We start from the raw sequence: 240825 nt of genomic DNA on the forward strand, positions 1-240825 counted from the left end.
TTGAGCTGTAGGATCCCACTTTTCTTAAAAAATAAGTACATAAAACTAAAACTAAAGACACAGCATAAAAGAAAATACAACTTACAATGGTCTGCCCATGGTTACAAGGTTGTGAGAAAAGCCTGCACTAATCCTCTTAATTCTTGCGATGCTAGCTTTCCGTTTGCAGATTTTGATAGTACTGCCGTATTGGGAGCTGCACACGCCTCTCACCTCACTGACTCTATTGTGACTGCGCAGACAAGTTGCCACATAGCTGTAGATGAGTAGAAAATCATAATCAGCGTTTGTTACTACATCCAATCAGTGGAATTTTGCTTATCTGGAGAAAATGTCATAGATGATGATTCAAACAACTGCTACTTTGACACACACTTCAGTGAAGTGCAGTTTTGCCAAAAACGTTTGCGCCACTTCCAAATGTTATATCTTTAGGAGTGAGATGTCCCGTTTTTCACTTGAATAAGTACTAAATGCTCGCTTGTTCCTTCTGCAGAACGTTCGACACACTGAGGAATCATCCGTCTTTTTACCTTTTCAACCACCGAGGGCGAGTGCTGTTCCGCACGGCCGAGGAGGAGCCGTCCTCTCAGCAAGCGCTTCCGAACCCGTTACGGCTCCGCAAGCTGGAGCATTTGCACTGAGGACTGGCCTTTTCCCCCGCCTGTGAAATTACTCATGTCAGATAGGATCTTTTGTTGTTGTTGTCGTTAGACAGAGGGGGCGGAGTCACAACTCACCGTCCCCGATTATTATTTTTTTCATCGTGTATTTGTACATGATCTAAAAGTCATCATGTACGAACATGCAACTCTGTTCACTCAAGTAGTCATGCCCACCAATGTGCCAACCCTTCACTTTGTTTGTATATACAGTAAGGAAATGCTTTGGATTCTTACATACAGAAGCATCTAGCCATGATGTCCCTTCCAACACGACTTAGGAGATTTCTCTCCTTTGCACTGAATATTCTCTGTATGAAGGGTACAAAAAAAAAAAAAATCATTTCATCCATTTGTCATTCTTAATATGTCAGGGCAGAATTTAGTTTTAACTTTTTTTTTTCTTTTTTTTTTTATAAAGTGAAGCTCTCTGAAGCAGAAGGTTCCTGTTAGATTTATGTGACAGGACATGGGGAAACGAGGAAATATTGACTCATCCCTCTCATGGTAGTCTTAACTTGGAAGAGAATGATGGTACATCTGTTTTCATTGACATTTTGTTAATATATAATTTAATAAAAGCAACCAGATTTTACTCTTGATGTTTGAATTTCATGTGGTTGACATTTTGTTGTATGACGTTTCAAATAAGCGCTGCTAATTGAATGCTTTGATGAACAAATGGACATAGCAGTGACCTGACTTCTTTCTGACTAACACTAACGACCCTCATGTCTTTCCTGACTCCATCCGTTAACCTTCTCTTAGGTCTTCCTCTCGTTAACTTGCCTGGCAGCTCCATCCTAATCATCCTGCTGCCAATGTAATCACCGGCTCTCCAACTGGATGTGTCCAAACCATCTACTCTGCTCTCTTTGTCTCCAATACATCTTAACCTTGGCTGTCCCTCTGATGAGTTCATTTCTAATCCTACCCAACCTGATAACTCTTAAAGGAAACTTAAGCATCTTCATTACTGCCACCTCCAGCTCTTTAATAAGATTCTCTCCAGTGCCTCTGGCTGCAATCTGTACATCACACACACACACATGGTATTGTTTTGTATATAAATCTTAATCCTCTCCTTTCCAAATGTTCTTTCGCCTGCTCAGTGTTCTCACTGTATTTCATCTGTAAACGTTTCCTTTTCTCCTTTATTTTCTACAGTCCATTAATTCTCTAGCTCGGGTCAGCAACCTTTACTGTTAAAAGAGCCATTTTAGGACAAATAAACAAAAATCTGTCTGGAGCCGCAGAACCTTTGAACATTGTGATGAACGAAACAGTGCATTAGTGTTAGTCTAATGTACCCCCACAAGAGCTGATTAGAGCTGAACCGTAACAGAAAGTATCAAATACAAGAGATTCATTTTTTTCTACCCCCCTCCCATTTTTCATTTTTCATACATTTTTAGACTTCTGCTTTTCTGTAAAAAAAAATCCTACATTTTTGGCAATTTTATGCACATAGTAATTTTCTGCCCCTCTTCATTTTTTGGGACATTTTATGGCAGTAAAAAAAAAAAGAATTTTCAGACTTTTTTGTGCACATTCTACATGTCACTCTTTTGTTATTGGATATTTAATGGTTACTTTTGGAACGTTTTCTTTTCTGCCCTTTTTTAAAATACATTTTGTAACTTTTTTTGTTGTTGCAATTTTGTGTACATTTTAATGGTAATTTTATGTTTTTCATCTTCCCTTTTAGATATTTGGTTTTTTAAGACCCCCCCCCCCCCAAAAAAAAAACACATTTTAATATTTTTTGACAACTTACAAATTTGGACTTTGACAAAAATATTAAATTATTAATTTAAAAAAATCTGAATTGTTAATTCATTCAAATAATATTATATCTTTAAAAAAATGTAAACGATAACAATTTGTAGTTTTTTTTCTTTTTTTCCCCAGAGATCCAGAGGGAGCCACAGAAAAGGGACTAAAGAGCCTTCGTAGTTAGATAGCTAGCTAGCCATCCATCTAGCAAACTACTGTCACTATGCTACACATTTGCTATCTAACCCGCTGAACATCCTTCTCACCTCTCGCTGTGTCGCTTTACTTGCCCACCTCACTGTCCAACCTAGCATACAACTAATCTTATGCCTTTATTTGGCCTTTGCCAACCCTACCTTCTCCTTGTATTATTGCTTCTGTGAAGAACTGTGAAGTAATTGTCAGTTTCTCGTGTTGTCCACTAGATGGCAGCAAAGACCGCTTAGCAATGCAATCTTCCAAGCTATTGACGAGACAATTTGGGGATGAACTGATCGAAGGAAGGATTTTATATTGTATTTATCTATTGTAAGGAAGGATTAGTAATCAGACATGCAAAAATGTGGGCACTTGTCGTGCTATTAACACTAGAGCATGTGTGGACTTAGAATAGATGCTAACTCAGGGGCAGGCAAATTCAGTCCTGCAGGTTTTGGAGGTTTTCCTCTTCTAACACAAACTGATTCCAAACAACAGGATCATTATCAGGCTTATGCAGAGCTTGCTGATGAGCTGCTCATATATCAGCTGTGTTGGAGAAGGGAAACATCCAAAACCTGCAGGACCAAGTTTGCCCAAACCTGTGCTAACCACTATCAACGTAATCTTGCACTGTACTCCACAAGCTCAGTCATTCTAAATTCTCTTTTTGAGAACAAAGGCACCTGGAAAATTACTAGAACAATTACAGTGGAGTGACTTTGTGGTAAAACTATTAGAAAATAAATGTATTACAATGTGTGGAAAATAACCAGGGTTTTATGGGTGCTGCATGTTCTTGGAAAAGGTGATGTAACAGAAAGGGAACGATGCCACATTTTAAGAAATCAATCTATTTTCTTTGTACTGGAGGTTCAACCTAAAATTGTATTCCAATTAGTTCTATAGCAGGGTGGAGCATTTTTGTGAAGGAATGCAACCGGTCTATCACAGCGACGAGGAGCAAGTTGACATTGTTTGGTTTTGCAGGCCAGGATTGGCTGCAGAGTGATACTCAGCTAGTGAGACATCCCTGAGAGAGCACAATCATCTGGTTGCCTTAACAGAACAATTGACTATATAAGGTAGGCTTTGTTTTTCTTAAAAAATAAATACATAAATCTTAAAAAACAGAAAAGTAATTTCAAAACATTTTTCTCACACATTCAACAGCAGTTCACACTTTGAAACAACAGATACCATTTTACTGGTGATTTATTTGTTTTGTACAAAAATTCAATAAAACTCTAACTTTAAAAAAATTGACTTTCAAAATATTTGTCTTCTTCTGAAATGAACAAATTCACAAAAATAATCAGTCTGCCTTATGAACATGAAACAGTAGTGTACATTGGTCATGAAAACAAAGGAAAGTGTTGTTCCGTCCTCAATGCAGCAGATGTTAAAAGTCAGTCCAGGCCACACACATGCACAAATTCCTTCAAATGAAGCTGTCACACTGCCAGTGAGTGGATCGGGAAACCGTAGCGAGGGAAGAAGTCAGCACTCGTGACTTGGCATACTTCTAAGGACTTAAAATGAGAGATGCGATTTCCAGGTCAGTTGTTATGGTCAACTAAAATTCCAAAAAAGCGGATTCATTTCCCAAAGGGTGACATTGTAAAATGTGTGTGTGTTCTCAACGGACACGGACAGCTGCACACAAGTAAGAAAACATTCTGTCGCTGTAAAGGAGGGTGACCTCAATCATTTCATCCAGATACATCCTCGAACACTGACACATTACCATATTAGGACACATGTCCATTACTTCCGAGCTTTGAAAACACTATTGCATGTCGTTAGTTTGCAGCATGTCAATACAGTTCTAATATTACCGGTAGGAAAAAAATATAAACATTTGGAGTGTTTTTGAAACTTCCGAGATGATTTTTCTTTTAAATACATTTTTGAATTTTTGTAGCCATGTCAAGATGGTTATTAACCCCCTCTGAACTTTTGAGCATCTACTTGAGAAGAAGCCAAAAGTAGAAATAAATGCAAATGAACAAATCTTGAAAATCAGAGAAAATGTCTGAAGTTACTAAACATATTCTCACAATATGGAATGGAAAAAACATAGTGATACAATGTTTGCAATTTTAATTGTTGACCAAAACTGACCAATAATACGAGATTTATTGAAAAGGCCAAAAACTCCTCAATAAATGAGTATTTCTTGGCAGCCAAATGATACCAGAGATGAAAATAACACCAACTTCTTTTGGCAGTAAAGCTCATTAATAAGTGATTTTGAAGAGGCCACATCACAGCTCAGAAGAACCGCTGCTTGCCTGACCCAAATGTCATTCAAAACTTTCAGTGACTTCAAATCAGCCAAGCCAGAAAGTGAGCCCAAAATAGCCCGAATGACAATCGCGGCATGCAGGTGCAACAGCACATTAGACAGCTATGTGTCGAGTCATCGTGGCCAAAGGTTGCACAGTATAAATTTTGGATGCTGACAAGTCTTTTATATTTTTTAAAAAAACTTCTTATTGTGCAAAGTTAGTTCATTTGCATTGACCTTTATGAAGACAATATCGTTGAAATTCAAGAGGGCAATAATCGTGACCTCAGCAGTAATATTGCTTTCACAACATAAAATTACCGACGCCCACAAATCAGTAACAGATGGAAAAGAGAGCAGTCATGGCAGTAGAAATGGGAGGTCACGCGTTATTGTTTTCAAAAGAGTGGTTTGCGCTTCATAAACACGTTTCAGACCAGCTGAAGAAAGATCTGTGCTGCCATGTCAGGTTTTTTTTATGGCTTATCGTCTGTATGGCGGAGTGTTTGTCTTCTGGATGATTGTGGATGTCATCTGTCAGTATGCAGAGGATTATATTCATAAAGTCGCTCAACTAATGTGTTGTTGCAGATAAGCCTCCCCTCGGCCTCTAACGGGATGTGACGTAACAGCATGTGGAGCGTTCTCATAGAAGCGCCTTTGTCCTTTTTTTTTTTTTGGGCCACCCATTCTTGTGTTGTCCATTGCTTGATATTCCTTAACTGCCAGGATCCCTGGCAAGCTGTGATGGCGTCCCGTGCTTTTCGTCCAGCCTGACGAGGGTTAACTCTAACTGCTGAATCAGCATCTGTTTCTTGAACCTGCAAGAGGTTGTTAAAAGAAGGGGAGATGGAGAAGTCAAATGTCAGGAAAACATCAGAACTTTATTTGAAGTTAATAAGCGGCACTTTTATATTTTTTTACATTTAACATGAGTTTGAATATGATCTTTGAATAAAGTAGCAAAATCCCCCGGTTTTTTTTCCATCTCATTGGCGGCCATTTTGACACTTGCCGTCCACTGAAAATGACAATGCAGTTGTTCAGGGCTCAGGTTACAACCAATCACGGCTCAGATTGCCAATGTCACGTGACCAAACTCAGAAAACAGATGAGCCGTGATCAGGCGTTACCTGAGCCCCAAGCAACTGTGATGACATTTTCAGCAACAAAATGGCCGCCCCGAGATGCATGAAAATGGGTGGATTTTGCTATTCAATACATAATCTACAAATCGTTGCTGCTATGCGAAAAACACTTATTTGTCATTTTTTGCATTTTTTATTTTATGTTTTGGGGATGAAGCTGAATGCAGACATCCCAAAAACGGAAAAATTAAAAAAATGGAGGAAAAAAAAGGACATTAGTGTTTTTCACATGGCAGCGACAAAATGCAATATGAATCAGAATTGTGTGTTTAGACTAGTGGGGGTGAAGACATGGTTGTTCTACTAGTACGGTGAATTGTCTGCTCAGTAGTTTCTTACCTGGTGGCCTCTTTGATGGCGTGTTGGATAAAGTAGCGCTGGACATTTACCGGTCCTTTGACCTGCTGCAGCAGTCCGAGTATTGCCTCAAAGTCTGTCGACAGGCAAGAAGTCAATCAGCAAATAATGCCTCAAGTAACAGTGATGATCTGTAGAGGCATCTAGGAAAATGTGCTACCTTACTTTGTCACAAAAAAGCCCAAAAGTGGATAATGGCCCGTTTGTGATTTGATAAGTTATGATGTTGTTGAAGTGAAATATAGTATTGCTATATTGTGTTCAGGAGAATGGGCCAGTTTTTGCAAGGCATGCTTAACCGGTTTGTCCTTACCAAGGTTGTTTTAGTTAACGAAAACAAACAAAATAACTCAAACTAAAATTCAAAAAAACATTTTTTGTGAATGAAATAAAATAAAACTGAAAATGCTTTATTAAAAAATTAAAACTAACTGAAACTACATTACATTTACAAAACTAACTAATTAATTAAGCAAAGCGAAAATGTCCTTCATTTTAGTCTTTGGCAATTAATTTATTACATGAGCCTTTGAGGTTGATTTAAAATGTGATTTCAATTTGAGATTAACTGGAATGAGGACGTTTGCAAGTGCAACGCAGAAGTGACGTCATCTCACAGCAGCCAATAGAAAAGCACCTTCAGATGACATCGCATTTTGCGTGCTTGACTTTTGGCTTACAGCCGAAACGCACCGCTAGGTGAGAAACACATTATTTTTCTCAATTTACCATGGTGTTTATGAAATATTGCACACAAGTAATACACTTTTTTTTTTAAACACTAAAACTAATTTTACAGAACTGCCCTGAAAACTAATTAAAACTAACTAAATATAAAACAACAACAACTCAAAACGAAGTAAAAGCTAACTAAACTGAAAATGACAAAACTATAATAACCCTGGACTCACTTCTGCCAGGTTTGCGGACCTCCTTGATGACCCGTGTCCGCAGTTCTGCTTGGCTGCCATCTAGTGGCGGTATGAATATGGTGTCCAGCACTGCTTGCTCCGTATCTGCGCTCTCGAACTGGCTTTGTGGACTCAGCCGCTCACAGTTGTATCTCTCCTCGAGTGACGGCTCCTCTTGCCCGTCTTGAACCACTGCTTCCTCCTTGATCATGTTAACGTCCTCCCCCGGATCTACTGCTTCTGGCGTGGCTTTTCCCTCCAAGCTGAGCAAAGGTTGGCTTCCAGTCAAAGGGTTCACCTCACTGGGCCAATTCTCCCCGGGCTCCGGTCCAAGAACGACATCACCGTTGCTCTCCCCGACATTGCCATCCAGCCCTGAAGAGAATCGTATACAACGTGTGTATTTTCTCCTCCACATTCAAATTGAGCTCATCTTCTTCAATATAGTCGTACCTATGTGCTGGGGTATGGCGTTCAAGAGATTCTGTTGCCCTTGAACCCCAGCTGGACTCTTTCCAATCAGAATGTGGTTGGTGCTGACTGGTGGAGTCTGGGGCCGCCGTAGTAACGGTGACATGCTCCGCCTTCTCTTCAGAGTTGCACCCGCATTTGAGTCACCGGAATTTGCCCTTTTCTTGTTTTGAGGGCCCAAGACAAACTCATCGGCCTCATCGATCATCATCCCCTGGGAAAGACATGCGACAAACACTTGAACTGGCTGGCAAGAATACAGAAAAGCACAGACCTCCGCCGAGCCTTGAATACGTCAACCGCAATGAGACTGCATCATCCTGAATAGCTAAAATTAGATCTGGGTCCGAGGAAACAAAATGGAACTGCTGCCTGCAGCAAAACCAATTATGGCCAGATAAGGATTATGTAATGTTACATTTAAATGAGTCCCAAATGTATAATCTCAGATGTTTTGTTCCTACCTTCTTATCCTGCTTGAAAGGATTCCCGAAGGTGTGCAATCGCTTGGGTTGATCGGGGTCGATTTCTCTCAGAGGAGACGACATCATCTTCAGGTACTCCTGATAGTTTCCCATCTGGGCCACTGGGATACTGTGCAGGTAATCTAACAAGCACAGTACATTTCAACACATAAATTCTCCTTAAGATTTTTGAAAATGATTATGGAAAATGGTTGAAAGCTGTGATATAACCTACCTTCATCCTGCCCTCTGATTAGTTTTTGTGAAGTCCGCAGTAAATTGGAGCGCATTCGAGTGAGCTGATCCAGAAGGTTCCGTCTTGGAATGTCATAGGCGTTTCGATAAGCTTGAGGTTTTACATCCTGAGAAAAAAGATACCTTTCATTATTCTACAAGTGTATATTTCCTAAATGTACAGTACATGTCGTCCTCCACCTACCTTGTTGAGCAGGGCGATTTGAAATCCGGAAAACTCCTTTAAGTTGATGTCCACCATGCGAAGTGGACCCTCTCCACTGATTCCACGAAGTAGCTGCTTCAAATCTTGCCGGTGGGCCAGAGACAACAAGCTGGAGTGGTTCTTCACCCGGATGCCAGTGTCCCGGGGCGCCTTCTTCCCCACAGACACGATTAAGCGCTCAGACTCGATCTTTGCCTTGATGGAGGTCAGAAAAGTTTGTTCAGAAACCAAATGTGCTCTTTCACTGATTATTGTTAACTCGCTGGATCTACACTAAGGTGTACAATGAATCCACTAATGCAGAAAGGGTTGTGTGATTTCTTAAATCATTTAACACATTTTGTATGACAAAAACGTGGGCTTTGAACGTCGAGGTTTTTATATGCGCGTAGTTGGCATTCTCGGACATGACAAGTGTACAATACTGTCCTTGCTGCTCGGTTATATGGCAAAATAAGAATGAAATGTGCATAACAAAATGCCCCTTATTATATTGATTACAATATTTGCCACTTCAAGTGTAAGCAAATATATTCTACTGTTAGGGGAACTACTTTGGACACTTGTTTGACCGTTTATATTTAAAAACTGTAAAGCATGAAATCTGTGTGTGCTCCCTGCATATTCGGAGAGTAATATTCTGACCTATGCTGATCTAAGCTGAGGAGTTGCCTCCATATTGTGGCATCTATAGGCAATTATTAACATTTTTGGGGGTGTCAAATGCTTTACCTATACCGAGCACTATCATGCCAAAGCCAAAAGATAGGCAAAGCTATAGTGTTAGCACGAAATAGCACTAATCTAAGAGTATTGACCCTGGAACAGATCCATTAAATTTCTATTATTTCTACAGAGGAAAAAAAGAAAGAAACGAAAATTCAGACGCGCTTCAGATTCTGTTCGACCGAGAAGGTGCCACCCTAGACCTTTTCGGTGCACCAGCCTTCTGCAGCTTTCACGCGACTGAGATATGAGACTAAAAGGGAGCCTGTGCGCCCGCCATGTTTACCTGCTGGCTGAGCTTCTTCAGATAAGAGATGACACTGTAACTCAGACCACAGTCCATACTGTCTCCAATTAAATTTGGTGCCCCCATCATCCTCAGGGCTTTTTTCAAAGGCTGTTAAAAGACACAAGAGATGAATGCAAGATGTTAGTTATTTGCAAGAATGACATCACAGAAAATCTGCAGGAGGGCTGACATCATCTTACCAAGAGGTAGTATGGAGGCATTGTCTTTAGGTACATCTCCAAGGCTTGTCGCCACTTAAGGTTTGGTTTTAGTTTGTGCACTTTGAACAAGTCGTCTGAAAGAAGAAAATAAATAGTGGTGAGCAGCTCGACTGATTTTGGAGTTCAGACTGGTCCGCTTAGTTTTGAGTGCAAATGATGGCTGCATGAGGAAATTTGATACATGATTAAAATAACTGACCCACGGCTTTGGATATCATCGGAAACGAACAGTATGTCTCACCAAGGAGTGGAAGGAGCACTGGGTAGTTATAAGGCATGACAAAGAGGTTGACACAAGTGAGAGTGGTGCTGGCTTTAAGGTAACCAAAAGGCTGACCCAGGTCGCTTTGCTTCCCACTGCTGCTCACAAACACCTAACGAAAGACAGTGAAGGAATGTCTTATTCTCTCACATGAAGGCAAATCCGACTGTCGGCAGATATTTGTGCAACGAAGCACAAGACGCGTAAGATGCTTTGATAGCAACGTCATTGTTTCTGTGCTTGGTCTGATAGCTGTGTGTGTGTGTGATTGTGAATATCTACCTGCCAGCACATGTGTGGAGACTTCCTTTCCAGAATGTATTGGGTAAGAGGCGAGGGCTCCAGTTCGTATTTGTCAAACGGAAGCTTGTCTATCACCATTGGCTCGCAGTCCACACAGGAGAAACGCACCACAGGATGGGCTGTGCGAGGAGGCTGGGAGCAGGAAATTAACTTTCAGTAAAAAAATGTGCTAAGGGCAGGTGCAATACCAATACGCATTCACAGGCCACAAAAATAGGTACACCTGCACTCAATGCTGGTACGTGGTGTGATTTGTTTATTATATCTACTTATTTTTAGGGAATTACCCCTCTCGTGGTATTTTAGCAAAAAGTTGGCTCCTCTTTTAGAAGTGTGGTAATTAAGTCATTTTGGAATTGTCACACCGCGATGAGGTTGTCTTGTCATTTCCTGTTTTATTTTGAAAATTTTGACTCCTTTCGTTTCAGGTCACTTGCCTTTCCTCGTGTGGTGTCAGTGTCAACCCTCATTCCTGATTGTGTCCACCTGTTTCCCATTACCCTCATGTGTTAAATGGTCTGCGTCTCCCCTGTCTTGTGCCTAAGTGTTTTCGTCAGAGCCACTCAAGCCAGTCATAGTCCTCAGCATTGTTGTCCTGTATCTAGTCATAACTTTGGTTTGTATTTTTGTATAGCCACAGTATGGTTTTGTTTAGGAATTATATTGTGTTGTTTGTAGTTTAGACATCCTCCCTTTTTGGAGCGCCTTTAGTTAACTTTTAATAGCCTTTGTTTTTTCCCTCTAAACGAGGAGTTTTTTTTGTTTAATAAATATTTGCCTTGGCCTCAAACCCCTATCTCTGCGTCTGAGTCCTAAAACTGCCACGGCGTGTCAGTAATATTTTTTTTACTTTCGACCACTCAAAATGTTCAGTGGCATCAGACCTATCCATACATATATAGTTTTTATTTATTTATTCATTAATTTATTTGTTTATGCCCGCTATGGACAGTAAAAGCAATAGTGTGAAATGAGCAAAACCAACTATGAAATACATAGACACACATAATTGTCCCTTTGACCATGCACATGCACACGCACGCACGTCACACACACAATAGTGTTACTGCATCCATACACAAACACACAGGCCTGTTCTTTCAATCCCGACCAAGCCAGCGTGTTTTGGTGCAAGCAAGTATGGTCACATCGCAAAGACATACATCTATATCTATATCTATATCTATATCTATATCTATCTATCTATCTATCTATCTATCTATCTATCTATCTATCTATCTATCTATCTATCTATCTATCTATCTATCTATCTATCTATCTATCTATCTATCTATCTATCTATCTATCTATCTATCTATCTTTATATATATATATATACACACACATTGTAATCCCTTTATAATATACTATGTCTAGCAAAAAAAAAAAAAGAAAGAAAGTGGTCAGACGAATTTGTGCATGTGAATTCACACGTATAACAGACTGTATGGTGTTCCACGGGGTTCAATTCTGGGGCCTCTGCTATTTTCATTGTATCTGCTGCCCCTGAGTTCCATCTTATGAAAACAGCAGTTATTGTCTTAAAGTGCTCTATATAGAGTTGAGTTGAGTGAAGGGAGTCAAGTCGGCATCCTAATTGCATGAATTGCAATGCCAAGTTGAGCAATTCCAGTTCAGCACAACTAGCGATTTAGCAAAACTGAAGGACTTCCTTAAGATGCATGGAGATGAAGAATACAAGAACACAAGACAAAAAAAACCACTGATCTAAACATTTCAATCTACAGTAGTTTGGGGGATTTCTTTTTACACAGTAGCTCTTGTAGAGAAACTCTTTAGACTTTACAGTGCACCCAACGTTGTAGCCACGGAGAGTAGAACAAGATAATTGAACAGCTCACAGTCAGCTAAACATCAGAGTTGTACATTTGATTTGACGCACCAGTTAATTCTTGACAGATGCAAGATTAGCAGGCAAATTCCAACACAAAGAAAAATACAGTACAGCGAAGTGTTTTTGCTCACCAGCGTAGGAGAGTTCTGGTCCGGCCAGAAGGACTCTGGAATAGGCCAATGCCCAACTGGCACCCCTGTTTTGGGGTTGGGGCGCACATAGATGAGTTTGTGGCAACTGTGCCACAGCTGTGCACTGAAGGACGACACAGAGCGGCTTGACTCCACTGAGTTGTCTACAAAATAGAAGAGGACATTGTTAGGTCAAAATATCGCATGTTAATCGGTGGTTATGGATGTTTTACATGGAATTTTCTGAAACAACAGATCTTCTATCATGGCCATTGGTGTTATGAAGGGGGGGATCCACAGCTTCTTTGTGCCACTCAAACTGCATTTTTAGTTGTGCATCACACAGTATGGACTCCTTTGCACAAGATGAATACATTGCTATAAATTTGTGTAAGTTATTTCTTTTACAGTAAAACATAAAATAATTCAAGACAGAAACAGTTTCAACTCAGTATAAAGTGTGGATTAATAAGTCACTCACCTTCCCCTATAAGAGGCGGATCCGGCCCACTTTTCTCAAAATTAATGACAACGCCACTTTGAACTTTTTGGACAAGTGACTCCAGACACTGGTTCAGCATTCTTTGCGTTCGTACACAGTACGATCGCCCTAAGACAAAGACAGTAATGGAAAAATAAATGCTACAAAAAAATCACATTGAAAACAGCAAACAAGTAAGTAAGTATGTCAACCTCCTGTGACTTCACACATTTGGGTGATGGCGGACTCATCAGTAGGGACGCTGCCAAGCTGCTCGTTGTCTGCAGTAGCTGCTCCAGGGAGCCGAAGCACCAGCGCGAACAACCTCTGGTCCCAACGGAAGGGCTCTTTGGTCAGCTCGCTGCCAGCCAGAGGAGAGTTCAGAGGCAGGTGCAGCTGCGCAGGGGCCAAATTAAATTGATTACATTTGCACATTTCACATCACCTGCTGGTTTCAGTTGGTGCAGTGTAGCAACACATCAATACTGTTTTATTCTACCTCCTCTGGGACCCCGGAGCTGTGTGTCAGTTTGTTGCCATCAGTGATAGTGATGATTACAGAAGGCTCAAGGAAGAATGGGTTACGGCCCTAAAAAGGAAACATCCAACAGTCATCTACACATTTTGACAAAGTACTCAACTGTCTGCCCATTTTTTATTTGCTAATCTTGTTGAGAGTCACATCAGGGAAGTGGAGCCTATCCCAGATGCCAAATAAGAGGCACTGCACACCCTCAGATGATCACGTCACTTACACTCGCACTCAGTTTCTACTTAGTGACATGTTAACAGATGTGTCTGTTAAACAGTTAGCTAAGCTAAGTTTAGCTTTCTTGCATGAGTTGCATTGGTAATGTCTTATTTGGTCCCTTGACAAGACCGTTTATGCTAAACCCCAATTCCTAGCCACTACCGGTCCAAAACCTGAATAAAAATGGGTGGGTAATACGTTGCATCAGAAAAGGCATCCGGTGTAAAATAGTGTGCCAAATATATCATCACTGTGGCAACCTCTGATGAGACGTCATTAACTGCACTGTCAACTTTCCACTAATAGAGTGCTAATACACTGAAAAGGTCATGAGTAGTTTGGATACAGTAGAATTGAGGCTTCAATAAATAGGCCAGTGCGCTCACATCCCAGGTTCGAGCAGGTCGTCGGCTCAGTTGTGGCTACCCAAGATGCGCTTTTAACGGCCATGTCAGCTTTACCAAGCGTATGTCTTATTTACAATGATGTGGAAAGTTGTGCTGCTAGCTGGTCTGTCGCACTGGAACTCTGTTGGACTCAACTGGAACACTTAATATGATAATCAAATCTGACAAGATTTGATAGTAACAGCCTACTCCACAGAGAAGGAAACTCGATCCCAACTGGAAGTGGAACCATGTAGTAGTTGCGAGGCAGACTAGTCAAAAAAGATTTACAAATATATGAGCATCATGTAGACAACAAATACTGGTTATGAAAGATTGTTGTTGTTGCTTGGCTGAGTGGCTCTGTGTTACGCACACGGGCCAGAGGACACCACGATTGCCCTGTAGAGGTCGGCCTTGTCTTAGTGCAACACAGACAGAATGCTTAAAGAGATTTTCACACTCCTGAACTGGGCAACTCAGCATAGTAATCCACCCCCGGGCCTTGTCAGAGGAAGAGATGTGAGAGAGGAGTGAAGAATATGAAGCCAGATGGAGTGGATTAGAATTAGATGTCTTCTACTACAAGCTTTTACGCTCATCAAATCCTTCAATCAAGCAGGCGAAGTTCATGTGGACATGTGAGAATGTTCTTCTCAATTCAATCAATTTAACATTAAGGGTAAACCTCTTTTTTTTTTTGTATTGTAGGCTCATTGGACAGCATAAGGGACACCGTACACAAACTAATGACATCCAATACAAGGAGCTGCAAAATTGTACCGAATGAATTACAGGATGCTTCTTGCACTCGAAATAAACACAATTGACACCTCAATAGACACTTCCTTTGAGTCCATGAGTCACGTGGAAGACATTACCACAACACACACTGCCCGCAAAGCATACATGGCCTCTGTAAAGCTACAGTGCACGTTATCATCTTAAAGAAAAGGAATTGAAAAAAAAAATACCTTGCTACATACAGTGAGAAAGAAAGTTGGCAAGGAGGTGAACAGAAATCGTTTACAAGTGGGACAAACATAACTGAGTAGCACTCCCCCGAGGTGAGTAATACGACTATGCGCATCTTTCGATTATCTCTGGAAGCAACCAATAACACTGCAGAAGAGGACGACAACATCACATGCTTTACCTGTCCATAATTGTCGATGCCTGAGACGAGCCGGTTGAGATTAAGCAGGTCAAAGGCTGTGCGGAGAGCGTGGCCTAATGTTGTCAGCCCAGACGCTTGCAGGTTCTTCAGTTCACACATGAAGGTGGCATGGTTCTCCTTCCAACCGGCCTGAAATACAAACGGCAAGAGGTTGAACTCAGTAGAACAGATTGGCTAGAATATGTGTAAACCCAGCGAAAAAAGTGATTTAATCTGAAAGAAAAATGTAAACAGTACTGCATTCTCCACATGCTGACTGATATCCAAGCACTTCACATTTATCAAGATGTGACAAAAACCATTACATGAGACAAACTCTTCAAATGGATAATAATACACATAGACATATCTCCACTAAAGAGTCAAATTTCCTACAAAAGGCTCCAAAAATACACCTCCCATAGGACATATAGTGTCCTAGAGGAGAGGATGTGGGTGTGGAGCTGCTCTTGGACTTTTTCTCCAGTGAGGTCAAGTACTTCAGTCCTGCAGCTTCATGCTTAATCTAAGGATGACCTGCAAGATTATCACTTCTCATGTCAAGGGAGGGGCAAAAGAGATCTTGAAGTGCCACTATCAATATGTTTGCTTAGAACAGAGGTTTGCAACCTGGGGCTCTGGAGCGACAATTGGCTCTTTAGTCGTTCTCCTGTGGCTCCCTATGGATCTATGAAAAAAATTGTTGAAATCTATAATAATAATAATAATTATTATTATTATTATTATCATCACATATTTATTTTTATTAGATAAAATATTATTTAAATGAATTAATGATTTTGATTTAAAAAATGAATAATTAAATGTTCAAAAATGTCAAATTCCAAATTTTTAAGTTGTCAGAAAAAGAGAGACAAAAGATAGATTTTTTTAATTACCTAAAATGCGCAAAGAGGAAGAGGAAAAGCAGAAAATTACCATAAAAAGTCCATGAAATCGTCAAAAATGTCACAGAATTAAAAAAGCAGTAAAGAAAACGTTAAAAAAGTAACCATAAAATGTCCAATTATAAAAGAAGGCAGAACATTACCATTAAATGTCCACAAAATAGCCAACAGTCAGAAATGGTATTAATTTATTTTAAAAGGCAGAAAGGAAAATGTTTTTAAAAGCACTTATAAATGTCCAAAAACAAAATAAATCCCCCAAATTACCATAAAATGTCCACAAAATTGTAATAAAAATTATAGCAAAAAGGCAGGAAAAGGGGTTTTAAAAAAAAATTCCAAAAAGGAAGAAGAGAGGCAGAAAATTCCCATATGTGCTTAAAACTGCCAAAAATGTTAGAAATTTGACTGAAAGGCAGATGTCTAAAATGTATGAAAAACGAAGTTTGAAATATTACCAACCAATAAAAATCAGAAAACAGAAGAGGAAAGGTAGAAGATAATGAATGTCTACGTATTGGATGCGGCTTTCTTATTTTTGTGTTGTGATGCAGCTCGAATTAGCTCTTGGACCCTCAGTACATTAGACTAACACTAACACACTGTTCCTTCATCACAATCTTCAAATGTTTTGTGGCTTCAGACAGGTTTTCTGTTATTTATGTGGCCTACAATGGCTTTTTTGACGGGAAAGGTTGCTGCTGACCCCTGTCTTAGAACATACTTAGGTGAGAATAGAGTAAGAGTGGAAAGCCAGGATGTAGGTGGAATCCCATTGTGGTTGCATGTATGATAATAGGTCATTGCAGCCACGACACTGAGCTACTGAGCCAGGCATACAGTAAAGCGGATACACCCTTTTGTAGGCTGGTAGACATATAAGGCCCATCTTGCACTCAATAATTCAGACTACAGAATATTTTTATTTTCTTTCCACCCACCAGCCTCACTCTCCTTCTCCATCAACAATTTATTGCCTACGTAACGGCACAATTGGAATAGTCCCATGCAGAAAAATTCTCCCATCACAATCCTCCGTGCACAAATCAGGCACACGCAACATAAGGCAAGATGACAGAAAACACAAAGAGCGGGTAGGGATAAAGGGACTGCCACCGTAACTAACTTGCATTCAGTATGAAGGACTAGAATTTGATTATACATGAGTGTGAAAAGGTAATAAAAAGGTCAGATGAAATTTCCATTTTCAAGCATGATGAATGCTTGTTTTCTTGATCATAAAACACACTCATCTAAGCAAACTGGGATAGCTTATATACCGGTAATAATAATATCAATTAATTTAACTTGCGCTCCTTTAAAAAAAAATAGGACACGAATGTGATACATGGTGGCAAAAAAAGAGACGACAAATGGGCATATGCCATATAATCATCACATGTTCCTGTGCAAATTGTTCTTCATCTACAAAGATGCTCACCATGAAACAATTATCTACGGTTAGATTGGCATTCAGCATCAGAGCACTGTTTCAAAAAAATGCTGGGACCTCAACAGTGTGCATATGACTTAGTCTGTTATGCCAAAACAATTGCTGAATGGTCAAATTTAGGGATTGAGAAAATAAATGAATATCTGCATAACCATGCAATAAGCATATTCATTTTGGAAACGTTATTTATTAGCAACACAGAAGTTGCTTTCCTATCCACAGCAATAATGCTAACAAGATTAAGTAGAAAAATACGACTTATTAAGAATTTCTTTGAACATTGAATATTCAAGAATGTAATACAAAATGCTTTGACCTTAACACCTGAAGACTGATTGAAAATCAAGATCAAAACTTTCTACCGCGGTATGGAAAATGATTCTCACAAGCGTGCCCAATATGGAATGTGTAAAGAGACAATTGACAAAGGACATCTCCAAAATAAAGAATAGCATCTAAATAATGTGGAAACAGCTCTATGTCATTGATGGACAGACAATGCATGGACAACATTGATTGGAACTTCAGAAGTATTTATTTCTCTTGAATTTTATTCGAAAAGAACAAGGGGCAGGGAGAAATGGGCCGCTGCAGCCAAGTGGAGACTGTGGAGAAAACAGCCCACAGTTAAGACACTGCAGTGTAGATGCTAAACTTAGCATTTAGCACATTTACTGACACCAATGGAAACGTGTCAACAGCAAGTAGAGCCAATGAAAGTCAGTTGGGCACCAGAAGAATAGGGACATCATCCAATCAGAGCGCTCCAATTTCATAGCGAGACTGTTGTGATGTGCTACGTTTCCTTCTTTGATGTTCCTCGATTCATAAGGCAAATAGGCAGTTCTCCTCCAACATGGTGGTGAATGAGAATACTATCCATTGCAATTTCTAGAAGAATGCAGAATTTCTTCCTTACAGCATTTGTGTGTACTACGTGAACTTTGGGGCAACACAAATGCTTGTCCAAAGCTAAAAATCGATGAAAATAAATTCCAAAGCTGCACTTCACATTTAAGAGGCATAATTTTTTTCCCTGATTTTATTTATTATTTATTTTTGCTTTCAAATTCAACCTGGATATCAACAGTCGTTGGGCTATATGGATGGCGTCTATAGAGTAAACAAATGGGTTGCAGTTCCAATATACTGTGATCAAAGTTTGTGATGAATTCAACAAACATAAAATGTTCCATTTGCATTTGTCCTGGTTTTAATATAAGTTGAACTGGATGAGAATGCTTTTTCAACATGTTTGAATCCTTTTGTTGAAAACCTCTTTGAGCTGGTGCTACTCACATGAACACATATAGGATGTAAATTCATCTGGCATGAATATCCTAGGTGTCAGGTGCCAAGTTATAAAACATAGCAAACAGATGACATGACGAGGGGCTCTGGAATAATTGTAGTGTATCACAGGTTGCATCAATATTTGTCCATGGTGTGGGTGTGTATTTTGGAGGTGACCTTTTATTACTTTTTTTTTTTTTTTTTTACTACACACCAAGTGTAAATGGCAGAAGATTAGGGAGACGGTGGGCATTCATTTGAATGCCAAATGTCAATAATGATGAACCCCTAGGAATATTCATCACACAAGGATGCATGAGAGTGCTGGGAGTGAGGGAGGAGTGGGTGTGATTGTGTGCTGAAACAGTGCTCGCAGTATCGGTATGAAAAATAATTATCATATATTGTTCCATCGCACTCACGTCCAGTGAAGGAGGTTTATCAACTTTCAGCCCATGTTTGACCAATGGTAATACGCCAATAGGCCAGGAGGCGGGGTTAATGATGACTGACGGCTTCGTTGGCAAATGAGGATAGTGAACTGTGAGGGGAAAGTGACGTCACATTCAATAATAAATTTCTACGCCTCCATCTCAACGCCCGAGAGTTTTCTTTACACAAAAGCAAAATGTCCGCTGGATGTAAGGAGGCAGCGCTGCTCTGCTTCTGCGGATAGCGCGAACAAATAATTTGCCGCTCTTTTGCTACCGGGAGGCCACCGAATGCTGGCAACAACCCAGACGGATAATAAAATCCCACGAACAGAAAAAAAAGTTGGACTGGCAAATGTAACAATTGTATCAGTTGCTAATTACCTTCACTCCGTATGGTGGATCATCGAATGTAACTAGCATGTACCTGTCGCCTCTACTAGCCGGGTCTCGGGCACGCAGCTGTCAAAAAAAGGAAAACCAAAACAACATATATTAATTTCGACCGATTTCGCCCAAGGAAGCCGCCGCTCGCCAACGGTGCACACTTGCTGGGGGAAAAAAAAGTCGGGGTAAAAGCATTCGTTACCTTCATAAAGACCTCAACCGCGCCTTTAGCAATGTCCAGATACGTCGTACCCAAATAAGTGCGCTGATTCATAGAGGCGGACGTGTCTAACAGGAAAACTAAAATAGGCATTTTAAATGGAAAGCCGCTGTTGTATGCTTTTTTTTTTCTTTTCTTTTTTATAAATTAACTGTTATCCACATATGACCTATAGTACGGCCAAGCGGGTCACACATGTGCGTATATATTTGTTATAATAAGCCCCCCCTCCCTCCAGAAGAGGGCCGCTGCCTCTGCCCTCCCTCTGTCCGCCTTTCCAGTGTTCTGGCTCAGCTCGCGCTGTTCAACTTCTGTTCCCAAACGAAAGGAACGCCCCCTCCCTCCACCACGACGTCATTGGTTCAGCGGGCGTGCTATAGCCACGCCCCTCAAGTGCCAAATCTATATAAACGAGCAGAGCAACGAAGTCGACGTGGTAGTGCTGCGTTTGTTTGTCCTGCGGTAGTGATTGTGTACTTGTGTAGTGTGTACTACACGGTGACTGTTGTTAAGTTTACATGCTGTGTCGTAAATGCTTAATGGTTGTAACATGAAATTCACATGAATAATGTTTTCAGTATCCACTTAGATATTTCGAAACAATATGTGATTGACTCTTAACATGACAACTGTAAAAATGTGAATTTATCTTGGTAAAACATGATATTATATACATGTATTTGATTCGGCAGCACTTTGAGTGTGTGCCGTGTATGTGGCTGTAAAGAACGTAAACAGCAAACGCTTGATGTCAAGTCGTTTTGTTGACGTCTTAGCACGTTCTCGGAAGCCTTCCCAGCATGCATCGCGAACCCTGCAGCCTATTATTGACAAAAGAAAAAAAGGCTGGAAAGAAACAGCATCACAGTGGCGTCGGCACAACAAAACACTGGTGGTGACATTAACGTTAGACTTAAGGTAATTCCATACTTTAATTTGTGATTGTTGAAAAAAGTATGTGTTTTATTATAATGTATGGCAAAAGCGTCGGGACAATTTACAGACGGTTAGCATTTGGGTTAACATTAGGCTTGTCGTAGCATGCTAGCTTTTTAGCTACAATAATTTGACAATATAACTAATCGGATGAAATGTCAACGAATTTAAAATATTTACGATTAAATGGCGATTGGTGGTGAGTGTGTATAAAAACAAAATTTGTAAAATAACCCGTTAAAATGAACAGCTTAACATTAACATGAAAGCTAATGTGCGTTTTAGATGAGCTTGCTTTACAGTCGAAGAACGACAACATAACATCCCATACATGACACATGCGGTGTAACATGGAAGCGTTGTTGGTACCCACACGACGAAGAAGAGGACATTGTGAACGTTTTTACGGAGCGTTGAGTGCTGCGACACCAGCACTATCCCTCGTGTTCACACTCTGAACATAAAAACATGTAAACACACGACCGCGTGGAGTAAGTTGGCGTCATATATGATATGCGTTCAAACTTTACAGACACATGTGGAACCTTCGAGTTACCCGATGCAGAAAACTGAACAAATGGTTACACTTGAGTTACACAAAATTTGGATATGGGGAATCATAATGCAGTAGCTATCAGCAATAACAAGAATAGTATTTTACCTGTCTTAACTCACTCTAATGAATATTGTTGAGCTTTTAACATTTTGCAGTATTTGTATTGTAATAATGTATCAGTAAAATAAAAAAAAATCTGTAAATTTTGTATAGCACTTGTCCTCATCAATTTGAGTGTATAAACTGTAAATATTGAATATTAAAACTGAAAAAAGCAAGAACATGTTGATTTCATCATATTTATTCCTAACATTTACACTGGTTCTATTGGGCTCGCATCAGTAAACTTCGGGGAACCTGACATACGGCCCCGGGGCCACCACTGTTAATGTAGAACCATTTTTCCTCACATGATTTGATTGTACAGTTGCACCCATAAATTATTTCACTCAAAAAAAAAAAAAAGAATAAAATGGTTGGTGACCAGTCTAGGGTATATTCAACGTCAGCTGGGAGAGGCGTCAGCTCACCCGCCACCCCTAATGAGGACAAGTAACATGGGAAATAGAAGAATAGAGTCCATATAAAGGGCTACAAAGTATGGAGTTGGATGTTAGGACAGGTATCCTTATTAACATTGGTATCCACCTCTGTCCCCTCACAGTGCCATGCCATAGAACCCAGGAGTGCCATTTTCTTTCGCACAGCCTGCTGGAGTTTGCGGAGCGAGGGAAGAGGGGGGCCGGGCAGACTGTGGACGGGGGACGGAAAAGAGCTCAGTGGGGGCCAATGCAGCAGCAGCATCGACAGCCTGAGCTGGTGGAAGGAAACCTTCCCGTGTTCGTGTTCCCCACTGAGCTCGTCTTCTACGCTGATGAGCAGACGTCTCACAAGCAAGTGCTCACCCTCTACAACCCCTATGAGTTTGCTCTCAAGTTCAAAGGTCAGTGGCACACACATGGACCTGACTTAAGCGTTTTGCCAATGAGCGTTGTTGTATTTTGACCTTTTTTTCCCCCACCTCCTCCAGTGCTGTGTACGGCGCCAAACAAGTACACTGTGGTGGACGCTACCGGAGCTGTCAAGCCGCAGTGTTGTGTTGACATGTGAGCTTCTTGTGTGTTTGTACATGCAAAATACATTACTCACAACAAGTTGACATTTCAGGATGAGCCTAATATACACTAAAACCTTTGCAGGTGAACCTAATTTCATTATGTGTGTGCCTTATCCATCTGGAGCAATTCATAATCAACATTTATCGAATAACGTCACAAAAACAAATAATAAAATACATCACAATCACCAGGGACAGTGATAAATAAATGTGATCCACTGAACTAACTTCTGTCTGTGTAATGTACGTGTTGCAGCGTAATCCGCCTCCGTGACGTGCGGCCATGCCACTACGGCGTGTACGACAAGTTCCGCCTGCAGGTGTCGGAGCAAAGTCAACGCAAAGCTTTGGGCCGCAAGGAGGTCACAGCCACGCTGCGTCCGTCCGCCTCGCACGAGCACACCGGCCTCCGTTCACAAGATGATGAGCGCAGGGCCAAAGACCAGCTGGCGGACAGCGAGTTTTTTGAACAGACTGTTTTTCAAACAGGTGAGGTTGGAGACTGTGACCGCTAGAGGGAGCCAGATGCACATATTTGGGAACGTAGTCTTTCTATCTGAGCAGCTTTTCCAAATAGGTACATGGTAGAATGCAGTTATTTATTGATTCAGTAGGCACACATTTTCACAAATCACAAGTCAACCCACCCAAAAATTCTTGACAATATGCAGCCCCACTATTCTAAATACGGTATTTTGGTTAATATTGTGTTGATAGAATATGAGTTAAGCAGCAAAATCCAGCAATTTTTATCACTTTTAGAAGGTGGCCATTTTGCCACTTGCTGTCGAGTGACATCACAGTTGCTCAGTTGTCAGGCAACTAATTACAGCTCAGCTTCAGAAAACAGGTGAGCTGTGAGTGGTCATTGCCTGAGCAACTGCGATGTCATCTAAAACCGACAGCAAGTGGCAAAATGGCCACCACCTGATGTTGTTTAAGGTTGACTTTCTCTAACTTTTTGTCAGCATTGTCGATCTGAACACATTGCATAGTTGATCTGATTTACAGACACATTTTCCAAAATGGCGCCTGCTGTTGTAACATTTACTCTGAAAATATTTCTTTAATTGTTAAATAATTGGTAGATATTTGGTAGATAATGACAGTTTTGTTAATGATGCGTGTCTCTCAGAGAGCCGTCCTGCCGCTGGAGGCCCCAGCTTGTTGACGGTGCTACTGGGGCTGGTGTGCGTGGCCGCCCTGATGCTCCCAACTCTGGGGGAGCAAGAATCCACTGTGCCTGTCTACCTCCACTTAAGTGTTAACAAGAAACTTGTAGCTGCTTATGTTCTCGGTGAGCCAAATACATTTATTACGTTCAGTTAGGATTAAAAGATTAGAAAAGACTAATGTTATTGCTTAATTTCAGGACTCCTCACAATGGTCATCCTACGCACATGAAAGGCACAAAGCCGAGGGGGCCTAGCAAATCAGACATTGCCACACACCGCCGTTTCATTTTTCGAGCTGGCGACGGGGAGTCTTTCTCTCCCAATACGTCTTCACTCCTGAAACATTTGAGTGTTTTGTCTTTTGAATGCAGGTTTGTGTTTGTGGCACATTGATGTAAACAGACCGGTGGCGTGTCCTCACGGGAGTCCGTCCCTGAGCAGGACCTGTGAAGAAGCATGATTGCCCCGTGCTTCCTGTCTTGCTATGAAACTGAAGTGAGCAGCAGCGTGAAAGAATATGCATCCTACATGTATATAAAGCCATACCAATTTTCTTATTGTATTTACTTGTAACCAGCGCGTTGATGTTTCAAGTCATGTAAGTGAAGATTGAAGACAATGCAGTTATCTGCATGTATTGGTACCTATCTGAATGCTTCCCCCCAGCAATTGTCAAGAAAAAGCCTTTTGCTCAAAATACTTGTATTATAATGTTCCAAACATTTAATAAAGTGTCAGTACATCAGCCTGTTATAATTGATAGCTTTATTTACTGTATTTCAAGAGCCTTGTTAATGCTGTGCATGAGGTTTGCGGTTGACAGCAAAATGTATGGCATGCTCTAGAGCTGGGACAGAAACACAGCAGACAAAGAAATATTTTTTTCTTTTCTTTGATATGAACGCAAACAAAAGAAAAAGCCCTGTTTGACAATTGACGTCACTAAACTCATGGCCAAGAAAAACCTCATGCATCAACAGCTGGGCAAAGTAACCACTTTTTCCATGTTCTCATTTTGGATAAAGTAAAATGACATTCAATTGCATAACGGCAAACAAACCATTCTTCATAGTAAAAAGGGCACAATTCCTTTAAAATGATTACAATCACATCCTTGTTTGTACGTAAAGGGGGACAAGAGGGACTGACTGTTGATCACAAACCTAGGTGCAAAAGTCACACAACAGTTTTAAACTTAACATACTGTTAGTTTTCTAATAATTGCAGGTCCAGTCAAACTTCTCCCTCAGTTAAGACTAACACAGGCTGAAAACCAAACAAACAGGTACCCTGTGCAACAAGAACCACAGCAGGAACAGCAGCCTTTCATAAAACAAACCATCAGTGCCATTTTGGATGTTAACTGCATTAGACTGCACTCCATTAAAATGACAACACAAATGTACACTTTTACTCAGGAGGATAGAACACTGACCTATTCAATATTTATATATAAAAAAAAATTTTTTTTAATCATAAATAAAAATTTCCAGAAGGAAAAAAACCCTATAGGAAAGGCCTTTAGTGTTAGACACTATGAAGACCAACTTGTGTTGTATGCGTGTAACTGCAAGGTTTTTCATTGCTCCTCCTGGCAACTTGCCATGTGTTTAGGCCACTTGGGGGGTAAACACACACACCACAGCTGACATTTTCTTTAACCAAGGGAACAGTTGTCTCTACAGAATAACAGTAACGTTTTCTTATATTCCTCTTTGCAGCTCTAATGTGTCAACCATCACACCAACTTTAAACTATACAAGCTATTCATAAGATTAATATGTACATAATAGCAAACAATGCGCAAAGACAATAAGTTAAATATTTTCTTACAAAAATGCTCTCACGTCTTTACATACAAGGCATGTTGGACAAAACGGGGTCCAGCACAAAGGGGCAATACACAAATCCAAATTGATTTTTTGTCCAGTGCTTCATGTCACATTTCTATTTGAGGGGAGCGTACATGAATGGTCGCTACTGTCATTGTACAACAAATGCCAGTGAAGCTGAGCACCATCCATCCAAAAGCTAGCAGCTTGTGCTCAGCATCCTCAGTCTTTCACACTGTCACTACGTTTACCCCGACACAACATGGCTTTCACTTCTCGACTTAACATGCATTTGGACAACCAGCAACATTTAGAAAGCACACATTTTTCTCGGCATTGCGGAGGTGGAGGGTCTGCAGGAAAAACGGTTCCCTGGCCAGAGAAGAACTGTTTTTGCGGTTTTCCTTATTGCCACCGCGCTCTCACTTGGGAGACAAATCCTGGAGGGAAGCGAAGGGAGAGTTGCTGGACGACGACGGTGACACGCCCTCCATTTTGCCCGGGGACTCCGTGGAGGAGCAGACGCTGCTCAGGCTGCCGTCCATCAAACCATCTGGAGAGTGGCTGCATGTACACAAGGGGGTTTCAAATCTTGATTTACTTTTTACATGTGACAGAACTAAGTTTTTTGTTTTTAAACCGGGCATTTAAAAGTTTTAGTCACACTGTGTGCTGCAACAATCTTAAAACTGCACCACAGACAAATTCTATTCTACCACTGATCTTGAAATAAGTCCTCCAAGGTAGAAATCTCACACAATTTAAAGACATTTCAATTTACTAAACCACACTTGAATTTCCAACTTAAAATTACTCCTGAGTGGCTGTTCTCACTCGTACAGTTCTTCAAATAAGAGGTCAAGTGTGCTTGCTCCAAGCTGACGATATGGCACTCATTTGAAGTTCACTGTAAAACGGACACGTAAAACAATAAGAAAGTACGCTTTGTAAATCTAAAAACCAAAATGATTTACAACCAAATCACATTACTAACAAAATTCTTAATGCTAACAATGCAAAACACCACATATGGGCTATTAGCATTGTGTTGCCAAGCAAAAAGTGAGTAATGTGTTAAGCCAACTTATTGCTTTTGTGGCATTCATATTCAAACGTATATCATTTGCTGGGCTTGTATACAGTACCATAGGTGTCAAACTCTGGTCCTCGAGGGCCGGAGTCCTGCAGGTTTTGGATGTTTCCCTTCTCCAACACAGCTGATATATGATCAGCTCATCAGCAAGCTCTGCATAAGCCTGATAATGATCCCGCTGATAGGAATCAGCTTGTGTTGGAAGAGGGAAACCTCCAAAACCTGCAGGATCGAAGTTTGACACCTATGCAGGAGATGTAATGCACTCAAATTACACAGCAGTCACATTTCAATGTATTTGCCATTGCATTACATGAAAGTGAGAAAATGAAGAACTGTTTTCAAATGACTTGAGAACACAATACATTCAAGGAATCCAAGGGCTAAATCTTTAGCTAAATACAAGCAGAGTTGCTTTCTGGTGAGACTTGAAGGAGTCCATTTATCGGTGGCGACTACTTAGAATGTCTTACCAGGAGCCGAGATCTGCCAAGTTGGAGACGTCAGACGACAACATAGTGGTGGTGCCTTGAAAGAGCCTTTTCGGCTGACTCTCTGTCTCCATCTCGCCTGCACAGTAAGAGACAACAACAAAATTAATTTGTGTTACCACGTATAAAAAATTCTCCCCAATCTCTTATCACCAGTCTGCATTGTAATTGTTCAAAACTGTTGGTTTTTAACACCAAGTGTTACCATACATGTGGAAACAACAAATCACAAACTCATTTAAATTGTTCTGCAACCGATAAAGGGCGCAAACTTGCTAAGCTAAAATGACATGCATCATCTGCTCGTTGTTGCCACATCGTGTTGCAAGACACATAAACTTTAACCACTGCAATGTTTTTTATATGCTAATGATTATGATTATTGTTAATGCTTGTGGTATGGTTACTACCATCTTTACCAGCAAAAAATGCACGAAGCGTCTCTCGCTGTTCAACTTTCAACAAGGAAACGGTGAGTAATTCTGCAAGAACAGAATTAATTTGCATCGTCCATGCTAGCTTTGTTTGGTTCTTGTGTGCCGCGGCGTCGGCGCTGGCTTTCTGGTTTTGTCACAGCCGCCCCAAACGCAATGTCGCTCTCTGATTGGCCCGAACCAGTTCGGATCGGTGGAAGTCAACGGGCTCGGTACAAAATGTATTCTCGGGAGTTTGTGAACTCACAAATACTGCGAGAATTTAGCTTGGAAAGCAAGGTTAGTGGGTACCCTGAAGCTTTAAAGAAACTACCGGTTGGTTGTTAATAATAAATATTGACATTCTTACCTTTGCGTTTTATGGGCCCAAGTATGCTGGCTCTGATGCAGTTGATTGGGCTCTGGCTACGTCGACTGAGGGTAAAAACGTGGACTTTACAAGTTCATATCAAACTGTTCCCGAGACACACTAGTCTTCTTTAATCATCAGACAACCCATTAAAAGTAAATAAACAAAAACATGTAGCATTGTAACCAAAGTAATGACATGCCGGCATAAGGCAAAGTGTGGTTGTCTATTAAGACTATAATGGTGTCTTTAAATTTCACAAAATGAATACAGAACAGACAGAAGACATCAAAAGTGAGGCTGCGATCCTTCAGAACTTACACATTTCCCCCAATTGTGACATGTTAGCCCACCCAACCAGCTGTGAGTTAATAATGGTCAAATTGAAGGCAGCAAAAAGACTACAGGAGGCCAAATGCGCATGTATGATATTGGAAAAATCAATATGGAGTGCAGACTCACCCAAAGCGCCTGGTTGGACTTGGTATCGGACTGGGAGTGAGGCCGTTGCTGCTCACAAGGATTTGAAGGGAAGGAGAAAAGCACTGCTGCTCTCAGCAAGGAACACAGATTGATACACAACAGACGAGACAACCAAAATCCTTGTCAGACTTCTGCAGAGCCATTCATTTCTTTCACACAAAAGGTTGGATCTCAAGGGATTTTTTTTTTTTGTCCTCTAGGGACATCATTCCTATCCGCATCACGGCAACATATAGACACAAATGAATGCAATCGGACCTCATACAAATGTGTATGAAAATTCCGATATGTACTGCAAATAAATAAGACGATATATTCTGTTAATGAGAGCTTTAAGGCCCAAATAATCTTTAAAAATAAAAAACAAAATAATTGCCAATGGTGGCCATTGTGGTAGAAAAAGGTTAGCTGGGTCATCTGCTCAGTGGCAGTACAATCAGTTATTGCGCATTTTAACAGACTAAAAAGTCAGAAGTACCTTTTTCCCTATCCCCCTGGTTGGGGACGGTGCCGGGGACACAGGCACAAAGTCGACGCGCTTCGGAGACGACGACGCAGACTTTTCCAAATCATTGTCGCTCTACAAAAAACAACAACAAAAACTGAACATTGGTCATCACACACCAAGATAGTTTACGTCATCAAAAATAATGTTGGAGTATTATACTACCAACTCAGCCTGATCTTGAAAGGCTGGTGGCCCTGTTAACTCCCAAATACAGTAATTGTATTATTTTATCTCGCATGTTTGTTCACACTAACTCCACAAAAAGAGCAGCGATTACCAGAAGCCCAAACATGCCATGAGGAAATACATTCGAGAGATGACATTGACGTGCGTCAAGTGAGCTTCCTTACCAGACTAAGACTTTCCTCCCAGGACTGGCTTATTTGCATAGCAGCTTGAACTTCCCTGTGTGGACAAAAAAAGGAAACAAGAACATAATTTAACACCCAGAGGGATAATTCCACCATTTTCTGCTGTTTTATAGGTACAGCTAAAAGCAAGTGAACATGTAGCATGTGGATGTAACTGGAGATTAGTGATTGTTCAGTCAGTATGTACAATTTAAGTTTTTTGTAAACATATTGCTTAGCAGTTATCATAACCACATAGCGCTAACAGTTTGAATCGGAGTGTGTAATCTGAACAGAGCAGCATTCAATTAGAATCCCAGAATGGACCGTGTTCAATTCTGCCGCAGTTCACACAGCGATAATTGTGATTAACCTGAACGATTATTGATCCTGTGTGGAATGGTGTGTTAAAAATTTATTATTTAGCTGACAATTGTTTATGCTAAACCTGCTCAAAATTTATGACAACAGATCCTTATAAGAGTGGTCAACACAAGCTTGTCTGAAATGGAACAATGGCCAATTAGGAAGCTTGTTGAATCTCGTGCTGTTGCCACACAGATACAGGAGCAACTGCTTAAATCCCCAAAGTAATTCACCACAACAAATATGACAAGGAGAAGAGCTGTCAACCACAACCAGAAAATATAGGATTTTTGTATTTAAAAAAACAAAAAACTTTTCGTTCACAAAATATTATATAAAAAGTGAAAATGCTTAAAAAAAACACAACTATAACTGAAACTATATCTTCTGTTTTGAAAACAAACTATAATTAGAGCGAAAATATCCTTTATAGTCTTTGTCAATTAATATCATACATGAGTGTTCGGGGCTCATTTTAAACATATTTATTTTGGTATAGGTGTACATCTGTACAGAAGAAGGAAGGTCAAAATACACAGTTCACATGTTCAAATTCTGTTTGTGTGTACCCACTTAAAGAGGTTCCCTGTACAGAAAATCCTTCTAGTGCTTCAATAATGGATAATCTTACCGCTCATGTGCTGTTTCTCTGTTCATCAGATCGACACCTTCTTCCTGAGACAGCACATAAAAGTGTTAAGTAAGTATTTAAATAACCACAGCAACACAATTACACAATCACTTAATAATGTCTCTGTTGGAATCTGGTACTACCAATCGATCATTTATTTTAGACCGAAGGTCTTGTAAACCCCAAAATGTTACTCTTGCATGTTTATAAGGCACCATTAATCCCTATGGTTTGAGAGGGAGATGGTGATTTGCCATGCTTATGTTACTACATGACTGGTCATGGTTGCAGAGGTTCTTCTTCTTACTTGTTTGATCTGATGAAGCCTGGTGCTGGGGACACGGATGGGTGATGACGGAACCTACAATCAAAGATGAAGGCACAGCAGTCAAAAATAAATAACTCCAAAAACAGAAAACACATTGAAATTAGATTTTGTACCATATTGGGCCTGTTGACAACCGTTGTGCTATTTCTGCGGCATCTCAAGACCTCTCTCTGGAACACTTGGGAGTTATCACTGCAATGACAAATTTGTCTTAGCCCAGAGCTTACACTCAAGAGGTCAGTGCTGACTACACCGAAATGAACATAATAAAAAACACGTTAAGTGAAAGTTAGCAAAATAACCTGAGGCCATTAATCATGGGTGCACTGCTGGATCTCCTCAGCTGTCCCTCGGTCTGAACTAAGGAAGATGGGCTGTCCAGGTCTAGTTCCATCTTTTCTTGTGGTAGGACTCTTGAATTGTGCATTGTGTCAACTGCCAAGTTAATGCTGCGATTATTTTGCGATCCAAAAGGCCAAGTCCAAACGGTTACATGTTTGCTCTCGGAACGTGTAATCTTCACAGGTTTTAGACTAAATCATCAATCAGGCAGAAGTGGGTAATAAAAAAAAAGCTCCAGAATCAGACAGAACCCAGCGTAATCAACGAGGCCCGTCTTCTGAACAACTCCAGCGTGTAGAAAACTTAACGTTATCAAACCAAATAGCGTTGTCACTACAATTCCATAGACGAAATTGTCAGGACATCCACGAATTGTCCGAGTTAACGTTATTCGTAACGTTAGGTGGGCTCACCAACTTCCCAGAAGGATGGTTAGCATGCAATGGCTAAACGCAGTACAATGACCACTAACTCGAGTAGAGTTGCGAGAGCGTGTCTACTGACAACAACTGTTACCATTGAAAGCTAGCGCATGAAATAAAGTAGCTCGGTGTGGCTACAATTACCAACTAATAACCAAGTACACAATGAACGTTCCAGTCAAATGCAATTTTACATCAAGAGGTTCTGATAACTCGCGGGTTTCCTTCTCCTAACACAGAGCTCCTGTTCGCGGTGTTGGATTTAGCTTGTTGCTCGCTAACATTAGCTTGCCGCCAGTAGCTCAGCAGCCTAGCCAAATAGGCTAACTAGCTAGAAGCGTTAGCATTACCGCCAATAGCCGTAATGCCATGTCCAGAGAGCGGGTTCACTCATCATTAGCTGAACCCTCGCGTCCATCTGAGTTGATATCGACAAAGACGGCAAAGTCCCACTGAAACAAGCTAAGCACTGTATGGAGAAAATTTACGACACAGAGTTACGTTATTCAGTTTCTGTAGGTCGCCTCCAATAAAGCATTGGAGCCTTACAGTATCGCATCACAGCTGCAGCAGCTACTTGTTAGCATAATAGCCTAACTTCACGCCCCTATAAGGATTGCCGTTAGGCCAGCCTCCACTTGGTACTCTGCATTACGGTAACGAACCATCGACCAATCAAAAATCAAAATAAAGGCTCAAAAATAAAAATGTGCATGAATTATTTTTAATTAGATATATTTATATAAAATAATTCCTACATTATGAAACAACCATTCTGCTGTTGCATTTTAATTTCAAAAGTAAATTTAAAACAACTTATATTATGCAATCATCTTACTTCTGCAAGATACTAAACAATCCAAGAATGCTATACTCATGGCAGTTTCGTTAAGATCTGACAATGTGCCTCAAAATAAAAGTATTTCAAAACTCCGTAACATGCATTCATCCATCCATCAATTGTGAACTCTGCTCATTGTAATCTTTTCAGGAACAAAGGGTGGCTGGCTCCTATCCCATCTGACTTTTTAGGCAAAAGGCAGATTACATCCTGGCCTGAACTGGTCGCCCCTCGACAGTCAGTCAAATGCAGGGCACATAATGGGCAACCATTCACACTCAATTACACGGTCACTGAGTGGGAGCTGAACCCAGGCTGCCTGTACCAAAGTCTGGCAAATGTACCATGACACCATCAGTGACATAAAACATTCAGTTTCTCTCATTTTAAATTTATTATCTTTTATGTCAAATTAAGTTCACCTGTACAAGTTATAGTGCATTTGTTTCTTCGTGAAATTTTCCCAGAAAGCCGAATACCCTGAACTGTGAGAATAGCTAATGTAATTGTATTCTTATTAAGACATGAGTTAAACAGTGAACCACAGATTGAAAATTTAACCTAGTTGAGTGCACAGTAAAAACATAAAGCCTTACCAGAAAATATTGGATGTTGCTGGAACGTATGACCTAAAAACCAACATGAATATTTCCTGGAAGCAACAAATACTAAATATTGGCGTGCCATCTGGAAGCAAAAAGCAATTTTATTCTCATAAAACTATTTGTCAGCTACTAAATAATCAAATACACAAGTCAGGGTGTAAATATTTATTGAGCAGCCCAGCAAAACCCAACAATAATTTATAGGGGTGGCACCACTGGTTGAGAGCTTGTATAGAGTAGTAAAACAGGTAAAGGTGAACATATTGGTCAGGTCTGCCTAGTTAAAACAGTTCAAAACTAAAAGTGATAATTTTTTTGAGTATTCGTGATTTAACAGCAATTGAGACCTAACAGGTTGGCACACAAATACATACAATGATCAACAGCTTTGATTAAACAAAAAAAAACAACTAAATACGTCATGATTCATCATCACTTAATTTGCGATTTCAGTGGGAAAGCGGACATACAAAAAGTGTCAAAAGAGCCATCCCACAACAGTTTGTTCCAAGTACAGTCGACTACCAATATTCGCGGGGGATAAGGACGAGGCCGGACCACCAATAGCGAAAATCCATCTATATTTAACGGCCATCGAAATGCATTGGGGGAGAGAGATAATCGATATTTCTAAACCCCAACATTTATTTAAAAAAAAAAAAAAAAAAAAAACATGACCAACATTCAGTGTATGTTTTCCATGAAAAACAAGGATGAATGGAGAAAAAATATATATATTTAAAAAGGATGGGGGGGTTGGGGTAAAAAAAATCCACAAATATGTAAATCCGCAGGTGCCGAACTGAGAGTATCTGGGGGATCGACATGTAAAAGCAAATTAACAAATGTATTTATTTATTTTTTTGGTAAAATGTTGAAAATCTTTTAAAATATAACAGTGATATTGTACTGTACGTCAAGTTAGCAGCATTGCTTTCAAAATCATAAAAGCTAAATGATCAAACCACCACTCAATGGTGGGGCAAAAGCACACGGCCACAATTCTTAGGCAAATTGTATTATTAATCTATACAATATATCATTAATAATATACACAATTCAGTTGACGCCTGAAATTGATGGGGACCAGTCTGTCCCACGAATAGCAAAAGCCCACTTATTATTGAGGCACAAAAGAAAGAAAGAAAAAATAACATTAAAACCCAAAAAACTATTCAAAGAAAAAAGCCGATAAACACTCAATGTATGATTTTAATTATTTAGGGGGAATAGGGGTGAAGAAAAAAAAACACCCAAAATAATTTTAAGAGCAGTCATATGAAAAGTGAGGTGACAAAAACATTTCGCTTTGAAGATTTAATCTGCAAGTAACAAAAATGAGCAGTGTTTCATCCATAACCTCAACTTCTTGAAATTTAACCTTCACAGCTTAGTTTGTCTTTAACTGTACATTGTAAATTGTTAGATTAATAGCCAAAATCATTTTTGTATTTACTGTCACAATACAACAACAACAACAACAAAAATACCAATGTTTTTGGCTTGAACTGCATTTTTTTCTTTAAGATTGTCAGTCATCTAGGTCATGTTTTTCTGCAAAGGTTGAAATGAGGCAACTGTCCTGTGTATTTAATGAATTTGATGCATTTTTTTTTCTTGTTTTCAGAAAAAGTTGAAAAATAACTTGGGCAATTATGCTATTTAGACTAATGAATTGAAATTTAGATGACGAACCAATTTTGATGATCTAGAGGAAAAACTGCCTCAGTGTTGTTCTATGAAACTTTGGCGGCATGTGCTTATATCATCGTACACACCAGCAAACACTGGGTCGAGAGGTGCCGAGGAGACTAACTATAAAAGATGAATCTCTACACTTTGGCAAAAACTAAAAATGCAGGTCTGTGGCTTGCTGCCACTGAATTGAAAAAAATGAAAAAAATAAGTACCGGTAATTTGCTTGCCCATCCTTGACAGAACTAGATCAATCACCTAAAACATTTCAAATATCTTTAAAACCAATGGACCTTGTTGTCTTTCTGAACTTTGTCATTGTGGTTGTGTAAGAAAAAAAAGCTTGACGAGTATAACTATAGCAAACTTCAAAAAGGTTATCTATTGACTTTATAGCCACACTGTACTGCCCAGACATGCTTTTATCTGAGCTAAGTAAGAGATGCAGTTGCAAAAGCTGAAACGTGCAATAATTGGGGGTAGATAACCTGAGCAGAGTTTTTTTATGATGCACTCAAAAATAAAATTGGTCTTAAAAAAATAGAACCAGCCATCAAAAAAAAATAAAGGTGCCCTTCATGCCTTGTACTTCTCCTTCCCTGTTTCGCTAATAACGCAGATATGCTGAAACACAAAAGAAGCCAACAATTAAGAATTGTAACAAACTCTGAAAAAATTATAGACTTTAAATATGTTAGTAGGAAATCCACAGATCATTGAGTATTAGCACTGGCAATTTCACATAATGAGATTCTCTCCTGCATGTACTGTTTTCTTATAATTCAAATATGTACCAATCAGTGTTATTTTAAGTGACAACAACCTTGCATTCCATTATGCATATTAAGAAAAAAGGTTTGTTTTTTTCTTGGTCAGCTTAAGATTCAAGTGAACTGTAATCAGACAGTGGCAATATTTCAGTGATAGAAACTGCATACTCACATTTAGATCTCTAAAGTACTCATTGTAGTCTAGTGCATATCCCACCACAAATTTGTCAGGAACCTCAAATCCTACAACTGAAAGAGAGACACCAAATATATTAAAGACACCTCAATTGACAGAAAACACATGCTCATTATTTTAAAAAAAACAACAACAAAAAACAAAGTTTCAACTCACAGTCTGGTCGGTACCCAACACTTCTTGGTGTCCTTTTCACCAACAAACTGTAGATGAAAACAAAGTTAAATTACTGTACTTCATTTAATAATAAGGATATTTAATTCAATAAATATTTAAAAAATAGTTAAAATAAAATAAATAAAGTGGTTAGAGCTTCTTTTTTTTGTTGCATGTGCCTCTTTAGTTAGGAACAGAAGTATTTGGACAAGCTATCCATAAAGACCAGTTTGTGCTATATTTGGTGTTTATTTGTGATATTTGCTTGTTACTTCCTACTACATACAGCAAACTGTCTTCATGTTTACATTCCCCTATTGCAAGCTTTTTTGGTTGATACATTTGGAATTATTTTGTTTGCTGTGGTTTACGATTCTCAATTGTGCAGAAAGTATATCCCACGGAATTGATGACTATATTTTTGGTGCTTAAAATATCACAAAAATACCTTCAGTCTATGTATCTGTATCTTTGTTTATAGAACACGGGTAAAACTGATAAATGAGTATTTTGGTCCCTTAAATCATCACTCCAGTCAAACAATTGCCAAATGCCAATTTAAATTGTTATTTTTTCTTGAAGTACAATAATATGAAAATAGATTGCAGCTGGTTAGTTGTTGGTTAACTGACCCAATACTTTTGAGCCTTTGAAAACAGAGCTACTCTGTCCCTTGGCATTGTCCAAATACTTCTGCACTTAAATGTAAGCACATGGTTGCTTAGTCTAGAAGGAATTTACATTACCTTGCCACTTTAACCATTTTGGGATTGTACTGTTTAAGGAGTTGCAATAATGTCTTCATCGTCTTCCCAGTGTCGATAATATCCTTCAAAACATCACCAGAGAAGCTCATATTAATTGATATTCAAGCAGAAACCGGAGTACAATAGTATCGAATGCATATACGTACCTCCACAATCAGCACATTCTGTGAAAAAGAAATAAAGTTGAGTTAAATTGCAAACATTTTATCTTCCCGCGACCCTAGAGGATAAGCGGTTCGGAGAATGAATGAATGGAATGAACATTTTATCTTAACAAGCAGCCAAGGGAGGCTCACTTGAGTATGACTCTCTGTGCCTGTTCAGTGCACACTAAACACAGAGGGCTCTATTTTTGTTGACTGGCGCACGTGCGCTGGGCGTAAAAACGTGTTGCATCTAAATTTTTGTGGCAGCACAACACAATCCTGCGCGATTAGGGGCTGTCTTGAGCCTTTACGTGCGTTCCTGCGGACACAGCTGCCGCGCCTCCAGCACATCATGCGACGGCTCCCTAGGAGTTCCACTGCCAATTTGGTCACAAAAAGTAGAATACATTCTAGACTGCATAAAAGGAGGTCTATTTTGCAGCACAGCTGATCTAACATGATTTTGGTGCATTTAATGGCGGTACAGGCGGTCAGATCGGTGTGCCGCGCGGGCATATGTGGTGGACATCATTGCAATTCATCATAAAATTGACAACAGCATGGGACAATCCCTCGGAATCATTGTAGAAATCAGTTTGCTGAACTGATTATTACCATGATCATCCTAAATATATATTTTAAAACAGCACACACCTGACCATGTGGTAAAATAATGAGTGGTGGGGGTCGTGAGTAGTGTTAATTTTGATAAATTTTAATTTTAGTATTAAAGTTTTAGTCATAATTTAGTCATCTGATTGTATTTTAGTTTTAATCCAATTTTACTTGACGAAAATGAAGACTTATTTTAGTGAACGAAATAATGAGCAATTTTAGTCAACTAAATTGTTTTCCTTCAGCATACATTTCAGCATTTATACAGAAAATTATAACACCCATGTGTAACTGTAGTTAACGGTATCGTTATCAAACTTTGTTTCAATGAAACATGTTGAACTGACAATAATATGCGGTCATAAAACTTTTTTACCTAAATTTTAAAAAGTGCATAATTGTCTGAGATTGAATTTACAGCTGCACAATGAATGGAAACCTGTTTGAACATAAAAAAAAAAGTTTCTGAGTGGTTCTTTTCTTTCAACTGCGTTTCATTCCTTCTTCTGATTGGATTTAGTGATTTTTTTTTCACTGAGTTGTTTTAATTTTAATCATTGACAAAATTGTCAGTCAACTTAGTTATCCTCATCGTCTTCGTTTAATTTTCGTCTGAAAAACAAATGTGACAAAAATACGATGACAACTTTTTGTTGACAAAAGTATCAGTTTGTTTCAAATTGTCCACATCACATCATCCCTAAGGGTAGATCTTATCTTGACGTTTCTCTGCCGATGTCATGCACGGGCACCCACCCGTCTGCTTCTTTTTCTGCAAAGTCAAGCCTGGCATAGTCGAGTGTACTGCGCTCCAATCCCTCCTCCCTCTGCATATTAGGAAGGCTGCTACGATTGGCCGGGAAAGCGCTTTTAAAAGTTCCATCCCACAATGGCGCACAAACGCCCATGATGCCCAGTTCCACCCGCCCAGTCTACGAAAATACCACAACAAAGAATACTCTTCCCATGCGTACCATTAGACTTTGCACTAGACTTACGCCAGGAACAAAAATAGGGCCCAGAGAGTTCGCTACAGCAGTGCATGACAATGAGTGGCACTTAGTTGTAATACTAGAATGTGATCATTTGAAGTATCACTCACCTTGCCGGTCAGAGTAGACAAGTCATCTCCTCCAATGACTTTGATTTCTCCTGTTGACTGGTCATTCTGCATGAACAGGAATCAAGCAAACCCATTGCAGATGAAAAACATACAGTTTACAATGTGTGTGTGTGTTTTTGCTTATATAAAAATGATTACACAGTAGCTCTTGAGGCGAATGAAGTCCACCGTCATGGGGATGGAGCGGTCACTGTTCCTGTTCAGGGCCTTGATGTAGTCCAGCAAGTCTGCAAAGAACTTGTAGCCTCCTTTCAGCACACAGAGGGCAACAATGTGGTGCCCTCCCATTTCCTTCATGATCTCCCTGGCCAGTCGCTCCGTCCTGGGATCACATGAGGGGAACGGAAGCGCCCGAGAGGGGAGACAGCTCAGTTTTATGCTAAGTGTAGGCGGTTACCCTAACCCTACGTTTCTTCTAAAAATGAACAAATTGTTTTGAAAGAGGTTGCACTATAAAACACAGCCTCTTGGTAATTAAAAGAAAATCTTATTTTCTTAATAATGCCTGTTCAGTTTCAAACTACAAACATATTTACTAAATAACCACTGTTTTAAACAAACCCCCCTATTTAGCAGTAGAGGCTGATAAAATAATTATCAAAATAAAAAAATATGATAGCTAATGTCATTAGCTATCATATTTTTGCAAGCTTGTGAAAAATGTGAAAGCCCACCTGTCCAAAATGAGCCCGTGTGGGATGTAGACCCTTTCCAAGTCACATGCATAGTGCTTTGGTATGCAGAACAGGTCCAGGTCGTACCCCTGCTCCTCATCGGTGATCTGAAAAGAAGTAAGAGACAGGAGTGTTCCCATTAGATTAATCTGATAAAAGGGGAGTACAAGCTAAGATGACAAGGTTATTGTGGCTTTACTTCCCCATGAAAAGGTTCCAAACTCCTGCGTCATACAATAGTACGCTCACACTCACCGAAGGAAAATGATTACAATTTGGAAAATCATGATATTGCACCTCCTCCTAAACAATGCCTACATTTTACCACTGAAATTAAATGCACTTAACAAAAGATAACATAACATAACATAACTAAACACCTGAGAGGCATTTACAATTTAGGCACTGTAAAAATATCAACCCCCCTCCCCATTGCAACCAGTTAAACTGTCTGCACCTTAATAGCCATACATAGATTTTCTTGAAAACCCTATACAATGTTTTCTGTATTTTGTCAAATACTCTGCACAACTGTTTGTCTGGCGAACTCAGACGACATAACTGGTGTCATGTGAAAGCTGAGAAACTGGTGTTGAGTTGCCCTGGTAATAACGTGAGTAATCAAGAGTAGACTACACGTTTTGACTATAAGGTAAGCTAGAGTAGTGTAGCGTCCTTACACGCCTCCCAACGGAAAATGTGGTTGAGAGAATGAAACAAAAAACATGCCCATCTGTTTGGGCTAAACACTCTCAAATCCAGATAATGGTAGTGTACACAGCAGATGTCCCTCAAGGACTGAGAGAGTGTTTTTTCCACACTTACATAATGTGAGGTGAACTCTGGTCAAGGACAACCTTGAAGTTTGTACAGGAAAATTCCACATTTGTGCAACAGTGCACTTAACAGCACTTTAACTCATGATACAGGAGCACTACTTGCATGTAATTATTTTTTTCATTCCATTTCATTTGTTGTTTTATTTATTTACTCCTTCCTTGTGTCTGTCACTTATTTTCATGAGACAACATTAAATGTGGCACTTAAAGCTGACTTATAACTGCAGGCAACTTTAAATACAGCAGTGCTCATTTGGAATTATTATTATTAATACCAAGGCTCGTTTTAGTGTAGTACATAAATACTGTAAATAGTAAACAATACCACAAAAAAAGGGGAAAAAAAGACAAAACAATACAACTTATTCCTCATGTGTGGCATTTTAACAATTTGGGCCCAGAGAGTGCTAAATAATAATAAATAAAGGCTCTGTCTTAATTTATTTTTTGGTTTGCACACATGGGAAAAAATGTTGATTACTTTGTTGGATAACTTGAAAAAAGAATAATAATAATAATTTGACCATGAACATGTTAAACTAAGGTGTATCACACTGTCTTCAAACTTGGAATTATCACGTAGTTACTTGAGCCATAGAACGCAAGGAAGAGAGTTCATTGTTTCAAGACACTTGATGTTTCACATGTTATTCATAAGTCTTCATAAGTTTCAAGTCCACGGGACTGGAGTCAACAACGTTGGACCTGGCCGAAAGAGGACAACAATGGATGACAAATTAAATATATATATATGAACTGTAACCAATGAACCCATAATCTCCACAAAAATGAAAGGTGTACTCCAAGTTCAGGGTGCATGCATAGTTGCATACTGACAAGAAAAAGTTTCACGGAAAAGCTTTGCATCAGTGGCAGGCACGGTTCAAATTCGAGACAACTGGAACACTTTGCTCATGAGGGGTGGGCCAAAATACATGGTTGTCAGGTGCAAAGATCTCTTTGATATCATTTGTGTCGAGGCCTGTTTCAGTAGTTTGCTTTTAAAACTCATAGTAACTGTATTGTATTATTTGTATAAGGTCTGGTCTTGCGTTTGCGTTTCTTGCTGCCGGCTGTTAGAGAGTATGGTGATGAAGTGTGGCGGTAGTAAAAGGAAATACATTTCGTCTGAGTCACGTACACAAGGCATGGGTGGGCGCGTGCTTGTCGCCATAGCCGTAGGCCACACTTGAAACCGTTGGGACGGTGACAAACACAAAACGCGAAAAAGGTAGGTAAGGCGTATTACAAAGCATTAGTGACATACACGAACGCAATAAAACATAGTAACGCCCACGTACGATGTGGGAGCAGCGGGAATTCACTCATATGTCTACCCGCATGGCTTTCTGGGAGGTGAGTGAGACTTACCACAACACACTGGCCGGATGTCGCCATGTCTGTTCTCGCCGGACTTCCCTTTACTGTACCGTGCTCCCCGAAATGACGGAGAAAAAAAGATTACAGTTCCTAATGTTACAGTCCCTTCTGACAGCTCACATGGAGAAGCTAGCTGCCTCGCTGCTGCTGTCCCTTTCCGGCTCACACTCACATGACGTTTCTCTGCTCTAGTAGAGTGTGAATGTTGACAGGAATGGATGACGTAAGAAAGAGGCGCGCAATCAAGCAGCAGGATTTGGGAGACCCTCCCACTTCATACAACGGACGCATTTGGAATATGGGAGCTGAGGTGGCAACATTCTGTGGTAAAAAGTAATACTGACGGTGATTCAACTTTTGTACTTACGTTTTTTGTTTTAAGTCTGAATAGCCTGCTTTAATTATTTTTGCCACATTCAGTTTCTCTTACTGTCACCACAATGAGAAATTAAGAATATTTACCTAATTTATTTGTAACCAACCCCATAGCTGCCCCTCCCATACACACAGACAGATCATGGACTGTGCCATGGGCTATGTCTTACTGTTTATTTTTTGCCCTACTAGAATAAATCATAATTGCACATCCACTACAGTAGGTGGCAGCGATGCTCTCATTGAGTGCTGCAAGGAGCATTAGTTCCTCTGCAGAGGTACTTATTACAATTTTATAGACAAATAATACTGATTATACCGACCTATTTCAAGGTATTGGTACTGGTATCGGCCAGCTTTTCCCTCGTTTTACTATCATGAACTAGAAATTAGAAAAATAGAAAACTGCACAATTCAAGTGTTGCACTGAATAATAAAAACAAATGTGCAAAAAGAAATCTGTGCATTTACATGAATTAAATGCACAAATTAATTTATTGAAAATACTAAAAAGGCAGAATGAATGTTCCATGTGAGCAAGTCAGGATCAAGAATGTAAAACTAAATTCACAAAGATACACAGTGACTTCATGATACTTTGGCTGGTGTGACATTCCTCTCTTGAAAGCGGAACACAGAGTCGCCAGCTATACGAGAAGTAAATCTTGCTTCTTTTTTTTTTACACTCAAATAAAACCACGTTTTTCAGTAATCATGTAAAATACAAAAACATGTTCTATTTCCAAAAACGGTTGGATACATTTGTAGAGATACATGTAACATCACACCAAACAAAGTCAGGCCAACTTTCCTGATGAGCTGTGTACTGAGCTCTTTAGCGGCTAAACTGAAAAACAAGAATCCACCATCAAATGTGGACGAATGCAAGTGCATGCCAGTAAATCTTGGACTTGTGACCATCAGAAATCCACACATTCAAAATTACTCATGATGATTACACAGTAGCAAATGTATTACATATGAAGAAAGAAAGGCTAACATGAAGAGATTCTGAAAGATATGATTTAAAAAAAGAAAAAAGAAAAAAAGATAAAACTGCACAACTTGGTAGAGACTGGTGACAGATATTGCAGTAAGGGAAAAGGAAGAATATGGGTTCACCATGTGTAGTAGTAGTCTGTGGGGTGACAATTATAACTTCAGTCTATCCAGCTCTTATTCATGACAGTAGCACAAAAAGTTGAAGATATGTCCATAACTCTGTGAAAGTTATCCTTTGGCTTTTCACAATTCCGCAGGAGTCCATGCTCTGTAGGTACCACCAGTGCGTGAAAAGCTCATCTAGTCTCAATGCAGTGCATCCATTTATTTGGGAAGGCAAGGTGTTGAGGACAGTTTATGGGAAACGAAAGACCACAACGTTAAGAGTAGGCTGAGATTTTGTAGAAAAAACGCATAGCTCTCCCACAAGGTTTGCTGTTTGCATTTCCATCGAACCTGCGAAATAGTCAAATCAACCAGGTTATTAACTAACTTGCTCCCAAAAACGTATAATTACATTCTATCGTAAATGTCTTAAGTGTCCCAAAGACGTATTTATATGTTTTTTAATGTTTTTATTTTATTTTTTATGCTAGAGCATACAGAAGGCTTTGATGCAGCCTCTGAACTGCAGGTGGCTGCAGAATATAAGAGATCAACCAGGGCCATGTTGCAAAAAGCTTTCCTCCACTGTTTTAAACAGATTTGTGAATAATGATGAAACTTAGCTACATTCGAATAATAATTGCTGCAAAACTGAAACAGACAGAAATATAAATTAAGAGTCTCTCATCTTTCAGTCAAAATTCAGTAAAACAGCCAGGAGCAAAGGGGGTTGCTTCAGTGAAAATGGCTGGGAGTGAACGAGTTAAAAACACATTTTTAAATGTGCATTTGCAAAGCAGAAAGATGTATTACAAAAGTGGTTAGTTATTTACTGATTTCTCCAAAACAAAAATCGTAATTAAGCTGCAGTGTGGACATAGCCAAAAACAGTTTTTGAGTGAAAAATGGGCCATTCTGGCAAAGAAAAGTTCATTGAATGCTTTATGGCCTTGAAATACTTACTTTGTAACTAATTGCCGTTCACTTGCATTGACGGTGTTCCTCCGTGGTCAATCGCTGCTCTTTCTCTACTGCGATTCTCTCGTTCTTCATCTTCCTCATCCCGCTCCTCATTGCCACTGTGGTTCTTACAATACAGTCTGAAATAAAGGAGGATTTGTAACTAACACAGAACAATACGAATGAATACCCCACAAAGCTGTGGCTCAATAAAAGAATGGACTGTGCAAGCATTTGACTTGTACTAGACTAGAAATAAGACTGGCGCGAGTAGTGCTTACTTGTAGATTCCACGTGCCATGTTCTCAATGTACTTTGCTTTGTCCTGCAGACCGCAGTGATAGTGGTAAGTCTTCACACAAGCTTTGATCTCACATCCAATGGTTGCACCCAGCTGGGTGCAAAGTGTGCATTTCTTCAAATACAACAAGACAACCACAAATTCGCATTAGATGATAACAGGCAAATTCCAGAGCAATTGATCAAACGCTGGGTAGAGAAAATCTTTTAACCATTCTTTTCCCCCTCTTAATCTCTTGGATTACGGTTTTCACATCAAAGTTCCCGAATTCGGCGCGTGATGTGGTGGTCAGCTGAACTGTCCCAGACGAAAAAAGCTGTAAATCAAGAACAGAAGATTCAATATCACAGCACATTTGCAGCACTTAAATTCATCGCAGCAACTGGTCTGTCCCCGTTTCCCGCTCCACACACATGCGCACTCGCTCGCACAGACCTTACCATGCATTTATAGTGAGCAGCCACTTTCTTGGAGTTATCGGTATGAAGCACGCCCCTCGTTTCATTTTCTTCATCACCAGCATGGCAAAAGCCACAGCGCTGGCCGCTATCACCCGGACTGGCCCGAAGAGGCGACCTTTCCCTCTGCAACACACAGTAGACCACTGAGAGGCCAAATTCAATCAAGCCACACTGAAAAGGTCTTTGTGCGCAGGCCTACGTGTGAGGAAGTCTCCTCGTCTGCAGCCTGTGAGGAAGTGGAGCGCGTGTCTTCTGATTGGCCACGAACCTTGGTTCTTCCTTTCTCAAACCTTCCTCTGCCCCTATTTTGTGGCGGCGAAGAGTCCGAGTCATTGGCCACGCCTTCCTCTTCATCTGAAAACAAACAAAACAGAGAGAAAGAAACCTTTATTAAAAAAAATAATAATAATGCATCCATTTGAAGTTTTACTCATGTGAATGTTGTACAAGTGTAGGGAAAAGTGCATGGATCTGACATGTTAAATAATAAAATGTTATTACATTGTAGACAGACTTACCTTCAATGCCATCTCGAGAAGCGTCTCGATGTTTGCGGCAGTAAACGCTACAATTGGGAGCAAATAGTAGTTCAATAGTTTCATGAAAAGATCCATTCTTCAGATGGTCTAATGGAGTCAAAATGGAAAGTAACTTACAGGTAAGTTCCTTGTGACGCATTCTCTTTAACCTGGGCTTTGTCCTTTACAGCGCAGTAATAGTGGTAAGTCCTCCGGCACGTATTCACGTCACAGCCAATAGTAGCTCCCGGCCGGTGACATGACGAACACATCTGTAGCGGTATGTGGAGCTTTTATTATTATTTTCAAAATAAAAAACACATTTCTTTCATTTTACTAATGTCATTTTCATGGGCTTAAGTATGTTAATGATATGTTAGTCAGGTAATTATAGCGAGACAGCACCCCCCAGTGGGCATGACTGTATTGTTGCAGGATTTAAATTTATGACCTAAAAAAAAAAATGCCATAGTGAAAGAAAGTAGTTGCTTAGGGGCCAGCAACCACATAGTTTCATCCTTTGATGCATTCAAAAACAACTACATGGTAATCTCCCAGGTAAAGGACAGCACATTTTGTGATGCCGGTGATTATTTCATCTGACTTCAGGAAAAAAATTTCCCCATAGGAAAAAAAAACCCCATCAGTTCTGTCAAAAAACCTTCTTTAACTTTATTAACCAAGTGGTTTGTAGATATCTGAAATTGGCTGGCAACCAGTCTAGGGTTTACCCTACCATTAGCTCAGTGTCAGCTGTGATAGTCTCGAGTTCACCCAAATATGGATAAATGGATGTTTTAACGAGATAAAATTACAGTATAGGGAAAATTTCATATTTATCATGACCAACATTTTCACTGTTATTGCATTATCACACTTCAGTACTACTAAAACAAATATGCAAATACTACTGATCCCCCACCCCAAAAACAAACAAACAGATCAACAGTATGCACCAAACACACTGTAACACCTTTTCAGTATAATAAAAATACAAAATAAAAATCATCAATCCTGCATTATATTTTGACAATAGACATTGGAAATAGCAACAACCAAATAGAATGTAATTATATAGACCCCACAAAATATATTTTAAATGGCAACGACAGCGGTGATATATTGTCACTCTCTTAAGTCTTAATATTTTGCCGGCCACCTCTACTAAAATTGATCACATCCTTAGTTAAACTCAATCATTCAATTCAAAAGTAAGGCTTTCCAATACAATTAGGTTTTGGTTGATGAACACATGAAATTCATAAAAAAAAAAATGTTTTCATCAGGTTGCTACAAACACAATCATATTATTGCCATTTTTAACTGAGTGTAAGTTACCAGGATGCACACGAAAACGATTTAAAACTGCATTTTGAGCAAACAACATTCACGAGGCTTAGACTTGTCAATTTTAGTTGGCTATATTCACGCTTTTACTGGACTCAAGCACTTTATCCAGGTGTTAACCGTTCCTGCTTGACGTTCCAGACTGAGCTATGCCTGCTACTCGAGGGCTTAAGTCAAGGATAGTTAAGACTTCAAACACAGAAAGGAATAAATCTAGACTCCTGTTGTAGTTTTATTCGTGGATTTACCACTTTTACCATTCATGTGCAAGCAGAGGTGCCATAAGGTGGGAGCAGGGAGTAGGGGATGATGTGGCCCTAGATACCGGCAATATTTTTTTTTGAAAATTTGCAGTATTGATGTGGAGGAGAGAGCCCAAATCAGATAGGCCGGGAGCTAGGTGCACTCCTCAAGATGTTTATTGTTACCTTTTTTTGACTATGAATTCCTGTTATCTCATACCTTGGGCCATCACAAGTTGATAGGGACCACCCCCAACTCAGGGCCGTTTGGTCACAGGGGCCAAAAAAAAAAAAACTTTTGGGAAAAGCTACTGGAGAAATCGTGTAATTGCAATTGACAAGGTACAGCAACTGCTTAAATGGTCAGAAAACTCTAAAGTTTTGCACAGAGTTTTGCTGACAAATGGCGGAAATAGCAGGAAAATAATCATGGGCTTCCTGTATTTCAATTCTCAAATATCACCCTGAACATACCCTAAAAGATCAAAAAATGTCTCTCCGCCTCACAAATTACCATCAAAAGTGATCCATTTCAAACATTTTATTATACATCTCACTGCCGCAAATGTATTTAAAAAATATCCCACCTTCAATTTAAGTCCCAGATGAGCTTTCTATCTAACATTTCTTAACAATAGATAAACATTCTGTGTAGCCAAATGGAGAAATATCAAATAAGGTGCATCTTAACCATAAAATTGAACTAAGGCCCCCGAGGACCGGATTCTGACACCTGTGGCTTTGGGGATTGTGTCACCCTCAAACCATAGTGGTTCTAACTTGCCAGTGTCTGTGTTCATGTGAAATCCATGGTCGAGAGGAAATGGGATCTCTGGGTTGTGCTGATGAGCCCTCTTCCAGACACATACCTGGAAGTTGACTCTTATGTGCTGGAAGGGTCTCTGTGTTGACCTCTCCACCTTCCCACCTTGCAAGAGGGTCGTTTTCCAGCACATAAGAAGAGTCAACTTCCAGGTACAGCGGATTGAAAAATTATTCATTCCTTCAGTTTTTCAACATTTTGGCACAATAAGACCACAAACATAAATATATTTTATTGAAATTGTATGTGAAAGTTAAACACAAAGTAGCACACAATCTTGAAGTGAAACAAAGTGTCTATCTTGTTTCAAACTTGTTTTATAACTAAAAAACTGAAAAGTAGGGTGTGCAAAAGTATTCAGCCCCACCACTTGAACTAATACTTTGTCGAACCCCCCTATGTTGCAATTACAGCTTCAGGTCTTGGGGTATGTCTCTATCCAGTCGGAAGGGTGAAATGTTTGCCCATTCCTCCTTGCAAAACAGCTCCAGATCAGCTAGGTTCAGGCATGAAAACGGTTCAGGGGTGAAACAGGTGAGAAGCACTTGGACCAACATTTTTACCATTAATATTCGTCAGGCGCTCGTCAAACAGGTGGGTGGGTGGGTGGGGGGATGGGGGGTGGTGAGGTGGACGAAGGGATGGGCAATTTAAATGTTCAAAATTTTAATGCCGTCAAGAACAACTTTTTGCGAAAATTTTAACATCTTTGCTACATTTATTGGACTATGGATGGATGTTGAAAAAAACATTTTGAATCGAGCAGACCTTCCGCATTCAGCAGATAAGGCTCCACACCTGTGCACTCTATCTTTCTTGCATCCAGTAAACAGTCAATATTCAGTCTCCTGGTTGTTATTATTAGTATAGCGAGCAATCAAGATTTAAAAAAAGTGGAACTTTATAAAGGTATTTTTATTCATTGTCAGGATCTTGTCCTTTTTTTGGTTCCCAGATTTTGTGTGACCATGTTTAATGTTGCGCCTTGATACCCTGGTCCACCTGGTGCCCTGGGGGCATAACATTATTCATTTTAGATAGTATAGTACTACATAACCCATGTTTCAAATATTGTTTAAGATTGTACTTAGATGCAGAAAAATAGCTTAATCCCATTTGGAATTGGAATTCTGGAATTTTCTGTTTTTTTTCTCCAATTTAGGTACAGTGGAGTATTTTGGTCATAGCTTCTCTAATACTTCAGATAGAAAGCTCATCTTGGACTTAAATTGAAGGTTATACATGTGGGAAGTTTTTAATATACATTTGAGGCAGTGAGATGTATAATAAAATGTTTGAAATAGATCGCTTTTGATGGTAATTTGTCAGGCGGAGAGACATTTTTATTTATTTATTTAATCTTTTAGGGATATGTTGAGGGTGATATTTGAGAATTGAAATACAGGAAGCCTATGATTATTTTCCTGCTAGTTCCCCCATGTGTCAGGATACATCGTGCAAAATGTTAGTTTTCTGACCATTTATGCAGTTGCTATACCTTGACATTTGCAATTACACTATTTCGCCAGAAGCTTTTCCCTAAAGGGGTGTTTTTTGGCCCCTGTGACCAAAGGGCCCTGAGTTGGGGTGGTCCCTATCAACTTGTGATGGCCCAAGGTTTGAGTTAACAGGAAATCATAGTCAAAAAAAGGTAACAAAAAAAACATCCTGAGGAGTGGACCTGGGTCGGGGCCTAAGGTTTTTTTTTTTCACAGGGCCACAAATCCCTCTCTGAGTGCAACGTTTACACATATAGCTACACGGTGGCGGTCAAATCAGCCAAAGGCGCGTTTTGCGCAAGCGAGGTTCACTTATTGTCAGGATGCGCAGGGGCTGACGTCACCCACCCTGATTGGGCCATTTGCTTTTTTTCCTCTCACAAACAATTCACAAAAATGCACAATACGACAATTAAAAATCTTAAAACAGAGTTAATTGTTTGACACTGGCTTAGCTGCACTCTCATGATGTACAGGACACTAAGGTCTCACAAGGTATGCTCTGTCCAACATCTCAAGTTTTTGTGGGACAAGAGCACAATTGTCAATAAAATTTCAGAACTGTATGGGTAGACATTCAAATGTGGAGTGTCCACTGTCCCGCTTTACAACCACCTTTGTTAATGCTGTGTTAAAAACGACTCACCAGCTTGTTTCCTCTTTTGATTTCCTTCTTTACATCTTCAACAGAAAACCCTCCGATGTTTTCATTATCAGAGTGCGATGAGACCAGGGCAGAGGAGAAAAGCTAGGCCACAAACATGAGAAACAACATTATTTGTGCTTGTATCCACCATCAAAAGCAAAACAGCTCCCCAGTTCATATCTTGTCAGTGACTTTATTAAAAACAATGATAGGAAAAATAAAGCTAAGACAACCTATTTGGACATATCACACTTATAGTAGAGACATACTATTTTTTCTCTATCTCTCTCTTCTTCTTCTTTTTTTTTTTATCAAGAAGTGCAAAATAACTAAGTAGGTTTCCATCTAACCAATCTGAGACAATACCAAACCACATTCTACACACATAACAAATGCTAAGACTAGAGATTTTAGAAAGAAAAATAATAATGAAGTGATAACAAATTGGGTTTGGTCCAATGTTTAGTGAGTGTAGTTTTGTTTTGTGAGATTAATTTGAGCATGTTTCCCTTTATCACATCCAAAATACCTGCTTGTAGCAGCTTTGTTAATTGGTGACTTGTTTGTGTTCAAAGTGCAGCAGGGTGAAAATTGACGTAAAAACATACCGCTTCCTACTCCACTTTTCACAATAAAATACATTACAAAATGACTTAGAATACAACCCCAAGGTGGTATTATGACCTGTTTTGGGCTTTTTGATTGTTTTGACAAAGCCATTTCAAAATAAAATACTGCCCACGGGTTAATTAATAAGGTTCAATCTCGACTTTTGTTTTTTTGCTCTTTTGTTCCTGTTGTAGGTGGTGGTGTCTGCATGTGTGCACCACGCTGCCCTTAAGAGACCAAGGCATGCACAGCAGGAACAGCACACTCAACAAAGTGAACAAGGCACACCACACGGATAGCAAAGCCGTAACAATCACAACAAAATTATCATGAAATTCCTGGCAACACTTTTAACCAGCATTATAATTTGTTTAAATGTCTGTTATTGTCAATAGCCATAAGCATCGACTCTCTTTCTTTCTTTCTTTCTCTGTGTGTATATATATATATATATATATATATATATATATATATATATATATATATAAAAAAAAAATTGTTTTACGTTTTAAATCATATTAGTAATGATAGCATCAATAATGATATTGTAATTTATCATTTATATCTCGGATCATAATCCACATATTTTTCTGCACGGTACACAGTGGCTTTTACATTTACTAACATTCATATTCATCAAAAACATGTTTGTGAATCCAAGGTTAGAAAACATGTGTGAAAAATAATAAATAAATAAATAAATAAATAAATGTACACAGTGACTGAATAAAAACCACAAAAGATTCCCTCTGGGCAGAATTATGCAATAATTTTGCCAAATGAAGGTGAACTTACTTTCTAGAGTCACATGCTACAAGTAAAAGACCACTGTGCTCTGCTCACCATGCACTTGTGATGGGCTGCCACCTTCTGGCTGTCAGACAATAGCAGCTGCCCGCACTCCTTTTCCCGGCTGGTTCGACAAAAGGCGCATTTAAGCAGGCGAGCCGCAGCACCTTTCCTCTGCCCAGACATGATCTGGAGCGCTGAGAGCGGATGACTTCCTAATGAAAATAAAACAATGGTAGTGAAAAAGACCAACTGGATTAGACAGATTTAAGACATGATACTCATCAGTAAAACTGCTTCAACCACAGTATGAGTTGATGAACTGAAGCCAGGGGAAAAGAGTCAAACATGCAACTGGAAGTAGAAACCAACTAGAATACGAAACTATAAAAAGCGATGAAAGAACGCAAAATTGGAGTGTTGCATCCAAAAGACAGACTTGAGATGTTTGAGGTCCACACAGATGCTGAATCATCACTTCTTCCATAACAGACGTCACGTAGTACATTTGTGACATGTAATTAAGTATGAATAAAAAATAGTCAAATTACTAAATAAGAAAAATTGCTTGTGTATAATGGCAGTGCTAGTTTATTCTATCGGCACAGCAGAGGCCTGTGGATGCAACATCAGTGGTCACTATAAGCTATAAGTGTAACTATGTTAGATTAGGCAAAATCAGGATCAAACCAATTCTATCTTATACACAGTGTACATGATGACTACCTGCGCTGCGCATATACATTTTTGAAATGATGCAATACACTGTGCTGACACTATCTTCTCAGTATTTATGTGCACTGTATATGTACCAAATCTGACTCCTTTTTTTGCATCCACTCAGTAAAAATATGATTCTATGGAAAATGGGCCATTTTAGAACAGTGCATCTTTTAAAAAAATATATTTTTTGTAAACATTACGTGATTATTTTTACTATTTTAAAATATTCATATTTAATTATAGATTAACATTACATATTAATTGGACATGTATGTGAAAATTAAAACCACTTCTGCCAACAAGGGTCATCTCAATCTCTAAAGGTGTGCATTATTTTCAGGGATGGTGTGATTAAAAAGCTGCTCAGCGGCCTCGATGGATGGAATGGACGGGAACATTTCAAGATGAGACTCAATAATAACGTCAAAATAAGTGTTTTGTTTTTTCTTAAGACAAACAATGTACTGCGACGCCTAGAACGAGCCATTACTGCCATGATAGCAGAGCCACCATCGCCCCACTGCGGCGGCTACATCGGTGTGTAAACACAATAAGCCCATGAAAACGACATTTAAATAAGTCTTATTACAAAGTCAACTGTTCGCCAAACAATCCTCATAAATGAACATTTCAACATATTGTACGGCGAACAATGTGAGGAATATGTGGCTGCTGCTCATGAAACGAGGAAACTCCCCCAGATTTCTCCCTACAAAGTTTTGAATTAAAGGGGGTGTGTATCTCCTTCTCCGACAAACTAGCTATAAACTGGTGATTTTTTGGGAACTGGGAACGTTTCAACGCCTCGAAATGTTTCACAAGGCCCCAGTTTAAAAAATAAAAAGGCCAAGGTCTGAAAAGAGGACTTTTTGTTTCGGCGGTAGTGGGAAGCGGAAAAGCAGCGAATATTTCCCTTTAAATGAGGGATATTGTCATGACAGGCGCGGGTCTTTGCAAACCGCTTCGAAAGCAAAGAGCGCCATACGTGATGTATCCCTGAGAAGAGAGCAGCTTGGCTTGAGCGCCAGCACAACGGCCTCGAACCACAGGAGGCCACGGAACACGCTGGCTGTCTCGCAAGCCCGCGATACAAAAGTCTTACCTGCCAACTATTATCTTACGGCGCCAAGATGTTAAATTAGGAAAGTGTGGCGAGTGGTGACTGAATTTTCCCCGTCCTTCTCAAGTGATCGTGTGCTTTCCTCACTCAACTACGGTTAAGCTAGCTACCAAGGCCTTACACTCGCTACTTCCGGATGTGAGTTTCAGAATAAAAGTATCGGTGACGATTTGCATTCTGGTCTCTGGAAATGTGAAAATGTGATTTCGCACACAACGCGGATGCAAGACACTTTATCGTTACAGTACGTTGTATGTGAAACTATAGTCACTGCAGGGAAGTATACACCAAGTTGATGAACTTTAATGGGGAGTAGCAAACTGTGTATACAGGTTAATTATGTTAACAACTTCTGATTTATTTCAGTTGTTAAATTCAATTAATAGAATTCATAAATTAAAAAGATCAGTGGCAAGCTGTGCATTTGGTACCTGGACCTTCAGAAGGGTCACATAACCGATAAACCACCCCTTAATACCAACAATATCATATCATAATCACATCACATACTTATGCTTCTTAATTTATTTATTTCATTTTATTTTTCGCATTTATCAACTTCTTACGGCCTGACTAAAGGTTTAATTTACAACTATTTTTTGGTCCAGTAGTGGAACATGAAACATGAATGGTAATAATAAAAATGAAATATAAATAGACTAAGAAAAAAAAAACACAATGAGCAATAGATATAAAGTGTAGGTGTGAAGTTTTAAGTGATACAGGTTTATTTTGCATTCATAAGTCTGAAGATTATGTTCATGCAAGAGACTACAGTCTGCATGAACCTCCTTTCTGAGGGCAGAGGGTTGAACAATGTGACCGAGGTGTGTGGGGTCAGTCGTAATACAACCCAGTACTCCTCCTTCCTGTATGTTAGACTCATTACCTATGAGGGTTGTGTTGTCCACAAACTTGATCAGTTTTACGGACTGACGGCTGGAGGTGCAGTAATTGATGTAGTATAGAGAGAAGAGCCAGTGGGAAAGTATACAGAGCTCTGAGGAGCTCTGGTACTGATGGTCTTTGTGTCCGAGACAGTCTTCCTTGAAGCAGGCTAGCACATGGCATGACTCCAGTGAGGTGTTCAAAATGCCAGTGAAGAAATGAGCCATTTTATTTGCACAGTATTTTAGGGTATACGGGGAATTTTCCAAATCGGGGACTTTGTGGTGGTGCACCGGCAGCCATCTAAACGTTTTGCACACATCCTTCTCGTGGATTGACAAAGTTTAGTTATTGTTTTATTTGTTTACACTTGTTACATTTATGCCAGTTTTTCAAACATGTTGGTTTCTTTTTTTTATTGGATTCCCTGAATGCATACTTGAAAAAACAACAAGATTTAAATATTTGATAATATTTTTTTGGAGTGATAGATAGCCTTGAACAGCAGGCTACGTTTAAAAAAAAAAAATACAGAAAATAAGTACAGTATCGCACACCACACCTACTACAACTGTTATGTACTATTTTAACTAGACAATCGGATTTAGATTTACTTAATTTCTATTATAGCCCATTACTGTTACATTAGTGATGAATTCATCCGCACAAACAAAACGAACTAATTCATAAAAACAAACTTTCGTAAAAAGGGGGCGGTTCCAGCAAATCTACCGTACTCTTAACACGATTGGCTAAAATCGATGTCAGTCACTGAATGGGCAAAACATGCCCCCCGGCAAGAGGAGAGGGGAGAGGGGAGAGGGGAGAGAGGAGAGGACGAGGGTTGCAACTGCACACTAGACAACAGGGAAATGAAGTTGTCAGTCAGGCCAGCCATCTCCTTTAAACTAGGCAGCTAGCTAGTGACAGCCGGTCAAGAGTAGCGAGGTTTACAGTAATTAGCACCGCTACTATGGTCGTCCATCAGAGAATACTGTAGCCGCATTTTGTAACGAGTCGAGCATATAAAGCTAGTGATCTGAGATAAGGTTACATTTAAACGCAAACTAACAGTGAGAAAAGGAAAGTAAGAACAACTGCTAGCCTACTAGCTAACCTTTAGCCACCAGGCTTCCTCCAACTTTCGCATTTGGTCGGTAAGTTTTGACACTTGAGAATCTTTAATCCGTGTTTGGTATGTTGGTTGTCGTGTTCACTCTCCGCGTAGTTTTAGAGATTGCTCGTTTCTTGCCACTAGGTCACAAGCTAGCTAAACTTTGGCGACGAACATTGCTGTAGTTCTGACGTTTGAGCCGACACCCGCGACAACTGTTTTAACTTTTAAGAAGTTAAGTTCCAGATGAAGTTTATGTCGTCGCTTGCTAAATGTGTTGATCTGGTCTTAGCCATTGTCGACTTACCACTAAAATCAGCTAACCTACTGTCGCCGTGGCCTTATTTCCTCAGGTGTGCGTTTTGCAATCATTTCCTGATGCTCGTCACAATTGTATTTCTATTCTGACAGGGCTTGGATCATCTCCATTCAGTCATGCCTTTTCCTTTCGGAAAGTCTCAGAAGAGTCCAGCAGAAATTGTGAGGAGTTTGAAGGAGAATGTGGCATACATGGAAAAGCTGGACGCTGGGGAAAGTAAAAAGTGTGAAAAGGTGATAGTTGGGAAATAAAAAAACATTTGAATTGCTTTGACTTGGAAATGAATGTCTCTTAATTTAACTGTGCACTTCTCAGGTGGCAGAGGAAGCTTCAAAAAATCTAGCTTCCCTGAAGGAGGTACTTTGTGGGACAGGTGATAAGGAGCCTCAGACCGAAGCAGTGGCTCAGCTTGCACAGGAGCTGTACAACACCAACCTTCTCATTTCACTCATTGCTAATTTGCAACGGATCGACTTTGAGGTAGGGGACATGCACCCCATTGCTTTACTGTGTCCACAAAAAGTATTGTTTTGTGAGCGATAAATCAGAAATGCCAACATGTATCTTGACGAAGCCGCACAACCAAGTTATTATTAATTTATTTTTGCACAGGGGAAGAAGGATGTGGTTCATCTGTTCAGTAATATCGTGAGACGGCAGATTGGCACACGTACTCCGACGGTAGAATACATCTCTACACACCAACAGATTCTCTTCATGCTTTTAAAAGGGTAAGTCCCTCTTGTTTGATTCACATCAGAAACAAGAGTGTTAAGAGTAGTTTAGCCAGTTATATTCACACCATGAAAATGTTTCTGACACGATGACTTGCCTTGCAAATTTTAAAGCGATGCTAAAGAATATGTTCCAACAACTCCCAGAGAGCGAGCTTGAACTTGTTCATTTACTTGTGCGTTCGACATGTAATTGAAAAGAATGATTGCCAAATGTTAGTTTTATAACTATCTCAAATAAGGCCATCTTGATTGTATAAAACGGTTGTGTATTGTGGATTTCCAATTTATATTGAGTTAGTCAGCTGAGGCTGCTGTCTTTGTATGACCTCGATCAAATAATGCAGTATTATAAGACTGGCTAATAATAACCCATGCTGTCAATTGCCATATTCATTTGCATGCATTTTATGATCATCACTCTTCCTCTCTGGTATGCTTCTATAGTAGAATCCCAAATATAACGAAGAACATGCAAAACGAGGTGTGCTGACATCCAATCAGCAGTTCGACTTTTTGCGGTTTTGTGAGAATTTACTGTCGAGTGGAATTATGCATTGCACATTATGGCTTTGATTCACAGAATAAATGAGGCTATTGCAGGTATGACCTTGTACAGATGTAAACGACTAGACCTGACTTGTTTGTGTCCATCTGTCCAGATATGAGAGTGCAGAAGTGGCTCTGAACTGCGGAATGATGCTGCGAGAATGTCTACGCCATGAGCCCTTAGCTAGGACGATCCTCTTCTCTGAAGAGTTCTACTGTTTCTTCCGATATGTGGAGCTCTCCACCTTTGACATAGCATCAGATGCATTTGCATCATTCAAGGTAATGCTATGACAGTTAAAAAAAAAAAATCCTGTCTGTTAAGCATTATATTGCAGTTCCTTTAACAACTTTATTTTCCGCTGGCAGGATCTTCTCACGAGGCATAAGCTTATGTGCGCTGACTTCTTGGAGAACAATTATGACCAGGTAAAGCCTCACATTTCCTCCACAGAAATAACATTGTGACTCGATCTAATATTCCTTTAAAAAATGTCTGCAAGGTGTTTACAGAATACGAGAAGCTCCTGCATTCTGACAATTACGTCACCAAACGACAGTCTTTAAAGGTACTGCCTTCACAACTGTAACATGAATCAAAGCAGTGTCAATATTTGCCGCCTACAAATTACGACTGGAAACGCATTTTCAGCTCCTGGGTGAACTTTTGCTGGATAGACACAACTTCACAGTGATGACAAAGTACATCAGCCGAGCAGAGAACTTGAAGCTGATGATGAACATGCTAAGAGATAACAGTCGCAACATCCAGTTTGAAGCATTCCATGTTTTCAAGGTGAGAGTAACTTTTTTCTTTTTCAACTTGTATGAGAAATTCTATGGTTGGTATTTTTCTCTGATGCAGGGATGAGTGATGTGTATCTTTTATTTGCAGAAAAGGGCAAGTGATCAGATAAGATGAATAGTAATAGGAGTAAACATGTATGGACTTATGCCCAACGACATGAAACATTCCTTGTTGTAGTGTTAATTTGATCAGACAGTTTAAAATTTTGTCTCAGGTTTGGTCCAGCTTCAATCTCGCTTGTTAGTCAACCTCATCCAGTTTTTACTTAGTCAACTTTTAGTCGACTATAAATCTAGCATTTTAGTCTATATTTTAGTCCATGAAAACGTAATTTTATTTGGCTATTTTTAGTTAAAAAAAAAAAACGGTCTAAGTTTTAGTCTAGTTTTTGTCAGGACAATCATTTTGGATCTAAAACTATTTCACATAAAAAATTCTCATCTTTTTGATGAAAAACAACTTCACACACAATTACAGTATATCAACAAGTGGCTACTATGGCGCTATGCTACGAGCTAGTAAATTAGCATGCATTAGTTAGCGGTCGGATTAACATTATTGTTGGAACGTTACATCTGTTGGATTAATGTTACGTTATAACTATAATTTAGTTTATTTTTTATCTTTCACTGTGAATCCACCTCCTGTCTGTCGCATGTGTTTGTGCATGTTGCACTCGCTAGCTGCAGATTTGAAAGGGTGTGTGTCACATGACAGTGACAGATTAGCAGAGACAGGACAGGATTTTGCAAAATCAAATAATTTTAATCTCGTCTTCGTTCATGAACTAAAATGTCCATGGATTTTAGTTCAGTTTTTATTAAGTGAAGTACATTTTCGTCTTGCCTTCATTAGTCGATGAAAATGCACACTGACTTATTGTTTATTAATGAGGGTTTTAGTCTAGTCTAGTTTTCGTCTGGTGAAATAAGTGTGTTGACAAAATATTTTTGTTTAGTCTTCATTAACAAAATGAACACTACCTTGTTGGATGTCGCAGGTATTTGTTGCAAACCCCAACAAGACTCAGCCAGTGCTGGACATCCTGCTGAAGAACCAAACCAAGCTGGTGGAGTTCCTGAGCCACTTCCAGACAGACCGGTCAGAGGACGAGCAGTTTTGCGACGAGAAAAACTATCTGGTCAAGCAGATCCGTGACCTGAAGAAGCCCACAGCCCTTGAGGAAGCTTGAGGCCGCAGGATGGAATGCTCCAAAAGCGGTAGATGCAGTTGTGGCGACCAGCGTCTTAAGACATGCTTTTTTAAAGGTTTAGCGTTCATTACACAATATAGGAAGAACGTAAAGGTGACTTCAGTCTGCTTTTAGTTTCGATGGGATTTCCGTACAGCAACCTAAGTGGGCCAAGAACTCTTATATAAACCGTAGTGCTTCTTCTGTGTTGAAATGTCCATTCAACGCCTTAAACTGTTTCTCCGACACATTTTTGCCAGCACAGACCTTAGAATGACAACATCATTCTATTGGTAAAATGAGCTCCGGCAGTAAGATAATGACAGAAACTGTTGACTGCAAAACTGAGGGGGACGTTTGATTTTCCAATATGATCTCATCCGACCCGTCTCGTGACAGATCTGATTCATTGCCTTGTTGTTTATTTTCTCTTTTATTGGAGTATTTAAACAATGTCGAAACGCAGCTTTGGCATGTGGATTATACTAATAACCACGTTTGCACATTGTCGTTCCTAGTGCCTAAAAACGTCGTTTTTAGACCTTTGTCTGCATTTTGCGCTCACAGAGATTAGCGACAAAGTTACCAATGCATTTGCAAGCACAGCAAGAGAAAATCAAAACGGACGAGGAATTAATTGATTGTGAGGTGGTTTCAGCCAGCTCGCATGTCTGAAATAGAAACGAGGCATCAGATAGTGCTGCGGGGTAGCAGCCATCACTGGCCCATCAACACAATGTATCAATTGATCTCACTGGGAGGACTCGGTTCCAACCTCGCATTGTCATGTACATTGTATTAGGGCCACACTAAAAAGAAAAAATACTATTGCTGTTAGAATCAAGCCATGCAATTCTGAGAATACAGTTGGAAATATTTTCTGAATAAACTAAAAACATTACTTGAGTTAAGTCAGAATTTTAAAAATGCAATGTCACATTACACTTCAGTACAAGTTTTAATGAGTTTTAAAAGCTATTCTATAATATCGTGCCACATCGATGCTATTGCCATTATGAGCATTTTACAGTAACTTTTTGTTGGGTTTGTTCAATCAACCCCAAATGTTATGATGAAAATATTACTTTGTAATAAAATGGCAAGTTTCCAGCATCTGCTCTCAGACCGAGACTTAATCTTTAAGGGAATTTTGACATGACCTCGTTCAAATTACAGCTTGAATCTTATTTTCTTTTCTTCTATATTCCAACTTTATTCCTATAACATTCCAACATAAATCTTGTTACATTTTCCCTTGTAGATTGCCAATGTATTTTTCCCCAGTGTGGCCCTAATACTCTTCATATATCCTCTTTCAAACAATGATGAACAAAATGACTTCTCAGACATGACTGATCGCGGGAGAATGTGAAAAATTAAGATAACATTAATCCGCTGCTACTGCAAAGGCATAAGTATATGTATATATATATATGAGAGAGTAGACACACATAATAGTAGTCATACCAAAGTCTGTTTTCTCCATAAATTAACATTAAGATTACATTTTTCCAAAAAGGCTTGCCTTGTTGTATGAACGTCGCTTAATTCAGAAAAAAATCAGACTTGAGCACATTTAATATAAAAATAAAATCATGTTTTGTTTTAAATATTTAACTTTGATTATTTAGCACAAAAAAAATGTTGACAGGGTCAGATGTTTTTGTGATGCTTGATATAAAATAAAAATAAAAATTATAATATTGCATTTGTTCCACTATGATGCACTTTTGAAGCATCATTTAATCAAGAGGGACAATGTTACGATAATAAGTGGTGAATATATTAATTTCTTCGCGGTCATTTCATTTCATTTGGTTTGGTGTATCTGCTTTACTTCAGCCATTGGGACGAAAATGTAAAATTTCAGGATGAACCGTTATTTCAATGTTAGTGGTTTGTATGCATGCATTATGTGATCTGATCTCTATACATGGTCAAACTTGAACAGGGTTTTTCTTTGTGGAAAACATTTAGAAACTATTTCATTGGGTGGCGCCACATGTATGTTACTTCATAATGAATTACAGTGTGGGACCTAATGGTGAATGATGCCTTATTTAAAGATGTTAAATGGATTGTAGCGGTCATGTTCATTTCAATAAGTCTACATTTTTAAACCAAAGCTTTTGTAATAGCGGGACATGTTATATTGATTTGAGTCGAATGTACATTGTTCATAATTATTAGTTCAAATACACCCAAATGGGATATATTCTCCTTTAGTGTAAATTTTAAACAATACAATATATATACACAGTAGGTATCTCGCTCTCTGTTATACAGCTACTTTACCTAGAGGGAGCTCCATGTATTATTTGGCACCTTGTTTATATTGTGCTAGAAAACATTTCATGTTTATAGGATCCTACCTCCAGTTGTGACTATAGACAGTAAATCACTGGCAAGATAATGACATTAAGTCCCTATTTTTTAGACTATATAGCTCAAAGCAATATACTGTATAGCCTTATAATTAGGGATTTAACTCTATGTTTCCTTATTCTGGTCGCTTTTGATGCCTTCCCCTCTTATTTAAACATGAGCTGACTGACTTTTGAGCTGAGTTTGCTGTACATACATTTATAAAGAAAAGTGTGAAAGCATTCAAATTAAATAAACTTTGGCAATTTAACTGCATGTGATTTGCAGATTGTTTCAAATTCACAAAAGTCTTCTGGGTCATTTGCTTGGAAATAACACAACACTGTTACTATGCATTCATTTTTAACATGCATGACTTTAATGTTCAGTGTCATGTAACACAAATGGGAATATTTGATACCACTTTTTTTTTCTTTTTTACTGATACCATTATGAGTACTCATTTTTCGAATAGTCAATGTACCGATACCACGAGTACTTTTGATACATAAAATTTCCTCCAAACAACGACGGATACATTTAAAGAAAGACCTATATATCCTAACCTAACATTCTCCTTAAACTTGCATGAAATTGATGGCATATTTCTACTTCCTGATCATAAAACGGCCACAAGAGGGCAGCCGATGCCGGTATCGTGCGCTGTCGCAAGAATGATAGCTTAAAATATAAAGCCAGGTTTCCAGGCTCACCCAACTCTAGACATAAACCTATAGAATCATCCACATGTTGACTATCTGTATGTGAACAGTTAAAATAACAGCCCTGTTTCTCAAGTGCACCCCAGTTGCCATAACCTCACTAATGCTGCACATTTTGTTCAAGCATTACAGTGATGTTCAAGTCAATTCATCTTGTATTGGGTGGGACGGCATGGGTCAGTGGTAGACTGGTCGTCTTCCAACCCAGAGGTTGTGGGTACGATCCCATGCCATTGAGACCATGTCGATTGTTCTGAACCCCCAGTTGCTCTTGATGCTGCGTCATCAGTAGTTTAATGTAAAGCGCTTTGAGGGCCTTGCAAGGTGCCAAAGCACTATATAAATGAAGTACCATTTACCAAAATGTGTTGGACACTTTACAGAGATCAGTCCACACCTGTGTGCTATAAAAAAATAAAATAAAAATCGACCAATCTAAGGTGTTTAAAGGGGCTTTTTCTCTCTGAAGATGCAATTAATGGTGAAGCGTACCATATTTGGGGAGTCTCCGGAAAAGTGCTCCTTTTGGAAGTAAAAGATTCCGCCTGACGCCAGCAAAGATTATTTCAAACACCTAACACACTAAATTTGGCATAAATTAAACTTGGTAAATCCATCCGTCTGTCAATTTTCTGAACTGCTTATCCTCAGTACGGTTGTGGCAAAAATGTCATTTAAAAGACTACAGGGCACATACAAGCCTCACATTCATTCTAATAATAACTATTTAGATTTTTGAGTTAACCTAACATTTATGTTTTTTTAATTTGGGGAGGAAGCAAAAATGTGAAGAACATGCAAACTCCACACATATAGGCCCGAACCTCAGACCTGTGATGTATAGGCCTACATGCTAACTTCTACTTCACTGTGCTGCCAGTTTGTTTGTTCTCTTGTGAAAAGACTTAAAACAATAAACAAAATGGAAACCCTCCAAATGGATATAGCCTCATTTTCTCAGGTAACATTTCCATGGAAAGTTTATCATCATTTTACAGATATTGACTAGATTTACTAATGATTTAGTAATTGTTTCCCCCTCTTTCATGCAACCTAAATCAACAGCATGTTGTCTTATAATGCCCAGATCTACACTATTGGGAAACCAATGTAATTTCAAGTGTTATATGTATTTATGCCATCACAATTTTTACAGTCTAATGAATTTTGTTCTGTATGTCATTGAGGATTTGCGTCAACTGTCCTGCTTGTTTACACAGCATATTTACTTCAGTTCAAGAAGCAACCTCCTCCTCTTCGGTTCATGTCAGCCCGGTTCTAAACACTGGTGGGACATATTCCAGTTTTCCAGGAGGTAACCAACATAAAGACTGTTGTCTCTTATCTCTAAGCACATTTTTTTTTAATGATTACTTATTACAACTGAAATATCAACCCTGAATACTAAGTTTTGAGTGGTTCCACAAGCAAAATAGTCCCTAATTATTAAACCACCTCACATTCATGCAATGCAACAACTTGGTGTGTCTGCAGGTTAATATAACACGTGGAGTTAACTTTAATAATTGCTGCAAATGCCATAATCATTAATAAATACAGAAATATGGGCGTTTGGTGTTCCCATAAGCCACGTCGTTTCCACGCTGCACAAGCAGAAAACATGAAGGATGGGAATGTAGGTCAAAGTTCGACCCGGGAAGAAGGCAAGTTAGGCAACGCTGGTTCCCACAATAACGTAAGGGGGAGGGGAAGGGAATGGAGGGGGTTGCACCAGGCTGCTAACGGCTCGTGGAGGGACAAGAACTAAGAACTAATGATAAACACGTTTTTGTTTTTTTTGGAGGGGGTAGATTTGTGTGTAAATGAGGCGGGCTCCTGCAGACCGAGCAGAAGGGTATGTGGGGGCAGGGTTTACAAGGGTTAGAGGTCACAAGCCTCTCCTGGGCTGCTGCTTTAACCAACACACAGATCAATGTAGCCACATTGGCGGAATAAAGCTAAATCGCTGTTGGGTATTTATTTTTTAAAATGCTCTTTATTGCCACAGCCACCCCGTTTGTAAAAAGAAAAGAAAAAAGGTATTTTGGTGGGCATTTACGCCCACGAAGATTGCTTAGCGCGTCCACCCCGCCCCCACAAACAAGAAAAGCTACTATAAGATGCTCTCACGATTTCATGCATGACAAAACGTTTTGTTGGTGCCAAAAAGGGCCGCGCAGGATGCAACATCTGCGGCCAAGGGTGAGTGGAGTGGACTCGCTAGTTGCTCTGTACGATGGACCAGGCTTGCCTTAATTCTTTTCCACACTCGGTGCAACCAACTCAAGGTAGGCTGCTCTTTCATTCTCACGCGTGTCCCATTCATTGAAGCTACTGTCGTCATTCATTGATCGCCTACAACTACCTGGTCATTAAAGTAATGCGATTGCGTTCATGTTTTACAGAAAACAAATTGAATTTATATCGAAACTTTCTTTATGTGAAGCATGTGTTGAAGTCTTTGTACATTAATTCCAGAATGTTTGTCGTGGACAAAAACAGATGCGTTATCTTGTTAGGCTTCGAGATACAGTGTGTGTTTGTTCTCTAATCGAATAAACTTGGATGTGATTGTCACTGCGAGTTGTTTTTTAATTGAGCGTCGACGCGCTGATCACGAGGTGCAGTTGGCGCCACTTTGTAAAAAGCACGACACATGATCTCCGAGTTCGAACTTGTTTTCCCGTCTCTCGACTAAGTTGTTGTTGCTGCCGTTTTGCACAAGTCTTTTACAGTTATTGATACGTTAATAATAAAACAAACGTATGAAATAATGTCCCATTCAACAGTGACACCACGAGGGCCTCCTTGTGACTCCTGCTACAGTAGAAGTAATTTCAGGAATGTAATCAGTGCTTCACTTTTCCCCCATTTTATGCTACGGCATCATTCCAAAGTAGAATAAAGTAATTTCCCCTCTAACAATAACAAAGTGTTTTTGGTATATATTTCCCCCCAAATGTATTAAATTGCCGGTAAAAGACCAAGTAATCACATGTATTCCAGTCTTTGCCATGAAGCTGAAAATTAAGCTCAGGAGCATCATGTTTCCACATGAGGTAAATTCAGTTTATTTGGACGTGATTTGGTAAAGCGCACACCTCCCTATTATAAAAGGTCCCACAGGTGATACTGCAAGAGAACCTTCCAGAAGGACAACCATATTTGCAGCATTCCACCAATCAGGCCTGTATGGTAGAGTGAGTGGCCAGACAGAAGCCACTCTTAGGCACATGGCAGCCTGACTGGAGTTTGCCAAAAGGCACCTGAAGGACTCTCAGACCTCAAGAAAGAAAAATGTGTGGTCTGATGAGGCAAAGACTTACCTCTTTGGCATGAATGCAATCATGTTTGGAGGACACGAGGCGCCGCACATCAGCTGACCAATACCATCCCTACAGTGAGACACGGTGGTGGCAGCATCATGAAGTGAGGATGATTATCAGTTGTAGGAACTGGAGACTAGTCAGGATTGAGGGAAAGATGAATATGCCAATGTACAGCGACATCATGGATGAAAACCTGCTTCAGAGTGCTCAGGACCTGAGGCTGCGATGAAGGTTTACCTAAGCACACAGCTATGAAAATGGAGTGGCTTCAGACCAACTCTGTGAATGTCCTTTAGAGGCCTTGCCAGAGCCCAGATTTGAATCTGACTGTACATATTAGGAGAGATCTGGCATCATTCAAAAAGACTTGAGCAAAGGCTATGAATACTTGTGTACATGTGATGTCTTAGGTTTTTATTTTTAAATTAATACATTTGCAAAAAAAAAAGAAGCCATTATGGGTGTATTGTGTGAAGAATATTGAAATATAAATAATTTATCAACATAATTATTTACTTTAGAAATGGGTGAATATAGCCACTAGGTGAACAGATGGTATGCATTTTCTTACTGGTAAAATAGATTTTTGTTTGCACGTCTCTCCAAGTAAAGCCTTGTAAATGCAATGTTGGATTAAAGAGGAAGTGGTAGAGCGATCAAAGTAGCAAAATTCACACAAACACTTGCATTAATAATGTAGTACAAACAAAATAAAGAGCAACATTGAGGAGGGCTTAAAGTAAATTTACATCTCTTCTAAACAAGAAGGAAAAAAATAAATGTCGCATGTTTGTTTCTGGCGAGTAATAAATATGCAGTAGTTTAACATCCTCCAGTAATATTTTTAAGATTAGCACAAAGTGGAAATGTAATATTATTGACAGTGATAGACTAACATTGACGGTTTATGAGACACCTAATATGTGCAGTGTATGAATTGATGTAGTTCAATTTGACATTGCAATTTGAGAGAAGTTAAAAACGTACACAAACCGCATTATAAATCAATCAAATACACCAAATAAATAATTATAAAAATGCAGTAAACACAAATGATCAAATCATTGTAAAGATGTATCATAAACTAGAAATCAAACAAAAACATCAACTCCTAGAATATGTTCCTGACCCCTTCTACCTCAATGACTAGGAAAAAGGTTGTGACCCCTGTCCACAGATGATTAGTCAGTTTGGACCAATTAGGCTCCCTGATTTGTACAGGTGTGCTTCCTTGGAAGCCTACTTAAGCATTTCAAAATAGGTCAGAGTCTTTTGGACTCCAGAGCAGGGTGACACGTTTTCTTTATGTGATGCAATCAACTGTTTTTATTCCCTTTCAGATTGGACATGGTCTTGCTCGCAAAAAGAACACACCAGTCTCTTCTCACCGCGGTCTACGAGTTGCTTGACCCCCGAGACTCCCCAGCTAAGGTGCATCTAGTGTAGTATAGTGAAATACTTGATTATCTACTGCCCTAGTTGCTCCTTCTGGCTGGAGAGCTTTTTCACGCTCCCTTTCTGTAGACGTTCTCCGCGAGCAACGTGTGTGAGGGAGCGCCTCGCTTTTGCACCATTAACATCTGTCGGGTAACTGCCATCATAAATAGCATGCTGTTTAATGCTTGAAAATAAAGTGCTTGTGTGTTTCTTACTGGTGAACAAATCATACTTTAAGGTCACGATGCGAGCAATCAATGGTCCGGATATAACCAGGTGTCGGATTATAATTACAGGAAGCTAGTAATAGTTTTATCCCCAAAATGAGTCAATTCCAGGCTCAATCTATTATCATAAAACTGTTAACTGAGCAAATTTAGTAACATTAAAAGCTGTAGCAGTGATGAGCAAATGTAAAATCCTATTTTACAAGCAACTGTAAAAAGGTAGTCACCAGGGTATTCATGCTGGCTCTTCTTTTAGACTTTGTTCAAAAAAAAAAAAAGTTAATCCTTTTGATGCTTGCTAACTGAGGTTTAGTGACGCATGTTGTCACATGACACCATGTATGACATCAATTTGAACTTTGAACTGAGCATTTTTTTTTCTCTCCCAGAGTGATTTTGGTGAAAGACTTTATGAACTCTACTTGCTTTGAGATTTCATTTGTAATATTGCTTTGCATGTCTTCAGTCACTGACTTGGCTGTTCCAAAGTGCTCACAGTGCAGGTAGTGTACACTTCACCTACTGCAGTTTGTGCACTTCAGGTGTTGTCAGTCACTTGGCCTTCCACCATGCATCGAGAAAACAGTAATTGTGTGGATTTATGGGCTGACAGTGAGTTTTGTTGGTTTGCTTCCAGCTTCTGTTGCTTTCTGCTGTGCAAATCCATGCAAAACTCGCTGTTTGTCACACAAAACCCACCGAAGAAATCCCTAGATACTTAAAGTTGTACATATTGTTGACAACGGCAAAGCCAATAAAATTGTATCCCCTTTGTCGCAACTTTTATCGGAGACTTTAACACTGCTACTTTTGTCTTGTGGTTTTCAGGTGGATGACCTCGCAATTCCAACACCTTCGTAAATAAAAGGAATTGCACAGTATCCATCTGTAATCCGCCAGATGATTAGATCATCTCAGAGTTTATAAGGCTGCAGCATTTATTTATTTTTTATCTGAAGGGAAGGGCTATATTGCAATTTGGTGTCCTTTTTTGTAATTCTGCCTTAAGGTCCATGCATCTAGTATGCTCTTTGTCCTCACTTGTAACACGATTTGGTAAACTAATAGAATGACTGTCTTACAAATGTTTTATCCACTACAAGTGCCACTTATGGCCTCAGCTTTTTAGTAAAAATGATCTGCACTAGGCCCAACTAGTAGGCATATGGCTCACATTAGTAGCCTAACACAAGTTTTGCCTCAATAGGATCAAGTAGTTGTCCTACTAATGCCAAAGCAAAGCTGCCCTACTTGTGAGGACGGTGTATTGGTACAGGAACCTTAAACTGGGTATTGAATAAATGACAAAATGTCAGACTCAAGGCCTGCAGTCCAAATTTAGCTAGTCATTTAATTTGATTTGGCCCACTAGGGCTGCATGTGTCTGTCTGGGTTTATTAATTTCTTGTTTTAAGTTTGTCATTCTCTGACTGATTTTACTCCCTTTACAGGACGTTGTTTGTAGCAATGGTTGTTTTAAAGTGCTCTATAAATAAAGATGAGTAAAAATATAAAATGGCATGTATTCTTGATTTTCTTTTGGGTAATGAAAGCTTTTTACAAGCTTCCCCCTCTACCAAAACCATTAACATAATTTGACCGCTAGTATTTATATTTGGTTGTCACAATTTTTCATGACCTGTGATTTAGAAATCATTTTTCAATTTTTTTTTAATACTGTATTTGTTAAAGGATCTTTGTGCAGTTTGTCACATTTTTACTTGTGACGGCCACCTCTGGCCCAAAGCGTAACTGCAACATCTGTGTCAGGCTCGTTCATAGTGCGCGTGCGAGTACGTGCATGATCTTAAAGCGACAGCCACAGTTGACAAAACGAAAACATGACTTCAAATGAGGTAAGAAAAACTGCGCCACTCAAAGAAACTTGAGTGTGAGGGTCCGCACACTCTACTATGTAGGGAAGATAAAAGCTGATAGGTGCAGTCAGAGTAAAACAGTCAGGGTTCTTCGTACTCATCTGGGCATTGGTGGCGCATGCATGATGTAGAAAAAGCTTTAACATTACTTTTTTAAACTGCACAATGCACCTTTAAAAATGAAATGCTGCATTTTCATGTGCAGCAATTCTTTAATATGAGGTGATATTACATTTCTTTTAACACAACCTGCTAAAGGAAAAACATAACTGATGTGGCCCTGTGGCCTGCGACCGAAATTAGAATGATAAATTAGCAGAATAACTGCTTAATCAACTTTCCATAGTGATTTTATTTTCTGCATAAAAAAGTAGTTGCATACAGGTCGAACGCTAGATGGCGCCATTTCAACTGAATTGACGCCAAGGGGAGGCGAGCTGCTTTGAGCCCAAGTGAGAGCTTGCTGAAATGAAAGTCAGCCAACACAATCGTCTTATTTTGGCTTTTAAAATTAAGAGTCAACTTGAGAGATGAGAGAACATACAACTCAAATAAATAAATGAACTATCTTTGTCTCTATTGGTAATATTGAATCACAAAAGGCACGGCGACCGTAATTACATCCAGTAATCTCGGGACCACTCATCTCCACAACAGCCTGTGCACCGCAGTAATCGTGCTCGTGCATCGGTTCACATCACTGCTGCTTCCTTGTACGAACACCAAAGAGGACCCCAATGTAGACGCAGGTGTGCGCATGTCCGAGCGCGCGCACATGCCTTCAGTTGACTGGAGCAGTGTTCGGTGGAGGAGATCACAACTTGCCAGTGTCGGACTTGCTCGCGTGGATGCTGGCGGCGCACGACTCGTAAAAGGATGCTGACCCATAAGATGGCAGAGTCTTCAAACAACGGATCTTCGAACTTTTAATGCTTTCATATCATTTTACAGACTTTTGATATACGGCGTTTCTGTTGCAGTTAAGTTTTGATTGACAACCATGTTTAGTTTAAGAGCCACCAGTGCCCTTCTTCTGTGCGCCTTTTTCCGGCTGTTATCCGGTATCGGGGGGCAGGCGCCGAACTGCCAGGAGGTTCGCGCTGTGTTTCACACTCTGCACCCGGGATCCAAATGGGTCCCCGAAACCGCCGTGTCAGGTAACTACTTCGCCCTGTGCCTTCACTTTTACAAACAGGATGTCCGCGAAAGCGCCACTGATTGTCAGTCGGATGTCGATTAGCTCAAATCATCCCAACCTGCAAAATATGCTGTTAAAAATAAATTCAATTAATTTCGAACAGCCAGGATATAAATTAAGTGATTATTACTCCAATTATGGTCGATTTCTTTGTCTAATCTTTTTCTTCTTTTTTTTCTTGGACCAAATTTGACATTTAATTGAAATGATGGACTGATCACAATTCATGGCCTCAAAGATTACTGCTGTTTAGTTAGTGAAAATTCACATTAAAAAAACCCCCACCCGTATTAAAGGTAGTCAAATCTTGTAAAATAAGAGATTCAGTTTTGGGGATGGTAGCAAATGTTCATCAGGCGTTTCAGTGTCATTCATGTTCAATGTCCTCCAGGTGAATTGTCATATACTCTCCATTCTCCTTTTTCTCTATGCCAGCAAATGTTCTTCCAAAACAGGAAAGAGTGGAACAAATCTGAAAAGGCTGCAACTTAAATAGCGGGGAAGAAGCGTGACATGCATTAAAACATTTTTTTTTGGCATGCCCTCTCTACATTTCATATTCATCTCCCATCTGCGGGTACATACAACTCCGGAAATGTGTTTTCTCCATGCATCCACTTTTAATCAAACACCCTCCACGTGGGCCAGCACATATCTGACAGCCGCTGGGGGCAAGATCCGGCACATCCATAGAAATATTTAGTCTCCACAAATCTCAAAGTCTGTCTGTCTTCAACTAAAGAGACATTCAAGGAAGTAACTTTACCATGCAGTCAGCCAAAGGACGGTTCGTCACAGTTGGGTCATATTTGACATTTTTCACATGCCCATGACACACACAGTTGCCCTGCTGCAAATAAATGGACATGTACTGTTGTAATATCAATTTGAAATTATACCATATTAAAGAAAAGAGACTTATTGCATCTGTTTGGTAGTGCTACTAAAATCTCTGCAGCACCTTTGATGAAGCGTTTAGGAAAGGTATAACATTAGTACCATCTAATAAGATGTTCTGCTTTGATGAAGAGAAATGTTAAAATAGCGCCGCACCATCCTAAGAGGTGTTCCCTATTGTGCTTCAGCAGCGGCTAATTTACAGCGAATAATCATACATGAACATAGCCTATTCTCTCTCCAGCCTCGTCTCAGCCTATTGTGTGTATTATTGCTCAGCGAGGATTTATAGTTTGCAGCAATGGGAAAACGGGCTGATGAAAAACATTTATTTGGTGGAATTATAAATATTTCTTATAGGCAGTAGTGACCACTGTTGTGTTGTTTTGAATTCATAAAAGTATTTCAAAATGAAATTTTATACTGCGTTTTTAATTAGTGAAGCACTTTATATATCCATTTAGTTCTGTCTACTTTCCCATTTTTCCTTAAATGTGGATCTACAGGATACACTACATAAATAGAGTGTGTATGTGAAATGTGTGAAGAAGTGAAATGTGTGATGATGATATAATGTAGGATGATTCAAATGTCTTCTCATACAGCAACAAATAATCAATATGACATTATTCTAATGCTTCCTAAGCGGGAGGTCAAAAGAACATTGAAGTAGGATAATTATCTGGATAAAGTGTCAGGCAGGCAGCTGTTAAGGAATAAACAAGTCTAATGAAACATCGATGTTTATTTCACGTTTGGGGTCCCACAGATATTCACAGCTGCATATCACGTGTGATAATAACTGAGGTGAATCAACAGATTAACCGATCAACGGTGGTTTCAATATATGTATGTAAAGAAAATTTCATAACTGTGCCAGGTATAAACATGCCTTTAGAGATGATGTGAGGATACTAGTATTTACAATATGTTAGTGAGCTAAAATGTAATGTGTGTGCAGCAACTGGATTAGCACATCAAAATGTTTTTCAAAGCAGAACAAGTCAACTGCGCAAATATTTAAACATACGTTTAATACATATTTTTTTACTTTGCTGCAGTATTATTTGCACTTACTGTATATGTGTTCTCTGGTCGATTGTCATGTCGTGCTTTGCCCATAATACAGTACGTGTATTAATTTGTTCTCTCATGCAAGGCTACAGGTTAATCAAACAAGAGGTGCACCGGAAGGCTAAGCAGAATTTTAACTATGATGGGTAAAACAGCAAAAACAAAACAGTTGTTTTACAAACTTTTGCCATGATTCCAAAGAACTTGCATACATAAACAATAATGATTTGGGACTGACAATAGTGAGATTATATACAGTGGTGTGGAAAAACCTGCACCTGCAGATCATCACAAAAGAGGATGCGATTTCTTTCTTTCTGTCTTTGTGTTCATTTGTGCTGAAACAAATATTTTGGTCTTGCAGGGATTAGACTTTGGCAAATGTACACTGCTGTAACTCAGATGAGAAAGCTGCCCAAGAGCCTCTTCGGATCACTTGCAAATGTGATAAAAACCCTCCCCATCTGTAGTACAACAACACTGAAGGGCATTTTTTTCCCCCATTCCTAACATGTTGTTCACTATTAGCACTCCTTCATTGTTTAACAGTCCTAAAGTTATCTAGTGTATGTATCTGGTTGTTATTGTTGGTGTTTTGCTTCACCTAAAAAACCCAAAGGGAGAACCAAGTTTAGGCAAATAATAGGTTTCAGTTATCACTAAAATGTACTTGGCTATGGTGGTGGATGCTTGTGTAAACTCAGTAGTATTTATAGTGAGCAGGGAAGAACAAACACGCCTGCTGTTGATAAGGCACTACTCGTCAAAAGGTATATCAATTTGAAATGACTCTATGGCTTGACATTATACTGATAGTTGTAGATATAATGTATGATTGTAATAAGTAGAACTTTTAATATATTCTATGCATTAATTCCAGTCCTGTTCCCCTATGTGTCATCATTAAACTTGCATAGTAGTAACTGTGTACTAATTGGTGAGGTGAAACCGAAGAGGTGCCCTGTTCTGTGGCTTAAGCTTGTTAGACATGCACGAGGTCATCCTCAAGCTCCTTTTGTCCATTAGCTTGCTGTAATGACACCAAGCGGCATTGTCAGGATTAAAAAACTTTCTTTCTTTTTTTTGTCAAGTTAGCAACAAGCATAAGGGTGACCGTGATTATCTGGCTGTTGAAGAGGCACACTGAAAACCCTTGACAGCTGCTCAGCATGTTGAATTATCTGACCCCCACTCCTCTCTTTCACTATATTGATCGAAAGTACACAATAATTGAAAGGCATCACCTTGAGCTGAGCTTGTATATTGGGGAGATTTACACATAAATTGCTCTGGGCCTACATTATCTTTCTTCATTTTTTCCATCCATCCATCCATCCATCCATCCATCCATCCATCCATCCATCCATCCATCCATCCATCCATCCATTGTTGTAAAACGTTGATCCCTGAATCACCTCAAGTTCAATGATGTGAAAAGCCTCTTAAACAAAACCACTGAAAAATTACTTTTTTCATTACGTCTTTTTTAATTTGTTTTATTTTAAGAAAACCAAACATTAAGGCAATAGGAGCAGCTAGAATAAAATCCATGGGTTTTTTTGGATCAGAAAATGTCTTATTTTTTCATTATGATGAATATATCTAGTAAAGCACATTCATCATCTGCTTCTTGATGTGTCTGTTTTGTCAGATTTGAAAGTTTAATTCCAGCATACCCTTCCTCTGAATAGACTGTGCTTACCATGGTGTTGCTGACAGTTTAATAATTTCCCCCCGCAGCCTGAAATTAAGTTGATCTTATCAATTGGAGACCTTTGTCTGTATCGCTTCAACTTTCAGTGTGTGCTGCACAAAAAAGTGTGACTGTTTTGTTGCCTTGATTAGACTGTGTTCCTCCACCAGGAACGGGAGTTGGTAGAGATCAGGAAAGTTAGGCGAAGTCTTTGGCAATGTTGCTCCCTGCTGCTCGTTAATCAGTTTGACTGACACTCGGCTGCATCGCCTCACTAAATTGTCACCCCCTGTGTGCCGTTTATAGTCTCGAGTCTGGTTCTCAAGATCAATAGCTAGCTTGAAGGGCCAATCGAGATTCAGGTTTTGTAAGGCGGAGTAATACTTTATGTCCCAACAAAGCAGTTCTGCTGTTCAAAAGGTCTTTGCTGAATGCAGATGCAGTTAGGTCAGCGAAATGGAAAATGGATGTATGGATGGACAGATAGAATCAGCTGTTACGATTTTGCCTTTTTACTCCAACGCATTGGATTTGAAACAAGATAATCAAGATGCAATTGGAATGTACTCGTCCAGCTTTAATTTAAGAGCCTTCACAAAAATTGGGCAATTAACATTGAGGAATTACAGTGAATTTAACAGTTTAAATGTTTTTAAAATGTTGCCATTTTAACATAGAAATGTTCTCCTCTTTTCTACACCAGAGGACATATGCATGTGCAATACATTCATTCATGAATAATAATATCAATATTAAAGCCTGTAAAGTGAGAAAAATATTATTGTGGTTCTTGTGTTGGAGTTACCAATTCCACTAAGCTGTCTTTTTTTATTGTAAGGGTACAACTGGTATACATACAATACATCTTTGACCCGGAGTGCAGTCTCTTTCTATCCCTGTGATTGAATAAGCACCCTTACATCACAAAAACATAAACAGTACAGAAGGGTACAGAAGTCACAGTGGCATCACAGTTGGTGAGCGCGCTAAATGTACTCCTCACTTGCATTCATTTTCAAGACCTCTGTCTTCATCAAAAATAATTGTCTCTTACGTTTTTCTTTTGTAAGTGTTTCCATTGTTAAAAGTATTAATGTTATGACCCTAAAGGGTGGAACTGCCACTATTATGGCAAAATTAGCAACAAGTGAAATAGAAAATTAGCATTTCCAGAAAGAAGAAGACAAATAAACACTAACGATTGTGTGAATTACAATTTGTGTGTAATACGTTCTGATGTTGGTCTTTTTTCATTTCCCAAAAACGCAACCATATTTTTTTAAAGCTGCTTAGCAGGCACAGCAAATTAAAAAAAGAAAAAGAAAAAGAAAAGGAGTATAAGAAGAAGAAGAAGAAAAGACAGGTACACACTGAGGCCTGAGGACACACTAAGATTATTTATATACATTATCTGTATCCAATCACTTCTCTGTATTAAATGTAAAAATTGGCATGTATGAAAAACAGTCACAACCAAAGATATTCTTTTGGGAAAAGTGTCCTTTGAGGTATGATCAGACAACATTGAGTTCTGTCACGTTGACACTGTTAACACTTCAGCGTCGCTATAATTAACAGAATAATGAAACATTCAGATTGTCTTAACTGTCTCGCTTCCCTCTGGTATTGGTTTATTAAATTAAAAGCAGTTATTGTACAGATACTGTGACAAGTAACATTCTTAGTTTTACTTCTATTGTTATCTACTTTTGAAAAAAAAATTGTGAGCCCAATTAGTTCTTATCAATCGATGTGTAAACATCCTTGGGCATGATTTGGCAACTTCACATTTCATTCCCGCCAATCTTATCAGTGTTGGCTGGTGTTATCTAATAACATACTGGGTTTGTTTGTCTGCAAGATGCAATGCTCCTGGCTCCTAACTTTGTGGGGGGAAAAAAGACTTTTGATCTTACTGCAGCCTTGAGTGGTGCCGAAGTTCCTCTGGACCAAATTGATCTCTGTGGAAAACAACACAGCGCAGAACACAAAACGACTCATATTTTTAGCAGCTGTTTATTTTTCATTAAATATTACTGGGTCTTCAGAATAATCTCGAGTTTATTAAGGCAAGATCTGGTCTGATTACTGCTCTTAGGGAGAAGCCGTTTATACAATTGTACATCAGTGGCTTCTTCCCTTGCACTCTTTAAAACTCACACCCTCATGTGCTTGTTGATGTCCTACCAGGTGCTGACCTGCAGGTTTGCCAAACCAAAGGCCCGGCCTGCTGTTCCAAAAAGATGGAGGAACGCTATCAGTTAGCCGCCCGCAGCAACATGGAGTCCAGCCTGCAAGTTGTCAGTGCAAAACTCAAACAAATTATCATCCAGAATGCTGCCATTTTCCAAGGTAAGCGCTGAGATAATCTTTAAATACATGAGATGGTTTCGACTTCGCAAAATGTTGATGGGACAAATACTGATATTTGTTTAATTCTCCTATTTACGTTTCCCTCAGTTGTTGATGATCAATAGCACAGTGAAAGTATTTGTACAGTCAGGTCCATAAGTATCCATAAAGTACATTGACACAATTCTCATGTTTTTCGCTTTAAGCATCACCTCAATAGACTTGAACTGCAACAAATAATATCGGCTTTAACTGCAGACTTTCAGCTTCAATTTGATATGTGAATCCTGATGTGAGAAGATCTCCCACCTCACTTTCTCCATCCATAGCATAGCATTGTTTCTCTGCCCTAAATCACCTTGTGATCATAGATTTGTTTTTTTACAGTAGAAATCGATACGGTAAACAATTACCGGCAAGCACCTTTGCTAGTATAATGTAATATCTCAACAATACATTCAGAATGCTCCTCATCTCGACTGGATCCAGTCAAAGCAAAAATGCAAGAATGAAAATTGCACAACTTCCATCAAGTTAAAACACAACAGTCAAAACTCAATGAACACACGAAAAGTGAAAATATTTTGAAATATTATTTTAATAAGTCCAAATCTTCAGATTTTAGCTTCTCAAATGTTAATTCTTTCTGATTGACATGACGGAATCCAACAAATCTGAAATCCTCTGGAGTTAACTCAAACATCAAATCGCAATTCTGACCAACACATGAGATTTACATTAGGATCAATTGCCAAATGCTGTATATAGTTTTTCACAATCATGTTCTATAAATATCTGCAAAGAGTGAGCACAAATTGTGGTAATTTTGATTTTGTGAGGAATTAGGCTGTTTTACAGGGAGATATTCACTTTATTACATTCTTTCCGGGCGTCTGGGCGGGTTTGAAATTGTCCGTTTTTTGTTGTGCGGCAAATGGGAGGCAGAGTGCACTGCAACGTTTAGAGTGGCTGGCAGACCGCGCACTGGTTGTGACGATGGCCTAGAACTTTAGCTAAGTGGCAAGTGTTGAGCTGCTGCACCGGAGACGACGGGTACGAACCCCGCTCGAAGTAAAAAAAAAAAAAAGACTTCAAAAGTGAGTAATGTTTTTTTCGTTTTATTTTCTACCCATGCAGAGGAGGCATATGTTAAAATAGTTTGAATGCATGGCATCTTGCCAGTATCAAGCATCTCGAGGTCAGGCTGAGTGTCCTCTTTTTTTGGAAATTAAAATATGGTCACGCTAGGATACGTTTTACACTCGCCTGCCGACACACAAATTTGTAATTGGTGTGTGCGTCTGCCTGCCTACCCAAACCTCGAGCTCACTGCACATCACTGGTTATGGTTAATGTTAGGGTAAGGAATGGGGATAGGCAATCAAAAGGGGCTGCGAAATGTCAATGAGAATCCACCACGATGATAAAAAGACAAGTGTGTGTGTTGTTTTAGAGGTTACCCTTTAGTTTACCCCCAATTGAATCACTCACAAATTGTTTTTGTTTTCTTTGTGATCCACATGTTGGCCTTGGCCAACCATATTTGGAAAGAGGCATTTATATACATTAGTAGAGTAGTGGACGATTCACCTAGCGCACATCAAATAGAGGCACTATCTGAGGATATTCGATACCACTCTTTACTCTTGGTTGTTCTTATACTGTTCATGAATATACCATATGAATTTGTAATTAATTACTCAGTGTTTATGTAACTTGCCCATTTTTTCACTTTCTTAGCATCATCTTTCCACCTTTCAATATATCTCATATTTGTAGTCGCAGTGCAATCCACACACACACCCTGATATGGCAATTAAAACATTGGGTATAATGGGGACTGTGGGGTTTGCTCGACTCGGTCGTCTACAGCTAACAACATTAGAGACCGCTCTACTTTCCTAGAAGGGGTTCAATACTAATTGCTTTAGCAAAGGACTGCATGGAACTCCCCAAACATCCCCCGCATTGAAATCCTTTTAACATCCTGGTCTTATCTGTCTCCAGCTACTTTATCTTCCTCTTCTCCCTCAGTCAGACCCTGTCATCCTCTTTCTCCATCTCTGTCCCCATCAATCTATTTGACTTTCCCTCTCACTCTCTCCTCATTTGTTCATGCTTTCAGTATTGGGAATTGAGCGCATGTTCTTTTCTGTTCTGTTTCCCCCCCCTTCCCCAGCTCACTCCGAGCACAGATCAAAAGGCTTCCCCCTCTGCACTTGTCTAGCTCCCATCTGCGAGTGCTCCAGCTCTGCATCCCCTTGTCCTTGCAGCTCCAACTCCTCGATTGTACATCAGAGGTGGCAAAACATTCTGTACTTAAGTTGAAATACAGACTCTTGTGTAAACAAATAGTGTGGTGTCTTTTTAAGTAAAAATAAAAAAGTACAAGTTCTTAAATGTATTTAAATAATTTTTTATTTTTTATTTTTTTACTGTTGATCATTTGTTTTGATAGCTTCGTACAACAACAATTTGAGCCTGTTTTATTGAACACAATGCTGATGTACTCACTGGAGGCCTCTGTTGTATGAATGGCAACAAGTGGAGACCCACATTTATTTTACCTCCTGCTGCAGCATTTAATTATTCTGCTTGTCACTGTCTATCACTGGCATAGATGGTTGAACAAAGGTCCATTTGTGATTAATAAATTATAATTACGATACAAATTAAGTGGAATTGGAGAATTTTCAGTGGCACCCCTGATGGTCTCACACAGCACACTGGTTGGGGATGACTGGCTTAAATATAGGTGCTTTCTTTCAGATCAATAGCAGGATGGAGGTAAGATGTTTGGACTTGGGCTCTCACACACATTTCCTTGTTTGCTCTTTGGCAATCTAATGAGCCCTGTCTGATATCTTGATGGCATACTGAGGAAATAACGTGCAATGGAATATTTGCAGCATCTACTCTGATTTGTGATGGACTCAAATTTCATTTTGATTTCCATTAGCGAGATCATAATATCAACTTCCCCCGCGTGCCTTGATTGCCTCACTCGTAATGGGCCGATGCTTTCAATTTAGTTCAGAATGAGAATCCACAAACCTGTGCTGGGTGCTCGTCTTCAAATTTTTAAATGAGAAGCCAAACTTGCACATGCTGGGAATTTAATTTGCTAAATGAATTATGAATATTGTGTTAAGAGTGTATCAGTCAGCACATGATGCAGCACAGTGGGCAGTAGAAATAACTTGATGTCATTGCAGCAGTCTGTGTCAATTCTGAGGGAGAAGTTGGACATAAATAGTACAACAAAAATACTTTGATTACACTTTTATAATATACAGGAATATCGAAAAGACCATTTGATGGTTAGTACTTTGTTCTGTCTTTTTTTGTTATCTGTTCCATACTCTCATGGTAATCATATGTGAGTCAATGACTGTTATTAAAAAAAAAAAATCTTAAAGGGAATAATCTTGAAGTAGACTGGCCCAACTGTCACCACCATAAAACTATGTACAGGCAATTTTTAAATAATATTTTGCATAAAATAAATCCACTACTCTATATAGTAATAAAGCAGTCTTAATAAAAACCACAATACACTTTTTTTTCATAACAAGTGATGACACCATGATGAATCTTGGGCTCTATTTTTGTACCTAGTGCAAGTCTACCACAAAGCACAGAGTTTTTTTTCTTTGAGTATTTTCCTAGACTTTGCACAGGTAGAAGTAAGGACATGAGCCGACACCCGGCCATTCGAAGCAGCTCCCCTCATTCCCGTTAAAATCAGGCCGGTGGAAGCGCACACATGCTTGCGGATGCAGAAATGGACTCTGAATAGTATTCTTGTTCAGTGTTTGCCTGCTGTTGAAATGGGACTAATGTAAAGTCACTCCAGTTGTTGGTGGCAAATGTTATAAGAATTTTATATAAGAACGGAAGGTTTATTCTTTATTTTTTACTCATTTACATATTAACCACTAGAATGGGTAAAACTGCAAATTGATTTCACCCCATCATTCCTCTTGATATATGTCAGCTTTTATAGATTGATAGAAAGCCCACATTGTTGACATATTTGCAATTTTAAACATTTAATACGTTGATGGACTTCTTTTTGTGTGAGTATGAAATATCCGAATTCATTTGAATGCACCGCACGTCTCGCAAGAGACGTCAATGTTTACAGTCCCATTAGCGGCTAACTGCTAACGCAGGAGACTTGTGTTAGCCGTATCATAAAATGATGGCGTAATTAAATAGCGGTTTCTTGGTGTCCTTAATTAGCGATTGAATATGATTTCGGGATGGCGTTGTGTTGATCTTGGTCATCGAGAGTTGCTCCACCACACGGGGGAAAAAAGAAACGGCCACGAAATACCGTGGGCGTAACAACGAGTCAAGTTAGAAGACACGCTACCGTGCGCTTTGAGGGTCCATTTCAAAATAAAAGCCTACCAACTCTATTGCATTGACGTCCATGTATTAGTTTTGTTTGTTGTGTTTATTTTATTATTTATTTTTGGTTGGCCTTCAACAGGCAGCGCGTGATGGCTATTGTTAGAGTAGACAATATTAAGTATTGTACTCTTTGCGTGTTCAATTAACTGAATGGTGAGATTCTGTTGAAGAAGTTCCTTTGCAAAGGTTTTAATTACCAGAAGCTTCTGGTCGCACATTTAAAGTCACCCAAGCAGTGCTCCGTTCAAATGTGATGATCTCTCTCCAGCTCACATCGTTATTTATTCACAAAAAGGGTTCAGAAAAAGGTCAGCCCACAACACACCTGGTTACAACTGAATACAAGAGAATCCGTTCCCATGGGTATAAATCAGATTAGAAAAAATACAATAATAATAAGCCTGACTCCCTTCCGACACAGCAGAATCCCCGGAACCTCCCTTTAGATTACGAATGAATAGACAGACCCGTTGCTCTTTCTCATGAAAGTAACACAGATAAGAATATAGGTCTATTCATACAGCCATACTGAGTTAACATAATTATAAACGGCTAAAATATAATTTAAAACTAAAAAACAATGTTAATAACTCATCATTCCCTCATTTGAGCTCTTGAGAGCTCAACACATTAAAACATTTTTTTTTCAATGGTTGTGTGGTAAAAATAATTATCCTTAAAACATCCCTTTAGCAGAAGAGGAGGTAGTTTAGCAATCATATGACATTAAAAAACAATTTGATACATTTAAAAGATTTTTAGTGAAATAAGCATAGCATATGTGAGGCTTAACATAAAATGTTGTTCATTAAAAAGTGTCGCAATGTATCGGCAGACGAATATGTGTTCTTTGAAGCCATCTTGTGATGAAGTTCTTTGAAGGTCTTTTTTTTTTTTTAATGAAAAGAGTGTCGCAATAGTTCGTCTCTTCTTTAAGAATTTGGGGTAGACTACCCAAATTCTTCGATTTGCCACCTGGGATTATTCTGCCCAAAATGTGACTGATCAAAGGAATGATTGCCCAAGAAAAGGCACTTGCTCTTGATCCGTTGACTGATGTCCTCAAACGGTGTCGAAACGGCCGCTCCAGAACGATCACTGGGTCAGCTGACGTGGCTCCAGGTCGGAGGTGATAAGATTGATGATCCAGTTGTGGAATTTCGTCTCTCCTTTCAACCTGAGAGCATCAGTTGATGAGATGGCCGAGCCTGGCACGTCTCCGGAAGCCTTGTAGACCAGATGTGGAATTTTTCCTCACCAACCCCCTGGGGCCGTTCTCCTGAGTGCAGAAACTTTTCATTTTTAGTTTCTCATAAACTCACATAAATTTTATTTGGAGGAAAAAAACCCTGATAGTTTTTGTTAGTTGGGATTAGTAAATGTTATTTGGTTAAGATCCGTAGGTCCTGTGCTGTTGGAACAGGAAAAGATCTATTTTTGTGACATTAAAATAGAGCCCAGCCTTTGATTGAGTTGAATGACATTCGCTCATTCATTAATATAAGACAGAGCTTATAAATATTTATCTTTTAAATAGGTTTTGTTCAATAATAGGTAATTTTTTACCATGACTAAATTTGTTCTAAATTTGCATAACTGTGCCTTTCATATCTCTTATTCTCGTCCCAGAATCCCATGACCGGCCGAATCCTGGCATGCTGGGAAAAACTCACATATATTCATATTATCTATACTCTTTTGCAAACACTGGGCTCCAAACATTACATTTTTCAAATATGATTCTGAGATAAAAGATATAATATAATATAATTACCTTCATTCGGCGAATATGCATTATTGTCCTTGCTTGCTTCAGACTTACTTTGCGATTGATTTCCTCTGGTAGATTTCTTCATTTTCAAACTGTGGATTATCACTTTCAAACTCATCCTGTCAATTGGAGTGTAGGCCGATACCCCACAACCTTTTTAATTTCGTTTTTAAGTTTGATTTTAATTTTCTAACTCGTCTACATTGGTTAAATTCTTAAACATAAACTCCCTCATTTGACAAAGATCCACTGATTTTTTCAAACACGTCAAGACAAAGGGAGGACAAAATAGAGACCTCATAACTCAAAAAATGTCATAAATAACTCAACCCTCTAAATCAGGCTATGAGATAAACAAAAGAGCTACAAAACACTATAAAACTGAGCATAAGCAAATACAACTTAAGACACTAATATATGATGACTTTGGGACCATAAAAATAGAGGTAACCATATTACTCTAATTCTCCTAGAGTCCCGAAAATTATTTAAACTGCCAATCAACCTCACCTCTTTTATAGATTAGTGGGGCTGAGGATAAAGTCACACAAAATTCACAAATATCTACCATTTCCTAGATTTAATCAAACTAAAAATCATCTTCAAACTGCTAATCTTTCACATATTAGCGGGGCTCATAAAAAACACAGCACACAAAATATTTCTGGGATTTATAAATCACAGTGCTGTTAAAAAAAAAAATCTTTCTGAGAGCTCACCTGATCAAAAAAAATGCACACTCGTTGATACAATGCATTAAAAATGCCAGACTGAGGATATGGGATCATAGCAAGACAGTTCACTCCCTGCTTTCTCAAAAATGTTTCGTAAAAAACACAGCCTCTTTATTCATTTCTTTTTTTTTTTTTTTCAATACCCCTTCAAATAGCTACTAGCCATACAACGTATCAGCAGCTGGGGCGCATCCCGTTCGCAGTTTGTAATCAGTGAAGGCCATCAAACCCTCATCTGCCTTGAAACTCAAACATCAGTTTCTGAAATGACACACTCAGAGAAAAAACAAATATTAAAAATCATTATCAACATGTCAATTTCAAAAACATTCATAACTCCTTATTCAACTATCTTACTTCCAGCCACAGCTATACAGATGTAGGCATAATTATATCAACTCTCAAACAAAATGCCATTATTTTATCATTACTCTTTATTCATTTGTCCCGAAAAGGGAAAGTTAACAAATTAACCATCGTCATCAATCATTAAAGTGTAAAGATTTATTAGGTCAGTCACTAAAAAAAAATAAAAAATAAAAAATAAAAATAAAACACTAATTTAATATTCTTTTTTCAAAAACTCAACAATATCTTTCAAATACTATTACTTATTTTATATTGTTTATCATTCCTCTCTTACCATTTTGACAAAAAAAAAAAAGAAAAAAAAAAAAGAAAAAAAAGAGTCCCATTACGAGGACACATTATGCTCACAGCGCACAGCCCAGCCCCCACCTTTTTTTATTCTAACCTAGAAACGGGGGGGGGGGGGGGGGGGGGTCTTAACATTATAAATCGCAAAACCTATTTTATCCCATTCCCATTAATAAAACAAACGCCACTATCACAACAGTCTCATCTCACACAAAAACAACACCAAACTTAGTTAAAAATATCGATGAAAAACAAACAAAATCACATTTATCACTCACAATGACAAAAATAGCCCCCACCTTTTTAGAAGCTAGGTCACACACTCAAATGCATACGCACACACTCTTCAGTCATTATAAAATAATAAACGGTGTTATTCCTTCAATTCGTTGTCTACAAATCTTATAGCATTTAAACCGCAGTTTTATACGGTAATTTCAATAAACGGATAACTTCAAACAAACCACCCGTAAACTGCTCCACAAATGCTGGAGTCATTTTAGCATCAAATTCAGCCTTTTTTCATTACCAACAAAAAAAATACAAAAGTCTGACATACCATTTTGTCCAGCGAAAGCTTTTTATACAATCGATCCACAGTTCGTTTTTTCATTGTTCATCGACGCTTTTATTTTTCCCTGAACCGGAAGCGCATTCAGGACAAACCATTCTGTATCCGGGTCGAAATCGCCTCCATTTTGTTTGTAGTTTTTGATGTATACATTCGGTTTTAATACAGTGACGTCTCACTTTTAGTATTAATAGTTCAATATGTTAACACATATGGCCACACACAGACAGACATAAGAATCACGTGACCTCTCGTTTATACACAGCGGTTACCCAATCCCGCTGAGCTAAACTGTTTTCCATATTTTGCAAAATTTCTGCAAGGCGCATTTTCTTAAGAAATTGTCACGCACTAACGAACTCAACCGTGGAACAAAAGGAATTCAAACGGGAATCCTGACCTCAAAACTACATATTGTAGAAGCGCCTACAAAATAAAATAAATCACGTAATCTCTCGATTGCAAATACAGTGATACAAAATCCAATCATCGCTGTAATCAACCTGGACCCCTTTCTGTTCGATTTCAAACAGGCGCTTTTTCAAAAAAACATATTACGTGTAAATAGGACTTTTTCAATAAGAGCCATGAACAAATATGATACTCGTCCCCAAATCGGCCAAAACTGCTTAAAAAGCAGAGCGCATACCATAATCTTCAATATATATTATGGTCTAAGGATTCTTCATAGCGTTGACGAAAAACAAAACAAATCAAAAAATTAACCGCTATTTCTTCCTGTACAAAAAAAGCTTCATCACTTCGAGTCTGCATCACGTCACCTTCAAATGCACCACTCCACGACGTGTTTAGTTCAAGATCGTCGGAATTATCAACTCTCTAACGACATCAAACTTTAACTTGTTCACACAGATCTCTTTTAAAATTTAGATAATTTGGAAGACGAAAAAACCAGCTGCAGCGGACCAGACAGACAAAACCTCTTGTACGTGGATAACAGTCTCCACTTACCGTACTTTATTTATTTAGGCCTAGAAGTTCCGCCCGTCCTTGAACGCCGCAGCTTGTTCCACGTCAGAATAACACCATCCGTTTGGTTCAACGGAGGAGACCATTCGTTATAATTCAGCGTCGGCGGTCACCATTTGTTAGAGTAGACAATATTAAGTATTGTACTCTTTGCGTGTTCAATTAACTGAATGGTGAGATTCTGTTGAAGAAGTTCCTTTGCAAAGGTTTTAATTACCAGAAGCTTCTGGTCGCACATTTAAAGTCACCCAAGCAGTGCTCCGTTCAAATGTGATGATCTCTCTCCAGCTCACATCGTTATTTATTCACAAAAAGGGTTCAGAAAAAGGTCAGCCCACAACACACCTGGTTACAACTGAATACAAGAGAATCCGTTCCCATGGGTATAAATCAGATTAGAAAAAATACAATAATAATAAGCCTGACTCCCTTCCGACACAGCAGAATCCCCGGAACCTCCCTTTAGATTACGAATGAATAGACAGACCCGTTGCTCTTTCTCATGAAAGTAACACAGATAAGAATATAGGTCTATTCATACAGCCATACTGAGTTAACATAATTATAAACGGCTAAAATATAATTTAAAACTAAAAAACAATGTTAATAACTCATCACTATCTTGACTCGTTCTTGCACTTGATCCGAACGAGTTATGGCTCAAAGATCCGTTGCACTACTAATTAATGTGCACTTGCGGCGCCCAGCGAACGGAACAGTAGATTTTGTTATTTTTATTTTTTTAAACCAGCAAACATTGTAAAATTGACCGCATTTGTGGTAAATTGGTCGCAGTGTCGAGCCCTGCTGTCTGGTCTTCTTTTTCTCCATCTGTCCGGTGTAACACTGCGTGGCTGCTCTCCTCTCCAGCCCCCACCTGCTTTAATTGGAAATTTGAAGGAGCGGCGGCTACGATTTAGGAATGGCGGAACGCCACAGCTGAATGAATAGAACCGAATCGCTGACTAAACTGAGATACGCTGAGGTCTCAAAAAAAGTTGCAATATGCTGGCTGTTCATGCCATATAGTTTCACAACTTTGAAGCCCAATTTTGCCAGAACAGTTTGTTTGAAGGCAGCAGAATAGAATAATTGCTAGTGAATTGCGTAGTACCTGGCGATTCGGTCCGTATCACGATTCATAGGTCACGATTCGATTCAATGCCGATTAATCCTAATACGAATCTATAAGTCGATTATTGCTATTTTTTTTTACACTAAAATTTAGAAAATACTAACCAGTAAACTTGTACTTGTGCACTGTAAGATTTGTATGAAAATGTATTTATTTATCTGAAACTTCAGGCTTAATACTGTTAGCCACTGTATTTAACAAACAGGTTGCAATCTGTTTCATGTTTGAACAGCATTGAAATGAAATATTAAGTAGTGATGCACCGGAGAAGGAGAGGGTCGCTTGGTAAACTATGTCAAAAAAGAGATCGCTGCCGATTACTGCACGACAGGTGAGCCACTCTTTCTCCTGCAGCGCCTTCCTTTTTTTCTTTGATGAGAGCCCCTCCAGCGCTTCCACTTTTTCACTTGTATTCTGGTGGCTGTGCTAAATACTTTAGCTCATGTTAGCACTATTGCTATCAACAGTTTTAAACAAGTAAACACTTACCATTATCTCCGAGTGACTCCAGATCTGTACAGGACGCCTTGTGTGACTTTGCAGTCCGTTCCCAAAGCCGATGTAAGCCGAAGAAATGTATTTATTTTTAAACGTTGGTGAATATGTAAATGTGCCGATTTTAAGTGCGCCACACCGTGTCCCGCTCCAAATAGCCTACAAATGCGTCATCCGCACCGCACCGCACGCATCCGTGCCCACCGGTGCAAAGTACTGTACATTGACTATAAAGTGCAATTGCACCGCCAGAAAATGCTCAGTTTAATGTACCATTTGCCAACATGTCTCTGATGTCTGGTGTGGACGCATTTCAATTTATATTGTGCTTTGTTAAAATTCCCGTGCTAAATAGGCCTAAATATTTTATAATAATATTATAATTTTAATTAATTATAATAAATGCAATGATTAAAAAAAACTGACATAATTTTTTTTCTGTGTTTCAGTTTTCGGCCAATCATTTCTCATTTTCGGTTTTCGGTTTTGGCCCAAAAAAATTCATTTCGGTGCATCCCTAAAATTATTTAAATTAAATTAATTAATTAACATTCTTCCATGCTTAAAGTGTGAACCCTAACTCAGAGAAAGATGTTTTTTTGATTATCTCCATAAAAAAATTATGTTTAAACATCGATTCGGCCACTTATTAAATCGATACGAGAATTGTGTACTGTAACATATTGCCGAATCGAACACCCCTAGTTGCTAGCATGTTTGTCTCAGACAGGAGAGCTGCACCTCCACCCCAATCTAACTGGAGTTAGAAACCAATCCGAATCCCTATCTTGGGGCGGTTTGACTGGCAGCTCTAATTGTTTCTCCCCTCAAAGATGTTCTGCATCCTGTGGCGCAGCAACAAGCTGCAGATGTTGATTGATTAAAAAAAAAAGTCTTAACCTAGAAAAGGGAATGTGTATGAGTTTTAAATAAACTGATTTTTAATGTCTAACATGAAAATAAAGAAAATGATAAGTTAACTTTCAATCTTATTTCTATTTTGTTTTAATCTGACATAAAGAGTGGAGCAGGCAGGACGTGTGTAGCCTACTTGTGCTGATACAGTGCTTGTGCAAAATGGCAAATCCACGGACCACAATGTTGTCGGCTCAGTTTCATCACAGTCCACCGCTCCTTTGCAGCCGGGGGGAGCAATTCCGACCCTCAGGGCAGTCACACCCAAATCCGAGGAGCAAACGCAATTAATAAACATGAGACGACAGGATTGGCCCGGATTGTTATAATGTCATGCATAGATATCTGAGTGCGTGAGCGTGATATCTGCTAAAGTGGGGCAGCCAGCCCGGTACTCCAACAGTCTCAGTGGGCTGTTCTCAAGGTCAGGGCATGGATGATTTAGGGTACATTTTGGGCAAGAACAATCTGCTAATATGGGAGTTTTTGTTGTTTTTATTTATTTATTTTTTCCGCGGACAGACCAACATTGTCATAAACAACGCTGCAAATATGGCAGCTAGTTGTCTGTCTGGTCTTATCCAAAAGTGTATTTTTGTACTCTATGTATATTTGAGTTGGGAAGTGGAGTGTAATGCATCTCTGCTGGTCTCAGTAAATGTACACTTTTCTGGAGAAGTGTTATCAAACTCGTTATCGTGAGCATTACCCCTGTATTCCTCCATGCTGCCATTAATAGATGCATACCCACTGCCAAGTTTTTCACTGTTGAGACAGGAACGATAAGGGAATTGTTAAAAACTTCTTCTTCAAGACTAACTAGCAAAGCGCCGCGTATAGAACGGACAAAGCAAGGTTATAAATGACCCGCTAGGCTGCATTTACCTGCAGGTCTCAAGTGCCCAATTGATTTATTTTTACTTTCAAGAGAGTCATAAATTACTGTGCTTATATTTACAAAAAAATTGTGAAGCACACACACACGCACGCACGCACGCGCACACACACTAAAAACGCAGGTAAACAACAATTGGTGGCGCAGGAAAGTGAAAACAGAAATAAAATAAAACAATTATGTGAGACATACTTTTTACTGTTTAGGCCTGGATCGGACCATTTACAAACCCCAATTCCAATGAAGTTGGAACATTTTGTAAAGTGTACATAAAAACAGAATATAATTATTTGCAAATCCTTTTGAAACCAAGATTCAATTGAATACATTACAAACATATATAATGTTCAAATTGATGACTGTTGTGTTTTAATAAAAATATTTTCTCTTTTTGTATTTGATGCTTGCAACATATTGTTCCAAAAATGATGGGACGGGGCAACAGTTACATAAGACTGGGAAAGTTGACAATTTCTCAAAAAACACCTGTGTGGAACATTCCACAGGTGAAAAGGTTAATTGGAAACTGGTGAGTGTCATGATTGGGTATAAAAGGAGCAACTGCAGTTTCAGGCTACTTCTACGTGGTTACGATGGCATGGGATCGAACCCACAATCTCTGGGTTGTAGTTTGGCACCTGCGGAGTAAAATTTTGCAATTGCAATTAAGTGCAAAATATAACAACATAGACCCCGGACTATTGAACGATTGAAGTTGCACATCAAGCAAGAATGGGAAAAACGTTCAAAGCTTCAACAATTAGTGTCCTCACTTCCCAAATGCATATTATATGCTTTTAAAAGGAAAAGTGGTATACATGTCAACTTCCCAGCTTTTTTGGAACGCGCTACGGGCATCAAATCCAAAACGAGTGGATTCTCATACCGTATTCCTAGCAACTAGCATATTTAGCATCTCGCGAGAAGCCTCAAATATTTGATTGACTTTGTTTCCTTTCTAATTACTGTAACAAGCAATCCGAATGGCAGGCCCACTGTTGGTTGACCTTGAGAGGAATTTGCCCTTATGTGTCGCGACTCGCCAGTAGTGCTGAATGAACATTTTCAGTGGCAGCATCCCTAACGACATGTAACAGGAGGTGAATGGTGGAGAATCTCGACAGGCTCCAGCAGCCAATAATCAAAATCGGACCTCAATGCCCTCGGCATCTATTCTCTAAGTCAGCTCGTTAGCTGTCCTCTTGACCATGAATGCTGCAGGTCCTTCTCCCCATCATCGACTTTCATCATTCAGTCATTTTGTCTACTGAAGTAGTTTCCCTCCAGTAATCCAATAAAGACTGGTGGGGTGTACAGTTATGCATGCTGCAAGAAGTTGTTTACGTGCTGCCCTGGGCCAATCTAATAACTTAATGATGTGGAGAGGCACTTTTCCTGTGTCCAATGGGCTCCTTGGAGCATCGTTTAGCAGACACAATGGGGTATGCCAACCATTACCACATCTTCTTCCATCAACTTGCAATTTAACTTGAACTTAATTGCCGTTGAGTGCGTTTTATCATGATGCCCATCACGTATTCGTTTTTTCTTGCACTCTCTCTCTGGAAAACTATTTTACAAAGTAATACTATGTGGGGTGTGCATGCAGAGCTTTTGCTTGTAGTTCAAAGGAGTCACAAAGGAGTGTTTCTCGGTTTGGTGAATTGCCTCAGAGAACATTTTAAGAGTGTGTGAGTCTGACGAACAACATAAAACAAAACGCACCTGTGAATCCACCCCAACTGTGATTTTCCTCTCATTATCCATTTGCGGATTGAGTCAAGAATATCTGGCGTATTTCCCAAGAGGCAAAGGCAAAATAGATGCACTTTGTCACTCGTTTAGGATGACAAACTGACATTTAGCAGCCGAAAATATGTGACCCTCTTCTCCAGCACCCCTGAATAGACTTTACCAAGAAGGCTGAGGAGTTCGATCCCTCAATAGTTGGAGCACACCCTCCGGGGGACCACCACCCCGGTCTGCCAATCCAGAGGCACTGTCCCCGATGTCCACGCGATGTTGTAGAGGCGTGTCAACCATGACAGCCCCACAACATCTAGAGCCTTTAGGAACTCTGGGCGGATCTCATCCTTGCCACCGAGGAGCTTTCCAACCACCTCAGTGACTTTGACCCCAGAGATAGGAGAGCCCACCTCAGAGAACCCGGACTCTGCTTCCTCAAAGGAAGACGTGTCGGTGGAATTGAGGAGGTCTTCGAAAGTATTCTCTCCACTGACTCACAACGTTTAGAGTCGAGGTCAGCAACATCTCATCTCCACTACACACAGCGTTAATGGCGCACTGCTTTCCTCTCCTGAGACGACGGATGGTGGACCAGAATTTCTTCAAAGCCGCCCGGAAGTCATTTTCCATGGCCTCTGTATATATTTTTTGTTGTGGAGTTGTTTTGCGAATCAATGACTTCATTTCACATGCACGCATATACACTTACAATGTTAATATAATCCAAAATATTGAAGGTTTTGTTGAAATATGTTCAGACTATGAGTATCACATGTCTACACGTGTACATTTTGGTGACAATCAGACATATTTTTTGGACATTAAGTGGCATAATAGTGTATAATCGCTTCCAGAACTTATTTGTTGAGACACCATGACAGCCGGTATTCAGTCTAGTATTTTAATTTATTATTATTATTATTTTTAAATATATATACATTTTGACAAGATTAAATCATTCCCTAATTAACTGATAATCACATGTGACCATGCAGGTTCCTTATTTAATATTTCAAAAATGGAAAGCCCTAATTATTGACATTCATTGTTATTCTTTTTTGTTGGTGGTGTGTTTGACTGTTATTATCAAACAATAACACAGGATGATTCATTTAGACTGCTTTGAGTATAAAATCTCATCTTTCTAAACCATAATGGGAATCATTTAATAGGTTTTACCCAAATAGTACTTTGTTTTTTATGTATTGTTCAATGCTCTCATTTTTCATTGTTTGGCTTCCCAAAAAGTCTGTCTTATCCCTACAGGCTTTATGTAGGTTGCCAAGCTCTCCTGCCTCCACAGGAGGCCTCGGCTTCCATTTTAGCAACACTGCTGGCACCTTGTTTGAAGTACTTTCATAATATACCTTTTTAATCACACTGTGTCTTTTTATTTGACCAACCCCAACATGACGGCTGTCTCTCTGTTGATAATATTTCAGCCAGTCAGCGCCGCATGGGGTAAAAATTCTTCAAAAGTGGAATTATGAAAGAAAAGAGCCTCTCTCAGATGCACACACTTTGGCCTCGCTCTTTCATGCGCGCTTAACAAAGGGTGGCTTTTTCGTCAGAGAGCAAGTGTGTTATGTTGTATTCATCCTGAGCTGATCTCTGGTGTGAAGGATTTTTTTCTGGCTCTGAATTTGAAGGGGAAATACGAATGGTAACTCTTGTTAACATTTCAAATGCTTTTAAATGTTCTGTCATAGATTTCTCCTTGATGAACAACGGCAATCAAAAAATAATTTAATGGAAGTTTTAGAATTGCAACAGTTCCTCTGTAACGCGTGCTTTTGTGCCTTTTCTGATCCCAAGCTGTGACAGAACTTCATTAGATTCAGTTATTCTCAGAAAAAAATGTTTTTCAGTTCAGTATTTTGTCACGGGGGAGAACACATGATTTCCGTTCATCTGTACGATTCCTACACCACCTACCATGCTGTTTTTTTTTATGTTGATGTGACCCAAAATTGTCACGAGTGGTTTTTCAGGACAAGCCTAGTAGCTCTTGGTGTTTGAGCCACATTTTAATGATGCGCCCTGTTGCACGCCTCTCGAGCTGAATTTCATCACGGAGGGAAAACAAACAGTGTGCAGTGAGGATCAAAGTGTCATTTGAAATGCTCTCATCAAACAGAGCAGAAGAGACTGACAGCTCCTCCCATCTCCAGCTGAGAGAAGGAGCTTTTGTTTCTTGGGCTGTCTGATGACAAGTTCATGAGTTGGGATCGAGAGCAGACAAGAGCGGGATTGCCCCATATTGACATGTGCACATGTGCAATGGGATAATGAGATGCTTTAAACGAACCCCCGGTGTTTCCATATGTCCCCTTTGCTGCCAAATGGATACCAAATTGCTTGCAGACATGTCTCTAGATCTACAAGCTAAGTTGATGCAAATTTAAAAGCATTTAAACTGACAAATCTGTATTTATAATGCATGTTTTTTCTTGCATTTAGATCATCCATCCAACCTTTTATCCGCTACGATACTGATTCTCCTGTCACAGGGAAACGGAGAGGTTGATTGGATTAATCATGAGTTAATTAAGGGAACAATGTCAAAATAAAGGCAATTCATACATGACATTCACAGTACTCATCCCCCTGGAACCAGGATGGGCAACTTAAATGCTGGAGGGGCCCACAACGTTTCATCAAGGTTACTGGGGGGGCAGGCTTGGGGAGTAACGGAATACATGTACCACCGTTACGTAATCAGATCACAATTTTTTTTAAACTGTATTCCATTACAGTTACAGGAAAAAACATGTAATCAGTTTACAGGTACATTTATTAAAAATGGGGATTACTTCGAGGAATTACAATTTCTACGACGAGAGAGAGTGCGAAAGAGGGCTAGAGAGAGAGAAGGACAGAGCGAGAAAGAGTGCGTGCACGCCCGCGCGAGTGGGACCGTTACTACATGTCGGGGAGGTGGGAACGAACAAACTGACTAGTCGTGTCCGCCACACGCGGGCAGTTTGAAAAAGCTTCACGGACGGGAGGAGGGAATGGCGACCGGTATTCACTGGAACTTAGTTTGAAAGTCTATCTATCTATCTATCTATCTATCTATCTATCTATCTATCTATCTATCTATCTATCTATCTATCTATCTATCTATCTATCTATCTATCTATCTATCTATCTATCTATCTATCTATCTATCTATCTATCTATCTATCTATCTATCTATCTATCTATCCATCCATCCATCCATCCATCCATCCATCCATCCATCCATCATCCATCCATCTATCTATCTATCTAACAAACTGTGAGGTGTGGTTGCTTTTAGTGACAGTTCGAAAACAGCATATGGCCTTCAATCAATCAATCAATAGCCTACATGCTTTTTAATTACACTAGGATGTTTGCTATTTGTAGGCTGCCTGGGTCCCTATCATCCGCAAATAGCAGGGGCACATTGTATAGAATATATATTGTGGTGATATTTATTTGTATTTGTCTTCATGAGCATACTCAATATCGGAGTAATCCAAAAGTAATCATATTCGCACAATTAGCAAATACATGAAAAATAATAAAAAACCTCAGCTTTTTTTTCTTTTTTCCTTTTTCTTTTTCTTTTGTATGTGGGTGAGTATGTGCATGTGCATGTGTGCGTGCGTGTGAATGTGTATTCTTTAGTTCACCTAAAACCTATTAAAAATCCCATACCGTTCACCTAAACCGAATACTTCAGAATCCAGCTAGAGTCGTGAGGTTGTCAGGAGACCCGAGGAAGGATCAAAGAAAAGAAAGGAAAGTGAATTCCGGCACCGACCAGACATTAGCTACTACCCACCGGGTTACCAACCAGAGTCTTTCACCAACCCCAGAAACATCTAAATTCCAACAAATCAGGGAGACTTCAAGAGACCAAAGGAGAGACTGAGGAAAGGAAGGAAGGACAGACGAAGCAGAGTGAGATCCACAGACATCAGCCTCCACCGATTCAACGATCAGAGGAAGGAAGAAGCAGATTGTGTTTGAGTTTTCGATAGATGCCGGTGTAACCCTCAGCTTTTGATAACAAGTGATGCACGCGGAGCCTCCTACGTCTTACTGCTTTGAATGCGAGTCAGTTTGCTTCACATAATTTACGATCTCTGTCGTCTTTTCTTCTCACATTTGTCTCTCAACAAGGGGTGTTGATGCTGCTGCTTCTTTTGGAATAAGTCAAACAATACAAGCGCAGAGGTAATCCTTTGAAGTCCTGAGGTATGCTGAGGATGTGCACAATATGCTGACGATACATCACGCATGACGATGATGATTTTGGTCATATTACTAACGTCAACGTGATCATTTACTGTCATTTTTTTTTGATTGACTGGGATAAATCACATGGTTCTACTTAATGACTTATAGTAAGTTATGCAACGTCAATTTTGGCTTAAATGAGCAAATAGGGATGCTTTCTCTATAAAGTCTTCACGTGAAGCTTAGACAAGTCTTTACAATTGATGTGTTGAAGCTGCAAAAGTTCCTGAGTTTTTTCAAGTCAAAGCCATCACACCTTTTGATTAAACTCTTTTGAGTTTTGTGAGCTCAACCTCAGCAGGACCACGAGGTGTTTGCCTGTCAATCTTTTTCTTTGTGCTCACTTTTTGTCAGGTGGTGATTTGGGACCTCTGCTCCGGGATTTATCTTCAAAGTCTTGTTGCTTATGAAGAGCATCGCAGGCTTTGGCAAAGTGCACTCGTATGTCACTTCACTCGTTCGTCTTAACTTGTTTGAGACAGTCATGAGTGTTGAAATTGAGTGAGTGGTTGATTGTTCACTTTAGTTTTTATGCTTCACCTTATGACCTCACTGCTTGTCTTCTGCCTTTGACCATCTGCCACCGGAGCAATGCATATTTGATATCTGCTCATTAAATATTGAAGCGCTTATACAACATGAGCTCAGTCATAGGGCCCAAACAAACATGGTTGGGTGGAGGGGCTGAGAACTTTGGAGAAAAAAAAAAAAGGTACTCAGTGGACTATAAACCAGGAGTCCCTAAAATTTTTGGGCGCAATGTAAAAAGTAAAAAGTAAAAGTTTTAATGCAACACATTAAAACTTTTACTTGTGTATTTTTGTGATGAATGAATGCTACTTTTGCTCTGTAACATTGAGCAATTGTACATTGTGCTTGCTATTTTTATTTTTTATTTTATGTTTTAAACTATCTATTATTGCTTGCGTGATCTACAGAGAGACTTCCACCTTGGGCGCTGTCACAGGATTCTCTTTCACCAATTCAACGTAACCACTAGCGGTGTTTCACACCACTTCATCAATCAAATGGAGACAGGCAGTCACATGACTGCACGCAAAGTCTCCACGGCCCCAGCCGCCCCACGCAGAAGCGAAGTTTCAAAGTGACTCATTTACATGAAATGTGGCAGAAACAAGGGTGTCAGAACACATTCAATCTACGACTACTTTACAGACTACAAAATAGCTGCAGCTATGCACTGAATTGCCTTGTTCCTGTTTTTTTCTATGTAAACGCTGACTTTTGTGCTGTTTTGTGAGCATAAACAAAACAAACACTTTTTCTTATTTTATAGAGATTGAATGTAGTTTGAATGATATTGTTGAGCTGTGGTGGACAGAGGAGCATGCAGCGTGTGCTCCTTTATTTAGCCAGAGGGTAATATTTGAATTTGCACATTCCCAATATATATTTTTGTCTTTTTGATGCTATGAGTTTTTTTTTATAATAAAAATCAGAAGTTACAAATTACTAAGTACTTGAGTATTTCTATCCAAGGAATACTCTTATGCAAGAAATTATTTGGATAACTATTTATTTTACTTAGTTCATATTAATCCTAAATAACAGTGCTACTTATTTCAGTGCATTTTTTGGGGGGCTATTCAACCCACGTCTGGTCAAGAGCCATTGGAGTAATGCATATTGTCAGCAATATTTTCTATTTCCTATATCACTTGCTGCTCACAGGTGAGTCTTCTGGTGAAAGGTGGACTGGTCACCAGTTAATCACAATATATAAGAGGCAGACATCCAATTACACTCACATTCACGCTGTCACTACATGGGAACTGAACTCATGATGCCTGCACAGAAGTTAGGCTAGTCAACCACTACATCGTATGTGAGATGCTAACAATCTTTTAAAAGTCACTAAAATGAGATCTGTCAGTTTGCGCTGGCTTGTGTTTGTATCATTGAAGCAGCACAATATGATGTATATGATGTGTTTTACAATGCCAGTATGTAGTATTGCATTAAAAGAGAATTGGAACCAAAAATCTTAATTCATTGGTTATACTGGATAACTCATTTAAATGAAACTGATCTGCATGTAAATGATAGATTATGTTATAATCTTTGCACAAAGTTAAAGTAAAAAAGCTGAGGTTGCCAAATAGGGGTCCTGACACGGCTGATGTTGATATTACAGCAGAAGTGTAGGTTTCTCGCCCACCATGGCAGTAACACCTTCAAGCTCGAGTCCTCTACCAGGGCCTACTGTTCACGTTTTCTCTTTCTCTTGGTATTTTTCCAGCTTTTCAAGTTCCTTTTTGCGGATGTTGCAATCCTTCGGGATTGCTACATCATAGACTAACTGATGTTTATCCACCTCCACAATGCCAGGCTGGTTGGCTATCACCAGTTTGTCAATCTGGATCACAGGATCTTTGCCTGGTTGTTCTCAACCACCTTCGGAGGTGTCTCCGTAACAGTTGGCAGCTCTGCAGCCATGTTGTGTTTGTTAGTTCAACTTCTTTTGCCCGGAAAATTTTGAGTTCTCCAAGTGGGGTATGTCCTACTTCCCGAAAGCCTCAAATGCAGTATCGTCACCCTTTTACTCTGAGAGGCTGGAAAATTTCTGCATTAGAGGCATTTTACACAGTACCCAGAGAAACCGGATAGTGGCGATAGTATAATTGAACTTTTCAAAATTAGATGCGTGAATGACATCAGCACCAGCGTCTGGCATGATGTATAAAAGTACTTACCAGACAACAGGAACAACCGGCCAACTTTTGTTTTAGTCGAGATGCCACTAAAATAGTTGTGAAACAGCATTGTTGGCACTCAGGCATAAAAAAAGAAATACCAGCCAGCAATGAGGCTGCAGCTAAAGGTAGACTCGCCCATATTTTTAGTGAATATTGAGTGATGAAGAAGGACACCATGTTAGCCCAGCAGGATTGTGAGTGGATGTCAAGGTCAAGCAAAGACTAATTGGGTTACACAGTGAGACAGAAGAAAGCGAAGCGGCGCAAAGACGCGCTACACGCTTCTCTGCCTGCATGGCGTGACTGATGCGAGGAGAAATGTTTGGGTTGCCAGGAGTCTGCGCAGAGTCCCGTAGGAGCACCTTTGCCCCCCTCCCCCACCCCGACATCTCCAACCAAGTTGGATAGAAGAGAGGCTAAGTGGTGTGAAGCGGGGAGCACTCCGACAAGCTCCATTACCCCGCCCGCCCCCCTCAGCTGATTCCCGGTCGAGCTGTCAGTGGAGAGGTGACGGGCCGGGAGTTTGGGTGTGGCGGGTCGATCAGAGCGGTCGAGTAACTCTCACATCAGCTGCACTATACTGTATTTTTGTGCTTTTTTGAACCTTCATTATAGCTGTAAAAGTAGTCCACGAGTCTTTGGCATTCAGTTTTCCTTCATTCTTCTTTACAAGGATAACCAGACGGGAAAGACTCTGAAAACAGGAAAAATGTGTCGTGGCAAATTCGGACCTTGTTAGTATCGATCCTGTCCGACTGAGCGGCCATTCATTTATAATTTATCGCTGCCTGATGGCCAAGATTGAGGGTGGAGTGGGAAGAGATGAACTATGTACGTTTTCATTAGGAGTCTGGATTGTTTTGTTGTGAATTGTAACGAATCACCAGAGGGTTGTGTCGCAGCCTTGAGGCAGGGGCTCTGTTTGGCTTTGGAGGGTCTGACGAGTGCTGGCAGAATGTTGGCCTCACTGGGTCCACTTGAGGGAATTTGAACAAGAGGAGTGAATCATGCCCTAGTAATGTTTGTGGAACTCTCGTCACTGCAGCGGTTTACCCAACACAACACGCTCGGAGGATCCCCTGAAGAGTGTGATGCAGAGGAGCCGACAGTGTCATCCTGTCACTCATAAACACTTGCCCTCCAACCCCATTCCCATGAGTCTCCATACTGTTACCTGTCTCCTTTTCACAGACTTGTGTCTCTCATTGCCATCCATCACAGACACCTTGTGCTGTTTTAGTACCTGTCAACTTCTTCATGGACTCGCATTATTTTGCATTTGTTGTCTTACAGCAAATCAATTCGGTCAACGTATTGAATCTCCCTCTCAGTTTGCAAACACGTATGCACTACGTTGTGCTCCCTTTTAGAATCAACGCATCCAGAGTGATTTTTAACACCATCCAGCAAGCTTTTACACATTCCAGCTGTTAATGTGTGTATCGCTGCTCTGAAGTCTGGCAGAGTTCATAAGTTCACGCGGTGTTAATAATTGAGAGTGCCCCCGTCTATTTCCACATCACTCGTCTTGTTTCTATAGTCATGACACAGTTCTTCAGACGAGCAAAGGGCTTCCATTAAGAATGTCTCAGCGCAACACAAAGACTTTAGATTAATGAGAACAGAAAAACACCCAATCCTAAATGACTTTGCATACAATGAGGTCAAGTGTTCTTGTTGGCTTGTCTGTCTTATTCCTGTTTGGCTGATCTGTTAATGTTCTTCAATCATATATAAATATATATATTGAATAGGCATGGGACGAGACACAAATTCCACGAGACAAGATGTCTCACGAGATTGAGTCCACGAGGACGAGATGAGATTTTCTCAAAATTTGTAGTATAAAATACATCCCAATATAAATTTTTCAGTTTTCACAATGTTTTCTTTTTATTAAGCAGACTACAAGAACATTATTGACGTAGCTCTAAAGCGCAAATGTGAACACAAACAGGAGAGTCACTTTTCTTACAGGCTCATTTTTCAAATGCTGCTGCAATAATTGCACTTGTGGCTCAACAATAGGGATGGGAATTGAAAATATATTTTTTGTAAAAAAAAGAAGAAGGAAAATAAACAGATAGATTAGCATCAACTTTGTTGTATGTCTTAATTGTTTTAAATGTTTAAAAGTAACATGACCTTACAAACCCCACAGTGAAGTCGTAAGAGGTCCACATCCTAGGACTCCACAATGGTGTGACATGGCAAGATTTATTTTTGAACATAAAAGTAAATAAAAAGTAAATATTCTAATGAAGAAATTTACAAAATACAACCTTGATTATTCTGTGGCAATTGCACAATAATGTCCAGTCACATTTCACCACTCATGTATGAACAGTACATAGTACAGTCTGGCAGCCTCTGAACCAGACAAGACTCTCTTTTGCCATGGTCACCAAATAAAATGAAAGAGAAGACATTCCCTTGGTTGTATCTCACTAAGCGGCAAACGCTTGTGAGGCGAGTGTTGTTTTTTCGTCGGAGTTCGTTCTGCCGAATGTCTTGGCACATTTTGCAACATTGAATAAACCCTGAAAACAACAAAAACAACACTGCTACGTGCGCATATCCCCGCAAGTCTGCACCTCTCGGTAAGATATGGGCTTTAACATTAGCAGTTAGCAACGGCAAGTTCTACAATACAATAATTACTACAATAATTACCCGTTGCTACGTTGAGCACCCATGAGCGGATCACAAACGTGGCATTATTTAAAGTTATCCCATCCTGTGTGTGCAAATGCTTTTGCATAGTTGTAGCGTTTCCTTCATTAGATGAAAGATCGAAATTCCAAGTTGCCCTGTGTTTTTCTTTTCCAGTAAAATGTCATACTTTCGCGCATTAGGCGCCATGTTTCTAGCGGCGCTCGTAAACAACATTGCCATGCATGCTGTGTTATGCAACATGTGTGGTGACGTCATCGTCCCGAGTGTAATCGATCAGGGCATTTGAAACACTGGGAACCGCTTTTCGACAAGAAACAGATTTCGATTCCCATCCCTACTCAATAAGCACCCAAAAAATTCTTGAAGATCTCGTGCTGTGGAGGGACAAGAACTCTCGTGGCGTTCAAATCCCGCAAGATCTCGTCCCGTGAGATCTAGTCTCATCCCTAATATTGAAGCATCAGACTTCATGGTTTCTCCCTTTGTTGGTCATTTATAACTCTAAAGACATATTCCTTGTGCGTTTTTACATACTGGACCAATAAATCAGATTCTGACATATTATAATCATAACATATACTGTAGAAGCCTTCACTACAGCCACCTTTACTTCAATGACGTGTGGTGGGGCACTGACATTATACTCAGATTGACACATTTATGAGTCAGAGTAGCATGGCAGACTGGCATTGACCTTCCCACCATTGCAGCCCAACTCACCACCAGCTAACGATCGGTCGACAGCTCCGACTTTCTCCCAACTAAGACAAGTGGCTGCAAGTCCGATGACAAGACCACAAAGTTGATCATTGAACTGCAGCCTTTTGTGTATGTTGTGGACAATCAGTGAAAAAGCACAGAAGTCCAATAACAGGTCAACATGGCCTCCCAATCGGCAGCCTTCCAGGTTTCACTGCCATTGCCCATGTGACCACTGAAGTCCCCCGGCAGAACGAGGGAGTCCCTTGCGGGAGCGCTATCCATCACACTTCCTCTCCAAGGACTCTTAAAAAGCGACGATACTCTGGACTGCTGTTTGGTGCATACGCCGTCAATTTTGTCTGAAAAACTGCATGATCCAATTCAACCGTGAAGGTTTACTGGTCTTGTCCAATTCCCCCCTCTATTCTTATTCACTTGTGCTGCACTTTGCAAGATGTTTTTGCAAAGCTTTGGCTGAGGAGTGAGGACAATTTTTTTTAAATCATCCCTTCAAGTTGTACAGCCAGTGCATACATTTCCATCATTAAATCGAAACAAATGATATCAATATTCATTAATTTAAAGATGTGGAGGTTCTTTGTTATTCTGATGAATTCAATTCTATGCTTCAAAAGTTTGTCTTTTTTTCACTTCCTCTCCTCCCTAAATATTAGTTTCTGACAAAATACAAGACATGCATTCATAGGGTTAGATAATGTACTTCCTGCAATGACAAGGCAGACTTTGCGCTAATACGAAACATCATCACTTATATTCATATATTTTTCATAAAGGCTCGAGATGCAGCACTTTAAAAAAGATGACACACATGCAGCGAGATCAAGCCAAACCCTGTTAAAAGCCCAGGAGAGGTGTTGGGTTTAACCACAACATTTCAGAACAAACTGGGTACAAGACCCTGGGGGTGTGATTGTGACTAGATCTGCTTACAGCTTCTCGAGTACGAGTGTTGAGGCCTTTATGAGGTGAAGAGGGTCAAAATGACAGTGTTTTTTGGGGTTAATGACCAACCCAGAGGAAACAGTAGTACAAGTTACACATAAGTGGGAAACTAATTATACTCAGATTATGAAGAAGAAAAAGACATAAGCAATGAAGTGAAGACATAGTACCAAAACCAAATTAGGTCCAGGATATAAATGGTGCCTCTTTAGGAAAAAGAGTAGATGTCTAATTTGCTTAGAGCAGGGGTGCTCAAGTATGGTCCTCGAGAGCCCCTATCCAGCCTGTTTTCCATGTGTCCCTCCTGCAGCACAGCTGAATCTAATGATCAGCTAATCAGTAAGCTTTGCAGAAGCCTGCTAACGATCCTGATCACGAATCAGGTGTGTTAGTGGCGAGAAACATGGAAAACAGGCTGGATAGGGGCTTTCGAGGATAGAACTTCAGCACCCCTGCCGTAGAGATGTCCAAGTTGCCACTACAAGACCGAGTTCAAAATGACACAAACAAGCTTTTATTTTATTTTTATTATTATTTTTTTTTTTTTACAAGAACCATTGACAGTTCATTTGAAGCGCATGGGCAGTTACTAAATTATTGTCCTCCAAAAACATACATTTTACTGCCCTATACAGCACCGTGTTGTAACGATGAGTGAGGTGCAGCAACAGGAGCAAATAGAGGTTCAGTTTCTTGGATACAAACATAAACAGAACAAAATAAGTTGTGTGAAGGCACATTCTTTAGTATCTGTTCAAATCAGCGGCATCACTGGCATCTGGATTTTGAACAGAAAAGTGCAGACAAAATGAACCTTTCATTCTTGGCTACAAAAACAAGCGTTTTGTAGGGGGGTTTGTAGACAGTGACCCTGGCCGTCTATTCTTGATTCCCTTCGACAGAGAGCGACACTGTTCTTTGAAAAATAATAGGAAGCCTTGGGAACACGCTGAAAGGGATGAACGAGACATGGCATGTCAGAAAATTACTTTCTCTCTAAGTTATTTTGCTAAAAAGAAATCCCTTTTCTGTCCCCTCCCCCTTCGGGTCTCTCTGGAAGTAAGTCTCTTCGTGTCTGACATAAAGTAAAAAAAAAGAAGAAAAAAGTACGTGAATATTCACCGTCAAAAAGAAAGGCAATCAATGTAACTGTTGCTACGCAGGAGACGCTTTGACTGTCAATGTCATTTGAAAGTCTTTGAATGGCAGTTGAGAAGCAGCCTCTTTGATGCTTTGGAGCGATTTGGAATTGAGGAACGGGACATTAAATCTACAACACTGAGATGCTGCAGTGTTCAGCACGCCTGTCACTTCTCATGTTAGTCTTCCTTGCTCTTTTTAGAATTGCCCAGAGAGTGTTTTCATTCTGTTTTTTTTCATACCACAAAAACATCTCATTAAGTTAGTGAGAAAAGCCTTTGCTGTTTCTTTTAGAGAAACGCGTTTTTACAGCAAACATCTTTTAGAAAAACATTGCACAATTGATTCATTTGAGAAAGTAGCACCTGGAATGACAAATGAAATAGCTGAAATGAATCTTTTCAGGTGTTTGTTGTAAAGAAAAAATACAAGGCCTTATATTGCTTTCCATTTTTTCACAACAGAGTGCTGTGCTATCATTGTCTCATTTATTAAACTTTGGAACTTCATTTGTATCATGGTCTCTCTTCAACTATTTGGAAATAACACATGCAACAAAAAAAAGAAAGAAGTAATTATAAATAAAGATTTGTGCACATAAAAATTCTAATCACCATTTAGTGTCCTCCATAGGGATCATAGTAAAGATCTGTTTTACAAAATAAATCATTAACCTAATTTTAAATAAAGTTTTGAAATGATTTACAGGCGATGCTAGGTAGCATATGACAGCTTGGGTCGAACCATTCTGGTATGAGGAGACGCTGGGTTTTTAGGACAATGAAATTGAATAGCCAACTGAATATAAAATTCATTTTATGAACCTATGTTTAACTGAAATATTTACATGATTTAATAATTACTTTCAAATTATTTTTACATGGAGCCTACTCTTTCAATAAATCTCACGTACCCCTGGAGTGTCTTCACATACCCCCATTTGAAAACCACTGCTCTACAGGCATGCCATCAGGACCAACTGCCGCTTTATTTTTCATACTTTTGAGTGCCTCTCGAACGTTTTCCTTCCCGGTTCACCGCAATTGCCTCTTCTACTCTTTAGTCTCTCTCATTTTCCTCAATCATCAACTCCTCAAATGATTCTTTCCATCTTTCTAGAACATTCATGGCACCATTTTTCTCTCTCGCTGCATTGCAAGGGAAAAAATCCACAAAGATGTAGATGAAAACCTTTGGCCAGAGAGCAGCGTATGGATGACCAAGTGAATGATGATGATGGCCAAGATGGGGAAGGCTAGTGAAAGTGTTACAGTAGTTGGTTCTTCATTTGCACTGTGTGCGAGATATAGTTTTAGTTTTTCATAAATATACAGAATTTGGCTTACACTTTCCTTTGTTGCACTCTAATGTGTAAGTAACTATGTGAATAGAAACTGTTGCAATTTCCTTGGCTGTGAGTATGTCAAACCGCAAACTTCGAATGCTGCTCTTGTAAATCCCCCCCCCCCCTCAGTTTTATATATAATTGTATTTTGTTAGCTGTTGTGAAAACATCTAATGATTTTGACTTGTGGTGCTCACAGAATGCCAAAGGGACGATGCATTTTGGGGGCACTGACTACTTTATTACTACTACTGCTAAATTTGATTATGACACATAGGTAAGCTGTTTTGGGAGAGATATGAGCTTTTGCAGATGATCCAAAGAGTTGTGCAAAATCATCCAAGTTATTTTTTGGCAAAATAACTAATTAAATGCAGATGAGCTAAAGCAATGGAGAAGTATCTATGCAGTTGGAACTTGGAGTGAAGCATGTGTGTGCAGTTTTGGGATAGATATGTGCTTTTGCTAATGAAGTGATGTGCACAAATGTAAGTCTGTTTGGTCAAATGAGCTTGCAGTTTTGAAAATGTCATCTCAGTTTCAAGAAATGCGGCAAACCTATGGAGAAAAACTGTAAAGGTTAAATATATTCAAAAATAATTCCTGTGCAAAATGTTCAGACAACAACAATGTATACTGATTCTAAATTAGTTTTAACAAAACTTAACCTTCATAGTTTGTACTTAAATGCCACAATTAAGTAATTGGTAGCTACTGTAAACATGTCTTGTAAACCACCCATCCAGCATTGGGCAAAATCACAACTGACAAACACATTTGGATGTAACAGAACATAAGAACAGCAGCTTTTAATCATCCAGAAGACAAAACTCGATTTCACGATTTAGCAAATTTTCAACAATTTGATTTTTAGAATGACGATGTATCGAATTAATTCGATTTATTGCCCAGCCCTACCTTTAATCACCCTAACCTGCTGCACATCTTTTCGATCTCCCTGGCCAAGATATTTCTCACCTTCTTTACAGTCCAACTTATTTATTTATTTATTTTTCCTTTTCCACCTCTGTCTTTGTTCTACGTCACATCTCCTTTCCAGGTCCTCTCAATGTCCCCACTTCTCCTAAGCTAACCACTTTCCTTGTATGCTTACTGGTTTCAAGTCTTATTTTCCCCTTTCCTATCAGAAGGCATTCCGAGTGCTCTCCTGCCCATCTCTAGGATCATCTTCACCATAACGAGCTCTTCTTCTGGAAGCTCCTCCTGCTCACCGAGAGAAAACCTGTCTCACCTCTTGATAGGCTGCACGACGCTCCTCCTATCTCTTCTCTTTCTTTTCCTTCTTAATCTTCCTCATTCATTTTACACACCAACATCCTATGCTGTCCAACTACACGCTACCCAACCACGACTTTACGATCAGAAACCTCTTTCAGATGTAATCCAGCTGTGCGTTTCTACCTTCACAGCAGTAAAGGGGCCACTATCACTCATTTGCATGGTCATTTTAATAGGTAATTCGCAGTGTGGCTAGAAAACCAGCGTGAAAAGTGTGTTGTAATCCTCGAACTTTGGGGCATTTTTAACAAAAATATGTTCATAGACATGGGGATCATAAATTCTGAAAGAAAAAAAACACACATTTGTACAAAGCTCATAGTGTTGTGACCTGCTTTTATTTAAATGTTCTTTGCGCGTTTGTGACACAGAACTGGCGTGCAGCCTGGTGTGTGTCCTGTCCTTGTGGTTGTGGGTCTAATTATGGAGACAGACACCAGCAGGTGTTCAGAGGCGGCTTAATTCTGGATCAAAGTCGGTGAAAATAATTACACAACCCATCCTTCCCTATCCCCAAGATAAGGCTAACTTCCTGCCGCTTCAAACCAGAATTAGTTTTAACTGCAGAATGCAGTGCACACACACACACACACACACACACACACACACACACACACACACACACACACACACACACACACACACACACACACACACACACACACACACCCCCCCACACACACACACACACACACACACACACACACACACACACACACACACACACACACACACACACACACACACACACACACACACACACACACACACACACACACACACACGATTGCTTCCTGTTGGGAAGGCAGATGCACCTGTGACATTTTGTGTTTTGTATTTATGAGCATTTTTAATGTGAGTCACAGGGGTGAGAGCTCGTAGACACATTTAGAATAACATTACTCACGTAAATATTTTATCTTGATATCATTAACACACAGCCAGAAAGCTGGCAGTCGACTTAAAAGACAACGCATGCCATGGCATTTCCATGCCCTTGTTTCAAAGCGCCTTTTTTGAGTTCAACGTACTACATCGGAGAGACTTTTATCTAAATCTATTGAACGATAATTCCACTGATTCGGTAAATGAAAAGGAACTTCAGCATGACTTAAACCTTGACATGGTTTATTGTCGCCAACAAACTGTAACTGAGAAAGTTTAAGATTTAAAACAATAAGTCCAGCTTTCGTGTGCGATGTAACCGTTTGTATGCTGTATCCTATTTTACTAGATGTTGAGCTGTGTTTGGCATGCATATAATATTTGGTTAATCAGCTTTTATTTACTCATCCATGAAGAGAGTTCATGTCAAGATGAACCTTTATCATGTTGAACAAGTGGAGCTCCCAAAACATGGAATCTGTTGATGCTCAACATGATTATGTACAAGAAGGATCTGGGTTATGTTGATAAACTGGATTTGGCTAGTTTAGACCAACAGCTACCTGTTGGAAAGTAAAAACAACTATTAGAGTTTTGAAATAGGATGGTTAATGGATAATTTATCAAACGAGATTTAAAAAAAAAATTTTTTCTCTAGACTCTTAATTCCCTATGGCTGGATCAGAGAGTGAAGTTGCAAGCCAGTTTTTTGTTATTGTTTATCTTTTGTTGCCCATAGATTGATGACTTACGTTGCTGCAGCTGGTTTGTTTTAAAATACCTGGAGCAACTGTTGCATATTTAATGAAGATAGTAAAAACCTGTACTAAATCAAAGTAAGGCGTTGCGTTGCAGTTAACTTAAAAAAAATATATATTTAAAAAATGAGTGTTCGGTGCATTTTGAAGCCTCTTGTAGATACCTTTACACAGAGAAGAATGCAGATCCATCCATCCATCCATCTTCTGTAGCTCTTGTTCTTATTGGGTTCATGAGTGAGCTTTTACTTGTTTCAATTAAATAGATTTTTGAAACACTCTATGTAAGGACATTCTAGGCCCCTTATATTACTGGGCCAACTTTTGTTACCATGGTGACGGGGGACAGCGTGTGTTGGGTGGTTATTATGTAAATTACCCCCACTGTTACATAACACTGGGGCGGAAGTTTAAGACATCTTGCTCATAGACACATTTTCAGAAATGTTTAATTTCACACTTGATGAGTTGGCAGCCACTCCAGAGACCAAACTATTAGCATGCACAATAAAAAGTCACATTTCCCTAACAAATCCCTTAAGAGAAAAAAGCCTTCTGCCCCAGGGTATGCCATCCTCCAGTTCAATCTTCCACTGAAGGTCCTATCTCATTTCAGGCAGCATTAAGTCACACAGGCAAAATTAAGCAAAACGCAAACAGACAAACATTCGCACATGCAGGCTAACGTCCCCTTGCTGCGTCTTGCTTGGGTCTTGCCCCTCGATTGCTCTGACCCGCTGTGGGCTGCCGCAGAAGGATGTTTGCCTGTCACCCAGGCAGCGCTGAGCCTGGCAGTCACACCCGAGGGAAGACTTTTGGCTAGCGGGTGGATCAGGCGGTCGTGTTCAAGCCTCAGGTGATGCCTGATCAAGCCATGACACTGCCTCGCCACTTTGTGCAATCAGAGCTGCGGGGTGAGAACTTCACTGTTGCACACAAAGACAGCAACATCCTTTGACACAACACTCATGTGGAATAATAAGTATGATGTTGGTGCACAATTGTTAAGCCGTTTTCTTCAAGTCCTGACAATGTATTCAGTCACTGTCTTCGTCGTAAAAACGGTGGAGAAAAATAAATAAATAAATAAAAGAGAAAATATATATTTTATATAATTCACAAATTAAAAAACAACAACACAAAAAAAAAAAAAAAAAAAAAAAAAATATATATATATATATATATATTCAAAAAGAAAAAAATAAAAGAAAAATAAATGTAGAAATAAATACAAAATTAAACATATATCAGTCAAAACATAAAAAGGCTCTGCTCTCATAGTAAAAAAATCGATCTTAACCATTACATTGCCTGTGCTAATAAGTGTGAATATTTTTGATGACTACCTCTGGAGTCTCACTGTTTTTAATTTGAGACATTCAGTGTATATTCGCCCATTTTTGTTCAGACTGGTCCTTCTTTTGGATTGAATTGGTCGTGGAAAATGAACCACTTGAAATAATAAAACACATTTTAAAAACTCAACACATTGGCTTGGCAAGAAGTGACAATGTGTATGGTGACTACATTTGCAGTCACATTCCTTTGAATACGAATACTTATAACAGTACAGTACTTCTGGTGTGCTAACTTTGCCGGATTCCTCGTGTTTTATCAAAAGCAAAAACACACTTTTAATTTTTCCGACAAAATGTTCAAGATCAAGATGAATTTAATCGTGTATCTTCTTCATAAATCAAGCCCCAGTAATTACCATAAATAATTGTCTTTGCCTTTTGTCAAATCATTTCCTGATCTTCCTGTTCTCACTCGTTCGTGTGTGTGTGTGTTTGCATGTGCCCTGCCACTTTTCCACCTTTCACCACTATCCACAGTACACTCCCCCTCTCTCTCTCTTTTCATCTTTCGTTCCCTTCTTCCAGCCTTTTAATGCCAGAGACATTAAAGCGCTTTCCTGGAATGATAAATGTTTTATTAGGCTGCGCTCTCTCCCTTTTTTGAAGGGTAAATACAAAGAGTAAGTGAAGGAAAACTTGGTATCTCTGTCTCCCTCTTGACTTGATTTCCATATCTGTCAGTCTGTACTCCCCCTTCGTCGTGACCTCTCATCTCAACTCCTCGACTCCCTCCTTTCATCCAGTCCCTCCATTTAACCCGCTCATCTCTGCATACTGGAAACCACCAAGCTCCCTCTGGCTTCGTACATGCCGGGTAATCTCCCTCAGAAATGTCTCTCGGTAGGGAAAACTGCAGACAAAACCCAATTTTCTTCCATTCTTTTGTTCTGGATGCAGCGCAGCACATCAACAGCTACTCAGTAGGTGTACAAGTGTCTTTGATCAGATCTTCAAGCGGCTCAAACACGTTTAGGCGCGGGTAGGGGGTGCTGGTTGAACTTAAAAAGGACCTAACTCCTCTGTTGTGCTGTTGCCGAATCTTACATTTAGCCTCTGGACTTGTCATGATTGTATTTCCTGTGCTGTAATAGCGCTCTGTCCGCTGGGACCGGCGTACGCCCGCCTCTGGCACCCTGCAGCTGTGCTGCTGATTGCTACCTCTTTCTGGGGGAAAATGGGTCACTGCATGCGGGCTGCAGCCCGACACCTACTTGTACCAGTATTCAGGCCAGCTCACGTCCAACGCAACATGCATGGTGGGATGTTTTTAAAAAAAAAAATCTGTCCATGGCCCCACCCTCTTGTACACAATATCCACATTTTCATTTCCTGCTGGTTTGAAATTCCGACACACCTGATTTCATACTATTCAGAATATAACCAACATTTGTGTGTAGTTGAATGCTCAACCCCATGCACAAAAACCGCCATCATGCATGACGCAAAGACCTCTGTAAAGCAACTGGAAGTGGAAAACTCGAGAAGCACGTTTGTTATTTCTTTGACTTATTTGTGACACGGATTCCAAAAGGATGATTAGCATTCGGAGGGAATGTTAACGTGAGAATAATAATAATGTACAGCAGAATTTATAATGTGTGATGTAAGCATGCTTACATTCTGATCATTAAAGGCTCTGTATACAATCCACATATTTGTATTGTTTTTACGACTAACGGTGGCTAACTTAATACTTGTGTGACAATCACGAATGTTAGACAAGTCAGATTAAGAGTTCAGGCCGATCTGCGACGTAAATCAATGTTACATTATAACTTTGCACATCAACAAACATATTTAGTTTTTAAAAGTATTTCTGTTGAAATGCCCTTAAAAATCTACTTTGAGACACATATTTTCTGTATTTTTAGTCTCTAAAATGATAAGTTGTATAAATGAGTGCTCCAAAATGAGCACACACCCATTTTAGATTACCGGCGTATATACAGGGAGTCCTCAAGTTACGGCAGAGTTCCGTTCCTACGCTGGCGATGTAAACTGAATGAAGTCGGATTTCCCCGTTAAAGTCGATATTTACATCAAAATACTTTGTACAGTAATTAAAAAAAACTAATATATTTGCACGACCCAGAAGACGCCGGAATTAATATTTTGTGTTTCCGCAAGGACATTCATTGCTGACGGACGGCAGAGCGGAGCTGATTCAAGCTTAAACACGGCCTGATGGCGAGCCGACCGGCTGATTTATTCTTTACAACCTTTCTTTACAGGCTGTCCAAACACCGTATTCTGATTAATAATGATTTTGTGGAATATTAATTATGCAGCAAAATCCAACTTAAAAAAAAAAAATCCATCTCAGAGAGCGGCCATTTTGTCACTTGCTGCTGTCACATCACGGTTGCTCAGCGCTCAGGCAACGACCAATCGCTGGTCACCGTTTTCTGAAGCTGAGCATTGATTGGCTGTTACCTACACCCTGAACAATAGTGTCGTCATTTTCAGTCGACAGCAAGTGGCAAAATGGCCGTCCCCTAAGATGGATAAAAACAGGTGAATTTTGCACCTTTATTCAAATTCCACAAGCACAACATTAATCAGAATACCATGTTTACGCTCGTGGGGCTGCATAGAAAATATTATTCTAAAGAAAATTTTGGCTTTGGGTTGTTTTTTTGTTATGTTTTGTCTTTGATCACTTCAGTTGTTTTCCTTGTGTTTCTTGTCAGTGTCTGTCTCGTAGTATGATCATGTACATCTGTGCTTGTCATCCCACACCCTTGTGTTCAGCCAATCAGTTCCCTCAGCCTCGTATGTTCTGTCCAGGTGTCACTTGTTGTGTAATTAGTTGGTGTGTATTTAGGCCCCGTCCACATGAAAGCCAGTTTCAATGTATCCTCACAAGTTTCTTACCGTTAAGGCCGTTCGTCCACATGACGGCGCGGTTTCGGAGCTTGAAACCGATCACTTTTGAAACCGGACTCCAGAGTGGAAAGATTTCAATACGCGCACCGTACGCGTCCGTCTGGACACCATATGCAGGATACTCCTCCAGCGATGACGTAATGGTCGCAGCTCGATGACGACGTGTTGTAGCAGATTGATGACATATGCGCCAATTCTCACGTGACTGTGCGCGAACCGTCAGTCTGTCAACAACAATGGCGGCTAGCCGTGTCGTAGTCGTTTTGCGCAGCCTCCTTAGCTTGTTTATGCTTTTGCAGCAAAATATTTTGCCACGTTATTCCCACGTTCAACAAGCGGTGTTGCACTTGAATCACCCGCCATTGTCACTTGTCATCTTCGCTGATTCTTCTTCTACGCTTTCCGTTAAATCCCCTGTGGCTGCGCTACAGCGCCACTCCAGACTTGGCATATACATCAGTTATATACATATACAGCCGTTAAACGTCCTCAGCGTCTTCTTTTGGACACACGCAAGTCTTGAAATGCTTCGGTGTGAGGTGTGTGTTTGAGGAACGAAGCCGGCTTTGTTTCCGTCTGGACGGGGCCTTAGTCTCCTGTTTTTGTTTGAGTCTTTGCCGGTCCATTGTCGATTCCCCCATGTCTTGCCAACCCTCGTCATGCCATTTGTGTTTGTTTTGATTTAGAACTTTCTTGTTTTTGTTGTTTCTTGTCGGCACATTGTGCACCACCTTGTTTTTGTTTAATTAACAAAACCCTTTTGTTTTGGACTTTACCTCGGCTTCCTCGCTCTGCCTCCCCACACTTGGGTCCAAAACCACAGGCACCCTAACAGACTTCCATAATTAGGCTGCCCTCATCCACTAAATATTGTGGAAAAAAATTGTTAGGGGAAAAAAAAGACAAAATCGAGAGAATGAGCACACCACACAAAACCATTTTGTTTATTCCCCCCCCCGGCTAACCTATTATGCTGTAGGGACATGTGATTGGTATGCTGGCAAGGCCAGTGCTAATGATGCATAGCGCTGTAGCCTCTGGTTAGACGTCACGGACACTTGTGTACGTTGCAATAATCGGTCATCACCCGAAACATTAAACATGTCAAAGTGGGTAACGGATTGGAGCAATTAGCATAGGACTATGATGGAGAACACACCTAGATGTTTAACTTTACCCCCTAGGTTCCTGGGAGACTCATATCAAAGTGATGCGTTTTTACCGCATGATCACTTTTCTTATTGACACCGTGCCCTAATTACGGTAGTCACTCGGTACGTCGTCCGATTAAATAATAAAAAAAAAAAATATATATATATATATATATATATATATATATATATATATATATATATATATATATATATAAAAAAGAGAGAGAGATATTTGGAAATACCTGGCCACAGTTTGACAAAAACAAAAACAACAAGAGCAACCACTAACCTCTGAGAATACCTTGTTTGAGGCCTCACACTGGTGAGGTGATATTAATTGATTGGTAGGTGTCAGTTTGGTTTCACAATGTCAAAATGTGAACAGCACAATGAAGATTAACTATGAATTGGAATTGCAGGGAATGTATTGGTACAAGGCATAGACCTTAATCCTAAATTTTGCCATTCAGCTCCTTGTTGGACAGCAGCAAGTTGTGCGAAAAGTACTGAAGCATTGGACAAAAAGGTCAAATTAATTTAATCTGCAAAGGTTATACTGTAGTTAATTTTAGGTTCTGCATTAATTTCACCCAAAAGTCTGATACCCCTAACTTTTTTTATTTTCAGTAGTATAAGTGTATGACAAACTATACATTAGCAAGGTCTTATAGTCAGACAGTAAGTAAAAACCTGTTGTAGCGGAACTAGGGATAGACGGATTATCGACTGAGCCGATTATGGGTGGCGATATTTGGCATTTTGATAAATATCAGCATTAGTCTTTTTTTTACAAATCTGAAGGCTGGCAAAGCTGATACCTCACTGAGCGGCAAATGTTTGCCAACTTAGTGAATTTGGGGTTTTCGTCAGGGTTTATAAATGTTGCAAAAGCTTGCAAAAATGTTCCCAGACTGTTTTTACTTGTCACAGTTTTTGTTGTTACAAAGAAATTTTGAAAAATTTTCATTGTTTGCGAGCATCTTTTGAAACCTTTTACAAACCCTGACGAAAACCCGAAATTTGCTATGTTCACAACCATTTGTCACTCAAGTGAGATACCATCTTAAGAGATCAATAAAACTGGGTTCACTTCATGGAACTCTTTATTTATGTATTCATTAAAATGTTCACTTTATAAGAGATGCTGCTGACACTGACACTTTGCACTTTTTGTTTTTGTGAGAAATCAAAACTAATGTAAGTTATTTGTTTTCTTTTTTAAGACAAAAGGTTTCGTTTACCTTGACTAGTTTCGACTCAGAAAGTAGTCAAGTTAAACGAAACCTTTTGTTAAAAAAAAAGAAAAAAAAAGACTGTATAAATTAGAAGACAAGATGAACCTTTTTATCCAACTCTAATTTAAAAATTATAATTTTGTATTTAACCAGGGAAATCCCATTGAGATCCGCAGATCTCTTTTTCAAGGGAGTCCTGGCCAAGAGGCGCAACACAACACAACATTACGTACAGTTAAAACAGTAAATTAGAAACAGCAACAGGTTAATAACTTCAATTCCAGGTCCTTCAAAATGGCATCAAACTGAAACAAAGTTATGAGATTTGTAAGTTGAATTGTCTTTTGTAAAAAATTCCAATCTGTAGGTGCTCGATACTGAAGAGCCATCTTTCCTTTCTCTGTCCCCACAGTCAGTAAGTAGATGTCCTAAGAACGAAGAGAGTAAGGTCCATCAGATTTTCGCTGAAGATAAACTTTCAAGTATGGAGGGAGTAACCCTATGAGTCCCTTGTAAATAAATCTGTACCAATGTGTCAGCCGACGAGTGTTCAAAGCAGGCCATCCAACCCGGGAATACAGTTCACAGTGATGAGTTTGTGGACAATAGTTTGTTATAAAGCGCAAGGAGGCATGAAAAACATAGTCCAACATATGTAGAGCTTTGGCTGGGGCATGTGAGTATAAAAGGTCTCCATAATCAAGCACAGGAAGAAATGTTGCAGCCACAAGTCTCTTCCTTGCATGGAAAGAAAAACACAACTTGTTTCTTAAATAGAAACTTAACTTAAGGCAGTTTTTTTTTTTTACAAGAGAATCAATGTGAGACTTAAAAGACAATGATGCATCAATTAAGATGCCCAAGTCTTTAAAAGGACTAACGACCTCAATCACTGAGCCATCTTGAGCAACAATTGGGGAAACATTCTTCTGCTTGTCTTTACTATTAGAAAAACACCATTACTTTTATTTTTGTGGTAATTAAGGAAAGATTCAAGTCAGAAAAACTAAAACAAACAGTCGTGAATGCATTGTGTAAATTGTTAATGGCTTCAGCGAGTGTAGCTGCAAAGGGATAGACAATCATGTCATCAGTGTAAAAATGACAGCTTGCGTTGCTCAGATTCTGCACTATTCTGCACTACATCATTTATATAAATTGTAAACAGGAATGGGCCCAGAATAGATCTTTGTGGTACACCTCGAGTAACTGGCAGAACATCAGAACATTGGTCCTCACATTTAACACTTTCAGTACGATAGTTGGAAATCCAACCAACTGCTTGCTCTGAATGTCCAATACCCTTTAACTGCTGCTTCAATATCTGATGATCTACAAAATCAAATGATTTGGTCAGATCTAAAAAAACTGTCAATAGCAAAACAAACATCATTTATAATTTTTAATGCCGCTGTTACATATGCTATGCTTTTTCCTGTATCCAGATTGAAAGCCAGATAAAATGAAATGCAACTCCAAGAATTGTTTTAACTGTTTGCTAATTAGACCCTCTATGACTTTTGACAATATTGACAACTTTGAAATGGGTCTGTAATTGTTCAATATAGCTGGGTCACCGCCTTTTAACAGTGGCCATACAAAAGCGGATTTCAAAATGTTTGCAATAGTCGAAGAAGACATGGTAAGATTAAAAATATATGTGAGAGGTTCTGCAATCACATCAGCAGCAATTTTTTTAAGAAATACGGCTCTAAAAGATCTGGGCCATATGACTTTTTAGTGTCAAGACTTTTGAACCCCTTGCATACCTCCGCTAAAGTAATGGGTTGAAAATTAAAGAAGGGCTGCTCAGGTGCAGAGAAGAAAAGATCTACAACTGCATTAATGGATTGGTTCTTTGATGAGCCAGCTGATATGAAGTACTCATTAAAGCAATTCAGCATTTCATGTTTGTCTCTAACACGTGAGGATGTACCAACAACATAAGTCGGTAAAGACAGTGTTTTATCACTTCATGAGAGAGATTTAATTGTTTTCCAGAAACGTTTTGGATCATTCAAAAAAATCTATCTGTTGTAATTGACAATTAGTATTCCGCTTGAGCTTTTCTGACTAATGAGAAATATTTGTTTCTTAACCTGCTAAATGTAAGCCAATCTTCTTGTAGACTTGATCATCTTAAATAAGTTTAACATTTCAATTATTTAAATTTTGGGGAGAACTTTATTTACTATTAAAAAAACAAAAAACAAACTATTTTTGTTAGAATTTCTGCATCTTTAAATTAAAAGAAAAAGTTAATGGTAACAATTTTTAACAATCATGCTTAATGTCATTTCGGCAAAGTTAAGCTTTTTTTATTTTATTTTATAATTTTGATGCTAATATATTCAGTTTTAATGCAAATGAATAACGGCTGCAAATATCAGTTATTGGCCTCCTTGCCTACTAATAATCGGTACTGAAAAAAAACTAAAAACACATATCGGTCTATCACTAAACTCCACTTGTGTTGTTTTCTGTTCAGGTAGCTGCATCAATGATATGTGACGTGGAGAAACAAGTTGGGTACAATTAAAATTATTAACAGGAATAGACAGCTTTTGTGAGCCAGTTCATTAATTTTATAGAGCAGAAAAGCACAAATAAATGCCTGGTACACTCTGCGGTTGAGTAACACCACTGGCTGCGTTTTGAGGAAATGCGGTATTTGGAGGCAATGGCTTCTCAGATTTCTGCACCCAATTAGACCTTAGTTATTATTCAGAGTGCCGCTGACAATCGATTTACTCTAACAAAAGAGCCGGAATATTATTTCACACCCCTGTCACAGTTTTGCAGTTGCTGTTTCATTGTTGCCAATGCATTGTGTGTGTGTGTGCGTGTGTTCGACCCAGGAGTTCAAGGACAGTCTTGTATGTCCTGCCTCTGGCTGCTGCAGTCTGTGCCCAAGTGTTGTTTATTTAAGGTGCTCATCTACCCTCACCACACACGCGCACACACTGATACAACCTTGCGCTCTGAGGCACATCACCCCGAGTTCTACACATGTATTAATATAACCGTCTGGAGTTTCACACCCACACATACTGCGCACGCAATATGTCCGAAAGCTCACCGTGCATCCTGCAGCGCGGCCTCCCCTCCTACAGGATTAATTACTGTCCCTCCTGCCTATGATCCCGGGAGCGTCTGAGCCGTGTTAGCTGGCCTTTGCCTTTAGCTGGTGGGCGCGCGGAGATGGCAGCACTCAGCCATTCATCACTGTGACTTTGGGAAGGGGAGCGGGAAGAATAGGGGCTGCGTTAGAAAGGGCTGGGGCAGATGTGAAGGTGAGCGGAAGGTGGTGGGCGAAGGCGAATACAAGACAACAGGTCCCCTATGAGTGAGACCCTCATTCAAAATTCAAAGTGTTGTTATGAAAGATGGCTGTGGGGATTCAAGAGGGATTTGGGGCTGTGGACGGGAAAAGGGGACGAGATGTATTTTATTTGAGTATTTTTACCTTGCAATAAATAACATAAACATGTCCTTGTGTCATCATTTTCCCTCGGCCCTCCACTCGCACAACATTGGGGAAGTCAACCCTCCCGAAAATTGACAATAATATGTTCTATGCAGCCCCACTAGTCTAAACGGTATTCTGGTTAATATTGCATTAGTGGAGTACGAGTTTAGCAGCAAAATCCAGTTTTTATCAATATCAGAAGGCGGCCATTTTCCCATTTGCTGTCGAGGGAAAATTACATCACCTGTTGCTCAGGTCTCAGGTAACAACCAATCACAGGTCAGCTTTAGAAAACAGGTGAGCTGTGATTGGTTGTAGCCTGAGCCTCGAGTAACTGTGATGTCGTCAGTCAACAGCAAACGGCAAAATGGCCGCCCCCTGAGATGGATAAAAATGGCTGGATTTTGCTGCATGACTCATATTCCACAAATGTAATATTATTCAGAATGTCATGTTTAGACTAGTGAGGTCACATATAACACATTATTGTCAAGAAATAAGGCTGCCTTTCCCTTTAAAGAGGACGTCAACCCAAAAATGGTTTTAATAATGTTGTAGGCACCCCGTTTGCGGAATATGAATTGAGCATCTAAATCCACCTGTTTCAGGGGTGCGGCCATTTTGTCACTCGCTGTGATATCATCTTAAGTCGACAGCAAGTGGCAAAATGGCAGCCGCCCCTGAGATAGATAAAAATGGCTGGATTTTGCGTCTTAATTCATATTCCACAAACACAATATAAAACTGAATACTGTGTTTAGATGAGTGGGGCACCGTAGAAGGTATTTAAAAAAAAAATTGGGGGTGTTGCCTTCTGCTTTAATGTGAATTTCTTTGTCACTTCAGATGAATGAGTGTGGATGAAAGGAGAAAGGATTTGGGGTTGGAGGGTGAAAAATGGGGGAAGAGGAAGCCGGCACAGAAGGTTCGAGTAGGTCTAATTAATGGAGACGTGTGTCTGTGTGTGGGTTTGTGCTCATGCGAGTTGCTTTGATCAAGCCAAGCACTTGTCAGGGTGTTTGTGCCTCTGTGTATCTCATTTGTGTTGTGGTGACTGAAACACATTCCGCTAAACTGGCATCAGTTTCAGGTGTGTGTGCTGCAAACGAGAGTCACGCTCGGTGTGAGAGGGTTTGTGAAGATGCGGTGAAAAAGACGTGGGTGTAGGAAGCGGGGGTAAACCTCAGTCACTAAGGTGGCGTAGTTGTTTGTGTTTCATCTCTCACACATAAACAACAAAGAATTGTTTGTTTCCCTCCCATCACGCAACTGATTTTCTTACCTCTTACTTATTTATAGCGCAGGTGGGAGAGCGGCTTCACGCTGTGCAGCATTACTCAATTAGCTTGTTTATCCATAAACTTTGGCTAACAAGGTAAACAATGCTCAGATTCACGAGAACAATGACTTTGTGGAAGTGCTGTTTTTGAATATTCTTTTGCAGGTGAAGCTGTTATTTCAGTTTTTGGGAGCCGCAAAGGAGAAGCCAGAATAATTCGTTTTCTGTGCAAGTCTCACAATTTTCCGAGGCAGCGGTTAATGCTTATTTAATGTTGTTTTTAAAATGTATTATACGAGGCTGTCTGTCATGCCAATTAACATCAACAGCTTTGATGATGCAAGTTTTACTACATCCTCAATGTGCTTCTTTTTACTCCGTTTGATGGAATGTGCATTTCTCTACATTGCAAAAACAAGTTATTGTAATTGAAGTCGTCAATTCAACTGGGATAGTATGGAGCCACAACACTGACAATAAGATTTGGTATTGAAAAAAAATATATATTCTGGGAAAAGCTGCATTGACATTGAAACAAGTATTGACATTGTAAAAGGTTGTATTGAAAAATTAAATATTAAACAACATTAAACATTAAAAAACCCACTATTTTCTTTAAGCATATTTTTTTGTATTATGATGTCTTTTTCAATGCCAATCTGCAGATTTTTTTTTACATTCTCTCTTTTTTTCCGAGTGTCATAGGTTTTCAGTTTCAACTCTCTGGTTTTCAGTTTTACTTCTCTTTTTCAACTTATTGGCAGTGTTTTAACGTGGGGGCGGGGTTAGGGTGGTGGTTGGGGGCTGACTACCGGCAGTTCTGATCAGGTTTGTTGACAGGAAGAAAAAGGTTGCTCTTTTGAGGGATAGCTACAAGCTTTAAGGTAAACATGTCTACGTCAATGAAAATCTCACAAAACGAAATGCTGACATTGCCAGAAGGGCGCGACAATTGAGAAAGAATGGACTTATCGAGAACACGTCGGATCTTCATTCAAACAAAAGCTGAGAAGAAAATACGGATGGTGAAAAGAGTGGAAGAATTGGCGACAATAACTGCTATCAGTAACTCACATCATTAAATTGTGGATTATGTCTTACCTAAATGAAAAATTTTAACATATTACTAATTAACCCAAAACTGGAGTTCCTATGATTTGAATAATTTAAATATAGCATATGATTACTTGCTGACACTGCCAAGGTTAACTCTTGTTTATACACCTGCATTGATAACATGTATTGCTGTTCCTGTAAGAACATTGTCTAGCTCTAATTCTGTTTGGACATTTGATGTAACATGCCAGGCTGTCGTGATAAGGTTGTATTATGGCTGCAATTAATCTGCTGTCGATATTCACAATTTGGTTCCTGGATGTGGCTGGCGGGAATACTCTGATTTTGTCGGTGGGTGGCCTTGGTGAGCGCTAAGGAGTATCAAGATCTTTTTCGAGATGTTTAGGTATTTCACATAGCTTTTATCTCTCTTACAAATTTGGACTCTGACATTTTTTTGAAATGTTAAATTTGTCTTAAAAAAAAAAAAACTAAATCATTAATTCATTTAAGGAATATTTTCTCAAAAAATTTAAAATATGTAGAAAAAAATATGATTTTTTTTTTAGAGATCCATGTGGTTCCAGAGCCGCAGGTTGCAGATCCCTGACTTAAACCAACATAAACAGCTGTGCTTGGACAAACTATAAAGCTATTTTTTGCTCCTGACCACGTAGGGTTCTAGTTCCTTTGGAAACACTTTTCAAGAACGGAAGTTCAGCTTTATGGACTTGGTATGTGTTGTATTCCCTATATGTACAGTAGAAAGAGTGGTTAAAATGAGTACAGTGTATTCAAATAAGATAAGATAAATATGAGAAAAACAAAATGTTTCTTTTTGTATTGGCTCATGCCATCTTCATTAGCACTTCCACCAGAATGTTTCCAATTCTTGCATTAGTGTTTTTGCACTGCTTTTGTCTGCTAATCCTGATCTTCTCTGCCACACTAAATTATACAGTAACATTTCCCCCCAAATTAATTCATGGAATTCAAAGGAGAGATTATGTTGCATGCTATAATGACAATCTGTGGTATGCCGCGTGTTGAACTACCTTGTAAATGGATTTCAAAACACCTTTTGATGTTTGTTGCTTTTTGTGTCATCACAGTGCTACCAAGTCAAATGCATTTTCAGGCATTTTAGTACAACACTCACAACACTGATTTTAGAGCATGTTAGGCAGGGTGTCTTTCAATATGAAAGCATGTTTGAATTTGCTGTATGACTGCAGTTTCCCTTATCTGCTTCATTAAAATGGCTGAAACTACGTGGACCGAGAAAAGCTATTCAAATCACAAATCTTCCTTCATTAGTCGAGCAATTGTTTCATAAACTGATGGATTCATCAAATCTAAGGACATCTGTTGTGCTTGTAGGAGGTGACGGCAGAGGCAGTGTCAACTCTTGGAGTGGTGCCACAGTCATCAGCAAAGTAGTCAGCTTGCATTACGCTCAACATGATCACAAGCAGAGACAATCCTATGGAAATTGAATAGCACTTAAATCTTGGTGAACAAAATATACATGGTCCTAAAGAGCATCTTATCAACTTTGTTAGGCCATTACGGATTTTTACTTAGTTTTAGCTCATCAGCAGTTATGAAGTACAATCATTAAGAGGAAAAGTTTTAAATAACTGATCTTAATTGGAAAAGGTTGGTTTGAACAAGTTATTAAAACAAATCAAATCAAGTCAGTTTTGTACTTATTTCATTTTATTGAGATCGTATAATTATATAGAGAACATTTGACCCTTTATAGACCCTCATACTTGAAAATTCAACCATTTAACCCCAGAATATTTTAGTAGTTTTTTTAAAATTACAATTTAATTATTAAAACCAACTTTTGGATTATATTGAATTAATTATATTTAATGTATTAATTGTTGTCAATATCATTCATAAATGATTGGCTAGGAGATATCACAATGTTCCATTGCCTTGTATTGTGTACATGTTGAAATTTAAAGGGACAGTCAGTGATAATAATTCATAAATAATGATTCATTCATTAAAAAAAAAACAGTTTCTACCAATAGTATGCAAAAATATATATTTTGTATCGCATAATCATATTTTTTATATATATATAATTGTAGGTCTAGTAATCACTAATTATATTACATGGCTGTAGTCTCACCTTACTAGAGCTGCCATGTTTCACCGCCATCTTCCTGCTACAGATGCCCAAAGGACAACTTCGCGAATGTAGTAAGCCCGGGTGGTGCTTGCATCGAGTGTCGGACCCAATGGGTCGACCACCGCTTACCTTCCATAGCTTGGGCCTGCAGGTGGTCATCACTGACTCCCGTGATTCGGGGCCGTCGCTTGTCACTTTCTGCTTTGCTCTCGCAAGCTTTTACTAGCTTTTTTTTTTTTTTACTAGCTCCTTCTGCTAGACGCTCTTGTTAGCAGCTCTGGCTAATTCTGGCTTGCTCTGTCTTTCGGCGTCGCTCACCAGGCGCCAAGTTGCCGTTGCTCGCCGAGATGCTCGGTTGCTCACACAAAATAAGAATTGGTGGTAGGCTTGCGAAATGTGGTCTTTCTGAGCGACCATAGTGTACGTGCGCCTGCGTGCTTCTAATGCTATTCTTTGACCACTAGATGGTGCTAAGGACTACACACTGAGTCTTTAACAAGTTTCCTTGCCCTATCAAGGTCCATTGGTAGTGTAAAGCCCTTTTCGCACTGCACTCGCCCATTTTTGGAAGTGCTGACGTAGCAGCCTACCAGGAAGTAAAAACAGAGATTCTGCCACTGGTTAGACCGCACCTCGACTTGGCTTTGCTCATTTAAAGGAGGAGGCAAACACAAGCAGCAAGAAACAAAACAAAAAACTAAGGGTTCGGCGGGAACTTAGTTTAATCCTGCTTGTCAATAAGTCAGCCAAAATACTCGTCTCCAATTGGAGGCGCGTGTCTGACATTATTGGTTAGAACATTTTCTAATCATGCCATCCAACAACGCTTCATTTGATGGCCCCCGCGGCCCCGCCCCTCACCACATACTCAATGAATGAGTTTGATGATAGTGTACTACTCCCTACAATGTTATAAAGGCTTTGGGTTCCCATTGGTGACTTTTGATCAGCTGGCCTGGCATTGCTCCCCACTCGATGCCACTTTCACTATTTATACGACGAGGGTGTTATCGACCTTTCACCCACAGTCAGCTGGGATAGCTCCAGCTCACCCGTGACTCCGGACAGGATAATTGGTTGAAAATAATTGGATGTCCTGTTATGGACTACAGAAGGACAGATCTGGGACCAGTTGCGTATTGTACTTCTTTCACACTTCTACAGGCCGAAAGCAGCGAGACCATCCTGAGCTAAGCGAACACAGCTCACAGATTGCAGCTTATTGCTTCTCAACTGTATGTGTGGGAGTCTTCCATCAGCCTTCTGCTCCATTGAAGTGTATTTTGGCTTTAAATGTCAGTCACATACTAATATGCTGTAATATTTGCAGCAGGTGAAGCTCAGCAATCGGCGTCTCATTGCTGTGTCTGATGTGCTTTAGCGCTATTAGCGCGTTTAATGACAGGATCACGTAAGAGCTTAGCTTCAAATTGATTGTTACACAACAGAGTTCTTTTGAAGTGAGTTCACTGAGCATGTTTGCTGTCAAATATACTCCCTACTCGCTTGAATTTGCTCGCTCCGCCTGTAACGTTGCACAAAAGACAAAAAATGTAAATGTGACAACAAATGTACTAAATGTGAATAGTGGACATAAAAATGAGCGACTTGTTGGAAGGTTGGTCATCTCTTCACATGAGGGCGATAAGCAAATTCATTTTTATATGAGCCATCTAAACTGCTACTTTGCTCATTCCTCTTCCAGGCATTCTGTGTGCTCGGCAGTACCATCAGATATTCTTTCAGTTCACACTTAAAACAATCGTTCGCTGCTGCGTTCTCTGTCGTCCTTTGAAGTGTTGCACTTGGAGTTGGCGGCTTGACTTGTTTCCGTTTCACGCTGTCGGTAGTTCCTGTGTCTCTCAGACAGCTGCCGCCTTTTCTTTTTGGATCAAGTATAAGTACAGCTGTGTTAGTGGCGCTTCAGAACTGGAATTCCTAAAATCATGGCTGGTCAAAAAGAAAAAGAAAATCTCAGTTAATGAATGGACTTCCTGTTTTAGTACTATTGCCATTAGAGAGGACGACCCATCTCTGTAATCTCCTCACACCAATAACACGAGAGAAAAGTCCATTTGCATTTTTCTATGACGTCATATATGAGCATTTGGACTTGGACTAATGTGAGTGCCTACTAATTTAATCTAATGACATGTACTTGTACTGAGAATATATGAGGCCAGAAGAGCTCTCGTGGCTTGCTATTAATCATTAAAAGAGCAAGGAAGTGCCCTAATATTTTTTAAATTAAATTCAGCTTGTAGTCATTAAAGAGGAAAGAAGAACTTGCTCACATCCCTTTTTTCTTTTGATTTTATTAAGTAAACACAGAATAAGTGTTGCGTTTTCTATTCATTTGAGCGCATCGCACCAGTAGTTTATGTGACATCTTAGTGACAGAGAAAGAAAGTGATGAGAGCATCACCTCCTTGGTGTATATAACAAAGGCAGCAGCTATCTCACTCTTCCTGGATCTCTCCATCGTTCACACTCCTTGTTCCTCTCGCTCGATGTCTTTCACACTGTGCTGCCATCTGTTTGAACTTCAATAACTTGTCATCTTGTGACCCTTTTTCCTAATTTACAGATTATTTCTCATGTATGTCCTCCACGCTGCGCTTCAAAACTTTATGAAATGTCAGTGCGTGTTTGTGTGTGAAAAATACATTTCTTTGCAAAATGTAATCTTGCGCATGTGAGTGGGTGCATGTGTGGGAGGATGTTCATCTAACGCCACAGGACCTTCTTACGGATGCACATTGGGCGAACAGTGTGGCTACTTGATTTGGAGTGGAGCACTTGAGCTTGGTTGTTCATTACATGCCGTCTTAAATTGCATTCACTCGGGATGGGTTTTTGCGCAAATCCTTTTAATCCACCATCTTTAAATTGCAGCCCCGGAAAGCAACCTGAGCTACAGTACCAACTCAACCTCACTGTTTCAGTTTTGTGGTGACAGTTGGTAAGGTATACATTGATTGTTAGGAAAATCACTTATGTCTTGTTTGGTCAGGTTAAAACTGAAAAGAAATGAGGATACAGTCTGACATGAGTAATTCCAGAATATTGAAATGAACATTTTGCACCTCGTAAAAAGTCACAGGGTCGTTAATGAGGAGTAGGAAGTAGGAGCGAAGTTTCGATTGACGCAAGGTCTGGCAGTAGCATTAGGCTAATGGCTGGGGGCTAGTACAGCACTGTGTCGGGACACCAAGACGCTACAAATTTGTTGTTGTTTTTGCTGCTTTCTGCTGTAGCTTGGTGCTACCTGTGCAGCACCAGCTAGCTAGCAACAAGCACCAACTGGCAACATAAGGGTCTAGCTGCAGACGCTGGGCGAATGGACCTCTACCGGAAACACGTGACTTCGAGCGACGCACGAAACACTTTTTTTTTTTTTTTACTTTATAAGCTATTTAGTTAATTTGAACAAAACAGTATACAACCATGTAGAAAATTTGAATATAAACAATCTATACAACATCAACAACACAACTCGGAACGGAAACGCGTTGCCTCTGAATGAAGCCCGACGTACAGACGGACTTACATAGTCCAACGTACAACGTCTTCAAATCAACCGTGATTTAAATGTCGACCTTTTTTATATGTAAGGAAATCTAAAGTTTTGGAAGGACATTGATGAGGGTTAAAACAAAGCAAGCCTTGTTGGTATTTGACAATTTGAAGAATTTATGTCTGATCAGACCTCTTTTTTGTTTTGGTTTCTTTTCCTTTTGTCTTGTTCGAATGCACGGTTTTATGTTATGTTGTGTGCTCAGTTTGCAAATCTCATGTTCTAGGTAGAAAGATTTGGAGTCGGTTGATTTACTCTGAAAATGTTTTATTGTTTGTGTATTATTACAGGGTGTTATCCTCAAACGTGTTTACACCTAAATAAAAAGTTATGAGTCCTTAATTGTGAGTTATTAGTTATTAGTAAGTTTGAAAGTACTTGCATTCGAGCCATAAGTTTTAAAATGCATGAATTTGCAAGAGCGGGATTTTACTACTTTCAGCACCCACCTCAACTGCCGTTAAATTTATAGACACTGGGCTGGATATAAGGAAAGGGAAATTTACTTTTTTTTTCAAGAAGCATAAATGTATTATGTGTAAACCAACTTTAGTTAAATTAAAAGGAAATTTTACATTGTTTTCCTCGAAGAGATGCTACTTGCTAAGCTATCATGACATGTAATCATTAAACACCAGAATTAAGTGGTTGTGATATTGAGTACACTTTTCACAGAAGTCTTGATAGAACATTAAAACGGAAAGTATCCAATTTTGAATAGCAAACTAGCAGGCAAATTGAAAAAAAAAGAAAATAAGTTATTTCGAGCCTTGACGAAATGCTAAAAACAAATAGCTATTTAGGTTACTGGGCACAAAAAAATGCAGCTTATAAAATCTACCATTAAAAATTGATCTTAGAGCTCTGACTGCTCTGAAATGTACTTTTACAACCATATTACATATCAACATGAAGTGAGGCCCCGACATCCAAATCAATCGATTTCACCTCTGTCTATTTACGATACGTTTTGTTTTATGTTGCACCGTCACCTGCAGAAGCTGAATAAAATAAGAAGCCTGATTTGACAAAGCAAGGATTAGAAAGTTCAAATATCTCCTTTCAAATGTAGCGAGCAAAAGTAAAACGTTATCAGGTAAAAAAAAAAAAAAAAAAAAGCTTAAGTACCGATGCCTGAAAAATCTACTTAAGGACCTTTTTACTTCCTACCACTAATTATAGGATACAAATTTCACGAAAGGACCCGTTTCTATCGTGATAGTATTCCTGAATCCTGAGTTGCAAGTTGTGTCTTCACACTATCAATGTGGTTGACTTTTGCCAAGAAGTGCCTTGCAGCTCTGGCGCTGCTTGACTCTTGCTGCCTTTGAATGCAGCTTCAAAGCCTTACTCAAGGTTTCTTTTCTGGCAAGATCATACTAAAACCGTCCTTCTTCTACCCTCTGGCCCTTTGCTGGGTTTGCTTATGTCCTTGCGTCCGCTGCAACCCGCTGTGTCCTCTGCACTGCAGTAGGCTGTCCTCTGATGGAGCCCGCTAGTCGGCCCTTTTGACCTAGGCCAGCGCCACGGACCAACAAAGTCAATAGCGAAAGTCAGAAATATTGAAAGCGGAAGAAGCCTGGTATATTTTGTATCAGCTTCAATACAAGACTATTGGTTTCTGCATGCTCTGGTTGCAACTTCGGAATGGGAAATGTGTTTATTGGACCAATGATCCATTTTTAACAGAAGGGGATGAATGGATATATTCTTGGTTGCCTTTTAGAGCAGACTCAATGTAGTTAGCCTAGAAAGTGAATGCAGAGTATAATGTACAGTGGTACTTGAATTAATCAGACTGAAAATAGATTCTGAAAACCAGAATTGGAAGTCTGAGGTGCCAATGTATTTGCCACACTTTTTCATAAATGCAAAGAACGATCTTCAGCTGTGTGACTGTCTCTCATCCTTTCACCCGGAATCATACCTGGCTGTCACACCACCGCGTGCCAAATGTTGGTTCACACTGTGGCCACCTGGCTACCGTTGTGCTCTACGGGAATGCATTGTGGATGTGTGTGCGTGTGTGCTCGCAGTGTTTGTTGGTGTATGTTTACCGTGAAGGACAGATGGAGTAACCTAATACAAATCTCATTTCCACCCCGCTGTCCACTGGCCATCACGGTCTACTGGTGATGCTGTCTGGGCGTTACCAGCATCCTGTCTGCATGGTTCCAGGAATCAGACCCCCACCCCCCATAAGCCACCTTGTAACACTGTGGGCACGTGGGCCCATCCTACGAGGTGATCAAGTCTCAGATTACCTAGAACAGTTTGGGAAAAGTGTCTGGATAAGCAGCATTGTGTTTTTACAGTCGATCAACCACAACTGTCTTTGTTGTAGACAGACTTGTAAAATTCCATCACAAAGTCTGCTGGGAAGTGTGTGTATGAGTGGGCGTGTTGTAATGACTGCTATTGAGGACATTTAGAATCATATATGTACATCTTTTCATTGTCATCCTGGAATATTTTTAAATTGGTGGCGGGATTCAATAAAAAAAAAAACAGTAGGATTCAGGCCTCTATTTAATTCAATAAATGCTTAATTAATGTCTTCATTCAACGTTTTTCAATTCAAATATATTTTGGTCAATACATACAATACACAATGCATTCTCAATATGAGCAGCATCAGCTGGGATAGGCTCCAGTTCAGCCATGACCCTAACGAGGACAAGCGTGGCTGGATTTCAATCAGCATTTTGAGCTGAGACTCATTCAACTCATAAATTGAAGTTGGCTACATTCAAGTTTTAAAGAGACTTTTGAAAATACACACAAATAAAGCACTTTATCCTGTTGCATAATAGACTATTTAAACCCAATGGCCCATAGGAAATACCAGTGAAAAAAGTTATGAAATATAAAACCTAAATTATATGTTATACAGCTAATAATAGGTAAGTATTTTTTAGTTAAGGTAGCACTAAGGAACTCTTCAACCTTAATAAAATATTTTCATAACTCTTCTGATGAAACATCGACTTTAAACCAGTTGAATGGTACCTTTGCCAAGGCCTGAAGGGGTCTGTATCATTTTTACTGGCACTAAGCAACTTTGAGGTGGATGGTAGGAACACTGCCACTCCAAAAACTACAAATGTGCTGGCTGCTTTATGGCATACATCAAAAGCTACCCAGGATGAAAGGACAGTCAAGGATCAACATTGGCCCGGATTCCACTTGAAGGAGTGAGCTAAAAAAACAAACGACGCAATGCTCTTGTCCTCATAGGAAATGTGGTCTTCCTTCAGACATAACAATACTGCTTTTGTCCATATGTTGTTGCCATAATCAACGTAAACTGAAAGTTCCTTTGTGTTGCTTTAACTGCTGGAAACAGTAAAACACATAAAAACAGTTAAGTTCTTAACATTAACTTTTATGGAGACATGGTGACAAAGAGAATCTAATGCATGTATTTCACCTATTTTGGTTCCCAGCACAAGCCTAGCGCAACATGCAGGCTAACTGTTTTAACGTTTTTTAAACTTTTTTTTTTAAGATTTAGCACAGGTAGATTTGTGCGTACCTGGGTGTTGTGCGCCATTGTGGAATTAAACAGAGCCTTTTCACGGCCAATTGTAGTGGCATCCCACATTTGCATTAAAATCCAATACCAAAATTTTGACTTCAGTACTATACCTGTACGATACCGGTACTGAAACGGTACCTCGACAAAAATCTAAAACATCAGCAAAAGCAGCAAAATTATTTTTACTTGTTATTACCGGTAATTCTAAATATTAGGATGCATACATGTTCATTTATGTAAATACTGTATATATTTATGTATATACTGTATGTGCTTTCGCATTGCATGCCATATTCTTGAAGTACTGTATTTGACTGCATTTGATGTCTTTCGTTTTAAATATTGGTAATACGGTGGCACTCCTCCCATGACTCAATGTAACGTTGCCAGAGTGTGCGTGCATGTCTCTGCTCTTCTCCATTACGCTCCCAATTAGTCAAATGCGTAATCAAATACCACAAACTGGAAACAAAATAATTTACGCTCGACTTATTTTTTAAGGGACGTGTCAAAAAATGTGTCACAACCTGTCGCTCTGTCAGTCATCTGGGCTTTTTCTATGCATACTTACACTTAATTAGCGCATCGTGCTTCTCAACGAGGAGGCCAGCGAGCGCTTCGGTTTTCAGTGCGTGAAGCCATCTTCCTGAGCCCTCTCACACACAAACTGAAAAAGGCGTGCCGCTTAAGGCGTTTTCCGCATATCGGTAGACAGGTGGCCATGCGTGCATGTGTACCTGCCTTTAAAAAAAGAGTTGGCAGGCTGTCTTGTGTTTATTTTTTTAAGAACCGGTGCTAAAAAAATTTTGATACCGAGCCGTTTTTGATGCCAAAACATCAAGGTATGGTACTGGTACCGGTATTCTGTGCAACACTACTTCGTTGTCATATTTATGAATGAAATGGATGACATCAACCACATACGTCCGTGGTGTGCAAAATCTGTCTGCCTGTGCTTTGATCAAATCCACCAGAATCACCTTACATGCGCCACTAGATAGACCTGTTTTTTGCAAGTCTAAAACCTAGTCTACTGTTTGTCACCAGATTGTGAGACGAGCCGGAGGTGCGACAGCAGCCAGAACTCCCAGCGAGGCATACCATATCATGTTCACAAACATGGTAAAATAGACTTGCCTCAACACGAAAATTAAGATGCTGTGAGGGACATCAGAGACGAGGCAGCTCCGTGCGCCATAACACCCAGTGAGACGCAAAACGGCCCCAAACACACGAGACTAGACTTTCCCTAGCTGGCACCAATATTTACGCCTGTTTTTATGTTGAGAGCACGAGCGCCAGTCTGCCAAAATAGGGTCCCTAGACCATAAAGGGATATTTTTACTGTGTTGCAAGCATTTCCATTTCCGTGGTAGTCGACTCATTTTCTTTTTTCCCATCATCAAATATCCCATCATAAAAATACTTTCTGTGGTGGAATTTGAAGGTGCGCTGTTAATCCTTATGAATGTCCTCCTTGGGAAGCTCGCACATCCACAATTTTGACCAGGACCAGGTGTTTGCAACTTCTACATCCGTCTCTATGGCATCTAGAGGTGACACTCCATCATCCAAATGGATTAGTCTCATTGTTGTGGTAATTTATTGATGTTTTCTTCACACGCGGATAAAAGGGGAAATGGCGAGAAGATTGATGAGGCGGTTCAGCGCGAGTCTGCTATGGCAGACAACCACAGTCAGTGGTCAGCCGGTCTTGTCTGCTATGAGCCCCGCAGCTGATTTATTTGACAAGCCGTCTGATGGCTTCATGAACGTGGCACACGTTCAATGACAGAGCGTTCATAGATTATATTAAAAGCCTGTTTCGTGTCACTTTCAGCTTCTTGATGTCAAAATGAAGGGCTGTCTTCGCATTAGATCATTTTTAATGTGCACAGCTTTAAGGCAGACTTTGGATAATGACATGACAAACTTAGAAAGAAGATCTGCCTTATGATATGCTAACACGATGGAAATATAACACTGGTGACAGTCAGTGCCCTCTGCAGGACTTTGAGGGACCCGATCTGTATTTGAATACTTAAAGGAAATGAGACACTTTAATTTAGTGAAACTGACAGGACTCCGGGATGGAAATCATATTGTAAGTAGTCCAGTCTGTCTAGCCTGCTCTTGCTTGTGTCCTCTCCTAAGTCTTTTTGCCAGCACTTGGCTGCAGTTATAAAAATCTTGTGGAATTTGGAGGGCCGGGGCGAATGAGGTCGATATATTTCAATCTCGCTGCTTCTTCGCGCGTGTGCCTTCAGTCTCAGAGGACAAACGGGCAGCCAGCTTGCCTCCATCTGTGACACTGACAAAGTAAATGTTATCACTAATTCTAATTGTGTCCCTGTAGCTATCCATCTGTGGGCTACTGCTTTGCTAATGTGTGTTCCCAACCCCCCTGCAGTCGCATCCAGAATGTCACAGGTCTCTGACATACAGGCCCTCTCCCTCCATTAGAGGACACCTGATCCCACACAGGCTTTCACTGATGAGGGGAAAAAAACAGCAGCATGCGCAGGAAATGGGCTTGCGGTGTTTCTTACCATGACCCTGGCTACTTACAGCCATTAAATTGCGTTTATCACGAGCCCGCTCGTCTGTCTCGAAAACTTTACAAAGTGGCTGCTGTTCGTGGTGAAAGAGATACTATAGGTAGCAGCTGAATTCGAGGAAACTAAGAAGTAAAAGAAAGAAGAAGCTAATACGCTTGAGGTGGATTTGCAGCCTGGCACCACATTTATTGTTCAAGTTTCTCTTATCAGGGGAAGGTACTGTATATCTCAGGTGTAGCAGCAGTCTAAAAAATGTAAACCAAAGTTTACCACGACACTCTTAAGACTTCTTAATCAAACCGTGTTGCTGTATAAAGGCGATAACGCTACGCTTGCCTTTTGATCTCCTGAAGCGTTATGCTATCACATTAACGCCGGATGAAAGAAAGCCTATCCAATTAGCATATTACCTAACATCTACTTCAAGTCATCAATAAAAATCCACTTAACACTCATATCACACCATACATACCCCACAAAGTCCGTCTTAAGCGTGAACAATACACTGAGTCTCTTTGAGAGAAGTCGATGAAAGACTGAGTTATTATTTATGGTGTGTGCGTGTACCATCAAGGAAGCTAGCCTCAAATAATGAGAACCAGCACCAGGCGAGCACAACCCAAAGAAATGTGTGATTATCCATCCTTTTTCGACACCGCTTATCCTCATTTGGGGAAATGGATGACCTGGAGCTGATCCAAGCTGACTTTGGGCAAGTGGCAGGTGCACCCGAGACCTGTCGCACATGTGCACGCTCATGTCAACAGTAATCTAACTTGAGACAAGGGTGATTGTGTGACTGTTTACATTCTTCCAAGGACATTCTTAAGGGATTCTGTTGACAATGTACTTATATAGCAATTTCCAAAGAGATCCATTTACAATAGCACTGTTCAATAATGCTTTTTTTTTTCAAACCAATGCCAGTACAAGTATTCTCTTTGATCATTTTTGAATATGCACCGATACCTCTAGTACTTTTGATAAATACAATTTCATGTAATACAATGACTTTTTGATAAAGATGATGTGTCAAAAACTGCAGTAGAGTGCTAACTAATGCCGAGGAGGACTTACTCAATGGTAGATCAAAAAAAATGTGTTTGCCTTAAGTATCGGTGGCTGGTATTAACAACCTCCACGACTACCTGATACCTTATATTAAGGCTGGAATTGGATCAATACTGATACCTGATATCAGTAATCGCAAACCCCTTGTTTATAAAAAGATCAGATTTCATTAGATTAAAACGTTTGAGGGCGGGTTCAACTTTTTTTCAAAACTGTAACATATGAAAGTAACACTAAATAGGATTTTAACCTTCAATTCATATTTTCATAATTCTGCTGATAAAACATAGACTTACAGCTAGATTAATGAAACCTTTGTCATGGCCTGACGGGGTCTCTATCATTTTTACTGGCACTAGACAACTGGTGGGTGGTGTCAACTCTGCCACACACAAGAAAACTACAAACATGCAGACTGCTTTACGGCATACGTGCTAGTCGTTCCAGACGAAAGTCGAGTCAAACGTTTACGCATGATTACTGTTATCATGCAGAAGCTACAAAACACCCCAAGAAACGAAGATTTTTGTCCGAGGCGACAATAATAATGATGCTAAAAAGCCTTCCTGAGGATTTGCCTTTGCGGGGACTCGGCTCTTTTTAGAAGGTAGCGTTCTATGCTCACATTATTAAATTATTATGCTAATGTTAGCTATTGGAAAATTGCATAGTAGCAATAAATAGCCATCAGTTTACCACACTCACCCGACCAGCCACGCAACACTCAAAAGTTGTGTTTTTTCTTGTCTACGAATGCTTGTGAATGCATCGCAGGGTGGGAGCGCAGCCGCTTGTGTGTACAATTAAGAAGACCACAACCATCGTCTGCTGTTAACATACTTGAGAAAAACAGTGCTGTATAAAGAAAAAATAGTAAATAGCCACTGGAAACAATGTAATTCAGTCCAACTGCGGACTTCTTTGGACGTCCGGATTTCACATGATATGCGCTTGGCCTCATGGGAAATGTGGTTCTTTCAAGGGAAATTCAAGGGAAAACAATACCGCTTTTGTCCAAAGGTGCTGCCAAATGCTGCTTTGTTGCTCATTTGTGCTACTTTAAGGAAAGTTGTCTCTTTATCGTGATGAAAAAGTAGTTGGACTTTTACTCCCTTGCTTCCACATCCTTAGTGTAACCTCGTCTGCTTTTTCTCCACATTTAATTCATATTCTGTCTGAAATACATTAAAATATTGGATATTGGTTATATATTTGCTGTTTTAGTGGAACCCATTATAGAAAATTTAATTTTTTTTGCTTGTATACAAATAGTTTGGTCTCGAGTGTGAAAGTAAGCTTCTTATTTAGTCAAATGTGTCTGAATTTTGCCAGATTGTGATCTAGCAGTGCAGCTACTTTACATAACACCGCTTGTGATTAATGACACATGCTTTAATGTTCAAAGTTGTTGACGTGGGCGTATGTGCGCCATATTCACGGATCCACACACAAATTGATAAGTGTAATTTCTCCATGAGTGAAAATGTCTTATCTTTATGGGGACTCACTTTTGTGTTCAGACCTTGGGCTATTTGAGAACGAGTAGCCGACCGACCCCCCAATTATCCTGGTAATGAAAGCCTTTTGGAAGGGACGAGTAGTGACCCAAAACAGAACCGCCTGAACAAAAGCTACGCAATTTTAAACGGAGTGTTCTGAGCGTCTGTGTATTGTGCGTATTTGGACTGAAGCATGTCAGAGAGCCGTTATTAAGACAAAGCTTAATATCGCTCCTATAAAATCTCAAGAGAAAGATACCCTGTGACCTATCGATTGAATAGAGATGAGATGTCTAAGCGTGTGTACAAATCTTAGACCATCAATCAGTGCTCATCATGGCATGATGAAGACTACGTTTAAAAGTGAAATGACTTTTAAGAAGGTATTTATGATGATGTTTTCATCCATTGAAATACACAATAAAAAAATACAGTGGTACTGACTTTCATATGGTAAATTTGCTTGCTGGGTGATGCTGTATTTCCTGTGCTATTCTCTTCTCATTGATAGCGCTTATTCAAAGCAAACCAGTTGTCCATATCTTTTGTGGATGTCGTGTCACATATCAACTTCCTTATTGGGTAAAATTGTTCACTGCAAAACCTGTTTGTTTGTTTTTTTTGCTCTGCGCTACTGAGACAGATTGTCAGATCATTTCGCTGTGTAAAAGTCTCAGAGGACTGCTAAGAGCATCATTTGATGCAGAATGAAGACAAAAATGAAAGTTTCCCATCAAGTCATCTCCTGTGAAATCAGACATATATATATATATATATATATATATATATTAAAAAAAAAAGATGAAATGGCATGCTGTTCAAGCAAATAAGCCATAACTGCCTTCAGTGTCCCTCATAGCATTGCATTTGCCTGCACATACACTAGAAGCTCAAGGTATCGTTCCAAACGGAGGTGGAGTGGACCCGTGGGGGTATAACTTCAGCATCACTTACTTGCCTCTCTCTCCAGGGGAAAGCTTCATTGCACCGACTCTCTGCTCCCCGTGAAGTTCGATAATAGTGCTAGAAATCCCTGCTATTATTGTCCTTTCATGCTACGGCTGCTGTCTGCGGTGATAGAGCCCTCATCTCCTGTGCCAGCTTGGAGATAAGACGTTGACTCTTGGAGACTCAGGATGCCGCTGATTATTTTCCTTCCTCACTTTCCTTGCTCCTTTAGGGACACTCGTATACAGTACTGTCTGCATGTAAACATTAATACTAGAGCTGTCAAACGATTACATTTTTTAATCTGATCAATCACATCTTAGAATTTTGATTAATCGCTTAATAAAAAAAAAGGCTTTCCCTGCCAAATTTGAAGAGCACTGGTTATGTGTTCATTCTTTTGACATTTAACGCTAAGAGGACGTCTTCAACATTTTTTGATCCACTGCACACGCTCAGCCTCTTCTTTTTCTAAGCAGTTAATTACTTGCATAATTTAAAATGGAAAAAAATGACCCCAATATTTTGATATGAACAAATATTCTAAATGTGATACGTACACATTTATTAAATGCTTTACTTTAATACATGTAATTATGTTTACTGCTAAAACACAACCTGTGCAACCTTAAACGCTGTCACGCTAAAGGATCATCTATGGTCAAAATTAATAATGGGATTAATCTGCGTTAATTATGATTAATGCAATATTTTTTTGCGATTAATTAATCAGTTAACGCTTTAACTTTGACAGCACTAATTAATACACACATTGTGAGTTCCTGTTTGTTTTTTGTCATATTATCAGTGTTATATTGTATTTTGCACTCCAGAAAATAATGTTAGACCTCTGATAAGGAAAAGTTCAACACAAGGCTCTTTAATAAAAATACCACCACAAAATAACAAAACAAACATATTACATATATTGGCCATAACTGTAATGGAGTAGGCTATTTCTTCCACACTGTGAAGAAAAAATCAATTGGATTACTCTTTTATTTCATTACTAGAGATCATATTTGAACTACAATAAAATTTTCATCATGGGGATACATTCCAGACAAAACGGTAACAGGTAAAAATCTGGCATACACAGAGGCCACCTATAAAACATTTTGAAAATAATTTGTCTGGTTGCGTGTGAGTGTCTTGGTGTGAGCTGTGGCCAATAGCAGCTCCTGTATGAGTGTGCTTCATTGTGCTTTAACCCCACCTATCCATAAACATATCATCCTTGACAATAACTACTAAAAATGTAAAAATATCCAAAGGGCACTATATGATATTGTCATGACACTAACCTCACGATACGATAATTATTATCTCATGATATATAAAAACATCATGGTATAAAAACCCATGATATTGTAATATATATATATATATATATATATATATATATATACACTCACGATTAATCACAAATTTTATATCTGTTCTAAATGTATCAATAAACTGTACAATAAAATATTTTCATACTAAAATATTTTATTTAAGTTTTCATACTATTGTTAACATAAAAGTGGAAAAAATGTTAAACCAATAGAATTATGGCTGCATCTTTTAGTCTTTGATACAGTAATTTCATATTAATTCATAAAATTTTGTTAAGATTAAAAATATGTACTGTAAAAAACGAGGTGATATTAATTTGTGTTGAGGTCTTTTTTTCTGCCACTAGAGGGCATACTTGCATTTGTAAGATAGTGACAGCTCAGTGCATTTTTCTTTTCATATTAAGAGCTATCTAATCTTTAACGCTAAGTAACGTGTGAAATTCTGCAATTTTTTTCAATTGTAAAATATAACTCGATCCCAGTATTAAATGTATTACTCCTAAATTTTGACGTGGACGTGTCAGCTGCATTGCAACTGGAATTCCCCCAGTACAGGCTTTCCAAGAAAGGGGTGGTCATTAATCGTGTGTTAAAAAAATGTGTGGCGTTAGCGCACTCATTTTGACACCTCTAATTAATTAATACATTGATAAAAAAAAAGCACATTATTGCTTTGTGCATAACAGCAGTGCCAACGAAACAGGTTTAGCCAGTAATTTTATTTAAAATGTTTCATCTACATAATGCCAATTAGTTGAGGTCATATTTATACATATATACATATACATATAGTACAGGTAACATTAACCTCAATGCACATAAACAACTGACAATCACTAATAACATATTATGAATTGAGTCAATTTTTTGTAGGAACTCCAACATGTTGCGTTCCTACACAGACACTAATGGCCAGCCTTCATCTGGCCATTAGGGTGGCTCTTAAACGCAGCTGGCAAAAACATCCTTCCATTCATCCATTATCCTAACCGCTTATTCCTCACGAGGGTCGCTGGAGCACACAGTCAGCCACCGTGCCGCCTGGCAAAAACATGCCACATTAAAATTAAATTGCACTAATAACGACGATAGTTTTAATATTGCGATATTGCTGTTATCGTTTCACCCCTAATAACTACCCCCTGTTTGTTTGCTTGTTGTCTTGCAGAGGCTTTTGACTTGGTGCTGCGTCATGGTCGGAATGCAACGCTGGCTATGCTCAAGTCGGATTTCCCCGCTCTCGGAGGTGGAGTCCAGAGCTCAGTCGGGCAGCTCTTCCTGGACATGTCGCTCTACATCCTGGGCTCGGACTCCACAGTGGATCACATGGTGGCAGTGCTCTATGGCCGCCTTTTTCACATGACATATCGACGCCTGCTTGGGGGCAGTGGGTCTTTGTCTGAGGAGTGTATCAAAGAGGCCTGGAAGGACTCGGGAGCCTTCGGCCCTTATCCCAAACTGATGACGACTCGCCTCTCCCGCTCCCTCCTGGCAACGCGAGTCTTTCTCCAGGCGTTGAACCTGGGCATCGAAGTTGTTAACACCACCGACCACCTGCGACCCGGTCGGGACTGTGGCCGAGCCTTGTTGAGATTGTGGTACTGTCCGCACTGCCAGGGCTTGCTGGGGCCGCCAGTCTGCAGGGGCTTCTGCCAAGCGGTGATGCACGGCTGCCTGGGGGGAGCGGCCGAGGTGCAGCCTCATTGGAAGACGTACGTGGACGGCTTGGGGAAGTTGGCGGCGGCCATGAGCGGCGAACAGGACATGGAGGCGGTTGTCCTCAGACTCCCAGCTATGATCAAACTGGCTCTCAAACACGCTGTAAATGCGCGCAGCCGTCTCAGTGGTGTGGTGAGTCACACACACGCACACACGCACACATGGGCCCGAAACCAGAAAATACAATAAAATCGGAACTCTGAATTTTATGAGGGGAAACAATGATTTTACTGCCAGTCTCGATGTCTGTGAGCTCAAACCTTTTATTGAATTACAGACGCACCAGCTCACCTTTCTCTCTTTTTCCCATTTTGTTATTTGTGCAAAGTATCGTGTCTGTCTCTCCTTTGAATCTATAAGCGAGCACCTTGGCGCTAGAGTTTAATTCTTGGCTCAAATCTTCATGTTCATGTTTGCAATATTCGCCCTGTGATTGCATGGTTTTCCAAATGCATGGAATCTTAATAATTGAAGACTCTATAAAGACTTGATGAATACTTAATATGTGCCCTGCAGTTGACTGGCGACCAGTTGAGGGGTACCAAAGCTCAAATGTTGAATCTTGTTTTTGTCACAATTTGTCTGAAAGTGTCTTTACATTCAAAAAATAACCAGGGGGTGCAACAAGTTTGTTGTGGTTTTCCATTGAGCACAACATTTTAGTAAAATTTTAAGGATTCATTTATTGAGATTTCAGAGTTGGGGGGAGGGGGGGGGGGGGGGGGTTCACAAGTGCACACCCGTTGCAATTTACAAAGACTGGCATTCTTGGGAAGAACATTTTCAAGTATGCTCAAGTCAGCGTTCTTCATATAGAGAAATGGCGGTTGTCTTGTGGTTCACGTCTTCTCCTGTTCGTTCAGCCTTTTGTTTCCACCTGTGCTCGTCAACCCCTCGTCTCTACCAATCAGCTCCTTCAGTCACTTGTGTCTTGTCCAGGTGCTCCTCGTTATCTGGTTTGTTTGCTTGTATTTAGTTCCCTGTTTTGTTTCCGTCTTTGTTGGTTCATTTTGTTTGCTGTCTGTTAAAATCTTGTTGTTTTGGACTTTTGATAATTTAGTAGTTTTCATTAATCCGTGATTCCCTTTTTGTTTCTTTTAATATCAAATGCTCTTTTTGAGAGCATTCGTGCCTTGCCTCCCTGTTTCCTTGCACTTGGGTCCTCAACACACATCCGTACCAAAACCAAAATGATCAAACAGAGCTTTTAAGAAAATGTTTTCTTGTGAAATTTTGCACATTTTTGACAAGTGAGCATTATTATTCATAAAGGTGTATTTAGAAAAAAAATGCCCTCTTGGATCTCTATAAAATGTGTAGGTGTACCAGTGAGAGTATATTAGCAGTTTTAAAAGCAACATTTTCCGAGTCATAAAGTGAATGTATAAAAGTGTCGGAGAACATTGTTTTAACAAGCATTTCTTTTTTTTTTCCAGCAGTAAAAGCCGTCCCAATAGCGGTGACCCGTTATGTGCGGTTTCTACTGCAATAAAAGCGTCAGGTTTGTTCGAGGCCCACAAGTGAAGTCAGGGAGAAGTGCTCATGAAATATGGAGGCATTTTTGTCTGCCACAGCGACAGAGCCGGATGTGTGTTTGCTCTTGTATATCTGGTGAACTTTTCACTCTCACACCCAGAATCCCCACAGTGACTGGGTTTCCACTCACAAACCATTATTTATTAATTCGCAGGTTGACCTCGCTTACTCCGCATCCACAAATCGCTGGTGCTCCTTCGCTCGCTCTGTGCAGGATCCCCATTTAAAATTAAATACCATTGCAGTTACAGTTGCCACGGATGACTTTAATGTGTGTTCCTTGCTAAGACCGGTTCCACTATATAGGATTATAGCTGCCATGTCAGTGTGTTGCTCCACTTTGTGACAAGGTCGTGCGTCTCTTGTCTTAGTGGGTGAGTGCTCCAAGGGTGTCATTGAAAGGACAGCAAAGTTGTTTCACCTACTGATATTTTTGTCTCTCTAAAATGTCACAAGAGGAATTAAAATACTTAATAGTTTAAACTCAAATAAGTACTTTTCACCTTTCAACTCCAAATTGAGAATACAGCTGTGGCAAGCCAAGTAGGCACAGTACTATGCAGTGGAAAAGGAGCTTAAAGCCCGTTTCGCACGGCACTCACTAAGTGTAGAAAAGGTTACGCTGCAACGTGAAATGATCAGTTGCCAACGTGCTTATATTTGGAAGTGCTGACGTAGCAGACTACAATAATGCAATACAATAAGCAATAATGGAGATTTAGCCGCTGGTTAGATGTCAAATGTATCTTCCATGAGCCGTGACTTTGGTCATTTTAACATGTAGGACGAGGACACAAGCAGCAGATAATAACTAATAGCTTGGCATGAACTTGGATAGTTTAATTATGCCATTACTTGTAAACAAGTCCACCAAAATAACACAAAGTCCTCTTGCCACAATGTGCCGCCTAGCAACGCTCCGTTCTGTGGTCCCAGCCCCTCACCACATACACAATGAGTGGGATTGATGATGATATGTCCTGCTAAATACAATATGTGAAAAGGGCTTAAGAATGCAAACGGTCTGTGATGTCTCTATACTTAACACCAAATTACTCTGATTTTCATCAATTATTGTTATCTATATAGATGCAATCGATTTTGTAGAAGTAAGTATACATATAAGTTGGATCTATCCAAGTGATAGTCAGCTACCCTTTTTATGCACTAAATGCTAATGCTAAATTTTGCATTACAATATCTGCCTCAAAGTTGATTGCACAGTATAGCAAGATTTCCATTGTCATCGTGTGACTTGGGGTCGCCTACTTTAGTTCTGTATAGCATTGGTTGCGGTACGTACATCACACGTATTGAGTTAGTGTTGTTCCGAGGCATGTACAATGTACACTAAAAGGATCAGAAAGTGTTTACTTGAAGACATGATGGTATGTAAGGTAATGCTCAGCATATATATTAATTGGCTTATTTGAGAAGGTTTATATATTTTCAGACATCGATTTCAAAGATATTGTTCGAGTCTAATACGATTTTTGCTCTGAAATGATGAATGAATGAGATGAGACGTGTTTGTAAATGGGAGCCTCCGTCTTCTTTACTCATTTACAACTAAGACAAATCCATTCATACGTCAAATTATTTGTTAGATTGATACAATACAAATACATTTTTCCCCATAAACTCTTAACCTGACTTTGACATGTAGGCATTCACCTCGCAAAGGGGGAAAAAACGAGCCCTCTTATGTATACTTCAATAGTTTTAGAAAAGATCCTCTGTTGGCGGCTTGTTTGCCGGTTTCATGTGATTTCAAGTCTCTCACTTAACTTGCCCTCTTGGGATGCTCTCCGAGCTGTTACCCACGGTGACAGACAGATTGACTGAGCACAGTAGGGAGAGATCCGTCTCGTCTGTGAACACTTTAAACATGGGCCCTGCTGGCGTGGTGACCGTCATAAGTCTGGCGACCTTCTCCCCCAGCATGTTAATGTTCATTCCTTCCTCTCGGCACAAATCCAACACGAATGAACCTGTTCCCAGAGAAAAGAGAGGACAGCCAAGAACCCCGCAGCTCCAATCTATCCCGCTGTCAACTTCCCCTCCCTTCTCCCGGAGTTTGATGTCATCCACCTCACTCTGTACATCTCACTCTGAACATTACACCCGCTCTGTCATTCCCTCTTTTTCTGCCGCTCATTTGCCCGGCTGTGAGTGAAGATGCATGATTTATGAAGCTCTATTTTTATCAGTTACTCGGGAGAAAGAGGAGCGAAGTAGCGACAAAGACGGGGACAGAATAGAAGTATGGTGGGGGGGAAGGTGGGTGAACCCAAGAGGACGAAGGACAGACGAGCGCGGAGGAGACATTCATCACCCAGCCAGGCCTCGGCTCGAATGAAGACAGGAAGTCGGCTGTGGCACGAAGATGATGGATCTGGCCGGCATTGTTGGAGATTGTCTGTTGTGTGTTGTTTCACGCAGGCACGCTATAATGCCACGTCTCGTCACCGTGGTGGTGACATTCTTTTACAACTATTCACGTTCCTCTGTTCTCTGATCTGCTGTTGTCTTGCTGATGTGCAGATTCAGTCAAGTCCAGATACGTTTCACTGAGGAAACAGAACTCTGGAAATTAAAGCATTATTTAGGGAAAAAAAATAGCTATAAGCGTGTAAAACATAACAGGTCTTAAGACAATTCTTGTAAGGCGAAGTCAAACTGTAGACACGCATATGATTTTGTTCATCAAGTGACTTCCTGGCTCTCTTGCTGATTGCCAGTTTGCTCAAATGTGTCCTATTTACTTCACATTTATGCCACTATAAATATAGCGGTTGCAAATCTCAATTGCACAGAATTTGCACTAAAAGACACATTCATTCATTAATGTTCAATGCACACAATCACCTCATAATTTCATACCTATTGGGAAGTTCAGTTCTTTTGTATTAATCATATTCCAGTCTATTTTGCCGTTTCATTATCGTCTATAAAGTGGATGTCATGCTTTTAACATCTCTGAATGGCTCAGAAATGACAAATCTGTGAGTGAAAACTGTGAAATCAATTTCCTTACAAGAGAACTCTCATAACCTTGCCTAGTAGCAAACCTCTATTTTAAACTCCGCTGTGAATCGCATCACTGAGTCATCTAGTTTAGTGTTCAGTGCAGATTTAATGACTTCTTTTTTTTCACATCTTATTGATGCGAAGCAAAAATTTATGAACTGGATTTATGTCTATTTTTTAACGAATTGACAAGTTGAACTGAACTTAGGCAAGAAGTTCCTTTGCTTTAACTCATTGTGTACTATACGATATGTTTGTGAATAGTAAATAATTAGACCATAGACTAGAAGGTCCACTATTAAATGGGAAGTCAAGTCACCCATGTTGTCTTTGCAAGCTTGTTCATGAGTGAGGGAAGAATGAAACAAGAGATCGACAGATGGATCAGTGCAGTGTCTACACAAGGAGTGTCTAAACTTTTCCCTCTGAGGGCCGTATACATAAAAATTGAAGGATGCAAGGGCCACTTTGACATTGGCCATGCTCAAATCAATTAATAAAGCAATTATATTATAGTTAGCTTGGCATTTTAGTTATTTAAACACCAGTTAAAGGTAATAAGGCAAACATGTTTGGATTTTTCATGATTTTTCACTAGAATAAATCTGACCTCCTGAGCAAATCTCTTTATTCAGAACTAAAGCAAGATGAAGCCCTCATAAAATGATTTTTTTTTACAGCAGTATTAATTCAGAAAAAAAAATTGTTACAAAGATGCCGAACAACAATGAAAAAGATTCGGCATTACACAAAATGGAGTAAGACTGTGGAACACACTGAGTGTGGAATTGAAACAATGTCACTTTAAAAATAAATATAAGCAAATTAGGTTTACAAGATACGCGGCCTGAGGGTTTGTTTGTTTTTAGATTGTTGTTGTTGTTTGTTTTTGTCTTTTTACAAATTAATATCTTATATATTGCTGATATTGATACAGTAATGAGTAAATGAATGTATTTATATCAGTGTCGATTGATGTGTGTATGTACAATGTATATATAGTTATAATACATGTATATATAAACACAAGTGTTTTTATTTAGTTCATAATGAAAAAGATGTTGGTGTAAGGTTAAATGAGTATTTGACTTATTCCTACTCCTTTTCAATCATGTTAATGATAGATGTATTGTTTTCTTATTTTACATTCATTCATTCATTCATTTATTCATTCTTAATTTTTTTGGTATTGTTTTGATTTTGTTGGGTTTACTGTTTTTATGTTCGAAATAAAGTGTCTTAATCATAAATGTCATATGTTCACAAATCAGACAGTGAGCAGAAAGTGGAGGAAAACTTTTTTTTCTTCTGAAACTTAAGCATCGTCAATCATGAGGCAAAATAAAGAGAAATAATTAGTTCCTTTGCATATCTCGAAAAAAAAAAAAAGCCGAATTTACCCAGTACTTTTTCAACACTCAAATCCAAAGGTTATTTCTATATATGCTGAAGGCCGCTGGAAAATGGACGGTGGTCCGCAAACGGCCCCCGGCCGTAGTTTGGACACCTCTGCCCTACAGTCTGTATCACTCCATTGTGGCGAAGAAGTTGCTGAGCCGAAAAGCCAAGCTCTCCATGTACCGTTCCTAACCTTACTTATGGTTGGGAGCTGTGTGTTGTGACCAAAAGAACAAGCGGTCCAACTGAAAAATGTTTCAAAATGTAAATAGAGGCTATCATCTCCTTCCTAAAACTGCTTACTCTGACCAGTAAAGTGGAATTCTAATAAAAGTCGTATCCATTTTTTATGCCGCTGTAGCTTTACATCATGTTGACACGCAGACCCAGAGGACCTGAAAGTGCACGCTTGCAAGTGTGCCCGGATGCAAATCACAAGGCATGATTGTGTGTTCTATGACTTGTGGTCTGGCCCCGTCCCTCCATCAGTGCAGCAGGCTGCTCAGTGAAGATAAAACCGTGCAGGTATTTCCAAGCACTCCCACCGAGGCGGGCCTTATCAGCGGCTACCCCGTAGCTCGTGTTGGTCCATCCCTGCGTGACATTAATACCCCGCTAATGTGTCCCTTCTTTGAAGATTCTCGAAACAATCGGCGCGGGCGGACGGAGGGGCGTCTGCGCTGAATCGCTCCCTCCAGAGTCCCCCGTGGCTTCTGAAGGAACGTGCCAACAAAAAGAGGAACATGGTTCCAATCACATTAATCATGGCCTGCGGGAGCAGCGGCGCTCGCTGCAAGCGCCGCACAGCGGGGACAATTACATGAGAGGAAGATGTAGGGGAAGAGGAGACAATGTGTGTGTGTTTATGCGAATGTGTTTCGGTATTTGTCAAGTTATGCGGCTCGAACCTAGCTTGAATGTTTGTTTATGTGAGTGTGTCGTTAGTTTAGGTTATGGGTGACCTTTATTTTGACTTTCTTTATGGGGAGGAAACCTATTTGGAATATCAAGCCAATGGATGTCTGTGTGTATTTTTGTAAGGTATTCCGGATGTTGTGGGGTCCATGGGGACTTGTCTTGATAGCAGGTGGGAAAATGTGTTTGTCTGTGTCTCAGTGAATGTTTTTATCATACGGAATAAAATTGAGAGTGAGCGAGAGTTATGTCCAATTTTGTACTTTTAACCTGAAGCTTTAGCCAGTTGAAACCGTGGTGTTACACATTGTCACATAAGCTAGGCAGAGCCACCCCAAGAGAGTATAAGAGTAGAAACCATTTTGGACAGATTAGACCTTCTTCCAGATCTCCCGTAAAAACAGCTGTGTACTTTATTTTTTTACATTAAATAGTTTAACTGAGAATGCAGTGTTTCTGCACTTTCTGTGGGTGATACGTTCCACGCCCACCCGCGATATGTGAATTTCCGGCGAAGTAGAGGTCTCTAATACTGTCTGTCATCTTAATGAGCTTCTGGTCTAAAAATACGTTTCTTAATTTAACAAATATTCTATATTTTGTTTAAAATTGTAATAGATTGTGTTGAATGTAAGAAAGAGCTGTTTTTATGTACTCAAATATTACGAAAAAGACAAAAATAGCAGCATAAATAAACCCAAATAAAAATCGTCAATAGAGTGAATCCGCAATAAGTGAACCGCGAAGTAGTGAGCGACCACTTAAAGTATTTTGCTAGTTACTGTTAGCATAATGTTGCGAGCATTAAAGATAAAAGGACCGGGTGGAAGTTCCGCCATAACTCTTGAATTTGGTGCCGTGACCCGGATTTCAGGCCACTCAAACAGGTGGATTGTTGGTGTAGGAGCCATTTTGTTGTAGCACGTGGGTCACCACGATGGCCATTAGGGGTCAACTCTTGTTTCCTACACAAGCCTATTTAAGCCAGCAGGTGCTCATCAGTTGCGGGTGCGTAATTAGACTTGGAGCAATATCGTTTTTAGACCACAAGGAGTTGGGCACATTGTGCTTATTATTGGAAAGATTTGATTGTATTTTGTAGAACTTGATGTTATTATTATTTTAAAAAATTCTTAAAGGCAACAGACTTGTTATTCCGTCGAAGCAATCAAGCGCGTCAAACACTTCAACTGTCTATTGCACCCTCAGTAACCTTTTTTTTCCCCTGGCTCCACATCTTCCTAACTATCTGCACCCTTGCCAGTTGAAACCAGTTAACGGTCGAGACGAAATAAGACGTATTAGAGAAGAAACCATTTTGGACAGATTACACCTTCTTCCGAATGAATTTAACACAATCCTCATGTTGTGGGGTCAATTTTATTTATGGAGATTCAACCCTGGCATGTAGATGGCAGCAGGTGCATATTTGTGAATGTGTGTGCATTTTTTTTTGTAGAAGTTACTACTTGCATTTGTACCCACAAAGGGCAATTTGATTGTGCCACCATATTATGAATATAGATGTCCAGCGCTGACTGATCCATCAGTCTCCGTCAGTAATGTGCTGCTGCAGCACCCGTCTCTTCAGTTTAAGGAGAGCGAGACACAATTAGCTGTTAGCGCTAGATGGCAAAATTAAGCTCAGGCCGCTATCCCCTGGGGAAATTAAACCACCGGCAAATCTTTAAACCAGCGGCTAAACATTAACAACAATTTGCATGTTTATAGCACCTGCAAAGCGTGCGCCAAGTCCATTATCTCCGGGAGACAGAGAAGGACTCCTTATTTATTATTGTTACCTACATCCCATGCGAAAACACAATGGCATTTATTTAGAGAGCGTGGCAGACGAGAGGCCTCATTTTATCGCCTCGCATTTTGGAGCGTTGCGATGACAAAGTGGAATGAGGCACGAATGGCTGGCGGATGATACAATGACGTGTTTGTTATGCAAATCCCCACTTTTTTCCCCTCTCAAAATAAACACACCTAAAGAGATGACAATTTGCAGAGGAGCTCAGCAGAACGAGCGCTGACAGCACCTGCGGTGGCGCCGTTGCTATATAGAGTGACAATAAACACGCCGGAGTCTTATTTCTCCCTCTCTTCCGCAGGTGAGCGGGATGTGTGGACAATCTCAACAGCGGTCCGCCCGCTCAGTCGTATCCCCTCCTTCTCCTGTGGCCCGCAACGCTCAGCCATCACCCGCAGATCCTGATGAGACCTTAGGGGGGCTCCGCAGGTGAGCAAACCACGAGCTTCTCGTTTGTCCACAGCCATCTCCCGATGAAAAGTTTGTTTGTGCGCCGAAAGCCACGCAGTGCTGGTTTCATCCAGTTTCTCTTGCCCACATAAGTGATGCAGTAACAGGCCCGAGTGCACTTTGTAACAATGCCCCTCGGGCCCACTGGCAACACAGTACCTAAATTAACGCCAATTAGGAGAAGAGACATTGCTACTTACTCTCTCCCGTGGGACTGATCTCATTGGCTAGCTTTCGGTTGCAGTCGTGTGATGGACAATTTCTCGCTTCACCTTCTTCAGGGAGTTCATTTCTAATCTGAGGGAATTCAGCTCCTTCTACAGCGGTCTCGGGGAGTCTCTGTGCAGCCGAGAGCCCGCTCCAGCAAACCACTCTCTCTGTTGGAATGGGCAAGAAATGACAGACAGGTAAGGTTTATCTTCTTGAATGGGACAGCACAAGACCACAAAGACATTTTCTAGACTTCTGTGATGCTTCTCTTCATTGGGGTGAACTGCAGTCTATTTTAGCAATTTTGACCGAGAGACATGTACACCCTGGGGTGACGCCAACATTTCAAACATGTGGGACGGGGACAAATTGTCCAGGAGTAAACTACATTTTATGGGCAAATTATCATCTTCCCACACGCAACTGCTCCCCCTCTGTATTGACCCAAAAATTAAATACTAGGGATGGGTACCGATACCAGGTATCATATCAGGCCAATACTTATTTCAAAGTATCTGTACTCTGCCCTCTTGTGGCCGTTTTATGATCGGGGACAAATGAGAAATGAGAGGAATAGAAAATTGCCATTAACTCATTCACTGCCATTGACGGCTACAGACGTCATAAATTCATAAAAACTATTCATATTAGTTTACTTCTTTTTTTTTACACTTTTGTTAACAAGAGTATGAAAACCTAGAAAAAACAATTCTGGTACATTTAGAACAGATATAAAATTTGTAATTAATTTGAATCACCTGACACCCCTAATTTGTAATCATCGTCTCTTAAAAATAAATAAATAATAATAATTGTTATAATTTTTTTCCAATTTTTAATTATAAAAAAAATGATTATTAAAAATTAGGACGTCAGGCGATTACGATTTTTCGTAATTAATCGCATGACTTTACTAGTTAACTCACAATTAATCATATATTTTATATCTGCTCTAATACAATAAAAAAAATTCTAAGTTTTCATACGCTTGTTAACAAAAGTGGGAACAATGTTAAACTAATAGAAATAGTTCAAATGAATTTTTGACGTCTATAGCCGTTAATGGCAGTGAATAAGTTAATTTCATGCAATATAAGGAAAAATGTTATGTTGAGATATAGGTCTTTCTTTAAAATAACCTGTCATAGTATTTGGGGGGGGGAAACTTTATGTATCAAAAGTACTGATAGCATCCGTAGTTGGTATTGGTATTGGTGACTACTGAAGAATTGAAAAAAAGTGGTATCAAACATCCCTACTAAATACTGTAAAATCCTGTGAATATTAATAACACTTTTTTTTTCTTTTGCAAGCAAAATAAAAGTTTCCAAATCCAGCGGGGTATTATGCAGGGGGCTTAATAAAAAAGGAAACGTTTTCATGTTGTTTTGATGTTTACCAGTACTCAGGCAAGTACCTAGGGGTTGTAAACATAAATATATAAATAACTGAAATCACTGATATATAGCGCATTTCATATGTAACATCACCTCGAATGCCTCACATACTATAATTAAAAGTACATCTAAAAGAGTGAAAGAGATTTAAAAGCAAAGTAAAGAAATAAAATAAAAAAAACCTTACTAAAATGACAAGCGCAAGAACAAGATTTTTGAAAACATGATTTTAAAAATACTTTGAAAAACTTTAATCATGGATATGGGGGAAAAAAATACCACTCTTTTCAGACTGATACCAATACGAGTACTCAACTCTTGAGTAGTCACTAATACTGATAACAAGTACTGATACCAATGATACTTTAGATACTTCAAACTTCCCCCCCAAAAAACGACAGGTAATTTAAAAGAAAGACATGTATATGCAAATATAGCATTTTCCCCTAAAACTGCATGAAATGAATGGCAATTTTCTATTCTTCTCATTTCTAGTATCTAGTAATCTGATAGTAAAGAATACCAACAAATTGGGGAGCTGTACAAGTACAGAGAAATAAAATGTGTTTTAATTGTGACTTTTTATTATACACGGGTGCGTACTCATTTTTTGATTTTACGGTAACCAAAGTGTGAAACGGTGGTTGAGCTACCCACAATGGCGGTAAAGCAAAAGTAGCCAGATAATCAATGTCTCAATGATGACACCGAACACAAAAATGGAGTAAAACATCATTCTTGCCAGTGACGCGCTGTTGAGGTGATCTGAAGGTTACAGTTGCTTCAAGCCGATGAGCTTCATGTGAGCTCCCCCGTCGTCCCCGTCTCCCACTGCTTGAAAGTAAATCTTGACTCTACTATTAATAACAGGCATGCTTTCATCGTCTTGTCGTTCACTTAATTGCCGTTTCCATCATTTTCCCTTTCATCCCATATTTCCTGTTCGACCTCACGTGGCCCACACAATATTCCACTTCACCATTACTAATATGATTACTTCCTGCTTTCTGTCCATCCATTCACACCATCCTATTCAATTTTGCTCTCATACTTATTGATGTACGTTTCGCCATTCTCAACTATTTGTTAGAGTTGATCCTTTGCACTGGCACGTTTGAGAGGAAATGTGCTCCGGGTGAATAGTTGACCTCTTGTTCAAGAAGGCAGCTGCTGTGAGAGAGTCTGCCTCAAAGGTAGAGAAATTGAGGAGGAGACACGGTGCTGGTGAGGGGCAGGTTTGTCCTGAGGGGACGATTACAAGCTGGACCAAGCGCTGCGATTGGAACGTGTAGGGAGGCTGCAGAGGAGAGTGAATGATGGAGTGATTACAATACCTCCCGGCAAGCAATTCTCAGTGTCACCTCGTTTGGCATGTGTGCGCAAAAACAGTTAAGCACATTTTCACTCTTGGATCCGTGCTGGATCATCTTCCATTACCATTCAGATAGGATCTTCGTCTTCAAATGGTCTCACATGGGTTATTAAAAATACAAAAAATGAAAAAGATTTGATCTTGAGAGACTCAAGTGTTGGATGTTTGCATTACTTCAGAGCGGCCTTAAAACTAAAAATAGTGCTTTTTTTTGTCAAGCATATTTACTATACCAGTTCCAGCTAAGATCACAGGCTTAACTTTTTTTTTTTTGCACATCAAACAGCGTCATGCTGATAAGTGATGGATTGGAGTGGTGTGTGCGATATCCACCTCTGCATACGTGCGAGGGATAAATGATGCGAGAGGAAATGCTTTGTTGAGCCTAAACATTCAGTATCAGTGGAAAGAGTTGGCCGGAGGAAGTCAAAGATATCACTGCTTATTTCAGGCCTGCAGGCTGTAGACCAGGGGTAGCCAAGTTCGGTCCTCCAGAGCCACCAAACAGCCTGTTTTCCATGTTTCTCTCCACTAACACACCTGATTCATGATCAGGATCGTTATCAGGCTTCTGCAAAGCTTGCTGGTGAGCTGATCATTAGATTCAGCTGCGCTGAAGGAGGGAAACATGGAAAACTATAAACTATATAGTATATCTTGATAAGAATGTGTGTATTTGTTTTTCAGTATTATCATTTTGTAGGGTGGAATTGACCTACAGCCTGCTGAGTAAGTTGATTTAAATGTATACTTTCAGTTAACTTTATTTCACTGTCAAGTGAGAGGTAAATCTTGAATTGGACAACATTGTATTGAGCAGGTAAACCTTATATTCTGCGTTTATATATTAATAAGAAGCTATACCGAATGGATATAATATTAGTTCTTCTTTCTACCACTTATTGCTATTGTAGTGATTCTCAAAGTGTGAGCTCCCTCTAGTGTTTAGTGAAATAATCACTGTCTCAGTTCAGTTGTATTTAACCTGTAAGTTTAAAATAAATACATCTGATATTTGTATTTACATTTTAAGTTTAAAAAAAATTAAATTGAAATTTCATGTCCTTTTGAACCACTTTTTATGTACAGTTTTGTCTGATATTTAAGTCATTTTTAATGTTCAAACTGGACTTAACCTGCAAGTACTACAGTGGTTTACAGGAATATAAACAACATCTTGTTTTTGCTGAATATTTGGGCCTGCTATGCTACTCAGTAGCAGCTACTGTACTTTAAACTTGACCATGACGGTGGTACTTGGAGGGATATGCATTCTTTTAGTTTGAAAACTGCGTTACAAATAGCTGAAACCATGTATACCTGGCCACATGCGGCAATTTACTTATTAAGTTCCATTCATTACTACCTTAATTCATGAACATGACGCAGGGACACCAAACCACATTATACTTAGACAGAAACAGATTTTTCAAACATTTTAATTATTAAGAATTACGGAAGCGTATTGCATTCACTTGGGAAAAAAAATACCTCTCTATTTTCTGACAGCTTTAGGGTATTTGTTTTTCATTTCTGTTTTCTAAATATTTTTTTTCTGGGGGGTTTTCGGAAATGTTTCTGTTTTTTCACTCCAATATTTCTCATTCATTTGTCATTGAAGTAATTGTTCAGATAAACAGAAAACAGAAAAAAAACTAACCAATTAAATAAATAGGCAAAAACACAATGCCCCCCCCCCAAAAAAAACTCAGAGATAAACAGATTTTTTTTTCCTTTTACTATATGTTAACAAAAGTGTGACCTCTGTGCATGTCTGTCAGCCATACTGCACATCTGTTTAGAATCAGTCATAACAGTCAGTTTAGTTTTGTTAATAAATGATCTGATCAAAGTCAAACATGAGAACCGTTGGAAAATGAAAAAAAAAAAATGTTACAGCTGGTAAGATTACAGGCATCTATCACAAGGAGCATGATCTCAGCTTTGCTCCATCAGTCAAAGCTCTTCTCTCCTCCCTCCTCAACCCGCACCTCCCCTGATCCCATGCTAAATGGATCCCACATCTCTTTCCATTATTAATGCGATAATTAGCAGCGGAAAGGGAGGAGATCGTGCTTAATAAGAAGAATAAATAATTAGGAAAAAACGTCTTCTGAAATTAATGGAAAGTCTGAATTAGTGCACAGAAAAAAAGTCTAATGAATGGAAATTGAAGGTGAAGTATGTGCGTGTGTCTGTGTGAGCGTGTGTCATATGTATGTGTGAGAGGGGAACAGAGCATTACCTCATGCTTGCCAGGCCATCTTCTTTATTGATGACATGAACAGACGTTCGACTTCAGGTGGGTCTCACCATAAATGTCTACCAGAGATGCTACAGGTGGACATGGTGGCGCTTCAGATCATTTCAGGAAGCAGCATGGTGCTTTAATTGTTTTCATTAATATAAGATACTACTACTATTATGTTCAAAAATGATGGCTACCCACCTTTAGAGGTTCCACTGTACAGAACGTGCTAATTGGCTGTTTAAAATAACGTTATTGTTTAATTGACCTACAAACGCAGGGGAATGCCCCTTGGTTCGTGTTAAGTTGTTTATTTGTATGACCTCTGCCCCACATCCAACACAAAACAAAACAAGAGCGAAGGGCTGCTGTTAACACACTCACCACAAGATGGCGGTAAACTCATAATTTTGGTCACTATGCCACAGACTCATAACAGACTTTTTTATTCTAGTTCTAGCAGATACTGTCATTAAGGTTTTAGCTTTATCTTCGTCATGTTTTTTATTTAATTTTATTTTATTTGTTATCTTTACTTATTTATTTATGATAAATTATTCAGTGTAGGCACTGGACAGATGATTAGTCTTCTTCTACAGAACTGCTCAAAACATTTAAATAAACATTGATCTCATGGTTTTGAAAATGTTTGTCAGTGGCTTATGCCAATTATTTCAAAATCATTGAGTTCACTTCCATAAAGCATCGTCTTGTTGCCCTGTCAGGTTTTCGGGGCCCAGCCTGAAGCGGTCACACTCAGGTTCTGAATCCCGAAGCAACAAGCCCCTCGAGCCTGTCATCAGTCAGATGATAGACAAACTCAAGCACATCAACCAGGTGAGATCTATGATTTTTTTTTTTTTTTTTTTTTTTGATAGATCATGTGAGAATTTGTTAATGCTATGTGTTTACTTGCCGGTGAGCCAATGGATTGTATAAGTGTTACGGCAAAAATTTGCAAACAGTGAGGCCAGCGTAGGTCACTTGCGAGGGCGACGGAGATTGTTTTGACGTTTAAAAATGATTTGCACTGTAAGCCCCAGCTGTTTTCAGGGCTGGAGACCTATTTTTCATACTGTCATCGCCATGGAAACAACCTTTTGGAGTGCGGCCGGCAGGAACCAGAAATGCTCGCACGTAGGCTCAAAGTTAGCAGATGTATCATGCGACGACTCCGGCCAAATTTCCTGCTTCCTGGTGGTAGAACTTGTAGCTGTCAACATGTTGAATCGCCACGACCCCCCCCCCCAAACGTGTATGCGGGACTGCGAGCGCCGCAGGTCTGTCTTGGTGGATTACGATGCTTCTCTGGGCTTTAAACAACCTGAAAGATCCAAAGAGCAGCTGCCGACCCTCTCAGCTCCTCTGACAAGCAGAGACTCTTAAGAAAAAATACAGAGGCTTGTGGTTTCCGACTGTAATTTTGGTTTTCAGCATTACCTCATGCTCAGTCCTGCTGGAAAGTCAGACTTTTACCATCATAGTTGGAAGTTTGTTCACTCCCTTTCTGTCTTTTTTATTTTTAACATTCCCATTTGTGACTCAATTTGACTGTTATGGCAAGAGTTCTTTTTTTTTTTGTAAACACAGGGCTTATTTTTGCCTGTCAGTAAGTAAACATTTAGATGTGGACTGGATTGCAGGCTAGTGCCCCAACACCCATATTGAAGTGCACTTTTATGCCACTACAAACTATCCTTATCTGCACATTTGATGAGTTTTCTGTTTTTCATCCATAAAACAAACCAACAAGCAAGCATACACATTTTGTTATACACAATTTGACTTTGTTCTTTTCACACAACCGTGAGAGTTAAATGCGACAAAATCAATGTACCATACAACTCGTATGAATTACAATTTATAATCAAACGATGAAGATAATGCTTTTTTTTAATGTACAAACCCAATTGCAAAAAAATTGGGACACTATAAAAACTGAATGCAATTATGTGGAAGTGCCAAATTTCCATATTTTGTTCAGAATAGAACATAGAGAACAGGTCAAAAGTTTAAACTGAGAAAATGTATCATTTTAAGGGGAAAATATGTTGATTGTAAGTTTTATGGTGCCAACAAATCTTTAAAAAAGTCAGGACAAGTAGCAATGAGAGGCTGGAAAAGTCAATTGCACTTGTAAAAAAAATTGGCAACTTGATTGGAGTAAAAAAAGAGCTTCTGGGCGTGGCAGTGTCTCTCAGAAGCAAAGACGGGTAGAGACTCACCAATTCCTCCAATGTTGCGCAGAAAGATAGTGGAGAAATAAATATCAGAAAGGTATTTACCAGCGAAAAATTGCAAAATGGTTGACGTAATCATCATCTACAGCGCATAACATCATCCAAAGATTCAGAGAATCTGGAACAATCTCAGTTTAAACTTTTGACCTGTTCTCTATGTTCTATTCTGAATAAAATATTAAAATTTGGCATTCCGTTTATATTCACAATTTGAATAGTGTTCCAACTTTTTGGGAATTTGGTTTGTATATAAACAACTTGGTTAATGTCGAATGAAGCAGTGCTTTTGAACTGTGGATTTTTCAGAGAGGCGGAGCTGAAATGAATGGATGGAATAGTACAATGATAATAATGACCTTTTCAATTCTAGATTGTAGAAATTTCAGGCTGTTTGTTTTCTTTTGATCTTTTTCCGTTGTTGTGCAACAATGTCATAATGGGCTCAAACACAAACTAAAAGAGGCCCTGCCAGGAACAAATACTTCTTAACAATGTGATTACAAGCAGAGCTGTCGCAGTCCATGAGAACTATTTGCTATGGGGATCATGTTTCGTATTGATGACATTTGGCTTTTGCTAAGATGACAAAGCTCATTATGTTGCACACACTGCGTGTGCCTGTACATTCTTTAATTCTGTAAATAGATTCCTGATAGTTACCGTACATCCACCTTGAACTATCTGCATGAACTCTTCTTGGGTTTAAAATCCTGGAAGAACATCTGATGAAAGACTGATTGCAGATTTCATGTCCCGTAAAACAAGTTACGACCCAGCTGTCTAGACAAATATTTACGCAGCAAATGATCATTTTACTGCGGCGCATGAAATAACGGGAATTCTTTGCAAAGTACACTAGTGCAATCCAATTTAATAGTCTGGAAAGAAATTGGGACAGTTATCATATCCAAACTACTGTTTTGTAAGAACAGTCTTTCAGCGTAGTTGGGACACATCGTATGCTATGTGCCTTACTTGTCACCCTCTTTCTAACAATCTTGTTAAAATCAGTCAGCAAGGGGGGCGTTTTATTTCATGCTCATGAGACACTGCCTGGAAACTAAGCAAACACAGCAGTTCTGAACTTCTTTTTCAACTTTTCTGAAGTTGGCAGTTAATGCAAAGTTCAGGTTCTTACTAGGGGTGTGCTAAAAAATCGATTCTCATAAGAATCGCATTCTCATTTAGTACGATTCAGAATCGGTTTTAAATGTACCAAAATCTATTTTATTTAAATATTTTTATACTGTCTTCCCTTTGTTTGAGTGTGCCTTTATTGGGAGTGCTGTTCATGTTGTACCCGATTTGGCCACTTAGGGGCAGTGTGGTTCCACGCGGTCTGATACACTGTTAAGTTGTAGATAAAAGTGCCGCAAGTAGCGCACTAGTTAGCATTAGCGAGTTAGACTGGAGTAGATCATTACAATTCCTTGAACATCTATAAATTAAAGCAAAAATCATTGTCAATCAAATCATTTTGAATCAAAAATCGTTCTCAACCGAAAATCAATTATGAATCGGATCGCACACCCAAAAATCGGAATTGAATCAAATCGTGAGACATTCAAATATTCCCACCCCTAGTGCTTACCAATAAAGAGTGAATGGCAAATCTACATCACAAAGACGCCAAAATCTGATCCACTTGTTTTGCCAGCCTTTCGCCTTATATTGCCTATGACAAACAATCGACAAACGGCATAATTGTCAAACATAAACCATGTCACAGACTCATTTTGATCTATGAAATGCATACAACAGTGGGGGAGGATCATGTTGATGGCTCAATTGGGACTTTTTATCGAATAAGTACAAGAGACTCGCAGGACAGCCTGCCAATCAACCATTACAGATATTTTCAAGAAAGGAGGTAAAACAGCAAACATGCTTTATAAACCTGATAAAAGTTTATTGACTATACGGCATATTTTACCAACCAAGCTGCTCGGAGCCGGTGTTTTGTAAACATACTCTGGAGGAACTGGAGAAAGTGGCCTTGTTCAGTTAAGAGCAGTTTTACAAGGTCTCCGCCTCTCCGTCACTTGGCTTTGGATAGTGTGGGGCTGTGAGCAAATGTACTAAATAAGCATCTGATAGTCGAGGAAGAAGGTCGCAACTCGCACATAATTACTCTCATCTGCCCCTGTTTATGCAGCATGTATGTGGAGCTGCCAGCAACACAGATAGCATGTTTAAATATCCCTGGAAACGGACCAGAAGAGTGCCGTGTTGATTCCACATGGCACTGTTTCAGTCTCATGTTTCTCTGTGTGAATGTGTGCTTCAAATTCAAGACACGTCACAAATATTTGTCTTGTGTTTTCCTAATTGAATTGGCACAAACAGCAAAATCAATTTATTAGCGGTTTTTACGCTGCATTCCAAATGAATCGGTGCATGAGAGGTTTAACAGTTTCAGTCAGAACTGGCTGAATGGGACACTGATTGATCGATCGATTGCTTGTTTTTCTTCAAAGATGGAAAAAAGAGATAAAAAATAGAAAAAAAGGAAGGAAGAAGAGCTAGCTAAATAAACAGCTACCGGTATTTATTTATTTAGCTAGCTAGCTATCAAGCTAGCTAGCGAGCTAGCTGGCTATTTATCTAGCCAGCTCGTAGCTGGCTATTTGTCTAGCTAGCTAGCCTGCTAATTCTCATAAGAAGTTAGCTAGTTATCGGAATTGATATTTTGTGCGCAGGACACAGGCCTACGATGGCCTTGGCCTAATGGCTCTCCCAGATAACCCCATTTCCAGTCTCTACCCACTCGTTTCTCCATCCTTTTCCACCATACCATCATGCTCACATCAGATCTACCTGTTATTGATGTTTCCAATGGCAGGTAGTGGCAGACATAATAAGCAACTACAGTATTTCTAATAGGCCGACTGGTGAGCCCCAATTCCAAACCACTTCTGGTAGCTCAGTAATCAAGTACATTGTCATGACATTGTAACCTTTGAGGATCTCGAAATAACAAAAATAAACACACATGCTAATTTTAGCTTCCCCTGTTACTGTCCGTTTGCTCAGACTGTTGTAGTATTATGCTCCAAAATCTCCATTTTACTGCAGTCCGTTTTCTTGCTGAAATTCGGCCGACGGACACATGTCGAGGTAAATACAGTACACAACATCCTCATTCTCCTTAATTGTTGTTGTTTGTTACATCTTATTCCAACTGACACATTCAAAACGGTGTGGTTTTCACAGTTTCTCATGCTGTTATTTTGAATAGATATTGTCAAACTACACTTGGAATGTGAATCCTCTCTTTTTTCTGCTCTGCATGTGACGGAAACCGTGAGAAATGCGACTATGCAGCGGAAATGTGTCATTTCTCACATTGTCAGCATTGATCTGCGTATCTACAGTCACAGAGGCTATCTGGAATGGGGAACCGAAGGAAAACACCAAAATAAATAAAAATACAGTATATCTTTTCTCACGCTTAATACTGCGGATATAACGGCTGAGCGCATGCGAGCAGCATCCAAAGTTAACATGATCTGCTAACAATAAATGGATGGAGAGAAATTGCTTTCTTCTTCTGTCTTAACCTCACAAATTCTTGAAGCAGCGCAAGACTTTGAGGAGCCGTGGCACATTTTTGTCACTGTGTGAGGTCCTGTCTGTGCAGTTTGGAGTATGTCAGAGCTGACACAGTCAAGTGTACATCAACGCAACGCATCTCCTCCGCTGCCACCGTGCCAGCACATCACGACGCACGGCTTGTGATGTGTCTATTGTGAAAAACGGCCCAGACAGCTCCCGTGCGGAGACGAGGGCCTTCAAGTGCGAACATATTATTTTGATGATGTCTTCTTGTTCTGCAGAGATGAGCTTTGTTTTGCTCCACATCTGTTGAACTTCCCAGAGTATCAAGTTTCTGCTCCGAACAACTAATCTCACAGGAGATGGTTGAGCTCGTGGCAAAATAGAGCAATTATGTGATTGGTCTTTGATTACAGAGCGTTTCCCACTCATTTGTCGGATGAATTTGCAATTTAGAGGGTCAGACCTCTTGGGACTTCTTCTGACAAGCTCAACTTGGCAATGTGACACTCTTTTAGAGAGATACATGAACAACACAATGGCTGTGAAAGGACTCTTTGTATGGATGCTATTTTGGCAACATTAAATTAATTCATCACAAACTGTTCAAATTGCTCTCTCATTAACAGATGAACTCGTCTTTGAATTAAGTTAAAGTTTTACAAGTTGGAGCGGTCTTTATCTGCTGGCCCATTGGCCCGCTTTCCAACACTCCAGCTGTGCTGACTTGTGTGTGACAGACTCCAGTTCTGTCGCGCTTCCCTCCCTCCATCCCTCCATCCCCTCCCGCCTCGTCCTTCCCTCTAAAGCCCAAGATCCCCCCCCCCACCCCCCTCTTTCCAGCTTCCCAGGCTAATTGAAGCCAGAACCTGGGAAAATCCTGCAGGTAGAACAGGAATCCAGGGTGGAAAATAAACCAGATCCCGAGTGCCAAAAATTCCATCACACAATCTCACTTCCTCACAGGCACCAGACCCTGGCCAGTGTGTGCGTGACACCTTATGCAAACTCATGCCGAATACACGCACACATACACTCAACATGTGTACTGTGTACCCTTTTTTGTATGCATGCGCCTATAATTATAGCCGATACTTTTCACATATGCCTGTGACGTAAAACCAGATGGCTTCAATGTAAAGCAGCACTTAGTTTTTATTTTTTTTAATTTTTTGAATTATGTGACATGTACATGTTATAATTACAGCAAAAAGCCGTTTCATAAGAGTCCTGTTGGGTGTGCTTATAATCAGACTAATAGACACCAAGGGTGTCAGACAGGGCCTGCTGTTTTGTAAACGTACACTTGCCCACCAAGCCGTTTTGCTCTCTCACGTCAAAGCGGTAGACTTCTGTTTGATGTTATTTACCAAGCGTTATTTAACAAACCCCCTCGGGGCCTTCGTCCTCTTGCCCTCTTTGGTTTTATGTGGGTGAAGTACGACTGCTCTGGAAGCGGAGGAGGAAGGAGCGCTTGTTATTCTGCTATATTTGTGAGCGGGCGATAAGCCATGAGGGTTTTTTAAATGAAGTGTGACACCTGGTGTAAACCTCTGAGGAGCTGGGGGGCATTTATGCAGGCGCAGTCATTTCCCTCGTCAAAGCGCCACACGCATGTTATCCTTTCAGGTGGCTCGGGGCTTCACGCAAGGTTGAGGATTGGAGGCGTTATGTGAAGTATGGTTCTTTAACTTGAGGAATCTAACGACCAGATAACCCCCCACTGCCCCCCAGACGTCCTCGCATCCACATAGTCCTACAGGAGCCCTCTCCCCTGCTGGCTGGGAGGTCAGACAGAGCATGTGAGGGTCCTTTTCCTCACAATTAGTCTGCCTGCTAATGAGGCCCAACCATCCCTTCTTCCACTGCCGCCCATTCCTCCATAGACTTTCATACTTCCCCACCCCCTTACCAGTTCCCCCACTTCAAGACTTTTGGCTCAAGTCAGGGTCACCTCTCTGTACCCACTCCCACACCACGGCCACCCCGTTGCACACGGTGTAATTATAACACGGCAAGGTTATAAAAGTCTTAACTACCCTCAAAATAAATTGGACCAATTTAACAAAAAAATACTTTAATCCAGAGTTTGGCAACTTTTTTCATCATTGCTACTCGGGGGGCTTCATCGGAACACATACTTCCTAACCAGCTGTATGACAAAAAAAAAGCTATTTTAGTTCTAGACAAAATATGTGCATACATACAAAATACGTGCTCTTAATATATATAATTTTTTATAATATGTTTTTCAATGCATATATAGCCTAAAAGATCCACTATCCTCACCCAACAATAAAGGGTTTGAAGCAAACAACTAAATAACCACATACAAATTGGAATGGATGGATACTGTGAATTTTTTTGTCAGTGCAAAGGGTTATTTTGCATAAGAATTACAATTTAAGGACAGCACAAAACTTGTCTGGTATCTAGTGGTGATATTACAATTTAAAAGTGCATATTCGCAAATTTGCTAATTAAAAAATTCAATTCCCCGGCTACCCATCCCCCCACCGGGACTTTTGGAAAATGGAAATGTAATTTTTATCAGTGTATTTCGATGATTTTTTAAATTATTATTTATTTATTTATTTATTGGGGGGGGGTGGTAAAAGATCAAATAAAATAAATCAAAGAAAAACATAATTAATCAAGCTACTGCCCATCACTGCTGTAATCTGTTACAGTTAATTTGATTACGTTGTCTGAAATTATAGTTGTGATTTGTTTCAAACCTTTATTTTTTAGTTGATCCAATCAAAAGTATCCCTTTATTACATTATTACATTAAAGGGGAAATCAAGAAGAGGAGGTTTTCTTAGAATATTACGCTCTATGCAGCCCTACTAGTCTAAACACGGTATTCTGTTTAATATCGCATTGTGGAATATGAGTGAAGCAGCAAAATCCAAATGTTTTTGTTTTTTTTCCCATCACACGGGCGGCCATTTTGTCACTTGCTGTCGACTGAAAATGACATCACAGTTGCTCAGAGCTCAGGTCACGACCAATCATGGCTCACCTGTTTTCTGAAACTGAGCCGTGATTGGTTGTGACCTGAGCCATGAGCAACTGCAATGTGTTTTTGTGAGGCCCATCCAAGAATTATTATAAACACAATGTTTGGGTTGATTTCCCCTTTAACACAAAGTGAAAATAGAATTGATTTCATTCCCTCCATTAGTTTTTTTCCCCTTTTTGCATTGTTTGATTATTTTTTTTCCCAACCGAGTCACCTTCTTATTCTTCTTTTTCCTTCCCTCTCTATATTCTTGCTTCCTGGTAATGCTAACATTGCTAACTACTCGAGGTCATAGTCCCCATTTTCTGCTTTGTATCACTAATCATTATTCAAATATAAATAACCTCTAAAACCTCATTACCCGCTTAAAATTAAGACATGTCGACTTCTTACCTTAAGTTATCTCAAGCAGCTGACATTTTACCTGCGTGAAGTGAAAATTAGCAAAACTGATTCTGTTTCAGTTGGAGTGAAGTTTGCTGTCAACCAAAAAGCAGACCGGATTTGAAGTGGAAAACACAATTTTCAAATAAACTGATCTTAAAATGCACTTTAGATGAATGACAGTTGTTTTGCTTTATGTGGCATAAAACTGGCGCCTGCATTGCCACAAAATTTAATTTTTGGTCTTAATTCATTATTAGTGCATTTCTCACTCTTTATTAATTTGACAAGGGACTGATGAAGATATGAACAGCTGAGTTCTTCCTGCTGAAGTTTCTGACATCCTGAGCTTGTTGTCACTGGCCACAATCACATGCTCCTGTGTAACAGGATCTCTACCCCTGCGAAGAGGTCAGGGGTCACACTTCCTGTTTCCTGTCTGTGCTAGGTCATCACAGGGTCTCCATGTGAGGGTCACGGACCTCCTCCGCCTTTTGTTTGGGGCAGGCACAGCAGAGGAGAGGCTCCTCTCTGGACCTGTCAGAGTGTTTGCACTCCTTTAACTTTTTTTCATTGCCCCTCAAGGTTCTTGGCTTTTCATCTCAGCGGCCCCCACTTTGCCCCTCAGGTTGTGGCAGCTCTGTCTGTCGGTGTGTGTGTCTGCCAGGGCTGGACTGGGGGAAAATAAATTGGCCATGGCATTTTTGGCTTAGACCGGTCGCTCATAATTAGCGGAGCATAGTCGACTATTAATGTGTTATGCAAAGAAATGTATTTTACTTGTTACCCCATTGTGGGGAGTTGTACATGCACTGTGCTATGCTACCTGCCAACTGCTACCTCAACAGGTGTGTGCAAAGTTCCCATACTGACCTCATTCACGTGCAAATGTATTTTTTTGTCCGCAAAAAGTGAGATTTTGAGGAAACTATGGCCAGGATAAAGACTTTCAAAAATGTGTCATCCATTTTTGTGTTGTGTTTGTGAGCCACTTGAAAAGTGCAACATTATCTTGTGTGCATTATTAACCGTTAATTAACAATAGAACATATCATGGTGTTATCGGCTTATGTTTCACTTCATAAAATGACAGATTGAGACGAGTGACAATTGTCAAGTTGTCTTCTTCTAGGCACCATGTAAACAGAAGGCAGGGATCAAAATGTGTGATTAAGAAACTTGTTTTCATGTAGTGTGTGGACTGTGGACCAACCCAGACTTGGGCAAATCCACCCATTTCCGAATACTGTATGTTTTTAAAAATATCTGTGTACATGTACAACTGTGATGTCATCTTTAGTCCACAGCAAGTGGCAAAATGGCTACCCCCTGAGATGGATAAAAACGGCTGGATTTTGCTTCATAACTTAAATTCCACAAATTTTATATTAATCAGAATGTCATGTTTAGTCGAGTGAGGGTCACATATAACATATTATTGTCAAGAAATGTTGAAGGTTGACTTACCCTTTAATATGCACTCTATTGCATCTCTGTTGGGAGTCCATATTTTGTTATTTTCCCCAACTAAGAGTCTGTCGGCTTCCGCTAGGTGTGATCATGGGATCCTCATGCAGTGACCATCTGCTGGAAACGGAGGCTTTCTTAGCAACACATGTCTCTGGGAACCACCGTGATAACGTGCAAAGGAGATGAGCATCAGACAAAAAGAGATTGTCCGAGGAGAGTAATCTGATTTCGCATCCAGCCGACTGGTCAGGAATGAGTCTTTTTTTTTTTTAACTGTTCAACTTCGTGCAGACAATTGGTCACATTCACAGAAACGAGTCAAGATTTTCATGGGGATTACCTCAGAACAGTTGAAAATTATTGTTATAGCTGATACTTTTAATACAGGGCAGTACATTCTGAGCTGAGTCTGGCTAGAAAAAACACACAAATCGTTGCATTTTAATCTTCCAAAGGATTGCATGGCAACAACTGATTTAATTCGATAGCCCTAAAATATGTAAACGGCTCAGAGTTTTTTGTCCAAAGATAATTGAAACAAGAAACAAAGTGACTGCCAGCGAAATATAAATTCCAGTTTTCAGTCCAGCTAGCGGAATCTGGAAATAAAGTTGTGGGCTTAGTCACAAAGGTGGAGTGGGTCCGCACCCAGTTTAACGACCGCAGAGCTGCTTTTCTTCTCTGTGTTTGTGTTACGACTGGAATTAACATCAGGAAATTAATCTTGTCTGCGTTAACTGTCTGACAGTCTGAGGCAGAGCGACCGTTGCGTGACATACTGAGCCGTGGACACGCTACAGGAGGACAGGGCTTGGGTGGGGGTGGCCTGGTTTGTGTGTGCGTGTGCGTGTGCGTGTGCGTGTGAGAGAGAGAGAGAGAGATTGTTCCCGCTATACATTTCACATTGAATAAAAGTTGATTAATGAGCCGCGAGCAGCAGGTGGGACTGCTGCGCTCCGCATAGGAGCTTTCCATGAGTCAGAGGGTGGAAAGTGCCGGCTGTCATACTGGATGTACTTCTGTCTGCCTGGCTGTGCATGTTGGGATTTGAGGCATAGAAAGTTCATTTATTTTGTCACCTCTATCAAAATGTACACAAACTGGCAAAGAGACCATTTTTATACCCGTTTGTTTGCATGTAAGGGTTAAATTTGTGAACTTTTTGGCCACTCTTTGGTTCCGATGATTCGTTGCGGCATGCAATACTGAACTTTTCCCGTCGTTAGGTTGCCAATCATTATCATTTAAGTGCCTTTATATGACCCTTATCTCAAATATGTACCTTCATTAACTGTCACATTAAATTTAAGTTGCCCATTGTTAAACTGAAATTGTGACTTGTGTGAAATGCAAAATCTCTGTTACTTCCCTTGATGCAAAGTTAAAATGCTCATGATCTGGTATTGGATCTTGGTACGCACATAATAGACCATTCACCTTCTGTCTTCTGTACATTGTCAGGACCGACCCGTCAGTCTCTTAATTTTCTTTTCTATTGTAGATGAACAGGTGCAAGTGCTATAATTTGATATAAATACTGTGATTACAGCTTCAAACTGATCAGGTGGGATAGAGGAATCATTTTTAGAATGTTGCACATCCCTGGGCTTGACAGTACCCTTTGTACAGTATGCAAATATGTACTCTTAGGCACAGATTTGTTAATACACGGTACAAATATGTACACTAAGGTACATATTTGCCTACAAATGGTACAAATTGTCATCAAGTTGAGTCAATAGTTGTACACTTGAGGGTATTTTCCCAGTAACAAGCCATTGGACCCTTAAAGGTATGAATTGAGCCCCCAAAAAATTCTGACAATCTGTACATACATACTTTTAAAGGTGCACTGTGCAGTTTAAAAAGGTAATATTAAGGCTTTTTCTACATCATGGCTGCTCCACCAGTTGAGTACGAAGAGCCCTGACTGTTTGACTCTGACTGCACCTTTTATCTTCTCTTTATAGTAGAGTGTGCGGACTATCACACTCCACAGTTTCTTTGGGAAGGGGAGGGGCGGAATTTTTCTTACCTCATTTGAAGTCATGTCTTTGTCAACTGTGGCTGTTGCTTTAAGATTGTGCACGTACTTGCACGCGCATCATGAACGAGCCTGACACAGATGCTGCAGTTACGCTTTGGGCCAGAGGTGGCAGTCGAGAGTAAAAAAAGTGATAAACTGCACAAAAATCCTTTAATAATCAGCATCTGGTAAGTATGATGTATTTTATTTAAACGTGAAGAAAGGCGGTTCGAATGGATGGATGGATGGATGGTGAATGGTAGGATGGATGGATGGACAGATGGTGGATGGATGTTTAGATGGATGGATGGATGATTGGATGGATGGATGGACGGTGGGTGGATGGATGGATGATGCATGGATGGCCAATGGATGGATGGATGATGGATCGACAGATAGGTGGATGGATGGTTGGATAGTTGGATGGATTGATCATGGACGGATGGTGGATGGCTGAATGGATGGACGGTGGATGGCTGGATAGATGGATGGATGGATGGATAATGATGAGGGATGGTCGGATTGACAGTGAATGGATGGATGGATGGTTGGATGGATGGATGGTGAATGGATAGATGGCTGGATGCATGGACAGTGGATGGATGGATGGCGAATGGATGGATGGATGGACGTTGGATGGATGGTTGGATTGATGGATGGATAAATGGATGGTTGGATGGATGGATGGACGGACGGTAGATGGATGGACGGATGGATGGATGACGATGAGGGATGGTTGGATGGATAGTGAATGATGGATGGATGGTTGGATGGATGGACGGACGGTAGATGGATGGATGGATGATGATGGATGTTGGATGGATGGATGGACGGTGAATGAATGGATAGATGGATGGACGGACAGTGGGTGGTTGGATGTTATTTGATAAATAGTTATTCTGAATTGCTCAATGGTTTACATGGCACAGTTGTGTGCTATTACAGTATATTAGGCTTTTGTATCGCGCTGATGGTTTCTATAATTGCAACATTATAGTGTTGGGATGAAAAGGTGAAGCCCGGATTTCTGATATTATCTCTGTTATATTGTCTCTAACAATGTGTTGAAACCACATGGTGATTAGGTTTAGATGCCGCAGACCACCTTTAAAAAGCTTTCTGATGATGATTTTATAGTCATCTGCGTTTCCGTTCGCTCAGGCAGTGTTACTCCTCTGTGTGACTTGGGTTTCTCATTAAGTGTCATGTTCCTGCTTGTCTGACTGCACTGTCAGGCTCTTTAGTGACTGTTGATGCATTAAAATAGATGCCATTGAACGTAGAAGAAACACTGGTCAGATATCAGTCAGTGTGTGTGCATGTTAAGCGAGTAGCGGTTAGCACGCCCCTCTTGCATGGTGACACCTGATGATACAACATATGATAGTGTGTTTTTTTCTTAAGGTGTGAAATTGTTGGTGTTCCGTTATTTTGCCATTGTTGTCTTGGTAAAGGCCATAGATGTATAAAAACTCAAATGTCATAGTTTTGCATTCTGCTGTTGTTTTGATGAAATTAACTCAAAAGTATCACATAAGTAGTGTGACTTTTTACAAAAGTGACTTTGCAACTGGTTTCATTTGTAGAGACTGGAGAGGTGACACAAGTGTGCATCAAGGGCATAGACAGCTTCTTTTTTTTTGACTGACAAAATTTAAACTTAACTTATTTACAAACTGTTGTTTAGGCCCTCAGTTTACATCAAAACAATTTGTGGACCCTGAAAACGCAATTGTTCGGAATGGGTCTTTTAAGTTTAAACATAAAGACTTCATTACTGTCCTCATTAAAACAGTAAACATTCTGTAACATGAGCATGTTAAATATTCATTCTGGGCTTAAATGCAAGCACAGTGTAGCTGAGTTTAGTTGTCTGTCTCCCCTGAAAAAATAAGATTTACCACATATGGTATGTGCTTAAGTCTTCATTTATATGTATTTTTGTCTATGCCAGTGGAAAAAGGAGAAACATTTGGTGCACAAGTGTATACTGTTTCTTTCCAAAGTTACATGACCAGCTTCTTACTCGACATTTAGATTTAAATTTAAAGGTCTCAACAGGGATGGTTTTAACAGGAATTATAGAATTGAAACTGTAGAGCCTGCTGACCTACATATAAACAAATCAAAAACCTTCAATATGACACTGAACAGATCTGACCCCTAAAACCATATTTATAGCAGGATTACGTTTAGTAACTAACTACGCAACGGATTTCTCTAAGTATATGTTTAAGTGGTCCATTTATTTTCTCTTTCTGGACATCGAGGGACTGTTTACGTAAAGCTACTTTTAACTTCTTCTTTTAAACTATGTCGTTAGAGACGGACAAGACCAACCACGCTCTCTCCATGTGAGTCAATGGGACTTGGACTTTGTTCCAAGCTAAGCTGGTTTTTGACATATTGTTACACTGATGTAATGTGGTAGTTTGGTTTTAATTCAATATTTCATATGACAAAAGGGCTTGGCGTGTTGACAGCTTGCTGCGAAAGCGTCTGCACATTTATGCTCACCACTTTGCTTCTCTCTGCCTGTATCTGTTTCATAAAAGTTGGTCAATAAAGTGATCGGGAGAAACAAAGTGCAGTATCCCTCGATGGACATGATGACATCACAGTGAAAAGATCCATAGCTTTGCTATTTTAGTGTTGTGGATAAATAATGTACTTTCTCTCCCACTGTTTAGCTGAGCTGAGGGAGCTTTATTCATTAGCTTGTGCGGGTGTACCTAATGAAAGGTCTGATGAGTCAGTAACGATGGCAGTTTGAATGTTTATGTGCTGAGGTGTGTGTGCTGGCAGGTGGTAAGTTACACATGGCTGTGTTTGCACAAACTCCACTCCACACAGGGCCACAATTACTTTTGGTGTTCTCGTTTTTCATGTTATTTTTCTAAAATTCCATGAGCCATTTCGTCATCGTGGTGCATTTCAGGTGTTTGTTTGTCTTGGAGGTCCACAACTGACCAATCGGTCTTACAAATCTTTGTTTATTTTCTTTAGTTGGGCTGTTTTATGTGTAAAGGAAAATACTTTTTAATGGCCCCGAATGCTCCACTACCGCGTCAAGAGATAACCTTGTACTAACTTATGCAACACACCAGAAAAAGTTACATTATAAAAAAAAAGGTCAAAAGTGTTAATATGTCTCAATTATGACTGCTTGTGAAATGCATACTACACTCAGAACTATTTCAAGCATAATTTAAGATTTATGTTATTTTTTTACATGACAAATTCTCAATTACTTTTTTTTATTTTATTTTTTTTAGATAATTTTAGCACAAACCTACCAAATAAACCTTATATAATACATATTCATTAGTCTAATAAAGCCTATTTATTTGAAATGTATAATCCTCAGATTTATGTATTTAGTATTAATATAGTATAATTACTCTAAATGAATAATAATGAGTATTTATTTAAAATACATAACGTATATTGTTTGAATTGCATAATAATCAGGTTACCTATACCCGATAAATACCATATCGTCGCTGCTATGTGAAAAACACTAATTTCCACCCCCCCCCCCCCCCCCCATTTATTTACATTTTTATGTTTTTGGGATGAAACTGAATGCAGACATCCCAAAAATTTAAAAAATGATTTAAAAAAATTTAAAAAGTAATTATACTTTACTAAATACATAAACCTCAGGATTATGCATTTCAAGTAAATCGGCTTTATTAGACTAATGAATATGTATCATTTAAGGTTTATTTGGTAGGTTTGTGTTAAAATGTTCTTAAAAAAAAAAAAGTAAATGGGAATTTGTTATGTAAAATTTTTTACATAAATCTTTAATTAGGCTTGAAAATGTTCTGTGAGTGAAGTGTGACTTCAAAAGATGTTTCGACCAAGATTATAGATTTCATTAAGTCTCAATGAAGAAATATTCTAATGTTGTTCTCTGATGTACGGCCAAATTCACTCTACTCCTTCATACTCATTTCAAGACAATATTTTGACATTTTGGGATGTAATTGCTCATTTTAAGCCCTTCTCTCTGGAAAAGGTCAAACTAATATGGTGAAACAAAAATAGATCTGCATGGAAAGCAGTCGTCTCTTGGGGAACTCGGGCCCCAAATTGTGTAGATTAGATTTGTAGACAAGATGTGTTGAGGCATTGATAGAAACTTTGTGAGCAGCAGATTCCGTCTGGGCCGAGTCATAAGCGTCTTGTCCAGACGTGTCCTCTACATTGAGAGGAACATAACACAGGACCTGACAAGGAGACCCTTTTTTCTAACATGTTCTGTCTTCATTTCTTGTCTGTCACATGCAACAGTGTGCATTCATTCTCTATAGACGTCCGCAAGATGAGACATGTTTCTGTTCTGCCTTTGTCCTTCCTTTTTTCACACATCATTATGAATGACAAAACTCCAGCAGTGAGAGCAGGTTTATTTGTATCAGTGCAGGTCCACTGTGGCTCCGTTGCAGCTGTTGTGTCCACCAGTGACCCTGTGTGGAGTTCATGTCCTGTGTGGGAGGCTGCGACAGCCTTGTGGTTTCTGTGTTTCTGTCTGAGCTGGCCCGCATTCAGCTTAATTCCACACAACTTTGTGTGCAGCCGCTGTAAAGTGAGCATTTCCTTGGTGTGATTTGAGCTTGTGGGAGATGAACCCACAATCAGTCGGAGGCTCGTCGCTGTGTTCAATTCATGCTGCCAGCTCCTAGTGCAGAAAATGAAAGCCTTAATGGGAAACATACTGAGCAGTTCTTCAAAATGTCTCTTTTATTTGTCCCGTGCTGCTTTTTGCTTTGGGTTTTTGTCTTATTTAATTCCACAAAACTTCCCGGTGAAGCAACTTGAGGTTTTTCTGTTTAGTGGTGAATCTGGAGGCTCCGTTCGGATCATGGTTCAAGCCATGCCAAAAGAGCCGCGTCACTTGTGACACAAACATACAATCCAGTCGTCCCTGCGAGCAGCCGGTGGGGAAAAGCCACCGCGCCCTGCCGCAGAGGCCCAGAGGCCCACCCCTTCGCGGAAAAGGGCACCGCGCAGGGCTACTGCTCGATTCGACCACTGCTATAATTATGCTGCCCACTTCTTTTTATAATTCCTGAAAAAACATCTTCATTCTCAGCTACTGTGCCTCTCTGGTGGTATTTATATTGTGTCTTGCGTGATAATGACGTTACTCTCCTTGTGCAGGACTGAAATTAGACTTGAAATGATATCGCTGTGTTTTGCTACCCACGTTCTGAACGATTTCAGGAAAAACTTGAATTGCCGTTGTGATTTTTCGGACATATGGCAATTTCAATTCAATTTTGCGAATTTTTTTTCCCCAATCAAGCTTCAGTGCAGTATTCACAATGTACTGTAACATTTGCAAATAAGACAGAAAATTACGACATACCATAAAAGCATTAAAAGTAGGGGTGGCAAAATTAGTGTGTTAATTTGGAATTAATTTAAATTTGAACATTGAGAATGTTTATAACTCCAGCGGAAAACGACTGACTATAAGGTACAGCCATATTACTATTAGTTTGACTATTTTCCCCACTTTTATGTTAACAAGAAGATAAAAACTTATATATATAAAATATATAATACATATAAAATGTGCGATTAATCATGAGTTAACTATTGAAGTCATGTGATTAATTACGATTAAAAAATGTAATCGCCTTACACCCCTAATTAAAAGCTATCACTCTAGGCTACGTTCACAATGCAAGCAAATGTGACCCAAATCTGTTTGTTTTTTAGTAATTTAGTCACGCAGACGGTTCATTTATTACGCACGCCAATGACGTGACATCGAATCAAAAAGGCTCGCCTCATTTTCCCAAAATATTATTTCTACATCCTCTCCCATCGATCCTGTTGTCTGTGTTTATTTGCTATTTCTGATTCCATGCACCTCTTTTGCCTTTTTGTCTTTTGTGAATAAATGTTTTTGAGATTCCGCCTGCTTGCTGGCCTTGCCTGCACTCGGGTCCTCAACCATGCAAATGTGTGAACATTTCAATCAACAATTTTGTCTTCACCAAGATAATGCTCATTTGTATTGACACTGTCAGAAAAATTCAGCGTGTTAGATTGTGATGAGAAAAAAACTCATTGAGTTCGTGAGTATATTTTCGATTGTCAGTTTCAATATTTGTGTTGAGGTGTGTATGCCTGCAGGTGGTAATTGCACAATTTTTACACTGAGTCAGTTTTGCTTTTCTTGCGGGGTTTATTAAAAAAAAAAAATATCCCCCCCTAACATACCCTGAACCATTTGATCATTGTGCTACTTTGCAAGTGTTTGTTTGCCTTAGATGGGCGACAAGACCCCCTCACAAAGTCCAAATGGGTTGCTAGGAACGATGAGAAGGAATTTCTTCAAGTTAGTAAATCTATGGAGAACTCTGGCCAAAGTGCACAAACATTGTTCTGCCTTAAAGAAGTCAGTTTAGTACATTTAACTCCCACTCATCATTGAGAGAATTTGTTCCCAAGTGACACCTGTTGTCTCACGTATGTATTATCCATTCGGCCTGCGGTAGACTGTTTGTCCATTTTAATGTCTATCTGGCTCGCCTTTTACAAATGTTTGCTCTTTTATAGTGTACAGTTCGGAAATTAAGTGACGTTTGTTTGGACAGACATATAGTGGATATAGTGTGTTTCCTCTGTGGGAATTCTAGAGTTGATATCACTTGTAAAACCCAGATTGACTAGTTTGTATGGCAAGGAAGACAACACAACAGGTTTGTTTGTCCTCTGACATCATTTTGTGATTAGTTTTATACTTCAGCTGTCTCTCTCTCTCTCTCTCTTGCTTAAAACATGCACACAAAGTCCAAACACAGCTGACCGGAGACACAGAACATATGAGCTCAATTTTCTCCCAAAGAAAGCCCAAAGAACGAAAACAACAACACAACATGCACGCTGACGTGTGCAGATAGGAAGGAACTCAATAAAAAGCGTACAAGGAGGCGCAGCGGTGAGATGAAAGGAGGACTCGCAGGGCAGGCAGTTGGAATTTAGCACATCTGTTAGCTTGGCAGGACTCTCAATCATGTGCGATGTTTAGGAGGCTGAAAGATGGTCAGAGAGCGACAGGCCAGGTCATCTCCGCGCTCACTCACATGTTTTTCAGCAGTAGGTACAAGAATGAACTTTTCCCCCCTTCACTTCTCGTTTAGTAATGCATCGTTAGAACGTTTCCTCTTTCAAGTTGTAAAGTTTCACATGATTTTAATAACATAATTACACACTGCAATAGATTTGCACAATTCTGCTTTTATTTCTGAGATTAGATTGCCACAGTGCTCAGTCAAATACTTCCGTTATGTTCTGCATAGCGCATTAAGAGCTTCTGTAAATTTCTTGGCAAGTATTAGAGTTAAGTTGCTATTCAGCCAAGAGGCCAACTTGTGCTAAGAATCTGCTGTAACAAATTAACAGATGTGTCAAATGAGATTAGACAGATCATGGCCACAGGTTATTAACAGAATACTCTCATGTACAATACAGATTCATTTTGATTTCTCCTCCATGTCCCTTTTCATATATGGTGTACTGAATGGTGAACTCATTCACTGCCATTGACGGCTATAGACGTCAAAAATTCAGTTTAACATTTTTTTTCACTTTTGCTAACAAGAGTAACAAACCTAGACTTTTTTATTGTAAATTTAGAACAGATATAAAATTTGTGATTAATCGTGAGTTAACTAGTGAAGTCATGTGATTAGTTACAATTAAAAAATGTAATCGCCTGATGCCTTTAATTTAAAAAAGGGGCATCAGACGATTGACATTTTTAATCATAATTAATCGCATGACTTCAATAGTTGACTCACGATTAATCACAAATTTTACATCTGTTGTAAAAAAAATTCAGAAAAAATTAAATGAAATGGGGAAAAAATGTTAAACGAATAGAAATAGTTCACATACATTTTTGACGTCCATAGTCGTCAATGGCAGTGAATGAGTTAATATGCACTTGGAAACTCATTCAACCATGGCTTTATGGACCTTGTACTGTGCACTGGGACACAGTCATGCTGGTACAGAAATGGGTCTTTTTGCACATAGTTCCCACAAAGTTAAATATCTTGGTCAATGAAGAACCAAGATTCATGTAGAACAAAGAAGTCCATTTCAAGTCCAACCCTTGATCGATTAACTAACAACAAACAGTCTCTGTCCATCTCATTAAATTTCTCATTTTGTGGTATTTTATCCCTGCCGCCTCAAGACAACCACACACGACATTGTTTACAAATATGTGCGCTCCACTGCTTATTTTTCTTTTAATAAATTACACAGCGCTGACACAGACCTGTGAATGAACCACATTTGACAAAAATGAATATACTAACATAAATAATGGAACAATATTAATGCTTCGTAAGTATAATTAGGCAGCACGTGGAGGCTTGTCTGCCTCACAGTCAGTATGTTCTGGATTTGTTTTTTGGTAAGGTGACTCATTCTAGTCACTTCTTAATGCCCCACTCATTAACTTTTAACCTTTCAATTAATATTTTCATGACTACTCTCTGCTGATGAAACATTGACTTATAGCTAGATCAATGAAACCTTTGCCATGGCCTGAGGGGGTCTGTATCGTTTTTACTTGCATTAAACAACTCTGAGGAGGGGTAGTATGTACGCTGCCACAGAAAAAAAAATGACAAATGTGCAGACTGCTTCACGGCATTCGTCACTTTCCCATTTCCCCATTCGTTCCAAAGATGGAAGTCACGTCCACCATCTACGCACGATTACTGTTGTCATGGAGAAGCTGCAAAACAACGCAAGAAACAAAGATTTTTGTCAGAAACAATAAATAAATAAATGCATACATAAATAAAAAGGCAGCTTACCTAGATGAAAGCATAGTACAAGATTAATATTGGCCCCGCTTTTACTCGCTGGTGTGAGGTCAAAGACGAGGCTGCCCTTGCGGGGGGCTCGCCTCTTTCCTGCTGGAATAGTAGGTAGCTTTCCATGCTCATTAGTTAGCTATTGTAAATTTGAGTGGTAGCAATAAATAGCCATCAGCTTGATAGTTGGCCGCAACACGCAACGCAATGCGCTGATCCTCATGGGAAATACGGTCTTCATTCAAGGCAAAACACTACCGCTTTTGTCCATATGGTGCCGCTACAATCAATGAAAACTAAAAAGTCCTCTGTGCTACTTTAAATGAGCTTCATGCATTTTACTGACTATGTTTATATGCAGTCAATATACGGATTAAGGTCAAAATTCCGGTTTCTGAAACATTTGGGATAGCCTGATCAAACAGAGCTACTCCTGTATACATGGTCATTGTGCTCAATTGAAAAACCCGTTCGAAAGCATGACACATGAAGGTCGTTATGCAAATAGAAGAGGAGAAGAAGACATTATATTCATGTCACTCACCATGCCAAATAAAGTAGTCGGTTTCCTCTTCATTCTAAAAATGTTTGTATTTTTTTGCTGCGTCATCATGTTTGTTTACTTCTATTTGAACATTTCCGGTGGGTTGCGTGCCAAAAGCATGGACTTATATACCCGTATACGTGTGTATAGATACATACTGTGGCATTTTTGCCGTAGCGACAGAAAATGTGAAAATGACACAGAGAAATCACTGTATTTAAGTGAGGCTCGTTTACATACAATACGAGTTGTTCCTGTACTATAAAGACCAAGATAGAATAGAACAGAAATAAGAAGAAGAAGAAGGAGGCAAACGTATCATTCAATCGAGGTATTATTCGAGTTTTTGCGCACGTTTACATGGCCTCACAAAAAGAGAATATTGCCAGTATTCGTGTTTTAAAAGGGTTATTTCCTGCATGTAAACATACTCTGTCTTTATTGATTGGTTTCACCACTTCCTGTTTCTCCCACAGTTGCTGCGGCATGTAACAGTATCCGAAAAGCGCTGGAGGGCCCGGACGCGTGCAGGTGGGAGCGATGAAGGCGAAGAAGGATTTCAAAGCGGCGACTGTGATGATGAAGACGAGTGCACTGGTGTGTCTGGCCTAGGACCACCACCACGACGCAAACGGTTACGCGTCTTTGCAGGTTAGATGCATTCATTCATTTATGACCCCTTTGCCCATTGCAAGGTACCTGCTCGACTTACCACAGCTGTACAAAAGCAGGTAACATTAGGTACAATGAGGTACTGTTTCTACTTGGTCAGCCGAGCTTCAAGTGTGCAGTCCCAATACCATATGGGTGACGTAAACAACCTCTGGTATTGGTCAAGGATGATTGTTCACCTGTGTGTCATTGTCATAATCAGGACACACAACCAAAAAGGACAAAAGTACCCATGCATGCTGTAGTTAGACTGCGTAGGACTTGCACTGATGGTGCCGATGCTCTTGGAGCCCCCTGTGCTAGTGAGCTGCTGGGCCAATATAGCAGTTAGCGCTTCAGTGTTTACTGACCTGAAAGCGCTGGATCCAAGCAGTAGCAACATAAACTGGCGGCCGTAGATTGGTTTCACAGTGTTCTGCTGAGCTGTTATTGCGGATTTCACTAGTTCTGATGTTGTTTGGTGAAACCTTTGTGAGCCTAAGCTAAGATAAGATAAGATAAGACACGGGCAGTATCGCCCTCTCTGACATGGCTGCCTTGCCTACTCACACAACAGCCATCTGTCTTCTGACATGGAAGGTTGGTTATTCAAAAGAGCCGACTGTAATGGTTAATTCTCAATTAAAGAGACCTTCACTTGAATTTATGAGACAGTCTGTGAAAACATTTTGGTCACAGGCTATTAAGTAGTTGTTGGTTAACCAAACTCGAGCTATTGTCTATAAGACTGTTAAGTGCACCTCAAGGTTCCCACTGCAGAGTCAAAGTGAGCAGAGTCCAAACACAAGCAGAGGTGTTTACATGACTAGTGTACATCTTGACACCAACTTGACACTATGAGGTGGTGGGCGCGAGACTTCCTCAGGTAGCCGCCTCGACTCAACCTCTTGACCTCGTTGCTGTCAGTTAAAATGGTCAGACAGGCTCTCCTTAGACCAAACAAAGAACAACTGAGGCTACAAACTGCTTGGAGAAAAGAAACCAAACAGAAAATGAGAGAGAAAACTGCCGGGGAGCAGGAACAAGGGAGCTCAATACGTCGACACAAAGCCAGTGCAGCTGAGCAAACAAGGCCAAGGGAGTAGTCCTCCTGTTGGGGATGTTGTGGCAAAGATTTGGGTTTTCTGGGCAGCGAGCGAAAGTAAGAAGCAGAGGTTAACACAGGAATCCTGCAGGGCCATCACTTCCAGCAGGCTTGGCCGTGAGAGCCTCATGCCCTCACTTCTGGACTCTACTGTCTCACTTCCATACACATCAAACTGTCTCTTATTTCCTTACAAGCTGCAGAAGGTTTTCACAGCGGGAGAATAAAGGTCTTATATAAGCAATGCTCCATTTAAGATTACCTTCCATTTTCTTTCATCTGATTGGCAGGTTAAGCCATAATAATAATCGGGCACAATTTGAACATTTTCCCTCCCTTACAATCAGCAAGTCTCTGAAAGATTATCCTGTGCTGTGGGACGTGTTAAGAGTGATTTTCTCCGATCTGCTCGGAAAAGGGTTGGCCGGCAAAATGTTTAACGTTAAACCTGTTCAGTATTTTCGATTGCAACTTTTTATGTGTGAGGATAATACCGACTCTCTGATTATGATGTGAAACGCAGCGGTAGAAAATCTTGAAGTAATCTAAAGATAGCCAGAGGAGGAAATTCCATCAATATTGATCCTCCAATGGCTCGTTGACTGATTAGCGAAAAACTGGAAACTTAAAAAAATTGACGTAGGCATTGCAAACGGGTTTTCACCCGTTGATGTAATCATCAATAACCGAGTCAGTACGGACTTTCTCAGTGTGTCAACGACGGGTGCCCGTTTTGCTGACGAATAACGGAAACACTTACTGTAGCCTACTTGGCTGATGCAATGAAGAGTAATTCCACTTCTTTCCTTGGACTGCGGCCAAGCCACTCATTTTCTTCTTCAGTAAACAAGTAAATATACAGTTATCCAGCTACGCTAACTAGCAAAGGTGGGCGCGTCAATGAATTTTGAGTATCCGTTATCACCAATCCATCAATATTTCAAGCTGAACCGTCAATCCGTCATTTGTCAGCAAAATGAGCATCCGTCAGTGTTTCCGTCAATCGAAGTGGGCATCCGTCAATGTTCCGTCATTCGTCAATCTGTCAATATTTACGGAATGTCCACCTCTGCAAGTATTGTAATATTGTTGCACACCATTCTCCAAGCCTTCTCTCCTCTGGCCCTGTGCCAATACTGATAGCTGTTCGTTTTGTAGAGCTTAATTTAGTGCTCAGTTTGTTTATTTTACATCAGGCACATTCTTAGACAACTAAGGGGTCCTTCGGTGCGCTATTTTATGTCAGGCAGGTTATTGAACAGCTAAGGTGTCACAAAAAGGTACAGAGTCTGGTGGCCATGCACGTCAGTATTCCTGATACTTTACAACCGTGTGCACAATTTGCACATACTATATGTGGTGACATTTGTGAGGGAAAGAATAATAATATAACATACAATGTCAAGCAGAAAATAGTGGCGACAAAATGTAATGTAGCATGAACAATGCATGGTTAAAATTAAAATAATGTTGACGGACTGACGATTGATGGACTGTACCCATGAAATTTACTGTTGGTCCTAAAATAGCGGCTGTAATTTAGCGATAACGGAAGCCCGGTTAAAATAACGTTGACGAAATGGCGATTACAGTTCAGTTCGGCTTGAAATATTGACAGATTGACGATGACGGAAGGGTATCTCGGCTGTTGACGGTTGCCAAGTGACAAACGCTCAAAAAAATTGATGCGCCCAACTCTGAACTTTGCCCTGTTGCCAAAAATAAGGGGCAGCTGATTGTGTTGAGTGTTCCTTTGAGGTGCCTCACAAGTCAGTCGTTAACTTAACAGTTAGCCTAGCTACATTTCTCAATTTCTTCTACTGCTGCTACTCAGTCAGAGACTCAGGAATGTCGATGGAGAAGTGGTTACCCGTGTTGTGTGCAGTATTTGTCATCTTAAGACATACTATAAACATCAGTACGTTTGTCCCCAGATTTAGATTTTGCTTGAGTTTTGTGACCATCCTCATGCTCTTTAGGCCCCTGTGCATGTAAGCCACAAATGTTTGCAGACCTTGGAAAGTCCCTGCTCATTGGAAGAAACGCAGATAGCGGCTGATAGCCTGTAATGACCCAGCAAAACGCTGACCTTGCATGGCCTCTCAGCCTGTTTTGGTCAAATACTGGATTGGGGGATTGGGGTTCAAAGGTCAACCTACAGAGCATGAGGCCTAATGGGCTCGATGTCTGAGCTGTGGGGCTGTTAGATGGACGAGCCAGATCTGCTTTCACAAAGCCAGGAGGGCAATGACGATGCAACACATCACGCAGACAAACACGCAAACGTAAAGGTGACAGAAGCCACAACAATAAGGTGCTGAAAGGTCCGACGCGGGGCTGAGATTCCCATACAGCTTGGTTGTCAACCTCCAAACACACAAGAGGATGTTCCCAAACGTGCGTAATGATTGATCTGTCCTCACTCGCTCTCAACACAGATTCCATAACTGACTGATTACCTTTGTTACGCACATGCACACACACTGTTCCCCTCCTGACCAATCATTCCTCTTGACTAACATTGCTCAGAACATTCCAGGCTAGGAGAGCTATTCCAGGACAGGGACAACCCCCGGTCCCCGCCCAGCCCCCCGTCCCGCCACCAACAGCCCAGCACAAATCAGTCTTTACTGTGACCTCTGATGATGTGTCATCTGCTTTGATTTGTGCTGCAGAACTGCTAAATCGTTTGAGGACAAAAACATTTTTAAACTCTCCCTGAGTGGCAGCATGGGGAAATAGTTGCTCATGTCCGCCTCACAGTTGAGGGTATACCCCATATTTATCGTCTAAAGTCAGCTGCGGTAGGGTCCAGTTTCACGACACCCTATTGAGAACAAACGATACAGAAGTGTATGGATGGATCTTTTTGAGCATTTCTTCACATTTGTCACAGTGTTACAAAACATGGTCTCGTAATCAGATTTTGACTTTCTAGTGTAAACATGACATTCTAATTAATATTAAATTTTTGGAATATGAGTTATGCAGCAAAATCCAGCCGTTTTCGATCAGTATCAGCAGGCGGCCATTTTGCCACTTGCTGTCGACTGAAAATGACATCACAGTTGCTCAGATCTCAGGTGACAACCAATCACAGCTCAGCTTCAGAAAACAGGTGTGCTGTGATTGGTTGTTGCCTGAGCCCTGAGCAAGTGTGATGTCATCTTCAGTCAACAGTAAATGGCAAATGACTCCCTGAGATGGATAGAAACGGCTGGATTTTGACTCCATCTTAAAGGCTCACTTGCGTTTTTATGCTTTCACAAATTCACAACTGGCCTCAAACTGCTCGGCCTCTCTGACAAATTGTTTGGCTGCTTTTTCTGCACTGCTACTTTCTTTGGTAAGACAGCAAAAAAAAAGTAGTCCACTACACCAGTCAGTATAAAGCAAAAGTCAAGTCAAATATTAGGCCTAAAGTAAAGTGAGTACAAATTAGGATTGTTCCCAAAAAAAGGTAATTTTATTTTTTATTTTATTTTAAGGTAACGCAATATTAGGGCCATTCTGAAAAGAGCAAAAATAATGATATTAGGAGAATAAAGTATTGCAAAAGGTACATCTGCAAATAAAATGTTACCACAATGAAGGCATAATATTGCGGGAACATACTCAAACTGTCACAAGGCTTAAGTCATGACATTGCAGATTAAAACATTCCTGCGTTTATACTTAGACTGTCAAGGTGATGCGAACAATGTTTGGTGCATATCAACGTCAAATCTACTAAAAACAGTTTTTTAAATGCACTTGTAAGAGTTTTAAGAGTTGATTGTCTAAAAGCCAAGCAAGTCCGGGCATTGGCATTTTTATTTTATTTTTTTGCCTGGCTGGACAAGCGTTGTAACTCACCGTTGTCGGCAGGAGCCGTGTGAATAGGCCTCTTGTAAAAAAAAAAACGTGCATTCAGACGCTTGGTCGCTTTAAGTACCCCAAAGGGAAGCTTTTCTTCTGGAAACTCCAGAGCATTTTATTAAAACTGTGAGTTAGAAAAATACAGAGTAGAAATAGTGCCATCACGTCAAACACATGACTGATCATGGGAGCCTCGGATTCTCTCTCTCCTAATGTCTGTCTTTGTGTAAAAGAAAGAGAAAGGTGGTGAAAGAATGCAGGTGAAGAAAAGAATGAGACAAAAAAAGCAGCTTTGATAACTGTAGGTCGATACACTGGGAAACCTAAACATTGTGTACTCTGGATGTGGGTCGAATTAACACCCGTACATGCTGCCAGTGCGAGAACCTGGCATGTAAATTAGCTGCAGCTGTGACCCTTGACTCTCGGCACCTGATAGGTGAGTCACACGGCGCCGCTCCTCCACAGTAGTGTTTACCACATGTTTTCATCAAAGCCGCCATAATCCAGACAGTCTTGGTAACGCTGGAGGCTCATGCTGTAGCCACTATATTTGCTGTGTACTTTAAGTTCTTTATTATTTCCTAGAGTTGATTATGTAAGCTATTGCACATGAACATGCTTCCAAGTACAAGGTTTTCTACATGCGGCGGCCATGCGCCGACCACGTGCCAGACGTTAGCGTGACACAGAAGGAGACGAGTTAGACGTATCGTCTACAGGCAGTGTGTAGGGCGTATTTTGTGTAAAAACGACTTTTGAAATGCTTAAATACTCAATTCTTTGGAGTACCTACCTACCCATCGATCATGAAATTAGATAACTAAATAAATATTTTGTGAACTGCCTGTTTTGAATTTAATTATGCCACACTAATTTACAAAATACCATCCCCACACCACACCGTCCACCCATGACTCGGCGGCTAGGCTGGGCGAAGATCCGCCAATTACAAATGTCAGCTTCACTATCTGGAACAATATGTCAAATCCAAAATGTAAGGAGAGCTGCGCAGAGTTTTGTAGGTTGCAAATATTAGCGTTAGCTAACAGTGTTAGAATCTAAAGGTGAAGTCAACCCAAACATTTTCTTTACAATTATTTTATAGACATTTGGGAGCTGTTTTAAATTGTATACAATTAAATATATTAATTCATTAATTAATAAACATTTCTTAGGTAACATTGTAAATATATATTTTTTTTAATTAAAGCACTTATCAACAGTCTTTAATAACCAATGACAAATTCTGCAGATGCACCTCACACATTTTCGTTGATTGCCATTCAAATGTAAAAAAAAGAAAAAGAAAAAGAAAAATCAATCTCTGGAATCACAAATTTAGCGACGGGCCTTGTTGAGGCCAGTTGTTCTTTTGAATGTTGTAGAAAAACGAAATAAAAAAATAAAAAATGATTGAGTGACATCTAACTAATCTGGGTGGGCATTTCTCAGCCCACTTAACATTTGCAAAAATATTGGATTTGTTTTCTGTAAGAAAGAAAGAAAATCAAGACAAGATAATGGACAAGAAAGTAACGACATTGAGCATCTAATATCTCGAGATTACTATGATATGATGTGATGCATTAACCAATGTCATAGTCCATTTCCACTGGTTTCTCTCAGAATTCAGTCTCTATTTTCTTAGAAATTACTATTACTAGTTACAATTTTTTTTATCCCAGTACGCAATAAGAGGTCTAAGTGCAAAACCACTTTGTATTTTGTGTTTATAATGATTTGTGACCGTTTTTCAAAGTGAAAATACTGTATATCTCCGGAGGGCAGTGGCGATGTGAAGAGGTTGATGCGTGCTTGGTCTAGGCAAGGTCATAACGTGAAACCAGCTTCCATATTCACCCTCTGCCCAATGTTCTAAGCCACCATCCATTTTTAAGCTCATAAACAACCTTTGTAAAGTCAGCCAATCCTGCTCCTTCCTCAGCTCCTCCACGCCCCACACAAAAATGATGACGTTTGCCACCATCTGTGTAAATAGGCTTGGCTGGCTGCAATGGTGCTCTCTGGTTCTTACTGGATCTAGTGTGTCCCCGGCTATGTGTGGACTAGTGTGTGTGCTGTTTTGAAAGGAGATGGGAGAAAAGTGAGGAGAGGAACAGAGGGAGGAAGTTACCCTCTTATTGGACCCTTGCTGGTCTTCTGCCATGCCGCCTTCTCAACTAATTCCAGGGATAAAATCCTTAAGATTATTCAAAGGCCGGAAGAGGAGCCCTGGTTTTAATTTCTGTGGAAACAAGCACAGATCTGACTGGATTCTCATCATTTTCATGAAGGGGGCCCACCAGCACTCGATTCATTTTGTAGGCTTTATGCATTTTTCTGTTTGTGTGTGCCTTTCCAAAAAGCGTTTGTTTGCTCAAGAGCTTTATTTACATTCACAGGCACTTTTGGACGCACTAAATTGATTCCAGGCCCGTTCCTGGGTTGTGTCCATCAGCTCAGCCACAGTCCACAAACACTCTGCACACAGCGAGTCCATTCTCGAGGCTCACTGCTCCGTTGCTTGCTGCCACATTTACACACTGCAGCCATTTTGTGGGAAACTCAGAAGTAACATTTTGAAGGCTCGGGTGATTTGCATGTTACACGTGAACCCTCAACTCTCACATGCGTCTAACAAATTCTTCCTCTATGCACGTAGCCGTGTCTTCTTCTACTGTAAGCGGCTCTCGCTTTTGATTATGTAGCTCATTCCTGAATGTAATTCAACAATGCTGGAGTCCTGCTGTCGATAGACTGTGAGCTGCTGCATGAAACCGCAGGCTGACCACTAGAACTGGCTCCAAATAGTCAGTGAAAGCACTCAACTGGAGCTTTGTGTGTACAGCCAAATTGTCCCTCATTGCAGTAATTCTAGTCTGCCTTTCACCGGGCATGAATGCAAGGAAGAGAAGCCTGCGTGATTGTTGGCAGGCATAAAACATATGTCCCAAAATGCCAGCTCCTGTTCTCTCTCTGGACTGCTATCTGTGGAGATGTGTAAATAACACTGTGTGATGTTACCCTCACTCATTATTGGATGATAAAGATAGCAGCCTAAGAATATGTTCCTCAAAGGCTCTTTGGCCAGCAGTTCCTTCGGGCAAAAGCCGACCCACTCGTCCTCATGACTGCTTATTGCACAACCCCAAAAGACTTCCAGTCGCCCTTGGACAATCTGACAGTACAAAAATCTGTGTTGCGGAAGGTTACAGGCCGTTTCTGTGCACAGGAGCTCCCCACCCTGAATGAGCCCCTTGCCATGCCTTCAGCACAGAATCAAGTCTTTGTATGCTTGATTTGTTGTAGTTTTTACTGACTACCAGGAATTTTCTTTTGAAATGTACGCCCGTTTCCAGTTTTTATTTCTCTTCCAACTCCCTCACTTTCTAATTACTATAACTACATTCACCCTTATATAACAACTATAAACACAGTACAACAGAGTAAATAAAAGGTGCAGCAAGAGGCCAGTTTTGTAACAAACGGCTCATCTTCTCATTAACAGAAACTAGTATTAATTCCTTAAACAAAAACTAAATATTAAAAAAAAATAAAAATCACCAGACGAAAATTAGACTAGACGATACTAAAACCCCATTAATAAACAATAAATTAAACTAAATCAGACGAGACGAAAATATAGTTTACTAAATAAAGACTGCTAAAATGTTAGTTCACGAACAAAACAAGATAAAAAATTATATAACCGAAGCCTCCACTACAACACTCTTTCAAACACAGACACGAGTTGGATTCACGGTAAAGCATTAATGGCCATGCTAGTCAAAGGGAAAGAATGTGGGCACAAGGTAGTTGGAAAAACCACAACAACCCTGAAGAAGTGTGTTGCAGTTCACCCCAAAGACACTGTGGTAAGTTAACAAAAAGTTTGGTAACGGTTGTTTATAACGTAACATTGAACCAACGGCTATAATGTTCCAACACCAACATTAAACCGACCGCAAATTAATGCTGGCTAACTTGCTAGCTTGTAGCATGTAGCGATAGTAGCTATTTGTGATGTTGAATTTGTGCTATCTATGATACATTATACTGTTCGGGCAACTATGGTTTCAGTGTGAAAAATGGGAAAGCGTAAAATGATTGTACTGACTAAAATTTGACTAAAATCTCAAACAGGAACACTAACTACCCTCACTGATAATTTAAAGGTGTTGACTTGTGTTTGTCTACCAAAGTCATGGTTAATAAAATCTGTGGGAGCAGAAACAACCACCTCCAAACAAGAACTTTCTCTGGTCTATTTCCAAGCTCCATTAGTTATGTCATCAGCCCTTATAGTACTTCTCTCATTCTCCTTATTCTATCACATAATAACCAATAGTGTTTTGGAGGTCGTGAGGCCAGAGCCACTCAGAGAGCAGTGCTGTCCCACAGGCCTAAGGCATGGCCTCCTCAGTGTGTCCCGTTTGTATTGGCCCAACATTCCCAGTGCCTCTGATCACCCCTGCGGTCAGCCTGTGGGTGTGGAGGCAGACGGCCACATTCCACGGACGGAAGCATCCTGCACGGCTCCCTCAGTTGCTTCTCAGCTCTGAGCCAGCAATGCCATGGGACAAATTACTCAGAAAGGCAATGTAGTTTGACCGGAGCATTGCAACAAGCCAGTAATCACAGTCCACCAATTTATCGGTTAAGCTCCCTCGCCCCACCATACACATAAGCACAAACACCATCATACGACACAAAGATAATCCGTTTTTAGAGTTGTTATCATGTTTCTGCAGGAGTATTGTACTCGCGTTGAGTTAGTTACTCCGTACACTAACCAAGAATTCTACAGAGAGACTTTCCAAACTTGCTGAGTGTAGCATTCACTTTGTTTTGCTGATATAAGTGATCAAATATTTGCTTTACCTCAGACTCTCTAATATCTTCTAAGATGGTAATTCTTGTTGAGAGCCTAGATCAAATTTGACCCGCTTTGGCGTGTTATGTGCACACGGCGTCTGCCAATGTAACAGTAATCTAAACCATCTCTCCAATTTCATAAGAAGCACCTGTGTTTGGAGACTTAACATTCCACATACTTATCAAACCAAAAAAAAAGCCTTTGTGCATAGCGCACATGTACTGAATAAACTGCACTGGACCATGAAGGTACACATTCACCCGAGGGGTTATAACAATCATGTCATATGGCAATGTTCACCTTCATTGAAAGGAATCAAGCTGTATTTAAGAAATATGTTAACAATATACGATGAATCATGTACAGCTGAATTCCACTGAGATCATAAAATTTGGAATTTGAACAATATTTTCAGAAAACACACCTATAACATTGCATGACGTCAGTTTAGAAAGTGACAGATGATTAACATTAGGGGCTCTATTTTTGTAGACATTGCAATGAGTGAATGTACGCTTGGGTGTAAAAGCAGGCACACCTTGATGGTCAAGCTTAGTTTGCCGCGTTTGGGGATTTGATACTGTGCCATGCTGGCTATTTTCTTTTACATGCCCCTGGCACACCTGACAGTTTCGTGCTGACAGTTAAACACAATTTGATCGAGGTGCGGCATAAAGATTCCGAATAATTGATGGAATAATCGATAGGATAATCGATTCTAAAATGTTTTATTCATGACAGCCCGAAATGTAACAATAAAGACTGTATTTGGTATCCATGGTGAAAAATGGTTAATATTACTGCAGCTTACTGCTTACTGAGTTGTGATTGTCACCTCCAATAATAAATGAAAGGCAACAAAGCAGCACAGTCTTCATACGTTCATCTGCGTCGATCAGAGAGTATGAAGATAAGCTAGTTGTGGCTGTGAAGAAATAGCGGTTAGCCTCGCGAGCATCTGTAATTCTAATCACCGCTAGTCTTACAAATAGTTTTTAAAACATTCACGCCAGCAGGACCTCAGGATGGCTAGCTAGTTTAATCTCTATTCAATCTTCATCACCAGGGGGAAGGAAGGTAGGTGTTTGTGCGGAAGACTTATTACATGCGGCGAATCCTATTTGCCAACGAGAGGGCAGCAATCTTGTGGTTTTGTTTCATTACTTTAGCTAATGCTAAATGCTATCTTGATTGACAAGTCCATGCACTCATCATTAGCCAACCTTTTTTGCTCGGCAGCCATTTGAAGCTGGCTGTGCCGTTTACCTCGCGGTTGTCTGGCATTGTAACAAAATAGGCCGCAGGAAAGCTCAGCTCGCGTTGGGTTGCAACCCTGGCGACCGCAGTATTAGGATAGTAGGACTACATTTCCCATGATTCTTAGACACAAAAGCATGATGAAAACATGCCTACTAGCAAGTAGACGTGGATGAGAATGCAAACGTGATTGTCAAAGTAAATAGGAATGAATTTAACAGTTAAATTCCCTTTTAATGGGTTTATCGTATGAATTGCTATGTCAACTGTGTGATTGACATACACATGGCAAAAACCTGGACGCCGGGACGGGACCTGCTTGAGTCTATCCTCAAATATAACAGAGAAATGCTTAATTTCTTGGAACCTAACTATAAAAAAAATCTGAATCTGATTGTGTTCGACTTTGGACATTTTTGTCAGGAAATGCACTTTGTTGCCGTTTTGGATACATAGCATTCTTATTGCCACAACTGCAGACTGTACACAAAAAGCCTCTAGCACTGTCAAGAAATATCCAGACTCCCATCCTCTTTAGCCCCATTTCCTTTTTTCACAGACAGACCGCCACATGAACCCCCATGCATGCATGCATGTATATACAGACACTCCGCCACTCTTTGACCCACTCCGGGGATCCAAACAAACATCCGCTCACCCCTAAAGACCGCATTTCCCTGACCTGTCCTGCTCCTGGGGACTTGCGGCTAAAGACAACATAAAGATGGAGCTTAAATGCATCAGCGGCTGTTGACTTGCATGTGAAGTGCCTGCCTGCCTCATTCACAACCGGGATGCACTGCTGACCTCTCCCCTGGCTTGTAACTTGAGCTCAAATGGCCACAATAAAACTAGCAGGGGTACACGAGCAAAGTGGTGCCCTTCCTGGCAGGACCGTCTCAAAATGGAGGGCTTGGATGGTTGTGAATGGGGGGTTCTGCTCTAATGAAAGCCTCGAGCCTGCATTGGTCACATTGATCACACGCGGGATTGTTGCTCTATTGTGGCTCTCTGTCTTTCCATCTGTCTGGCTAATTGTCACTGCATGTCCACTGTCCTGACTCTCCTGCCTTAAAGGATTCACCAGAAAGAAGCAAAACTGTCCCTCTCATTCTTTCAGTACTTTGTTACACACAGGCACAGGTGTTCATCACTAATTATACCAGGATATTATTAGGTCCAACCCTGTGTTCGACTGGATTTGAGTTAACATTGTGTCTGTCCCTGTGGAGTTGTTTTTAAAGCTTGCAGAACAAGGCCCCTCTGTGGTCCTAGCAGGAAGACGAGGTCTTTTTTTTCACTTTTTTCTTCTTCTTTTTTTACTTTACACACATGGTTGAAACTGTTAGGCACTCAAACATAATGCTTTCTCACTGGATACTTTTTCTTAGAAGTACTCACAAACAGCCAAATGCCAACAAATGCACTTGCTCCTTCCTGCCCTCCTTCTCATCCACAAGCTGTATTGAATTGCACCTTGAGCTTAATTGGCTCAGCATTACGGTGCACTGCTGTCGACAGTGACAAATTGCTCTTTCAAAGCCTCTATGAATGTCTGCCCGATGTCATGTCATGAGGAAGCGGGGGGAAAGCACACAGGAGGAGATGTAAAGTTAATTGTCCCTCTAGCCCAAGTTGAGGAGGTGCAGTTTTGAACTTTGGAGTTGTATTTATTTGTGTCTTTCCTCTGTTTAAAGCCTGGCGGCAAACGGCCTGAGCACCAAGGAATCCCGCAGGGACGACTCTCCAGCGCATTTTCAATCTGTTGACTGTTTCTTATTTTTTCTTTATTTTTTTTTAAAGAGCTCAGTATTGTTCATTCGGTAATGTCATCATCATTGCTCTTTTTTTTTTTTTTTGTATGTGGGTGAGTATGTGTATGTGCGTGCGTGTGTGCGTGCGTGCGTGCAAGTGTGTGTGTATTCGTTAGCTCACCAAAAACCTATTAGAAAAAATCCCATACCGTTCACCTAAACCGAACACCGCCGTCAGGAGACCCGAGGGGACCAAAGAAAACAAAGGAAAGTGAAATCCAGCACCGACCAGACACCACCCACCGGGCCACCAACCAGAGTTCTTCACCAACCCCAGAAACATTTAAATTCCAACAAATCCAAAAAATCAGGGAGACCTCAAGAGACCAAAGGAGAGACTGAGGAAAGGAAGGAAGGACAGACGAAGCAGAGTGAGATCCACAGACGCCAGCCTCCACCGATTCAATGACCTGAGGAAGAAGCAGATTGTGTCTGAGTTTCGATAGATGCTGGTGTGGTGGATCTGGCATGCATGAAAATCTCCACCAAAGAGGGGAGCCGTCGACCCCTGCCAGGACAGAGCAAGCGCAACACCTCAGGGCCCCCCAGGCCGCAGCACCGCCAAAGGACGACCCCCGGGCCCCGCCAGGGCCACCGGCCGGAGAGCAAACCCAGGAGCAGGAGCGCCCCCCACCCCAACACGGCCCGCGCCCCCAACCCAACGCAGCAGGACGGGGCACTGCAGGCCCGCCAGGCACCCCACCGGTCCACAGCCCCCCCCCCCCCCCGCCATCCACCCCAACCCAGCCCCAGCCGCCCCCAGGCCCCCAAGGCCCCCAAGCCCCCAGACACCCCCCACCCCCAACAAAGCCGACCCCGACCAACCGGCAGCCCCCCAGCCCCCGACCCCCAGCCCCCTGGGACCCCCCGCACCCAGGCATCGGCACTGAAGAGGGGCCGGACAGCGGAGCGGAGAGGGCAGCCGTGCCCACCCCACCCCCCGCCGCGTGGAGGGACGGAACACCGGGGGCAGAAGGGGAGATGGGGGCACAGGAGGACGGCCGGCACCCCCGAACCCCAGGCCCAGCGGGCAAAGGCCCCGGTCGCCCACTCCAGCGTTCTTAGTGAAAGTTAACCCCTGTTACTGAGTCCGCCAGCTCGCCGACTGGCGAACTCTAGCCTTAAACCTTGAATGTTACCCCACCCAGTGTATATACAAGTGTGTGTGTGTGTGTGGTGCATTAAAATTAGGAGCAGGTGAACCGGAGCAGAGGGAAATGATATCCCCACGCTCCGATCCACCCGCCTCCCAGGCATGTCAGTGAGTGTATGTGGTGCATTAAAAAAATAAATAGGGGTTGACTGTTTCTAACTGCTGCCTCCGATTGCTCTGCGGTTAAGAAACACCCTTTCCTCCCTCACAGGAGCACAGGACGCAGATCAGATTAGACAGCCGAGTCCGTTTGGAACTTTGCATTATTTTATGGGCACAGATGTGGCAGTGTGTACATGCATGCACCTCCATCTGGCACGAGCTCATTGTTGGCATGCCAAAGCACAGCGCGCCTTATTACTGATATCCCACCGTCCTCTCTCATAACTCAGCCTTCTTATTACAGTCTCCCTCACAGATTTTCGCCAGACAAAGCATAGCTGTCATTGTTTCTCTCTCCCACACTCACACACACACATAGGCATGCACACATTTACACACTGGAGGGGAGGCTTCTGCACAGTGTCAGTAGGAGCACAGCTGTGGATGTGGAGCGATGAGGCAGCTGTGAGTAAGAGCTCAGCAGCAGGTGACTAAATCCCTGCAGCATGCACAACAGATGGACAAGGAAAAGTGTGGTACAGGAGCTGAGGAGTAATGTACGATTAAGGGAAATATATATCCTATTTTAAATACAGCTTTTAGTTACTCTAAAGACAGTACGACCACTACCATAACTATTGAGTAATAACACCTGGGAGTTATAGCACTAGTTGCATAATAATTAATTACTTACTTTTTACTCCTTTTTTTTTTTTTTACTTACTTACTTACTTGCATACTTGTTTACTTACTTACTTACTTACTTACTTGTGAAATCTGGGCTTGTACAGTTGAACACAAAACTGATATGACACTCAACAAAAATATAAACGCAACACTTAAATGAACTCAAAAATCGAAAACCTCTTCCACATACATATCACCATTTCGCTCAAATATTGTTCACAAACCAGTCTATGACTTATTCTGTTGTATGAATTTTGATTGACTATTTGTCATACCTGCCACTATACAAGGACCAAAATATATATCTTTTTTTATCTTTGTGGAGTGGTTTTGCGAATCAATGACTTCATTTGTGGAGCGACTTTCTAATTTTGTGGAGCAGTTTTTGGGGAGAAGTTCCCAGGGACCTGAAACAAGGGTTTTATCAACCAATAAAAAATAGGTTTACATAACGAGCGAACAATTAGTTTTCTTTTTTTTATATAGATATACAGTAGATCATAATTTTTTATTTCTTAAATTTACATTGTATAGCAGAAAACTATATTTTCTTGTCCAGAAGCAAAGCTGAATTTATTAAAAAGTTTTAATTCAAAATGAATATACTTTTAACCTTACATGCTACTTCTCTTGGCTGAAGTACCGTAATTAATTTCCATTTCCAATTACCGTTTAAATTTTCTCTCCAAAGTCCGGACGCTTATTATTTCACCTGCTATATTTTGCTGCTCAAAGTTGAATGTCCTGCTTGCAGACATCTGTGACAAGTGTACTGGATCACCCAAGCACTTAATTCCGGTGTTTAACATGCTAGGTTATCTTAGAAATTAACATGACTTAATTGTTCCGTTGTCAGAATGGTACTTTTCACAAATACAGCTTTATACGCACGATGACTGACTTCGGAGCGACTCTGCAATGTGCTTTGCCGCAGCAATAGCTAACCCAAGCTCGTTGCTAACTAGTTGTGCTTCAACCTCTGACTACCTGTGGTGGGGGACGTGAGCGATGCACCCCGGCGAATCTTGTCGGATGCTTCTCTGTGTAGCTATTTAATGTGCTCAAATGAGGCACGAAATGCTAATTTTGCCTCGCTAACTGCAATGCCTTGATATATGCCACTGGCAGTAAAACTAAATATTCATAATTTAAACAATAATAATAATGCTGTGACCATATACTTTCACTTTTAACATAACTATGCAACACACAATTGATTTTTCCAAGACTCCGATTCATGGATTTTGTGACCTGTTTCATCCTTGAAAATATGCAACTGTTGGTTACATAGTGCTCTACGCAAACAGTTCATAAAAAAGACATAATCCAACTTGAGTTTTGAAGCTCGGCATGATGCAACCGTTTAAGGTTTGTGTCATCTCACCACTTTAATTCACAATTCAACACTTGGAGTGAATCATGTTTTGGATGCAGCTTGTGTACAATTATACATCTGGTCACGCAGTGTGCTTAGGTTTTTGTCATTCTCCTGGTGTAACATTGTTGCTCCAGCTGTGAAAGACATCATACAGAAGGACAGACATACCACACATGTTTTTTAGCTTTGTGACAATGTCTGTTCTAAATGTCTCCATCCTTTCCCGCTCCTCACATACTTTTCATTCTTTCATCCCCTACCATAACCGCCCATCTCCTCTGCTTCTATTTTCATCTACTCACCTCTCAGACCTCGCCGATAACCTGGCAATGGATGACTTCACCTTCCAGGAGCAGCTTCTGACCCCTCGGTTGGCCACAGCTGGAGTCGGAGGCGTCCCTTCACCGGGGACTGCATTGCAGAGCGCCCAGCTGGTCCTGATGGTCCTTGTCAGTCTGTGTTTCCTTCTTCTGTGTCACCACTGACCCAGAGTCTGCCTGGGGCACTCGCATCCACACATTGCAAACTCTAGAGAACAAGACAAACTTTAAACTTATTGTTCTAGAGACACATTTTTGAGACGATTTAACAACGCGTGAGCATCAGACTGTGCTCCCTTCTCTTCAACTTTGGACTGTTTTTGCAAGCACAACTGATAAACGTAATATACGTAAATAAGAGACACATTCTCTCTGCATTTCTCATGATTACCAAATGAGATTCCTGCAGCATCGCCCCTTCTTACTAAGCATTGACTTGACTGGCAAGTGGAAGGTCTGTGTACATTTTTTTCTTTAAATGCTCCCTGTCCTTGTCTGCACTGAATTACTGCCTTGCAGGCACAAAATGTCACCCATGGAAGTGAATGACAACCCCTGCCTTGACAGGTAGAAACCCACATTCAATGCTGTGTAATGAACACACTATCATCAAATGCCACAAAAATGTCTGATATATTTCTCTCTTGCTGTTTACGTCTTAGAGGTAGCCAAATCATTTCAAACTGGTCCATTACAAAAGGCAGTCGAGGCCTGGGAGTATATGTCCAGTATGTCTCCTGATCCAAACTGTACAAGTTTACATGTTTACAAAAGATGTTCATTTGCAATATTAACATATTTCAAAGACCGCAGGGTCGACTGTAAAAAAGTGCTGAAAAAAAATTACGGTATTCAAATGCTGTCAACCTGGAATTGTATGTAAATATTGACATGTGTAATATGTGTGACCATATATTATCTCCACCAAACGCAAAGTGCAAGGAAGGAAGCTTTCATTTTTTTAATGACTGATTATTCAGCCACAGTTTTTGGATGTTTGATGACTAAGCGGTTTGGAAAATGGATGGATGGATGGACAATCCACACATTGCCACACAGTAAATTTCGTAGAGTAATTAAAAAAGACTATTCGGCCCCAGTCTAGACAGAGTAAACTCTACACAGTAAATTCTGTCGAGTAAATTTTACTCTAAACATGCAGAGTCGATTTGGTCCCACTCGAGTAAGATTTACACTTGGAAGAGAGTAAAATATTCAGAGTAAATTTTACTCAAAGGATTTTTTTAGTATGTACGAGAGAATTTGCCTATCCCACGAAAAAAAGCTATTAAAGACTTTTCACTCAGAAATTCTAATTACATTTTGCAAGAAGAGATTTTGACTAAATTTTACTAGTTTATTTAAAAGGGTTGTTTAACAAACTACCTTCAGCTTGGGGAGACTGCCACTCTTCCACCTGAGCTTTGCCACTCCTACTGTTTGCCTATAATGTTATGTCTCAGATTCCAGCTGACACGAGCAATATACTAACACATAGTAGGAGCAGCATGGCTCAGGGAGTAGATTGAAGTTGTGAGTTTGTTCCTCAAACCTTGAGTGACTTTTTTTTTTACCTCTCTTCCAAGTGTAAAATGTATTCTGTTTAGAGTGGGGCCAAATATACTCTGTTTAGAGTAAAATTTGCTCTACAGAATTTACTTGGAAAAGAGGAAAATATAAAAAAAACGATCAAAGAACCTTCAGGTTGGGAGACGGCCAGTCTACCCACAGGACCATGCCATTCCTTCTGTGTGTCACAATATCGCGTGTGTCAGGTGGAATCTTCATAACTCCATCATTAGAAAGGTCTCCTTTTTATAAAAAAAGAAAAAGAAAAAGAAAAAAGAAAGGTCTCCTTTTTGACACACCAGCAATATGTTAGCAAAAAGTATGCGTGGCATGGCTCAAGTGGTAGAGTGGCTGTCTCCCATGCTGAATGTTGTGGGATCGCTTCTCAACCCTTCAGTGATTTTTTCCCCCTTTTAATATTTTAGTCTCTTCCAAGTGTAAAATTTACTTTGTTTAGACTGGGACCAAATATAGTCGTTTTTAGAGCAAAATTTACTCTACAAATTTTACTGTGCAACGTTGTAAATAATGATGGCCATTTAAAATAGCCCAGTGTTTATAAAAGACAAATCTTTCTATTTCAATTTTTGTTTCAAAAGCCATGAGTATGGTGCATTGGCCCTTTAAGAGGTTCATGTGTTTAGAGTTACACTGAAGGCCATAGATACAGTACCGATACATAAACATATAGTATACAGTACTGTACATATGCCTTGAGCGCTGAATCACACCAAAACAACGTATGTACAAGCATATTTCTATTGTTTTTACGAGTGCTTACAGCTACCATGTACTGTGTGCAACACTGTTACTGCGATAACTATAAATATTCCAGATTTATGTGTGTCTTTGGATATAGATGTGATGTGTATGTTTTTTGAGTAAAGATCATTTAAGTTTGTATGTCATCCATTTTAATAAATTTTATATTCAACAATTTATATCAATTTGCCATTGGCAATCCCAAGAGAATTTTTTTTATTTTCTGATCACTCCACTTTTACACAGCTAACAGGACGTCGACATTGACGTATGATTCAGTGCTCAATGCTGTGTATATGGGCTCTACTTTCTTGATTTTCATGCCAGTGCAAGCCTAGCGTAGCATGTTTAGGAATTTAAACGCGGATCTGTGCTCGGCCTGATTAACTTGACATCACCCACCCATGGTGGCCTGCTTCTTCTGCATGGATTCCAGCCAATCTATTTCTACTTCCATAATGTCAAAGATTGTGCGATTTTAAAGGGAATGAGAAGAGCCGCTCCCATTGGCCGGGAAGCTAGTCAGTTGTGTTCACTCCCACAAAGGCGCAAACACAAATTTCTAGCTGTGCTCGTTTCGGAAAAACAAACAAAAGAAAACTCCACCAATGCACACAATTAGATTGCACTTTGCGCTAGACTTGCGTTCGGAATGAAAGTAGATCATGTTTTTTTTTTATATGAAATTTGGAATGCAGTTGCCTCCAGCCGAATTCTAAGTATGAAGACTTGCACTATAAAGTTGCTGCCACCAAAATGACTTTACATGTGGACTAGACTGGCAACACTTAACGAAAGTGTTTCTTGTCCGTGTTGACACGCAATATGTCAGTTGGCTGCAATTGGAAATTGCATTAGTATTGTATTGTATTTGTCATGAGAAAATGTGTCCAGATGAACACTTTCTTGTCTAAACTTCTTTACTGGTCTGCATTTTGAAATACGGATTGGGAAAAGTGACATTTAATTTCAATGAATGTATTTAAAATGGATAATGTATTATTTAACTTGTACTGTATGTAGATGTGAATAAATACACGTTGATCATTCTATTTATTTGAAATATGTTTATGATATACCATTTTACATTATCATTAAAAATAAAAACATGACCAAAATGCGTGTGCCTACTTTAAGATCTTCATCTTCTCATCTAAATTGCATATCTTGCCAGATATTAATTACGCAATCATTTCAGATCAAAGAAATTAAATAAATGTGACAACCTGAGCAAACAACAGTGATTATAATTCCATAGTGGTGCACAGTCTGTGAGACATGACTTAACTCTGCCCTTCCCACTTAAACAGGACATAGTCTGGGAAGCTGCCTTTTTAATTGCTTGTCTGGTCTCTAGCGTAAACCGCCCACCCACCCAAGTGTAAAATTAAACATCCGAGTAAATCTTTTTTAATCGGCCTACTTTTTGAAAATGCGTTGCTGAATATCCGCTCCACTGTTAGATAATTGAGGCTCATTTCAGGGGTGGACTTGTCATTAGGCAAACACAGGCTATTTCCAGGGGGCCACGAACGTCTCATCAGATTCATCTTTATTAGCCAAGTATACTGAAAACATACGAGGAATCGTCTTCTAAAACTGATCAATAATTTTTTTTAAATTAAATTTGATTACTCATGTTTATATATATATATATAATTTTTTTTTTTCTTGACTGTGTGTTTGCCTCGGGCTCCCAAATGACTAATTACTCGCTACTTAATTTACATAACAGGTGTGTGTGTGTGTGTGTGTGTGTGTGTGTGTGTGTGTGTGTGTGTGTGTGTGTGTGTGTGTGTGTGTGTGTGTGTGACGTGTTTTTTTGCCCATGACTTGAAAGCTGATGAAGATCCAGAGCCACCTTCAAGCAACAGCCCAGGTTTCTTATGAGCGCCAATTCTATGATTGTGTTTGTGGGAACAGTTTGAGGAAGGACAGCCAGGATGTATTTGGTGTACAAGAACTTGAGAGCCCTGACCTCAGCCCCATTCAAATCCTTTGAGAAGAGCTTTAACACACTCAACACTCTTCCTGGAAGAGTGTTTTAACTTCAAACGAAGCAGTCTCATAGTTGCATTTGTTCCGACATGTAAAGGCCAATACTTTTGTCCATTGTGTATTTCAATTGCAGCCACATAGACATTGCTGTCAAACAAAATTTTACACATTACCACAAAATGTTTAGTTTGGGAGTCAGGTTTTCACTATCAAAGACCACAGCCTTTATTCTAGTCTTTGTTCAGCGTTTAACAGTCTAGAGGTTTCAACTCTACAAACAGTCCAAACCTCAATAGCTCGCATTACAGAGATGGAATTTTAAGAACAGGTACTGTATGACTTCTCTTGTGAATGTGAGTTGTATTTTCTTCCCAGTTAACCTGTTGCTTTTTTTCTTTCTTTTTTACGGAGATTGAAAGTTTAACCTCTATGAGATAGTTTTAATAAAAATATTTAATCTAATATGTCTTATGATGAGACCATAGCAGAAGTGTATTTTGACCCATCACCGTTTGGTTGACTATAGTGACAATGAGGAATAACAGCAGCATAATTCCCCAAGGTACATAACATAGGATTGGTTCAGTGAGTCATACTATCAATTATAAATAAAAACAGATAAGCATCATAGCTGTCAATTGCAATTCCTGTTTTGCGCTCTAGCCACGCAGCTACTCTGTAAGCCAACAGTGTGGCTCAGCCTCTGGCTACGGATTTCCTGGATAGCAATATGATGTTGGTGCTATGTCAAACTCAATTAAATGCCAGTGGAGATCAAGGGAAAACTAGCGCACTGCAAATGCAACTTTCAGTCTCTCACCTAACAAATGCCATGTTAGGTAATAATTCAGACTTTTGTCTGCATTCTTCATTTTCCTAAAAAGATGACAAAACTATCAACGTTCTTAAAAAGAAGAGATCAGCGCTTAGATGTAAGTGAAATTTGGCGCCATATTTTGTGCAATTGTGATACTTTTTGTACATGCAGCTGTCATGATCATATTTAGTTTGTTACTCTGAAAGGCACTTTGAACATGTAAGCGTGCAAATGATGTTTAAAAATATGATACTGATCACAAATAAGAGAAAAATTAGGGCCCCAGGCATAGACAGTGGCATAGGGTATAGTCAGAATTTTAGTTATCAGAATGAGGAAAAAGCTGTCACATTCACACTGACACAAATTGATTGTTAAAAGGTGACATGTTATAACCCCCCCCCCCCCCCCCCCACACACACACACACACACACCCACACACACACACACACACATGATTTAAAACAGTTCCCATGTGACTTACTAAAAGGTATCTGCCATTCTATGATCAAAATACACAAAGCAGCTCACTAACTTAAATCTGTGTTACACACACTGTATAAGTTGGTGTGTAATGTCACAAGAACATTTCTGGTCGGTAAAATTGCCACCAAAGAGAGGAAGCCATTTTCAACACTTTAAATTAGTTTATAATTCGTAAACATGACACCCACACACATGGACTTACCAAAAGAATAGATTTTTTTAATTTATTGAAATTTGCCAAATTGTGACTTATAAGTTTTCGGCCAAACGCTAACGATATGTTTCCTGATTGCAGTCTTGTTTTCTATCACTTATCTTGTTAAGGGTCATAGAGTCGTGGAACTTATCCCAGCTGACGTGAGCCTTGCGGTACACGCCGGATTGATCGCCACTCGGTCACAGGGCACATTTAAGACAAATAAGCATCTCTAGTCACTTAGTGGCAGTTGATCCAATGTCGGATGCAATGTTAGGTGTGTCCTTGCACGCTCATGATTCTTTCTGCTAAATGTATCAAAAGAAATAAAAGTATTATCGTATCAATGCCAGTAGTGAGTCATTCGTAAGAGAGTCAGCCTGAGCCATCATGTGACTTAATGTGACCCATTGTCATATGATGACTCAGTGAATATTACAAATTTCAGCGTTCAGGGTGGTTGGTTTCTTTAATTAAAACAACAACAACATGTTCCGAATAGAACACACATTGTTTATAGGCGCTGGTGTGCTCAAGCATTTTCACAGAGCCACTTCAAAGTTCCCTTAGGAATCATATCGTTTACACATTTCTGGATTCTATTAGTTCCAATCCTCAAAGAGGCACTAGGAGCATATGTTGTAGATTACAGTACGTTTATCTCTATTGCTCAATCTCAGCTGATTATTTGTCCCTTTTTCTGCTGTGAGGCAAATATCGTGACCAGGTGACAAATGCATCTAGCACCCAGTAATGATAAAGGTTCATTAGTCTTAATTGTTTTTCTTTTACCTATAAAGCTATCCACTTACCTAACAAGGCCAAACATGTAACACACCCATCACTGTAAACACATCAGAAAATCCTTTTTCTCTGTCTGGCTGCTCGACTGTAACTTTTCACACCCTCAGGCTCTCCATGCTGCAAATTGAGATGAAAACGCCATTGTGCTCCAGCTGTGCTTTTCTCACATGAACTGCATTGCAGCTTTTTACATGGAAAACAGAGGCTGATTAGAAGGAGATGAGCAAACGCTGGCTGCAGAGAGAACAGCAGCCTACCCAAGGTGCGTTGGTGGGGGTGTTGTATTCTGAATGCTAATGCATGGCTGGAGAAAGGGCAAACGGGTCTATTGAGATGCAGAGTTCATGTGTTTTCTTAGGGTAATATTGAAGCAATGTTGAAACAGCACACATTATGAGAGTGAAAGGTCAAATTGATGTTAGCATGAAGAGCTGACTATCAGGAATGGTTGCATTTTCATCCTCCCAATGAATATTTCATGCTGCTTGACTGACCGTCAAACATTGCGTAAAATTAAGATAACATTATAATTCAGGTGCTTCCATGCGTATAAAATTCCCCATTCCAGCCCAATTTGAACTTTAAATTCCTCTGTCTGATGGAACGCACAAGACATGTCACGTCGCTCAAAGCTCATTCTTGTCTAATTGCCATGGCACTGGACCATTTTGGGACCTTTTGTTGGCCTATTAAGGAGAGCGCCGGGCCCACGCTCTCCCAAGCGCACAGCTCCAGCATCCTCCTCCTGCTCCTCGGCAACCCCTGGCTTCCCCTGCAGCCGCCAGAGTCACACGGAATGAATGCAGCCGCCTGAGGAATGTGGACACAAAAGGAGGAATGTGATTTTGCTGAGTGCTACCCCCAAACCAATGCATGCGCACACGCACACACACAGCCCACAAGTCAGGCTTGTTTAAACATGTTTAAGAGCAGGCTTATAACGTTCTAATATGCACGTTTTCCTTTAATTAAGGGACTTTCTCAGATGATAAAAATGCAAGCTGCAATTTATCCAAATAGCCAACATTTAAGACCAAGATCATGGTTGAAGGGTGTAAGTGAGTAGCAGCTGAAGAATTTGGGGAATTTGAATTTGAATAAAATGTCTTTTATATCGTTGCGTGAGTTTGAAACCTTTTGTTTGCTTACTGAAAGTAACAAGCTACAATATGAGGTATAAAGCTGGAGGCATCACATCACAGGATTCAAATGTCTCCCACTGCTCCACAATATTAAAAAATAAACACGTAAGAAAAATAAGTCCTTGAAAATGCCAATTTTAAGTTTCATTTTATGTCATATTTGCTTTGTTCTACATTTTTTGTTTGAAGCCGTTTCTTTCACCTAACAGAAAGCTGAAAGCAGCACGTGGAATTATCTTGACCACAAAGCAACTAAATATCAAATGTATACCTTTCTCGGTCTGATCTGTGTTTGTGTAAAGTAGAGTTGGAGAATTTTGACTCCGCAGTTACTGTAACACGAGCTGGATTTTAAACAAACCAAGACGTATTGAATAATAAAAGCTTAAGTGAAACAACACATACGGTGGACAAGCGCTGCCTTCAATTTCATGCGATTAAATCTCCCTCAAGACATAAATAAATGTATATTTTAAACTGTTACAGCACAATATGTGTTTGTTTTCACACGAGGTTTATCCCAAGGGCTCCTAAAATGTGCCTCTGCTAGGTCCCCTAAATAAGAAAAATCTTACTTTCACGGTTAGTACATTTATTAACTAGACTTAAATTTACAAGATAACACCAAATGGCAACTTTTCTTTATTATTATTATTATTTTAAACTTTTAAATTTTTCCCCAACAAATGATCCTTTTTATACACACCTGGGAAAAAAAACCATGACAAATGTCATAAGCACAAGTGCTGATTCACCATTATTGCTTTAACTGTGACATTGTAACACATGTCCACAATAAACACGGACTGTGCATGTCCTCTGCTTTTATTTTCACAATCACAGACGACCATTTTAGTATTTTCATTAACGAGATTGTTTTAAAAACATCCACTTTGAGACCCATTTTCAAAGGTTCACATTTTAAGAACACAGCCAACACTGCTTTTATTTTGGAAAACAATGTAACTGAAGCAGTTTCCAAAAGACATCTCTCTCATGCTTAATTCTAGTTTAGTTGTTCTTTGTTGTTGTTGTTGTTGTTGTTGTTGTTTTTAATCACGAAACAATACCAAATATACAACAACAATAAACATAAATGGGGAAAACTGGATTGTACTCAACTTTCATGAAAAATAAAATTGTATCAAACTATTCTATTAATTAATGGAATATCCATCCATCCATTTTCTTAACCGCTTGTCCTCACAAGTGTCGCGGGGGGCGCTGGAGCCTATCCCAGCTGGCTTCGGGCAGTAGGCGGGGTACACCCTGAACTAGTTGCCTGAATGAATGGAATAATCAATAGAATAATCAATTTTATGAATATTAGCAACTGGGGCTTATTTTATGAATATTAGCTTGTGACAGCCCTAGCAGGAAGTCACTCCCAAATCAATTGACAGATTTCCTTTCCTGCCGGCAATGTATTGAATAATTTGTTAGTTTTCAAACAGGTAAATGTTATTTATTTTGTAACCAAGCACATCTGATTTGGCAGTTTAAAAAAAAAGTGTATTTAGTGCGTATATTTTTGGTTTATCAGTGAAGTCAGGTGTCATGGAAAAGTGGCAACAAGTTTATTTCGAAAAATAAAATGTGAAAGAACAATAGGCCCTAAATGATGCAGGCAACAAATGGTCAGAAAGATACCACCCCTTCCTCAATTTGAGCCAGGAAAAACTCTAACGGTTCAGATGGTATTTGTACTATTATCACCAATCCCCATCCATCTGGATCTACAGATAGGAAACTTACAGTCAAGTCAAATGACAGTTCAGTGATAAGAAAATTGTGATTTAAGATGTTTGTTTATCTAATGTTTCTTCCTGATATGTGAGGTGTTTGTTTGGTTACCAGTAAAGCCCCCCCAACCACGAGTCTTGACTGAAGTCTACCCAAAGAAATCCAGGCAGGCACTCCTGCTCCCAACTCCACCCCTGGTGTTCCTGCTCTCCACCCCCTTTGTCCCCGGAACTTCTCCTCTCTCCTGGGTGTCTACCAGCGCCTACAGCCTGCATCTGGATCGCTGTAGGACGATTGAATCCACTGTCCCGACCCCGCAGAAACCACGGCCTCCTCGCGTGTGGACAGAAGGCGAGAAAAGAAGCGAAAGATTGAAGACCCCTTTGTCGTCGAGTCCCCCGCCTGTGGTTATTAGCGTCGCCGAAAGTGAGGAGCCAGCTTCTGGGATTCTTGTTTGCAGTACAAAAAGTTTTTTAAACTTTTCCAAAACTTTTGTTTGGTCTCGTCTTCGTGTTTTTACACGACTCCGGAACTCGGCATTTTCCTTGAACACGCTCTCTGGTTGCAGGAATAATAAGACAGAGTTGTTTTTTTCCCCAGCATTTTGAGTGATTTTGATTTTTGCTCTCTTCTCTGTTGAGTGAATGAAGCGTCTGTTCAGCTGAAGGAAACCAACGCGTCTCCATGAGGACCTTTGGAGTAGCTCATACTTAGATTACAGCATTGCTGGACACTTCTTGCCCTCAACGATCTGGTTGCCTTATCTTGTTTTTGTTTTGTTTGTTTTTTGGTCCGAAAGTGACACAACATGAAGACGCTGCTGTTGCTGTGTGCGCTTAGCACGCTGGTCGTGTTTTGTGTGTCGGCCACGGCGGAGCAAAAGTCGAAAAACTGCAACGATGTTCGCGATGCTTACAGCTCCAAAGGCTTCAACGTCAACGATGTTCCCAACAAAGGAGTGAACGGTAAATTATAAACATTGTTTTATGTTCGCCAAAAACTGTTCAATAACTGGTATGAAGGAATGGTTCTCAACATGGGGGTCGGGGCCCGCTATGGGCCATAGAGATCTTCTGGAGGTCCAGTGGTCACGTAGTTAGCCTTGTCGGCATATCAATGTAACATCATCATCCCTTTTGCTGCAGTTTATATGCAATAAAACATTAGACCATTCATAAAAAATATTGACTTGGATCCAGAGTAGTAACAAACGTGGTAGTATTTGGTTAAATTCCAATTTTGTAGTGGTTTATTTTCCATGACCGACAACTCTCCTGCAAGGGTTGTTTTGCAGTAAGCGGCTCTGATTGGTCAATGGTTGTACGTCGTCTCGTTTAGACGGACACGCCTTGTAAGCACTTAGCTTTGCGGTTAGCATCACCAAGTTACATCAATCTTAATCCTTACAAAAGACAAGGTTACTTCCACTCGCCATGACACCTATCAACGGCAAACTTGGTTTGAATTGTAAAATCGTAAAATCGTCATTAATTGACACGGGTGTTTAAGAAATTCCTCAAACCATATTTTGATCTCAATAAAAGTGTTTCCATGACACTTTTCGTTTTTTTGAAAACCACCTCATAATAGCATAAACACTTTGCGTTTTTGTCATTTTTCTGTGTTTCCATTACCAGTTTTTGCGCAATTTGCATTTTGCACAAATCTGAGGGTAATGGAAACGCACCTACTGTCATGAATCAATGACCTAGTAAATGAAATGTATAGAAGACTGGTAATGCCGATAACAGCCTATTTTCAGTGACAAAACAAATTGAAAATTTGTGAAAAGAGGCAGCTGTGGCCATTAGGACAATGTCAGTCCCAACTGCATAACGGTTCAACTTCAAATATTCAATAAACACGTGAAAAAAAAAAGTTTGTTTACAACTCGTGACTGGCTGCAAGAAATGTTAAACATGGTAAAAAAAAAATGTACAGAGCAGTATTTGAACCTGTTACGCTAAAGCATCACCTTCGGGGCGACCGCTCTACCCACTACTCCATGAACTGCTACACATCTATCGGCACTGAATTTGTACTCTTATTTCCTGTACAATTCACGGCAACATAACAAATGAAAGCAGGAGAGAAGCTAATGCAAGCTGTTTTGACGCCTTTTGTGACGTGTTCTCCAGCTTAGCGAGTGGCTGGCAACACTTCATTGCTTCAGCCAGTAAATATAACATTCATTTAGGAAATACTTGAAGGCAATTCATAACAATGGAGAGGTATAATCAACACACACAGTGAGCTCCCCATTGAAAAAAGCCAGCCTGTGTTTATTTCCATGCTTCCTCAGTAAAACTCCCAAGCTGGCAGAAAAATTGTTTAGCCTTTGAAGGTAGTGAGAACAGTTTTCGGGTTTTTCATTGTTTTTAGACCCCAAAAAATCTACGTGCTATTATGATATCCTAAATGTCCTTATAATCTGCAATTCAGCAATGCAATGATAAAGCGAAAGCTCATATTTATACAGTGTTATAAAAACATGCAACTGGATCTATGCTGATGTCATATTGGTCAAAACAGTCTTTCCATTTACATGTCAAATATGACATAAGTTCTTGTTTTGTAAGGAGTTAGGACCTTAAGATAAATTGTGTTATCAGATAAACTATTGCAGCCCAGCAACAACAGATCCCCTTGGCATAGATAATTGTGAGTTAAACCCAAGTAATGGAAACAAATGGAGGCGACTTTTGCAGTGATGGTTGGTGTGGGGGAGCAGAGTTGGGGTTTGAAATTCCACTGTGCCCCGCATACTTTAAATCCCTCCCTTCTCTCATTTCCTTTTTATGGTGGTTAAATGAATATGCACACTTACCCAGACTGTTGATTTCAATTCAGTCCAATTTGTTTTCCACATTTTTGACCCTCTCTGCTAAACAACATACATTTCAAATGTTGGTCAGTGTCATTTTGGTGCCAACAATGTATTTGCCATTGGTTTTCATGAACTGCCTCCTCTTCTTCACTTTAAACAAAGGGCTTTATTTGCTGTACAGTTCTTAAGAATAAGGTGTTGTCAACTGCATTACTAATGGAAAATGTGATCTTAGGAGACATTTACATAGGGATTTTTTGGGGCGAGTAAAAAGATAAGAAAGCTATGTTTTGGCCATTAACATTATTGGAGTTAGGTGTAACTGTCAAATACAGTAAGTAGAGCTCTTTTTGCATTCCATACAAGACTATAGGGCCATTGTTTGTGTTCTTACTGTATGTCTTTGTGATGCTAAATGCCATTGAGAGTACCCAAACATGTCTACATTGGTCACATGTGCTGTATTTTTTATATTCTAAAGAAGGGAGTGTATAACGCCAGATTTATTGAGCAGTTTTGCGAGCTATGCATATGCATAGATTTCTGGTTTGAGTGTATATGCATGTCTGGGCGTTAAGCACAGGCAGTCTCAATGGCAGTCCCTTTGTCATAAATGGAAACTGAGATAATTCATCCATAGAGAGCTACAAGTCTCAAGGTCCATTGTCGTTAAAGCGAGTAAGGAGTGTCCACAAACTGCTTCAAAAGATCAGGCCTTCAAATGTATGTAGGTGGGTAGCAACAGTTCCAGGTTAATTGTACTGTATGATCTAAACCATAACTTGACTTGAGTTATGATTCCAGAATAACCTTAAGCTTTGGAGAAGGAAAACATGTCTGCCAGGTGCTGGATAAGTACTTCTTGAAATATTTATTGGCACTCTTAGACTGATAGTAAATCAGACTGGTGGAATATGACTCTTATAGGAGACATACAATTCAAAAACCTGCCTTTTACCACCATGGACATCTTGTGTTATTGTTGGCACAGCGCAGCAGTAGGGATGTTTGTTACCGTTAATGTTACTTTGGGGGCTTTGTTGAGGCCAGACAAGAGGTACAATAAAGATGTTGTATTCCAGTAAAAGTGAAATGGAAACCTCAATTTCTTCAGTGTAGACCAAATTAAGTGATGGACAGTAACAGCAGGCTCAGATTGTGAATTCCTTGTTGATCACATGGGATCGGTCTCATTCCACATTTTATATCCAAGACCTAATTTGTTATCTGTTACAGTATGCAGTGATTCGTTCAACCCACTTCAGTTCAATGGAAAATAAGACATTTGTAAGGCTCATGTCATTGATTTTTATTGTCTTGTGCACAAATCGGTAGTGACTACTGACTAGAATTGGGATTCAAGTGGGCGTGGAAAAGCGATCAGTGAATCTGAATTTCTGGAATCAGAACAAATTATAACAAATCTTGGAATATTGTTGTGGTCAGGTTTGAATGTGATGCGGAACTCAGCATGTGTTTTGGTATGTGGGTGGTGCATGTGTAGTATAGAGTTGTGCCGCTTTGTAGAGAAATGGTGCAGACGTGTGTAAGCGGGTATGGGAATAGTTAGCCATCTACTTGAGCATTAAATGAAACTGTTAATCAATACAGTCTCATAAAACCTATCTCAGCAATGTATGAATGTCCCTACCGTTACCTTGCAGCCGACCAGTCTCACTCTGTAACAGCAACAAATGAAATGAGTTGGCCCGAGGACAACGTCTCCCGAGCTAGCTAGCAACTGGTCCCAGTCAACGAGGATAGATTTATGCAAAAAACAATCCGATTTCTATCTTTTACCCGCGGTCTTGCAAGGAATCCTGGTTGAAGTAAACAATTTTAAACAAAAAAGAAAGTTAGATGCAGCAGCCAAAATGCATTTTCCGGTTTAATATATAGATTTTAATTAGTGTTTGTAAAGCTTTATAAAGCGCTTTGGGCAAAGTATGCTATAGATAAAGTGCTACATAAGCAAACTCCATTTACATTTAAAATGTGATCATTTTTTAATTTGTTGGACTTTGATGTCTTTATTTCAGAAAATTAAGAAATAACAATTGAATTATATTTCTAAGTCATTCGTTACTGTCAACACAAACAGTGACTCAGGGTTTAGAGGGCGATTCCAAGCTGTACTTGTAATTATATGTATTTAAAAAAAGCAGTTCAGCGTGATTTGTTACCTTTTAGCCCCTTTGCTTCATTCTGACCAGGATAGACAGATATACACCTTCAAAGTCTAGTTGTTGTGGATATGGGCACGTTGCTCACAGTTTTCCTTGAATCAACCAAAATGTAGTAATGAGGACCGTATGTTGCTGTAGAACCTGATGTAATGCTTCAGTTATGGAACAAAGAGAGAGGGTCATCCCTTATTCTTAATTAGTCTGTTGCATTTTTTCTGAACCTCTCTGTGTATGTTCGCTCTTCATAAACAGGCCTCAAGGTTTTACCCTTCATATTGTAACATTTTGTGGGTGATTTCCAGCCAGTCCAGAAGCAACTCACTTGACATTATTACTCAGGAATTGATAGTGTGTGATATAGAGTCTCCAAATACTGAAGAAGTAACCTTGTGCACACAAAACCCGTCGGGCCTTTTATTACCTCAATGTCAGTAATTTAGCGGTCCTCCTCAGAAGCACTTTGGCCTACTATTTTAACTCTAGTGATAATTAACTATTAAACAACCAGCCAAATGTCTTATCTGTCTCACAAGGTCAATCCCATAAAATTCAAAAGGCCATCCTTTGTTTTACGTGAATCAGCTTTCATGACAAATTCTAATAAATACAATGTTGTTGTGTGATGCCAAATGGGAAGCAGTTAAACAACGTGCAAGAACCACGCAATTCTGATTTAGGGTCGTGTTCAACGTTTTTTTTTTTATCCGAACGAGATGTGGGGGAAGTTTTGGGAGGATAGGTTGTTCGAGTTCGAAAATGCTTAGGAATTGTACCTCCATTCAACCGCTTTGCCACCTTTTAGCAAAGATTTCTCTTGACATCACCTATCCCAGGAACAAGGAAGGCGTCTTAGCGCACAGCGAGAACGGGCTACCTCAATAAATGATGTGGGCGGCTACAAAATGTTGTGATCTTTATATTTAAAATTGACTATTTTTTTATGGTAGGAATAGGAGATATACATTGCCCACAATTCTTTACAAACTACACAGAATACTCCTGAGTTTCACGCTAGAGATTATATATGTATATATATATATATATATATATTAGTGTTGTTACGATACCGATACTGGTATCTGCAGAGGCCCCGATACTGAATTAAAACAGTGGTATCGGTGAGTACTAACAAGTAACATGCCGATACTATTAATTCTGACGCTAATATAGGACTTTGGATGCAGCATTTTGTGTCTTGCTCATGCACGGCATTCACTGATGTGTGACATGTTCACTGCATGCTGAGCTAAGATATCCTATTGGCCCTTGAATGCTCTGAACCAATGGCAGGACAGCTTTTTCATCTTAGGTATCTGTATGGTATCGGCATATATAAAAATGTAGATTAAACAGTGTAATACTAACATTACTATCATTCAGAAAAAGAGCTGTAAATAACAAAATATTATGAAAAACAGAAATGTGCGAAATGTTTTGTTTACGATCTTAGGTTCATGTTTCATACTGGTGTCAGGTTGTATAGATTCCAAATGAGAAGTTAGTTGTGAGAACAGTATTTTGTTTTAGAAAAATGATTGACAACTACATCTTCCAAAACTTGGTGAGAACTTGGACTCAACCTGAGCGTGAGAGTAAAAAAAAAACACTCAACATGAGAACAGATTATCTTCAATGACCTCTTTCTGAGATATGCACCTTATCGGCTCTTTTGTTGTCAACCCATTTGAAAATAGCGGTTACAATTAGCAGATTTGTTTTATTTTGACATCTTAAAACTAAGAAAGCAATGCAGAAAAAAATATTCCAGAGCTCTCTATAAACATATCTATAAATGTCAAATCTTTTTTATATCCATTATAATTCCTCAAGGGGAAATTCAGCTCGCACTCTGCTATATATTTGTGCTACACACTACTCAGAGGACCACATCACACACGTGCAGCTCTTCAACAACTGGTTGCCATTTTACTTTCTTTTTTTAGATGGAGGGGATTCAAACCAGTAGAAAACTGTTATGAAGAGTCTCACTGCTGTGTTGCAGTTTAACAGAATGGGTACATTTAAAATCTTTCAATCATACAGGTAACACTGTCCAAGAAAGGTGTTGACGGGCATATGTGTAAATTGATTGGGATTACTTGCATGAAGTGCCCCCTCTGAACTGGTCTCCCATTAAAAATCAGCGATAGTGTGATTTTTCCTGATACTCTTGTATGGTCCCTGTATATTTGACAACTCCGCAGTAACAGTTTGCTGAGCCTGCTGGATATGTTTAAATATCATGAGGCAGAGGTTTTGTGCGAACCCCAGGCATGAGGGGAACCTGGCTTTGACTTCGGCCATCTAAAGGCGAGTGGGAGTCTTGCTTCACGTGCCTGTCAGCTCCGCTCTGTCGCTCCACTCTTATCAGCTTCCTGTGAACACAGCAGAGCAGCTCAGACATCAGTGGTTCTCCGGATGCCAGCAACTACTTTCCATCAATCCAGAACAATACAGCAAATCTTTGTCCAGAAAAAGTCTTCCATGGATTTTATTATTATTTTTATCTAAAAATATTAAAGATTTATATGGTAATTGATATTCCAGGCTTTGGAAAGCCCTCTTTCTTAACGAGTAGAACTGGGACTGAATGAATCGGAATGTTAAGTTTCCCCTCTTAAACTTGCTTAATATGCTCTAGTGCAGCATCAGTTCGAGAACAGTGTACCCACTAAGAGCTTGCGATTCCAACTCTGCATGTTTTGCTTTGGCCAGAACCTCTCCAAATGGCCAAGTGAGCGAGAGATCAGTGGGGGGTGGATGCAGTGTGTGGGAACAATTGAGTACCTCCTTATATGCTAGCTAGCCTGCCGAACCCCCAGCCCCCCCTTCCCCCCTCACCACATTCCAAACCGGACCACCAAGACCCACACACTGGGAACCACAGAGCTGGAAGCACTCGGCAACAAAGAGCTCTGGAGGAATTGACCAAGGCATGCAGGGCAAAGGAGTGGAGTATTTGACTGACAGGAAAGAGTTTGGACCAGAGCAAGTTGATCTCAGTGTCCTGGAGACAAATAGGCAGAAGCCAGATAGCACACATGCGCACATTGGTGTGACTCAAGCAACCGAAAGCATGAACTGTGTGACTCAGCCTACTGAGATCATGCAAGCATGTCCCTACGTATGGCACCCACTGTGTACACCTCTTTATAACGTGCTTGATCTTTTAATATCAGTTGTTAACTTGAGTGGCTGCAGTGTCATACTGTATTACTTTTTGGATCTGAGTGAGTCTATACAGCCGGGTTCACATGGAGCCTATTAGGAGGAAACTGAATGACCAAAGAGAATGAAAATGCTCCATGTAAACACTTCAATCGGAACATAAAGGCCAAATCCGAATGGAATTTCATTCGTATTCACAGGGGTGCTATATTCCTTTTGCCAGTCCGAACAGACGTCATGGTTCAGTCGGAACAGCCAGGTTGCGTTTGGTCTGCGCAAGCTCCGTCTTGATGTAAATGCGAAGTGACGTCGTCATTTACGCACTTGAAAATGGCAGCGTCCTCCCAGAATTGGTCTGCGATAGGAGAACTTGTTTTATCAAGCTGTTGCTTCAATAAAAGTGTTAAAACAATCACAAATACTGTGCTAAATAGACGAATGAACGCTTACATCTGTGATCTGCGCATGTCACATGGCTATAAAACGGCAGCTTTGAGTAGCAAGGTACTGTGCTGTACTGTACTTCTAAACCCCCAATGTTATGACCCTCTATTCCTGACAGGCCCACAAATCAATCTAACCATTTTTTTATGCATTGTCTTCAAATCCAGACAAATAGGTACATTTTTCTATTTGTTTTTAACTACTATTTAGTATATTTGTAGTAGAAAGAGGTGTCCATGACTGTTACACTTATTATACTATGACTTGAACCATCTATGCATTATTTGACTGCTGTTGACATTGAAGTCCCTTTCTACATAAACTGCTTGGATTAGAAACAGTTCTCGGCTATCTGTACTCCTCAACATCTAGCTTCCCTGTGTTGATCCCTTAATGACTTTTGTTACTCTGCCAATGCTAAGGGCTTGTAGGCTCTGATCTGAAACTTCAGGGGTGGAGTGTGAGAGCCTTGTGGGTGACACAACTCCCTCACTGAAGTCATGTCATTACTGTAAACTGTAATAACGGAAAATTCATGATTTCAAGTTCAATTGGTTTTCATTAAAGCTGCTCTGGCATTGATTGCGTACGTCAGTTGTAATGATCGTGATTGGGATTTGTGTTTTTCGGTTGAGATTTGTATGAATTGAAAGAAAGGGGGAGCAGAGCCAAGTTCTTGCCTGGGTGTTTGGGTTGTAACCTAGTGCTGGTTCCTGGCCAGACGAGTTGTAATCCCTGCTAATTACTCCCAAATCCTACATCGCATCACCCTCTGACGAGGTCTTCGCTCACACTTAGCTCACTTTTCAAAACTGCAATTGAAATTGGTTTCCTAATATTTATCTAATCCTTTGCTTGGGCTCCAATTGATTTAAATATATAATTCTAATGTGAGAACGGAACAGGAGGTTTTCATTCGTTTTATTTTGTCAAACAAACAACCCCTCCAAAAAACTTTAGGCGGGGCCTTGGCTGCCGAACATTTTTGAGTTTGACTCATGAACTGATGCCATGTTTAGAGCATAGCTGAAATGTAAAACATGATGAAAATAATGGCACACTTCCTGCTGGCTAGAGGCAAAAGAACCTCACACATCAAAGAATATTTTGTTTAACGATGGCTCTGAGGTTGCAAATCATTCGGTCGGTATGTTTTCATGGTGGTGTGTTGTGTTGGCAGACAAATGTGTTCAATGAGAACCCTAGTTGACCCGCCAGGCCTTAAATTATTGTGAATGAGTGGAATGGCAAGTGGCTAAGATGCACATACACATTGACAACATTCTGAACATGCTGCACCATTCATTACTGGGGTCCATAAAACCTTTGTCTTGTTGGGTTTAGACTTTCTTGTCCCTTTGACGAGTGGTTTTCTTCCCATCAGCTCAACTGGTGTCCTGTGTCGTAAGGCCCAACAGGTATATCAGAATCTTTGTTGCCTCTTTGTAGTGCCGAGCCTCCAGAAACTTAATCTCGTACCTGACCTCATTCCGCCTGAGGCCCTTTGCCGGGCCATGTCCTGCTTTATCATCTGGTGGATTTCAGCTGCTTTAAAATGTTACATATGAATATTGTCCTCAATTGAATCTATTTTTAAATATAATGAATGAAATTTCTGGTCGTATTGGCACCAAAGTCTTGCTTGTTGAGGACTCGTTTCAACTAAATGCACATAGCCAGTGCACACATAGGACTCTATATTGTGCTAAGCCCCCAAGTCTAGTGTGAGGCGGTCTGGGCGGAGCTACCTTTCTTTTGGTATTCTCACAGATGGACACAGTTAAAAATGGTCGCTTTGTGCTGTATATTTGTGTCCAATAGAAGAGGCTTGTGTCATTACCTTAAAATTCAGTGTGCGAAAGGCACACTGTCTAATAAAAATAATGCATTTAATAAATTGATTTCTACAATTATTTAAAGAGTGTAACATGCTGATGTCATATTTAGGAATGAAAAACGATGATATCAACCACACATATCCCCAAAGCTCAGAATCTGTCTGTCTGCACCTCGATCAAATTCATCAAAATAGTGTTACACCACCTGCACCACAACTTACCCCTTTCTCTAGCAGGCGAAATGTTTATTTTACTTTCAGCCGCTAAATTGCCGGGGGCAGTGTTGCCAACTCCCCAGTAAGGAAAGTAACCATTAGCTGTCCTAAAAGTCACTAAATGACGTAATTGCCTAATTTACTTACTTGGCAATTTACATGTAATTCTAATGAAAGCTGTAGGATAGAGGAATAATGTCTTGGGAGAGGCAAAAAAGAGTTAATTAAAAACACCCTAAATACATATAGAACTACAAATGAACTTTATTCTTTTTTTTTTTTGCCTTTGAAATAGGTCTATAATTCACACAATAACTTCATGACTTAAATGCTTTGTCTAGACCAGAGGTCAGCAACCTTTCCTGTCAAGAGCCATTTTAGGTCAAACAAATAAATTTCTGACTCTCTGGCAAATTTTTGACATTTTTGGCAATTCAGTGGACATATTATGGTAATTTTTTTGCCTTTTGTCCTCCTTTTTGCACGTTATCGCTATTTTTTTTATTTAATTTTATTATTCTGCATTTTTTTGCGACCAATTTCTGACTTTTTTGGGCAATTTTGTGTATATTTTTATGGTAATTTATTTTGTTTTTAGACAATTTGTGGTTACTTTTTGAACATTTTCACTCCTGTATTTCCTTTAAAAAATCTGACTATTTTTGGGCAATTTTGTGGACATTTTATGATAATTATCAGGATTTTTTCTTTTGTTTTTGGAAATTTTATTTTAAACTTTTTAAAGGTTTTCTCAACTGCCTTTTTAATTAAATGTTTTGACATTTTTGGCAATTTCATGGACATTTTGTGGTTATTTTCTGCTTTTCCTCTAACATTTTGGACATTTCAAGTCACTTTTAGGACATTTCTAGGTAATTAAAAAAAAATTTTTTATCTACCTTCCTTTCTCTGACATTTTTAGAATATCTAATTCATTTTTAATCAAAATCATTAATTAATTTAAATAATATTTTATCTAAAAAAATTATAATATCTAAAAAAAAAATTTTTTTAAAGATCCATAGCCACAGGAGAGGGACTGAAGAGCCACATATGGCTCCAGAGCCACAGTTGGTGGTCTAGACCTACATTATATAAACCAGTTTTATATCAAATTTATTTAAAATAATGAGACGTCCTGTCACGTCAGAGTACACCAGAAAAAAATCGCTAGATGTGTCTCTAGTCGCTTTTGACAACAAAAAAAGTCTCTAAGAGGCTTTGGAAAGTGACGAGATTTAACGAGAAAGTCATCAACACTGCCCAGGGTATGTCTAAGAAAACGCCTTAAATTCACCGTAATGTCCATTTTAAGGACGTAGGACGCCGTATGTGTTTATTTTTTAGGCCATATGTGTGATGCGGTAAGTACATTCTCGACAACCACTGGCTGCCGTGACGCGATTAGTGGCTTCCAGTTCAAGTTGCCGAATTGAACTGGAAGCATCAAATGCATCAATCGTGCCACCCGGTATGGATTCACACTTATCTCCCTACCTGGCTCCGCAAATCTATAAAATAACACTGCCTTACTCTTTCACCCTAACGCTTCTTTGTCTCACACACTCACAAGATTGCACTGGGTTAAAAGGCAAGATGGAATATGTTGCCGAAGCACGAGATCAAATGCAAAAAATGTCTGTTGCTCTTTAAAGGGCACAGACTCTGAATGTAGCAAAAAGCTGGAAGATAAGGCCAGTTGTTACCATGAATCATTGTCAATGCCTCGTGTTCATTCCCAGTAGCGAGGGTAAAAAAAATAAAGTTTTGTGATTTACTCAGTTTATTGTTTTGCATTTAATAGAATGGACATTCCTGGACAGACTAAGGTAACTGTTGCTAAAATAAGTTGGTAAATGTTTGTGTACACCATCAATTGCACCAATCGTAGATATTTTTGTAATACCTTTATAACAAGTCTTGTTCTAAATAGATCAGAGACCATGTTGTGCAATGGTGACTGTGCTATGCTCTGATCTCATTGATTATTTTTTTTTTTTTAGGAGCCGGGGGGTGTTTATCATGTAACTGGCTTGGAGGATGACCCCCAAGTCACTGTCCTTTTACTAATCATTAACACATTTGCCGCAGTCTAGCGCAGGTTTTCTTCAGCCTTCATACAGTACAAAAACATGTTTCATTTTGAAATCTGTCAACCTTTCCTCTCATATCCACTCGAATGTATTAAAAATAAGTCCATCCTCTCATGCTAAATACACATCTGCACGGAAGTGCTACATTTACCTTCATGCTGCTTTGTACATAAAGGTCAGACATTGTCGAAAGTTGATTTCAATGCTTAACTGTGAGACACTTTGAGAGGGTCAACAAAACAGTGGTAGTTCCTATTTTCTGATTTATAAGTGCTCTCGGGGGAAATGTGGGAGCAAGTTGAAACCCTGACAAAGCAGTGACCTGGGAAGTGGTGTAGGCAGGGGGAGCTTTTGTGCCTGGACACAAAGCTGGAGATGCCTGCTCAGGACGGGACAGGGAAACCGAGTTAGAGGCGGCTATGATTTTGTGGAATCTCCCCAGGCGCTTCTGGGTAAATGTTCATGGATGACAGCATTTTGGAAAACTCACAAGTAGAGAATTTTAATTGGCCAGAGGCCGCAACTGGTTTAGTAATCAGTAATGGATTCTGGTAACGACAAACTGAGAATGATTCATCTATCATGCTCGTGATACAGACATGGAAAACAATTTCTGATGAATAAACAATTTTGCTGATCTGCACACACATGAAATCACAAATGTTTCATGTTAAAAGCAGAGAGCCACACATATTCATGGCTATACCATGTGCCTCATAAATTTGGGCAGTTTAGTGTTTTGAAGGCTGCTGCGGAAGAGTGTTAATCCTCAATTTATTTAAGGAAACATTTTACACTGTCATTACCCAAAACCATGACTTTGGCTCTACATCAGAATATATTCAATCCAGACACGTCTGCTTAACTGCACCAATTAATGCCTTTATAAATGGATTGTTGCTTTGCAGAGATTTTCCATGTGTGTGGCAATTTACAACATATTGTAGTCACAGCTTGTTTTATAATATACCTGTCTCACAAACATCCTTGATGGAATGTCAGATTGAACATACACTTAACATTTGACTAAAGGTTATCATTAATTAATTAACCAGAAGTAGGATTGAAGGATAAAAAAAAAAGTCTTATTTTTTCCCCTTCAATATTACGATTGCGATTTAATATGTCATTATTTTTTTTCTTAGGTCCTCTTCCCATGTACTTAAACACGAGCAATACAATAGATGTGTATTACTATAACAAATGTCAGATTTATTGTACATAAATGTTTTGGTCTTAGAGGTTAGGCTTGCACTAAAATAAAGGTAAATGAACTATGAATTAGTATGAAAGACAGATTTTTTCCATCTATTTTGATTAGAATTGCTAACCTACCACAAAAAAACAAACACTTGACTTGCAGTCTATTAAGCGGCCACTACGACAACGTCACACAATTTTACCAAACAAGTGTGGCATAAACACAAGTCAGTAAGTCATAAATCAGATTACAACACTTGATATGTGGCTTTACCACTTCAACTCAGCCCAGATCCGTTAATACTTACCCGGTTATTGATGATTACATTGACAAACAAAAACGCACTTCTGGCAATGCTTTTAGTATGAAAGTTTCTCGTCAATCTTTAATAGTTAACAAAACTGGTGTCCGTCTTTTACAGATATTCCATCAAGAATGCCCTCGTCTGGTCAAAATGTTTAAAAAATATTTAGGATGTATCCAAATATATATTAGGTAGGCTACCTATGTGTCTCAGATGCTATTTTTTCAAGTATTTTTATACGAGGTCATGCTTTTGTGTTATATGGTTCTAACTCAAATGTATGCACAGCAAAAATGAGGCCACCAGATGCATTTAACAGAATTTAAAAACTTCATTTCAATTTATTTTCAATTTTAAAGGCATGAAAAGTTGTTGTTTTTTTGTGTTGCAAAAATATCAAACAGTGACACTAAAGTATCGAACCAAACCATGAATTTATCATTGCACACATAGCTATCATTTTCGCACACTTTGGCAGTTGGGACAGTCATCTTGTATGTGTCTTCAGGGCGTTATGAGTGAGTTTTCTTTCAAGTTGTTCACTCGTGATCATATCGTCAAGAACATAAGGTTCAGTTCAATTTCCTATATATTTCCTCGCTCATTATGTGGGAATTTCTCTTTTTCATCAAGTGACTGCTGAATGTCTATCTGTTGAATCAGACACAAGGGCGAAACTCTCTACTGTGGCTCGATCAGTCAGATGGCAAAGTCAACCGCTTATTAATTTATGGTTAATGTGTTGCTATGTAGTGTAGCTACATGTACTGTCACAAACAAGAAATCATCAAAAAGTAATTCCAGTCAGTAGTTGGAGTGAATCAGCAGCAGAAGTATAAATCAATACACCAAAGTGACCTCAAATAAAATCATAAACAAATGACTAACACTTTATTGGCGAAGTAAACATGTTGATGATGCAGATTCCTATTATTGTTCTGAAAGGTTTTAGTGTAAAACTTAAAGCTCCAGCTTTGACATTTTCTGACTAGAAATGAATAGAGTCATGGGACAGTTGTTTCGTGCAAATTAGTTCTCCACACAGGTCAAGTCTGCAGCAATTCCTTGGAATTTCTTGCTCAGTGCAAGTCACCCCGATGAACACAGCAAGCTGATCTGATCCCAATTGAAGAGTTTTCTTATTATGAATCGCTGCCATGATTTAGGCATACACCAATTATTACAATAGCTGATCTAGATGTATGTAGGCTTGGTGATTAATAGTCTGTAAGTACTCATCACTTTAAACACTTAACAGGAAAAAAAGACCACCATTGATGTACAGTACTATCCTCGATTTCATAAAAATAAAAAAAAGACATTTGACGGGCATTATTCCAGAACATTCTTGTGCTTGTGCTCTATGAAGTTAGAAGACTGAAACTCATCATTGGTTTCATCAGAAGGCTGTAAACTTGTCATTACACTATATATTTAAGAGAGACTAACTAACGTGTGGAAACAAAGTTGCTACAAGTATTGCCGTGCTTTGCTCATATTCATAAGATCAGCCATGTCTCTAATAATGCTTATCTCCTTTTGTGGTGATTCAGCTTCTACTATTGTTGCACCCATGTACAGTATGATGCTTAAGCGATTGACAATTCCAAGCTTACATCACAAGTCAAAATGGCGGTCTTATGCTTTATATGAAGAGGGTTTGAACTGAAGTCAGATTTTTCCAATTCAGAGTGACCCAGTCCCTCCCTCAATGCGTTTGATGCAAATGTAAACAACAAAGATGGCTGATTTCGATAAATTAATTGTTGTTCTGGTTAACGCAGTCATTCTGAATCATGTTGTCTTGTATTTATATTTGCTTCCAACGCTTTACGGTAGGAACTGACACAATCCGAGTGGGCTAAATCCGATTTCCCACTTTCCTTGAATGCAGCGTTTTTCGGTGAAATGACGCTCTCTGCTCTTTGAAAAGCATTGGACTGTGGATTGTTGTAACTTGATTTGTGAGGATTATTTTGATTTAAAAATGAGATGAAATGTTGTTTGACTGCTAGGGATGTTAAAAAAAATCTATTCGACAATATATCGCGATATTACAGCGCGCAATTGTCAAATCGATTCGATATGCGGCCGAATCGATGTCTAAACATCAAATTTTTTATAAAAATATTCAACAAAACGGCTTACTTAGGGTTAGGGTTCACACGTTAAGCATGGAAGAATGTTATGTGGACATTAAGCCTTAATATTTTATTTCAATGCTGTTCAAACATGAAACAGATTGCAAAATATTGTTTGTTAAATACAGCGGCTCACAGTTATAAGCCTGAAGTTTCAGATAAATAAATACATTTTCATACAAATCTTACAGTGTACATGTACAAGTTTACTGAATAGTATTTTCTAAATGTGAGTAAAAAAACACACACACAATAATCAACTTATAGATTCGTATCGGGATTAATCGGCATCAAATCGAATCGTGACATTTGAATTGTGATACGGATCAAATCGCCAGGTACTAGGCAATGCTCACCCCTATTGACTACTATAACGATATGCCTAGTTTGTATGCTAGTCACAGGCAAAAGCAGTTCAATACGCCGTGGAAATGAAGCGTTGCATTGTGGAAAGATAACAAATGTTGGTAATTATCAATATGACAAGCTCCTATTGAGCTGTACGCCTGCAGCAATACTAAGCTAATGCCATTACCTTTGTTGGGAAAGTCGCCCCTGCCAACATGTCTGCTACGTAGGCACATCTGTTAGCCTGCTTTAGTCTGCACTGTACATCTGACAACAGAGCCATAACACGGGAATACGTGTACCAGTCTCTGTCTGTTGATGGCTCCACAGCGCCAGTAAATAACAGTGATCAATTTTGGAACCATCAGACTTTTACAACTACGTTACAAAAGTTTTTGGGGGCGTGGACTCGGCGCTATTTGTTTTGTCCGTTATATGTAGGTTCCTCTGTATGGAAGAAAACAATTGAACCCCAGGATGTAGCTCATCTTTCTATTGCCAACTTTAGACGACAAACTCTTCTGTGTCCAACCATGTAGTGCACTCCCATTTCTTCTTAAAAAGATTAAGATTACAAAGATTAAAATACAGACACTTGGCAGAATTACTAACAGTCAATTAATTGATTTTCTCTCATTTTTTCCTTTTAATATGAAAATAATTTTGTTGCATTTTGGATGTTAAGCAATACAGTAACTCAAAACTTTGGACATGCATTCCTTTCATTGAACTGTGGTGATATTTTAGAATGTTAGCAGAAAAGCAAGTACAGTATAGTAGTGTATAAAGTGAAAAGTAAAGTTGTCTTTCGGACAGCACTGATGTTGAGGCGAGGAAGGAAAATCTGAATTTGGAATGCGCACAAGACACACATCACCTTTCTTCAACTATGACTGGCATGGTGCCCTCGAGCAAGTCTGCAGTTGTACCGAGCGGCTACTTGATGTGTATATGTGGGTGTTTGTAACCTTCCCTCCCCCTGCGGCTACGCTCCAAGGCTTTAAAGTAGCCCTATGTCAACTCACCGAGTGAATGAAGTCTTTGCAACATGCTGGGAAATAATATATTATACTAAGTTCTGCTAATATTGTACGACAGCAAAGGTTTATGGCATGAAATGGTGGTCTCAAGCTCCTGCTTGTAAGGTTTCTGATGATGCCACTTCATGCTTTGACTCTTACAAGGTTTGTTTTACATCTTTAATTGACTCTAGGGGGATATCCCCATACGTTACTGTGCTCAATCATGGAGCCTTTTAAACAGCTGTTGTTATTTTCCTTATTAAAGCTTTAGGTTTTTAATTTCAACTTGACTCATCCAACACGGAATGAAATTATGACTTTTCCGAAGTTATCGTAAAAAGCTGCTAAGTAAAGCCTTTTGTGATGGTGCTGTGATTTCAAAAAAATTTTTTGTGGGTACACTAATGATTGGTCATAAATCACTGACTGAATACCAATTGCAAGACATCTAATTTACTCTGAAAAATGTGTACACTATACACATAGCTACAGACCACACTAGAAGTAAAGGGAAGGGGGATATGAATAGAAGGAAAAAATGCAAAAGATTGATTTTAAAAAGGATTAAGGAGTTGTTTTTGGAATCTACCCTCATTAAATGAGCCTTCAGCTCCTGGTGTTAAACTCTTACTTGTCTGAGACATCTCACAAATGGTTCCAATTGCACACTTGTGGATTAAACCTTAACGCCTTAAAAAACACAAACACAGTAGACTCTCAAAAAGCAGACAGGATGTGTAACAGAACAGAAAGTTATGCTACAATATTCAGGGATAATTACACCTTAAGCACAGATGTGTAGGCAAACGCCTTAGGGCGTGCAAATTTAGTCTTAGTGAACTAGAGTCGGCGCTGTCCTTTGCATGTCACGGCAAGGAGCGTTATGCTGATAAATAGTCAGCCTTCGTATTCACGTTTCATTTCGGTTACTTTAACCAGTATGTTTGGCGCTGCGGCTCACATGCCAGTTATTTTGTAGTCAGATTGTTTTGAAATCAAATTACGGCGTAGCATGCCGCCCCAGTTTTACATTGCGACCATTCCTTGTGATTTGAATCGGTATGTACATAATTTATGGCCAATTTCAGTTTATTATGTACAAATGTTGTTGACTGTGTGGAAGCTCTGAGGACCGCTGGGTTCCAATTAGCTTTAGACGCAAGCAAACAGTTGTGGGACGTGAACTTATCCCATGGTTTCCTTTATGTCTATGTTTAGGATGGTTTCCGAAATAATCCTCAAGGGCTTTCATGACTTGAGATGAAGTGAATTGACCACTAGGCCTTTCTATTTATAGTTTTGCTTGTGTTTGTGACTTTTACGACACTTAATTGCCACAATGTCTGGGGGGGGGGGGGGGGGGTGTTAGTGGCGTTATTATTGGATGACTGAGGTTTGGGCGGTGGGTTACTGTGTGTGGTGGATGTGCCGGCTGATGGACAAGGGGGTGGTCAGAGGACAGGACCTCTCTCAGAGGAGTGGCTGTTAACCCTTGACCTCACTGGTTAAGCCTGCAGGGTGGTGGCGGTTGAGGCGGAGGGCGTGCAGGCGGTGGGTGGGGGCTGCACCCTGACGTCTTCCTGGTTCAGGGGCACATGATGGCAGGCATAGAGGGCGGCAAGGTGTCTAATCAGTTTTTTGTCTGTGAGGCGTTTTCACATCCCCCGCTGTCCTTCTTCTGAGAGAAGCGTTTGAGAGGCAGGACAATGTCAAAGGGAAGTGTCTTATTTTATGAGCCATTTAAAGGGGATGGTAGTCTTCCCACAAAAGAAAGCCAGAGAAGTAGTGGAGTGCTGATGAATGCCACGGCACGCAGTCACGTTTGTTTACAAGGTGCCGTTCCCTTGTTTTGACCGCCATAAATGGCTATTTTCCTCTTCAGAGTGACACCTCAACAAAGTTTTCTCTCTGTGTCTTGTTATGTCTTTGAGGACTTGGGAAGCTTGTGTCTCAAGAGGCCTCTAAAAGGATGAATCCGTTCAACTGAAACAAAGGCTATTCATGTTTGTGACTGGAGGAAAATGGTTGGCTAAGGTTGCTGTAAATAAGTAAAAGCAATAGTCCAGCATGTTGCCTACTTCTACTGGCACTCAGTGTCTTGTACCTCAGCCTTCTTTTTTTGTGTTTTGCCTAGGAAGTCAAGAATTTGACTTCCAAAGTATGCATGAGCTAAGAACCTTGAGTTTTTAGAGACTTGAGTCTTTGAGCTAACAATACAACATTTGTACGGACATTCCTGTGAAATATCGACCATCTCACTTTTATTTGTGTACTTTGGTAACTAGGGCTATTTTCCATGTGGATATAGCCCTTCTGAGTGCTGTGCGGTGTGGCCCCTGCTGGTGGGTGGGGGGCGAGTTGAACGTCTGTTAGACCTAGAAGTTCAGTGTGTGTGTGTGTGTGTGTGTACCCTGTGCTCCCAGTGCCTCCAGTCATGCTTGTACAAAGAGCCATGTGTTGAGCAGTGATGTGATGTGTGAATATGTTTAAGTTGGGACTGCCAGCGTGCGTACATGTGAGCGTGCACGTGCACAAGAACGGGGCCTGCCGGGGTAGCCAAGGGTTGGAGAGAGATAAGTTTGGGGAAAGGACTGTGAGAGAAGTCACTAGAGGATTATATGGACTTGATCCCAGACAGAGGGGTCCAATTTATGGCGCCAGGGTGCATCCCTCCTTTGGATGCCTACTTTTAAATAAATGTGACTGTGAATCACTATCAATCTTTGTGAAAAGCAATTTGAATGTGTTTTATTTTTGTATAATCCTCTATGTTTGTGTGCAGTTACTATATACTGTACTTGTAATTTTCATTGCAGTTTCATTTTTCTAAGTGATAATCTAACCGATGGATCACTTGGGTATATGACTTGTAGTTAGAGCTGTGTGAAATACTATATATATATATATATGGAAGTGTGATTCAAAAATGTCTACCCTATTATATAGTAACCCTCTATTGTATACCATTTCTTCAAATTTCCTTCTTTGCTTGCCTCTACTGAGGGAATTCCTGGTTCTTTTCCTTACATCTTAGCAATATGCTAATGACTGGTGAAGCGACGGGCTGCCGGAGCTCTAGGTAGCGCAGCTGGGGCCACAAGGTGCATTTACATGGAGCCTTTCTAGTTATTTTGATTAAAATCGTTCCGAATGAAGATCTGTGGTCACCTGTTTACATGTGACGTGATCCATTCCGACCTGTTATCTACATGCTCCGCTACTTTAATCAGGTCAGCCCCGAGGCACCCATCAGACGCGCGGACATTGATCATATGATTTATCAAGATGGAGTTCATGCGTCATTTAGCACAGTAAGTAGTTTGATATCTTTAACACTTTTACTGAAGCAACATCTTGATAAAAAAACAAGTTCCGCGTACTTTAAAACAAGTTCTCCCCTCGCAGGCGAGCTCTTGGCAAGACACCGCCATTTTTACGTACAAAACGCTGACGTCATGACACATTTACGTCAAGACAGAGCATGCGCATACCTGACGCAGACTCGCCATTCCGATTGAAGTGTATACATGATGCTCATTTGGATTGACAAAGGAATACAGTATACCGCCCCTGTGATTCCCAATGAAATTGAATTAATGAATTTTATTTCTCAAATACACACGAACACACACACGCATATATATATATATATATATATATATATATATATATATATATATATATATATATATATATATATATATATATATTATTCAGATTGAGGTGTTTATACAGAGCATTTTCATTCCGTTTGGACGTTCTGACTCTAATCTGAATACATGGCTCCATGTATACCCTGTTAACACTCAACTTCTGAAATAGTTATATTATTAGCACTACTTGTTAAATGGTAGACATAGTTGAATGTTACTTGGGCAAATTGTTGTTGCATTTATTTCAGTTCCTTATATCATTTATTCTACTACCAGATAGGTATTTATTTGACCACTGGATAAACATTTTTACTGCCACACGTTATCCAAAAAAACAACCCCGACAGTGCCAGCCGATTTCGAGCATTTTAACTCATCTTTTAAGGCAAACAGAATATTGTGTGCTGTGACTACATAAACATAAGGAGTACCAAATGAAAGATTGTGTTCCATTCTTTCATTAGAAAAAAGTATGCTTCTACCATATTCCGTTCTTTAGTATTCACCATTTGAAAATAGGTAATTTGAGTGACATTAAGCGAAAATTGAAAAGATAAGGAGAAAGCAAGCTTTTTGTGAAAAAAATACATTTTCTGCAGAACAGTGACTTTGACACTAATATTTTTTGTTTAGTGACGCTCTGAATTAAATTTAATGTGCCAAAGGCTTTGATCATTCACGTCATCCTTGAAAACGTTCTATTTCATCAGATTCATCATGTTTCATTGTAATGTGATAATACTGGGAGCCCATTGAACAGAGTTACAATGCTGCCATCTGCTGGCCATAGTTAGTAGGTGTTTTATGCTTTTACAACTTGTTGCACTGCCGATTGAGGAAAAAAAACGTAGTAAACGTCAATTAACGTTTTTGGCAGCATTCATTTGGATTTTAGTATACATCATTAAACGTTTTTGGCGGTAAAAGGGTTCATGTTGAGAGTATTTTATTTTTATTACCGGTAACCTTTTTCAGTATAAAATCATGTGTTTGAGAGTAAATTGTCATTTGTTTTCTGTATTTTTAAGAGAAATACTTTATCAGGAAATATAGTTATTGGGACTTAGAATTACCTACAGTATATATGTCCATATCGCACAGAAGTACTTGTAGGGATGTAATATAGTAATAGGAGGTAGTTCTTTCCAAGAGCTGACATACCAAAAAGTTGTTTTGCAGTTGGAAAACTAAATTCCATATATTAAAGGCAAGGTTAAAGCTCTTCCTTGTGCAAGTCGTAAAAACCTTTGCAGGCACCTCCACTTGGAGAAAACTAAACATACCACCATACATGGCCTGAAAGGATCCCTGTGTTCCTTCTTTAAAAAAAAAAAAAAACGTTATTGCTGCTGCTTTTTCTTTTAAATTCATCTCAAAATGTACCTTTGACAAGCTTGACAGGTAATGATGGAAAATACTTACTTCTAAGAAATGGTTGATTGGAGAAAGCGCCCAATAGTTTTGATTAATTACATTGAGAATTCTGCGACAGAAATCCTTTCTTTACATCCGTTTTCAAACTTGCATTACCATGAAGTGTTTATTTGATTATTTATCAAAATGTGGTCCGAAGTCAAGTGAGGAAGGAGAAAAAGGCATTTGAGAGTAATCTGCACTTTGCTGAATCACTTACCTGTAGAGTGGATGAAGCTAATTTTGTCATCTTCAAAGTGGAAAAGAGAGAATAATGCAGCAATGAGCTATCCGTAATGACTGTGGGGTGCCAGGATAAGATGCACAGCACATTTGGTTGATGGTTGGATGCATGATGTATTGCAACTAAGATGTGTTTGATGTGTTGATGTTACATTTCCATGACTGGCAACTCCAGCAAGTGTCAAGGTTATTTTCTGTAGTATGTACCTTACACTTTATTTAAAGTATACAATACAATATATATTGTAGTATAATGTAATGTACTGCGTTGTTGAATTCAAGGAAAATACATGCTAGGGGACTCCACAATGACATTTAGAGTGTAATATTGACTGTTCCTATTCATGTTTATGGCTTGAGGAAGCCAGAGGGCTTGTAGGAATGGAGGAAAGAGTCATGGACACAAAATTTGACCTCTGCATTTGACCCATCGCAGCGAACACACAGTTAGTGGAACAGACTGTAGCTGCTTAAGCCCCGGGGTGCAGTTTGGAGTATCGGCGTCTCGCTCAAAGACACCGCAAGCCCTGTGTCCGGGGGATGTTCCAACTGTGGCAGGTGACGATCTTAACCACCTGGCCACGGCTGCCCTGCCATGCGTGCACTGATAGAAATGAATTAGTCAATCATTGTAACTGATTTCTATTTGCATCCACAGGTTAAGTTTGGAAATGGATTCATGTGACACGTGATCTTATTTTTACGTGGTTGCTTTTTGTGTCTTTTCCAGGAGCGTCCCTGAAAGTCTGTCCGCAGGGTTACTCCTGCTGCACTGTGGAGATGGAAGAGAAGCTGAGCCAGCAGAGTCACTATGATATCAAAGCCCCCGTCTCCAGGCTTAGCACCAACCTCCAGTCCACCTTTAGACAGAGGCACGGGCACTTTGACCGTAAGCAAGCACACGTACACACACACACACACACACGCACGCACGCACGCACGCACGCACGCACGCACGCACGCACGCACACACACACACACACACACACACACACACACACACACACACACACACACACACACACACACACACACACACACACACACACACACACACACACACACACAAACGGCAGCCACTTTTCATGCAACAGTACATTTGCCGCAAAATATCATCAGTAGCCCACATGCTGCATGATTTTTGACGGACGCGCTCCCACCTGCCATAGCACTGGCCTGAGCGGAGACAGTCGGTCTACGTCCACCGGCCCGTCCACCTGTCTCAACGTCTCAGTGCTCTCCCTCAGCGGCCCCCTCTACCGGCCTTCCTCCTCGAGAGAGACAGAGAGAGAGAGAGAGAGAGAGACGCGCACACACACTCCCCGGCGGACCACACACATCTTCAGATTTGTGCTTCCTTTTCCTCCGAGTGTGCGCACATGTGTGAATGCCTGTAAATAGTGGGATCACATTTCGCCTGTGGACGGCGGAAGCACATGGGAACATGCGAAGAGGAAGTGGCACAACTTTTGACTGTGCCCTACCAAGCCACCGCTGCTGTTGTGATAGACGTATCCATTGTGATCAGTTTAAGGAGGTAGTAAGGCTATGAATGCCACGTTAAGCATATCGTATGTACATACGTGGGTCACAGACCTTTACATCTCGTCTGTCTGTGAAAGAGAGCGAAAGATTGTCAGCAACAGGGTGCGTGTGTATTGCAGCCAGATGTGAACTGGAATGTGACGTGTCGGAATGCGGTGGCAGCTCACTCCGTCCCGCGGCTCCGCCCCTCGCTTTCTCCTTTTGCTGCCCTTTGTCCCCATCTCATGCCTCTCCTGACATTCGGTCTCGTCCTGCTCAAACACTTCTTTTTCTTCCCAGACTGTTTTTCTGTTGCTTTGTGTACTCGCACACGTCCAAGTTGGTGTCATGTGGCGGTGGATTTCCTCAAGTTGTTTAAGTGCATCAATAGGTTTTTAATAGGGATGTCCGATGCTACTTTTTATTTTTTAGACCGATACTAGGACGAGTACAGTAACTTCTGGACTATAAGGCGCACCCGACCTTTAATGTTACCGCGCCGGGTTCCCGTTACTTTCTTTTCCATAATGAGGGCGCAAATTGTCTCGCTCTCGTTCTCTCTCCTACTGTATTTGTGATCTGATGGATAAACTGCACCTTTGTATAAGCCGCACCTTTGTATAAGCCGCAGGGTTGAATGCAAGTGAAAAAAGTAGTGGCTTGTAGTCCAGAAATTACTGTACTCAACTCTTGAGGAGTCACCAATACCAAGTATCACTATCACTAGTACTATTATTTCCTCCTAAAAACAATGACAGACAATTTTAAATAAAGCAGTTTTCTTAAAATTGCAGGAAATAAATAACATTTTCTATTCTTCTAATTGCTAGTTCATGATTGTAAAACAGCCACAAGAGGGGTCACCAATACTGGCATCTGCCACCTTCACAAGTACCGATACCTTGAATTAAGGCTGGGTTGCAGCCCGATACGATACCTGGTATTGGTACTTGCCTGTCCCTAGTTTATATTATGTGATTCTTTATATTTTGTACTGTAGCGTTTTTAATAATAATTATTAAATTTCTGATATATGATATTGAACTCAAACTTATCTCAACACTATTTATTTATTTATTTATTTTAACAACAGATTTCATGTGATGAATGCTCTCTCATGGTTGTGTTTTATTCAAGTTAATTGCCATAGATGATTAAAGGTTTACCATAGGGATGGGCGAGTGCTGATGCCAGGTATTTATATCTGGCCGATACCTGGTCTCATTTCAAGCTATCGTGACTCGTGGTGGCGGCCCACTTGTGGCCATTTTATGTTCAGGAATTAGAAATGAGAAGAATAGAAAATTGCCAATAATTTCATCCAGAAAAATGCTATATTTGGATATGTAGGACTTTTGGGGGGAGGGGTGTGGGTTTTTATGTATGAAAAGCGATAGTGGTGTCAGTACCTGGTCTAGGTATCGGCGACTACTCAAGAGTTAAGAACTCATATTGGTATTGGTCTGAAAAAAAAGAGTATCGAACATCCCTAGTTTATTAAATAAAAATGATGTGCAAACATTTTCTGAGTGGGTAAAAAAGGAGTGTTGTTGTAGGGCTGGGTTTACAAAATCCAATACAGTAATCAATATCGAATCAATTTTCATTTTTGAGCCTTATATAGATTCATAAAACCATGAATTGATTATTTCAATATCTGTTTCCCATAAATTCATAAGAAAATAACATTTTAAAGGCCACATTTTTTGTATATTACATGTTTTCTTGAAATGTATTGTTCACATGAATTTAACAGTATTTTCTTACATTTATGGAATACTTGACCTATTGCAATAATTCAGTTCAGAATCTTTTTAATTTATATTTACAATTATTGAATTTGAATTATAGAAATATGTTCATCTCATCCTTGCTGCCAATGTTTGTGTAACACAAGTAATTATAACACATGGTACTTTCATTATCAACTAAATCATTTAACCAGTTACTGCCTCCACAAAATTTAATTTGGAATTTAATTTGTGTGGAGTTTTTATCATGTCCTTGATATTTAAGAATAAATTATGTTCTATAAGTAATCAATATCGGATTGAAGTGATTTGAATCGAGATAGGGAAAAAGATCGAAATTGAATCGATTGAGGAAATTAGAATTGATACCCAGCCCTAGTGTAAAGTATATAAGTAGGTAATAAGACTCATTTATAGAAGTGTTACAAATTCATGGATGAATATATTATGTAAATGTGAGTAAATCTCACATGCTTTAAATACGATGTGTCTCAGTGTGGTAATCATCATAGTTCATTGTGGAATACTACCAGTTATGCAGTCCATTTTCAAAGTCGTGTACTGTAGTTGTCGTGGAGGGGTCAACCCAGAGCTGACAGTGAAATTGTAACCTGCTTTCCGTTTACCTTTCATGACTGCAGGAAGCTTGCGGCCCTATTCGGACTGTTAGATGTGGGATCTCTTTACATAGACCTGCTGCGCTTTCTTCCACTTGCACCATTTAACACCTCTCACCGCTTATGACATGTTCACATTGCTGTTCTATTATTTACTTGTTATACTCCAAGACACCCTGAAGCTGACACAAAAAGTGCTTATCCTACTATTAAGTGTTCATGAAGACGACATGGACAGTGCTGCGCGTCTGTGCATAAACAGACATGACTACATGCATTTATTTACACACTTAACGAACCCAGGAAGTGATGTATGTGATTAGACACGCTCTCACCCTGTGCCTGGAGCTAGAAGTCATGGCCAATTAGGAGACCGAAATAGTTCTCCCCACTTTGCCATGATCTCAGCCTGTCTGTCTGCCTTTTTACTCTGACCCTGTCCAGCAGAGAAGGCTTAATATGTGGAATTTAAGAACGTGGATTAAGGCTTCTAACAAGAGACACCCATCGCCAGAGATCCAGCAGCAGGAGTGACGGAATCACATCTCATGAGAAAAGAGTGAGGAGCAAGGACTAATTGGCACAAATAGGGGTGCAATTACTTCTTGGGTAGGGATTGGGAGGAGCAGAGTTTAAAGGAACACAGGTGGGGGTGCGAGGAGGAGGAAGTGGGAGGGTGGAGTGGGAGGTGTTAAGATTCCCTGTTCCTGTAATGGGTTAAGATCATAATTTAGGGCTCCTATGCAACATGTGGAGATAGATGACTGAATGGCTGGAACAAATTTTTACCATTTGTGTCATTTAACATGTTCATCAAAAAGGTCATACATTAAGCCTTTATGTGCCATGTTGTGGTGGACCCTGCCAGAACCGGCACTGGTGCTGTATATTCATGATATAATACGATAAGGGTCAGTGAAAGATTATAATCGTATTTAGCGTCTTTATATTGTATCATTTAAGTCTTTAATAGTTACTTTTTCTTTTACTTTTTTTGTAAACATTTTCTGAGCTTTATATCTTTTTTTATTCAAGCCATTCCCTATGTAAGGATTTAACCTAATGCACAAAAAATTAAAAAAGATCAATGATGATTGATCAATTTAAATGGTTTAAGTATTTGTATTTAAAAAAAAAAAGAAGAAGAAGAAGACGTAAGAACTTGATTTTATCATTTATTCATGAAATTTGTATAGCCCCTGTCACACCAGAGTCAGTGAACTTCGGGTGGTCCGACACACTCATGTTGTTCATGTAGAACCCTGATCTGTTCTTTGTGCTGACTTCAAACTTGTTGCTACTAAAAAAAAACTCCATTGTGGCAAGGAAAACCTTTTGTTTTAATCTCAATCAGTGAAGAGCAGAACTTGGTTTCTTGTCGTCTGCTATGTGTGCCTGTGCATGTGATTTGGGGGCTGCAGTGTTTCCGGTATCCTTGGCAACACAGTGGGGATTTGGAGTTAAAAAAGCCCTCAACTTAACCCACCCCATGCTGCCCTCACTCCTCCCCTTCCCCATTTTTTCTTTTTAGTGTGTCAGTCTGGAGTGGAAGTGACAGCATTACGAGGGGACTGTGTGTGCGTGCGTGCGTGCGTGCGTGCGTGCGTGCGTGCGTGCGTCGGTGGCAAGGAACGTTTAGTGTCTCCCTCTGTGAGAGCATGGGAACTTTACATTTCAAAGGCAAGCATAGGGCACCCAGAGAAAGTCCAGCGGGACAGAAGTTTTGTCTGCGCGCGGCAGCGAGGGGGAGAAGAGCAAGAGTGGATAGAAAGGAGATGAGTGAACAGGGGGGCTGTGAGCGTACGCTCGCATGCATGCAAGACTGAAGGCGACGCATTTTTCAGTGACTCTGTGGAATTCTCATTTTGTTCAGATTAAGAGAGTCGGGGGTAAGGGGGACTGGATTATTGAGGCTAGGTGGAGGAGGGGGTTGATGGACATTCCTCAGGATGAAGTAGGTCATTGTTCCCTGTCTACTGAAGAGAGATGGCTGAAGGAACTGATGAAGTGAAAGCAGTGTAGGGAGGGAGATGTTGGGATGGGTAAAGGCATACAGGTCCATATATAGGAGGGGAAACGGTTCTCATTATTCAGTAATCCTATTGAAAAATGCCTCTGAAGGACTGTCCAAGAGAAGCCAGAAGAAAGGAAAGCCAATGGAATGTGACAACAGAAAAAAATGCCATTGATGATGGTCAGTAAGGAGATGTCTCTGCTGAATGGCCCGTCTGCAATACTGAGACTGACATTTTCCAACAGCCTGCAATTTTTAAATTTTGGCTTCCCGTAAAGTATTAAAGAAGTGGCTCTTGTTGGAGGTACTGAACCACACCAGTTTCCGATGCGCATTCACCGAACCCTTCTTTATTGAATAATAAAATAGGATTTTTCTCAAATTCAAGACATAGGTATAGGGTTTACTAGTGAACAAGATGGAACAGGAAGCCGAATCTGGCTCTCTTCACCTTGAGTTCAGAAAGCTTTATGTTTAGTTGTTTTTTGTATCCCTTATCTCCATGCAGCTTAAGGAAGTGTTTTGCAAGATAGTTTGTTTTGCTGGAACAAAATTGCTCAACTTGGCATTACAAGACACCTTAACTCAACAATATTTATAGAGCACTTTAAACAACCACTGTTTTTTTTTTAAGAAGAAACCCAGGGATAGCAGATAATTTTTTGTCTGTCTGTCTGGCTAGCTAGCTAGCTTACCGACTGGCTAGCTGTCTGGCTAGCTGTCTGGCCGTCCGTCTATCTGTCTGTCCGGCCGTCTGTCTAGCTGTCTGTCTATCTAGCTATCTGTCTAGCTAGCGATCAGCAAAATCGACCTGTTTTTATCCATCTCGCGGCGGCCATTTAGCCGCTTACTGTCAACTAAAAATGACTGGTCGTTGCCTGAGCCCACTCTGATGTAATTTTCAGTAGACAGCAAGTGCCAAAATGGCCGCCCCCTGAGTATATAAAAACGGGTTGATATTGCTGCTTGACTTTTTCCTCAAACGCAATATTAACCAGAATATCATGTTTAGACTAGTGGGGCTGCATAGAACATATTGTTAAGAAAATGTTTGTGTTGAGTTCCCATTTAAATCAATGACACTGAATCAACAGCATCTCAACCAAATGGTGCACTGCGTTTTTTTCCTCCTCACTGATTCAATTAATAAATACATGGTCAGAATTATAAATGGTGCGAATAGGTTGTATGGTTAAATGACACCAATCTCTCCTTGTCTTTCAACCAACAGAGTTCTTCCGGGAACTTTTGAAAAACGCTGAGGAGTCACTGCACAGCATGTTTGTACGAACCTACGGGATGATGTACGTGCAGAACGCCGAGCTGTTCAAGAACTTCTTCCAGTCCCTGACACGGTACTACGTGTCCGGCAGCGCGGCTGTAAACCTGGAGTCCATGCTGTCGGACTTTTGGGCCGACCTCCTGGAGAGGATGTTCCGGCTGGTCAACGTGCAATATGAATTCAGCGACGCCTACATGGAGTGCGTCAGCCGGCACACGGAGCAGCTGCAACCTTTCGGGGACGTGCCTCGCAAGCTCCGCATCCAGTTGACGCGTGCGTTTGTTGCCGCGCGTACATTTGTGCGAGGCCTGAACCTCATGCCGGAGATAGTCAACAAAGTCTCAACGGTAAGAGGAGAAGAGTGGCATTTTTGCTAGCGATAAACCTTTCACTAGGAATTTAGTGCTGTGTTTTCTGAACGCGTATCATTCCTGGCTACGATCCCATTAAAGTCTGATAACATAAACCACTTTGTTTTCTCTGGTATGACATGTTTTTCCACTGTACAGAGTGATTAATTGATGATTAGATTATACTGTTTGGTGAAATAATGGCTCGTAAACTAAATAGTCAGAGTCCGAGTGTGTTACTGAGTCAATGTTTGTCTTCCAACTGCCCTGCAGGTCAGCGCGTCTCCCAGCTGTGTGCGAGCGACCATGAAGATGTTGTACTGTCCTTATTGTTCGGGCCAAGTGGCGCTGAAGCCCTGCCAGAATTATTGTCTGAATGTGATGCGGGGCTGTTTGGCCAACCAGGCAGACCTGGACACAGAGTGGAACAACTTTCTTGGTAAGTCCCTCTACTCTGCCTTTGTTATTTTATTACACTGATGTTAGTTTTCAGCATTGACCAAATTTCATATTTCTCCATCTGTATTGCAATGATAAGTGGTTTAAGGTATTTGGTCCTTGGCAGTGATTCCCAAACAGTGTGCCATGTGAGATTATCAGGTGTCTCATGGGAAATGACGCCATTTTATTTAATTTGTCCAAAAATCATTTATTTAAGACAAATAATTGTAGTGACGTATAGTGACAGACAGCGCAATTAAATGCTCTTCCACTAGATGGCAGAATGTATAGAATTTTAGTATCCACTTAAACAGTTGAACATTGGACCCCATAACCTGAAACACTCATAAACCGAAGTAATGTTTCCAGTTGAAATGAATGGAAATGAAGTTAATCTGTTCCAACCGTCAAATCAAGTTATACTTAGCTTTTTTTTTCAATCAGTATGTGGTTTAAAATAAGTATAATACAATATAAAATCTAAAGGCTATGATAAAGAAATAAACCACTAAATGAAAATAGCTATTTATTGCCGTTTAACTTAAATTAAGGAGGGAAAGGTGGAGTTCAGACTTCAGCTCCTCAATTGAAGAAGTCTTCTTCCATAATAACATGAGAAAATACTGATTCGGGTGTTTTTTCTCTTTTGTCTGTTTCTTTTGTAATTCATTGATGGATTTTGACACAACAAACAAATCCAAGGCGACATGTCTTATGTTTTTTTTTAAATCACAAAGTGGGACCTTATTTTGTCACTTAAAATTGCTCTGTTGGCCATTGTGCTGCAAATATTTTTATTGCCTCACCCTCACTATCATCAGCATGCGCTTTCTATTTGTCAGTCTAATGAAGAGCAGATACAGTACGACTCAGTAGCCAACCTCACCTTGTTGTTACACAACATAAAAGAACAGCGCAAATCTGTTCACTCATTTAGAGCTTAGTTTACTTGTTTATGAAAAAGTTCTGCATGCCAACATCGTACCTAATTCCATGTTCACTGCAGTTTGCATTTGTGATCGAGTGAATGCGCATAGGTGGAAATTCTGCCTAGCGACAACATGTGTGGACACCTATTACCTATCGCATTAATCATGAATTAACGCAGATTAATCACACTATTAATTTTGATCATTGATTAGCCTTTAGCGTGACAGCGGATGGCTACGTTTAAGGTAGCACAGGTTGTGTTTGAGCAATAAACATAATTTCATGCCTTTAAGTAAGGCATTTAATGAATGTGTGCGTATCACATTTAGAATATTTGTTCATGTCAAAATATCGGGGTCATTTTTTTCCATTTTAAATTATGCAAGTAATTAACTGATTAGAAAAAGAGATGGATGAGAGTTTGCAGTGGATAAAAAAATTTTGGAAGACGTCCTCATAGCATTGAATGTCAAAAGAATTAACACATAACTGGTGCTCTTCAAATTTTACTTTTTTTTTTTTTTTTTACAAACATTTGGGCATAACCCCAATTGTTTGTAAAAGGGTCGTTCCTAACTTGAGGTTCCACTGTATTTGTTTGGTGGTGTGCAACGAGAATTTTGCTCATCAAAAATATGTGCCTCGGCCCAGTAAAGTTTGGGAAACACTGCATAAACTCACCATGGAAACATCATAATCAACTGTCATTTTGCACTTTAGGCGTCCTGGTCAATGTTGGTCTGTTGGACGACACAAAGGCATATCACTTTCATTATATTTATAGTGGAAGCCTGCATGATTAGATAAAAAATGTAAATTATGTTGCTATTTTGACACAAAGGTGATTATTGAAATTTGAATGCAACAAAATAAATTCATAGCACAGCTTAGTTGCTTGTATTTAAAACATACCAATGATGGATTGGAGCTATGACAAAACAAGCTGAAGATTTTTCTATTAACTGCACCACATTTGACTATTAATCTACCAACTCTGGTGTGTGGAGCCACCTGGAGTTTACAGCCACAGCACTATGACTAGTTTTTGACGTTGCTGCCCCCTCCTGGACATTATGTGTAACACCATTGTTTGAGGTGGTTTGAGGGCCTTTTCCCAGATTGATTTCTAACTTGGTAGTGTGTCCACTTGCTTTAGATGCCATGCTTGGTCTGGCTGAGAGGCTGGAGGGTCCTTTCAATTTCGAGTCTGTCATGGATCCCATTGACGTGAAGATTTCCGATGCCATCATGAACATGCAAGAGAACAGCATGCAAGTTTCACAGAAAGTCAGTATCCCCCCCCCCCCTCATCTTTTTGACAGATGCAAGAAATACACAGACTCAATAGCGATGAACCTTTTTCCCCCCTCTCTGACAGGTATTCCATGGCTGTGGCCAGCCTAAACCGAGCATGGCGTTCCGCTCCAAACGCTCTGCCAAGGACACAGTCTTCACTGGTCGCTTCCGTCCCTACAACCCTGACGCAAGACCTACCACTGCTGCTGGAACAAGCTTAGATAGACTGGTAAGGTCAAAGGTGATATATATATAGAGAGAGAGAGCGAGAGAGCATTGTGTGAGGCACTGCTTGAGTTGTGCGTTTTCTACAACAGACAATTGATGTAAAGAAGAAGTTGAAACACGCCAAAAAGTTCTGGTCCACTTTGCCAGACACGGTTTGTGCTGGTGAGAGAATTGCACCTGGTGATGACTGCTGGAATGGAACAGCAAAAAGCAGGTAAAGGATTTCAGATAAATGTTTGAGGTGTAGTGTTTCCGTGCCATATTATGGTTCATCATTTTGTACCCCTGCTTTTTCGTGTGTGTGTGGGTTTTTTTTGCACAGTATACAGTGTAAGCTTGACTAATAGGGGTGAAGGGTCGCCCATTACATTAGAGGCAACCGTTCCTTAAATTGAAATACTTTTTGGGGGTCCTAAAGCACCCAATACAGTGTATAATTATTGTTTTGTACCGTTTTGTGGCCTAAAATTACCAATACAGTACAGAATTAATGTAAATAAACATAAAAGTGCTTGAAGGTGAATTTCCGAGAAGTAGAGGTTGACTTTATTGTGCGGCAGGATTTACACACCTGTTATGCCATTACAACCCAGCCCCCTGAATATTGGTATCGGACTCTTTTTTTAAATTTTTTTATCTTGTAGCCGATAAAAGATAAATCTACAACCATTTTAATATCAGGGAAGAATTATTTAAATTTTAAGTTAACTTTGTAAGAGATGCTGCTGACCCTGGCAACCTTCTGAACATTTTGTTTTTATTCGACATTAAAACAAATACATTTGAAAGGTTAAGATTTCATGTATTTTAAAATTTGGGGGGAAAATATTTTACTGTAGAAAACTATAGAGAGCTATGGCATTTACTTGTTTAAGGGTCCATTTAACTTTTTAGGACGTACTGATGACCTTGGGAGCTCCCTAAACATGTTTTTTTTTTGGTCATTTAAAATGAAGTCTATTGTCTCAGATTTTAAAAAAAAATAAAACATATATACATTTTGAAAAGTCTAAAAAAGTGTTCAATAAACATGCTATAAGACATTACAACAAAGTCAAGGTTGACATTTGTATTTAAAAAATAAATAAATGCCGACAATACCCCCCCCCACACACACACACACGTTTTTACTGAAAATGAATATCGGCTTTAAATAGCGGTTATTGGCCTCCTTGTCTACTAATAATCAGCATCGGTAACGGCCCTGAAAAAAACATATTGGTCTATCTCTAATAAATACTGTCGCTGTAAACCCTAGTTGTGCAAACCCAAAGCTGGTAGCCAGGACTATAGTTCTTATGCTTCCGTACTTCCTGCGGAAATTCTTCTTTCGTCTTCCATTTAGAAAATGAAGAAAAACGGTAGTCATGGCAACGAGCTTTCAGTTTCCACAACAAGGATTTACAGCACTAAAAAGTGCATTAACCCACCAGGATTGTTTGTATCTTTGGCTGTTATGTGACGCGGAATTCTGGTTAATTTAAACTATTAACTCATTCACTGCCATTGACGGCTATAGACGTCAAAATTTCGTTTGAACTATTTATTAGTTTCACATTTTTTTTTCCACTTTTGTTAACAAGAGTATGAAAACCTAGAAACTATTTTTACTGTACATTTAGAACAGATATAAATTTGTGATTGATCGTGAATTGACTAGTGAAGGCATGTGATTAATTACAATAAAAATAATTAATCGCCTGATGCCCCTAATAAAAAAAGAAGAAATGATTATTAAAAATTAGGAATGTCAGACGATAATTTTTTTTAATTGTAATTAATCGCATGACTTTTACTAAAACGATTAATCAAAAATGTTTTATCTGTTCTAAATGTACAATAAAAAAAAATCTAGATTTGCATACTCTTGTCAACAAAAGTGGGAAAAAAATGTGAAACTAATAGAAATTGTTCAAATTAATTTTTGACGTCTGTAGCCGTCAATGGCAGTGAATGAGTTAAAAAGAAAAACTTTAACGTAGTTATTTAGCTGACGTTTCATGTGATGAAGTGAAAATGAATACTGTCAACGTTTGAATTTCCAGTGCACCCGGAGGGTATTTCCAAAGGCAATAAACGGGGTTCACTGCACTGCCTAGTAAACCGGCACCATTTGCTTAAATTTATCATTTTGCCACATAGGTATGAGGCAGTTGTCATTGGCAATGGGCTGGCCAATCAGGTATCCAACCCCGACGTGGACGTGGACATTACAAAGCCAGACATTGTGATTCGAAGCCAGATTGCAGTTTTGAAGGAAATGACGAGTTGGCTGAAAGCTGCCTACAGCGGCAATGACATCTCAATTGATAATGGTGAGAATGCTAACCTTTAAATTGCTTATGAGTGCATGTGTGCAAATGCATTACTTTCTGTGTGTGTGTACTCAGACGAGGAAGCCAGCGGCGGAGAGGAGAGCGGCAGCGGTTGCGATTCTCCATCTTGTGACACGGATCGGGACATCTACTTCTCCACTCCTCCCAATCCGGCGGATCCCCGGATTAATCTGGCGGATCCCCGGATTAATCTGGTGCACAGTGAAGCATCAGCTGGTGTGAACCTGCAGGGAAGCGTGGCACTGGCGCTCTGCGGGCTGGCCCTGCTTGCTGCCCACTTGAGATAAAAAAATATTTGGGCCGTGACACGAAGAGAATGACTGAGAACGATGGAGTGAAGGGGAAAACTGTCAGAAAGACTTTAACAAGACTGCCTTCAGGACCTCGGACAGTCCACCATTGGGGAGGGTGGGGTGGGGGGATTCTTCTTAATATTACAATAATTTCACTTTGAATTATTTGTTTGCATGTTTGGAGGACAACAGTGTACAACAATCTGATTCTCATCCCCAGAAAGTCTCCTTTCCCACTAATCTTGACACTCTGCTTGCGCCTGCAGCATTAGGAAAACTATACACACTAAGTGTCTTATTTAGGCAGTTTAATCTCATACTTCGGCGTGTGCCTTCTTCAATCGCCATCGACGGTATATAACTAACACATGGTACCTATGACGGAACATACCTTCCTCGTCATTGCTGTCCTTCCACCCTACAGAGATCTGCAAATAAGATAGACTGTAGTTATATTAGAGCAGTGATGATGAGTGTTCATTTATCACTCTGTGTGCAAACTGTGAATCAACAGCCAGTATGACATTCTGGGAATGGAGAGCTTTGACTTGTTTCTCTCAACTTTGGGGAAATAAGGTAGGCTCTTTGTTCCGTTTGTATTTTTGGAAAGATATAATATCCTGTCAGGGCTGCAGCATTACTTCATACACAAAGAGAGTTACAGCCTTCTTCAGGGGATGGAATCATTCTTTACAAGAGCTTTGAGGGCTCCCTTTGAGTCCAAACCTGCACAGACTCTTATCAGCTATGAACATAATCACAAGCTCAACTTCTAAGTTTTCTCTGTTCAGCAGTTCAGTAGTAAGGTCATACCTCATGCGTGCTCTCTATGTCAGTGCAATCTAGCGATTACGGAGTTGAAAGTGAGTGTTCGAGACGTTATCTGCGGCTGGCGTCCCGGTGAGCGGAGATCAGGCCTGAGAAAAGGAGCAGGACTCTACCGGTGTTGCCCCTGAAGACAGCAAAAAAAGCTGACAAGTCCCAAATGGCCCCCGTTTTTGTACTGTGAGCTCAGTTCACGACTGAAGATCCGACTTTGGGCAGTCTTACATGTTTGAAAGAAATGTGTTCACACGTTCATCTAGTCAAGAGAATCAAAAGCGAGTGCTTCGATCAAATGGACAGATTCTTTTAATACAGGGTTTTTATGTTGAAGAGGTGCTGTATTTTTTTTATAGCTATTTTTGGTATGAAGATATATATTAGGTACTACAGTGGGTTTTGAATGCTACTTTTAGGCGGTTGAACTGGCTCGTGTGCACCTTGGTTGCAGTTCACTTGGACTCCTCATGAACCATTTAATCAGCCTATCCTTACCCTCACAGTCATCATTTCAACTCATGGTTGATGTCGAAGTGCCACCAAAATTAAATCAATGTCTGGTATTGATTATTATTTTTTTTTTTTTTAGATTTTTTTTTTTTTATCCATGCATAAAATAATTGGCAACTTGTAAAGATAAAATGGTTTTACATTTAATTGAATTGTATCTGTTGTGCGGAAATTCCTATCAATTCATTTCATTTGATTATTTGTTGATGTCTTTTCCATTTCATCTTTAAATGATGCCTTTAGTAGCCTTTGTACAGTAATTTATGTGTATCTTTCTGTCACTCTCTGAAATTGGCAAACAGTATCCATAATTTACAGTATTCGTTTTCACTTCATCACACAATCTGGTTTTTAAATATGCAATTTTAAGATTTTTTTTCTTTTAAGTGGGTTTTCCATGTACCTTGACGGACCTTAAACATCCAGCCACAGTGAAGACGGACAGAAAATACCACCTTTTGCCTCTTTGGCTTTGAAATTGACAAGTTGATTGTAAGCTCACGTGAAAATATCTTCAAAATAAGTGAGCAGTCCAGTCACGAAGACTGAGAATGAATCAGTGAAAACGTCTGTTAAAAATCTCACTTTGAAGGAACCCCTATGCAATCCGTTTAAAACCCTGACGCCTTAATTTAAAATAAAGAAGCCTGTGCTTTAGCAACTGGATTTGGCATTACTGTACTTCAATTTGACCGACATTGGTATATCACTAACATTTCTACAAGTGCGTATGCAAGTCTTCATGACTGGGTGAAGAATCCCCCCCACCCCCCCCAAAAAACGAACTCGCAAGCCGGAGCAGCATTTTCCAGATGGCAGGAATTGGTCCCGCTGCAGGATGCTGTGTTTTTGAACCACAGAGCAACTTCAGTCTTGGGACTAAGTTGAATTGGACATGTGTTGGTAGTCTTTAATCTGTCTTTGGCCTCCAAGGAAACTGAATGGACTCAATCATCACTGAGGAGAGAGTGTGTTGAACAACTGAAAAGAAAAGTGAAGTGTAAATAAAGAGCAGCCGTTTTAGATGTCTCTAAAAGAGGCCGTAACATTACAACAGATTTTTACATGTCAGAGTATCTCCTAAATGTTATGGTAAAACAAGATGAGATAGATGTTGAATTGTAAGAAGAAAAAAATGTATATTAAACAACATTTCTTTGTCTTGTTGAAATAAAGACTGCCAATATTTAACTGATTGTGAATATTTTTGTTTTGTCATCTTTAAACTTTTCACCTGGCTCGAAGATCGCAGATGTTGCTAACACTCTAAAAAGTAAAAAATTGTTGGGTCAAAGAAGGACTGACCCAACTTTGTGAGTTATTATATTGATAACCCACAAAACTTTCTTTGGGTTGTTTTGTGGGTTATTGACCCAACCAAATGACCCGGTTCAACTTTTTGAGTTTATTGAATAACCCAAAAAGTTGGATCGATCCCTTTTTGATCCAATATAGGTTAATTCTGACCCAACTGTTTTAGAGTGTAGAAAATAGACAACAGGTATGGCACCACCTTTAGAGAATGCATGTTGTCCTATTAACACTAGAAATGACGCATGGCCAACCAACATTCACTTTAAAAACATTTAGTTTGATCATCAGTTTTGATTTTTAACACCACATATCTTGGATTTTGTAACTGTATCCTTTTATTTTGTATCAGTCCACACATTTGTCACAATTGTTGTTGTGGTGCATACAAAAAAAATAACATTAACAAATGTTCTCAATTATTTTGGCTTCTATAATAATCTGAAGTTGAACAAAAACATGATAGTATTATCATTTGTTATTATGGGCAACAGTTACAAAAACATACTGTCGGTTGTAAAGCACCTGTCTTATTTCTGTTATTTTTTTCCAAAGAGATAATTAAAAATATTAGATATGTATTTCAGAAAGAAAAAAAGATTATTCGATCACATATTCGAGCTCTTCCTTGATATCACTTTTAGTGGGGTCGTACCAATGACACACACACAAACACACACTTATCCCGATAAAACGAAAGATGCTCCATACGTTCTCTCTTTACACCCAAAGCAGCTAAAGCTGGTGCATTGTCTTGCATGAGAATTCTTCTTTTTATACAATGAAACGCCTCATAATTTCTACAGCTCATTTTGAAGTCCATCTATCAGCACCACTCGGGATACAATGGCATGCATCAGTGAACAGCTATTTGAAAAATGAGTACTGTTATTCATGAATTCCTAAGCTCATTGCAAATGTTTCTCCTCGAGAGATTGATTTGGAGTGTCCAAAATACAGCTGCAAGTCATTGGAGGAACGTCCAAGAGATTCACAGGACCTCATAGGTACCAACAGCATGAGAACTGAGTTAATAATGCAAAATAACATTCTTGAGTTCATAAGTAATTTATTAATTTAGCAAGTATATTTTTTCTTTAATTTAGCTAATATGATAAACTAATTATATAAAATAAATACCTGTGATATTGCTCTGTAGAAAGTGCTATAGGCTATATAAGCTCAGTCCATTTACCATTAAACCGACAGTAGAAACAAGTCAACTAAATTCAAATCAATCCATTCATCCGAGATGTGGGTGGGTTACACCCTGAACTGGTCGGCAGCAGGGCACAAGTAGTTACTCACATTTACACCTTGGGGCAATTTAGAGCAGGGGTCACCAAGGGTAGCCCGCCTTTCCAAGAACCACATGAGTAGCCCGTATGCCTTAAAAAAAAAAAAAAAAAGTTC

General features: G+C 39.8%; 9 protein-coding genes and 1 non-coding gene across 10 annotated transcripts in view; 5 read left to right on the plus strand and 5 right to left on the minus strand.

The window, feature by feature from the left end:
- mmgt1 (membrane magnesium transporter 1) overlaps positions 1 to 1257 on the plus strand; it is a 3685-nt gene extending 2428 nt beyond the window's left edge. Inside the window, exon 4 of the mRNA XM_086084953.1 lies at positions 497 to 1257. Within this exon, the coding sequence (XP_085941079.1) occupies positions 497 to 644 (148 nt within the window). The 3' untranslated portion in view covers positions 645 to 1257. The remainder of the gene's footprint in view (positions 1 to 496) is intronic.
- A 2576-nt stretch (positions 1258 to 3833) lies between these two features.
- On the minus strand, positions 3834 to 20258 carry ints6l (integrator complex subunit 6 like). Its single transcript, XM_086085656.1, has 18 exons — positions 19973 to 20258; positions 19768 to 19845; positions 15299 to 15448; positions 13505 to 13594; positions 13218 to 13401; positions 13006 to 13134; positions 12525 to 12688; positions 10518 to 10670; positions 10215 to 10347; positions 9953 to 10047; positions 9750 to 9860; positions 8717 to 8932; positions 8513 to 8639; positions 8278 to 8420; positions 7796 to 8027; positions 7343 to 7717; positions 6414 to 6507; positions 3834 to 5747 (listed from the first exon to the last, which is right to left on the minus strand). Exons 1-18 carry the CDS (start codon positions 20081 to 20083, stop codon positions 5645 to 5647), a joined length of 2688 nt encoding a protein of 895 aa, XP_085941782.1. The 5' UTR covers positions 20084 to 20258; the 3' UTR covers positions 3834 to 5644.
- A 482-nt stretch (positions 20259 to 20740) lies between these two features.
- On the plus strand, positions 20741 to 24519 carry mospd1 (motile sperm domain containing 1). The gene is made up of 6 exons (XM_086085385.1): positions 20741 to 20908; positions 22147 to 22425; positions 22513 to 22588; positions 22856 to 23088; positions 23735 to 23896; positions 23972 to 24519. The coding sequence occupies exons 2-6, from the start codon at positions 22272 to 22274 to the stop codon at positions 24001 to 24003; spliced, it is 657 nt and encodes a 218-aa protein (XP_085941511.1). The 5' UTR covers positions 20741 to 20908; positions 22147 to 22271; the 3' UTR covers positions 24004 to 24519.
- A 5-nt stretch (positions 24520 to 24524) lies between these two features.
- pabir2 (PABIR family member 2) lies at positions 24525 to 32017 on the minus strand. The gene is made up of 10 exons (XM_086085384.1): positions 30942 to 32017; positions 30753 to 30831; positions 30619 to 30672; positions 30312 to 30355; positions 29315 to 29369; positions 28935 to 29036; positions 28436 to 28521; positions 27974 to 28038; positions 27173 to 27269; positions 24525 to 26170 (listed from the first exon to the last, which is right to left on the minus strand). The coding sequence occupies exons 1-10, from the start codon at positions 31064 to 31066 to the stop codon at positions 26029 to 26031; spliced, it is 849 nt and encodes a 282-aa protein (XP_085941510.1). The 5' UTR covers positions 31067 to 32017; the 3' UTR covers positions 24525 to 26028.
- LOC147168266 (small nucleolar RNA U109) lies at positions 29105 to 29229 on the minus strand. Its single transcript, XR_015096161.1, has one exon. It is a non-coding gene; the product is annotated as a small nucleolar RNA U109 (small nucleolar RNA).
- A 982-nt stretch (positions 32018 to 32999) lies between the features above and the next one.
- hprt1 (hypoxanthine phosphoribosyltransferase 1) lies at positions 33000 to 41433 on the minus strand. The gene is made up of 9 exons (XM_086084755.1): positions 41202 to 41433; positions 38992 to 39098; positions 38456 to 38639; positions 38297 to 38362; positions 36580 to 36597; positions 36413 to 36495; positions 35667 to 35713; positions 35487 to 35563; positions 33000 to 35168 (listed from the first exon to the last, which is right to left on the minus strand). Exons 1-9 carry the CDS (start codon positions 41226 to 41228, stop codon positions 35121 to 35123), a joined length of 657 nt encoding a protein of 218 aa, XP_085940881.1. The 5' UTR covers positions 41229 to 41433; the 3' UTR covers positions 33000 to 35120.
- A 598-nt stretch (positions 41434 to 42031) lies between these two features.
- On the minus strand, positions 42032 to 52858 carry phf6 (PHD finger protein 6). Its single transcript, XM_086085013.1, has 11 exons — positions 52713 to 52858; positions 50942 to 51102; positions 49490 to 49591; positions 45071 to 45204; positions 44933 to 44979; positions 44614 to 44768; positions 44394 to 44537; positions 44165 to 44269; positions 43934 to 44067; positions 43656 to 43792; positions 42032 to 43043 (listed from the first exon to the last, which is right to left on the minus strand). The coding sequence occupies exons 2-10, from the start codon at positions 51071 to 51073 to the stop codon at positions 43663 to 43665; spliced, it is 1083 nt and encodes a 360-aa protein (XP_085941139.1). The 5' UTR covers positions 51074 to 51102; positions 52713 to 52858; the 3' UTR covers positions 42032 to 43043; positions 43656 to 43662.
- A 1596-nt stretch (positions 52859 to 54454) lies between these two features.
- cab39l1 (calcium binding protein 39, like 1) lies at positions 54455 to 60974 on the plus strand. The gene is made up of 9 exons (XM_086085539.1): positions 54455 to 54775; positions 55144 to 55284; positions 55367 to 55531; positions 55664 to 55782; positions 56448 to 56616; positions 56704 to 56763; positions 56838 to 56903; positions 56987 to 57130; positions 58143 to 60974. The coding sequence occupies exons 2-9, from the start codon at positions 55168 to 55170 to the stop codon at positions 58332 to 58334; spliced, it is 1032 nt and encodes a 343-aa protein (XP_085941665.1). The 5' UTR covers positions 54455 to 54775; positions 55144 to 55167; the 3' UTR covers positions 58335 to 60974.
- Positions 60975 to 68924: 7950 nt separating this feature from the next.
- gpc3 (glypican 3) lies at positions 68925 to 194454 on the plus strand. Its single transcript, XM_086085799.1, has 8 exons — positions 68925 to 69447; positions 75343 to 75504; positions 136869 to 137551; positions 146416 to 146543; positions 146846 to 146971; positions 152517 to 152628; positions 174367 to 174541; positions 191084 to 194454. The coding sequence occupies exons 1-8, from the start codon at positions 69291 to 69293 to the stop codon at positions 191257 to 191259; spliced, it is 1719 nt and encodes a 572-aa protein (XP_085941925.1). The 5' UTR covers positions 68925 to 69290; the 3' UTR covers positions 191260 to 194454.
- Positions 194455 to 200843: 6389 nt separating this feature from the next.
- Positions 200844 to 239292, plus strand: gpc4 (glypican 4). The gene is made up of 9 exons (XM_086085360.1): positions 200844 to 201576; positions 224438 to 224596; positions 230845 to 231242; positions 231519 to 231684; positions 233773 to 233903; positions 233995 to 234141; positions 234230 to 234354; positions 236283 to 236455; positions 236531 to 239292. Exons 1-9 carry the CDS (start codon positions 201420 to 201422, stop codon positions 236761 to 236763), a joined length of 1689 nt encoding a protein of 562 aa, XP_085941486.1. The 5' UTR covers positions 200844 to 201419; the 3' UTR covers positions 236764 to 239292.
- Positions 239293 to 240825: the final 1533 nt, after the last annotated feature.

The sequence above is a fragment of the Leptonotus elevatus genome, chromosome 9, assembly GCF_054856555.1.
Source record: "Leptonotus elevatus isolate MCC_2025b chromosome 9, RoL_Lele_1.0, whole genome shotgun sequence".
In the NCBI taxonomy this organism is placed as follows: Eukaryota; Metazoa; Chordata; class Actinopteri; order Syngnathiformes; family Syngnathidae; genus Leptonotus; species Leptonotus elevatus.

Bases quoted from the DNA above. Each gene is read 5' to 3' on its own strand.
- ints6l (XM_086085656.1), bottom strand. From the start codon at position 20,083: ATGCCTATTTTAGTTTTCCTGTTAGACACGTCCGCCTCTATGAATCAG. The intron at 10,348-10,517 runs GTAGATATTCAC...GTCTTTCGTTAG, and splicing joins CTCCACACATGTGCTGGCAG to GTGTTTGTGAGCAGCAGTGG. The intron at 10,048-10,214 runs GTGAGACATACT...TTCTTCTTTCAG, and splicing joins AGTGCTCCTTCCACTCCTTG to ACGACTTGTTCAAAGTGCAC.
- mospd1 (XM_086085385.1), top strand. From the start codon at position 22,272: ATGCAGCAGCAGCATCGACAGCCTGAGCTGGTGGAAGGAAACCTTCCC. The intron at 22,426-22,512 runs GTCAGTGGCACA...CACCTCCTCCAG, and splicing joins GTTTGCTCTCAAGTTCAAAG to TGCTGTGTACGGCGCCAAAC. The intron at 23,089-23,734 runs GTGAGGTTGGAG...CGTGTCTCTCAG, and splicing joins ACAGACTGTTTTTCAAACAG to AGAGCCGTCCTGCCGCTGGA.
- pabir2 (XM_086085384.1), bottom strand. From the start codon at position 31,066: ATGCACAATTCAAGAGTCCTACCACAAGAAAAGATGGAACTAGACCTG. The intron at 27,270-27,973 runs GTAAGAATGTCA...CTTACTGTGCAG, and splicing joins TGGGCCCATAAAACGCAAAG to GCGAGATGGAGACAGAGAGT. The intron at 26,171-27,172 runs GTAAGACATTCT...GTGTACATGCAG, and splicing joins TTGGCAGATCTCGGCTCCTG to CCACTCTCCAGATGGTTTGA.
- hprt1 (XM_086084755.1), bottom strand. From the start codon at position 41,228: ATGGCGACATCCGGCCAGTGTGTTGTG. The intron at 38,640-38,991 runs GTGGGCTTTCAC...ATGTGATCCCAG, and splicing joins CACGGGCTCATTTTGGACAG to GACGGAGCGACTGGCCAGGG. The intron at 35,714-36,412 runs GTAATGTAAATT...TTTCATCTACAG, and splicing joins AAAATGGTTAAAGTGGCAAG to TTTGTTGGTGAAAAGGACAC.
- phf6 (XM_086085013.1), bottom strand. From the start codon at position 51,073: ATGTCTGGGCAGAGGAAAGGTGCTGCGGCTCGCCTGCTTAAATGCGCC. The intron at 49,592-50,941 runs GTGAGCAGAGCA...TTTGTGGCCTAG, and splicing joins CAGCCCATCACAAGTGCATG to CTTTTCTCCTCTGCCCTGGT. The intron at 45,205-49,489 runs GTGAGTCGTTTT...ATACCGCTACAG, and splicing joins TCAAAAGAGGAAACAAGCTG to ATGTGTTCGTCATGTCACCG.
- cab39l1 (XM_086085539.1), top strand. From the start codon at position 55,168: ATGCCTTTTCCTTTCGGAAAGTCTCAGAAGAGTCCAGCAGAAATTGTG. The intron at 55,783-56,447 runs GTAAGTCCCTCT...CCATCTGTCCAG, and splicing joins CTCTTCATGCTTTTAAAAGG to ATATGAGAGTGCAGAAGTGG. The intron at 57,131-58,142 runs GTGAGAGTAACT...TGGATGTCGCAG, and splicing joins AAGCATTCCATGTTTTCAAG to GTATTTGTTGCAAACCCCAA.
- gpc3 (XM_086085799.1), top strand. From the start codon at position 69,291: ATGTTTAGTTTAAGAGCCACCAGTGCCCTTCTTCTGTGCGCCTTTTTC. The intron at 69,448-75,342 runs GTAACTACTTCG...ATGTCCTACCAG, and splicing joins CCCCGAAACCGCCGTGTCAG to GTGCTGACCTGCAGGTTTGC. The intron at 174,542-191,083 runs GTTAGATGCATT...CTCACCTCTCAG, and splicing joins ACGGTTACGCGTCTTTGCAG to ACCTCGCCGATAACCTGGCA.
- gpc4 (XM_086085360.1), top strand. From the start codon at position 201,420: ATGAAGACGCTGCTGTTGCTGTGTGCGCTTAGCACGCTGGTCGTGTTT. The intron at 231,685-233,772 runs GTAAGTCCCTCT...CACTTGCTTTAG, and splicing joins AGAGTGGAACAACTTTCTTG to ATGCCATGCTTGGTCTGGCT. The intron at 234,142-234,229 runs GTAAGGTCAAAG...TTTCTACAACAG, and splicing joins GAACAAGCTTAGATAGACTG to ACAATTGATGTAAAGAAGAA.